The 262,253-nt window shown below is 33.4% G+C and overlaps 16 protein-coding genes and 1 long non-coding RNA gene across 17 annotated transcripts; 6 read left to right on the top strand and 11 right to left on the bottom strand.

Annotated features, from left to right (window-relative positions):
* Nucleotides 1-25,371: 25,371 nt before the first annotated feature.
* Nucleotides 25,372-33,632, bottom strand: LOC145322241 (uncharacterized). Its single transcript, XM_080164105.1, has 10 exons — nucleotides 33,522-33,632; nucleotides 33,014-33,090; nucleotides 30,623-30,694; nucleotides 30,007-30,148; nucleotides 29,453-29,551; nucleotides 28,883-28,941; nucleotides 27,532-27,595; nucleotides 26,981-27,072; nucleotides 26,264-26,408; nucleotides 25,372-25,742 (listed from the first exon to the last, which is right to left on the bottom strand). Exons 4-10 carry the CDS (start codon nucleotides 30,107-30,109, stop codon nucleotides 25,372-25,374), a joined length of 933 nt encoding a protein of 310 aa, XP_080020231.1. The 5' UTR covers nucleotides 30,110-30,148; nucleotides 30,623-30,694; nucleotides 33,014-33,090; nucleotides 33,522-33,632.
* An 8,235-nt stretch (nucleotides 33,633-41,867) lies between these two features.
* On the bottom strand, nucleotides 41,868-43,056 carry LOC145323262 (uncharacterized). The gene is made up of 2 exons (XR_013880901.1): nucleotides 42,326-43,056; nucleotides 41,868-41,993 (listed from the first exon to the last, which is right to left on the bottom strand). It is a non-coding gene; the product is annotated as an uncharacterized LOC145323262 (long non-coding RNA).
* Nucleotides 43,057-47,086: 4,030 nt separating this feature from the next.
* On the bottom strand, nucleotides 47,087-67,489 carry LOC145322223 (uncharacterized). Its single transcript, XM_080164079.1, has 13 exons — nucleotides 67,439-67,489; nucleotides 66,576-66,688; nucleotides 65,999-66,092; nucleotides 65,254-65,310; nucleotides 64,733-64,791; nucleotides 64,293-64,335; nucleotides 63,696-63,745; nucleotides 63,075-63,195; nucleotides 62,508-62,578; nucleotides 49,935-50,034; nucleotides 48,896-49,033; nucleotides 47,985-48,052; nucleotides 47,087-47,146 (listed from the first exon to the last, which is right to left on the bottom strand). The coding sequence occupies exons 5-13, from the start codon at nucleotides 64,733-64,735 to the stop codon at nucleotides 47,087-47,089; spliced, it is 654 nt and encodes a 217-aa protein (XP_080020205.1). The 5' UTR covers nucleotides 64,736-64,791; nucleotides 65,254-65,310; nucleotides 65,999-66,092; nucleotides 66,576-66,688; nucleotides 67,439-67,489.
* Nucleotides 67,490-69,394: 1,905 nt separating this feature from the next.
* Nucleotides 69,395-80,509, top strand: LOC145321825 (uncharacterized). The gene is made up of 7 exons (XM_080163455.1): nucleotides 69,395-69,594; nucleotides 70,378-70,437; nucleotides 70,890-70,971; nucleotides 71,722-71,805; nucleotides 74,693-74,726; nucleotides 75,071-75,140; nucleotides 80,331-80,509. The coding sequence occupies exons 1-7, from the start codon at nucleotides 69,493-69,495 to the stop codon at nucleotides 80,475-80,477; spliced, it is 579 nt and encodes a 192-aa protein (XP_080019581.1). The 5' UTR covers nucleotides 69,395-69,492; the 3' UTR covers nucleotides 80,478-80,509.
* Nucleotides 80,510-81,097: 588 nt separating this feature from the next.
* On the bottom strand, nucleotides 81,098-82,916 carry LOC145321824 (profilin-like). The gene is made up of 4 exons (XM_080163454.1): nucleotides 82,652-82,916; nucleotides 82,178-82,270; nucleotides 81,707-81,838; nucleotides 81,098-81,310 (listed from the first exon to the last, which is right to left on the bottom strand). Exons 2-4 carry the CDS (start codon nucleotides 82,268-82,270, stop codon nucleotides 81,158-81,160), a joined length of 378 nt encoding a protein of 125 aa, XP_080019580.1. The 5' UTR covers nucleotides 82,652-82,916; the 3' UTR covers nucleotides 81,098-81,157.
* A 42,166-nt stretch (nucleotides 82,917-125,082) lies between these two features.
* Nucleotides 125,083-127,714, bottom strand: mRpL30 (mitochondrial ribosomal protein L30). Its single transcript, XM_080163452.1, has 4 exons — nucleotides 127,599-127,714; nucleotides 127,064-127,142; nucleotides 126,028-126,187; nucleotides 125,083-125,222 (listed from the first exon to the last, which is right to left on the bottom strand). The coding sequence occupies exons 1-4, from the start codon at nucleotides 127,624-127,626 to the stop codon at nucleotides 125,145-125,147; spliced, it is 345 nt and encodes a 114-aa protein (XP_080019578.1). The 5' UTR covers nucleotides 127,627-127,714; the 3' UTR covers nucleotides 125,083-125,144.
* An 8,934-nt stretch (nucleotides 127,715-136,648) lies between these two features.
* Nucleotides 136,649-140,134, bottom strand: LOC145321821 (uncharacterized). The gene is made up of 6 exons (XM_080163450.1): nucleotides 140,001-140,134; nucleotides 139,500-139,576; nucleotides 137,937-138,015; nucleotides 137,635-137,675; nucleotides 137,176-137,254; nucleotides 136,649-136,829 (listed from the first exon to the last, which is right to left on the bottom strand). The coding sequence occupies exons 1-6, from the start codon at nucleotides 140,048-140,050 to the stop codon at nucleotides 136,667-136,669; spliced, it is 489 nt and encodes a 162-aa protein (XP_080019576.1). The 5' UTR covers nucleotides 140,051-140,134; the 3' UTR covers nucleotides 136,649-136,666.
* Nucleotides 140,058-149,078, bottom strand: LOC145321820 (tRNA pseudouridine(38/39) synthase). The gene is made up of 15 exons (XM_080163449.1): nucleotides 148,964-149,078; nucleotides 148,675-148,741; nucleotides 148,395-148,548; nucleotides 146,410-146,459; nucleotides 145,974-146,075; nucleotides 145,571-145,640; nucleotides 145,098-145,192; nucleotides 144,678-144,746; nucleotides 144,080-144,137; nucleotides 142,673-142,793; nucleotides 142,292-142,393; nucleotides 141,904-142,007; nucleotides 141,035-141,148; nucleotides 140,648-140,692; nucleotides 140,058-140,281 (listed from the first exon to the last, which is right to left on the bottom strand). Exons 1-15 carry the CDS (start codon nucleotides 149,043-149,045, stop codon nucleotides 140,186-140,188), a joined length of 1,329 nt encoding a protein of 442 aa, XP_080019575.1. The 5' UTR covers nucleotides 149,046-149,078; the 3' UTR covers nucleotides 140,058-140,185.
* Nucleotides 149,045-157,032, bottom strand: LOC145321817 (uncharacterized). Its single transcript, XM_080163446.1, has 14 exons — nucleotides 156,927-157,032; nucleotides 156,284-156,336; nucleotides 155,795-155,865; nucleotides 155,362-155,447; nucleotides 154,708-155,079; nucleotides 153,885-153,984; nucleotides 153,096-153,235; nucleotides 152,541-152,596; nucleotides 152,331-152,373; nucleotides 151,769-151,987; nucleotides 150,723-151,340; nucleotides 150,490-150,571; nucleotides 149,928-150,085; nucleotides 149,045-149,507 (listed from the first exon to the last, which is right to left on the bottom strand). Exons 1-14 carry the CDS (start codon nucleotides 156,987-156,989, stop codon nucleotides 149,445-149,447), a joined length of 2,124 nt encoding a protein of 707 aa, XP_080019572.1. The 5' UTR covers nucleotides 156,990-157,032; the 3' UTR covers nucleotides 149,045-149,444.
* LOC145321819 (protein RCC2 homolog) lies at nucleotides 157,025-169,415 on the bottom strand. Its single transcript, XM_080163448.1, has 13 exons — nucleotides 169,303-169,415; nucleotides 168,835-168,960; nucleotides 168,588-168,665; nucleotides 167,819-167,907; nucleotides 167,185-167,275; nucleotides 164,318-164,470; nucleotides 163,158-163,283; nucleotides 162,243-162,311; nucleotides 161,816-161,899; nucleotides 161,301-161,460; nucleotides 160,322-160,434; nucleotides 158,438-158,577; nucleotides 157,025-158,036 (listed from the first exon to the last, which is right to left on the bottom strand). The coding sequence occupies exons 1-13, from the start codon at nucleotides 169,339-169,341 to the stop codon at nucleotides 157,928-157,930; spliced, it is 1,377 nt and encodes a 458-aa protein (XP_080019574.1). The 5' UTR covers nucleotides 169,342-169,415; the 3' UTR covers nucleotides 157,025-157,927.
* Nucleotides 169,416-169,951: 536 nt separating this feature from the next.
* On the bottom strand, nucleotides 169,952-178,929 carry LOC145321818 (uncharacterized). Its single transcript, XM_080163447.1, has 12 exons — nucleotides 178,784-178,929; nucleotides 178,324-178,438; nucleotides 177,800-177,905; nucleotides 176,889-177,070; nucleotides 176,532-176,618; nucleotides 175,756-175,827; nucleotides 173,698-173,804; nucleotides 173,026-173,264; nucleotides 172,561-172,673; nucleotides 172,101-172,159; nucleotides 171,662-171,805; nucleotides 169,952-170,545 (listed from the first exon to the last, which is right to left on the bottom strand). Exons 1-12 carry the CDS (start codon nucleotides 178,861-178,863, stop codon nucleotides 170,446-170,448), a joined length of 1,404 nt encoding a protein of 467 aa, XP_080019573.1. The 5' UTR covers nucleotides 178,864-178,929; the 3' UTR covers nucleotides 169,952-170,445.
* On the bottom strand, nucleotides 178,889-185,651 carry LOC145321816 (uncharacterized). The gene is made up of 7 exons (XM_080163445.1): nucleotides 185,428-185,651; nucleotides 184,315-185,135; nucleotides 183,378-183,492; nucleotides 182,955-183,050; nucleotides 182,451-182,645; nucleotides 180,287-182,347; nucleotides 178,889-180,013 (listed from the first exon to the last, which is right to left on the bottom strand). Exons 1-7 carry the CDS (start codon nucleotides 185,565-185,567, stop codon nucleotides 179,827-179,829), a joined length of 3,615 nt encoding a protein of 1,204 aa, XP_080019571.1. The 5' UTR covers nucleotides 185,568-185,651; the 3' UTR covers nucleotides 178,889-179,826.
* Nucleotides 185,652-187,508: 1,857 nt separating this feature from the next.
* On the top strand, nucleotides 187,509-192,513 carry LOC145321813 (uncharacterized). The gene is made up of 4 exons (XM_080163441.1): nucleotides 187,509-187,635; nucleotides 188,665-188,927; nucleotides 189,476-190,709; nucleotides 191,008-192,513. The coding sequence occupies exons 1-4, from the start codon at nucleotides 187,618-187,620 to the stop codon at nucleotides 191,371-191,373; spliced, it is 1,881 nt and encodes a 626-aa protein (XP_080019567.1). The 5' UTR covers nucleotides 187,509-187,617; the 3' UTR covers nucleotides 191,374-192,513.
* Nucleotides 192,477-215,040, top strand: wech (tripartite motif containing 71 protein wech). The gene is made up of 23 exons (XM_080163440.1): nucleotides 192,477-192,614; nucleotides 195,026-195,078; nucleotides 196,112-196,219; nucleotides 196,557-196,631; nucleotides 198,533-198,638; nucleotides 199,214-199,444; nucleotides 199,785-199,947; nucleotides 200,479-200,676; nucleotides 207,362-207,473; nucleotides 207,747-207,797; nucleotides 208,306-208,380; nucleotides 208,659-208,813; nucleotides 209,196-209,328; nucleotides 209,750-209,871; nucleotides 210,275-210,376; nucleotides 210,999-211,164; nucleotides 211,860-212,002; nucleotides 212,325-212,383; nucleotides 212,741-212,858; nucleotides 213,262-213,373; nucleotides 213,918-214,007; nucleotides 214,320-214,484; nucleotides 214,909-215,040. The coding sequence occupies exons 1-23, from the start codon at nucleotides 192,569-192,571 to the stop codon at nucleotides 214,975-214,977; spliced, it is 2,652 nt and encodes an 883-aa protein (XP_080019566.1). The 5' UTR covers nucleotides 192,477-192,568; the 3' UTR covers nucleotides 214,978-215,040.
* A 1,723-nt stretch (nucleotides 215,041-216,763) lies between these two features.
* EMC3 (ER membrane protein complex subunit 3) lies at nucleotides 216,764-223,451 on the top strand. The gene is made up of 9 exons (XM_080163444.1): nucleotides 216,764-217,065; nucleotides 217,318-219,466; nucleotides 219,635-219,728; nucleotides 219,936-220,026; nucleotides 220,957-221,132; nucleotides 221,416-221,514; nucleotides 221,886-221,964; nucleotides 222,292-222,902; nucleotides 223,176-223,451. Exons 2-8 carry the CDS (start codon nucleotides 219,385-219,387, stop codon nucleotides 222,457-222,459), a joined length of 789 nt encoding a protein of 262 aa, XP_080019570.1. The 5' UTR covers nucleotides 216,764-217,065; nucleotides 217,318-219,384; the 3' UTR covers nucleotides 222,460-222,902; nucleotides 223,176-223,451.
* Nucleotides 223,425-229,039, top strand: LOC145321814 (alanyl-tRNA editing protein Aarsd1-B). The gene is made up of 11 exons (XM_080163442.1): nucleotides 223,425-223,521; nucleotides 223,899-224,028; nucleotides 224,501-224,627; nucleotides 225,244-225,329; nucleotides 225,753-225,896; nucleotides 226,272-226,413; nucleotides 227,001-227,103; nucleotides 227,695-227,830; nucleotides 228,158-228,220; nucleotides 228,378-228,478; nucleotides 228,900-229,039. Exons 1-11 carry the CDS (start codon nucleotides 223,451-223,453, stop codon nucleotides 229,024-229,026), a joined length of 1,230 nt encoding a protein of 409 aa, XP_080019568.1. The 5' UTR covers nucleotides 223,425-223,450; the 3' UTR covers nucleotides 229,027-229,039.
* A 210-nt stretch (nucleotides 229,040-229,249) lies between these two features.
* LOC145321811 (uncharacterized) lies at nucleotides 229,250-261,817 on the top strand. Its single transcript, XM_080163439.1, has 34 exons — nucleotides 229,250-229,384; nucleotides 229,863-230,811; nucleotides 232,555-232,638; nucleotides 234,234-234,340; nucleotides 234,747-234,844; nucleotides 235,179-235,297; nucleotides 235,804-235,941; nucleotides 236,176-236,237; nucleotides 236,597-236,780; nucleotides 238,013-238,080; nucleotides 238,442-238,606; nucleotides 239,060-239,135; nucleotides 239,554-239,607; nucleotides 240,512-240,591; nucleotides 241,445-241,593; nucleotides 242,024-242,160; nucleotides 242,513-242,599; nucleotides 243,413-243,497; nucleotides 244,086-244,470; nucleotides 244,866-245,348; nucleotides 245,953-246,046; nucleotides 246,677-246,763; nucleotides 247,224-247,319; nucleotides 247,710-247,812; nucleotides 248,110-248,169; nucleotides 248,488-248,680; nucleotides 248,990-249,107; nucleotides 249,289-250,699; nucleotides 251,038-251,173; nucleotides 251,734-251,868; nucleotides 252,209-252,361; nucleotides 252,930-253,152; nucleotides 253,577-253,668; nucleotides 260,899-261,817. The coding sequence occupies exons 1-34, from the start codon at nucleotides 229,328-229,330 to the stop codon at nucleotides 261,130-261,132; spliced, it is 6,702 nt and encodes a 2,233-aa protein (XP_080019565.1). The 5' UTR covers nucleotides 229,250-229,327; the 3' UTR covers nucleotides 261,133-261,817.
* Nucleotides 261,818-262,253: the final 436 nt, after the last annotated feature.

Raw genomic sequence — 262,253 nt, 5'->3', positions numbered from 1 at the left:
ATACGGGACAATTTCATATGTGTATAATAATTGGATGTTATATAAACGTTCAGCCGTTCGGTCATAATTTAAATTCGGGTAATAACAAAAACCTATGGCCATACCTGGCTTTTTCTCAACACATACAATTAAAGTGTATTAAAAACATTTGCAAAAATATTTCTGCATCATATTTTGCTTACACTGTTTAAAATACAGTTTTCGTCTGTACTTAAAAAATCTTTGGTCTGTGTGTTGTTTGAACTTTACGTCGTTTTTTAATTTGTATCCCAAAATTGTTAATCTATAAATAAAAATAGCAGGAATTGTGTGTCTGTCTGTCTGTACCGATGGATTTCGCTAACCGCTGAAAGGGTACCACGTACCCTACTAAGAGAAATCGCCGCTAGAAAAAATGCCCCCCCCTCAAAAAAAACCCAAAAAAACTTTCAAACATTTTCTTTTTAAACTACAATTGAAAGTGGAGGGGTCGATTTCCCCCCCCCCCCCCCATAACAAAGGCCCCAAGAGGCCTCTAGGGGCGTAGGCACTGGTAACGGATCAATTGTATAATCTTGTATCAACAGTTTAAAACGTTTTTTTTCACGCCATCAAAGCGTCAAGAGAAAGGGGAAAATTGGCTGTTTATTACACTAGTCCCAAAGTTTTATAATTTTCTTATTCTTATTGTTTTCTTATTCGTTGGCTTTACAACTTTGGGGACTTTAGTAAGTTTTGATTCATTCAGTGTCCCAACGTTCAAATCCCTAATTGTAATCTTAAGAAGGCGTAATTTTGTGTATCATCACTGGGGATGTACTTTATAGGCCATTGTAAATGTTTGAATTTGAGCTTCATCTTCCACATTTAAAAGTAGCAGGATTCGTGTATGTCTGTACCGAAGGATCCTGCTAAACGATATGGCTCCCCTTTAAAATGTAGTTTCTCATAGGTCCTGGGAAGGAACTTCTTCTATTTAAAACTAAGATACAAAATGGAGAGTGGGGGTCGATGTACCCCCCCCCTATTTCTCAAACTCAGGTGCTCCTAGAGGCCTCTAGGGGGCGTAGCTATAGTTATTAAAGTAATGTTTAAAAGGTACTCACGTTTTTTTGCTTCTTTTATAATTTTGTACAACTTATACTTAATGATATTATTAACATCAAGAACTTAGTTTCATAATAAGATTAAAATAAAAAAATCATGTTTTTGTCAACAACTTAATTACTTTTGCAGGTGGATAATAGTTATTTCTCGCATCGTATTATAAACGGCTTTCCGCGGATATAGAATGTACAATTATAAAATTTAAACTAGTTTTTTTAGCCCCGAAGTGCCGAAGGCACCGGCTAATAAAACTGATTTTAATCTTATGTTTGTACATTTTGATATTCGTAGAAAGCTGGATATAATACGATGCTAGACATAGTTTTTTCGTATGGATGAGAACCGGTTCCTATCCACCGGATTCGAATGAATACGAGAAAATCCGTTAAAAACCTAAAAAATATTGATGGACAGGCCCATAGAGAGAGAAGCTTCGCATATGGCAATCTTTTAAAATATAACCTTTTACAGCCATAAGCAAGAATAAAAATTTCTATGAGTAGCGTAGCAATAACCGACAAATTAAAATAATACTGACAGCAAGAAAAAAGTATTTGTCATATTTTTATTATGACATACAACTATACTAAATATAATAGAATTGTATAGACAGCATTTCTTGGCTTTCTTTTAAGTGACTTTAACGTACGGAGAGACGGACAGTAATTAGATATAAGGTAGTAGCGATATCAGATTTTCAATAATGATTTAGGGAAGAGGTAAGTTGTAGACATATAATACAAAGTAGATCAATGTCTGTCCATCAGTATTTTTGTCTGTCTAAAGCCTAAGATTTCGGTAACTGCTCAACCGATTGGGCTCTAGTCTTCAGGGAATATAGATACTAGTCCTGCAATGGTTTTAAGCTATTTTGTTGAGGGGTGGGATACGACCACACTCCCAAAAAATTCACGCTCTATATTTTTGTTAAAAAAACTATGGCATGATTGTGCAACTTACCTTTCTTCTCTCATGGTATGAGCCCCCTGAGACTGGGGGCGAAGCCAATTATAGTTTATAAATGTAGTTCTTTGACAAATATTTGTCACGTTGTCTCAATTCCTAAGAAATACAAATATTTTCACTACACTGCAAAGCTTCACCAAAATGTTTAAAATACAAAATGGTTTTACATCTGGTTTATTTACCCACAATGTCATATGTATTTGATCATTTGTTTTAGAAGATTTCTCTTGCTAAAAAAACCTATCAGTTTACTTTTAACATCCAGTTAAACTACAAGGTTGATCATATTATTTTCTTTATTTAGCAACATTTCTGCCGTTATAGTTCTATAAATTTCTTTTTACTTATCGTTTAATATGTAAATTTAATTAATATGATTTATGTCATTTAGACTGAAGAGGGTGCAATGTTCACCGAAATATATTTTAATAAATAACTAAGAAGTATCAAAGACTTTTTTACTCAGTGAATTTATCATTCAAAGTTTACATTAAAAATTGTAGTAATAGTTTTTTGATAATTATTTAGAGTGCATGGTCCCTTATAACAAGAATATTATATAATGAAATGATAACCCCAAACAATATAATTACGTTTATAGTACGCTTGTCAGTATCAAATTTCAAGCTCTTTACAGGTCTGATACTAAAAAAAGTATGAGGAAGGTTACAAGGGTCTTCACCCCCCTTTATATATTACCGCAGGGGGGGGGGGGGTGTCAAGGTAAAAAGTCACACCCCCTTAAAATCATTGATTCAGGGGACACTAATTTTTGAGTAAGTGGGTGGACCCCCTAATACTAAAAATACACCCCTCTTGTTGTGTAAAGCTCAACTCGATTTTGGTTTAAGGGGAGTGTCAAAAATTGTATTGGGAATGTCAAAAATTACCAAAAACCCTCTAAATAAAAAAGTCTTGCTTATAAACTTTTTATTTGTTAAACTTTAACCCCAAAGTTTGCATAAACTTTAAAAAGAGATAAAACTTGATTCGTTGAATTAAAAAGACAAGACGAAACTATACTGTCTCTGGAGCGTGTAGCAAGGGGAGGTTTGGTGGTGAGTTTTTAACTTCAGAAGTGCAGTTAATATTTATTATATATTATGTGTAGTTTAAACACTCATTCAAAGCACGTCAAGAATCTATTAAGACAATTTTAAAGTCTACAAAACTCTACATGTAGTTTTTCTCCTTACAAAAAATTCTTATTCAAAAGACTGCAGAACATTTTTCTTATTTTGTCTTACAATTGTAGTAATTTTAACCCACCTTCTAGATATCTTCAGTACGCCCTTGTCCCCACGGTATGCTATGTACTTATACTAAAAGATACAATATCGTATTATTCAAATATCCAATATCTTTTAAAGAGACAGTTAACCCCTAACTTTACCGGTACCCCCACCCCCCTAAACAATTTATTTTTATTATTGGTGTCCAAATGTTTCAACCATTAATTGAAATCTACAGAAGGGGTTATTTTGTGTATCATCATAAGGAATGAGCTGAACATCAATTAATTGGCTATTTTCTTATCCCTTTAAATCCCTGGGTTAGAACTCCACGCAAAAAATAATTTTCAAAATAATTGAGCGAAAGAGGTCCTTTTTTGGAGAACACTAATCGATGAGGAAATTATATATCTTCAAGTTAAAGTCACGGACGGTAGTACATTTACTTTTGAAGCCACGCGTTAATTGTAATAAATTGTTTTCAAGCAAATCTGTTCTAAATTTAGGTTATATCCGTCTATCCGTGCGTTGAAAGCTTGTCTTTCACCTATAACAGTTTGGAAGAATCTAGAAAGTGTATCAACTCTATAATCATTATATGTAAGTCATATGTCCATTTAAAACAAGGTAATTTTTTTATAAAATTTTCATGATATAATCATTCTATTCTTTTGATTTGTTGAACATGGATTACTCGAACTACTAGGTATAATGTTTACTTCTATTATCTTTATTAAGTATCCTATCCTGTAATTACGCAATTTTAATATATTTATACGGAATTTTCGTTTTAACTTGGTTGTATGTATGTCAGTCTAATTTGTGGAGCTTCGCTTCCAGGATGTTATAATACTTGTTTCTTAGTAAAAGTCAATAATTAAAGTTTTTTTGGACTAAAAGATACAATATCGTACTAAAAAAGTCATGTACCTTACCTAGTACATTTCAAATTACCATAATTTAAAGTCATTTTCCATTCATAGTTCATTTACATCCTTATAGTAAAGTAACAGGATGTCTGTTTAAATATTTGTTTGTTAGTAACAAAGGATCTCGCTAACCGCTGAACCGATATGGATCTCCTTTGCAGTGTCTGCTCATAGGTCCTGGGAAGGTTTATAACTATTTTTGGGGAGGATACCACCACCCGATCCCAGGAGAAATCAGAAAAAAATTACTTCCTCTCATATTTTTTGATAAAAACAGCTCTCAGTATTGAAAATATGTTAGAAAATATAACTTTGTATGCCTCTAGAGGCTTTGCCGCTATGGTTGAAAGGCATATATCAGCTGTAACCAACAACAGAATTATTTCAAGAAAATACTAGTAAAGGTTTCGTGATTTAGGGCAATTTTGGAGGGCAACGCTTATACCACCTTCCCCCCCCCCCCCTAATAATTATTTAAAATTTATTTCATTTGTTGGCTATAACTTGAACCTGGGTAAATACACTAAAAATCATTTCTTGGTATATAGCTAAAAATTGAATAGGACGTCCGTCCATGTGACATACGAATGAATAGACAAAGCGACATCCAATTACTCTATATTATGCTAATATCTAGAGACTCTATATTGGGAGTAACAGGCAGAAAATTATTTTTAACCCCTTAACACCCCTAAAATGGAAAACTAAATTGAATCAGTGGTAAGCGAGAAACAATAAAAAACTTACTACTTTTTATAACAGGATGTAAGAGGTATTCAGACGTCTGGCATTTTTTTCTCTTGCTTGATGAAAAATTGCTGGCTAAATCAAAGAGTGGCGTGACAAAATTGTTATTTTACAGTACTCTCAAAAATTACCTCTAGCCAAGTAGAAAGGGTACATTGGGCTGTTTAGTACACTTGTCCCCAAAGTCTTATAAAAACGTTCATTCGTTTGCTTAACAATTTTGGATTTAATGAATTTTGATTGGTAGGTTCATTTATTTGAGTGTCCAAACAGAAGGGCTCATTTTGTGCGGCATCAGTGGGAATGTAAATCAATTTATCGGGCATTTTCTTATCCTTTTAATTCCATGACCTCAAGTACTCTATACAACCTTAATTTTGTAACGCAAAACTTATCAGCATAAACCTTCATTTATGAATTTTTTTAGAAATGTTGCTCAATTCCACTAAAATCTGTATATTAGTCTGTACGTATGTCATATTAACAAATAAATATAAAACTGAATTCGCACATGCATTGCACAAGCTCCAACCCGTCTAGACTGGTACACACGCACACACATATAACTATACATTACGAAGCTTTTTATAGTTCCTATAAAAATGACGTCATACTGGCCTACCATTGATCAATTAAAATGTTTACTGGCCGGCCATTGGTAATTTAGTCTATGTATTGGCCTATAATTGGTCATTTGTATTGTATGACGTCATTTTTTATAGGTATTATAAAGGGTTTCATACTATATAGACCTGATATAGTTTAATTATTTGTCATACGAATTTTTGGGAAATATCTTCTCCTCTCCCTCCCCGAAAAAATAGCCTAAAACATGCGCTGGAATAATACCAAACCTTTTATAAACGATTTTGACGATATCTTACACACCAGGCCTCTCTATTTTAGAGTATATTATTTCTACTATTCTTTTTCTAACATATAGATAATTCAGCTGCGCTACAAACTGACATATTTGTCCTTGTTACCTGCTGCAACTTTAGCTTTGATGATATTTTACTTTATTTACTTAGTGGGAGCGAAACTTCTCTTCAATAATAGCAAAAAATAGGCAAAGATTTTACACGAATAGGTTTTAGTGATTATTTCCAAAAATTTTCCCTAATTATTAAAAAAAAATAATAATTCAACTTAAAAAAAACATTTAAATTCTCTATTTTATTGTATAATTGTTATCCTTGTTTCTACTGAATTGAACATTGATCATTATTATTTCTGTCAAAGCGATTTATAAGTCAATAAGTCCTTTTAAAAAAATAGAATAGAAATCATATCGAATGTAAAAAGGGATGCAAAATCTTTCAAAAAAGCCTTTCTAAGAATTTTAAGGTTTTACACAACTTTTTTAGATAGTCAACAATTTCAGCAATACAAATATCATTTATATAGGTATGGAAAATGTTAATAAATTAAAATTTTTCATTATGGATAAGTTTTCCAAATTGATGGTTGGCTGTTCCAAATGTATTATTGTTAAGTGATGAACGTACTGAAATATCTATTTTCCACGAATATTAACATATAAATCATAAAATTAAAATCAGTTTTGTCAGTCCGGCCTTTCGTCCACCAGGGCTTAATCTTATAATTTTTCATTTTAATATCCTGCAATAGCTGTATATTAGGATATACAGGGTGCGCCACATAAATCCGGACTTTTTTTAAACGACCATAGCGCCAAAACTACTTGACCAATCAGGACGTTTGACCCCACTATAAAAAGCTTAGGTAATGAACTTTTTGCCCATGAAAATCTTTGGACGATGGAGGACGTGTACGCCGAGCTGGCCGCGCATATGTTCAACAAGGCAGATTCGAATTGCGCAGATAAATTACCGTGGATTTATGACTTGGGCCTACTAAATCTGACCTCAGCCCATCTGTAGGTGAGATGGACTAATAAAACTTGCTGGAGATACAATCAGATACCTAGTGAAAACACTAGAAAAGACTAGAGCTCTCTATCCCAGCTGACTTGGCTGTAGTACTCCGACAAATCGGATCGTGGTAGATTTTAAGATGTCAAAAACGTCAAAAATCTTGAAAATTTCTCGGTTCTTGACTTCAGGGGCCCAAATGGAACCTTGAAACTCGTTTTAGACTATGTATTGCGCTGATAACCCTAACTTAATCTTCGTGCCATTTTTAAAAAGGTATAAAACGTTGTAATAGCTTAACTGTGGCCCAAATGAGAGCCGCCGTGTCAAAGGGTAGCTTTAAAGATGGGTTAATTTGGATCCTGCTGTTACTCACTATTTAAGGAGATGTGGCCTCCCAGCAGCCCCGATCTTAATCCAATGGACTTTTGGGCCTGGAGCGCCATTAAAGCATGAACCAATAGACGCGCCCATACCAAAAAGACTTCTCTCATTGCTCCTATCATGGAGAACTTCGCCTGCTTGAACAGGGACATGGTGACCAGGATCGGCGGGCGGTTCAGGGGGCGGGTAGAGGCGGTGATTGAAGCTGGCGGCGATTTTATTAAATAATCTAATAGTCATATACCTAGGTTGCTTCCCAGTTTTTAAAATTCAATAAAATCTTTAAAATTGACGATTTTATGTTTATTTGTTTAAAAATAAAAAAAAGTCCGGATTTATGTGGTGCACCCTGTATAAGTTGGAAGGAATTTTAATGTTAGAGGGAGATTTGAAATCTGCTTTAAATTTTTAGGATATTTTATAAAATTCGTTTTTTGTATAATTATTTATCTAAAAGCGGAAATACAATTTAAGTTCATAAATTTTGACTAATAGGATAGGTGGATTGGAAACTACCTGCGCTCTAATTGGTTGAATAATGTGCGACACTTAAGCTTATCCTATCAGAGCGAAGATAATTTTCAATCCACCAATCACAGATGTGAAAATTAATTAACTTAAATTGTATTTCCTGTTTTAGATAAAGAATTATACAAAAAACGAATTTGATAAAAAATCCTTAAAATTTGATGCAGATTTCAAATCTTCCTCTAACATTAAAATTCCGGAAAACTTATATATCTTAATAAATATACTAAGACTGCAAGTTAATATTATTGCACTTTTTGGTAAAACATTGCTAGGTAACTTGACATTTAAGATTTAAGGGAACATTTTATATCAGCAGTGCAGTTTCGGCTGTGGCTGAATGCAAGGTTGTAGCCGAGGATGGTTGTTGCTGAATGTGCCTTTGGATGGCTTCGGCTGTGGTTGACCATTGCTTGCTGCGGCTGAAGAAGCTAGTGGGGCCTAAATAACGGCTAAGAATGGCTGATTTCTCCGCCCAGCAGACGAGACTGCTACTTCTGTTTTTTTCTAAGCTGTTTTAATGTGTATACAGCTGCTAAAAGTCACTTGATAAAATGGCTGCGGTATATGCTTATAGGGTTGCTGAGTTATCTGATGATGGCTGAGGCTGTGATGCCGACCCTTATGAACAAGTAAGAATGAAATAGACAAAGGTTGTCCAATCAAAGGTTTAGTTGTCTGTGAACGTGATTGATTAAAAGTGCAAAAAATCTACCCGATCATGCTCATTCTAATACAGAGGATAAATTGCATCAACTATAAATATTTCCCTATATCAAGCAATTTCAATTATAACCTTAAGACAGTGTCTAAAATACAAAAGTCTTTTCTCTTTTAATTGTAATGGTATTCTTTACATTTTACTTAGTTTATTGTTTTTGATGGATTTTGTTATACTGATCTTTAAAAATATATAAAATTTTGGTGCACAAAATTTTTAACCATACTTAATTGTCAATATAATATAATATAAAAGTAATAATCCTTGGATAAGATTAGCACGAAAAAAATTTTATATTAGAAAATTTGAACCATTGTTAAATCGTAGAACTTGATTCAAAATGCAGTTGCAATTGTTTTTAGAAAATTTTTTTTTTCAAACTATATATCCTTCCCTTTCTCTCTCTTATAACACAGCCAGTTTGACCGCTTCTCCTTTATTTGTTGTTTCGTTGTGTTATAGTAAAGATCTAAACAGTAGCTGTGAATGTAAAATTTGTTTTTTATGCTATATTTTAACATTTTGACTATTTTTGTATAATTCTTAATGCTTTTTTTTATTTATTTATGTTGTTGTTTTCTATTACAGATGCGATTGATAATGAAGGTTTTTTTCTTTGAAATATATTTCGTTATGAAGCACCAGTAGTTACTAATTTATGAATGTTATGGTTGAGATAGATTTATAACTGTTAATTGTCAATATAATAAGGTTAGGTTATTTCTATGGACTTAATATTAACAGTTCATGGGCAACATAAAAAAGGATAGGAACAACGACGAACAACCAATTTAGGTTAGGTTTTAGGCTAGGTAGCCGAGCGCTGCGGCTAGGCAGGCAAGGGGGCCGATGCGGCTAGCAGGCAAGGGGGCCGAGCGCTGCGGCTAGGCAGGCTAGGGAGCCGAGCGCTGCGGCCAGAGTTCATAGTACGCTGTCAGGGGGGGGGGGGGGGGGCCGGGGGGGTACTCAAATTTTCAAAATTGAAAAAAAAATTTCTAAGAGGATAATACCAAACATTTCAATTCATTTACATTACTCCCAAAACTTTATTCATTGACATTAATTATAATACGATGAATTACTTTTTTTTCAAGGTATTATCATTGATCATGTATAGTTCATTTTCATATCCCTCTCTGGGGTTTTATATCAACCCAATGAATGGTTAAAATCATTAAAATATCTTATGATATAAAGTAGTATTTTTTATCTGTTGCGAAGGATTTCGCTAACGGGTGAACCGATATGGTACTCCTATACAACACTTCTTAGGGTTCAGAGAATGGTTTTATTATTTTGTGGGATGGTAAATCCACACATCCTATAAAAAGTTACCACCCCAAAAATTTACCTATTCTTTTGAAACTTAGAATGAAAAGAGCAGCGGGTCAACTCAACCCCCTCCTCAATATTATGTGCTACTAGAGGCTTCAGAGAAGCGTTATAAATTCCTTACTGTGGTTTTAAGCTACTTCCTGACTTCTCCCCCCCTTCCCTATTTATAAACTAAAATACAAATAAATATTGTTTTCTCCGCAGTAAGTTGACCAAAAAACTATATAAGTATATGGGAATGCATAGAAACTATATGATAATAGAAATATCCAATTCTTGGAAATTAATTTTCGTAAACAGATGCCTTCTCTTATCACAGCAGAGCATTTCTTAGAATTAAACAAGAACAGTGTAAATGTTAAGAAGTAGAAATTATATAATAAAATACTTTGATTATAATTGCTGTGGCTTTTTGGGTGACTTATGTTATGTTTAGAATACAATTTATTATGCCCATCTAATTCATACAGGCGTATTGGCTTAATGAAACATATTCTGTATAAAAAAAAACCTTTGGTTGCATTTCTTTTGTCTGGAAGTCTCAATTTGCATGGTAGTTATTGCAGAAGTTTAAATACCTAGGCATTCCCCTCTAAAGAAATCTCTATTTACCCCAGAAAAATTGCCTAAAATCTAAATTAAAACATGACTAAATATATAGAAGTTTTGCTTTACAATAAAAAATAAAGAGTATTTTGAACTAAGATTAACGTTTGCTTTTATAATTGTGTAAAATTTCATCATTTTAAGTTCCAATCTAAAAATTTTATTGAGCAATATCTCTGAAATCGCCAATGGACCATCATTAACCACCCCCCATCCCTCCCTCATATCTAATCTTTGCAAAAAATAAATAGGCAATACGTTTTGTTATGTTAAGTAAGGTTTAGGAGAGCCCTGCTGGGTTATGACCCCCTACAGTGGTTAAATAGAGGATTTTTGAAGTGACTTAAGAGAGGTGGGGGCTTTATGTGGCCCTTTTGTGTTTTAACGGGATTTATCTTTTGATAACTTTAATTTATTAATTGACCTTTGGTAGAAATAATTCCTAGAATTTGCTTTATCTCATGAAAGTAATATATTTCTGGTGTTTCTTTTTGGTTCAAGTCATAAATATGCCTTTTTTAAAATAACCTTAAAGGCTGCTAACGGCCTCACAGCTGGCTGCAATGTTTTCGTTTGGACGGCTTTAAAGACTTTGAAGCGACACTAAAAATAAATTGAAACAAACCATTAAATGCACAGGGTTTACTAAGACTAGCACTAACTGCTACATGCAAATTTTTAAGGAAGCTATTATAGATTTAGTTTAGAACAGTTCCTATGATATGCCAACATAGGTTGTGTAGTCTGCCGTTTGACCGTTAAAACTGTTTAAAATCGGCTGGATAAGTATCACCATAAGCTAAATTTTCGAACCTATGGAAATCAGGTTACAGTGGGATACTCAAAGTTTTAAAAACATGATTACTTATTAAGTTGCTTAAAAACTTTGGGTACAATTATCAAATATTGAATGGGTTTTACAAACCTTTAGTGGTAATAAATTGATATGATTGTTGATTATACAATTATGTAAAGAAGTAATGTTTTTTGTAAGTATTTTATCCATAAAGACTGAACCGAATAAGTTCTCTATTTTGGAGAAGATTTAAATGTAACAGTCCGTCCGCAATCCAATATAAAGGCCTTAGTAGATAGGGGCGCTGCCTCTGGTTTAAAAATAACCTATGCAAATTTTTTGTACTCATAATGTACAAATAGAAGTGAAAAAAGTGTATGTTATCTTATATTATAAAAGTAACAAGATGTTTATTTGTCTCTGTGTCTGTTTTGGTACTAAAGGACATCGTCAACTGCTGGACCAATTTGGTTCTTCTTTACAGTGATCCTTTCTACAGATCCAAAGATGGTTTATAACTTTTTAGGGAAGACTATCTGAACTCTCCCTATAGAAATTGCCTCTGGTAAATTAAGATAATTAGAGAATAAGTCAGGATGTTACTTTGTGTTTTCATTTTCTCTTTATACATTTTAGGGGAAAGAATCATTTACAGCCCAATGACTTCATCTCTTTTTTAATTGATTAAATAAAATAAAAAGGTCGAATTACATTTCCAGTAGGGCTTCGAAACCGATTAATATATGCTGGAGGAGAACCGGTTCTCAGCCTTACTAAAAAATCGTGTATAGCAACACATTACAGACAATTTTCCACGGATGAAAATAAAAACCATAATATTAATATCGTAATTATTATATTAGCTAATGATGTCTATGAAACGTTGAAAAACTGCTTGATACAGGATAATGATTATGGACATACTTACATTTTTAGAACTTGATTATAGAGTTGCTTCGCCTATAATATTGTACTTTGTTGTCCCAGGAATCAGTATACCAAAAATCAGACCAATCGGATAATTAGGTCACATACAAATTTGTTATAAAAATGTAAAAAATTCAACATGTTTAAAATGGACGTACGGACATTCTGGTAATGATTATAGAGTTGCTACGCTTTCTAAATCATACCTAACTATTACAGGAATCACCATTCAAAATTTGAAATCGATAGGACAATTCTAACATGCCTAAATTAACGAAAAAAGCTATTTAAAAATATATAAAAAATCAACATGTTTAGAATGGACGTACGGACATTTTGGTAATGATTATAGAGTTGCTACGCTTTCTAAATCGTACCTATCTACTAAAGGAATCACCATGCAAAATTTGAAATCGATTGGACAATTCTAAGATGTCTAAATTAATTGGAAAGGTATGGACAGACCGACCCTAATTATAGAAAAGCTTCGCTTTAAATAATATCTATAAAAGCGAAGCTCAACAGGTCAGACCGTCAGACAAACGAATAATATCAAATATAAAGTGTCACTTTTTATATTCGATATCATTTAGAAGTATGCACAAAAAAATTTTCATTAGGCCATTTTTTTCCAAGGGCGATCTTTCTTAGGAGGGTGAAGTTACCCACTCCCCAAATATAGTTAAAACCTACCCTGAAACTATAAGTAGCTTCATTATAAAGGAGAACCATATCTGTTCCCAGACAAACAGAGACAGACAGACATCCTATTACTTTTAGATAAGGATTAATGTGCTATGCAAAGTATTGGACTTTATTACATAAAGCACACTGTTTGTACTTGTAGCTTGAATCAGACCCGCAAAATAGTGCAGCTGTTCTTTAAATAGAAAAAGTCATTCTTCTATCATTACGTCGCTTGGGCAAAAAAGTGGGGGTCACTCACTAGATACCACCCCCTTCGCCTAATTGACAATGTCTTGATATAAACCCCTAAATTATCCAAAGGGGAGGTAAAGTTAAAAAAACTTCTCAAAGTTTAGGTGTTAAAAAAAATTGGTGCTTCGCACGTCAATTGGCGCTTGTTTTACTTCTTACTATGTTGATTCAAAGTTAAATACCATTCTTGTTGTATTTTTTAACCCCCAAGATTCTAGTTTAAAGGGGGGTGTCAACAATCGAATGGGGGTTGTCAAAGTTTTTGCTGGAAGAAAACAGAATTAAAAATTGATAACAATAGCAGCAATACGTCACTTTCAACACACCCTCAAATCTTTTTTCCTATTTTAATTTTTTTGGAGATAAAATATTTTGCAAATTTAAAAGGACTTTCTTTGGTAAATATGTTTAAAGCAATTTAAAAATCACTTGAATCATTTTTTAATCAAGAGTTGTGCATTGCATATGCTATCTTAGTTAAAAACTGCCTTTTATTTTCCATTTTATTGATTAATGTTAATGCGCTGCCCCTTTATGGATATAATTGTCCTTGTAAAATGAACATCTTATATAAGGTATATATTGTGTAAGCACATGTTATTAAGCATTTGCTTATAAAAATTATTCATTGACAATTATGTTTTCAGAGTGGACACATATAGTCTTTACTATTTTGAACTAAAAAGCAAGTTGAAAAGAAACCAAGCGTTAAAAATTTTACAAAAAAATTTAGCAATGATTGTGCTCAAAATATACGGCCAACCAAGGAAACTACTAAAAGAGATGGATATTAGACGTATTTTTATGACGTCACAACACATGACACTTTCCGCTGTCCCGTACAAAATTACTGTTAAAAGTCATAGAAAGTGATAAATAAAGATGAATGAAGGGGAATCCTGCGGGGCCTATACCTGAGGTCTCCTTGCCCTTCGTGTCTAGCACCTAGTTCCCAATATAACCTAACCGAACAAGAACTGAATTAAAAACAAACAAACCAAAGCCTACCAATACCTTATTTTCAACTTACCTTGAGCAAAAAGATGGGAGGAAAGGGTTCTGTGATGGACAAGGCACTTTAATGGAAACCGCCGCAGGTTTGCAACTTTAAGCTTTTACTTTAATTTTTACTTCCTTAGAGAACTATAGGGGTCCTTCAGGGTTTTATAGATTTAAAAAAAAAAATTGGAGGTGTATATTTTTTTCTAGGGGCGATTTCTTTTGGGGGTTGGGGGTACACATCCCCAAAATAGTTCTAAACCTTCTTTTGACCTCTGAATGGCTACTCTGTAAAAGAGAACCATATCGGTTCAGTGGTTAGCGAGATCCTTCGTTACAGACAAAGATCCTTTTACTTTATTATAAGGATTGCATTATAGATGTTGTACAATTTGATAGATTCTTGTTGTGTTGACTTTTTTATCTTTGATTGGTGTTTAGGTAAAATTGCTATAGAAAATATTGGAAATAGTTTAGGTTGTTGTAGGTTAACACACACAAAAAATCACTTTTTTTGCTTAATTGTTTCAATACGTCTTTTTCCGAGAAATTAGTAAAAGTTTCCTATAGTTGGGCAGATTATCGTAAGTTTATTTCCTTTATGGCTTCGAAACTGATTAATATATGTTGGATTACAACCAGTTCCCAGCCACACTGAACAATCATGTATTGCATCGTAGTTCAGACAATTCTCGACGAATAATAAAATAAAATCATAATATGAATACCAGTTTTGTTAGACTGGGACTTCAGATCCTTGGGGATAACAAAAATTGGGGCTAACTGTATTCTGTAATAATAGTTGTCTGATTTTAAAACCATACACGAACCTTAGAAAGTGAGAACAAATTTATTAATTATTTCAAATTAAAAATGCATAAAAGATACTGGTACATCCATAGTTAAGTCTTTTCAATGGAAGTGTTTTTAAGGCTATACTCATTACTCATCCAATGTTTGAGGGCAAATATAAGAAAAGAAACTTAAATGGTTTACCCAACTATGTAAGTATAGAAATAATGATCACTTATTTGTTTGCGGATTAGCTACGCTATAATGGTGTTCCATATTTATTTATTATTGGCCTTCATCTATAGGGACGTTGCCCTAAGAAACTAGAAAAAGAATTTAACTGTTTATGGAGTGATATTCTTGGGACCATTAGGGATGAACTTACCCAGCAAATAGCCTCAACCATGCCTTGAACCAATACTAAACTTCTCTAGAGATTGGTGGACAAACGGTCCCGCAGTTTACGAGGTAAATTAAATAACAGTCTAAGAGACATCCTGTTACTTTATAATATAGGATGTTCTGATAACAGATCTATAGTATAGATGTATATACAGACAACTACCTCCCTGCCTTTTTCAATGACCTTTTTTGTCTGCTAGCAAATTGTTTTCTGCTACTTGGCTGTGTTAATATCATCGACACTATTGGTTGATTTTCAATGACTCAATGAGAGTCGGACAAGGACATTGTGATAGGGAGATACAGTTATTTAACCTTTTCTCCCTCTAGTGTTTTACTCTAATGTTCTGATATACTTAATGAATAGGATCAGTAATATTTGACATAATATTATTTGACATAAATTCATTTCACATAAAACATTTGGCATAAAATCACTTCACATAAAGGTACATTTGACATAAAAACATTTGCCATAAAGGTACATTTGCCATAAAGGTACAATTCACATAAAAACGTTTCACATAAAGATACATTTGACATAAAGGTACATATGATATAAAGGTACATTTGACATAAAGGTACGTTTGACATAAAGGTACACTTGACATAAAGGTACATTTGACATAAAAGTACACTTGGCATAAAACGTTTCACATAAAGATACATTTCAAAGTCTACCCGAGGTTGTCATTTTTTTCCCCGAGCATGGCAACCGGTGAACAGAATCTCAGTTCTGCACCACAAGCCTCGCACGACTGAAGTTCCCATGTCTATACAGTCATATTTATATGAAAATATTTTTAGAAGATTTTTGAATTTTTTTTTGAAGATTTTCCATTTTTTTTAAAGATTTTAGAAATTTTTATTTATTATTAAAAGAAAATCTTCAAAAAAAATTCAAAAATCTTATAAAAATATTTTCATATAAATATGACTGTATAGACATGGGAACTTCAGTCGTGCGAGGCTTGTGGTGCAGAACTGAGATTCTGTTCACCGGTTGCCATGCTCGGGGTACCTTTATGTGAAATGTACCTTTATGTCAAGTGTACCTTTATGTGAAATGTACCTTTATGTGAAATGTACCTTTATGTCAAGTATACCTTTATATGAAATGTATCTTTATGCCAAATGTACCTTTATGTCAAATGAGTTTATGTGAAACGTTTTTATGTCAAATGTACCTTTATGTCAAATGAGTTTATGTCAAATGATACTTTATGTCAAATGTTTTATGTGAAATGAATTTATGTGAAGTGATTTTATGTCAAATATTACTGATCCTAATGAATATGTCAATAATAAATTGATAATTTTTTGATAATATTTTTAAAGAAGTTGTATCAACTTTTTTGCTTTTTATTTAAGATAGCTAGCCGGTCCTTTCAGTAAGTAGTAGATGTAAAATTTTTCATAGAATTCAGATATGCAATTGGTTTTTTTGTAGACCTCTTATTTTTTAAGTAATTTAAGTTTTTAAAAAAAATAATTAAGTCGGTTTTAAGGTACTAAAACGCAACAAAATAAAAGAAGAAAATAGCCAGTATAAACAAAAATAGTAAGATCTTTAATTTGACACCTTACTTTTAAAATTCTGTTTAGTAATTATTGAAAAAATCTATTTTTTTAACCTCGGTTTAATCAAAACATTAAACCTAAATATTTTCTCATACAGACATAAAAAATATGGGTTCATATATACCATTAGAATGAGAAAAATAATATGAATCCATTGTAAGCAAAATTGAAAAAGTTTAAAAAAATTGTAATAAAAAATAGAAAAAATAAAAAAGTTATTTTAAGAATTGTAACTACTAAACTAGCCAATCACAAATCGCAAAAATTGACGAATCGGGAAGCTTAATCTATAAAATTAACCTATAGAATTGCCAGAAAAAAAGGAGAACGTTCATACAATATATACAATAGATACTACAATAAATATAGTGATATTAAAGAACATGTAAAGAATGAAAAATTATGAACAAATATGCATCAGTCTGTTTATAAACTTCAAAACAATGCAGTTAAAAATACATTATTGTTTCTTGTGTTTAAAAAATATCTGCTACATTGCATTGTCTTTTGTTTAGGTTTTTTTCAGGTTTGGTTTAAGCTAACCCTTTAAAGCCGAAAATTATGATTCTTAAAATAAACTTATTTTTTTTATTATAGTTTTATAAAACTTTTTCAATTTTGCTTAGAATAGATTCGTAATATTTTTCTGATTCTAAAGGTATATATGAACCCATGTTTTTTATGTCTGTTTGAGAAAATATTTAGGTCTAAAGTTTTTATTAAACCGAGGTTAAAAAAATAGATTTTTTTCAATAATTACTCAACAGAATTTTAAAAGTAAGGTGTCAAATTAAAGATCTTACTATTTTTGTTCATACTGGCCATTTTCTTCTTTTATTTTGTTGCGTTTTAGTACCTTAAAACCGACTTAATTATTTTTTTTAAAAACTTAAATTACTTAAAAAATAAGAGGTCTACAAAAAAACCGATTGCATATCTGAATTCTATGAAAAATTTTACATCTACTACTTACTGAAAGGACCGGCTAGGTATCTTAAATAAAAAGCAAAAAAGTTGATACAACTTCTTTTATGGCTACACTACTTATGTGAATATAGTTGTCCTTGATTACTTATCACTAATGTTTATTTTTTTAAACAAATAAAAAGTAAAATTTGGTCCACAGTCCAAAAATGATTTATATGTACTGCAGAAGATAAAAATAGATACCACGTGTTTTTGATCTTGATTAATATAATTCTACCCAAGAACATGCCCATAACCCCTACATCCACTCGTTGACTGGTAGGTTTTGGGCTCGAATTTCTGCCTTGTCATAATTAAAGACGTAAAAACTAGTTTGTACTGCTGCTGTGTCAGATGTAAGCATAAAAGATTTAGGAAATGCCTTAGCTAAACAGGTGCAACTCATCATCATACATAGACAATTGTTGATTGTCTATTGGACGTTTGGCCATGTTATCATGAACTTCATAAGTGTAATTTGCTTAGCAGATATAAGATATAAATGTTCATCCCAAAAATCAAAATATAATAATTTTGTTAAATGTCTCATGTTTTTTAAAATTTTTATTTTTATTTTATATCAACAATATGGACTATATAGATGTATCATCCAAAAGACCTCTCAAACCGCACATTACACATCCTAACCTAAACATAAAAGAAGCACTACTCACACTTTTAAGTCTAGCATTTCTGTAACGCTGTAACTCTGTTCGGTTCTCTCTCTCTCTTTTTGGGAGAGGGGGGGGGGGTCAGGAGCGATTTCTCTTAAAATAGTTACCTTCCCTGGACCTTTAAGAAGCTTCACTGTATAGGAGAGCCAAACGGTCCAGCAATTAGCAAGATCTTAAGAAACAGACAGACACATGGACACAAAGACAACTTGTTACTTTTATATAAAGATTATTTATCTAAGTATTGAAAGTACTCTATGCCTCATGTTGTTATTTTGCTTATTCGACCTTTACCACTCTTTTATTTCCTTCTCCATTCTTGGAAGATATTTTCCTTGTTTAAATATAATCTCAAAGAAAGGGTTTTTGAGATTTACTAATGATTTAAAGAAGTTTTAAGTAACATTTTTTTCAAATTTTAATCAAAAAAAAATTTCTTTAATTTTTCCTGATTTAAAATGATTGACAATGAACAGTACAGATATACACAATGTTGGAAAATAATGGTAGCATCTATATAAGTTTTTAAATCCTTTATTCACGTTATTCCTCTTAAACTGTTTTTAACCTATTTTTGAATGGGGGGTCAAAAATATACTAGGACATCTATAGAATCAGACTGCAGAGCCCAAATTTGAATTAAGTCCCCAATAAACTTTTTTTGGGGGATTTAAAAATTGATTTTTAGTGTTGCTGTAATCATATTGACCGGAGCAAAAGCTCTTTTTTTACTTCGGGTAATATTGTGGCTTACAGAACATTTTTATATAATTCACTTTATATTGATACAATAAAAAAAACATTACTCAGTTCATTGGAAATATTTTTTTTTTCCAAAACAATTAATTTCATTGAAAAATCTAACATTTACAATAAAACAAATAATTCTGAAATCTAACCAATAAGAAGTCTTGTTTTATTTCAATTCCTAACAATTCAAAAAAAGAGTGTTTTCACAAAGTAACTTATTTCCAATGTAGTTAAATAATTTTTATTTAATTAAAATGATAAGAATGAAAACCATACACATAAAAGATACATACTTTTTAAAATTATTTTAAAAAATAAGTTTGAATAATCTTATTTTATAACGCATTTGTATATGTGACAAAAATAAAATTGTTGTATTGCATAAACATTTGTTGTCATTTAACCCTTTACAGCCATTTTTTATGTTTTTAAAATAAGTGAGAGAACACAAACATGTTAATGTTAATTCGTTGATATATTATAAAGAATTAACTTTTTAGTGAATTTTTATAGTAAATTCATAAGGCCTAATTTTACTCTATACCAGAATACAATATTTATGAAGCAAAACACTCTAAAAGCTACGAATTTTACCCAAATAAAAAAAAACCCCTTTGCTTCGGTCAAAATGATCACGGCAACAGTAAAAATTAATATTTAAAGGGCGAATATAGGTTGGATATGATATGAGCTTATATCAAAGGTGCAAGTATATACATTATGAATAACTCAAGCAAATAAAGATATTCCATTGGATAAGGCCATTATAGCTAAAAACCTAGCCAATTGGGCTAATTTGTGACGTCAGAGGAGTGGTTCCCTAACATATTCAAATACCCATATTCACAACAGGATGCGTGTAGAGTTTGCCTAAATACTGTTGTTATTTTGCAGTACAAATAAATGAGAAAAAGGTTTCGGGAATTAATCAGGGGTAAATATACCCTCCTTCTACCTTCATACAAAATATATAAAGTAAAATATTTAAAAGTTAAAAAAACATCAAATAATGTAAAAAGTAAAATAAAAAATAATCAATAAAATTTTCTTGGAGGAAGAATGATTTCAAATCCCTGTTTTTTGTGGCCGTGTGTGTGTGTGTGTTGAAAATGCGTAATCAGGGATGTTTATACCATCATGAATTAATCAAAGATCTCTGTACAGAAAATAAACTTTAAGACGTATTATTTACCCTAGTCAATAGTCCTGACGCCCTTCTACGCAAATTATTTTTATGCTTTTTAAAAATTAAATAAACTAGTATATAAACTAAAATAATAAACATTTAAATTATCTTTTAAGGTGCGTGCCAATGTAATAGTCAATCAAACTTAAGCAAAATAGTAAAAAAAAAGTCTTGTAAAGGGCTAAAATAAACGGTTTGTCGTCAATCTGATTTATCATATGTTCAATTGAAACAGAAAATTGCAAAATCTACTTAAGGATTTTTTTGAATTTTTAAATTTGGCATGGATATTCTAAAAGTATGAAATGGCACCTTTCATATAAGCTCATATCATATCGAACCTATATTCGCCCTTTAAATCCCCCCAAAAAAGTTTATTGGGGATTTTATTCAAATTTAGGCTCTGCAGTCTGATTCTACTGGTGTCATAGTATATTTTTTATATACGTTTTAAAAATAGGTTAAAAACAGTTTAAAATAACAACCTTTCATTCAATTATGTGAAATGATTATGTATCTTTACCCTGGGATCTTAAGGAACAAAAGAAGAGACAATAGATTAGTGTATCCCCAAATTATGATAAATAAACTTACCCTTTATGTAAATTAGAATCATTGGTGGAAAAGTTTATCAAAGACACTACAGTATCCAAGCAATTATTTCTAAATTATATCAAACACTTAAATATAAAATAGTATTATGCTTTAATTGCTAAGCTTTGAAGGAAAAAATGGCCTTGTTTTTTTGTTTGATTAAATCATTTTAATTTGCCTAGGTATATATCGATGGAAATTTGGAATCCTTGTAAAAAATTAAAATTTAAGTAAATCGTTCTGAATCTGATGAAGGGTAATAGAAATCTGAAAATAAAAATGACGCAAATGAGTACAAATGATACGCCAATTTTGATCACAATTCTCACGTTTATCTAAAAATGCAACATATAATAATAGCTATTAAAACAATTTTCAAGCATAACTTTTGTCTTATTAGGATAGCAATTAAATAAGAAAAATATTTTTACTATATGCAATTCGTGATCAAACACCTAATTGAAAAAAAATGCAAGACATAGCTTTTATTTTAAGAAAGACTAGGGGCAACGAACGCCCCCTAGAAGCCTAAGGTGGGAGGGGGATAAGTCAATCAGACAGATGTCATTTTTAAAAAAACTTTATAAAAAAAATTGGCGCATTTGTATAAACACCCATGTGTTGTCACGAATTACGCATTTTTAGGGAAAGAAAAAAGAGGGCGAGGGGAACAGGTTTGAAGACATCCGAGAATAGTTATGATCGAGATCTTTCTTCATCCTGAATCTACAATTATGATAGCCTGATATCTAGTTGCCGAAAGTGTACGCAGTTTCCTGGGTGTTTCCTCATCCTAGCTCAATATTTACTACTAGCTAAAAAAGCTTCAAACTTCAAAAAAAAAAAATCAAAATTTAAAAAATTCAAATTTATAATGTATATTGTATAAATCGTTTACACATTCAAATTTTGATTTTTTTAAGGGAAGTTTGAAGATTTGTAGCTAGTAGTAAATATTGAGCGAGGATGAGGAAACACCCAGGAAACTGCGTACACTTTCGGCAACTAGATATCAGGCTATCACAATTATGATTTCAAAAAGGTGACCAATGCTTGACACTAAATTTTGATGATAATAAAATGAATTTATTATACATAGAATATATAAATTATGAATTATATCTTTTTTTAAGGCTTAGCAGTTGTCAATTTTTAACAGACTGTAAGCGATTGTGGATGATTAACATAAATAAGTTCTTAAAGGACGCCTGCAAGAAATAACACGCTTTAACTGCTGAAAGACTGCCACAAGAAGACCCAATACCCCAAATTATAAGCCTTCAGCTTCAATAACAAAAAAGTTCTAGGCATTTCAAAATAGCATTTTATGTACAATGGAATTTTTGAAAGATTTCCAATGCTCATAAAAGAAAAAACAATATTAAATTACGTTGCCTAGACATAAAATTATAACCTTATCTTTGTCAGAAACTTAGATTGCCTGTAACTGATTACATTTTTACAATAAAAACACCACATTTCATAGTCCAAATCTATGAAAAAAATTCGATTTAAATTGCATTTTTAAACGAAAATCATAGCGGAAACAAAGGGGTAAACTAATACAAGCTTAGCTGTGATTGGTTGTTAAGCTGATTCAGCCTTCTGATTGGCTACAGTACATTCGGTACAACGCAAGTAAAACTTAATTTTTTTTAATGATTTTGACTATAAAAATGGGTATTTTTATTGTAAAAATATAATTAGTTACTGGAAACCTAAATTTATGACAAAAATAAGCTTATAATTTTGTTTCTAGGCCACGTAGTTTAATTTGAAAGTTTTCAACATGAGCATTGCAATTCTTTCAAAATTTCCATTGTCATAAAATGTCATTTTAAAATGCCTAGAACTTTTTTGTTATAGAAGCTGAAGGCTTCAAATTTGGGGTATTTGGTCTACTTGTGGCAGTCTTTCAGCAGTTAAAGCGTGGTATTTCTTGCATGCTTCCTTTAAAGGAGACTTCAAATAACGGTGGTTTATTCTTAGTATTTAGCCGTTATTTTCCATAAAAGTAAACTTACCTATTTTGGCAGGTGACTATGGTTGGAGGCTGCTAAATAATGTTGCCTGAATTTGTGGCATCCAAGACATTTTTTTGAAATTTGGCCACAGGAAATTGACACCTTGCACAAATTTGCCATGTTCTGTATTGGTCATAACACAAAACTGTACAACTATACAGTGTCAGGTTTGTTACGCTTCCTTCATTTTGATATGATCTTTAAAAAAAACTGTCAAAGAAAATATTTTTTTCCTTAACTCGTTAATAGATGTAGTAGAATATAAGTGGATAATAAGACAGGGGGAAAATTTTCCATGTAATTTATTGGTCAGTTCGTTTATTTAGTAGGAGGGGAGGGGAAGGGTTAAAAGGGGAGGATGGGGAAGATCGTTATTTTAGCCCGCTACAAGGTTCACTTTATTAGAGCACATGATAATCTGGTGTAAGATCCAAGTAATAATAAATCCATAACTCGTTGAAAATGGTGTTCCCCCAAATCTTGCACACTTCCATAATAGCAAATATATGCATCAACAAATTACATATTTATAACCGGTTCTTCAAAGTAGAACGATGTCTATTTGTTTGCTTGTCTGTCTGTTTGTAGCGAAGGATCTCGCTAACCGCTGAACCGATCGGGTTCTCCTTTTTAGGGTAGCTTCTCATGGGTCCCGGGAAGGTTTATAACTATTTTCTTGGGGGGTGGGACACCTCCAACCCCCCAAAAAAAATTAAAATTACTCCCCCCCCATTTTTTTTTAAAAATTTTTCTTTTAAACCTAAAATACGAAAAATTTATTTGATAAACCTCTTTGGGCTAAGCCCCTAGAGGCTAGGGGCGAAGCCGCTAGTTTTTCATTAAAATATCCGAGCAAAGCTGTCTATAATATGAAATCAAAAATAACCATTTAAATAATTTAATCCGTTTTTGTTGCTAAAAAAGTTCTTTAGTGATGAAAATGACTATCTTAAGAATTAATATGCGTTAAATTAAAATTGACAAATTACACAAACCCTAATTTGTTTTTTCAGAAAGAAAATTTTAAATGTTTAGAGTAATGTTTAAAATTCTTAGGGATCTTAATGAATAAGACAATAGACGATAGATTGATGTAAAATTGGTTGAAACGTTTGGATACTAAAAATTAATCAACCAACCAATCAAAATTTTAATAAAAAACCCAATGTTTTTGAGTCAATGAATAAGAAAACGTGCATTTTAAAAAATTTAATTGAATATATAACTAATTGTATTTTAATGGTTAAGAATGAATTTTAACAGGCTAATTGGGTGTTCGAACATTAAGTAAATTATAGAGTATTCACTCTCCACTTTTTAAAATCTTACCTTTATGTTTGAAGACTTCTTCGGCTTGGATTTGTTTTTTTTTCTCTGATTTCCATAATTTATACAGGGACAAATATTACAGATTCATATCGTTTACCCAAAAATTGTGCATATCAGACTCTTACAATTTTAGTATATACTGTCTCTTATCAAAGCTTTGCACGACCGCTGCGATTTAGCATCGCTGTTTTTAAATAAGAATAGTTTTAAAATATTTACTTACCACCTAAAAACTCTATTTGAAAGGATGTAGTTAATTAAAATTATGATGATACCCGATTTTTCTTATCAAAAAAAGAATGTTAGTTTGATAGATGACCTAAAACATGGATGACAACATGCAAAAAAGCAAAACAATTATATCATACCAAGGAAAATTATCAAATATATATTAATAGCGAGTTTATAATGTCACAAAAAGACGACTTAACAAAAATACAATGCGTAAAATTGATAAAAATTAATGGTGGACAATGACATACTTACATGTTGAGACGAAATTATAAAGATGCATCGCTTTACAAACACATCCTATGATACGGATGTTTTAACGGACTGGCCCTATAAGTAGAAAATTAAAAAAATCCAACCTTTTCTAGTAGTTCTTACAGTAGTCGAAGGATCTTTAGTAGGTTTGGATTGGGTTTCTGAAAAATAACATAATCTATCCTTTTCTTGTTTGTCTTTCCATCTGTCCGTATGTCTGTTCATCTGTATGAAACTTAAGATCTCACTAATCGCTGGACTGTAAATACTGGTTATATTAAGGTTTAGATTATTTGGTATGGGGTAGGGAGTATTCTTTCTTTATCCCCCCACCCCTGTAAAAAAAAAAACTAGAAGTAGTCCATTCCCCCTTATCTAAAATACGTATAATAACTAATAAAAGGGGGGGGGGGGGGTAACTCATTCATCTTACTAAATAGCTTAATTCAGGACAATGATTCTTTTTCTTAATTTGTTAAATGGTTTTTCTGGTTGTTCTAAAATTGTATTAATAATAGAATTATGCTATGTTTCCCTTTTTCTTGATTATTTGAATTATCGGAGTTATTTCCAATTGCTCTGCCAGTTGTTGCATTTGTATCAGTTGACTCAGTTGTGGCTGTTAAGTTAGTTGATACAGTAGTTGCAGTAGTAGTAGATGATGCATTAGATGATTTGGTGGTTGATTCAGTAGTTACATTTGAAGAATTCGTTGCAGTAGTTGCAGTTACAGAAGTTGGTTCAGATGTTGCAGATGATTCATTAGATGATATGGTAGTTACAGCAGGAGTAGTGACCAGAGTAGTTGCTTCAGTTGTTTCTGTTTCACAATTCTCTTTAAAATAATCAGATGACAATTCAACAGACCCTAAATAAAAGATTTCAAAGTAATTCATTCAAATTCGTAATCAGAAAGTTAAGCTTTTTAAAAAAACATAGTTTAAGAATTGATTTGAGCAAATTGGGTGAATGAATATAAATGCAAAAATAATAGTAATATACACAGAAAAGGAAATTTGGATGGGAATATTCATAAAGGCTAACAGGAAGAATATAATGACTATGCACAATTAAAAGTAGTAAGAGAAAAAGGGATGGTAGACCAGAGATGAGCCCTCCGTCCATCCTACTCCGTGCATGAATGATCCTAGGACATACACCAGCAGAGTTCTATTTAGCTGGAAAGGTTCAAGGGTAGATGCCTGACTGAGTCACTTCCCCCAGTTAAGAGGGTTTTGGGTGGTTCTAACAATCCTTTCCTTAGAAAAAAACGCTCTCGTTTAATCCGCACAATTTCATAGAAAAAGGGTGAATCCATTAATGGGTAATAAAACAACCTACGATATCAAAGTAAAGAGTAGCTATGCATTAAAGAAACAAAATATTTACGGCGGCAAAGTTGTGAGGTTTCATTGATGACAAATTTAAATTTTTCTGCAAAAAGAAAACATTGGACACCATCCAGGCTGATTCGGTACCCAAAGAATTTACATTTCTCATCACAATTACATTTTATACCACACCAAGATATTTCCTAAAACAAAGACGAATAATATCCAAAAGTAGCAAATTTATAGATATATAAAAGTGACACATGTTACTCCGAAAATGCCCGGTGACATATGTTTTAAATTTCCGCTGTCTATCATATTTAACCGTTCGTCGTCAGGAGGTGATAGGCTTGAATCTCGGTCCGACACCGCGTTACGACGTTAAAAATGGTTCCTACTGCTGCTGCAACATAAATTAGTTAGAGTAGGTGAAATGCCTTGGCCCAAAAACAGGCGCAACTCCTACCATGCACAGTTAGGACTTCTCAGACAAAGGTCGTGCAATCAAAGGATTGGTTGTCTGCTGAGATATGGACGCTTTGCACCGCAATCATAGGGCTCAGGGCTGACAACCCTATCCCTTATCCATAAGTAAGCTACATTGTTACAGAAACACTGACAAATTATCAGCGGCCTATGCTTTCCTGAGGAGTGAAAACGGCTTGATACTATCATATTTATAAATAGCAGCTGAAAAATTTACGTTTTCCCCAATTCCGTTTCTTACAGACATTTTGATTATAGATTAGCTTTGCTACTAAAAATGTTTACTTACATTATCAAAGCTTGTAAATGTGTATGTTTGAAAGGGCTCAGGTTCTGTCCGCATTTCATTTTTTATAACTTGACTAAAACTATTCGGACACTCTAAAAAATAAAACAAGAATGACAACATTATTAATTCAGGTAACTAAAGAGATAAGACAATGGCCGATAAATTGATGTACATCCCAAATGATGTTTCACAAAATAACCTCTTCTGTAGATTACATTTAGTGGTTGAAACGTTTAAACACTCAACTTAATAAACTAACCAATCAAAATTCATTAAAAGTTGTTAGGCAACAAATAAGAAAAAGTTATTATAAAACTTTGGAGACTAGTGTAATAAACAGCCCTATGTCCCATAACCTTTTTGATTAAATAAGGATATAAGAAAAAAATAGAAAATATATTATTTTTAAATTGGGAGGCAGGATTAATAATAGCTTAAAACCACCGCAAGACTAGTAGATATATTCTCTGAGAAGCACAACCTCCTGGGTTCAGATTTCAGACAGACGGACAGGCAGAGAAATATCCTACTACTTTGTATCATAGATTTACCTAATTGAGAACAGTTTTTTACTCCTGTCGTCACTTTTAAATCTCTAACAAGACCTCCAAACCCCTGACATAAAGAATATTTTGAGGGTGGTATTCAAACAACTCAATTAAAAATTGAACTTGGAAGTTGAATTCAGCAATGGGAAAGAGATAATTGGATAAATAATAATGATTCGTTACTTTGATAACTATGGGGAAGTGATGGCACACATTATAAAAATTTGGGAGTGAGAGGCAAAAGCAGATAAAGTATTTTTCTTTTGATATTCATTTTTAAAAACTAAGATTCAAAGCCAATTTTCATAACCAGTAGACTTGTTTAATAAAATGCGGCGTTAAAAATAATCCTCAAAAAATATCAGAAATGTCAATATTAAATGGACCAAACTTCACTATTATTACAATAATTTTTTAATATTTTTATTCTTTACTCAATGTTCATATGTAACGAAATTCTCCCTTTGGTAGGTTATAACAATCAGTAATAGAAAGAACGAAAATTGCACTATTACAAATTTTATTTATGAGCAAATAAGAAATAATTATATTTTGCAAAGGTTTTGAGAATTTTTAACAAATACTATTTTATGAAAAAAAAGTAAGGTTTTTACATCTGAAGCCGAAGAAATCTACTGAAATGATTTAGTTCTCCATTTTATGGAAGCTTCTTATAGGTCCCTGGATGGTTTTAGGCTATTTCTTTATTATATTAAAGTTTGGTTTTAGGCCATTTTCCTACTTTTTTACACCTTTAAATACAGAGTTCCTATATGCTAGGAGCGCAGCCGCTAGTAAAATTATAAATAGACAAGGATGACAACATCCATAAAAGCGAAGCATTGAAATGGTAGGACAATCGGACATTAACACTTGTATAGAGTCAGAACTGAATAATCAGAATATAAATGTAAAAGAGTCGAAGCAAAATTGTAAGTAAATTTGTTGAAGAACTGCTTGATACAGGATAATTTTTATGGACATACTTACATTTTTATGACTTGCTTCGCTTATAACATTGTACTTTGTTGTCCCAGGAATCAATATACCAAAAATCAGATCATTCGGATAATTAGATCACATAAAATTTTGTTGTTAAAAAAGTAGAAAAATCAACGTGTTTAAAATGATTATAGAGTTGCTACGCTTTCTAAATCGTACCTAACTACTACAGGAATCACCATGCAAAGTTTGAAATCGATATGACAATTCAAACATGCCTAAATCAACAAAAAAGCTATCTGTCTCAGACGTACGGACGCACGGACGGACCGATCCTAATTATAGAAAAGCTTCGCTTTTAATAACAAAATATACAAACTTACAAACATTCTGCTACTTACAATAAGTTCACCTGAACTAAAAGACAAGTTTGTTTATCCTTACTCCAAGACCAATAATGACAAGTAAACTCTAAAATAAAGAAAAGATATTTTATATAAACAAAATGTTCATTCACCAAAAAAAGAAATGATCGTAAGTAAATAACATAAGGCAAAAAAATTGAGTAATATTTTCTAAATGAACAAAAAAAGACCTAATCAACTAAAGGCATAAAAAAATACCAATGGACAAAATACCTCAGATTACAGGCCTTCCAGAAAGAGTTTTTTTTAGGGTAAGAAAGGCCTGAAGGTCTGAAACTTTGCAATTGGACAGTACTAACATACTTTGGAAAAGTTGTCGGAGGCCGGAGCCGATTTAAAAAGTTTGAAACTACACATTAACTATAAGGTTGACGACATTATATGTTCAAAGATTTTTAAAATAACGGTTGGAGGATTTTTTTCTGCCTAAAATGAAAAGAAATTCGATTTATTAATATTCATAAATCATAAAATTAGATAGAGGATTAAGACCCATTAGGATTTTTTGATTTTTAGGTGGATTTTTGTAGCAACGCCTTGGCCATAGATATTATTACCATATTGACAAAGAATAGAGCAAAGATCTGGGGAGGAGACATCATCCTTTTCTATCTTTCCAACAGGATTTAGGAAATTTAGGCTGTTGTAACATTTGTCTAAAAACACAATTAAAAAAGATATTATTATTTAGCCCTCACCCCTTCCCCTTTCCCCCCAAACCAATATTTCTCTGAAACCTACATGATACCTTTATAGTCCCCAAAGTTTTAAAATAACGTTTTCCTATTCATTCTTGTAACAACTTTGGGGAACTTTTTAAATTTCGATTGGTTGGTTTATTAAGTTGAGTTTCCAAACGTATCAACCACTAATTGTAATATACAGAAGGGGTAATTTTGTGTATGATATTAGGGATAAACATAAATTTATCAGCAATTGCCTTATCCCTTCAGAACCATGAAATGATACCAGCATATCAATTTTACCAAAAGGATATTTTTAAGATGGTACAACTTTTAGTGTCTCTAGTATGACGCAGTGTGGTCCAGATTCGAACTTCACACCTGCCCGACTCATTGCTCTTTACGCTATGGCTTTTTGACATTTATACCTTCATCCTTGAATGCTGGGAGGCTGACATTAAAAAATCTGAGTCCCCCTCCTTTGCCTTCATGAGACAGTACAGAAAACTTTATGTACTGCGGATAATCCATCTGAATTCGATGAATATGAAATTTTCCACGGTCACAGTCCTGTAAAACAATAATAATTTTTACAAGGAGAATTAGAAAGTTTATTGTTTTATCGTTTTCATTGGAGGATTTCTTTCTCGTTGTTTTTCAGTTCGAAGATTTTCTTTCTCAATATATTTGAAAAAATGGAGAAAAAATAGAAGAAAAAAACAAATAGAAAAAATTCTATTAATTATGATTATCCATGTTTTTGGTAGCGTAGCTAATGATCAAGTTTAATTTAGTCAGCTAATGTTTAAGATAGTCAGCTGAAAAAAAAGAAAAATAATTTAAAATTTTTATAACGGTTTCGTGATTTTTTTGTACATATATTCTCTTTATTTCCCTTTCTTATTGATGACAACTGAACATCTGATCTTTAACTTACTTTGTCCCCATATTCATTTGTGTTTTTTTTTCTTTACCACTCATTGATGATGTCATCTTGTAAGCAGCGAAGCTACTCTATAATTCACTTGATTTTAAGTGTCTAACCGTTGACTTTGGTGAGCAGAAGCTTCCGTTAATTGTCTCTTTTTCGTCTCCCTCGATAAATAACTGGTAGTCCTAAATAATAGGCGGTTTCCCCTTAAGTGCATAGTCGAGCACAGAAACACTAAATTTGAATTAAATGAAAAGGAAGGTGGGGTAGTTTTTTTTGTATTTTTTCCTTTAGGTCAGGTAAGATTAGGTTTTATTGGGTAGAGGCCTCCTAGTGTTAGGGCTTCCGTATACACATATCATTTTTGAAAAGTATATACTTTCCGGAAGCCAATCTTTATGAGGAAGGTATTTTTAGAAAGGGAAAAATGTGTAGAAAACACCCATGTAAGTTAGAAAACCCGCAGAAATCATTTTTAAAAGTTATTGGCAAACAGTTGCAATGTTAATTTGCAAAATTAATTTTATGCCCTAAATGACATATTCTGAAATAAATCTTTTATGAAAGTTTATTATCTTTGAGTTTAGGACATGCTTAAGACGTAAAAAATATTTTCAGTGTTAATTTTTTCGCCCTACATGTGAAAAAAGGCATTTCTCACATTTTATTATAGAAAATTGCATATAAACAAAATAATTATTTTTTTCTACAGTCAACACAAAAATTGGCATAAAATCTTTCATTTTAAATGTAAAAGTCAGATAAAGAATCCTTTTTAGAGCAAATATAGTGCAAAAAGTAACCAAGACGTTTTAGCAAAGTATGAATATCTAATGAAATAGATACTTTTAAATTTTGATATACATATCAGATAAAAATATATAAAAAAAGAGATCAAAAACTATAAAACAAGGTATATATTTTTTTCACTCTGTCACTGAATAAAGAGCACTTTTAAGTTTGATTTTAACCAATGCAGCACTTAAACACTCATTTTTCAAGGTAAATAAACAAAATAAATGCAATTATACAATTAAGTCAGTTTAATAATACAGTAAGCCTTTTTGTAGCAATTTTTTTTTGTTGAAATTATTCTTTATTTCTATAATAAATTGTATTAAAATCTAATGATTTGAAAATTCGTAATTAAGAACTTCATTTTTACACTGTTTTGACATATAAATTACAAAGAAAAAGATTAAATCCTTTAAGTTTGAATAATACTTTATATATTTACATAATAAAAACATTAAAATTGTTAAAGATTAAAAAAAAAGATAAAAATAAGTAATTTTTAAAATCATTTTGTGTCGTCTTCATAAACTATTTCCCCTTTTATATTTTAGTCTGGTAGAATTCATAATTATAAATAACCTTTCTTGAGCATATATATGTTTTATTGAAATTAATTATAAGAATGTAAAACATTTTTTGATTGATTTAAAATTAACAATTCATCTAACATTTTGTTATTTTACTTTTTTTTGAAACTCTTTTATTCTTATTAATAATTCTATTTAACACAAAAAGCTCATAGGGAGTTGATAACCTTTATTTCTTGCTTTGTATTCTAATCAGGTATTTTATTTGACTAAATTTTTTAAAACTATACAGCATGCATGTTTGTGTCAATAATGAAGACATTACGGGTTTTTATGTACAAAAAGTTGTTTTAAAGCAAGAAAAAAAATATAATCTTTCTAGTGACTAATATACAATTTCGTAGTTTTATATATGTCTGTATTTTGGTTTCTAAAAAAAGTACTATACCAACAAACATGCATGCCTGAAAATTAGTTTCAATATTCGTATTAAACAGGAAAAAGAAACTAAGTCGTCGTTATAATTATTGTTTGTTATTTTTGGTGTAAGGTTTTTTTTAATGAAACTTTTTTGGATCTCGTGAATTCGATTTCTGCGGATTTTCTGGTTGCCAGAAATGAAATCTACGCATCTTTTTTAGCTAGATGGCATTTGTCTGGTTAAGATTGGATAAAAAATTCTTTGGTTGGTTAAATTTAATAAGTGTGCGTAGGAGTCAGGTATAATTTAGAAATACTCCCATCCCAAATTTCAATTTGTTTCAAAAATAAGAGAGAGGTTTCTTTGCTCGCTAAGAACTTTGAGGGAAAATACCGTATAATTAATTTCTGAGATTAGATAAATAAATCCTTCCCCCAATTCAGTTAAACTAAATTTTCCCTCTCTGTATGAATGATGATCTTAGAAATACAGTAGAAGTAAAATAGGTTGTCAGTGACGTTAAACGGGGGGAGGGGTTAAAGTCCAAGAAATTAACATACATTAATGTATTTATTATAATTTGGATCTTACACCAGATTATCATGTACTTTGATAAAGTGAAACTTGTAGCTGGCTAAAATAACGATCCCCCATCCACTATAATAACAAACAGAGCTATCCGTTACGGACGGACGTTAGAAAATGGGTTAACTGGCCCCAATAGTAGAAAAGCTTCGTTTGCTTTTTAAAAATTGTTAAACCTTTGTAGCTCTATCTTTTTGATTTGTATTTTGTAAAATTATAGTCAACTCCCAACTTTTCCTTCGACACTTTAAATCTAGAATAAAAAAATCTATTCAATCTCGGTCAAACACCACATCATAACCAAAGACGTTAAAAATTGTACCTAATGCTGATATGTCAAATGCTCGACATAAATAGTAAGGGTTTAGAAAATGATTGGCTAAAAACAGCATAATTCATTACCATGTACAGTCAGGACAAAATCATGCAATCAATGGGTTGGTTTTCTGCAATAGTTTGGATGTTAGTGTTTTGGGGCCTTCTACCTTACAAGATGAAGGCAAATTATGTTTTTAATGTAAATGTTGCAAAAAAATGCGTCATTAAAAAAAAATTTAAATTGCGTGTGTAAACAGAAGAAAATATTATGCATATTGTTAAAATTGCCATAAGCTTTACTTTTAGGAATTATAAATACTATTATTTTGCTGCTTGTACTTTTTCTACTGTTTACCCTGGCCATACCTGTTAGAAAGTAGGAATCATCCCCTGTAGAATTTTCGGGTGGGATCCAAAATGTTTGGTCCAGTTCTTCCAGGTTGAAAACAGTAGCTCCATTATCAAAGATCTGTTGATAAAGATCTATTTTCGGCTAGGAAGTAATGAGAAAAGACAATTAATCAGTTAGGGAGTTGAATCCATTTTTATAGAAGCAGAAACATAATCTATGATTATGGTTTGGACCCTCTAAAACTATAATCTACCCTTCCACTTTCCCCTCTCTTGGTGAAGATATCTTCAACGCCGATACGATTTTTGAAATGTAAGATTCCACTTTTGCCTCTCTTGGTGAAGATATCTTCAACGCCGATACGATTTTTAAAATGTAAGATTCCACTTTCAATAGAGGCGAAACTGGAATCATGGTTTACATTTTTAATATCTATGTTTCTGTAATCTTCCATTACTTTTTTAACATCGACATAATAGAAATGTACCATACTAGTTTAAAATTATGTCAAATGTGAAAAAAAGCATAGATTTTATATATAATTTAAACATTGTTGTATATTCTTAATTAATTAAACAAAACATACAAAGAGCCTTTTATAAAAGATGTTTTGTTTATTTAAAAAATACTTTTAAAAGTGTATCAAATAAGTAATCAAAATTATTTTAAGAAAGTCGTTTATTAATTAATTCAATTGTATATATTTGTAATTTTTTTGTTCAATTAATTTCATCTTAATATTTCCCTAGTAATCTCTCACCGTGTAAATAAGCACTAAAAGGTTAATTACTTATCTAATTGTGCATTTTTGAGGTAAATTACTGATCAATTACTGAACAATTTGGTCTGATTTGTGAGTTAAAAGTGGATGGAGTAAATAAATGGACATTTATAGGAAAAGTTGCTTGTATCAGTTGAAGTGATGAAAAAGAAGGAGGAGTAATAAGGGGGGGGGGGGAAGTTCTGACACATTTGCGTAAACCTGGTGTATAGGCTTTATCTTTGGACTGAGAGGATAGGTTATAAGGAATAAAATCAATCTTATATGATGAATTTTCCCCAGATTTAAGATTTTTTGGATAGGCCTCCAGGTTCCGGAGCTTCAGGCCTCCAGGTGGTCTCTGTACAGATAAAAACTTAAAAATAAGATTTTTTTTTTGAAGAATTAAAGGTTAACTTATAAAACAAAATATGCTTCTTTTTGATTGTTATTCACATATTTGAAGAAAAAACATTCATATTTTGTCTCATAAGCTGACTTCTAACTCTTAAAATTTTTTTTTTTTTCATTTTTACCTGTAGAGAGACCACCTTGAGGCCTGGAGCTCCGGAACCTGGAGGCCTATCTAAAAATCTTAAATCTAGGGGAAATACATCATATAAGAATGATTTTATCCCTAATAACCTATCCTCTCAGTCCGAAGATAAAGCCTAGGTGCTAGGTTTACGCAAATGTGTCAGAACTTCCCCCCCCCCCCCCCCTTAATCCCTTCCTTCCTGTAAGCAGTTTATGACGAAAATTAAAGATTTGGCCTATATAATCCAAATAAGCAAAAATTTTCATCGATTGCTTAAAAGAAATTTAACATAAAAAGGCATGATTTGGTATATAAGCCAAATAAGCAATAATTCTCATTGATTGTTTATAAGTAATTTATCAAAAAATAGTATGATTTTGTATATATATAATTCAAATAATTTTCATGGATTACTTAGTAGGGGTGTCATGCTTAGTGGTAGCACACTGAGCTACAGTGGTGAGAGTTCAAGTTCAATTCTCTGTAGGTTGACTCTAATTTCTCATTCACAACATTAATCGTGCATCATCCCCTGGTTGTGTAAGAAGGGGATTATTGAGTAAGTTTGGATACCTAATAGTCACTTACTTACAGTACTACCCTTAACCCAAGCTCCTCTTTGGAGAGCGTCATTCATTACCGTGACTTATTTTGGGACATCTGCCATATTCTGCAAGGGTAAGGTAAGAGTAGATCTCATGAGATAGCAAGTCAAGTCAAAATGTGCTTGAACATGGAGCTTGATAGCCCTATTTCTATGAGAAAATTGTCTCAGCCTACTCCAGGTCAAAATCATACAAAACTATGGCTAATCAATCAATCAATCAAATTGATTACTTATAAGTATTTTATCATAAAACAGCATGATTTGGTATATGAGCCAAATAAGCAGTAATTTTTATTGATTGATTATAAGTATTTTTTCGTAAAATTACCATGATTTGGATAATAGCAAAAATTTTGATTGATTGCTTGAAAGTAATTTATCAAAAAAAGGCATGATTTGGTATATAAGCCTAATAAACAAAAACTTTCATTAATTTCTTATAAACAATTAATCAAAAATTTATAATTAATTATTTTTGTAAAAATGAAAGAGTTAAATTTTCTTGCATTAGGGTGAGGGCGGGCTAAACCGGTAATTTTTCAGTTTTTGAAGAAAGAAAATATTTTCTAATGAAACCAAGACCATTAGAAAGCTTATGGAAAAGACTATCAGGTTATCCTAGGACTTTTAGAAGTTTGATATAATTGGACTCAAAGTTGTTACCGATTAATACCCCACAGGGGGGCTAAACCAAAAACATTTTTTTCAACCTAAAAAAAATCAATGAAAAACAGCCAATCAGACATTATTAGGTTAGGTTAGAGGGATTATCCATAAAAAATTTCATACGGATTAAACTATTCCTTCTATGTCAAAAATCATTTTTTTTAAAGATGTGAAATTTTGATTTTTTTGCAAAAATTTTCTTGAAAAATAAAATATTTTCATACAAAAACACTGTCCTACCTACTTTTTGGCCTAATTCTTAAAAAGCCCATATTGAATTTTGGAAAACCTAAAAATTGACCTTAAAAATCAAATTTAAATTTTTTTTAAAAATTACCTGAAAATGCCCTGCCACCAACTCTGGTCAATTTGAAAAAAATATTAACTCTATTTTAAAGCTCTCAACCGATTTGAAAAATAGGGCACAATCCTAGTTAAAAAGGTTTTTACAGATTAGTTCTAGGTCTTACCAATTTTTGTGTAGGTCGTTCTTTAACACCTACTGAAAAATTTTCAAAAAAAATATTTTTTGTCCAACTTTGAAACCCTAAAAGTACCCTTAAAGGACGCCTGCAAGAAATACCACGCTTTAACTGCTAAAAGACTGCCACAAGTAGACCCAATACCCCAAATTTCAAGTCTTCAGCTTCAATAACAAAAAAGTTATAGGCATTTCAAAATAGCATGTTATGTACAATGAAAATTTTAAAAGATTTTCAATGCTCATAAAAGAAAAAACAATATTGAATTGCGTCACCTAGACACAAAATTATAACTTTATCTTTGTCAGAAACTTAGATTGCTGGTAACTGATTAGATTTTTAAAATAAAAACACCAACTTTCATAGTCAAAATCTATGAAAAAAATTCGATTTAAATTGCATTTGTAAACAAAAATCATAGAGGAAAGAAAGGGATAAACTAATACAAGCTTAGCTGTGTTTGGTTGCTTAGCTAATTCAGCCTTCTGATTGGGTACAGTACACTTGGTATAACATGAGTTAAACCTAATTTTTTTTAATGATTGTGACTATAAAAATGGGTATTTCTATTGTAAAAATATAATTAGGTACTGGCAACCTAAATTTATGACAAAAATAAGCCTATAATTTTTTATTTCTAGGCCACGTAGTTAAATTTCAAAATTTCTAACATTAGCATTGAGATTTTTTCAAAATTTTCATTGCACATAAATGTCATTTAAAACGCCTAAAACTTTTTTTGTTATAGAAGCTGAAGGCTTCAAATTTTGAGCATTGGGTCTACTTGTGGCAGTCTTTCAGCAGTTAAAGCGTGGTATTTCTTGCAGGCTTCCTTTAATGTGAAATCAATGCAGCAGTTGTGATTTGACTTGAATTTGGTTAACTTGTCTTAGTGTTTTATTTGTTTTCTTTTTGATCTTAAACATTAAGGTATTGAATTCTTTACTTATTAAGAATTGTGAAAATTTAGAGACACCATCTCTAAATCAGCCAATAGAATAACTGCAGAAGAACAATCTGGCTAAGTTATTGGAAGAAATGTGTAAAACTTTTGACAGGAAAGAGATAAAATTTGTATTTCTTAAGACAAAGATAGCTTTTTAAAAATCATATGGTTGAAAAATTCCTTTGCTGTATTACTGGAATGATTCATAAATAACAAAAAATAAACAAAGGTTACTTTAATTGTGCATTTATTTCAAACCAATGAAAATTCAAACTGAAGTACAAAATAGAATCCAGAAATTTTGCCTGTCTATTTTGGCTTTCATTGTAGGTTGATTCTCAGGATTCTTTAAAACTGTAAAAATAGATTTAAATATATTTCAAATAGCTTAATAAATTAGATTCAAAAGCCTTATAGATTTAATTAACTTTGGGATAATGGTAAAGGACAATAAAATATTAATTACCCTTGCAAAACTATTTCATTTTTATGTAAAAAGGTGTGATAACCAATCTGCCATTGTCCTATCACTCTCAGATAAAGTTTAACTTTGGTTTATGTTATATTTTATAACACATACTTAAGACTTAAAACTTAATGTAATGAAAAGCTTTCACTTAAAGGGAGTGTGAACGTAAAAATTTCTCATCTGATTATCAAATCGTAACATTTTCTAAGCACATTTCACTACATTGATCAACCAAAAACGTCCTATTAACAAAAATATCTAGAAATAATGCATTGATTTTATGGTATTTTGGGAGGGAAAAAGGAAAAAACAAGGTAAATCTGAACGTTTTTGTTCTATCTTAACCTATTAGTGCCGAGCGCCACTTTTATGAGCCGATCGAGCTGAAAATCTCAGGGAAGCTTTATAATGGTCAAAACAAAATTCCAATTATTTTGTTTTGCTCTAGTGGCGTGCACAGGAAAGTTGCAAACAAAATGGGTTTGGCATGGCCATAAATGCCTAACGGGCATTGAGACCCGTTTTGAGCGGTTTCTGCTGGCATTAAAACCCGTTTTTTTCTAAATACCCGGTTATTTTGACAAAAAAATGAATAATGTAACTTTTGAACGCCCAAAGTGAGATGAACACTTTTTAGAACTTTGATACCATTCGTAATTGAAAACTACATAACCTCATGTAATCTATAGAGCTACAAGTAATATACGAAGCAATTTATATCACATTTAGTGTTTTGGCTATAGGTACCACCCTTTTCGGTTAAAAAAGCCCGTTTGTTGAAGTTTTAATACACACACACTACAAAAAAAGAACATATAAAAATTGGGTGATAAATATCAGAAAAAGAGCATAAAAATATTGGAGGACACATATAGAGATTACTAGGGTATACTTATTAGGGTGGCTCAAGAATAATAAATCATAAACAAATATTTAATGGTTGAAAAGTTAAAACCGGGTAATAAACCAAAGCCGAGCCGGGTTTTAAAACTGCTGGGTATTTATGGCCATGCCGAACCGGGTCATAATAGGGCGTAAAAAAACAATAAAAAAATCATATAAAAAATAGTAATTTGAATAAAACGATTTCACAAATAGATGTACTTGTTAATAAACTTTAGATTTCACAAAAAAATCAGCAACTTTACTATAAAAACAAAAAAGTTAGAAGGGGTATTTTAAATTCACCAAAATTTTCGTGGTTTTCAAATTTTGTTGAGCTATACCGGCAAACGGAAGTAAGCAAAACTGCCTGCTCCAGGGGGAAATGAAAACCAGGGTAGTAGAGGGGGGATTCATATTGAGAATGATGCAATTTGTAGACTGGAAACCGGTTATTTTTGTGATTTTTTGGAACTGGATGGAACCGGGTTTTAAAACCCAGTTCGTCACTAATGGGTTAGATTTGTATTGACAAAAAAATACCTCAAAGTCTACAAAGGGTTGAATCTCATAGGTTATTTAAAATAATGATATTCTTTTTTATTGTGTTGGACAATAAATAACCCACTTTGAAGAATTAGTTTACACTTTTATCAGACTGTTTATAAAGAAATATTGCACCTTTATTATTTACAAAGAAGTTGTATCAACTTTTTTTTTTATAGCTAGTCGGTCCTTTTAGTAAGTAGTAGATGTAAAATTTTTCATAGAATTCAGATATGCAATCGGTTTTTTTGTAGACCTCTTATTTTTTAAGTAATTTAAGTTTAAAAAAAAAAATTAAGTCGATTTTAAGGTACTAAAATGCAACAAAAAAAAGAAAGAAAATGGCCATTATGAACAAAAATAGTAAGATCTTTAATTTGACACCTTACTTTTTCAATTCTGTCAGGTAATTATTGAAAAAATCGATTTTTTTAAACCCACAAGAATAAAAACTTTGAACTCAATTTTATCATTTCACAAGTAAAAGAATATGGGTTCATATATACCTTTAGAATCAGAAAAATATTACGAATTCATTGTAAGCAAAATTGAAAAAAAAAGTTTACAATATAGTATATAAACTACAATAAAAGGAATTATATGAAAATATCATATTATATTGTACAGGCAACGTCTTAACTTTTGAATTGTGTATAAAAATGGGAAGGGGGTATAGAGGGGGTAAAGTGGGGGTAAAAAAGGGAAGACAATAGTGTTGCCAGAACAAAAAATACAATTGGCCATTTTTATATTTTTTTATTTTTTTACTTTTTTTCAATTTTGCTTACAATGGATTCGTAATATTTTTCTGATTCTAAAGGTATATATGAACCCATGTTTTTTTATGTCTGTTTGAGAAAATATTTAGGCCTAAAGTTTTTATTAAACCGAGGTTAAAAAAATAGATTTTTTCAATAATTACTCAACAGAATTTTAAAAGTAAGGTGTCAAATTAAAGACCTTACTATTTTTGTTCTTATTGGCCATTTTCTTCCTTTATTTTGTTGCGTTTTAGTACCTTAAAACCGACTTAATTATTTTTTTAAAAAACTTAAATTACTTAAAAAATAAGAGGTCTACAAAAAAACCGATTGCATATCTGAATTCTATGAAAAATTTTACATCTACTACTTACTAAAAGAACCGGCTAGCCATAAAAAAAAAAGTTGATACACCTTCTTTGTAATTAAAGGTGGGCGAGAGATGGGCCATCTAAAGTTACTTGGATACTAATAAAATAACCTGTTTCTAGCTTTGTTATTGTATTTGGTTTTCAATAAAAAATATTACTTATTTTATCAATTTTTAAGTAACTATACATTGGTTTACTTTACATCAAGGATATTGTTAAAAGTCAGCTTAACCGTTAGGAAAAATAGAGAACTATGTCAAAAAGTTTAGTTTTAGCTATAGGAGGAAAAAAAGACAATTAACTGCACATTTATATAGTCCGGAAATTTTTCCCCCAAACTAGGACATAGTTAAAATTTTCGGGAAAAGCCGTTTTTTAAAGAACGAGAGACAATTTTGCCCTATATTTGAGATTATATTAAACTGTTTTTAACCTATTTTTAAAACGTATATAAAAAATATACTATGACACCAGTAGAATGAGACTGCAGAGCCTAAATTTGAATTAAGTCCCCAATAAACTTTTTTGGGGGGATTTAAATATTAATTTTTACTGTTGCCGTGATCATTTTGATCCGAGCAAAAGGTCTTTTTTTTATTTGGGTAAAATTCGTAGCTTTTAGAGTGTTTTGCTTCATAATTATTGTATTCTGGTATAGAGTAAAATTAGGCCGTATGATTTTACTATAAAAATTCACTAAAAAGTTAATTCTTTATAATATATCAACGAATTAACATTAACATGTTTGTGTTCTCTCACTTATTTTAAAAACATAAAAAATGGCTGTAAAGGGTTAAATGACAACAAATGTTTATGCAATACAACAAATTTATTTTTGTCACATATACAAATGTGTTATAAAATAAGATTATTCAAACTTATCTTTTAAAATAATTTTAAAAAGTATGTATCTTTTATATGTACGGTTTTCATTCTTTTCATTTTAATTAAATAAAAAATATTTAACTACATTTGAAATAAGTCACTTTGTGAAAACACTCTTTTTTTGAATTGTAAAGAATTATATAAAACAAGACTTCTTATTGGTTAGATTTCAGAATTATTTGTTTTATTGTAAATGTTAGATTTTTCAATGAAATTAATTGTTTTAGAAAAAAAAAATTATTTCCAATGAACAGAGTAATGTTTTTTTATTGTATCAATATAAAGTGAATTATATAAAAATGTTCTGTAAGCCACAATATTACCCGAAGTAAAAAAAAGCGTTTGCTTCAGTGTTTTGAGAGTTTTGCTTGGTTGTTCATTGATTTTTGTTACAATTTATTCATTTAAATTTCTATAATTTTCCCTTGCATTAAAGAACAATTGGGGTTACATTAAAGCTTGTATTTCAACAAGTGCATATTTACAAATATAAAAATAATCACACATTAACAAATATTTAAGAATAACCAGGATTTAGGAGCTCGAGTCTCATGTTGCATAACAGAAGTTTTACTGAAATATTAGAAAATTCAATAAAATGTTAAATAATAAGAAACTCAGATATTTGAATAAATAGGATAAAACTAACAAATTTACTAGTTTTTATTGTATTTATTTAAATCATTCTTTCAGCAAATAACTTTCAGTTTGATAAAATAAATAACAAATATTCTAGATTATTACATTTACCAGTCCAGACAAAGGGTCTTTCATGGAATAAAAGTAACAATTAAGAATTAAACTAGCAAATGGTAATTAATTTCCATTAGGATCAAATGATTTTAAATCTTTAAAGATTTGAATAAATCAAATAGTTAGGAAGAGATAAATATATAAATCATTACCGGACATTGAGTCTTCCAAGCTCAAGCAGGCAGGTTTTTCATTCCAGGTTAGGCTAGGCTATTATAATCAAATGTATCAGCTAAATGAACCTAAACAGCTAGAATTAATAGCATAGATTGAATATGTCAAAGAGTATTTGACATATCCAACCTAAAAAACATACAATAAATAATAAATTATATGTATAAAAGGCTATATGAATTATTCCAATTTGTAGCTAGGGAATTTAAGATTAGAATAATTAAATAAATCAATCAATCAATAAATTAGTAATTTGCTGGGGTTTACACCAATGTACAATCAATCAATTTGCTGGGGTTTACAGCAATGTACAATCAATCAATAAATCAAGTAATGAAGATTAGTGTTCTAAAAAATATACAAATTAATTTATTATAACTTCTATTGGGACAACTGATCCTACTACTTGAAGCTATGATAAATCAATACATTAAGAAACTTTTACACTTTCAATCTCTAGGAAAATCTTCTATCAATTAGTAATTCTGATAAAAATTAATGTAATATCCAATTACAAAAGCATAGGTCAATAAGTTTACTTTAGTTTAATCCAATCTAATTTTTCTATGGATTTGAGTAATAAAAATAATAAATCAATTTAGAATGGGACTTACCACTCTGGATAGGTTTGTTCTTGGTAGCTGGCCTTCTTGGTCTCGAAAGGACTTAATCTTTAGTAGCTCTCTCTTTGACTACTGGATCAGACTACGATTCTATTGTTGTATTCCTTGGCTTATATAGGTGTTGTACATACTCAAAACCAGTTCTTTGTTTGTAAACAATAGTGTACAGCAACGATTTTAATATATTTATTGCATTATTTTTCTATAATTTACCACGAATTTCCTTATGCTTTTCTTAGTATTTTAAACATAAAATATTGTTTTTAATAAAAATGTACAAAAATAGTTCTTTTTGCCATGGAATTATAAGTCAGAAAGAATGTACACAAGGTACTTTTGGACGTTAAATTTTTGCTCTTTGACTAGGATAAAATTGAGCTACGATTTTTTGCCATTATTAAACAAAATAAAATAAAAATATTTTCAATTTCAATTTTTTCTCATTGCCTTAAAATCTCTCAAAACATTCGGTCAAAATGATTACAGCAAAACTAAAAATTAATTTTTAAATCCCCCAAAAAAAGTTTGTTGGGGACTTAATTCAAATTTGGGCTCTGCAGTCTGATTCCATAGGTGTCCTAGTATATATTTGACCCCCCATTCAAAAATAGGTTAAAAACAGTTTAATGAGATGATGTTAAGGTTTGATAATCTGATGAGAAATTTTCTCGTTCACAGTCCCTTTAAGCAAAGCTAACAAATAAAATTATGAAATATATCAGGGCTATAAAGAGATAAGACAATGGCCGATAAATTAATGCACATCCATAATGATGACGCTCTAAATAATTCTTTCTGTAGATAAAAATTAGTGGTTCCAACATTTATAAACACAATTTAATCAACCAATCAAAATTCAGTAAAAATCCCCAAAGCCAATGAATAAGAAATTGTTGTTGTAAAACTTTGTGTACTATTGTAATAAGCAGTCAGTTGTCTCCTCCCTCTCTGGATACGAATACTAACTAAAAAAGAATAAAATGCGATGGTACTCTACAATTCACTTTTCTGCCTGTCCGTCATTCTGTCCATGATTTTTTATGATTTTCCAGTATGGCTACGAAACCAATTAATATCCGCTGGATCAGACCCGTCTAATCCAAACTTGAAACCATGTATTGTATTGTATTATAGACATTTTTCTACAAATAGTAAAGTTAGACTGGGCCTTCGCCCCTTCAGGACTAACAAAACTGGAAAAACAGATCTACTAATCTTGGCTGTATATTTTTGACATTGCCAGTTTTCATCAACCAATTAAGATTAAATAAAAGTAAACAAATTTATAAATCCAACAAATGTTTATAAAACTTTGGGTACTACTGAAATTTAAACCCTCCCTTATTATATGCATTATTATTAAGACATAGTTATAGAAACCTGCAAACCATAAGAGTGATTTCTTTTAGACATACATATAGACTTCTACCAACCCTTTTTGTAGAAAACGTCGCTTAGAAGCAATAACATTTTGTATGTATCTTATCAATTTATATTGTATATAAAAAGCTTCGTCAAATGTTTTAAATGGACATTCAGGACTTTCTGATATCGATTACAGGGTGCTACTGTCCTTCTCATTCTGTTTTCTCATGTTATTATAGACAGAATTTATTTAATTTTTCGTCCATTTTTCCCTCCCTGTATACAACTTTTATTGTACCCAGGGAGGTAGGGAACATAGGACTGAAATTACCTTCCTAGCTGGTCCAAAACCTCTAGGTACTTTAATTCAAGTTTATCGCCACCAGGGATCTGATGGGTTTAAGACAATAGCTGATAAATGGATGTACATTCCCAAAAATACCTCTACTGTAATTTGCCATCAGTGGTTGAAACGTTTCAACACTATACTAAATTAACTAACCAATTAAAATTCAGTAAAAGTCCCCAAAGATGTTAAGCAAACAAAAATGAAAACATTATTGTAAAACTTTGGGAACTAGCATAGAGAGAGGTGGACAATGGACTGTTTATTACACTAGTCCCCAAAGTTTTACAATAACGTTTTCTTATTGGCTGGCTTAACAACTTTGGGGACTTTTATTGGATTTTGAATGGTTAGGTTATTAAGTACTAGCAGCTTCGCCCCTAGCCTCTAGGAGCTTTGCCCCATGAGGTAATTTTTAAAAATACAAAATAAAAAAAAAAATTCTGGTGCTGCGCCCATAATTTATGAGCATCACCAGAATATTTTTTTTTTTTGGGGGGGGAATTTTCATTTTTTGGGGGGTTGGGGTTTCCCACCCCTCAAGAAAATAGCTGAAAACCACAACAGGACCAATAGGTATATACCCTGAAGAGTAGAATCTGATCGGTTCAGTTGTTACTGAGATCTTAAGGGACAGCTGGATGGACAGACAGATAGACAGAAAGACATCATTCTACTTTGTATTATAGATATATAGTAGATCAAAATTCAGTAAAAGTCTCCAAAGTTGTTAAGCAAACGAATAAGAAAATTTATGTTTTGAGATTTCTAATATAAAATTTTCTTTAAGATAAACATTTTCTGAAAAAATTGTTCTAGCTTCAAAAATAAGGAAATTACATCCATTTAACATTTTAATTAACCTTAAAAAGAAAGTTGTTAAATGAAAGGGTGAAGTGGGCGAAAAATGACTTTGTCTCACTTATAGTCAGAAATTTATTATTTAACAGGGAACATACACAATTTTTTTTGCCATCTAACTCTAATAGGAGCTGAGATGATATGTGGGGAGGGGGGGGGGGGGGTGTTGAACTATTAAGGTCCGGAAATGGGCCTGATTGTTAAGTGTTAGCAACCTTTAATTTTAGGTCCTTTTTTTTCTTAAAAACTTCAAACTAATAAAAATATAAAAAAAAACTAACTAATATGTACAATTTCTACTATGTCGATTTAAATATATGATATGTTATCTTGAATGTATCATTCCAGTTTTGTCTCTATTGAAAGTAGAATGATACATTACTATTATGTCGATATAAATAAGGAAATCAATGTTTATGAATACGCTGATATGTAAACATGAATGTATGATTCCAGTTTCGCCTCTATTGAAAGTGGAATCTTACATTTCAAAAATCGTATCGGTGTTGAAGATATCTTCACCAAGAGAGGGGAAAGTGGAAGGGTAGATTACAGTTTCAGAGGGTCCAAACCATAATCATAGATTATAGTTCTGCTTCTATAAAAATGGATTCAACTCCCTAACTGTTAATGATACACAAAATTACTTAATATTCAGATTAGTATATGAAACGTTTGGACATAAAACTTATAAATGAACCAATCAAAATTCAATAAAAAAAGTCTTCAAATTTATTGAGCCAAATCAAATTTAGTATAAAACGTTGGGGACTAGTGATTTTCGGCTACTGATTTTCAGTAATTTTTTTACAATTTAAAAATAATTTTCATGTAAAAAGGTATTTTCCCAAATTTTCTTTAGGAAATTAGTTTTGCCAACAAAAATAAAATCTAAAGTAATTTCTCTTGGCAATTCTTTCACCCATGGATTATTTATAAACAAGGATGACAACATCCATAAGTAGCTAAGCACAAAAATCAAGGTATGGAAAAACAAACAAATTCAGTTTAAGAGCAGATATTTAGTTGATATATCAAAAAATTAAAGAGAATCACGAAACCAATCATAACCCCCCCCCCCTCCCCTATCATAATTGTTGTTGTTTTTTTAAAAAGAAACTTCGGGTTGTATATGGGTGGTAAATGTGCCAAATATATTTGTATTCCTCTTTAGAGTACAGTATCTCTGAACCCTCCAATATTCTGAACTCAGGGGAAGCTGCTGTTGAACAGTCATGACAATCATCTGAAATTCAATACATAAAATAGAATAGAATTTAGTTAATCAATAAAATGGTTGTTACCAAATGTATTTTATTTACACGAACATACTCTTATAGCTTTGACTCTAATGGCCCTATAGCAACAGAAACTCTAATAGCGCTATACAATATTATTGTGTAAAGAAGTGAGTAAGTGTGTCAATGAGGGAAGCGTATACTTATTGAGATGCTAATCATCCAAAAATATGAGGGGAAAAAATTACAATTTATAGGTACAAAATTTTTTCGTATATGGGAAATTTTGTATTATTAGGTATTTTTTTAAAAATTTAAATTACCATGATAACAGTTCTTATGTCCAATCATTTTATTCTGTTGTTTCTGAAAGCATTCCATACATTTGATAAACCAAACAAAATTTTTTTTTTATAAAAAACAAGGATGACAACATCCATAAAAGCGAAGCACTGAAACGATAGGACAAACCGACATTAAAACTTGTATAGTGTCAGAACTTAATAATCAGAATATAAAAGTATAAGAGTCGAAGCAAAATTGTAAGTAAATTTATTGACCAAAAATCAGATCAAACAGATAATTAGATAACATAAAAATTAGTTGTTAAAAAAGTTGAAAAATCAACATGTTTAAAATGGACGTACGGACATTCTGGTAATGATATAGAGTTGCTACGCTTTCTAAATTGTACCACATTACTACAGGAATCACCATACAAAGTTTGAAATCGATAGGACAATTCTAACATGCCTAAATTAACGAAAAAAAGCTATCCGTTATACGGACGGACGGACCGACCTTAATTATAGAAAAGCCACGCTTTTAAAAACAATTGTCATTTAATTCGATTCATAAATATAGCTCCATTAGGAGAATATGTTTTTTTTAAAGCGAAGGTTTTCTATGATTAGAGACATTCCGTCTGTCTTGTCCTTAATTTGGGCATGTTAGAATTGCCCAATCGATTACAAACTTTGTAATGTGATTCCTGTAGTAGTTAGGCATGATTAAGAAAGTGTAGCAACTCTAGCGAGGAGGGGCATTTTTTGTCCTTTAGGGAGCAAGGGGTGCAGTTCCTAGGGAGGCAGTTTTAGGGGACACATGGGTGTTGACACCATCATACACCCATCTCCTGCACTACACGTCAATGGATAACCAAAATCACCATTGTATAATAACCTTGCATGGAAAAAAAACTTACCTCTGACGACAGTAAACTATATACAGGTATGTCCCTAGGGACACTGTAGAGATAACAGGTTTTGGTCACTGTATTTAAAAATGATCAATCTCATAAAAAAGGAAAATAATATCACAAGAAATATAACCATCTTTTTTTAAAAACTAAAGTAGGTATTTACTTTATAAATTGGAGTATTTAAAAAACTAATATTGTATACTTATTACTTAGTGATATTTTTGGATTAGAGGCTGCCTATAAGATGGTTATAGAATATGTGGATATTTCGATTTTTTTTCAATTTACATTGCTAATAAAGTCCTCAGATAATGGTCAATTCACTGTCAGAGGAGGGGATGGAGTATCGATATATTAGCCACCTGGGAATGCCTATAATAAATTACTAAAATATTTTATGTCTAGCAAATTATTAGAATTTATAATACTTTGAATTCCTCTTTATGCATGTAGTAAAAAACCTAAAATTATCAAATTAATTCTATGTCATTTTTAACTGCTGTTAATTTTTTTGAAGTTTTGCATTGTAATATTGAAGAAAAAAAATAAAATTTTGTGCTATTATTTTTTTAATAAAAAAATGTGGTCGAACTGTTACTACACTGTGTTTTTATTGGTCTAATTAAAGGATTGATTTTCCAGTATAGCTTCGAAACCAATTAATATCAAGTGGATTAGAACCAGTTATCAGCCATATTGAAAAATCAAGTAAAGCAACGTTTTACAGACAATATTCCACGAATATTTAAATAAAAATTGCAAAATCAATGCCAGTATTTTTAGCCGAGGCCTTCGGCCCCGGCCTAGGTGCTAACAAATTTAATTTTTCGTTTTAATATCCGCGGAAAGATGATTATAATACGATGCGATAAATAACTACTTCTAAAATATATTTTTGGTGATCATTTATAAACCTGAATCAGTCATCCAAAAGTCACATTTGCTCCAGTTTTCACATCTACTTAAACATTGTGATCTTTGATTGTAAGATTCTTTTTTCTCAAATGTAATAGTCTCAGTAAAACCTCTGTTGTATCTAGGACACAGGAAGTCTAAAATAGAAATGCAAGCCAGTAGTTTCATCCCCGAATTTTTTAATATGATAAACAAAATCAAACCTTATGTAGATCAATCTTTTGATGTAAAAGTATGAAAACTGCTAATTTGTACAACTAATTAAGATTCGGTAGAAGTCCCCAAAGTTAATTTAACGAATGAATGAGAGAACATGTATATAAAGCTTTGGATTCCAGTGCCTACTCCTTCCCTACTATATAGTATACAGTCAATGTATGTATAAAAATAATGGATATAGAATACGTGGATACATTGACAGGAAAAATTTAACGTCAATATAGGTTGCAAATAACATTTATTGGTCAGTTTGTTCATCCAGCAGGATGGGAGAGAATGGGGTAAAAGAAGTGGATTGTGGGAATTGTTATTTTATCCAGCTGAAAGTATTACTTTATTAGAGTACATGAAAAACTGATGCAACATCCACTCGTAATTGTAATCGTTTATAAAAATACTAGCGGCTTCGCCCCTAGCCTCTAGGGGCTCTGCCCCAAGAGGTTTGATCAAACCAATTTTTCGTAATTTAGATTTAAAAAATAAATCTAAAATAATTTTTTTTGGGGGGGGGAAATCTTTTTCATGGGGAGGGTAGTCGACCCCACTATTTTGATTTTAGTTTTAAAAAGAATTTTTTTTTTATGGGGGGGGGGGGATTATTTTTAATTTTTTTGGGGGGTTGGGGGTGTTCCACCCCCCAAGAAAATAGTTATAAACCTTCCCGGGACCTATGAGAAGCTACCCTATAAAGGAGAACCCGATCGGTTCAGCGGTTAGCGAGATCCTTCGCTACAAACAAACAGACAAACAGACACACAGACAAACAAACAGACAAACAGACAGACATCGTTCTACTTTGTATTATAGATAGATAACTACCTTGCATGCAAACTGTTTTTATTGGTTTATATCGAAATTGTCTTTCTGTACATTCATGAAGATAAAATCCTCCAAGGTATAGTAGCACACACATGTTTATCTAAACAAGAAAAAACATGTTAACCATAAACATTGAAATTCTTCATATTTAAAAAAAGTTGCATTGGCTATTTGCATAAAAAAAATATTTATATGAAAAGTACTACAAACTTTATGGAAACAAGGTTGATAACATCCATTAAAAATAATTTATGGTTATACGTTGCATATTACACATGTTTATTTAAACAAGGAAGAACATGTTACCCCAAAACATTAAAATTCTTCTTTTTTATAAAAGTTGCCATTGCTGTTTTACCAAAAAAAATGACAAAATATTTAGACATATAGCTGTACTACTAACTATATTTGAAAAAGGTTGATCATATTCATATTCATTACAAATATTTAAATGATATTAATTGCATATTACACATTTTCGTCTAAACAAGTAAAAAACATGTTACCCCAAAACATTAAAATTCTTCTAAATTAATAAAAGTTGCCATTGCTATTTCACCAAAAAACAATATGCAAAATATACAAAACCATTTTTATATGAAATAAGGATGATAATGTCCATACAAAAACATTAAAATTAGATTTTAATAATACATAAAAGTTGCGTTAATTGGACCCCACAAAAAATGTATTTCCATTTTTTTTTGTCTATGTCAAGTTATCCATTTTATGGAGGATTCATATAGATCCAAGGATGGTATTAGGATTTCTTTTCTTTCCCTACCTCTTTCATGAAGATATATATTATATAGCTAGGGGCGCAGCGGCTAGTTTACTTAAGAATATACAAATCAAGAGAAACATTGAGGTATCAATAATATTTAACACCAAAAAAATAACAAGTGACTGTAATAAAGCAATTCAGTTATTGATTTAAATTCTTTATTACATCGTTTAATAAAGACAGTTTTTCGTGGAAAGTGAAATAAAGAGTTAAAGGTTTCGTGTTTTGTTAGCCCCGTTGAAACTTGAAATTATTCTATAATTTTGATTTTTATTACTGTGATTCCTTGGGCATCTCCATAATAATGATTCAACATAAAAGTCTAATTAAGCATAACATATAACTTATTCTATTTCAGGTTGTGAAACAAAAATTTTATTTTATAAGCTTTAAATGCAGATCATTATTGAAATTATGAAACCAAATAATTTGTTTTTGCTTTGTTTATTTCCTCTCTGGATTTTCCAGATATTATTTATCAATACGCGGACACTACATATATTACAACCACCTACTAGGATGGCTTCTACAATTTCAATAATGTACACTTTAAAATTCATAATTTGTTTAGGTTTTCATAGTAACCAAAAAATAAGTTGAATTTAAAAAAAATAGGTATACCTATCTAATAGGATAGGTATACTAGTCTTGAGCATGTCAATTTAGAATATATTTTACATTGATTTTTTGTATGATTCTAATCATAAAAATTCGTATAAGGCTTTATAGGCGTTTTATTTTTTTCTTTTCATTTTGATATTCAATCATATTAATGCGACTGAAGAATGAATATGATTTAAATTTTGATGAAAAATAGACCATTCTAAACTAGCTGGTATTATAATGGTTGCACGCCTAGTACCAGCCTGACAGCGAGTATAACCTTGCCGGAATTAAACTACCACACCTCCCACGTAACTACGTGACTCTATACATATTTCATTCTAGGGTGTAATTTACTTCAAAACTTTATTGAAAGTTACCATTTAAGTCATTATAATAATTTTATTCTTTATTTTTGTTTGTTACATAAAAAATTTAAATGAAAAAAGTTGTCCAACCTAATCGAGATGGTAAGGCAATGATTGCAAGGCTAGCCTGTGTCAAGCCGGTTATTAACCTTGCCTTAATTTATTTACCATCCTTCCACTTCCCTATACCAGGTTTTCTTTGCCCCTCGCGTCTTCAAAACTCTCTCTTTTGATATTAGGGTGCAAGATTTATTAATCTTAACTAGCGGTTATGCCTCTAGAGCCCTCTAGAGAAACGTAAAAGTTATTTCTCGCATTGTATTATAAACAGCTTTCCGCGGATATAGAATGTACAAATATAAGATTAAAACCAGTTTTTTTTTCCCCGAAGAGAAAATGTTTTTTTTCATTCTATGTAAACTGTTTAGTTGGAGTTATTTATGTTTTGTTGGTGTTTTCTCTCGAGAGGTTGGTGGTACTATACCCTAAAATAGTTATAAACCTTCCCAAGACCTATAAGATCCAGTCTGTTTGTCTGTATCCTTCAGTACAGACAAAAAAATAGACAGACAGATACACATCCTGTTACTTTGTTAAAAGGATAATTGTGATATTGACTTCATCTGCTCTACCCAAAATGATTGAGCCATATTCAAAGGATTAGAATGGAACTCTTTCAAAATGGTATTGAAATTGGTTGTCTTTCATGAAGTTCCAAAGAGGTGATATTCTTGCAAAAATAATTTTTATATATAACTTAGATTTTCAACCGTGAAGAGTTGTAAAAGTTTCCTCCCAAACATGAACAACCCCTGTTGAGATTATGCACCCCCAATCAAAAAAAAGCTTGAACATCCTTGTCACACTCTATTACATTTTGTACACCTGTCTGAAAGTCCTAATTGTGCATGGTAGTGAGTTGCCCCTCTTTTTGGGCAAAAGCAATCCCCCTACTCTTACTATTTCTGTCAGACATCTAACACAGCAGCAGAATGAACCATTTTAAACATCTTTAGTTATCAATTCTTGACAACAAGTCTAACTTAGCTGATAAAAGTATCAAAATATAAGTTTCCAAGCCAACTTTAGCTTCCAGGTAGGATTCTCAAAAACTCAAGAAAACTGTGAAAGGCTCCTTATAACACATTTGTTTAACTACACGGTGTTTCAGAAAAAACTGCCTTTTCCGTTTTTCTGACACAACCAGAAGGAATACAGAAAAAAACGATTATATGTCCTTATTCTCTGTAAAAAAGTACATCAAATTTAAACAGGTGTTTTTCATTATCTCTAAAAATACGGCCTCTATGATAGGTACATAGTTTCCAAAAATGCTTTATGTGAAAAATGTTGTGCAAGAAAAATTAAAATAACTCTTCTATTATGTATAAAAAAATTGTAGAATTTCAATATTAATTTAGAAAAAGGTATAAGAAAAGTACCTTAATGAGTTTTAAAGGTGAAATGCTTTTTAGCTCCACACAAAAGCATTTTTAAGAAACTGCAATTTGTCATTTTTTCACATTTCTTGATTGTGATGCATTTGCAGTAAAAGAATCTTCTTTAATAACGTAGGTTATAGTAAAAAGATAAAAACTCCTTTTTATTTGACAAAAAAATCTCTAAAGACAAAAAAGTTGTTGAAGTTTGAATTTTTTTTATTAAAGCATTTAATTACAAATTATGGATAAATTGTAAATTGTAATGAGTTTATATCTTAACCTGTCAATCAATTAAAGGATTATAGAAATAAATTAGGGGTGGGGATTTACGTACATGAGCAATTTTTAAGGTCATGTTTCTTAAGTATACAAAAAGAAAAACTGAATATTTGTTTTCAGTGAGGGAATTTTAAATAAAATTTTTAGTGTAATTGGTAGAAAATTGTATTGGCCGTATTAAGATGTTGTTTTGAAGTGAATAAATTTTTGAAAACCAACCTTAAGGCACAAAATTCTACCAGAAAAAAGCATCATAGGCATCTTTTGAAATATTTATGCTTTAAAATGCGCCGTTATTTTCAGAGATATTAAAAAACACCTGTAACAATTTTGATGCATATTTTTATAGAGAATATTGACATATAATTATTTTTTTGTACTCCTAATGGTTGTTTCCCAAATTTGGAAAACGCAGTTTTTTTTTAAACGCCCTGTAGATACTTCAATTTTTATCCTGAAACTATTCTTATAAAGTTATGAATGTACATGAACATGACATATTCATTTTAGACTATATAAGTAAATCATAATGAATCAGGTATTTTTTAAATCAACATTAGATTTTAAGAATGTTTAAAGAAAATATTATGAAATCCTTTATTTAACAGCGCAAATGCAGTTTTAGGTAATTAACTCTGACATCTGTGATTGGAGAAGCTTTAAGTGTCATACATCATTCAACCAATCAGAGCGCAGGTAGTTTTCAATCCACCAATAACAGATGTTAAAATTAATTAACTTAAATTGTATTTGTGGTTTTAAATAAAGAATTATACAAAAAAAAAATTATATAGTCTAATATTTATGTTGAAATAAGTTCCTTGCCACTATTTTTTTCATTGCCTGCCACCCACTTTAAAATATGACTGATTACTGTTAAAAGGACTAGCGACTGCTGTAACAAGTGGATCTATTAAAAAATAGCATAAAACAAATCCAAGGCTTAAATATAAAAAAAACCTAGAACCACCCCAGGACCTATGTAAAGCTTTCCTATAAAGGAGAACACCATAAAATCAGTAGTTTTTTCTAAAGTTTTATTCATTAAAATTTCTTACACAACTTACAAATTTTGACATTGTGTCCTAAAAATTTAAAAATTCATTTATATGGATTTGTAATGTTATGACGCACCCTATATTTTGATGGTAAGGCAATGCTTGTGTGGTATCCGCCGAGGATAAATGGCAGACACCGGAGTTCAATTAGATTACGGCAGTGTGACAGACGTGGACACCTTACTATAGAGAAGCTACGCTTCTCTAGCTTTCACTAGATAATGATCAACATCTATTTTCAGTTGTCACTTTATTGAAGGGTTAAGAGATACTGCAGTTATATACAACAAACAATAATTACATGGATAGGAATAAATAATCATAACATGAAAGCATAAATAATACATATACAATGGTCAGTTTGGGCAATAATGATTCCCCCATCCCTGGAAAGGGTGGGGGAGAATTAAGAATACAGTTAACCATAATAAACATGACAGATTCAAATCATTAATTCTAAGCGTAGGGAGGGGGTCACTAGACCCCTTCCCCAGGACTCGGGGGAGGGCCATTGACCCTCCACCGAACCCCAGATCAGGGGTGCCATAGACATGGCTCACGGTTGCCGAATACCACAACTCTCCCCTCGGAAGGCTGGGAGGTGGTTTCCCTATCAGACTTCCGACAGTGGTTGAGGCCTTCGGCCCGCTCCTTAGGGCTAAAATATATATACAAACGATAATGATTCAATGGAATCCTAGTGGTGAGTATCTTCTTAGGGTTGATGGGCTCCCAATGTGGGATAGAAGGCGGAGGCTGACTTGGGTTGGATACGTTGGTCAGCGCCGGCAGGTATCAGGTTTGCTGGTGGCACAGTTGTTGCTGGAACGGTCAGCAGTGGGGCCTGCGGGTTGTTGTTGGCAGCGGCTGGGGCACTGGCTGCCAGGTTGATTGTCTGAGCAGCGGCCTGTCCTCCTGAGGGGCCGCGGGGTCTGCCAGAGGGCGGTCCTGGCCTACCTGGGCGGTCATGCCCGCTGTCAGTTGATTTCATAGACACCATTTCCTCGGCTGCTTCCCTGCCGATGGGAATGGCATCCCAGTCCACTGAAAAGTCCCGGGACTTGGCATGGTTGAGCCTGGCTCTAGCCAGCGCCTTCCTATACAAAGCTGGATGGTACAGGAACACTTGTGATATCGCATTCAGGGCTGCCCGGACTCCTCCTTGTGCTGCTGCCAGAGAAATGATGGTTAGGTCCCCCAGCAGTTTGAGGATCAGCAACAGCAAGCACAGGATGGCGGCGCCATCTCCCCACTCGTGGATGGCTTGTCTAAATCCTGCCCAGACATCCAGGGCTGCCTCTCCTTCCTCCGCCAGTCGGTCAATGTTGTAGGACACTATACCATGGTCTCCTGTGGCCGAACAGCTGCCTTGCTGAACGCAGGAGCCATAGGATAGGCCGGTCAGCATGGCACTCTTGTATGCTGGGAACGCCAGCAGTTGTTGCCAGTCATTCAACTCAGCCTGCGAATACAAACCACCTGAACTGAAGTCATCTAAGGGTTCTGTCAACAACTGCTTAGGCGTATCCAGCGGGGGTGGCCTCTTCTTGGGAGCAGGGGTTAACTCTATCCAGCCTTCCTCCGCGTGCACAGTCAGGGGGTAGGTGGAGGAACAGGGAATCTTGGTGGCGTGCTCACTGTATACCCGTGTCACAGCGTCTACAAAACCTGTGGGCTCCACTGGCACTTTGTCCCAACACTCCTTGTGTTCGCGGACAACATACTTGTGCCTTTGGCAGGTCAGCTGCAGCAGGATGTCTCCCCTCAGTACCGAGAACGTGCTCCCCTGGACACGCACCGGGTGGGCCGGATCTAGTTGCTGGAGCTTCCAGCAGTTGGCCGCTACTTCTTCTGCTGCAGTGCTTCTCATGCGCGTTTCCAGGGTAAATCCAATATAACCTGCATGGATCTGTGCTTGAAGGGGAACGTCAACATCCCTGGCCGACACTCTGGGCAGCGCAGCCGCGGCTGGGTCAGCTGCCACGAACAACGCTGGATGGTTGGTGGCATGGGCCTCGAAGTCGCAGTTCACAATTGAGGTGGGGTTGGTCATGTTGATGAAAAACTGGGCCTGATGGTCAACCAGATATGCATCCCTCACCAGGCTGGGCTGGAGGCTGCGGATCAGCCTCAAGGGGCAATCTCTTCCCAGGTGGTCCCACACGTAGGTTGCTTCCCCAGTGATACAGGACAGCTCAGAATGGGGACACTCGAGGGTCAGGTGGTCAGACTGGGACTCCACCCGTCCATCCTCCACCACATAGGTCTCCTCCTTGACCAGCAGCCGCCGCTCCTGGAGCACTAATTCATTGCGGTAGAGCTGGCCCTCAAAGTGGACGTCCTCCCCCTCGCAACCCACCCCCTCGGGGCTGTTGACGAGGGCGCCCACCATATCAATGGTGAAGAACAGGGGGTGGTTCAGCTGGAACGTCAGTGGCTGGGTCTTGCCTGGCAACGTGTATACTCGGTTCCTGGCCAGGTCTCGGCACGCTTCTGGGTCTATCTTGGTTGGCCTCATGAGGGTGGGGACCGAGGTCACCTTGAGGTGACCCCATACCCCACACCTGAATGTCCACTGGGACACGGTGAGCTGACAGCTGAACCCAGTGGTTTCCCTCACCTTGACTTGCTGCAGGACGTGGATGTCATGGCCCAGGGGCACCTCCTGGTGTAGGGGCTCCGTGTCACACATCTTTTCTTTATTGTAAGACGTGACATGGGTGGGGTTGGCACAGTCCCACCCCACCAGGACGTAGCTGGTTGTAGGCCACACGGCTGCCAGCAGGAGGCCCCACAGGACCATCCACCAATGGGAGAGGCTTCCAGGTAACCATCTTCCTCGTACACGCGGCTGGGGATCTCCGGCTCTGGTCACGGCTGCTTCTTGGGGCTGGACACGGCTGGGCTGCTCCTGGCTAGATACAAATTTCCATTGAGCGTTATCTGTATGCGGCCGAGGCACCCCCATACCCTCCCCAATGACAGACTGGCAAGCGACTGGCACTTGCCTGGGTGTCGGCTCCCCTAGCCCTAAGTGCTCCCTTCCCTGGTCCAAGGCATGCCCAGTGGCATGGGGCTGAAGTGCATGTGGCACAGGCTCGCCCTTACTCAATGCCCTCCCCTGCCCTAGGAACTCAGGTGCATGTGGCACAGGCAAGTCCTTATTTTCCCAAATTTCAATCTCCCCAGCCTCAGGTGCAGGGGGCACAGGCAAGGCTGGGTGTTTACAATGTTTTGGATACAACACATTTAACAAATTCAACTTATCCTGATGGTGAGCCGCTGGGTTCCCTTGGCTGGTAGAGGGCTCTGGATGGCATGTAGCTGGACTCTCCCTGCAGGCTGTTGGCGCTGGCTGGCATGTAGCTGGGCTCTCCCTGCAGACTGGTGGCGCTGGCTGGCTGGGGGTGACGGGTGTCACCCCTTCCTCTGGGACCGCTGGCTCGTTCCAGGACTCAGGTCTCTCGGTGGCGGCGACGGTTGTCGCCCCAGACATCAGGTTGGAGGCTGGCTCGTTCCAGGATCCAGGTATCTCGGTGGCGGCGACGGTTGTCGCCCCAGGCACAAGGTGGGAGGCGCTGGATAGCACCCCCCCATCATCCCAGGTGGCGACGCCGGGTAGCACCTCCTGCCTCTCTCGTTCAGCGGCTGCCAGGGCCTCCCCGTACACCGTCTCAGGGACGCTGGGCAGCGCCCCTCCACTCTTGCTGGGTAGGCTCAGTCGGGCAGGTTCCATCATGTTGAGGCTGAAAGGCTGGGGCCTCAGCACCTCTGGCTCGGCTATGTTGTTGGGCTGTACCAGCTCTGGCCCCAGATGGTTAAGACTGAAGCCTAGGCCAACCCGGTTGGGTTCAGCCGCGCCGCCCAGTACGTTGATCCTAGCTGGGACAGTCCCGAACTGCGGCATCTCATCGGCTCGGTCCGCAGCTCTGGGGGCGGCTGCTTGCGGTGGTGGTGCTGGGGGCGCGCTCCCTTCCATATGGGCCACTCTGCTGGGCTTCCCTGGAGGGGCACCCTTGTCGGCGGTGCGCCTGCGGCTGGCTACCTGGGCCCAGTCAGCTCTACAATCGGCCGCCGTGTGACCGTCATAGTGGCAACGCTCACACTTGGCAGAACGGTCACGGCGTGGCTGGGTGCGCCTCTCCTCTAGGCTAACTTCCACAGGCGTTGGACAGTCTCGAGCTCGGTGGCCTCTCCCCTGGCAGCGGTAGCAGCGGCCTGGAACCTTGTCATCTGGAGCGACCTTCCCCATCTGGTGGAGACCCGGAGCCAAGGAGCCAATCTCCATTGGCTCCGACTCGTCATATTGGGGCAACTGGATGCAGGCAGATCCAGTCAGCCCGTCGGTCGAGTCCACTAAGCACACACCTTCCTTCAGCTGCTTAGTAACCATGGTCACGGTGAACATGGCCTTGCGAGTGTACTCAGGTACACTCGCAATTTCATGGTTCATCATGAGGCGTTTTACATTGGCGTTACGAATTCCACGATTTAATTCGTCCACCAACAACTCAAGATCCTCATGGTTGTAGGCGTCCCTATACAAGGCGCACTTTGTTGATATGTACGCCTGTATAGGTTCTGTCGAGTGTTGCTTGTAATCCCTAAACGCTTGTTTAAGCGTTTGGGATTCAAAAGCAGGGCGAAATAGCAATTCACACTCGGTCTTGACCTGTTCGTAGGTCAAGGCTTGGCCTGCCTCGCCAAACAGATGGGACGCCATTTCCACCGCTTGCCCTACCAATGACAGTAGTAGGGCGTTGCGGCGGTTGAGGGAATCATGAGGTGGCACGCGGTAAGCCGCCCATGACATCTCAAGTCGGCGGATATGTGCCGACCAGGACTGCTTGGGCGGCCCTCTAAACTCCGGCAGATTGCTCAGCATCAGCTTGCGGTACTCGGCTGGGGCCGGCTGAGGGTCATCCTGGAGCCATCCTGGGGCTTGGTCACCTCCTGGGACTTGATGCTGGTCCATTGGGTCAACGGTGAAACGGCGGGCACAAAGTTATACAGTACTACAATGAATGGGTTGTCACTTGAGGCTTCCTAGCCTAACAGCCAACACTGTTTGTATCACTAGGTTGGGAGTTTTAGTTGCAAAGATATAACTTAGCTGTACTTATCAATAGTTAGGTGTTGAGGTAGATAGATGTTGAGGGTCTGAACTGCTGTCAGGAACTGATTGGGTTTTCCCTTATCACACTAGAGCTAGGAGGAAAGAAACTTGCAATTCTTTATTTGCTAAAAATACCCCTGTTAAATGCTATGGAGTAGCTCCGCTCTGGTGTGAGAGTGTGTGTGTGTGTGTGTGCGTGGAATCTTCTGTCCGTGTAACGCGCGTTCGCGCCGTCAAATCCGCGCACACGGGGAAAACGCGCTCTCACCCCTCAGCTCGCTCTCTCATTGGTCCGCTTCGTCCGTTGGATTTATGATATTTTCCGCACTCTGTTGCGCTACCCGTGAATGGCGCTCTGTGTATCCGATCGCTAGCTCCACACTACAGACGGACTTAGTCTAGTGTGGGTAGGAAGGGGGGGAGCGCGTGAGGGGACGGGGGTAACTCCGTCCGTTCCCCCTGTGAGGGAGGGGGGTAACTGTGTGCTGGTGTAATAGGGCCTTTGCTTCTTAATCTTAGGCTTATCTGTTATATCACCCTGATTGTATTTGCCTTCAATGGAGAGGGGCCCCTCCCCTTCCCTTGGAATAAGGGGTGTATTGTTTTTGTGCTGTGGGCTTGAGATTGTTTTGATTATATTACATCTAGCTTTTATTTTTGTCCTTATCACAATTGCATAACAGATTTGTTGACCAACTCTGTTCTATTTTTAGCTGTTATCACAATACACAGTAATCCAAGCCTGTTCTATTCTTAGATTTATCACAACACAACAATTTGTTTGCCAAGCTTTGCTCATAAATCTATTGTTTGGCCATCACACTAGGGTGGTAATCCCTGCAAATGTGATATAATATCTGTCTTCTAGATGGGTGGCTGCGTTGTAGCTTCTCAGGATACTCGGGGTTGACGTAGTTTTTCTCTGTTCTGGTGCACTACACCCGTATGTTAGCTCGCAGCTTGCAGCTATGTGGCATGTTTCAGCCTATCGGCGGCAGGGAATGTCCCGTCCTGCTAGCGCCACTGGTTCGGATCCTGCTATTTCTTGCAGTAAAGTTGGCCTATTTTCAGCCGTCTACACGTATTTGGCTTGTTTCAGCCGGTCCGCAGGCCTGTTTCAGCCCTTTTGGCGCTCAATTCTCCGTTAGATATCAGCGCTGCTCGCGGTTATTCGTCAGATTTCGCTGTTTCGCTTCCACAACTGCCGGATGCAGAGTTAAACTTTGCTGTCCAGGGTGGGTAATTCAGGTTGCTTGCGTCAGTTTTGCCAGATTCACTGCTGGGAGTACCTTAGCCTCAGATGCGCGTCTGCTCTACACTTGTGGTTCGCCGTAATCTCACACAGCTGTCACCAAAGTTGTGGTATCCGCCGAGGATAAATGGCAGACACCGGAGTTCAATTAGATTACGGCAGTGTGACAGACGTGGACACCTTACTATAGAGAAGCTACGCTTCTCTAGCTTTCACTAGATAATGATCAACATCTATTTTCAGTTGTCACTTTATTGAAGGGTTAAGAGATACTGCAGTTATATACAACAAACAATAATTACATGGATAGGAATAAATAATCATAACATGAAATCATAAATAGTACATATACAATGGTCAGTTTGGGCAATAATGATTCCCCCATCCCTGGAAAGGGTGGGGGAGAATTAAGAATACAGTTAACCATAATAAACATGACAGATTCAAATCATTAATTCTAAGCGTAGGGAGGGGGTCACTAGACCCCTTCCCCAGGACTCGGGGGAGGGCCATTGACCCTCCACCGAACCCCAGATCAGGGGTGCCATAGACATGGCTCACGGTTGCCGAATACCACACTTGCACTGCGCAGTTGATAAACTAGCCAACCTTGCATGCATTTTACTACCATGGTACCATATACTATACATATACATAAATAGACAACTGTAAATTATGTTTTATAATATAAACTTTGTACAGTAGAATAGTAGGTCAAATTTTTATTAGCATTAAACTGGATAGAAACTTTCTAAAAAAGACAATATCAAAGCATTATTTTTCAAAAAAAAATTGTCTTATTATAACAAGTTTGTATTTTTTTCTTAAATCATTAAAATTGTAATCATAAGTATGATTTCTAGATTTTTCATGCGGCTCGATTGGAATGAAAATTGCGGCCTAGCTGCTAGTTGTTTAAAAATAGCTCAGCGATAACGGATGGTAAAGAAATTGAAATTGCTATATTTTTTCATTTATAAATAACAAAAATATTGAAACAAAATATATTGGAAACTATTCATGACTTGAATAAAGTATCTCTAACTTTTATGGGACAAAAAAACTTATATAAATTTTTTCATAAATGGATTCATCTTCTTTTTTTTTAAATAGAACAGCCTTTTCATGATTAGGTTATACTTAAAGTTATGAAAAGATTTTAAAAATTTACAAAACATTTAAATTTTGGTTTTCATATGTCTTATTGAAGTCTACAAAATTCACCAAACCTATTAAATTTGCACTACCCCATGTCAGATTGAAAAAACACTTTAAAAAAAATATATCTTAAAATATGTAAAAAAATAAAAAAAAGATATGATAAAGAATGTCTTTTACCCATAAGCATTAAGCATTCCTATTACGTTTGTCTAAGGACTAGTTAACTAATACTTAAATAACATAATCCTTAAATAAGAGGTACATGGTGTGTATCCCTTTATTACCCTTTCTGTAGATTACAATTAGTGGTTGAAATGTTAGGACACCCAACTTTACGAACCAACCAATCAAAATTCAAAAAGTCCCCCAAGTTGTTACAACCAACGATAAAGAACTTTTAAACTTTGAGGACTAGTATAATAAACAACTCTGTGTCCCCTCCTTGAACAATCCCTAAAATAAATCTCTCATCCCCTCCCCCCCCCCCCCAAAAAAAAATAAGATACTTACAATACAATTCTCATTTTCTTCTTGGTTCCACAAATTGTCATCATTGAAGTCATCCCCATAAACATATCGACCTAAACACCAAGGAAATCAGTTCTTTCCCCAAATTTGCATATCGAGCACTGAAACACCCTCCCCCCTAAATTTGGATAAAAATTTTGGGATTATTATTTTCTATGCATAATCTATGGGAGGGGGGCTATACCTGCGGCGACCTATACCAAGTATAGTTCTATCAAGTACCTAATATCACAATATGCCCGATTATGTTGACGATGATTATTCAATTCAATAATATTTGACATGACATAACATACGCATACATTTGAACTTCAAATAAACTAACAACTTTGGCAGTTTTCTTTCGATGATATTGCATATTAAGACAAAAAACTTGAAAAAGTTAGGTTAGGTTAACTAAATGTTAAAAAAGTCCTGCAGGGGTGAGGGATTTGAATGGACGAGGTTAATTAAGATTAATTTTTTGGGGTGAGTTGGTTTCGATGGACAGGGTATTTTTCTTCCTCTCTTTAATCTAGCTTTAGAACTGGAAACCTATATCTACTATACCTGTGCTATTTGACACAAACTCGCCAACAGCATGTTCAGCTCTTATTCCCAGCCAGATTGGATTGTCTTTGCTCCACTTTTTGATTGTTTCGTACCCGCCCAATTTTCCAAACTCTACAACCTTAGACAAGAATGAAAATGGTCATAACATTCATAACTAAAGTCATGCAAAATTGCAAATTGGCAAATAAATAATGTTGACCATTAAACAAGCGTTACATATGTAAGTAATGCATTACAGACAGACAGAAGAATCTTAAGCTTTATGGAACACGTTTTGCATGTTAAAATTATGTGATGATATTCTTATATAAAAGAGGCAAAAGTTTGATCGCTCTTCTTTTCAGTGAAACTTGTTATAAGTCATTTTTACAATAGGTTTATTATCCAAGATGATCAATAAGACACAATTATCAGTAACTTATTTTCTTTAAATTTATATGATTAAATCAAATAATAGGAACGACGAGGTAATTTCATTTATCCTAAAAGATACAACTATTCACTAGACATGTGTACACTTTCTAACCAATAATGTGGTTGGATTGTTGCCACACTGTTATTCTATTGGCACAATTAAGGTATTGATCATCTACACTGTTTATATTTTTTTATTTTTACCTTTAGATCATTGTATTTGCAATACTGAAAGGCCTCATCAAACGAACAACCTAAAAAAGTTATTTCCCTCAAAGTGCCTAGCGAGCACTGAAACCTTCCACCCCTCCATTTTAAAATAGATTAAATAAGGGATCTGCGTCCCATATTTTTCCCCATGCAGGGGGCCCTTAAAATCTGTAGCCTAAACCTTCAGTGCTCTAATCCTACGGGACTACCGTATCAAATATATAGTCTAAAACATGACCACTCCCCTTTATTTCCAAATTTTTAAACAAGGAGGGATTGGGGTTTTGTTCTGGGCTATATACTAGGGAAAACATCTTGCTGATATCATTATTCAATTTTAAAACTTCTATAAAAAGGATGATAAACTTACTGTTTGATTTAAACTCAAAAATTTGTTAAATTTCTTTTCTGCTTATTTTTACACTGTTAGTGGAATGTGTATATATACAACTGAACGACAGTTGAACAAAATTGACCTGAGCTAGATCTTTAAATCATTTTAATGGTGATTTAGATCGGGGTGCGCCACTATAATGATTTAAAGATCCAGCTCTGTAGATAAGCTCTGCTACATAAAAAGTCATAATTTACCTTCCATACACCATTCTTCTATCTTCAATGGACAAATTCCATCCTAGTTTAGAAATAATTCTATTACAAGCGATGTAATTTTGAAATATTAGATGTACACTTTCATACCAATAGCGTGGTCAGATTGTTACTACACTGTGTTACTAATCGCCAACTGAAGGAATTGATCATCTAGATTCCCTACTTTTATTAGGGAGGGGACATTGGCTATTTATTACACTAGTCACCAAAGTCTTATAATTACATTTCTTATTCGTTGGCTTTGCAACCTTGAGGACATTTATTGAATTTTGATTGAATGGTCATTTAAATGAGTGACCAAACGTTTCAATCACTAATTGTAATCTGCAGAAGGTGTAATTTTGTGTATTATTCATCATTGGGGATGTACACCAATTTATCTGCGATTGTCTCATCCCTTTAGATCTCTGTATTCTCACCATGAAATGTTCACGAGTTGGGCAGATGTGAGTATCTATCTTCTCTTCTAGTGGCACACCTAAATCTTTAATTTGAAAAGTATTTTAAAAATAAAATTTCGTAAATTTATATCTGTTTGTATAAAAAGAGGGGTGGATTTGAATCTAAGCCCAAACTGGATATAATTGACTTTTCTAAAAGGTTCTATTGCTCTTTGAGGGAGGGTCATTGGACTGTAAATTATACTTGTACACAAAGCTTTTAAAACGTGTGTGTTTTCTCATTAGTTGGCTTAAAAACTTTAGTTGCAGTGTCCAAACTTTTTAACCAATGATTTTAATCCATATTAGATTTATTATGATTGAGAATATTTATATATTAGATTGTCTTATTGTTTAAGATCCTATTTATTTCTGATTATTGTTATAAAAGTATTAAGAATGTCTTGGTCTCTCTACAGGCACAAACTTACAGCAAATATTCCACACACCAAAATGTCACTCCTGAAGGGCTTGTCCAGTATCTTGACTATAAGATTTACCTGTTGGTAGGAGTGTTTGAATGTCTTTGTTATCAATGATACCAGCACAAAATTTCTCTTCCTGTTGAGGAAAAAATTATGATAGCAACATTTTATTTTTATCTCTCTGCTTTAATGTCTCTTTTATGTTTTACCCATAGCAATTATCTATGAAATTTTAAGGGGTAATGTAATTAAATAAATTAACCATAAGACATATGTAACCCTTCTTTTTAAAACTCGTTGGTAAGTTCTCTCCCCCCCTCTTATATACATTTTATGGTTGAAAAGAAAGGAATTTTTTTTGGGGGGTGAGGGAGGTAATTATGTATTGAATTGAAAGTGGACAAAGTAATGCCAAGTCTTGCGGTCGTAGAGGTCATGCGTCAAATTGGAAGGGTGACGCAAATTTCATTACTCAGTTTTCGCTATTTGATTTACTATTTTTCTCTATAAGTTAAAAGCGATGCTTGCAAGATTATTTGATTCGCTGTAATATAAAGATATTTTTTTCAAATCTTGAAATCTGGGATCTGAAATTTGCGTCCCCCTTCCAACATGACGCATGACGAAAAGTGGGGAAGAGAGTAAGGTATGGGGTAGGATCGGTTCCCATAATGCCATTGTTTCTAGACCTTGAGTTAAACAAAATCCTTGAATTCATATCTCTTAGGGAGATGCGACACATCTTCCTACCCCCACACCTCCCCCCTAAAACTCAATAATTTCATTTTCAAGTAATATAGTTTACATTGTTAATCATAACTTTCCTGATTTGACAAAGGTCTGATTCCCTTATGGCAGGTGGCCAATCTGCATTCCTGTTTGGAAAAATCATACTCCCATCCTTTGTAATTTGTCTAAAACAAGGATGACAACATCCTTAAAAGCTAAGCTCTGAAACGGTAGGACAAACGGACAGTAACACTTGTATAGTGTCAGAACTGAATAATCAGAATATAAATGTATAATAGTCGAAGCAATATTGTAAGTTAATTTGTTGAAGAACTTCTTGATACAGGATAATGTTTATGGACATACTTACATTTTTAGGACTTGATTATACAGTTGTTTCGCTTATAAAATTGTTCTGTGTTGTCCCATGAATTAGTATACCAAAATTCAGATAATTTGGATACTTGGATCATATACAAATTTGTTGTTAAAAAAGTTTTTAAAAAAACATGTTTAAAATGGACGTACGGGCATTCTGGTAATGATTATAGAGTTGCTACGCTTTCTAAATCGTACCTAACTACTACAGGAATCACCCCTCCCTCCTTAAGTGCCCCTAGAGGCCTCTAGGGGGAAGGGGGTGTAGCAGCTAATTTAGTATAAATTACCCCTTGTGCAAAAAGAATACAGTTCGTAAGTTCTTTTATTGCATAATCAACATCATCAAAATCCGGATCAATAAGTTTAGATCCAACACTCTTTTCACACTCTGCCACAGATTCTAAATCATTTATAGTTTGTGTTTAAATCATTTATTTATCGTACATAAAAAGATCATACATAACAAGGATGACAACATCCATAAAAGCGAAGCACTGAAACGGTAGGACAAACGGACATTAACACTTGTATAGTATCTGAACTGAAAAATCGGAACATAAATGTATAAATGTCGAATCAAAATTGTAGGTAAATTTGTTAAAAAACTGCTTAAAAACAGGATAATGTTTTATATGGACATACTTACATTTTTGGACTTGATTATAGAGTTGCTTCGCTTATAATATTGTTGTCCCAGGAATCAATATACCAAAAATCAGATCAAACGGATAATTAAAACACTTGAAAATTTGTTGTTAAAAAAGTAGAAAAATCAACATGTTTAAAATGGACGTACGGACATTCTGGTAATGATTATAGAGTTGCTACGCTTTCTGAATCGTACCCAACTACTACAGGAATCATCATGCAAAGTTTGAAATCGATAGGACAATTCTAACATGTCTAAATTAACGAATAAAAGCTATCTATCTCGGACGGACGGACGTACGGACCGACCCTAATTATAGAAAAGCTTCGCTTTTAAAAATCATAAAATGCATAAGAAACCTTACATAGAATAAGAAAATCAAATATAAATAGCATTTAATGATTACAGTTAGTTACATCGTGCAATTAGTAAGTCAAATCATATTTTAAGTGTTTACTAATTTAAGCAATCTATACCTAATCTTTTAAATTTAAAACTTACCTTCTGCAGATTGAAGAGCAGAACAGAGCGAGAGACAGAATACCAGAAAACTAAATAAAAAAATGGCATACACAATGGAAATAGTTTGAACATGTTAGGCATAGCGAGAGGTCCTAACCTTGCGGGACACACACCTGCTTGGCTCTCAGGCTGTGTGGCTACCCAGCACCCGGTATAAGCTAACCTAACCCAACCTGACCTAAAATAATAAAGAAACAAACAAAAAAAACTACTCCCCCTAATTTTCATTTTTAAAAAAAATATGGGGGAGTGGGTTACATTGATCAACAACAACAGTTGTTTCTTTTCCTAAGCTGCAAAAAAGAAAGTGGTTGTGGCTTATAGCTGCTACATCTTAGGTTTCAACACAGACACTGGGCTAAAGGATGAGTGCAGTAAGGCTGCTTAGTCCTTATTTCGTGTAGCTTCAGTTTAAATTATTATAGAAATATTTACTAAAAATGGTACGTCCATCTGTCTTTCAGGCAACTGAAAGTCTAATCTAAATTTTGTTTACAGTATCTTTTATTTTTTTTATTTTTGAAATATCATATTTAAAAAAAAATTTTACCTGGTTATAATGATTCTTTTTTCGTTCATTCTTAAATAGTTACTGAACCAAAAAGTCATTTATGTAATTGTCAACTATAATTTTTGGCAATAAAAATGGTCAGGACATTAGAATGGTATTTGAATAAAATTTTACATAGAAGCGTAATTATTCTTGACGGTGCAGTGGTTGAATCCCCCGCTCCCCCCCCCCCCCTCCCTCCTAAAAAAATGTTTCTATAATTTTTTAAAAGTTAGGTTGGGCTCAAAAACCGCCACTTGAGTTCTATCTTTAGGTTTTCATTTGTTTATATCTAATTTCAATCTAACATTTTGACATACTATGTTACATTACTAGGCCAAGAATCAAACTTTACCTATTTTACATTACAAGCCAAAGAATCAAACTTTACAACGCATAATCTGTCAGACAAACTGACATAATAATGTTAAAGAGAAGTTTTACTTGCAATTGCAAAGAACTTATACAAATGATTATTTGAAATAATTATTGCAAATGATTATTTGAAATAATTATTGCAAATGATTATTTGAAATAATTATTGCAAATGATTATTTGAAATAATTATTGCAAATGATTAATTTGAAATAATGATTATAATTATGTTGAAATAAAAATTATTCCATATAAAACTCATTCTTTTTTTTTGCATTAGTCAAAACTTTAAGTTATTTCTTTTAATTTCTTTTATTTCTTTGATAAAGCTATCTATACAACAAAAAGCAATTTTCAAATTTCAAGACAACTTTTTTTTTGTGCATCTGCATCTTGTTGAAAAATAAAAAAATCACATTAGAGGTAGGATTTTATAAATTAAGGTTTAATCAATTAAAGGGAAAGCATCCATAAATATTGAAGTAGATAAACATTTATGGATTGACAAATGGACAAAGTGAGTTATAAAGCAGATACTTGACTTATTCTTTTTAAAAAATCTGTTAAGAACCTTACATGTCATCCTTATCTAAAAGTAACAGGATAGCTATCTTTCTGTAGAGAAGGGTCTAGCTAATTGCTTCTTTTAATTTAAGAAAATTATATTCTCCTGAGAGAAATAGTCCCTAAAAAATAACCCACCCCCAAAAAATAGTGTAAAACCAGGACAAGTGTGTCCATAAGTAGCGCAGTTGTAGAAGTTAAAATTAGTATGGATAAAAGGAAAATAAACAGTGGAAAAAAATAGGAAGATTGTAAAACTAAGAAAATATAGTAGAATTGAATAAACTATAAAAAAAACCCAAAGTTACATATTTCACATTGTGACGTAGTGATGTATGGACAGATAGACGCACGGGCTTGTCAAGTTATATAGTATCTGCGCTACCAATAAAAGGAAAAAAATCGCTTGTAATGAAAGTAATAAAAGTCTATTCTAATGAAACTATAGTATGGTATATTTGAAAATTTGACTTTTAAACATAATAAATCAATCTTATTTTTAAATAATATTCAGAGATTTTCATTTAGTATTTAGTCGTTTAATATGTTTAACTTAATAAAGATATCAGTGAACAATGTTCAGTTATTTGTGTTGCTCCTTGGTTGCGTGGGCTATGCAATTACTCTTTCTTGTTTAGAATGCATGGTAAGCTATCAAAAAAGTATGAAGAGGGGAGGGGGGGGGGGGGGTAGTAGTCGACCCTCAGATGACGGGTAAATAAAATCTGAAATATAAATGACGCAAGTGAGTACAAAATATATACGCATATTTTGGTCAATTTTGGTGTTTTTTTTTTAAAATGCTAAATATAATGATAACTATTAAAACAATTTTTAAGTATAACTTTTATCTTATTAGGATAACAATTAAAAAAGAAAAATGTTTTTACTATATGCAATTCGTGTTCAAACACCTAATTGAAAAAAATAATGCAAGATATAGCTTTTATTTTAAGATAGACGAGGGGCAACGCCCCCTAGAAGCCTTTAGGTATTATTAAAGTGGGAGGGGGATAAGTCAACCGCCTTTCTACTTTTTAATTTGAGTTTTAATAAAAAATATTATAAAAAAATTTTAGGTAGGGGATTTAAAATTGGCGCATTTGTATAAACACCAGTTAATGCACAAAAATAAGGGGGGGGAACAAAACAAGTTTTAAAAAATCCGAGATTTCGAACTACTGTCATCGACCCTCAACTTTAGATTTTAGTTTTAGTTGTTAAAGATTTTAAATATTTGTATGAGGGTTGGGTATTTTTCTAGGGGCGATATCTTTTATGGGGGTTGAGTTACACTCCCCAAAAAGTTAGACCTTAAACCTTCCCTGGACGAACCTATAAGAAGTAGATGAGAGGGGAACCCTCTCGCTACACATACACACACACCCACAGATCATCCTGCTACTTTTATATAAGGATTTATATTTAGAATTGTTCAACAAAAGATGTTCTTACAAAGGGAACAACTGTGAAATGTCCAGAACCAGGGGTAAGCACCTAGAAAAGCGAAGCTACTCTACATTATATGCCATGTGTGCTAGAATGTTGGTCTGTCTGTCTAAATGATTCATTTTTTGGTCTTATTTTATTTTTATGTTTTAATTACTTCTTCATGTAATCATTGATATTAAATTATAGGTTGTCTGTTATATTACATGTCTAAGATACAGGTTTTCCTGTTCTATAAGATCTTCCTGTAAAGCATCGAAGATAGTTGTTATTATATATTTTTTATCAATTATTTTATTTGTTTCCAATATATATTTTTACCCACCCAAGATTGCAACTATAAACTGCACACAAGCCACTGTTCCCTGTATGGGGCCTAAACCTTTCTGGCACCCTGGAGGTTTTTTCTTACCTGGATTTGAACTAACCAAGTTTATCCTAACCTAACTTACTAGAATAGTACGTTTTTTTGTTCATCATTCTATTTTTTAGCCAAATGTAACAGAATATTGTTATAATATGTTTATGAGCACAAATGAAACATGGAATTCTGGTTGCACCGATACTACACAAGGTAGATAAAATTCCATTCAATTCTTGCTTAAGTGATGGCAAAACTTCTTCTATTATGGCTGTGGTCCAGTAATCACTGTATAATAAGATATATAAGTTTTCCGGAATTTTAAAGTTAGGGGGAGATTTGAAATCTGCATCAAATTTTGAGGATTTTTTATAAAATTCGTTTTTTTCTACAATTCTTTATTTAAAAGCGGAAATGCAATTAAAGTTAATTAATTTTGGCATCTGTGATTGGTGGATTTAAAAAATCTGCGCTCTGATTGGATTGCGTACATCATTCAACTAATTAGAGCGCAGGTAGTTTAAAATCCACCTATCCTATTGGTCAAATTAATTAACTTAAAATGCATTTCCGCTTTTCGATAAAGAATTATACAAAAAACGAATTTTATAAAAAAATCCTTAAAATTTGATGCAGATTTCAAATCTCCCCCTAACATTAAAATTCCGGAAAACTTATATATCTTACTGTATAATGTTTAATATTTTTTGCCATCACTAAAGCATAAACCGGATGTAATTATTTAATGTAGTGTGATTGTTTTCTTTTCAAGTACCTTTTAGATGTTTATACAAATGTACAGATTTATTGACAGATAAATATTAACAGATTTCTCTATTTTTCATATGGTTGTTAAAATTCATGATTAGGCGGTTAAAATCCATAAATAGGCAACTATCAAACAACATTTATTTTCCACAGTTCAACGATATGGTACAACTATATGATATATATTATTTAAAGTTGCTAAATGGAAACAGAATACTGAAGGAATGATTGTTAGCGTGGTCCAAAATAGTGCAAAACACGAGACTGATTGTAAAAAGGGTAAATTTATTAATAGAAAGTTACCCCTAGGTACCTTTTAAATCAAACGAAACTCGCTACTGTGTCTTATAGCGTAGCATTGGAGATATGTTTGAATCTCGGTCCAACATGTCATGACTAAAGACAATAGAAATAGTTGTCAGATACGATACATATATGTCAGAGTAGGCGGAAATAATACTTTTACAGGGGTAGTTGCACGAAATGGATTAAACTTGAATTTAATGAACTGTATATTTTTTTGCTTTTGGCCGGATTTCATTAGCAAGATTTGGTTTATAGATATACCAAAATAAGGCCCAATATTAAGAGATATAAGTTTTCCGGAATTGTAATGTAGGGAGTAGATTTGAAATCTGCATCAAATTTTAAGGATTTTTTATAAAATTCGTTTTTTGTGTAATTCTTTATCTAAAAGCGGAAATACAAATTAAGTTAATTAATTTTGGCATCTGTGATTGGTGGATTTAAAAAATCTGCGCTCTGATTGGATGTCGTACAGCATTCAACCAATTAGAGCGCAGGTAGTTTAAAATCCACCTATCCTATTGGTCAAAATTAATTAACTTAAAATGTATTTTCGCTTTTAGATAAAGAATTTTACAAAAAATGAATTTTATAAAAAATCCTTAAAACTTGATGCAGATTTCAAATATACTCCCTACATTAAAATTCCGGAAAACTTATATCTCTTACCCAATATTGGACTCCGCTTAATACAACCAACAAATTAAGGTCTAATCCAGGTATCCAACGTTTCTAAACCAACTAATGAAAGAACTTTTTTTTTTGAAAATTTGTTTACCATAATAATTTACAGTCCAATGTCTCCTTCCTCTCTGCATATATAAACAAGGATGATAAAATTAGGGTTGGGCTGGATATTTTTTTGGTCGGATACCGGATACCGGACATCCGGCTGATTTCAAATGCCGGATATCCGGTATCCGGCCGGATATCCGGCCAACGCCGGTATCCGGCAAATATCCGGTTATCCGGCCAAATTACCGGATATCCGGCCGGATAACCAGCCAAATTACTACATAATAAAGTATCAAAAAAAGATATAGTCCCTTTCATGGCAACGCACCTTAAGGGGCGATTCGTTGAATTTTTTAAATTGCTTTTAATAGGTTATTTTAGGTTAGGTTAGGTTATATTTGGTTAGGTGATTCCCCCACAGGGTTAGGCAATTGTCCCCGGAAGGTTAGAGTCCCCCGCGAGGGGCTAGAAATAGGAGGAAAGCTACTGTGAAAATACGAATAATCGCTCCTTAAGGGGCGTTGCCATGAAATGTACTATACCTGCAAAAAAAATTTCTTCATAAACTGGTGTTTTATATTATACTAGCGGCTGCGTCCCTAGTATCTAGGGATATTAAAAGTGACATGAAAGTGCAGAAAAATACCTTAAAACCTTACAACGACTTTTTTTTATAAAAATTAGACAGCCTAAAACCACCCTGGGACCTATTAGAAGCTTCACTCTAAAGGAGAACTATATCGGTTCAGCGGTTAGCGAGATTCTTTGCTACAGACAAAAAAAAGCTTACTACTTTATATTATAGGATTAAATAAAGGTTAAAACCTAAAAATTAAGTAACTATTAAATGATCTTTCTCTTAGCAAATAAATGTAATTAACTATTACTACCCTCAATCTGTAATATCAACCTCTAACAGTTGGAGGATGGGCGGGGAGGTGGCGTTGAATGCCCCACCCCCCCTTTTTTTATAAAAGGTAGAATGCTCTAACTGAGTGACTTTCAAAATATGGGTATGACACATAACTGAGAGTTGAAATTTTTTTAATACCTACTTACTGGCGGGCACAGGATGCCAGCAAATCTGGTAAGGTCATTCAGGTAAAAAGTAAAAATATTTTTTTACTTAAACAAAGCATTTCATGTTATCTAATACTAAAATATCCTATAGTCGTACATCCTCATATGTAATATAGGTGTTCAAGTCGATTTCAGGATTCAGGTATAATCCTGCAAGTCCTGAACCTCCAGGTCTCTAGAAATCTTTAAACAGTTCCTGTGACCGCAAATTTTTACTTGAAGATTTTAAATTTTAAACTTAGGCTTTTTTATATATCTTCATGACATTTTACAATTTCATAAAATCCGTTACCGTTTACTTGTCAATCATCGGTTTGCGACTGCTGCCACCGCCAAAATTTATGTTTTAAGATTTCTAATATAAAATTTACATAAAGATAAACATATTAAGAAAAAATTGTTCTTCTAGCTTCAATAATAAGAAAATTATATACAGCCATTTAAGATAAAAAAAAACAGAGATTTTTGTTGTAAAATATAAAAGATTATATTGCCGGATATCCGGCCCAACCCTAGATAAAATCCATAAAAGCGAAGCTCTGAAATGGAAGGACATTAACTAACATTAACACTTGTAGAGTGTCAGAAATGAATATTAATGGATAAGTTTATATGTACAAAATTGTAAGTAAATTTGTTGCAAAACTGATTAAATACATGATACTGTTTAAGGTCATACTGACGTTTTTAGGACTTGATTACAGAGATGCTTTGCTTATCACATTGTACCTTGTTGTAATAGAAATCAGTATTTAAAGAATCAGATGAATAGGATAATTTTAAAATACAAAAATTTGTTGTCAAAAAAGTAAAAAAAAAGCTTGTTTTAAATGGACTTACGGACTTTCTGGTAGCAATTATAGAGTTGCTGCGCTTTTTAAGTCGTACCTAACTGTTACAGGAATCAGCATACAAAGTTTGAAATCGATAGGACAATTCTAACCTGTTCAAATGAACGCGCTAACTGTAACGGAAGGACGGACCGACCCTAATTATAGAAAGCTTCACTTTTAAAAACTTAATTTGATTTCTATGTTTAATTTAGAAATATTTGAGAAATCTATGGACAAAATAATAGAGTAAGGATTATTTTATATTAAATCTTTAACACTTTAAATTATTACCAAGGATCTAAAGGAATAAGACAATGGCCTATAAATCAATGTACATCCCCAATGATGATAACAGTATTAACCCTTCTATAGATTACAATTTGTGGTTGAAACGTTTGAACAATCATCATAATGATACAAATAATCAAAATTCAATATAGTCCCCAAATTAAGTTGTTTAGCCAACGAATAGGAAAATGATACTATAAAACTTTTGGGACCAATGTCCCTTCCCTCCCTGATTAGCATAATCTTATATCTTATTGTATACGTATACATTACATAGCTATCTAAATATATATTTCTTCTAGTGGTATTGTACGACATGGAGCAAATTATACTGGTTCAGATTTAGAAAATAAATTCATCTGTATTTGTATGGTAATATACAATAGATCTTTTCATGAAAATACCCTTTTTCGAATTTCAATCTTCTGCTAACCTAAAAAGTTACTTTAGGGGCCTAGAAATATATGTACAAAATTTCAGCTCTCTATCTCTACTGGCGACCTAGCGCCAGGCATGTAAAATATCAACAGATAACGGTAGCACGGCGGTTTTAACAATATCTCAGTAATGTGCAGGTTTTCAGCTCTTCTGCATATTTCAATTTAAACACATAAGGCCAAAGATATTACATCCAAAAAATCTTTTGTCAAAGTCTACTCTAGACCTAGCGCCAGTCAGTTTTCTAAAATCATGCATTTTATACCTGTGAAAAATGAAATCGCCAGCGCTAGGTGTAGAGTAGACTTTGACAAAAGATTTTTGGGATATCATATCTTAGGCCTTATGTGTTTAAGATGAAATATGCAGAACACCTAAATTCACCTTCCAAGCCATTCTCTAAGCATTTTAATTTTTTTTTTGAAATAACGGGATTTCAAAACTGCCTTTTGAAAAGGCCTAAAAAAACTCTTTTTTTGTCCCTTTTTTCACTGTATATAGTTACAACTTATTAAGATATTATTCTCAGTTAAAAAAAAATTGGCGATTCCAGCACCAAAACCGGCAAAAACAGGCAGTTAAACTTCTGAACCCCTACTTAACCCCCTGACAGACCCCCCCTCTATCTCGGCTCCTGTTACAGATAGAGACGTAAAAATTTTTTCTGGTTGTTCATTTGTATTTTTAGAGAATTGCTTTTTCTAGTCATAGCGATCAGACCGCTCCTTATCCGCTTTTTAGCGGCCAGTCGCTAAATATTAAAACAGCTGTAGAGCAGCCAATTTTAAAGCTAAGAAAACCAAATTTTATGACAAACTATTATTTTTTATAATAAAAAAATACCTTTTCTGACCATCGCCGAAAAACGACAAATAACGGAAACCGCCAATTTTGGCGGTAAAACGGCAGTTGGCGGCGCTAAATAATATTTTTATCTGTTTATAGTTACAACTTATTAAGATATAATTCTCAGTTAAAAAAAAATTGGCGCTTCCAGCACCCAAACCGGCAAAAACAGGCAGTTAAACTTCTGTATCCCTACATAACCCCATAACAGACCCCCCTCTATGTCGGCTCCTGTTACAGATAGAGACGTAAAACATTTTTCTGTTGGTTCATGTGTATTTTTAGAGAAAATTACTTTTTCTAGTCATAGCGGTCACTGGTCAGACTGCTCCTAATCCGCTTTTTAGCAGCCAGCCGCTAAATATTAAAAAAGCTGTAGAGCGGCCAATTACTATTCACAGAAGTTTATTATTACTCAAGAATTAATATATATATTTATCAAAAAATTTAATTGATTTGAAGCTTACATGGACTGCCGCCACTGGCTGCGGTCAGCTGGAAACAACAGCTGATTTAAAAACAAAATTTAATATGTCATGTAGGCATGTAAGATAAGCTGAATTTTACAATTTTAAGTCTATGAGTAAAAAAATAAATACACTGGAGCCATTCAAAGTTATTTGAAGACTAGGAGGATTATATCCTGCTGGATCATACCTGAACACCTAATTTTCATCTTATTTTTTACTAAGGTTGATTAAATATTACAAAAGTAATTACAAGAGAGTTGACCTTACTTCTGATCTTAGAGCTTTGTCTTTATGGATGTTGTCATCCTATTTTTTGTCTGTATTTAATCACTTATTAATGTTGTCATCATTGTCATATTATTTGATAAAAATATCAATGCTTTACAAATAAAATTTATAGAGAAGATCATCTTGATGTTTTTAATAATTAGATTTGTATATTTTGATTTTGTTGTTAACCCTTTGTAGACAAATTGATAATATTTCTAAATGTTATTTTTTTTTAATTGTCTGCGACTGGCATCTGACTAAAATAAAAATCTATTACATTAGTTTAAACAATTATCTGTCTTGACCCTTTCCAGACCTTAATCAGCCAATTTTTGTATGTAGTCTTTTATTGGGATCATAAACAGATAAAAATATTAATTGGCGCTTCCAAACGCCATTTTACCGCCGAAATTGGCGGTTTCCGTAATTTGTTGTTTTTTGGCGATGGTCAGAAAAAGCAATTTTTTTGTTATGAAAAATAATTGCTCGTCATAAAATTTGGTTTTCCTAGCTTTAAAATTGGCCGCTCTACAGCTTTTTTAACCCTTTACAGTCGGGCCCCTTGCCGCACCTTAATCAGTTGGGGGGGGGGGCGTTCAACGCCCCCCCTTATTATCTCAGTTACTATTAGAGCTAGAGGGCTAATTTGATAATGAATTTCCGACCTTTTATAAGTCTAAGTCAATTTTTGCTTCCTTCACCCTTTTATTTAACAACCTTTGTTTTTAGGTCTTTTTTTACTTAAAAATTTCAAACGGCTGTAATTTTCTTATTTTTGAAGCTGGAAGAAAATTTTTTTCCCAGAAAATGTTTAACTTTATGTAAATTTTACTTTAGAAATATCAAAATATAAATTTCAGCGGCCGCAGCTGTACTTGGCAGCTGCCAGCCGCCGCATTTGGCGGTCGGCGGGAAAACGGCGGCGGATCTTCATGAAATTTTAATACGTTATATAGACATGTAAGAAAAGCTTAAGTTTAAAAATTGCGGCCACAGGAGCCTTTTAAAGATTTCTGGAGACCTGGAGGATCAGGACCTGGAGGATCATACCTGGAACCTGAAAGTGACTTGAACACCTGTAGTTTATATAAGGATGTACTACTAGAGGATTTTTTAGTATTTTGCTATGATAAAATGCTTTGGTTTAGTCAAAAAAATATTTTTGCTCTTTACCTGTATGACCCTGCCAGGTTTGCTGGCATCCTGTGCCCGCCAGGATGGAGATAATCAAAAAATTCCAACTCTCAGTTGTGTGTCATACCCATACTTAAAAAGTCAAGCAGTTTGGGCTCTTTATCTTTCACACACAGAAAATGAGATAGAAAAAACCGGATGGGGGGGCATTCAACGCCTCCCCCCCCCCTGACCGTTAAGGGTTAATATTTAGCGGCTGGCTGCTAAAAAGCGGATAAGGAGCAGTCTGACTGCTATGACTAGAAAAAGTAATTTTCTCTAAAAATACACATGAACCAACAGAAAAAAGTTTTACGTCTCTATCTGTAACAGGAGCCGAGATAGAGGGGGGTCTGTTATGGGGTTATGCTAATGTCGTATGGGTGAGTTGCACCTGGACTGAACAGTCAACTTGTCAACTCAAGGTCAGACTCTTGGTCCTTCACCTCATACCCGTGGTACAGTACATTACAAACAACCAACTCTCTGTGATGCACGACCTTTGTCTGAGAAGTCCTAACTGTGCATGGTAACGAGTTGCGCCTGTTTTGGGCCAAGGCATTCCCCCCACTCTAACTATTTACGTCGTGCATCTGAAATAGTAGCAGTGGGAACCATTTTTAACGTCTTTAGTTATGACGCGGTGTCGGACGGAGATTCGAACCTAACACCTTCCCGACGACGAGTGGATGCGCTAAAAAGCGGATAAGGAGCAGTCTGACCGCTATGACTAGAAAAAGCAATTCTCTAAAAATACACATGAACCAACAGAAAAAAGTTTTACGTCTCTATCTGTAACAGGAGCCAAGATAGAGGGGGGGTCTGTCAGGGGGTTAAGCACCAATTTTTTTAAACTGAGAATGATATCTTAATAAGTTGTAACTATAAACAGATAAAAATATTATTTAGCGCCGCCAACCGCCGTTTTACCGCCAAAATTGGCGGTTTCCGTTATTTGTCGTTTTTCGGTGATGGTGAAAAAAGGTATTTTTTTATTATAAAAAATAATAGTTTGTCATAAAATTTGGGTTTCTTAGCTTTAAAATTGGCCATTAAAAAATAATAGTTTGTCATAAAATTTGGTTTTCTTAGCTTTAAAATTGGCCATTTTACCACCAAAATTGGCGGTTTCCGTTATTTGTTCTTTTTTTGGCGATGGTCAAAAAAGGTATTTTTTATTATAAAAAATAATAGTTTGTCATAAAATTTGGTTTTCTTAGCTTTAAAATTGGCCGCTCTACAGCTGTTTTAATATTTAGCGACTGGCCGCTAAAAAGCGGATAAGGAGCAGTCTGACCGCTATGACTAGAAAAAGCAATTCTCTAAAAATACACATGAACAACCAGAAAAAAGTTTTACGTCTCTATCTGTAACAGGAGCCGAGATAGAGGGGGGGTCTGTCAGGGGGTTAAGTAGGGGTTCAGAAGTTTAACTGCCTGTTTTTGCCGGTTTTGGTGCTGGAATCGCCAATTTTTTTTTAACTGAGAATAATATCTTAATAAGTTGTAACTACATACAGTGAAAAAAGGGACAAGAAAAGATATTTTTTAGGCCTTTTCAAAAGGCAGTTTTGAAATCCCGTTATTTCAAAAAAAAATTAAAATGCTTAGAGAATGGCTTGGAAGGTGAATTTAGGTGTTCTGCATATTTCATCTTAAACACATAAGGCCTAAGATATGATATCCCAAAAATCTTTTGTCAAAGTCTACTCTACACCTAGCGCTGGCGATTTCATTTTTCACAGGTATAAAATGCATGATTTTAGAAAACTGACTGGCGCTAGGTCTAGAGTAGACTTTGACAAAAGATTTTTTGGATATAATATCTTTGGCCTTATGTGTTTAAATTGAAATATGCAGAAGAGCTGAAAACCTGCACATTACTGAGATATTGTTAAAACCGCCGTGCTACCGTTATCTGTTGATATTTTACATGCCTGGCGCTAGGTCGCCAGTAGAGATAGAGAGCTGAAATTTTGTACATATATTTCTAGGCCCCTAAAGTAACTTTTTAGGTTAGCAGAAGATTGAAATTCGAAAAAGGGTATTTTCATGAAAAGATCTAATATACAATCTTATCAAATATACATAATAAAAAACAAGCGATTTAAAAAATGGAAATAGACATAGCAGCAGTACAGGCAATATTTCTGGCGTCTCTAGCATGACGCGGATAGCTTCAACAAATAAGTTGACACGTGACCAATTTCCAACCAATGTTTTCTTATTGGCAGATTTTAAAAATATGTCTACCTAGATAATCTCTATTCTCTATCACATTATCTTAGATTTTATATTCTTAAAATTTATATTTCTAATAAGATGATCTTTGCTTCCTTGTACTTAATCATCCTTGTATTTTTTAGGGTAACTATAAATGCAATGGAGCATTAAACGATTTTCCATCTTTTATAGAAAGAAACGAAACAAGTTCTAACTCTACAGCTATGGGATATTATTCCAATTATTTTACAACTGTAGTACCCGTTGTATTTACATATTTTGTGCTTTAATATTAATAAATAAAATTTAGCAATGATAATTATCAATGCATAATAATTACTAGATTTTACTATCATATATTTTAGTTTAGCGAAACCGATAGTCGTTGGGGAAGTGATACGTTCAAATCTTCGTCGAAACCTCTACAAGTTGTACCTAATTCTGCTTTATCAGATCCGAGACATTGTTAGCAAGAGTAAGGGGAGGGAACTGCTTACTAGCCTAAACAAGCTCAATTTATTACCATGCATAGTTAGAATCAAGGGGTATTTTACTCCCAAATGTCATAGTCACACAAAATAAAAAGATTGGTAAAAAACTAACCAAATTCTGTTAGAATAAATGGATCATAGAAAGGAAGTAGCTTCTCTCCTATTTCTAACCCCTGCGGGGTCTAACCATGCTTGGCAATCATTAACATTTTCTTAACCTAACCTAACTTTTTAAATGAAACTGCAAACATACGACGCAACCCGCAAATTAGTTCCTTTATACGATCCGAATATTCTTTTTAGGCCAGATTTGAGAGGGTTCGTAAAATATATATCAGAAGCAAACTGTTAACGTCGTGAAACTTAAATTACTGACAAAGATGTTATAGAATAGCTTCGCAATTGAACAAATTAAACAATTTAAAATCTAAATTTTATTGATACATAAATGTTAAAGACTATAAAAATGATAAATAAAATTAGTATCCACAGGTGTTCAGGTACTCTCCAAGAGACTCTGTAATGTTGGCAGCTTCTGGAGCGGTCAGCGGCTCATCATAGATGCTGACCAACAAGGTTTGTTTAGTTTTCATTATGTGAACTCCACCCTTGCCTTGCTTGCCTCTCTTCACCTAAAATAGGATTAATACAATTCTATTAAAAATGTGATACTGAAGTAAAAAATTTCTAGATCAATAAATTAGTGAAAGAACAAATTGTTAGACTGTCAGAAATTTTAAACTAATTATTTAACAAACGATTTAGGGTGACCAAATCTAGTGCAAGAAAAACCTACAATAAATATCAATTAAAGAGAAGAACTTACAATGTTATCACCATTGAAGTAAAGATACTTCTGTCCCTCAAAGACTATGCCAGCACTGCTCAGCTTGCTAGAGTCAACATATCCAGAAAACAGATTCTTCCTGAACCCCTCCCCCCTTCTCACATACAATACAAACGTACCAACAAAGCAAAATATAGAGTAGCTTAGCTACTAAACAATATAATGCAAGAGAAGAACTTACGACGTCATCTCCACTCAGGTAGAGATACTTCTGTCCCTCCAGGACTAGGCCAGCGCTGTACAGCTTGCTGGAGTCATCATACCCAGACAACAGGTTCTTCACCTCGTCAGATGTCAGGTTGAAGTCAGCAGACTGAAAATACCAATTTGAAAAAGTTGTAAAAAATGTTAAAGGGAAAAGAAATTTCTAACTAAATGGGGAAATTAATACAAAAAAAACACTTACCAAAAATTGAAAGTTAATCAAATCTAAATGGATATTAGTAGATAGATTAAGAAGGTAGGCAAAGCCAAAAACCACGGAACCTTTATTAAATTTTAAAATCAATTTAGTTGCTACAGATTTTAAAGTAAAAAATGAAAAAACTTTTAGCAAAAGGGAAGCCTAATCTTTTAAATAAAAACTCTTATCAAAGGCAAGACTGAATAAAACGACATTTTGCTGCATAGAATAGATTTTTATAAATCTTACCTTAGCCCAAATGTTTCCATCCAAGCCAGCAATGGCGGCCTTCTTGAGGTTCTTGCTGATCAGCTGATCATCAACATATGCTTGCCAAGACATCTAAATTATAATCGAATAAATATAACTTTTTATCTAAAGCTAGAGATTTAGCTTTAACAGCTTGACCGAAAAGTTCGCTAATTTTGTAAATCTTAACTTGTGTCCCAGGGTTATTTCAAGCAATTTAATTAAAAACTTAAGACTTAGTTTTGAGCCAATCCCTACCAGTTAGAATAAAAGCGACTAGGTTCTAGGGACGCTAACAACAAAATTTAAAAGTTAAATTGAATACGCAGCCAACGGTTAAAACAAACAGAAATTAAACATCTTATTTTTTAAGAGGTTAAAGCAATTAATAAAAGAAAACAAATGCATAAACTATTTAAATAATCACTGAACCACTACATTGAAACTTTCACAAATAAAATATAACCAAAGTACCTTGATAAAATTGAAGTTAAAGAGTACAAATTAATTACACAAATACTTAATCTATACTGATAAATGTTTTTCTTGACCATAAGTAAACCTTATCATTGTTGTACGTAAACTGGATTTATATAATCTAAACAATTACATAAGATTTTGTTTTATAAATATTGAATTAGTATTTTATTAATTTACTTTTCAAGTATGTGATAATAAATATATACATATTCAAAAATGTACAAAATACAATAATGTTTAAAGAAAGTAAAAATATACATTTAATTGTTTTTATTTTAACCCTTTACACACGATTTGTCACAAAATCCACAAAAGCTTATTTAAAAAGCTTATTTAAAATAAATTAAACACCGTTAAAAACACTTTGATATTGAGGTTCATTAGCTGAAAATATAATTGTCCTTGTTTTGATATATTTGGTTAATCGTGCCATAAATGACGAATGATCTATCTATAATACAAAGTAGAATGTTGTCTGTCTGTCTGTCTGTCTGTCCGTCTGTCTGTCCCTTAAGATCTCGGTAAACACTGAACCGATCAGATTCTACTCTTCAGGGAATATACCTACTGGTCCTGTGGTGGTTTTAGGCTATTTTCTTGGGGGGTGGGACACCCCCAACCCCCCAAAAAATAAAAAATCCCCCCCCTCATTTTTTTTTCTTAAAGCTACTAGCGACAGCACCAGTAGTACTTAATGTTTAAAGTTCCTCTTGGGGCAAAGCCCCTAGAGGCTAGGGGCGAAACCGCTAGAATATATATAAATGTGTGAGGTTAAACAACAGGGAGGAAAGGGTTTGTTTATTACACTAGTCCCCAAAGTTTTATAATAAGGTTTTCTTATTTATTGGTTCAACAACTTTGAGGACTTTTATATAATATGATTGGTTGGTTCATTAACTTCAGTGTCCAAACGTTTCAACCACTAGTTGTAAACTACAGAAGGGGTAATTTTGTGTATCCAGTTTGGGCATGTACAACAATTTATCGGCCATTGTCTTTTCCCTATAGATCCCTGAGCTGGATCTTTAAATCATTTTAGTGGTGAGCCAGATCGGGGTGAGCCGAATTCAGCCAATCACAGTGCAGCATTTCATAAAATGCTGTGCTCTCATTGGTGGAAAGTTGGCTCACCCCGATCTGCCTCACCACTAAAATGATTTAAAGATCCAGCTCTGGTAAAAAAGGCGCGCAATTTCTCTAGAATTTTAGAGAGAGAGAGAGTTAGAAAAAATGTCCGGAAAAAGGGGTTTGGAATTTCCGGGGAGATTTATCTCACCTTTTGCTGTGTTTTACTTTAAACAAGTTCAATTTTATTCAGAGCTTTAATTTAACATCTTTCTAATTGAGAAAGGGTAATTATAAACATAAATTACAAAAAAACACTAACATAGTTTTCCTAATTATAACTTTTAATTAGATATAATTATTTCTTGTTTTAAAATTTGTTTTTGTTTTTGAGTAACAATATATATTAGGGTATGCTTGTTCGTCATTCTATATGACGGTCTAAGTATAAAATCTTTCTGACTGTACTTTACTGTACAAAATTGGACTATGAATTAGCCTGTAATCATTCCGTCTTATATGTTGTTAACTTGAACTTTTGTTTTTGTTTATTGTTAAATATTGATCTGATTTTTGGGTTATAGAGAAGCTATGCATCTTTAAAAATCAACAAAAAATAATTAAATTGTGGGCAAACTATGTCCGTTTGTGATTATCTTGTTTCTAGGCCCAATAAAATAATATACATTTACATAATATTAGTGGCAGCGTGTCTAGCATCTAGGAGATCCATATGCTAAGAATAGTGAAGTGCAGAAAAATAGCATAAAACTATAAAACCAAAGACTTAAAATCTAAAAAAATATAGACTAAAACTGGAGTGGTTTTAGTCTATATTTTTTTTTAGTTTTAGACAGGAATAAACCTATGTGAAGCTTCCTTGAAATGGAAAAATCATCAGTTCAGTAGTAATCGCAATCTTAATCTATAGTAACTTTACTACTTTATATAATAGGATATAAACACTGTTGGCTTTGTTCTTAACTTTAAGGGGGGGGGGAGGGGGGGATGTTGTACCACATTTAATTTTAGTTTAAATTAAAAAATCATGGAAATATTTTTTTTGTTGATGGGGTTGACCCTTCCCTAACCTCCTCACCAAATAGACTAAAAACAGCATATAACAAATAATAAGCTTCCTAATTTGCAGCTATGTGTCATGCCATTTACAAGATCTTGCTGGACATGCATAGACACACAACTTCCTACCCCCCTCCATTTTAGAGGTTAATACAACACAATTAGACATCACACTACTTTAGTATTTACGAAATGAATCGATGTGTTAGGTATATTTCTACAGGGATCTAAAGGGATAAGACAATGGCCGATAAATTGATGTATAAAAAAAACCTTCTGTGGATTACAATAAGTGGTTGAAACATCTGGACACTCATTTAAATGCACCAACAAATCAAAATTCAATAAAAGTCCCCAAGGTTGTTATTAAGCCAACGTAATTATAATACTTTGGGAACTAGTGCAATAAACAGGCCAATGTCCCCTCCCTTCCTGATGTTTATATATTATATAAATTTTGTGTGAATCATTTTAAGAAAATTATATGACTCACAATAATGTATGTATTTACGCTTTCCTATAACGACACAAAGACTTTTGTGACTCATTTTTTCCTCTTTATATTAAAACTAAATTATATTTACCAAAATTGTATCCGCTAGTGATTGGTGGGTAGGTATCATGCGCCATTTTTATCCTACATAACGTCTTACATAGGCGTTAACATAATGCCTACTGTTGTTATGTTAGAAGAATAGCACTAAAATATTTATCTATGACTAGCGGTTGCGCCCATAGCCTCTAGGAGCTCAACAATGAAAAAAAATAGCCTAGACCCATCGTTATGTATCAGTAAGGCTTCTCTGAAAAGTATAACAAGCATTTCCGAGATATTTTGCTTTAAACAAAAACTATATGACTAGTTGCTTCGCCCCTGGCCTCTAGAGGCGGGCGACGGACGTCATGAAAATAGACTTAAACCAACCATTTGTAAAGCTTCTTTGAAAAATACAATCAATGAGGAACAGCAGTTACCAAGGTATTTAGCATCAGACAACAAAAATTACTACTTTATGTTATATCCTAAAATAAAATAAGTCTTCATGTATGAATACCGTTTTTGGTTCATAGGGAAGCTTTGTAAATAAATACAAGAAATATGTGAAATTATTAGCTGAATCGTAATTCTATCATATAAAGTAGCAAGGTTTTTTTGTCTGAAGCTAATGATTTTTTTAGATTAAATCCTTTTGATAGTTTTAGGCTATTTCTCTGCTCCTTTCTTAACCCTTTGAATACTGAGCCCCTACACGATAGTGGTGCAGTCGCTAGTTATCAAATTAAAAGAATAAGGTCTATTGTTACTTTAAATTTATCATACATGATATGGTTAACTAATTAACATCAAAGACTATTGTACGAAAGTTTATTTTCTAAAAGTTAATATGATGGGTTGATGTACGTGTACTTTCCAGGGAAGGAGGGGACATTGGACTGTAAATTGTTGGTTTCCCAGGTTTTACAAACACATCTTCTCATTCTTTGGCGATTTAAAACTTTGGAAACTTCTTGCGAATCTTGTTTGGTTGGTACAAGTTAACAAATATATCAAATTTCCACCAATATTTTAATCTACAGAGAAGGGGGGATTTTATTCTTCCTTATAATTTAGGGTGTACATCTATCTATCGTTCATTGTCGTATCCCTTAAGATCCTATGATTCTATCACCAAACCTGATAATAATTTGAATAATAGGTACAACCCAATAAATTTATTTTAAAAATTTGGGAAATCCCAAATGCTAAAGATTTGGTAATTCACATCTATACTAAAAGAAAAAGTTTTAATTTATGACTTGAATAAAACGCCCATCTAAAAACAAGGATTGCAACATACAATGAAGCGAAGCTGATCAGTAAGTCTAACATACATGCAAAGTCTTTTCACTTGAGTAGTATGAACAAAGATTCGATAATTGATTTAGGATATACGTGGATATATTGAAAGGGGAAAATTTGACCTCATTTATTGGTCAGTCTGTTCATCTATTGGATGTAGTAAAGGGGATAAATGGGGGGTGGCGTTATTCTGGCCAACTGCGAGCATCACTTTATCAGAGTACATGAAAATCTTTTGCAATATCAAAGTAATAGAATCAATAGAATTTTAAGACTTGTTTATAGATATGATTTACTTGTTACATTATTACGTATCATCTTAGGAATTAATGTTCCAAAATTCACATAAATCCTGTAACTATAGACAATTATGGATCAAGTTAGGACGGGACAAAGTGTTCCAAAAATCAGCTATGTGCCGTCATAAAAATGGGGAATTATCAATCTCTTTTTTTGGGATTTTCTTTCCCACTTCTCCTCTCATCTCCCTCCTTTTTATGACGTCACATGGCTTATTTTTGAGACTCTTTGTCCCACTACATCAAGTTATGTTAATACAGCTATAAAACAAACAAGCGTAAACTAACATATTTAGCAACTCAAAGATAAATAAATTACCGATCCCTATATTTCATGAAATATTATTTGGTAGTACCACTTAAATATAGAGTGAGTACGTACTATGATACTTTCACTACCATAAAGAAAACCAGTGAAAAAGTAACATAAAAGTAATAGGATGTTTGTCTGTCTATTTATCTCAAAGGATCTAATATGGTTCTCCTTTACAGTAATCTTCCATAGCTCCAGAATTATATGAATATCATCTAAAATTGAGAAAGTCAAATGCCATGGATGTTCCAACCCTTGTTTGATACGCTTTTAAGTTTAAATTTTTGTTTGTCTATTTATTAAAAGCGAAGCTTTTCTATAATTAGGGTCGGTCCGTACGTCCATCCGTCCGTACGTCCGTCCGTCCGAGATAGATAGCTTTTATTCGTTAATTTAGACATGTTAGAATTGTCCTATCGATTTCAAACTTTGCTTGATGATTCCTGTAGTAGTTGGGTACGATTTAGAAAGCGTAGCAACTCTATAATCATTACCAGAATGTCCGTACGTCCATTTTAAACATGTTGATTTTTCTACTTTTTTAACAACAAATTTTCAAGTGTTTTAATTATCCGTTGACCTGATTTTTGGTATATTGATTCCTGGGACAACAAAGAACAATATTATAAGCGAAGCAACTCTATAATCAAGTCCAAAAATGTAAGTATGTCCATAAACATTATCCTGTTTTTAAGCAGTTTTTCAACAAATTTACCTACAATTTTGATTCGACATTTATACATTTATGTTCCGATTTTTCAGTTCAGATACTATACAAGTTTTAATGTCCGTTTGTCCTACCGTTTCAGTGCTTCGCTTTTATGGATGTTGTCATCCTTGTTACATTTATGATAGTAATTAAATTTATATGATATTCACATAATCAATAACATTATTTTCAGCAATAGCTAATTAATATACTGCGTTTTCTTATTTGGTCTTTTCCAGCGATAGTGCATCTACTCTTGAGTTACAACATTCGTCTGTTTGTGAGACATCTAATTATGCAATATGATTACTATTAGACTAGCGAATACACCCCTAGAGATCTTAATGGGCACTTTGGCGGTAACTCGACCCCTGCCCAGTTTCAATTTTGTTTTTAGAAAGAAAAGAAATTTTTTTTTTTGGGGGGGGGGGATGGAATTTTTTTCTTAGGGTAGATTTTTCCTTTGAAGGATGGTAGTTTCCTCACCCAAAATAGTTATAAAACTTCCCTGGACCTATGAGAAGCTACACTGTAAAGGAGAACCATATCAGTTCATACGTACACACACAAAGATATCCTGTTACTTTATATAAGGATAACAATCAAGTCCTAGAATTAAATCTAGTCTAAATGGCTAATATCTAGAGTTCCGAAGGGATAATACAATTAACGACAGATTGACGTATATTGCATCTCCTATGATGAACAATATGGCCTGTATCTATAGATTAAAATTAATGGTTAAAAAGTTTAGACACTGCTAGTTTAAACCAACCAATCAAGATTTAATAAAATGTAAGTTTCCCCGAAGTGCCATGATAACAGAGCCCCCCTCCCCAATATTTTAATATAAAATAAGGAGGGTAGTTTTTCTGTTCTTATTTCTTACCTTAGGCTAGGTAGGGTTAGGTTAGATTGGGCACAGTGTAGCCCCGCAACGTTGTGGTACCTGGTGTCTAGACCCTGCAGGGGTTTGGCATAAAGTACCTCCACCCAATTTATTTTCACTGTATTTCAAAAATAGGGGATGCATCTATTCTCGCTAGGCATTTTGAGGGAAAGCACCAAATTATAATTTTATTTGCTGCTTTACATGAATATAAATAAACATGGATGACAACATTCATAAAGGGAGGCTTTGAATTGGTAGGACAAACTAACACTATCACTTGTTGAGTGTCAAAACTGAATAAGCAGAATATAAATGTATAAAAGTTTAAACAAAATTGTGAGTAAATTTGTTTCAATACAAAGTAATGTTTAAGGACATTTTTAGAACTTGATTAAAGAGAAGCTTCGCTTATAACATTGTACTATGTTGCTCTAGGTATCATTATTCCACAAATTATCAGATGAATAGGATGATTATATCATATAAAAGTTGCCAAAAAAGTTAAAAAGCGGCAAGTTTTGAATGAACATACAGACTTCCTGGTACCGATTATAGAGTTGCTACGCTTCTTAAATCGTGCCTATTGTTATAGGAATCATCATAAAAAATTTGAAATCTATAGGAAAACTCTAACATGTCTAAATTAACAAAAAGAGCGAACCATTACAGACGGACAAACCGATCTTAATTATAGAGTAGCTTCGCTACTAATAATGTACATATTGATACATATAAAATTAAATGATTTGGGAATCCCTTCTTTTAAATTAAATATTGAGACGCAATATTTGATGTTTATACATTAACGTATCCTATACTATAAAGTAGTAAGATTTTTTTTGTCTGAAGTTAAATATCTCCAAAATTGTAGGTCAGAATGGTTTGTAATTTTTAGGGAATCTCCATAATGATTTTGGGGTGGTTTTAGGCTACTTTCCTGACATATCCCTTTTGCCCTAAAGGCTAGGGACGAAGCAACTAGTATAATTACATGGCAATTGAGATATGATTCCCTTCTAGCCCTTACTGCAACTCCTATGATCTATAGACACACAATCTATATATATTTATGGAAATTTTTTATAAATATAATTGATAATTTTTTTGTCACATTGTATAAATACCATTATACATTTTATTATTAATTTTGATTAGCTGACTTTAACAAAAATTATTATAAGTAAGCATATCATTTATAGTATATACTTGTAAAAAATGATAAGATAATTCGTGTATGTTTTTAAAAGTGAAGCTTTTCTATAGTTATGGTCTGTACGTTGCAGTTAGCTCTTTTCGTTAATTTAGGCTTGTTAGAATTGTCCTCTTGATTTAAACTTTTGATATTGATTTCTGTAACAATGAGGTATGAAAGGAACGAAAGCAACTGTATAACCGTTACGAATGATTCCTAGGACAACAATATTTTGAGCCAAGCATCGTTTTAATCAAGTCACAGAATCCTATTTTTTGTCTGAGGCTAAAATTCTTGGGGAATGCTGGTCCGAATAGTTTACAATTTACAGGAAAGCTTATTAAATATCTAGGTTTGGTTACAGGCTATTTTCCTTATGATACTTGGTTTCCCCAGAAGGCTAATATTTCTTCCTTATTATTAAGTAAGCCTGCCATGGCTGACTTTAACATTGATTGAGATTTTTCTCTACATATAATAAGTTTGCAAGATGTTTTTAACTATATCTTCAACCATGTAGAACAAAGATAAGTTCGAAATTTTTATTCATATTGTAGAATTATTTTGCTTGCTTTTAGTAATAATTAAAATATTAAAAACTAATTTTATTTATGAATTATTTATAAAACTTATTTAATTTCAGTGTTTTTATTTAAAAACATAATGAATTAGGGTTTCCTAAAATATACTAAAATTTAAAATTAAAACTAGACACCTAGCGACTCAAATAAAAACCAAAAATAGGTGTAATATTTTATCGCCTGTTTTGTTCTAAATATTTTATTCCTTTTCAATCTATAAAATTTAACATGCCGTTGTAAACGTAACAAAATATACATCAAAGTAGCAAGTTAAATAAAACCTTATTTTTTTTCAGTGTAGGGGAGCTGGAAATTTGAGAAGGGGATGTTTCATATTACATTTTAAGGAGCAAGGATGCAGGGATATAAAGGGATAAGACAATGGCTGACAAATTGTAAATGTACATCCCCAAATGTTGAAACACAAAATTACCCCTTCTGTAGATTATAATTACATGATTGAAACGTTGGAACGCTCAACTTTATGAATCACTAATCAAAATTCGATAAAGTCCCCAAAGTTGTTGCGCCAACAAATAACAATTTTGGGGACTAGTGTGTAACAAGTTTCATAAACATAAATTAGTACCTATATATTTATACTAGCGGCTTCGCCCCTAGCTTCAAGGGGCTTTGCCCCAAGAGGTGATAAAAAAAATGGGTGAAATACGTAAAAGGACCAAGAAAATCCCCTACAAAAAAAAAGGTGGGGGGATTTTTTGCGTTTGGGGGGGTTGGGGGTGTCCCACCCCCCAAGAAAATAGCCTAAAACCACCACAGGACCAGTAGGTATATTCCCTGAAGAGTAGAATCCGATCGATTCAGTGGTTACAGAGATCTTAAGGGACGGACGGACGGACAGACAGACAGACGGACGGACGGTCAGACAGACAGACGGACAGACAGACAGACATCGTTCTACTTTGTATTATAGATTGCGCTGCATAGTTTATTAAAGTTTGCAATACTCACTTATTTATAACAATCCAAAGGGAAGCTTTACATATGTCTCGGGATGGTCTTATGTTATCTTATTTTTAAATCTAAGTCTTAGGGTTGTTTTAGGTTAATTTTTGCCGCTGCTTACCCTTTTGAATACAGATCCCTTAGATTTAGGTTGTACTAAATTCCGTAAAGTGTGAGTTTTAAGGCTTAAAAACAGTTGTAGAACGATAAAATTGATGTTAACTTTAATAAAAAAATGTCTATAGGTTTTTTCAATAAGGAATACACATATTTTGTGAATATTATCGTTCTATTACTGTTTTTCAGCCTTAAAACTAACACTTTTATGGAATTTTAGCACAACCTACCTCCCCTTTTGTTGTCCAATAGTTATATAATAGCTTTACTCCGTGTTAACATATGTAGTATAATAAATAATACGTAATATAATTGTTCTTTAAAAACAATTATTACGCCTAATTTTCATTCATTATGCTTTCTTTTTAACTAGCGGCTGCGCCCCTAGCATCTATGGGCTCTTTATTAGAAGGAATATTGAAGGGCAGAAAAATAGCCTAAAACATACCCAGACTTATTTATAAAAAAAAATAAAAATAACCTAAAACTATCTAAGGACCTATAAGAATATTCACAGTAAAGGAGAACCATATCGGTTTAGTGGTAAGCGAGATTCTTCGCTACAGAAGAAAAAATCTTACTATTTTATATTTTAGGATTATGTCTTCGCACCTATCTTTATTGTTTTGTTTTTTTAAGAAAAAAGAAAGGATTAAAAAGACATTGCAAGATTTTTTTAGTGCGAAGGACATTAAACTCTCTAAATAAACGGCCTGACACCATATTAACATCCCCTTCAAAGCCCATAGTTTTTGTAAAGGTAATTTTTTTATATTAAGTACATATAATGTTAGCTTAGAGCTCCAAAGTGACCCTATAGGCCTTTAGGGGCGTAGCCGCTATTTCACATATATTTACTCATAATTATTTTTCAAGATAAAATCGTATAACACGTACTATACACGCTATGCTCATTATTTAGTACGTTATCATTTAGTTATAGTTATCATGTAATTGTTAAGGCATTTATAAGATTAAAATGCGGACTCCCCTTAAGTGCCTATAACCCCCCCCCCCCTCCCTGCCGATTATGAAATAAATTGAAATTAAGGGAAGAAGGAAGTTTTGCGATTGTGCATTTTTTACTTTAGATCAGCCTAAGTTAGGTTATGTCGGGTACAGAATAGCAACGCAGGATTTGGACAAAAAAATTTAAAATTTCAAATTAAATTTCAATTGTCTTTTTATGAATCCTTACTTTTTAAAATTGTTTCTAAAGTACAAAGTCAGCATTAATGATTTTTATAATCATTAAATTTTTTCGCGCGAATCAATTTTAAACGGGGGAAGATTAAATTAAAGTTTAAACAACGATTTAAATATTATACATTTGTTGGTTTTTGTGTGTCTATCTAATTTTGTGTTTTTGTCATACATCAATGTAGATTATACGTTGATATTATGACAGAGGAAAAATTTTTCTCTATTTATCTTGCTAAAATGGAACTCGTTTATTGGTCAGTTCATTCATCCATGTAGGAGGGAAGGGGCTAGGGTAAAATAGATCGTATAATCATGAAGCTATTAGTTTAGAGAATAGTTAATTCTCGCATCGTATTATAAACAGCTTTCCGCGGATATAGAATGTACAATTATAAGATTACAACCAGTTTTTTTAGCCCCGATGTGCCGAAGGCACGGGCTTAAAAACTGGTTTTAATCTTATGATTGTGCATTTTTATATTCGTAGAAAGCTGGATATAATACGATGCTAGACAGAGTTTTTTTTTGTATGGATGAGAACCGGTTCCTATCCACCGGATTCGAATGAATAGGAGAAAACATTTTTCAAAACTTGTAGCATTTGTGGTTGTATTTTACCGTGAAGATTCATATAGGTTTAAGAAAGGATTATTACTATTTTGGGGAAAATTACTTCCACCTTCCAAGAGAAAACGCCACTAAAAAATCAATCCCCCCTTCAAAAAAACTAAAATGGAAAGTCAACTTTCTAGTTTAGGAAATAGTAAAGTTTTTATTTGTCTGAAGTTTATGATTTTAGTAACTACATAAACCGATTGAGATCTCCTTTTATGGAATGCTTTACATATGTTTCATAGATTGTTTAAGGCTATTTTATTTTTGAGTTTTAGCAATAAGGTTCGTTTCATGCTATTTTACTGTCAACTTCTTACCCCCCTTGATTCACAGCCCCTGTATGCTAGAGTGCAGCCGCTAATACACTATTAGGGAATAAAAAAAAGAAGAATATGTGACAAAAAGTAGTCTTTTTTGACAGAAAAGTTTTAGCAAAAATATTCTTTTTAAGAGGTGCCATAGCACTGCATAAATTTGCAAGAAATTGCAATGAAAATATTTTTAGTCATCGCGATCATAGAACTAAAAATACAAAAATACTCAGATTATTGAGTAATTAAAAACAATGGTAATTTTGTCCATTAGTAGCGCAATAATAATAAGCTAACAAACTTGTAAAGTAAAAGGATGCCTGCCTTAATGTGTGTAATGAAGAATCACGCTAACCGCTGGATCGAATTGGTTCTCCTTTATAGTAAAGCTTCTTATAGTTTAAGGGAAGATTAATATTTATTTTTAGAATACCCTCACCTCTTAAATAAAGATACTTATTATTTTTTTCTAATTTTTTTTATTAAAATAGAAGTTTTAGTATCAACTTTTCACTTCCCCTTACCCCTCCTTCTTTCAAGTGCCTTTATCTGCCTCTAGGGGCGTAACCGCCAATTTTATTACAAAGCAAGATGAATAGGAAATTTATGGATCAGTAAAAACAGTAGAACGGACGGACCAAATACAAATATATAGAGTCTGTGCAAATAAAATTGCTAAAATAATTGAGTAATACAATAATACTGTGAATGGTAGTGTAATAGTGTTATGCAAAAATTATAAAAATGACGAAGTTTATTACACAAATACTTTCCAGTACATTGTACCCAAGCTCAATACTTAAAATGACAAAAAAAATAATTTTTTTTTCATTGGAGGATTTTTTTTCAATGTTTTTCAGTTCGAAGATTTTTTCTCAATGTTTTGTCAAGATCTGACAAACGAACATTAACACTTTAAGAGTTGTCATGGCTGAATAAGCAGAATATTGATGCCTAAGTCTAGACAAAGTTGTAATTAAATTTGTTGCAAAACTGAATAAATACAGGATAATGTTTAAGGACATACATACATTTTTAGTACTTTATTATAGAGATGTTTCACTTGTAACATTGTACCTTGTTTTAATAGGAATCAGTATTAAATGAAATAAAATATTTAATTTTTTGCAAACAAAACCAAAAATTATTTTAAGAATTGACCCATTCAAATTGCACTGTTTTTTTGCTAAGTATATCTGCAATGGTACTATCTGCCTACCACCAAAAGTTGCAAAAAAATTGCAAGAAAGAATTTGTTTTCCTGAATTATTGCAAGTTATTTTGCAATTTGTCTACATGTTCCAACATTCACCAACAGGAATCTAAAGGGATAAGACAACGGCCGATAAATTGATGTATATTCCCAATGATGATGCACAAAATTACCCCTTCTGTAGATAGCAATTAGTTGTTGAAACATTTGGACACTCAACTTATTGAAACAACCAATCACATTACAATTAAAATCCCTAAAGTTAATAAGAAAACGTTATTATTAAACTTTGGGGACTAGTGTAATAAACTATCCAATATCTCCTCTCTCCCTGATTTACAATACATCATAGGTATAGGTTTCTGGTAGTAGATATAATATTTTTCATTAGGAATATAAAATAACATGATGTCGATTACATTTCAGCTTCTACACTTGTAGTCATCATTTAAATTGATTGAACTATAACATTACGGTTTATGAGAACAATATTGAAACTTTGATCAATTGTATGATTTTCCGTCAAATGTCCTCTGGTTTCTGTCCTTACGTCTTTCTTTCCGTATGCAATGTAATTACAGTTTTGTATGTTGTATGTCTATCAATTTATGTAAAATGTAGAAAAAGGACATTTAATTTACAACCCTTTTATCCCCCTGATATGTAGTTAAAATCAAAGGCAGTATTCCACAAGTTATCTTTCATTGCATTGTCATATCCATGATATAGTATTGGTAATTTATCCTTGATTACAGAAAAGCTTTTCTAAAATATATCCTTCTGTCAATATGCCCGTAACGGAATGCTCATGGTGTTATTTAGGCATAATAAAAATATCCTATGGATTTAAAAATTGGCCTTAAACTTATATAGATATGATGATGTTTTAACTTTTTGACATCAATTTTAAATACAATTATCATATTCATATTAAATTTGGAATAGTGATACCTAGGATGATAAGGCCGGGAATTATGAGCAAAGCAAATGTCGATAAGCGTTTTCTTTAGAGTGGGAGGGAATATTGGTGTGTTTAATGCTCAAGTCCCCAAAGTTTTATATTAACGTTTTCTTTTTCGGTGGCTTTATAACTTTGGGGACTATAATTAAATTTTGATTGGTTGTTTCATTAAGTTGAGTCTCCTAACGTTTCAATAACTAATTACAATCTACAGAAGGATATTTTTTGTGTATCATCAGTGGGGATGTATGTACATCAATTTAACGTCCATTGTCCTACCTCTTTAGATCACTGGTTTTCTCTATCATCACATATGAGAAGTAAAGTTTCTGGTATTTTAAAGTACAAAATAAAAATCAAATTTGTATTGTATAACTTTTAATGATAAGTAAATACAAAATTAAGATTATATGAATAGAATAATAATTTCATGAATATGTATCGGCTGAATAAGGAGTTTAAAGATTAATTTGTGCCTTTTGTTGGAGTATATTTATATATTTTGACTTAAAGTGATAAAGTAAAGTAACTTTTCTGCTAGTCTAAATGACAGTTTCTCTCATTTTATAGGTTCATAACAAAGAAGTATTTAATTTTTAGAATTAAATATTTGATAAGATGCTTAATAAATCAATAAAAGCCAAGATATTAACGGATAAGACAATGGACGAAAAATTTTACCCCAATTATGATTTAACAATCACCCTTCTGCGTATAAATAAAATACATTTTTTAACAAAATAAGGATGACGAAGTCCGGTAGAGCGAAGCTCATCATATCAGACAATGGACAAACGAGCATTTAAAAATAAATCTTTTGCTCATAACATTGTACCTTGTTGTCCTATTGATCAAAGACTAATTGTATCATTCATAAAGTTGTTGTCAAAACATTTGGTACGATTTCTGTTACGAACACACGGACCGACCCTAATTATATAGAAGCTTTTGCTATAAAAATGAACCACGATAATATATATGACTAAGCTTTTATCATAAATCCGGCCCAAGAATCTAAAATAAAATTTGCAAAATAATTAAAACTGTAGAGTGTCCTTTCAATTTTTAAAAAGCTGAATTAACAATTCTAAAATTTAAATAATTGAGAGCAAAATTAAGAAATGATAAAAATGTTTTTCTTAGCACTTTATATTGACTATTGATTTCTGTCAGCAATTATAGAAAATCTCAGCAGTTTTTTGGTTCGGGGGAAATTTTTTAGCAAATTTCAATTATTAAGAAAGATATTTAATATTCAAATTATTTAGATTCTTAACACCTACATTGTATTTGCGGTAATTCGTAGGACGTTTGGACATATTGTAACTCTACGTTTGTTAATTTTTGGTTGTCCTATTGTCTCATTTATTGACAATTGAATTTATTGATTTTAGCCAAATTTCATTTCAATTAGGCAGTAAATCTAAAAAAAAGATATGTTAAACAAACGCTTTTTAGAAGCGAAGCTACTATATAATTTAATTATCTGTCCATCAATCAGTCCGTAAATGTGATTTTCACGGCTGATATTAAAGATAGACAGCTAAGATTTTCTTACATTCAAATTCAAATTAGTCTATACATTGTTTTGTCTTTCTGTACGTCATGCTATAAAAGACATAAACTTTTAAAAAAAGATTTTACGATTTTTGAGTGTTTTCATAATCTCTCTTCTCTTTTAATTTCGTTAATATGAAAACTGAGCATCTGCTCTACAACTTACTTTGTCCGTTTGTCCATTACTTAATTTTTTTAACTTCGCTACTAATGGATTTTATCATCTTAATTAAAATACATCTTGACCCACTGTGTATAAAACTCGGCGGAAATGCCATTGAAGAAATTTTTATTACCCAACAACAACAACAAAAACCCATTTGCCAATGGCGCAATAGTTAAATCTTTAAATTGTAAAAAAAACAGTTGACCTAAAATTATTTCACCATTCTTATATTTGTTGCTACCCGATATAGGGGGTATTTTTTCAAAATTGTCTATATTTTTGTCACGGCTTTAAGGATAGAGCAATGGAATACAAATAAGTTCTCACCTACATTTCCCGTATTCTGAAAATTCTGCTTTTGATTGCTTGATAAATATGAGGTAATGAAAATTTTATCTCCTATTATCCAAAACCTTCCCTGGATTTTGGCTTGGCTGTTGAAAACGATGAACCTTTAACTATTTCACCGTTGTAAAATAGTCACTACCAGATTTAGGGGATTTTTTATCATGAAAAAAATACGGGAAAACATAAGAAATTGAATAAATAAATATTTTCTCAATTTTAATCTTGTAAATGGTTTTATAATAATTTTATTATGGCTCTGCAAATGATGGAAAACATTTTTCTCGTATTCATCCGATCCGGTTCTCATCCATACAAAAAACTATGTCTAGCATCGAATTATATCCAGCTTTCTACGAATATAAAAATGTACAATCATAATATTAAAACCAGTTTTTTAGCCTTCGGCACCTCGGAGTTAAAACAACTGGCTTTAATCTCATAATTGTACATTCTATATCCGCGGAAAGCCGTTTATAATACGATGCGAGAAATAACTATTCCCTCCCTGAAATTAACTTGGAAAAACGACTTGAAACAATTTTTCAATTGAAAAAAACTGTAACTACCCGCTTTTGATGTATATTACAAAATCATATATACAGCATTTTATACAACATATAGACACGTCAATGAACTATGAATCAAACCTTTGAGGACGTAATTCACCCTTTGGTAGCTTGAAATATTATTGACAAGATAAGAAATAACTTATCTGTCAAACTTTTCCTTATTTGGTCTCTAATGAAAGAAAAACGATTTGCGCGCTAAATCTATTTCACCATTAAAAGTTACTAGGCTACGTAGATAAAGCATAGAAAAGCTTATATACAATTTCATCATAATTAAAAAGTTGATATTCGTTTTAGGGGATAATAATAGATTTATTGCCCTAGATGAGTTGTCAGATAAAATAATCCGTTCAAGTTAAATAGGAATTTCTAGTTTTCTAATTCGTTAGCTTAAATACTATGAAGACTTTTATTAAATTTTGATTGGTTGGTTTATTAAATGTGGTGTTCAAACGTTTCAACCACTAATTTTAATCTACAGAAGGGATAATTTTATTTGTAATCAATGGTTATTTACTTCAATTCATCAGCCAATGTCTTATCGCTTTAAATACCTGCGTTCTGACCAATCACTTATCCAGATTGTTTATACACTATGTTCTTATTGGTCTAATTTACTATATAGGGATCTAGATCTACTATATTTATTGCAATTTTGTATTTTAACAATAATTTTAATATTATTTAAGAACATTTCAAATGACTCATTTGGTCCAAAGATTATACTAGAAAAGAACATTTAGTAATAATAGCAAAACTACTCTATAATCAAATGTACATATATTTGTCCGTCTGTATTGAAGATACGTTTGAAAAAAATGGTATCTAAAATAGGTTGCTGAAAGTTTTGGTGAAGATTTACGTAATCGATAAGCCTAATAGTTCGCTTTGTAATATAAATGTAATATGTAAAATGTAATATATATGCTGCTATCAAAGACAAATAACTTGATTTTTCCTTTTTGAAAATTTCTTCGACAATCAGCATCTACACTTTCCTTACTTCTGTCTATCTTTTGCTAATGGGAATTATCAATCTCTTAGTTGATCTCTGAAATTTAATGTGAAGATTCCCCAGATACTTCCTACAAAAAAAGTGTCTAAATATATGTGCTTTCATTAGATCTCACAAAAGACGAGGACAGTTGCTCGTTTTCCAGGTAAATGTATGTCAGCGTGCTGCTTTAAATCTCTAAAATAGCTTGGCAAAAATTTTCACGAAAACTTGGCAATCATCTCATTTTCCTCTTATAAAATTTGTTGTCAGAAGCTTGAAATTTCAATTACTAGTGAACCGATTAAGTTCACATAAGTTTCACATAGGTCTTATTATAGTTCTTGGTTATTTTATTATTTAGATTTAAGTCTTGGGATGGTTTAATGCTTTTTTTATTTCCATCGCTTCCCCTTCAAATGCATAGCTCCTAGAATCTAGGAGCGCAGCCTCTAGTTAAGTTTATAATTTAAGATATTCTTCTATTAATATAAAAACTGCAGTAACTAAATATTCGCAATCATGAATTTAAATCCTGTTTATTTGTGTTTAATAAAATAAAGTAATACACCTCTAGGGGCTTTGCCCCAAGAGGTGATTTTGGGGGGTTGGGGGTGTCCACCCCCCCCCCCCCAAGAAAAAGCTTAAAACCACCACAGGACCAATATGTATATATCCTGAAGAGTAGAATCCGATCGGTCCAGTGGTTACCGAGATCTTGACAGACGGACAGACAGACAGACAGACAGACGGACAGACAGACAGACGGACGGACGGACAGACGGACGGACGGACAGACAGACGGACGGACGGACAGACAGACATCATTCTACTTTGTATTACAGATGAATTAAAACTTTATGATTATTTCATGTCTTTGTGTAATAAAATACATGCATTTTAATTATTAGATCATCGTATACGTGGCTTTGTCTTATATTATATTACGAAGTTGTATCTTTATTGAACAAGGATGACAACATCCATAAGAAGCAAAGCACAATCAAATCATAAATTAACTAACGCACAAAGTAAGTTATAGGGCAGATGTTCAGTAGTCGTAAAAAGGGATGAAAGAAAAGAGAAAATCCCGAAATCTTTATTTATCAATATCTAAATGACCTTTTTAGCATTACCGACAGACTGACGGATTAACTCTAGCGTTATAGACAAACGGACTGGCGGATGGACAGACAAAATTATTTAAAGAGTGGCTTCGCTATTAAAACTCGTTCTTTGTTCTCTGGAGAAATGGGTAACCTCTATAAAGAAGTAGGCTGTAAAAAAGTCGATGTCTTATGTGAAAAAGGATGACAAAATCCACAAGTGTTAAACAATCCAAATGAAATAAATTAACGTTAGCAACTATTTTTGAAGCAAATCTTCGTTAAAAGTTCATAAACAATGAATTATTTGAAATACAAAAAAAATACATACATATTGAAATGTTGATATAGGGTTATTATGCCCATGACATCTTTTTAGATCGCTCTAGGATTTGCCATGTTAGATACAAAGTCAATAGGATGATTCTTTCATATTAAATTGTTTTTTTAATAATTTTCTTGACCTTCTGATAATGGCTACAGATTTGCTTCGCTTCCAATAGTTAACCTTGTTGTTTGTTACTGAGGGATCTTTAGGTAGAATTTTAAACTGACAGAACGATTTTAACTGTATGATAATCAGACAGGGAGGCAATACCTAATTTAGAAAATATTCGCTTTCAAAAACAAATATACATTTTTTTTAAAGAAAAAAATGAAACTTTCTTAGAAAGTATTTCCGTTAACAAAGATTATACTAAACATATACATACAATATCATATTAGGGGTTAATGAACAGAGTTTTACAGGAATCTAAATGGATAAGACAATGGCCGATAAACTGATGTTCAAACATTTGAACACTTAACTTAATGAACCAAACAATTAAAATTTAAAAGTCTCTAAAGTTTTTAATTGCTGCGCCTGTAGCGTATAGATATATAACTAGGATAATAATTTACATAATTAGCGAAGCGCAAAAAAAGCATAGGCAAATGGCTTTTAATTTTAATGATATATTTTTCATTTTTTTTTTCATTTAACGCTTATATATGTGTAAACCTAAACTTACTTCTATGACTTTTAAATAAAATAAAAAATATGTTTTTAATCCATATCTGTTGGTTTGCAGGAAATTCCTTTGATACACAAAAACCATATACCATTTTTTAACAGGCATCTTTAGGATTTACTCAAAAATACAAACAAATATTAGCAAAGTTTTTTTTCGCAATTTTGATATTAGGCTTATGTCTACATTACATACATTAAGCTTACGTGAAAATAAGTCGCCATTCGCTGTTGTAAAAAATTGAATTTTCCGTCAATAAAAAAAGTTTTTTATACGAGTAAAAGAAAAAGAAGAGGGTTAGAATGGGCTGCATTAATAATTTGCAGAATAAATAGCTTTGATTTTATTCAGAAATGAGGGATTACCTACAAATTTATACACCTAAAATTTTTACAGGTTTGTGGCGACACCCTGAATGTACATGTCCATCCTATAGAGTCCGGATTATTCTTGAAAACATAGTCTTGATCCATTAGATGCATAACACGTGGATATTGGGACAAGGGAATTGGCATCGTTAATTTAGGTTGCTAATATAGTCCTCAGATATTGGGTAATACGTTCCTCCATGGTCAGGGGAAGGGGGATGGGTATAGTTAAATTAGTCAGCTGGGAGGAACATTTTATCAGGATATGCGAGAATCTCTGACAATATCCACGTATTCTATATCCATTGGTAATCCTAATCATACCAGTGCAATGGTCGGGTGTACTTTGGGAAAAAGGGGGTAAGGAGGGATTGTAGATTGCAGGGATATACAGGGATAAGACAGTGGAGTATAATTCATAAACAACCCTATAATTCTTATTAATAAAAAGTTAGCTCCTTAATTGTAGGTGTAAGATTGGGGTGTAAATTTGCCATTGTCCTCTCCCTTCTTCCCTGAAAATGTCAGAAATAGGTAGAAATAACAAGCAAATTATTTCAAGGAGAGGAAGGCTTCAAAAGGACACACTTAAATTTTTGTTTTGTTTAAAACAAGAGTTTCAAATTTTTTAAGGTTAAAATATTAATTAACATATTTCTTATCCCTTTTTAAGAGAATTTTAACACAAAATACTAAAATTAAGCTTCTTTAAAAATAGCTTTATGGTGATATAATAAAAAGACAAGGATGACAATATGCATAAGGCAAAGCTCGATAAATCAGGCGGATAGACATAAGAACATTAACAAATGTATGGTTACAACTCATAATATATCTAAATTATTTAAAAGTATAAACAAAAAAAATATATTTAACAAGGATGACAACATCCATAAAAGCGAAGCACTGAAACCATAGAAACTGAAACGGTAAGACAAACGGTCGAAACAAAATTGTAAGTGAATTTGTTAAAAACTGCTTAAGTACAGGATAATGTGTAAGGACATACTGACATTTATAGGATTTGACTTTGTTGTCCTAGGAATCAGTATTCCAAAAATCAGATCAATATCGGACAAACATATCAAATATGTTCTTCAACACACACATCCTTCTACTTGAGCGATATATGAGCAGGGATCCAAAGGGATAAGACAATGATCGATAAATTAATGTACTTTTTCAATGATCTATCATAAAACTTTGGGGATATCCGGCATTAGAAATTAGCCGGATATCCGGTATCCAACCAAAAAAGTATCCGGCCCAACCATAAATTTAACCAATATATATTAAAAGTATAAGAGTAGTAGCTAGAATATAAACCATTAGATAATGGAAAGAATCTTTATGTAAAGTAAAACTAATATGCCTCCATTTTATTTTGTACATAATTTATAAGAATAACAAAAACATAAACACAAAAAGTGTTGTCTAAATGCGATTATTTTTGACGCGTTGAATTGTTAGAGACAATTTATGTTGGTTGATATAAGCATTTTCATGATGATTTGTATCTGGTACAAACTAACACCAAGAAGAAAATATAAAAAAAGCCTTTACATCAGGGATACAGGGATATGTGAATGAACGATTAATAAATACTTCTATGTGTATAAATTCTGCCTTTACAAGCTTATGTATTTCTTTGTGGAAAGCGACATATTTTTTTCAGCAATTATCCTTTCCACCCCTGCTTTAAACCCTTAGGCCGTCACTACGTGCTTTTTGACGTCATTCATGTAAAACAGGTTTCATTCCAGGGAGGGAGGGGACAATTGGCTGTTTATTACACTAATCCCCAAAGCTTTATTATAACATCTTCTTATTCGTTGGATTATCAAATTTGGAGACTTTAGAGTGAATTTTGGTTGGTTAATTCATTAAGTTGAGTGTTTAAACATTTCAACAACTAATTATCATCTTCAGAAGGGGTAATTTTGTGTATCATCATTGGGGATGAATATCTAGTTATTGGCCATTGTCTTATCCCTTTAGATCCCTGTTTTCATTCCCGCTATAAAGTTTATTGTTTTACTCTAGAAGTGTCTTTTTCTCAAACAATATGAATCATCTTATCTTATGGGAAATGCCATTTAAAGATACTAAGTTGCCATAAATTTTTTAGTTAAAACAAGGATGACAACAACCATAAAAGCGAAGCTCTGAAACGGTAGGACAAACGGACATTAACACTTGTATATTGTCAGAACTGAATAATCAGAATGTAAATTTATAAGAGTCAAAGCAAAATTGTAAGTAAATTTGTTGAAAAACTGCTTGATACAGGATAATGTTTATGGACATACATACATTTTTATGACTTGATTATAGAGTTGCTTCGCTTATAATATTGTACTTTGTTGTTCCAGGAATCAGTATACCAAAAATCAGACCAATCGGATAATTAGGTCACATACAAATTTGTTGTTAAAAATGTAAAAAAATCGACATGTATGGACGTACGGAAATTCTGGTAATGATTATAGAGTTGCTACGCTTTCTAACTCGTACTTAACTTCTACAGGAATCACCATGCAAAGTTTGAAATCGATAGGACAATTCTAACATGCCTAAATTAACGAAAAAAGCTATCCGTGACGGACGGACGGACCGACCCTAATTATAGAAAAGCTTCGCTTTTAAAAATAAAGAGTGGAGGGGGGAACCAAAAACTCCCTCTTTGGTTTTCTATTGAAGTGTCTTTTCTCAAGCAATAGGAATCATCTAATCATATGGGAAATACAAGTTTACAACATGTGTATGATATCTGAAACTTAAGAACTCTTAAACGGCAAGCCGATGGACAGGCTTTAGATGATTTTTATGGGGCTTCCAACCCCTCCAAAGTATCTTTTTTTCTCGTAGAGTAATAAAAAATTATAATGGAGGATGAGGGCTTGTACTCGGAGGGGATTGAACACTTTGGGAAGCCTTGAGAGGGAGGGGCGCAGCCGCTGATTATTCAAACAAATTGCAGTTGGAAACAGCCATAAGTGAAAGTAGGCTTTTTTATATGGCTTGAATTAAACTTTTCGAAAGTACTAAACCATAAAATTGCCAAAAATCACGTAAAAAATGAAAGTTCAGGATCTGTATAGTACTTTTTTTGGATGCATAGTACAAAATAAGTTAACATTTATATTTCAACTTTTTGGAAATTTCCACTTATCTAAATAAAATAAACAAATAATCCAATTTAAATTTGTAGTATAGAAACTATAATACAAGCATTAAGTGTCGGTCTGTTTTGCTTTTGCATTAGCTTAGCGTATTTCCTTATCTATGATTCTACAACTAGTATTATTTCTTGTTTTTATATAACTTACTGATTTGTATTTGGAATTTGTTAGAATTCAAGATATTAATTAAGTTTTCATATGGAAAGCTTCGCTAATATTAATTAACCCTTAACGGTCGGGGGGGGGGGCGTTGAACGCCCCCCCATTCGGTTTTTTCTATCTCATTTTCTGTGTGTGAAAGATAAAGAGCCCAAACTGCTTGACTTTTTAAGTGTGGGTATGAGACATAACTGAGAGTTGAAATTTTTTGAATATCTCGTTCCTGGCGGGCACAGGATGCTAGCAAACCTGGCAGGGTCATCCAGGTAAAGAGAAAAAATATTTTTTACTTAAACAAAGCATTTTATCTTACCAAAATACTAAAATATCCTCTAGTAGTACATCCTCATATTAAATACAGGTGTTAAAGTCAATTTTAGGTTCCAGGTATGATCCTGCAGGTCCTGATCCTCCAGGTCTCCAGAAATCTTTTAAAGGCTCCTGTGGCCGCAATTTTTGACTTAGAGACTTCAAATTTCAAACTTAAGCTTATCTTACATGTCTACATAATGTATTAAAATTGCATAAAGATCCGCCGCCGTTTTCCCGCCGACCGCCGACTGCGGCGGCTGGCAGCTGCCAAGTACAGCTGCAGCCGCTGAAATTATATTTTGATATTTCAAATATAAAATTTACATAAAGATAAACATTTTCTGCTAAAAAATTTTTATTCTAGCTTCAAAAATAAAAAAAATTACAGCCGTTTGAAAATTATAAGTAAAAAAGGACCTAAAAACAAAGGTTGTTAAATAAAAGGGTGAAGGAAGCGAAAATTGACCTTGACTTACTTAAGGTCGAAAATTCATCATAACACAGGGGACGTGCACAAATTTTTAGCCCCCTAGCTCTAATAGGAACTGAGATAATAAGGGGGGGCGTTGAACGCCCCCCCCCCCCCCGACTGATTAAGGTGCGGCAAGGGGCCCGACTGTAAGGGGTTAAGGGATCTTAAGGGATAAGTCAATAAACGATAAAATGATGTTCACCCAAAATTACACCTTTTCTAGATTAAATTAATGGTGGAAAAATTCAGACACTGCTAGTTTGTGCAGCCCAGTCATTTGTCATATTTAAACTGTTTTTAACCTATTTTTTTATCATATATCAAAAATATACTATGACACTAGTAGAATTAAACTGCAGAGCCTAAATTTGAATTAAGTCCCCAATAAACTTTTTTTGGGGGATTTAAAAATAAATTTTATATGTTGCTGTGATCATTTTGATGGAAGCAAAAGCATTTTTTAGTTTGGGGTTAAATTGTTTCTTACAGAACAATTTGATGTGATTCAGATTATATCAATACAATAATAAAAACTCTACTCTGTTCGATGCAAATAATTTTTTTCTAAAACAATAATTTATATAGAAGAAATTTAACATTAAAATAAAACATATTATTCTGAAGTCTGAACCAATTAGAAGGCTTGTTTCATATCAGTTTTTTACAATTCAAAAAAGAGTGTTTTCACAAAGTGACTTATTTCCAATGTAGTTAAATAATTTTTATTTAATTAAAATGAAAAGAATGAAAACTATACACATAAAAGATACATGCTTTTTAAAAATATTTTAAAAAATAAGTTTGAATAATCTTATATTTTATCATATTTGTATATGTGACAAAAAAAATTTGTTGTATTGCGTAAACGTTTGTTGTCATCTTTCACTATTTAACCCTTTACAGCCAATTTTTTTGTGTTTTAAATAAGTGATGGAAAACAAGCACGATAAAGTTAATTCATTGATATATTGTAAAGAATTAAGTTTTTAATGAATTAATTTAGATGAAATCAAAAGGCCTAATTTTACTCTATACCAGAATACTATATATATGAAGCAAAACACTCTAAAAGCTAAGAATTTTACCCAAATAAAAAAAGACCTTTTGCTCTGATCAAAAAAGACCACAGCAACAGTAAAATTAATTTTTAAATCCCATCAAAAAAGTTTATTGGGGACTTAATTCAAATTTAGGCTCTGCAGTTTAATTCTACTAGTGTCATAGTATATTTTTGATATATGTTTTAAAAATAGGTTAAAAACAGTTTAAGTCCCAAAAGTATTGATTTATAAAACTTTGGGAACCAATATATAATTCAGTCTTTTATCCCCTCCTTACCTAATTTGATTTGGTTGATAAACTTTGTGAACAAGTATAATTTACAATCAAATGTCCCCTAGGGCCCTACATCGGGGACCAGTATAATCTACAGTCCAATATCCCCTCCCTCCCTGATTTGACGTAATAGTTCTTGTTTGATATTCAAATTTAAACTTTAACATTAGTGGGTTAATGTATTACGCATCTTTTTAACAAGTAAACACACACACACTTACTCACACACTCACTCACACAAACAGATACACACTCACACATTCACCACACAGAAACACATTTTAAAACACTTATAAGAATGACTGTATAGGTGTTAAATTAATAAGCTATTTCTTCTATTCAGCTTTGTAAAAGTAACAGGATGTCTTTCTGTCTGTACCGAAGGATCTCGGTAACCGCTGAAGCGGTATGGTTCTCCTTTAAATATTCCAGGTAAGGTTTTTTACTATTTTGGGGGAGGGTACTTCTATCCTCCCAAGAATTTTTTTTTTAAATTGAAATTGGGAGAAGGCCGACCCCTCCCCTTCTTTTGCCTCAATGACCACTAAAAACCTCTAGATTAGATTAGGTTAGATTTCTTGTAAAATAAGGCATAACCTTAAAGGCATTTAGTTGAATTATACGCACACCAGGATAAGTTATAACACATCATCATCTGTGCACAAGTATTTAGTTGTATTATACGCACACCAGGATGAGTTATAACACATCATCATATGTGCACAAGTATTTAGTTGTATTATACGCACACCAGGATGAGTTATAACACATCATCATATGTGCACAAGACTAAACTTTAGTTGTATTATACACACACCAGGATGAGTTATAACACATCATCATATGTGCACAAGACTAAACTTTAGTTGTATTATACGCACACCAGGATGAGTTATAACACATCATCATATGTGCACAAGACTAAACTTAAGTTGTATTATACGCACACCAGGATGAGTTATAACACATCATCATATGTGCACAAGACTAAACTTTAGTTGTATTATACGCACACCAGGATGAGTTATAACACATCTTCATATGTGCACGAGACTAAACTTTAGTTGTATTATACGCACACCAGGATGAGTTATAACACATCATCATATGTGCACAAGTATTTAGTTGTATTATACGCACACCAGGATGAGTTATAACACATCATCATATGTGCACAAGTATTTAGTTGTATTATACACACACCAGGATGAGTTATAACACATCATCATATGTGCACAAGACTAAACTTGCGCTAGTCATTTCATCATTCTTATTCATACCCTACCAATCATAAAACTAGAAAGCTCCTGTGAAAATTATTCAGTTTGTAACAAACCATCAAAGCATTCAAACCATTCTAGCCATGCTTTATCTTGTGATAAATTTATACAAAGAAGTATATATATACAAACATTATAATATTATAGCATTTGGTGATACTTATTTATCAAATGTGTTATTATCTACAAAGGAAATGGTCAAAAAATGTTTTACCTCCCAACTTTTCTGCCGGTTACTTTTAGGGCAGGTTACTTTTTTGCACTATAGGACTTTTATTCAGTTAAATAATAGTATAGTTTATTATCATTTTATGTTGTTTTTTTTCACTAAGTTTAATCAAACTTGGTTTTAAAATTTTTTCTAAGAAGTTTACCAAAATTTACATTCCTAATTTAATAAAGGGTAATTTACAAATAAAAAATAAAATGTGATTTACATGAAAAAGATTTAAGAGGCCCTTGAAGTACCTATATTACATAAGTAAAAAATATAAAATTTTTATATTTATATAATTTTTATAAATTATCAATTTTTATCAAAAAAAATAATTTTTACATAATGCTCTCTTTTTAACAAAGTTACATATTATGTAGACATTAGAGAGGCGTTTGGCTCGTAAATCTCGTAAACGGCTGTATCGCACGTTGAATTGTTTTAAGGCAAGTTTTAGGCTATAAAACGTAATGGTATCTTAAAGACCAATAAATTAATTATGACAGAAAATTCCACCCGTTTTAGAGAACTTAAATAACACACAGACACACAAACAACTATTGATAAATGAGTAATGATAAAAACATTTGAAGCATTTTATTCAGCTACAAATTTGTTTTACGTAATTAAACATTTTCTGTTAAATTTAAGATAAATAAACAAACAATGAGTAAGCTAATGACAAAAATCTAAATGAATTTTTGCCTTTATCAAAGTAGCTGGATGTATTTATCTATTAATATCTCGATAACGGCAAAGCTATTATTCAACAACCTTTAAGGCAGGTTAAGTTCAGGTTTTAGGCCATTTTCCTTTACGTATTTGTGTAGAATATGTAAATAGTTTCAAAGCTTGCTTCCAAGGACGTCCAAGCTTTTTTAGGGGGTTAAAATAAGGGGTTTCAAAGTTTGGGGCCAACCCCAATTTTAATTCAGCAAAATTTTATTTTTTCTTAATCTCATTTTTGCTGTTATATTAGGGCTCTAAGTGAAAAGGTTGTGTACATTAAGTATAAAAGTGTACACTGTACATATATATATATATATATATGTTATCTAAGATCATAACATTCATAAAAAACGAAGCTTACAAAACTTCATACAGTTAGGAAGTTGAATCCATTTTTATAGAAGCAGAAATATAATCTATGATTATGGTTTGGACCCTCTAAAACTGTAATCTACCCTTCCACTTTCCCCTCTCTTGGTGAAGATATCTTCAACGCCGATACGATTTTTGAAATATAAGATTCCACTTTTGTCTCTCTTGTTGAAGATATCTTCACCAAGAGAGGCAAAAGTGAAATCTTAAATTTCAAAAATCGTATCGGCATTGAAGATATCTTCACCAAGAGAGGGGAAAGTGGAATCTTATATTTCAAAAATCGTATCGGCGATGAAGATATCTTCACCAAGAGAAGGGAAAGTAGAATCTTACATTTCAAAAATCGTATCGGCGTTGAAGATATCTTCACCAAGAGAGGGGAAAGGGGAAAGGTAGATTACAGTTTTAGAGGGTCCAAACCATAATCATAGATTATATTTCTGCTTCTATAAAAATGGATTCAACTCCCTAACTGTCATAGGGTCATCATTTTTGTAGTCATTTGCGAAGGGAAAAGAAAAAGTTTTGAATTGATGGAACAATTTTTGGGTATAGTCCCTTTCGTGGCAACGCACCTTAAGGGTAGATTCTTCGTATTTTTCACAGTAGCTTTTCTCCTATTTCTAGCCCCTGCGGGGGGATCTAACCCTACGTGACTCCTAACCCTGTGGGGCAATCACCTAATCTAATATAACCTAACATAACCTATAAAAAGCCATTTTAAAAATACGACGAATCGCCCCTTAACGGGCGTTGCCACGAAAGGGACCATTCCCCAATTTTTTTAATGTATAGATTTAAGAAAATAGAGATTGACACATACACATATAGACAAACGGACAAAACCTTGATGAGCATTGAAAAGCTTCGCCTGTAAAATAGTGTACACACTTTCTAATGTTTATATTAATCTTTAGATAAAGCTTAATGTTTTTAGTAGCGAAGCTACTTCATAATTGTGATATAATTAAGTAATAAATCCTTTTATAGTGACGAATCATAAAAATCCTAAAAGAAATACAGTTTACATAGAAGTGGCACACTTTTCAAGAATGTTTAATTTATCGACAATACCTGCCAAGTCTTTCCTTAGCCGTTGTTTACATGTGGACAAAACTATTCTTGTTAGAGTTATTTACACTATTAACTATTTGCCATGTGTTCTAAATTTTGAGGCTGTCGGCGGTTTCCCTCCATATAGCATTTGGACCAAAAACAAACTTTTTAAAATAAAAGTTTTTTTTATGCTTATTAAAGGTTAGGTTAAGTAAAGGTTAGAACAACCCTTTAGAAACCTGCAGGGGCTAGAAGTATGTTTTACTTCAAAAATAAAATGGGGGTTTTATTTTATATTTTATCTTCTTAAGAAATCTTATAAATTGTTTTTTTAAGAAACAGTTTTAACAGACGTAAAAGCTTAAAAACGCATTCATTATGACTTTTTCTTAATTTTTTATTTAATTTGTTACTCGATTGGATTTTTATTTTATGTTTTTTTTATAGTTTTAGAAACTGTATAATGTAGGTATATGCGTAAGTAATTGAATTGATTGAATTTTCTGAAACATGATTCATCGTTTGAGAATTTAATTTTTTTATCATTTTATTCATTTGTAGGTAAATCCTAAAAGGAATATTTAATCTAAGAAACAACTGTTTTGCCTTAATTATTTCCAGTCGATGAAATCAGAAATTCCTTTAGAATGTTGCAATTTTCTCGTTTTAAAGATTACATCATAATATTGTGCAATTATACATATATGTGACGCATAATTGAAGATCATTGGCGGAAAAGTTAGAGACAACATAGTTTTTTATTCTGATGAAAAATCTTCTTTTGGAAAATGATTAAATGATTATGAAATTAAAATTTTTATGACACGTTTAATTATTAGTAATCATTTATTTATTTTGTTTATACATATTGTTTTATCAATGTTAGTAGCGTAGCTACTCTAATGTAAAATGAAAATTCAATTATTTTTTTTTCAGAATGGCTGCGAAACCGATTAATATCCGCTGGATTATAATCGGTTCTCAGCCATACTGAAAAATTATGTATGTATATAATCGTGTATTACAGACAATTTTCCATGAATATATTAAAGTCATAAAATCAATACCAGAGTTTGATAATTTTTATATTAATATCCGCGGAAAGCTATCTTTTTAACGATGCGATAAATAACAATTATATTTCTATTGATTATATTTCTATTTCTTAAATCCAAAACTTTATTTGAAAATTATTGTCATTTCTTTTTTCCAAAATATCTCACTGTATAACAACTTACTGTTCTTCTTATCTTATATAAAGTTTTGTCTTTTTTTATTGCTGCATCGTTTATGGATAAAATCATTCTTTTTATTATTATTCATTCCTCTATTAATAAGTTTATCTTTACCTATGACATACAAATTATTTCTTGCAAATTAGCAAAGAAATATTAAGAGCAAAAAGTATTTTAACATAACAACCAATTTTCCCCCAAAAAATTTACATTTTATAATGCAGAAAAAATTCTTGAAGGGAAACTGTAAATAAATCAGTGAATATGATATTTCTATTGGAAATCTTAGGCAAATTTTATTTTTTATTTAAGGCAGCTTTAGCTTTTCAGCCCCTTATGTACTTTCCTTAGTTACCTAAACTTCAACTAATTAAAATCCTCCTTTTATGTAAATCTTAAACTTTTATAATTTGCTGTTTTGGTAAAATACAAACAAAGAAACGTCATAGAAAAGCCTAGAATAATTATTCGGCATGGGCCAATTGGCCGAGGAAGGAAGGTAAAAAGAATTTTTAGTTTTGAACAAAGCTGTTTATTCCTATACTTTTTCATATATTAGGGCCAGTGGCGTGCGAACCGAAGGGGGCGTTTGGGGCAATCGCCCCCCCCTAGCGACCAAAACGCCCCCCCCTGCCCCCCCCTAGCCATCGCCCCCCCTGCCCCCCCCTAAATGTTGAAAAATGCCCCATTTTGCCCCCCCCTGGTCAACAAAAATGCCCCTTTTTGCCCCCTACCCTACAAAAAGCAAAACTATCCCAGTTTCCAAAAAAAAAGATCAAGAAATACCAAAAAAAAAAAATTTTGGCGCTTCGCGCCAATCAGACAGTTACTATTCATTTAACCTTACCAAATTTTCTAATTAGTGTAGAAATTAGGTTATAATCTTTTTTCACTGAACATAACAAACCAGGTAATAGGAAGTATTTTATTTTGTATAATAATACAATGTGATGATACACAAAATTACCCCTTATATAGATTACAATTAGTGGATGAAATGCATGGAAACTCGACTAAATTAACCAACCAATCAAAATTCCATAAAAAAAACATGTTTTTTTGTAAGGGTATGTACACAAGTCCCCAAAGTTGTTGAGCCAACGAATAAGAAAATTTTATATGAAATATTGGGGACTAGTGTAATAAATAGCCCAAAAACCCCTCCCTCCCTGCATATTTGAAGAAAAAAATTTGCGCTTCGCGCCCTTCCAAATGGTTTCTGCTTTTTATCATATTGTATATTTTGTTTTTATTTCTATAAACAAATATTTAATCAAAAAGTTATTTTATATAAAAAAGAAATAGCATTGATATTTATCTAAGCCTTTTTCTCAACACTGTATGTCTGTCTGTATAACTATATATATGATGTCATATTATTTTCAGGATAAGTTTATCTTTTTTTTTGTGTACATACCCTTACAAAAAACATGTTTTTTTTATGTAAATTTTGAATTTTCATTAAAAACCCTTAAAACTAACTACACTCTATATTCCTAACTTGATAAAATACGCCACTCTTGTTGTATTTAATTGATTTTACTTCAAAGGGGGAGTAAATATTTTTAGGTGCGCTTCACACACCGCCCTTATAAATCCTTGGAAACACCACTTAATAAAAAATTAACAGAGTTTTAAAGTGCCATTTAAAGAGGGTAGGATATGTTGATATAACTTTTTAGCTTCTCTATAATCCACTATGCTGTCAGTACGTAATGCTAAAGGGGAAATGTGATTTTTTTAACTGCAATTAAAGATAGAAGGCTAAAACTTAATGTTAACATTCTCATCATTATGGAGTATAATTAACTATTAAAAATTCATGGAGGTCGGATGTTTTTTTGTGCTTTGCTACTTAAAGATGTTGTCATCCTTGTTGTCATACAATAAAGAAATATTTAAAATCAGTTTTACATATTAGGTTAATTTTTGGTAAATTATTTCCAAAATGAGTGTTTTTATCTCCACCCCCCCAAAATTTTTTTTAATGGGGTTTTTCATTCTTCCTGCTGAGATTTTATAACATCGCCTTCCACCCATAAAAAATGTATTGTGGTGGGGGGGGGGGGGGGAAGGTTAAATTATCTTCTGTATTTTTTTTACGAAAATGCTTTCTAGCTCCCTTCCCTTCGGTCATTGCAGGGTGGGGAGAAGGGATAGGGGAGAAGAGATGGTGGGGGGAAGAGATGGGGGATATAAATGGGAAATAGGGATGGGGGAAGGGATGGGGAAGAAGGCATAAGGACTAGAAGGCCCATAACCAAATAATCCCACCCCTTAAAACGCCCTTATTTAAAATTAGTATATATAATCAAAATGCCCCCCCCTAAAGCAAAGTGCCCCCCCGGGGCACTTTGATTTAGGGGGGGGCAAAATTTTACAAAATCTTCAAAATGCCCCCCCCTAGACAAAGTGCTTCGCACGCCACTGATTAGGGCAGGGTTATACCTAGTGTTTATTTGCTACGTGTATTAGTGTATTCATGTATCAGAGCGACGACACTCACACACACACACAATCGCGCACACAAACACGGCTCTACCACGTCCCTTTTATGCAGAGCCGTCCCCTTTCCCTTTTCCGCTCTTGAGGCAAAAAAAGTTTTGTTGGGGTAACTGGAGAGAGAGTAGGAGGTAGAGGGGAAGGCGGATATTTCACCATTCTCTGACATCGAAGTTGTATTAATTCATTCACAAATGGTAAAACGTTCAGTTTAATGCGGAACTTTTAGCTTCAAACATTTCAACCTCCAAAACGTTTGTGTGATAAAAATTTATATTTATAACTCAAACAAAGAACTTTAAATAGTTTACATCATTAAATATTAATATCATAAAAATAGTTTTAAAACTTTATAATGTGTATTTTTAGTGAAAATATTAATGCAACGTGATATTATTAAACAAAGAAATCTGATGAAATTTCTGGGAAGAACCTACGACGTGGCCCACCTGTAGCGCGCAGCTACTCTACATATATCTATTCTCTAAGTGATGTGCAGCCTGAGGAGGGGTCTCAAATTGAGAAAAATTTAATTAGAGAACCCTACTGAGGTCTTCACAACGCTTACTATCTACACATCCTTGGAAGACAAACACCTGCGGGGCACACGCACGCACACAGCACAAAGTGGATCATGGACGTACTTTGCCGCGTCAGTGCACGCACCTATTATAATATCCTGCGAAAAGAAGCTTTATCTAGAAGATTCCAGATTTATAGTTATTTAGTTTACTTGCTTCATACACTTTACATTGTAATTTCTAACTTAAACAAAGCTATTTTTTGATAAACATTTGAACCCCTTCTTGAATGGTTTATTCTCATATAGAAAGTGTATTTAACAAGTAAACTCCAGTAAGAACTGGCATATAATATAGTACAATTTTTTATCAGGAAGGGGTGGGACAATGTCACAAATTGATCTACATCCTGTTCTTTCCCCCAATTTTTTTTTATATTTAAATATGATTTTATAGAACTTTGGGATGAAGATTAATTTATCCGTCATTGTCAAATCCTTTAGTCCCTGACAATCTACAACAGAACAAAGAGGAAAAAGAAGAAAATTTTGAGGTTTCTTTTTCTAGGTTTTTGCACTTTTAGTTCTAGCAAAACCTAAAAATAGCGGCTTCTTTTTATCATCATATCACAAGAAGATAGTTTTGTTTGTATCGTTGCTACTCTATGATAAGGTTATGTCCGTACGTCAATAACGCAAATGTCAGAAATAACTTCCACCAAATTTTTATTATTTATATTATTTCGACCATTTCTTCAAATTATGTTTTAAAATGTTATTAGTTTGTTATATTGTTGTATTTTCATATTGTCTCAAGTTTATGTATTTTTATAGTTAAAAAATAATGTAAAAGAAAAGAAATACCTTCAAAATAATTAATTAAGGCCGCTACATCTGTTTAAAGCAGTTATTTTCAGTTTTTTTTTATAACTAATAACTTTTTTTTCCAGTATGGCTTTGAAACCGATTAATGTCTTAAGAAAAAACATGTATAGCATCGTATTGCTAACAATTTTCCACGAATAATGAAATGAAAATCATTTACATTGGGGGCCATCAAAACTGTTCAAAATCTTTAATATCCGCGGAAAGCTGTCTATATACGATTCTTTGTCTTTCCTATACAAAAATCATGAATCATAATTATACAAAATATTTTTTGTCTGAGCATTTTTGCTTTTTTTTATTGCACAATGATAAAAGTTTTATACGAATTGCATAAAATGGTAAATTGCAATTTTTCCCCGTCATAGACTTTTATAATGGCAGTAGTACTTTGTATATATGATTCATACTTTCATATATTTTTAATATTTTTTTATTTAACAATAATCAAATATGTCTTAAGTAGCGTGGCGCAATTTTATATTAATCATTATTAAGACAAACTGTATTAAAGCAGAGAAAGAAAGGACAATGGGCTGCTTATTACACTAGTCCCCAAAGTTTTATTATGGCGCAACAACTTTGGGAACTTTAGTTAATTTTGATTAGTTTGTTCATTAAGTTGAGTGTTCAAACGATTCTAATAATCATTTTAATCTACAGAAGGGGTAATTTTGTGTATCACCATTGGTAAAGTAAATTTATCGGACATTGTCTTATCCTTCAAATCCCTGGTGTTTAAGTGTTCAAAACTATTATTTTGACTGAAAGATAAGTCAAAGGCAAAATGTTGAAAATGAATTTAAAGATTTGTATATTCAAAGGTTGTTTGTTTTTGATAAGCATGACGTTGACACTTTCTCATATGAGCATTCACAAGTCATTCTGTGACGTCATGTCTACAGGGAGGAGCAAACAAGAAAGGACTAGTGATTTAAAGGGATAAGACAATGGCCGATAAATTGATTCACATCCCCAATTATGATACATAAAATTACCCCTTCTTTAGATTACAATTATTGGTTGAATCGTTTGGACACCCAACTTATTAAACTACCCAATACATGGTTGAACAAAAGTCCTCAAAGTTTTTAAGTCAACGAATTAAGAAAACGTTATTATAAAACTTTGGAACAAGTTTGATAAAAATCTCATTATTCTCTTCCTCCCTGAGAAAGGACAAGGAAAAATAAATGTTTTTCTTTATTATAAATGTGTGTGTGTCTTTGTGTGTATGAGTGTGTGTGTGTGTGTGGGTGTGTGGGTGGATGAATGCTTTTGTGTGTACGTACTCTAAGTATCCCAAAATGAAATAATTTCATATTTCTGGAAAAAAAACAAATTAACATTTGATAAATTTTAAATGGGAATTTAATCATTTCAATACTAATAGTTTGATTCTGCTAAAATCACTATGTAAATAATTTAATGTTTGTTATTCATTTTATTTTGTGAAACTTGCATTTTTTTATATTTTGTTTTGTTATTTTTTGCGAATATTTTTAATTCTTATGATTGTTAACTAATATCTCTGAAAGGTTTTTTTCAATCGAAATTGGGTTAAGTGTACATAATTTTTTCTTTAAAGCGGATCTTTTAAATTCTTATTAACACTCTCTTAACAATTAATTGGAAAAATACAGGGAGAAAAGGACAATAACAATTAAAATGATATACTCCCCTTTCCCCCTCATATTACTTACACAGGCAAAATTTTACACATAGAAATGCTAGGAAAGAATAATTTGTCCTTGATTGTCCCATACCTGTATCAATAATACAATTCTTGTGAAAAGTGTGGAGTAACAAGTATGAGTCACAGGCCAAAGTTTAATTTCTCTGACTCATAAAACTTACACAGTATTTTATTTCAGGGAAAAAGGATATGTAGCGTAGCAATGACAACCTTTAATATAGTTAATTTTTTCTGACTCGTAAAACATTAACTTAGGATTTAAAAACTATGATAAAATTAATCTTTTTCTTATTCAGTTCTGTATTTATAAGTACAATTAATTTCTTTCATATATAAAGGAATACTTTTGATATGATAAAGTTTTGAGTTTTAGAAGACAATATTCCATGCCTTAATAAGGTGAATTTAAATAATTTCATTGTTCTATCTCTTTATACCTGGTTTAACTGCTAATCATAGATACAATTCTTAGTAATTTTAGTTTTGGTACCTCTCTCTGCACTTTTATCTCTCTCTCTCTACTCCCAAATCCTCTTTTTAAAAGCGAAGCTTTTCTATAATTAGGGTCGGTCCGTCCGTCCGTCCGTAACGGATAACTTTTTTCGCTAATTTAGGCATGTTAGAATTGTCCTATTGATTTCAAACTTTGCATGGTGATTCCTGTAGTAGTTAGGTACGATTTAGATAGCGTAGCAACTCTATAATCATTACCAGAATGTCCGTACGTCCATTTTAAACATGTTGATTTTTTACTTTTTTAACAACAAATTTTTATGTGATCTTATAATCCGATTGATCTGATTTTTGGTATACTGATTCCTGGGATAACAAAGTACGATATTATATGCGAAGCAACTCTATAATCAAGTCCTAAAAATGTAAGTATGTCCATAAACATTATTCTGTATCAAGCAGTTTTTCAACAATTTTACTTTCAATTTTGCTTCGACATTTATACATTTAAATTCTGATTATTCAGTTCTGACACTATACAAGTGTTAGTGTCCGTTTGTCCTACCGTTTCAGTGCTTCGCTTTTATGGATGTTGTAATCCTTGTTCTGTATCTTCTTATAGGTCTAGTAATAAAGTTATGTACATAAATAGCAAAAGATCTCTGTAACTGATTAGTCATTTAATTGTGATTTTAGAAAAGCTGTTTAAAAACTTTGTATCATGAAAAGAAAACAAGGTAGCAGGTTTCGTCGTATATTTCCAATAGCTGTTGATAGGTTATTTAATTGGTTAGATAAATGTTAATAATTGCCCCGTAGGGTTAGGAAATTGGCCTCGCAGGGTTAGAGCCCCCGGGGGAGCTAGAAATAGGAGAAAGGCTACTGTGAAAATACAACAAAACTCGCTGATTCGTTTTCTTTCCATGATCCATAATTTTTATTTTAGATTAAGATGAATAAATATTTTCTCAATATTTAGTTTCTATAAATTTTATATTGAGTTTGCTATATTTGTTTTTAGATATTTTGTATGAACACTGTGCCTCTGCCTTCCTAGAAATCTGGGATTCCCTAAACTTTAGCCTGAGTACATACACATTTATATATTTGTAGCGACATTTATTCAAACGCGCCAATCATAAATTAGCGTCGTACAATTTGTGAAAAAAAACATACTTTGATAAGTTAAGTTGGCTATAAAATTATCTATGATTTAAATATTTCATACTTATTCACTTTTTGCTGCTCAAACAGCTGCTTTTTATACCTGCTTCTTATTTGTTTTGTTTTTTGCTAACATGAAAAAAATAATTCTTTGTCGGATTTATTCGAACACCATCTAAAGGGTGTTAAAAAAATAACCGATCGCTCACAATTTGAACCACCATAAGTACTTCAAATCTTGGAGATAGACCCCATTAAGTTTAGAGTTTTTGATGGGGCATGTAAAGACCTTTCTTTAGACACCTTAAGAAGGTTTCTAACTCAATATATGCCGATTTGACATAAAAAAGACATTCCCATCCAACTTTGAGGCATGACGGCTCTGTCTATTCCTAGATCTTGATGATTGCCAGGTCTTTCTTTTTGATGCCAAATTGGCTAAGATTGTGTTAGAAACCTTGTTAATATGTCTAAAGAAAGGTCTTTACATGCCCTATCAAAAACTCCAAAAATTATAGGGTCTATCTACAAGATTTTAAGTACTTATGGTGGTTTAAATTGTGAGCGATTGGTTTTTAAAAAGACAAATTTGTAATAAAATATGCACTTTCGGCGTAGGACAAATTTCTCTGCAAGGGCTAGGTCTTACGCTCTAGGGCTCTGGAAGGGTGAGTAGATTCAAAATTTAATATTGTTTTCTCATTGTCATTGCTTGGGCATGAATTGTATTATTTTTTTATTAGTTTTGGAACTAAACTGTAAGGTTTATATTGAAAAAAGTGAAGCGATTGGTTTTTATTTTAACACCCTTTATTTGAAGCTACAATAAAAATTTTTTTTTAAAGTATTTGATAAATGTTATCACATTACAGCACCAGTCTAGATATGTCAAATATTATTCTGTCATATAAGCATTTTAATAGGAACCACCATGTATAGGTATATAGCCTTCTGCCTTAACGGTGAAATAAAACAGTGTAAATTGGAGTTCTTGGGAAATTGCTATCGGACGATAATGAAAGCAAATTTATGGCAGGTAGTGTCCTTAAATAACTTTATATGACATTCTATGAAGCTTTATATAGATAGCTTTTATCTCTATTTTGGGGAGGGTACTCTACCCTCATCAGAAAAATATCCCCTATCAAAAATAGTGATGTTATCATATCAACATAAGCTTGGAGTTAAAATTTGTCATTACACTGTAGCATATGTCATTATTATTATATCAGCTACGACCAGTTTTTTAAGCCATATAGTCGACAAATACCTTTTAAATTATATTGATAAAATTTCAATAGTTTTGACAGATCTACTAGACAAAATAACCCCACAAAAATAATTTTTGGGTGACCCCGGGCTTCTTTACCCTAAGGTACACCAATCTATTTATATTTAATATATAACCATAAATCATATAAAGATAAAAGCTTGTAATTAATTGTACGTGCATCATTATATTTACATTTTATTGAATTTGTTAAATAAATTTTGAAAATTAAAACATTTTTTTAGAAATTACCTATCATTTCTACTGTTTTGTACTTTTAGTATTTAGGATTCTAATGGTAGGGGTGTCAAAGAAGGGAGGTTTTAGATCATAAAAGTACGAAGCTTTTCTACAACTAAAAAAGTTCGTCATTTGTCCAATAACTTTAAAAAAAATCTTTAATGAACAATAATTATATATTTTATAATGGGACGTTGCCGTTTCTACAACTGGCAGAAATACAATGGATATATTTTTGACAAAATTGTTTGTATGTATGTAAATTCGACAGCAATTTGCTAAATATCGTAGGTATGCTGACAAATATACATCTAACACTGGCATTTATACATCCCAATTTGTTAAGCATACATCTATTTCTTGCCAAATTTACATCTAGACTTTTTAATATGTCATAAATACATCCTGTACATTTAAATTAAGTCAAATTTGGCTAGACTTATTAATTTTAATTCTGTACATTCGCTTCATTTTTATGGATGTTGTCATCCTTGTTTTACATGAAAACTGTACAAAATCTTGTAACATACCTTTAAAGTGTACACTTTCAAATTAGTGGAAATAGAGATAAGGGAGGCGATAACTGATTGTAAGGGATATGACATCTAAAGACAATTTATTTTCTCCCATTCTAAACTAAACCCCCCCCCCCCACCACCCTCTTGTCAAATAATGTTGTTGAAATTTTGACAGGGCCAAGCAATATAAAGACTCTGAAAAATACAACCATATTATACAAGCCATTTCTGAGATCTTATGGTATCGAAGGAAGCCTACATCAGATCTGATTGAGAGAAAACGAAGTTTAAAGTTTTCTAACAATATTATACTAAAAAAGCATGAAGACTTTTATTTGGGACTGATGTACCAATTGAATCGAACTTTTCAGAAAAGCTTTAAATCTATATCTAATGGTAGTTTTGTACAACCTAACACAAGCTATAAGCTTGGGGCGAAGCATCTAGTATTGGAAATAGGTCAACTAAATGCCGTAAAAATTGTCATTAAAAGGCAACTTTTTACTTAACAATTTTGCAGGATTTTTAAGGAATAAAACAATGGACGACAAATTATTTTACAATAATAATGATGATAAACAAAATACACCATTATGTAGATTAATACTTTTCGTTGGAAAGTCTAGACACTGCTATAGTTAGAGCCAACCAATCAAGATTTAGTAAGAGTATCCAAAGTTTTTAATCCAACGAATGCGATAACATTGATAAATCTTGGGTTTTGTCAGAAATGAAGGGGACAGTAAATTTCACTGATACCCAAAGTTTTATTATTTTAGCCACATTGTCTTATTCGTTGTCCTAAAAGGATGGTTACCTTAATTTAAGTTTGATTGGTTGGTTCCAAACTTTTTAATCTACACGAGGGGTAATTTTGTTTATCATTATTAGAATTGTAAATAAATCCAGCATCTAAATGTTCCTCTCCCTGATATTAGTTTTATTTCTAGTCCTATATCCCCCTCTTCCCTGATTTTTCTCGTTGTGTGTATATGCGCGCACGCTCGCGTGTGTATGGTTTAATTATGTGCATGGTTACGTACTATGACTTACATTCATACCTCCTCCTACTAAATATTATCATGTATATACTTTATACTTTGCAAAAACTACTGCGAGTTCAAATATTATACGATCGAGCAAGGAAAATAGATGGATTTACATCAAATACGAAGGTATGTCTATCTCCTAACAGATATCTCCAAATATAGATAGGTATAATACTTTTATTTCATGTGATTTGACACAAAGAAATTCTTAACAAGCAAAAATATCAAATGAGAAAGGGGGTGAAAAAACGGCCTAAAACCATAACGTAAAATCAAAGTTTTTTCCAAAAAAGGAGAAATTAATCAGTTCATCCAAGGCCCTACGTGATTCTTGTTAAAAATGTAGAACTCAATCGGTAGAAAAGTTATTGAATTATTAAACTTCAGACAAGAAAACATTACATCAGGGTACAACAACCCTCCTAAGAGAAGTCGCTCCTGAATAACCCCCCCCCCAAAAAAAAAAAATAAATAAAGAAAATACGTTCAAAGTATCTCCCTCCCTCCTTACGTCATGTGATCTGAAAGTTCTCTAGGGGCATAGGCTCTGGTCTAAATTAGGGTAGTTTCACAAAATGCATTTGAACTTAATTTAGTTAAATGGTTAAACTACATTTATATGGCATATATTTGAAAGAATTTCAATTTTCTACCACGTAGGTTTTAAAATATCAAGACTTGAAAATCGTCTTTTTAAATTGCATATATCACAAAAAGACAATTTTCAAGTCTTGATATTTTAAAAACTACGTGGTAGAAAATTGAATTTATTTCAAATATATGCTATATAAATGTAGTTTAACCCATTAACTAGGAAAAAATATGCGGGTCACTAAATTAAGTTCAAATGCATTTGGTGAAACTATCCATTTAATTATAAAGTTAATTCGCTACCAAAAAGCAACACTCATTCAGCTTTTAACTTACTTCTTATACTTTCGACATGATCCAAATATTATGTTTACATTATTGGGAAAACTAAACTATTAGTCCATTTACATAAACACAGTTAAAAATAAATTTGAATAGTCAGAAATAGAGTCGAGTATGTCCTGATAGACATAGAAATTTTGTACTGACTTAAATTTTAGTGGGTTCTATCGACAATTTATTTACTAATATTGAAGTATTAAAGAAATTCTGAATTAAGATCGAGCTTAATTGACTAATATTTATGTCGACAATGGATTTATTATTACTTGGATATTTCACCAGCTTTACCTGTTCTCTAGAAAAGTGAAACACACAGAGGGCTAAATTAACGATACCCAGCCTCCAACCTTTTTTTCCCATCCCCTTCTACTGGATGAACCAACTGAACAATAATTTACTTTCATGTTAGCAAGCTAAATTGACGACAATTTTTTCCCTGTCAAATAATATCCACGTATATTCTACAATCTACATCCATTATGTCGACATTTGCATTAAAAATAGAAATAAAAATATTATGCAGACTTATTAACCACCTTCAATCCTAGCTTAAATAGGAGCTCAGCTCACAAGGGGGGGGGGGGAGGCGGTGACAGGCACCTCAACATAAAATTTTTATCAACATATTTGTAGCGTCAAAGCTTAACAGGGAGTGTGTAAAGTATGTAAACGTCATAGCACTTTCTCATTCATACTCAAACAAGGTCAATTATATTTATAGTAGCGTAGTATTAAATATTCGGTACTATCTTCATATAAAAGTAACAGGATGTCTTATATACCTCATGAATGTCAAACTATGCTGCGAACCTAGCATCTAGGGGCTCTTTATACGAAGGGATATAAAACCGCAGAAAAAAATAACCTGAAACCATAACAAAACTTTTTCTTAAAAATAAAATAGCCTAAAACGATCTCAAGACCTTTAAAAAGCATCACTTTATGGTAGAACCATATCGGTTCAGCGGTTAGCGATATCCTTCACTACAGACAAATGGCTTATTACTTTATATAATAGGAGGAAGGATATTCAAAAATCTAATCAGTGATCATGTGAATTAGTGTCCAAATCAAACAAAATAACAGCAGCTTTAAATCAAACAGACTCATTTGAATAACGTAGACGCGCCTCAGACCATTATAATTTAAACTCATATAGGATTCTTTCATACCCGAATTTGCTATAATGGCTGTCTGTTACAAAGACAAGGTTTCGTGAATTTTCTAACTATTATTGTTTGTTTGCGCAACTTGAATGATTTCATACGCCCGGCGTTTAAAGTTAAACTTATTATGATTAAAGAATGAGCGAGCGTCACACGCTGACTAGGATGACTTGTAGAGTAGTTTCGCTACTCAAAAAAAATATTTCTATCTAATGTAATTTTTATTTTGACAGTAATTACTATTTAGGTAAACAGACTTTTTATTTATTTTTGTGACCATTTGGTCCGCTGGTTCTTAACGTATTGTGAATCTGCTTTAGAATTATCTCTCCATCTTGTATCCTAAAAATAAACAAAATTATTCAGTTGCGCATAACAACTATAAAATATTAGGGTTGGCAATCCGTCAATTTTTTTGACCGGATTCGGATTCTTAACAAGAATCAGTCCACAAAATGGCGGATTCCCGCGGGTTCCGGATTCTTATTTTTGGATGATTCCGGATTCGGATTCCGGATTCAAGCAATATTTCAATAGGCTTTTATTAAAAATTTAAAATTTAAGTGCTACATATGTCCTAAAAATTAATGTTCTTGGTGGTCTCTATAATTCACTTCCGATAATCGAACCAGATTTAAAAAGATAGTATTTATAATGATGATAATCTTTGCCTACAAAAAGGGGGAGTTGAAAAAAACAACTCAAGACGCTAATTTTAGCCTACCTATTAAGAATCCGAATCCGCTATTAAAAAACGGATTCCGGATTCGGATTGCCAACCCTAAAATATATACTCCTTCGCATTATTGATTTCTAAAAACCTTTATAATTTTAACCCATAGAATATAACTAGTTGATTTCTATAACCTTTGTCAGGATGTCCTACCAGACCACGGGTTAATGAGTTGTGCCTGTATATATGTCAAGACATTCCCTTGATTCTTACTTTTAATATCACGGGACTAACATAGTTCAAGTTGTGTTATTTTCCTCTTTAAAACAACCATCGGCCATGTTAGGGAAGGTTTCGTGATTATTGCGAAAGTATTTAATTTGTTAAATTCTATAGAGAGACTTGAAATCGGTTTCTTCCAACTAAACGCGCGTAGTGCACTAACCACAACACTAGAGGGAAACCCTTGCTTACCTTATGATAATGGTTATCCCCTAGGACACTGTTGTACGGAGCCTTCCAATGTCTCCGACCCTCCTCCGAGATCTCCTTCCGCGAAAGCTTCATCCAGTCCGCGTGTTTGGTCATCTCCTCCAGGTCAACCTTCAGCGAGGGGTGCACTATAAATTCCCCACTAAAATATGGAAAGGGGTGTATAATACAACCATTAGCGAGGGGTGTAATATGAATTCCCCACTAAAAATGGAGAGGGGTATATTATAGGCATAGGTTGCGTAATTTATTTTCGATTTAATTTCGTTGTTTGTAGTATAAGCTGGGAGGGTAATGCATTTGCTGTTCTAATTGTTTGTTACATCTAAAGTAGTGATTTGTAGCAGTGCAGTGGCGTGAACAGTGATTCATCAGTGAAAACTTGTTAAAGTGAATTAGGGGAAGACAGCTCTACCCAATTTGAAATGGACGTACGGACTTACTGGTAACGATTATAGAGTTACTTCGCTTTCTACATCGTACCTAACTGCTATAGGAATCACCATGCAAAGTTTGAAATCGAAAGGACAATTCTAACTTGTTTAAAATAACGAAAAGAGCTAACCGTTACGGACGGACCGACCCTAATTATAGAAAAGCTTCGCTTTTAAAAAGCAAGGGAGGAAGGAACATTGAGCTGTTTATTACAATAGTCCCCAAAGTCTAATTCTAACTTTTTCTTATTTGTTTGCTTAGCAACGTTGGGGATTTTAATTGATATTAGATTTAGTTCAGTGTCTACACGTTTCAACCACTAATTGTAATCTACAGAAGGGGTAATTATGTGAATCATCATTGGGGCTGTATATAAATTTATAGGCCATTGTCTTAACATTTTATTATCCCTGCAAAAAGCACTAAATACGATTATTAAAATAATTAATATTTATTAATATTAACTCATATTCTTGTTTGTTAAAATTAATCACGGACAAAAAAGTTAGCAAACACAAACAGTCTCATATGTAATGACATGACCTAGATTTATAGTAGCTGCGGCATTACCGAAAAAACTTACTTTGATTTGAGCTTGTAACCATGTTTGTCTGGATTAAAATCATCGGGAATACCATTAGGAAATGTTACTGGCGTTATCTAATTATTTACTTAAATAAATTTAAAGTGATTACAATTACAAAGAGCAAAAAATTTCTATAATTTAGGATTAGTCAATTTAATGAAATGGATGACATAATCGATAAACTAAATTTTAGCCTGATAATCTCATCCAATATATTAAAACTTTATATGAAGATTCCTGTGACAGCAAGGTAAAATCTTAGAAGCGTAGCTACTCAGTCATTGTCAGAGGATCTGTACGTCTGCATGAACAATATATTATCATTTTTTAACGAACTTAGACATTCACTTTGTTCATCAAAAACTAGAAAAGGGGATTCCTATGACGATGATTTCAGAATAGCAATTCAAAACTCGTACTAAACGGTAAGTACTCAAGAGTAATTGCATTTTGACAATTTTAAAATAAAACATTTATTTACTACTGTATGATTTGCTCAGCTGTTTTTAAAGTTATTTAAGTATTTATTCCTCAATGAGATGTTTAATCTTGAATAGCATACTGGATACTGATGGAATATTTGGTAGAAATACAAGTTTGGATTCCTTCTCCCATTTTCCTAGTCCTGTTTAGAATGAAGTTTTAGCTAGAAAAATATATTCTAATAGAAAAGAATTCACGAGGTCACTGAGCTATACCAACAACTGAAAAACTAGTCGTAATTTGAGCTGTTTAATGGGGGGCTATCCAGTATTTATTTACTTAAACTTTTCCATCCCCTGAAATTGCCAAACATTTTTTGTTCGAATTAATTCAGTTGTTGGTTAGAGTTGTCCCTTAGCAGATTTAGTGTATATACTCTTTAAGGGATCAAATACAGCCTACATACCAGATGAATTTGAGAAGGGGACATTTCAAGAACTTTTTTACCCAGGGAGGTGAGAAAGGTCTAAAAATAGGGAGTGTCAAAACTTTCCACTAATAATTTGTCTTTCCTTGCCACATACGTTGAAAAAGTTACCTAAGACAATAGCGCAGCTATGGAAGCACCCTTAACAGTACACATAATGACATTTCACACACTCTAAAAAATAAGAACAAATTAAGTAATATTTTTAACCCCAGACTATATTCATAATCTGCAAATAAAAAGACATTTCTTTAAACTCTTATTTACAAAAATAATAGATAGACAATAAATAAATATTTGGTATCGGTGCTTGGTATAGTTTCTTCACAGGGAAGGCTCCTACTGGTTATGGTGTAACTCTTCCTACGCACCTCACTTTGGAATGATTCTTCCTTGGTATCGTTAGTCCTATAAAAAGACATAACATAAAAAACTTAGCACTAATATAAAACATCTTTTTATTTTGTTTTTGTGAACGCTTTCATTTGCCCAACTGAGAGTTACAGTTTACGCTTGCTAGCTTTCATAAGCTTCTTTTCATCCTTGGATAGCTGATATTCACATGCTTTCAGTACAGTGTTGTACAGCTTATTCACCCTTTGTACTTCAGCTTTCTCTTTCTCGTACTTGTCCTTCTCTTTCTCGTACTTGTCTTGCACTTCCTGTAGCTTGTCCAACAATTGCTCACACTCCTCCTGTTTGTTGGTAGCTAGATCCTTCCAGTATCGGGTAGCTGCTTTTTCCTTGATAATGCTTTCATCTTTCTTGACCCTTTCTTTCTTCAGTGCTTTGATTTTCTCGTCAGCTACGGTTAACATCCTTTCACTCTCTTTTATCTTGTCTCTTGCCAGCTCTAACAATTTGGTGGTCTTGTCATCATCACTATTCTCACTCTCAATAGAATCTTTTCTTTCTTTTACCTTCTCCTCGGATTTCTCGTTCTCCTTTACAACAAATTTCATCCCTGTGATGGTTTCTTTTGCACTTGACTTTCTCCAGATTGGCACCGGTTTAGCCTCCTGCTTGAAAATAGGGTCATCATCGCTATCTTCCTCCATCTCTTCGGCATCCTCAAATACAGATTCATCATCACTGGCTTCAACAACTTCAATCTCTCTTATTCCTTCCTCCACTTGATCAATGAGATAATCTTCTCCATCGACATTTGCTTCATCATCCTTATTCCAGACTGGTTTCCTGTCAGATCTGTTCATCAAAAACTTCAGAGATTCAAGAATTCCTTCCCTACAGCCAATGTTCCAGAGATTTCCATGTTGTCTGAACACATGCCATCTTCTCCATCCTGGCATTCTCTGATTCGAATACTGCAGTCTTCTTGTTCTCCTTTCTCCTCCAGTTGATCTTGGTCTGCCCCTGCTTTCTTCAATGAGTTGATACATGTATTCATCATCATAGTATCCAACAGTTTGATCTAGCGGTGGTGGCACCACTTTCTTAGTGGTTCTCCCTCTTCCTTTGTAAGCATTTGAACCAAAAACCGTATCAAAAACTTTGTTTACTGTCCTCACCACGTGTTCTTGACCTTCGTAACTGAGATATTTTCCCAGCCCTATCCCCATCTGATGGTCTGCCCACATACCTGGCCTTGTCCTCAATGATGGATCAGTTTTTGACTTCTGGCTCATGACACTGCGATGTAGATTGACACGCGGAATATGCATGTCTTCATTGATTCTGTGCGCCTCTAAATTGAAAATACCAATTGCTCCCCATACTCTCTCTTCTGCTGGAGGAAACCAACAGGTTGAAAATGCTATCTTGTTGAGAGATTGCTTCGCAGCTACGTCCCTAATATCCCTCATGTGCTGGATCAAAATTTGAACATCAACATGCCCAATAAATTTCTGGAACACCTGCACAATTATGTGCTTTTCTACAGTCTGGTCAGTTACCGCGTCTTTGATCACCTGGACGGCGGTAGCCAGGTCATAATTGGCCAGACTAAGCCAACGCCTTCCCAGCCATTCTTCATCCCACAGTTCTTCAAGAACTTTGAAGCTCGAAATCATGAGATCTAGCACTTTGTGATTAAACTTGGAGTTCACAGGCGGCATGTTTTACTTTCGATTTTTATTCTGAAAATGAAATATTTCCATTTGGTATATGTGGTTTAAAAATTAAAAATACTTGTTATCTTTAGGCAATCAAAATAAATAACAGGAAACATTCTCCACCGGCCTACTTTTAAAAAAAATTTTTAGCGATGTTGTTTCTTATAAAAAAAACCAATTTTTGGTATGTTTAAAAATAACTTTATAAAATGCGTTTAAAGAATATTTCTTGGTATGTTTAAAGAAATGTAAAGACAATCTTAGTTTTTAAAAGAAAAACATGATATTTTTGGTATCCTTGTAAACAAATTGTTATAAAAAAAATTAGTTTTGGTATGTATTAAAGTAGATAAAACTTAAAAAAAAATATTTTTGGTATATATTGAAGTAGATAAAACTTTGATTATTACTGCAGGAATACTTTTTCGGACTATTGTGGCTAATAAAAGCTATATTTTTCACTTCGTTTATGCTTCATATTCATATTGACGAAAATATGTAAAAATCATGAATAAATTGTCTGCACATTGTACGAATACTTTTAAAACTATTATGACTAATGGAAACTATGTTTTTCACTTCGTTGAAAATTCATTTTCATAAAGAAAATGTGTAAAAATTATAAAGAAATTGTCTGCACATTGTACGCAATATGTCCTTTCTTGAATTCACCCGGCTATATGCGCCATCTTGGAATTTTCTAGAAACGATGTTGCCAAATCATCGGTGATCACCATGCCTTGCTAATTCACAGCGCGACTGTTTTTGATTTTGAACTAACTATTTATTCCCTTGTTCGTTTTTCAGCGTATTTTTTTTTTTTTTTTTTTTTGTTGTTTTGGATTTATTGATAGTTTTGTTTCTGTATTTTCTCAATTTTGTTGATTTTTTTCTTTTCTTTTATATTTTTGTGTTATTTTTGTGCTTTTTGGTGGATTTTTGTTTCTTATAGACTAAATATGTACAATTTTTGGTATTATTTGCAATTTTTCATTGCTCTTTTGGTATTTTTGCTATTTATTTGGCATTTATGATTGAATTCATCAATTCTCTTGGAATTCTTCCATTCTCTAGCACATCCATAATTGGTATCTTGTTGACTGATCGTTTTGTGAGTATGTCAGCGAGCATGCTCTTGCCAGCAACCCAAATGACCTGCGCTAGTCTGCCATCCTCTACCATATCTTTGATCATGGCTATGTCAGCCCTTAGCATCCTTTCTCCAACTTCTGACTCTGAGTAAACTGCTTTCCTGGCGGACTCATTATCTGTTATGGCCTTCACTGGCATGTCAGCTTCACCATTTGTCATTTCTTTGATCATAGTTTTTATTGCAAGAGCTGCATCTATACCTGAGTACAGACTCAATGTTTCTGCTCCTAAAGTGCTGTGCACTTTCCTTTTAATCTTCCCACTTCTCCATTCTATGGGAGCACATTTGCTGGTTCTCGTATTGACTATGAGCACAAAGTATCCTCCACAGCTATCGGTATTGTTGTTTAGGTTCCTAAATGCCGCATCAGTGAATACCCATACTTCACAATCCTTGTAATCTCCTATATCAGATGTCTTGACTTCAACATTCAACTTCTTGAGTCTTGCTGCTACATTTTTGGCTTGTATTAGATCTGCTACCAGCCCTCCTTTGAATTTAGTAGACAGTTCAATTGTTTCAAAGCTAAGATCTGGTCTTGTTGATCTCTGTGCCCAGTTGACTATTCCTGTCAGTTGACGTAATAACGTTAACTCTTGTTGATCCATCTCTCTCTTTCTGTCCTTAAGTTGTTTCAGATCAACGCTTGGTATTTGTACATTCTGAGTATATTTCTCCTGATCTACAACAATGCAGTCATTTTCTTGCCTTATCCTGAAACCTGTGTAAAGAAAGTTTCTGGACTCTGACTTTCCTACCTTGAATATTGATAGAATTTGTGGCATGATGGTGTTGTTAAAGAACTGATCTCCTGCATGCAAAAAATCATCAACATGCAAAGCTATAAATCCGATTAACTTGTTATCCTTTATGAAGAAGAATACTCCCTTGTCACAGAAAGACTTTTTGAATCCCATTGCTTTCAGTTTGTTCAGTACTTTGAAGTACCACTGTCTACTGGCATCCTTTAGCCCATATAGACACTTATTCAATTTCATAAGTTTTCCAGGCATATTTGCTTCTTTTGGCGGTTTTATGTAAACATCTCTATCAAGTTGATTACCTTGCAAGAAAGCCGATGTTATGTCTGTTGTTGATATATCCCAACCGTATTTACATGCTAAAGCAAGCAGTAATCTTACTGAGTGTTTTTGCACTGTGGGGCTATCTGTTGGGAAATCACCTTCTTCTTGGAATCCTCTTGCTGTCCACCTTGCTCTAACTTCATCTCCTTTTTCAGTGAGCACCCACGTAGTTGTAATTCTATCTTGTCCATTGTCTTCGACAATATCATATGTGTCAAAAGCTTTAAGCTTGTCCAGTTCTACTAGTTTTGCTGCTAAACATGCTGGGGAGTCTCTCAATTCTCTTGGTATCAGTACCGCAAGTACTTCTTCAGTGACTAGTAGTGCAATGCTCTCTTCTTCATCTTCATATCGTATCTTATTGTTGTCGGTTTTCTTGATAGATATTGTTTTGCCATAATCTAACTTGATTGTTAAGAGTATTTCATCTTCATCATTTCTGTCGTTATCATATTTCACTTCTCTTCTAGACATTTCATCATGGAATACTTGTCCATTGTCAAGTTGGATGTTATACCATCCTGCATGCTTACCTCCAACCTTGCCTCCATGACCCAGTACTATGCCCTTTTCCCATTTACCATTCTCTAGGATTTCTATTCGATCATTTTTCTTCAGGACCATGGCTGCATTTGCAATTGTTCCATCTTGATTGAACTCTGGTTCTGGTTTTTGATAAGCTTTCTTTCGTTTGATTCCACTCTGTCTTTGATTGTTTTCTATTGTGTTTGTGTTTTGTGTGTCTCCACTATTGTTCTGTTGATTTGTCTCTATATCATTTAACATTTCTTCCATGTTATCATCAACGTTGTTATTTTCTTCACCTTCTTGCGTATCCTCGTCCATCCTTAGAGAATCTATGTCTGGTTGTGGATCTCTTTCAGTATCTATCTCGATGGTTTCTTTTTCTGGTTGATTTCTTGTCTGCCTCCTGGTCTTGATATCTGATGTCTCACTTTTCTTGCTGTTGCCATCATGTTTTTCTTCCTCCTTTTCTCTCTCTCTGATGTCATTTGCTAAACCATCTCCAGCTTTTGTTATCCTGTTAGCACTCACTCTGTAATATGCTGAGCCCATTCTTATAAATATTACCTTGCTATCTTGGAATATGACCTTAGCTGGACCTCTCCATGTGTCTTCACCTTCTTTCTTAAAGTAGACTATGTCCCCTTTCTCGTATAACTGATCTGCTACTCTAATCTTTGCTCTAAGCGCTCTTCTCAATCTGTCACAGCGTTCATTTTTGGTATATGCTACCCTTGCTGCATGCATAGCTTCTAGTGTCTCCAACAATGATTTGCTTTTTGTTGGTTCTTCTAGAGCTGCTGGGGGATCCTCAAGTATGTTGGGAAGTCTAGATTGTCTCCCAAAGACCAGTTGATGCGGTGAGAATCCTCGTACATTTGACATTGCATTAACTGCTGTCACCGCCCATGCTAGTGCTACCTCTAGACTCATATTAGGGAAATCTCTTTTGACTATTACTACAACTGAGTCTGTGGTTCCATGGTTTTTCTCTATCGTCCCATTCTGATAGGGGGAGTTGGCCCCTGTAGTCAGATGGATGATATCAAAAGCTGCTAACATCTCTCTCATTTTGTCATTACAAAACTCTGTGCCATTGTCAGTGATAATCTTGTTTACTTTTCCAAATATTGGGAACCATTTGGTTGTTAGTGCTTTTACAATTGTCTCAGGTTCTTTGTTATTGATCACTGTGGCTACTTGGTATCTTGTGAAAGTGTCTATCATGTAAAGTATGTAAATACCTTTGTTTTTGTCCCATACTTTGAGATCTAGACCTAATACTTCTCCAAAATCACTTGATATAGGTGGAGCTACTGCTGGCCTGTCTGGTGTTCTTCGTCTCAATATACAGCCTTCACACTTGTCCATGATTTTATCAATTATTGGTGCAAAATCATCTTTCCACTTTCCAGCCTCTTTAAGAATTGTCATAAACTGTTTCTTGTTACGATGTGCAAACTGCAGATGCAATTTGTTCAATGCTTTATACAGCGCTTTATCATCATCACTTTCTAGTTCTGCAATGTGAATTTGATCATTTCCTTCAGCCTCACTTATCAAATCAATTGTGTAATGTCCTGCTGTAGTGGTGTTTAGTGGTAGAGGCTTTCCATTTATAGTTCCCTTATCGTTCTTCATGTCTAACGCTATGCCAAGCCGTTTCATTTCTCCTTTTGAAATCAGTAGAGGGATGTCTGAGCTGATTATGTCTACTTCTATTAGATTTTCTTCTCCTGCAATCCTTACTGGTAGTTTGTACTTTGTGGTTGCTTTCAATTTACCTTGGTTGCCAAAGATGAACTGTCTTTTGCTTTCCATTGGTCCAATCGTTTTGTCTTTCAGCTCTTTTGGTAATGTTTCTAGGTATATTTTTACCCATTTTTCACCTGCTACATTCGCTGTGCAACAGGTGTCTAAAGCACCCTTGTTCAATGTTTCAGCTGTAAATGCACTCAAATCATCTTGATTTTCAGCACAGTAAATTGAACAGAATACTCCTTCTCCCTCTCCATCTTGACTGGATTCGGTTTCTGTATCGGATACATCACTTGTCACTTCTAGTAAAACTTTCTCTTGTTGTTTTGTTTCATGATTCATAACATATACTGTTTGGTATTTTTTATTCTGTCTATTCTCCATAGCATCTGGACATTCTGCTAGAAAATGTGTAATCGCTTTACAGCCCTTGCATTTCAATGGTTTTCCATTCGGTCCCAATGGATTCTCCCTTTTCTTCATGAAAATTTGTTTACTCGTTTGATTTCCGGTTGTGCTGTGCGTATTCTGCGTATTTTGTGTATTCTTGTACTTTTTCTTATTTTGGTATCGGTTTTGACCTTTTTGGTATTGTTTGTTATGCTTTGGTGGCTTCCAGCCTTTCGCTATGTACGCTTCATCTAATTTCTGAATGTCGTCTTCGGTTTTGGAATTTGTTAATAATACATCTTTATTGGTATTATTATTCTCTAATTTTGAGAAAATTTCACGCATTTTCTGCTTTACGGTTTGATATCTTTTGTTATCGCCTTCTGTAACGTTCGCTACGGTTCGAATCATCATAAATTCTGTACTGGATAAATCCGCCGTAATCATTAAGTCCATTGCTAAAACCTTGTCATTTGGATTGTTTATGCCTAGTTGTTTGGCTTTTTGTAGCATTTTATCATATTCAATGACGTACTCATGAACTGTTTGCCCTGGTTTTCGGCGTATTGTTTTGATATCGCTATACGTTTGATATAGTTGTTCGTCCGTATCTATATAAATTCGCCCCTTTAGAAATTTGAGCACTTCTTCAACCCCTTTTTCATTGTTTGTTAAAGTGCTTAATTTTACTTCTTTATATAGATCTTCTCTTAATGACGCCCCGAAACGCTTCGAAGAGACAGGAATATCACACGCCAAGACATATCCCTGTTTAGATTTTGGTATATCTGTTATATCCGACCATGCGCGGACTGCGTCTAACCAACATTCGAAATCTTGAAAATCCTCTATATAAGGAAGTGGTATCGAATTACGCCCCACATTTTTCTCTCTTTCACCTCTTTCATCTGTCATTTTTATATCTGGGGTTTTATTTTTGATATCGTTAAGACCGCTATCTGTTTTGATATCGTTGTTAAGACCGCTATCTTCAATATTACTTTTACTTACAAGACCGCTATCTTTATTGTTTTTCTTATTATCGAGACCGCTATCTCTCTCTTCCTTATCCATATACTTTTCCTCACTCTAACCTTGGTATGTTTTAGCGTTTTTGGTATATTTAACGTTTTTAACTACCGTTATTGAGATCTTAACTGAGATCCAAACGTCGCTGGAAGTATAATGAGATGTGATTCTATGTCCTGCAATGTGTGCTTAAGGGAGGGTAGATCGTTACAGAAGATCTGCTGCCATTGAAAAAGTTACCTAAGACAATAGCGCAGCTATGGAAGCACCCTTAACAGTACACATAATGACATTTCACACACTCTAAAAAATAAGAACAAATTAAGTAATATTTTTAACCCCAGACTATATTCATAATCTGCAAATAAAAAGACATTTCTTTAAACTCTTATTTACAAAAATAATAGATAGACAATAAATAAATATTTGGTATCGGTGCTTGGTATAGTTTCTTCACAGGGAAGGCTCCTACTGGTTATGGTGTAACTCTTCCTACGCACCTCACTTTGGAATGATTCTTCCTTGGTATCGTTAGTCCTATAAAAAGACATAACATAAAAAACTTAGCATACGTTTTACAATTTTTCGGTTTATATTAATGACTACAACACAACCCTATAGGTACATAAAGAACACTACAGTCAACACAAAGAAACTTTTATTTATTTATCAATTCAGCTAAAAACTCATTCCTATTTGATCGCAGAAATCTTTGTTAAACCAGGGCTCTCCATTTAATGTTTTAACCCTCTTGACCATGAGGACAGGAGAGGGGTTAATGGTGGGTATTTGCTCCCCCGCGTGGGGGTAGTACTTCACGCCACCGTCACCATCATTTATACTGAAAATGTAATAAACAAAATTATAACTTTACAAAAGAAAAAGCTTTTAATGATATAAAGTCGGCTAAACGATTATTTCATGTTTACAAATAATGATTCTTAAATGATTAGATCATTTTTTTTGTACTATGATAGGTTACATTGGCTAAAGATACAAAAAATATTTTTTCTTCTTCTTAATTTCTAATGCGTACGATGACTTTTTTATGTCTATCATGTACTGTTGCCAAGATTCATTATTTGTCAAATATAAGATTTTGTACCAATGTTTTAATTCATAGTTTCATTTCATCATATGGGCATTAGACAAAAATAAAGATAAATATGTTTCTTGAAAAAACTTACTTTTCTCCCATATATTTGACAATGTATTGTGTGGCTCTTTTTCTCTCCGGCGTAGTTGGATCCATTACCAAGGGTTCCTACCCGCGCATATACAGGTTCATATTATGCATGCTCATTGCTCTGTCCAAATTAATAATAGATGAGAAACTAAAATTCTTTACATTAAAATTATGAAATCAAAAAGTAGCTTATGATATAGTTCATAAAATATTAAGACTTGAAAATCATACTCTTGTTATTTTGAAAAAAGTATTTTCACAAAATCAGTGATAGCATGATGAAGGAGCGTTTGTGATCTTACATTAAGTGCCTGTTGATAACCATTACTCCATCATTTTTGAGAAAATATTAGGGAGGGGTGGGGTAAGGGGGAGCAAAGTTTTTTGGTCCTATGCCTAACACATTTTGGGTTACCCTAGTAAATGGAACTATCCCGTTGCATAATATGAAATTATTCCTGAATTCCGTAGCCAAGTTTCCAACTTTTGTCTTCTGGGTTTCTAAACAAGAAATAAAATTACAGCAAAAATGTTGTTTATCTACCTACCTAACGTTATTTTTAAATGGTAAAATTATTAGGTATTTGATTTTACAATTAAATACAAAACAGATCCCAGAGGCGCGCTCCATCATAAAAATCTATTTGTCCGTCCGTTAATGCATAGAATCAAATCATATAAACATAAATTTGGATTTTGTGAATTGGTGCTAAGGGTGGGTAAGTTTCAAACAATTTCCAAGAAAACAATCAAAATGTATACCTGGCGTGTTTAAGTAAATCTTTTGTTTCGTCACTTATGTCTTGTTTGTTGCTCGCTCCCTTTAAGAAATAATTTCTACCTAAAATAAAACAAAATCATAAATATCATGAAGTATCTAAAAGTAGGGTAGCTACAATATTTCAATGGGAGATTTCTGTACGTTCTACGTACGACGATCTGTCACAAAGCGTTCATTACGAATTCAGTAATCTTCAAAATCTAACAAAAAGACAATTACCAAGACAACACGCTTATAACAATTGCTATCAATAGCAGAAAGACAAAAATAAAGAGGAGTATGCACGAACGAGAGCAAGTGATTCTAAATATTTTTTGGTGAATATATTAGGGTTATGTTTAATATGGTTCCATTGGAATTCAGCCCACATGGGATTCAACCCACGGAATTCAGCCCAGCGGGATTCAACCCAACGGTATTTAGCCCACACGGGATTCAACCCATGGTATTCAGCCCACACGGGATTCAACCCATGGTATTCAGTCCATACGGGACTCAACCCACGGAATTCAGTCCATACGGTACTCAACCCACGGAATTCAGTCCACACGGGATTCAACCCATTATATATGTAAAATTACCAGTTTGAAAAAAAATATTTTTTTTAAATTTGAGAACAAAATTCTCAAATTAAAAAAAAATATATTTTTGAAAACTGGCAATTTTATATATATAATGGGTTGAATCCCGTTTGGACTGAATTCCATGGGTTGAGTACCGTATGGAGTGAATTCCGTGGGTTAAGTCCCGTATGGACTGAATTCCGTGGGTTGAGTCCCGTATGGACTGAATTCAGTGGGTTGAGTCCCATATGGACTGAATTCCGTGGGTTGAGTCCCATGTGGGCTGAATTCCGTGTGGGCTGAATCCCATTGGTTGAATCCCGTGTGGGCTGAATACCGTTGGGTTGAATCCCGCTGGGCTGAATTCCGTGGGTTGAATCCCGTGTGGACTGAATTCCAATGGAACCGTTTAATATCGTTATATCAATTTAAAAAAATATGTATCACCATGGTTTTAAATGAAAAAAACTTTTTAGTCAATTTTTGGCTATATATAATCAAATGTTTTGTTGAGTTCAAACTGCTGTGACACAAAAGGTTTTTCAATGAAAAGGGTTAATTTAGAAAAAGGGATGGTAACTTGAAATATTGTAAACATTTTTATTAGTGTACTTTCATAATTTACAGCATTTAATAATTTTTTGGTGTGGTATTTTATTTAAACCTTTGAACTCAACAAAACATTTGATGATATTTCATCAAAAAACATTTCAAAGTTTCATTCATATAAAACAATGGCGGAACATAATTTTTTTAGTTGGTATAACTATATCAAACATAACCCTAGTGTATTCACAAAAAAGTATTTAGAATCACTGCTGGAAGGTGCTTGCTTTAGAATCACTTGCTCTCGTTAGTGCTTAGTCCCCTTTTATCATGAAAACTTGAGTCTTATGTATCTGTTAAGATTAAAATGTTATTCGTGTCAATCTATAGTGTAGGGAAATAATTTTGACTTTAGGGAATTAAATTAATTTTTACCTCTTGCCATGCCTCTGTTCTGTCGGTTTGCCTGCTGAATTACTGCCAGCAAACATGGATCAACCCAGGAAGATAGCCTGCAAATTAATATTTAAAGTTACTTTCTTTCTCCAATCGATGTTCGGCAACGTCTAATTCTTACACTTTAAAACGTTAAAATTGTTATATTGATTTGAAACTTAAAGAGGGGATTAAATCAGATTCCGTAGTTTGCGAGATCTTAACGGGCAAAACAAAAAATATTACCACTTTATACAATAAGATACGCCAAATGCTGTTACGGGGTTTCTATTTACCGTAAAAGAGCTCTTAAACACCTTTTTAGGGAAATTCAAGTTAGTTATTGTGGTAGCTAATGTTTCTTTAATAGGGGGGGATCAACAAACCACTTTCTGTAATAGCATTCACCTTATATTAAAGGACAGTTCCGATCTAAGATATACAGACATAAGACACTTGTAGTAGAGTAGCTGTGCTACTATAAATATAACTTTATTTCACCTGGCAGCTTCCAAGTAACATGCTGTTCGACTTCGCACAATATTAAACATTTTTAGGTCTGAAAAATAAAAAAAAATACTATGTAAAGTTATCACAGACAATATCGGAGATACTTGGATAGGACAATGGAGATGAATCTAACTTCCCTCTATTTTTCATCAATTTAGTACCCAAAGAAATATAACTTATGATTCTAAATCAATTTTTCTTCGTTTAGCCACAGTAAGAATTTTATCATCTAGGCTGGGACACTTCTGCATCTTCAGTAAGGGCGTGTACACCTAAAAAACAAGAATAGTTAATAATCGCATCGTATTATGAACAGCTTTCCGCGGATATAAAAATGTCCAATTTTAAGATGCCGAGAGCACTGGCTAACAAGACTGGTTTATATATTATGACCGTACATTTTTATATTCGTAGAAAACTGGATATAATACGATACAATATATGATTTTTCAGTATGACTTAGAACCGGTTCTAATACAGTGGATATTAAATGGTTTCGAAGTCATACTGGAAAATTGTTTACCATAGAGCAGCACAAGGTAAATACATTTTAAAATAGAAAACTTATATTTGTCTGTTGAAAAAAAGCAACAAAAATACAATGTTCTTTTCTTGTAATTAAAAATGAAAAAACATACCTTGTCCTTTCTTGCCTGAGAAATATGTTCGACCTGTGAACATATCTAAAAACGAATGATCTTATATACAAAGTAATTATGCTTTTGGATGTTTGTTATAGCATAATTCTCAATAACTGCTGGATAGACAAACTAAGTTCTAGAACCTAGGGGCAAAGCCACTAAATACCACAGCGAATTTATCTAATAAAAAGATTCAATGAGTTCTGCTAATCATGGAGCCTTTATATTGGTCGTTAGATGATTTACAGTATTGTAAAAAAATAAAATAATCAAAAACCTGTTCAAAATCATACCTATAGACTATTAGCCAGATTAAGGTATCTTATGAGAGAACTTGAATATAATTTCCAAGATTATTTTTAGTAAAATATGATTTATATTGACCTGTTCTTGGGAATGAGGTTCAAGATCTTCTAAACAGCTTCGAATCATCTGAGTTTTAACAGAATGTTCAGACCACAATTTCTGTAAAGTCTTTAAAACGTATGCCATGGAAACCTAAAAATAATGGGTATTAAAGTTAAAAATAAGAATTGACTTTGTCTCATAAAAGTAATCATTACTCATAGAAAAATAAACAAGGATGACAACATCCATAAAAGCGAAGCTCTGAAATGGTAGGACAAACGAACATTAAAACTTATAGTGTCAGAACTGAATGATTATAGTGTCAGAACTGAATGATCAGAATATAAATGTATAAAATCGAAACAAATTGTAAGTAAATTTGTTGAAAAACTGCTTGATACGGGATAATGTAAATGGACATATTTACATTTTTAGGACTTGATTATAGAGATGCTTCGCTTATAATATTGTACTTTGTTGTCCCAGGAATCAGTATGCCAAAAATCAGATCAATTGGATAATTAGATCACATAAAAATTTATTTATAAAAAGTGAAAAATCAACATGTTTAAAATGGACGTACGGACATTTTGGTAACGATTATAAAGTTGCTACGCTTTCTAATTTGTACCTAACTACTACATGGATCACCATGCAAAGTTTGAAATCGATGGGACAATTCTAACATGCCTAAATTACTGAAAAAGCTATCCGTCTCGGACGGACGGACCGACCCTAATTATAGAAAAAGCTTTGCTTTTAAAAATTTTATGAATTGCAAGGGTGGTATTTACATGTGAAATCAATTTTACAGAAATATTAAAAAAGACTTTTTAGAGTAATATATTTTCAATTGTAAATTTTCTCCTTTTTGTGTGCTTTTCATAGAAGCAATGTTTGTGTACCTGATCATATTCCCAATTAATGTCATCAAAATTACAATGAAATAAATTGAGAGGTAGATAATCCGCCATTGAATAAGCTGGCCGACACGGATTCGCATCCACATCTACAAAAGGTATAAAGTCAAACGATTTACTAAAGTCGTATTTCAGTAAAGAAAATAAAAATTAAAAATATTCAGAATGAATAGGTAATAGTATATGTAGGTATACTTAAAGATATTTCTAATAATAAATTATAAAATGATTATGTATTAGTTTAAAATTAACGTTTTATATTCGAAAACACGATTTAGAGTAGCTTCACAAATAAATGCGTGCGTGTGTGTTTTTCCATAATTTCTTAGCGTCTGACCTAACAAAATATGGATATAAACAAAAAAATAATTACCTAATAGTTGTGTAATTACTTCGGGTTCTTCTTTCCCCTCTCCAATAAGAAATAAAACCGCCATTATACATCTTATTTGGTGCCATAAATATGCTTTACCAACTAAAAAATAATTTTGTGGATTAATTTCAAGACGTACCTTTATTCGCTAACAGTTTACTTTCATTAACAGGAATTAAACAAATTATCCCCTCATTTAATGTATTTTACTCATTTCTGCTAGGAGGGGAGGGGGAAGAGCGATTAAAAATGTAGCCAAAAAAAGTTCAAAATCAGAATTAATTAAAAATGTAGCCAAATCAGTAATACAGTTTCGAGATCTTACTGGACTCAAATACAAGTATATTCTAAACAGGACTGTACAAATAAAAATAAATATACCTATATTAACCTGGCACATGTCATAAGGACTGTCCTCTCCCTGTTTATCCCTGTGGACACACTGGACTGTAAGGGAGTCTATTCGTCGCATATATTCTACTACTCCATTGCCTACATCCATCTACATTAAAAATTATAACTTTCGATTGCCCATTTAACAAGGGGGGGGAAGTTCTGACACATTTGCGTAAACGGTGATTATTGGCTTTATCTTTGGACTGAGAGGATAGGTTATTAGGGATAAAATCATTCTTATATGATGAATTTCCCCCAGATTTAAGATTTTTTGGATAGGCCTCCAGGTTCCGGAGCTCCAGGCCTCCAGGTGGTCTCTGTACAGGTAAAAATGGAGAAAATTTTTTTTTTTTAAGAGTTAGATGTCAGCTTATGAGACAAAATATGTACGTTTTTTCTTCAAATATGTGAATAACAATCAAAAAGAAGCATATTTTGTTTTATAAGTTAACCTCTAACTCTTTAAAAAAAAAAAATTATTTTTAATTTTACCTGTAAAGAGACCACCTGGAGGCCTGGAGCTCCGGAACCTGGAGGCCTATCCAAAAAATCTTAAATCTGGGGGAAATTCATCATATAAGAATGATTTTATCCCTAATAACCTATCCTCTCAGTCCAAAGATAAAGCCAATAATCACCGTTTACGCAAATGTGTCAGAACTTCCCCCCCCCCCTTAAAACAGTAGTTTGTGACATTAAAGTGGTAGTTTCACGAAATGCATTTGAACTTAATTTAGTGAACCGCATATTTTTTGCTAGTTAATGGGTTAAACAATATTTATATGGCATATATTTGAAAGAATTTCAATTTTCTACCACGTAATTTTTAAAATATCAAGACTTGAAAATCGTCTTTTTAAATTGCATTGCATATATCAATAAATGACGATTTTCAAGCTTTAATATTTTCAAAACTACGTGGTAGAAAATTGAAATTCTTTTTAATATATAAATGTAGTTTAACCAATTAACCAGGAAAAAATATGCGGTTCACTAAATTCAGTTCAAAAGCATTTCGTGAAACTACCCCTTTTGTTTTTTGTTTTCTTTAAATAAAAACACTATTTAAGCTGATCCGGTTAAATTGCCAAAGGTAACTGAAAAGCATTCTCTACAATAGTTAAAATGACTTTTAAACGGCAACTAACACTTGCAGGAAATTTGCCCTTCTCTTGTTAACGTCACGCATCTGCCATAGAAGCTTAATAGTAGGCAGACACTAACCAGACAACGCGCTACAGTTTGTGGAATAAGGGCAGTAAAATAGCCAAAAACCATCCAATTAAGTAGTATCTTAAAAAACAAACAAAAACATAAAATTTCATAACTTTTAAAAGTTGCTTATATAGCAACAGCAAGTGAATAAGAAAAAAATTAAACAACCAAACAAACCTTGCAAAAATTTCTAAAGTCATGAGGACCAATAAGAAGCTTTCCACCCTTTTCCATTCTAAATTAAGATTATATTAGTATAGAAAACCTTATGATATATGTACCAGTGTCAATAGTCTTAACCTACCTGACTACTTTTTAAAGTGACAGTGCTGTAAAAATTGATTGCATACAATTTAATCAAAGAGGACTATCACGAACAAGAGCAAATGATTCTAAGCACCTTCCAGCAGTGATTCTAAATGTTTTTTTGGTGAATATTCTAGGGTTATGTTTGATATCGTTATATCGATTCAAAAAATTTAGTTTCACCATGGTTTTATATAAATATAACTTTGAAATGTTAGACATTTTGTGACTGAAAAAGGGATGGTAACTTATATTACTGTAAATAGTTTTATTGTTGTACTTTCGTTATTTATAGCATTTGATTATCTTTTGGCGTATTATTGTATTTGAACTTTTGAACTCAACAAAACATTTGAAGGTATTTTGTCAAAAAATGCTTAACATTTTAAAGTTTTATTTAGAGAAAACCATAGTGAAACTTATTGTAACGATATTAAACATAACCGTAGTTATGCATAGTCTCATTTACCTTTTTAAATCAAGATTGCCACGGGGAAAGAAATATTTGTAGCTTCTTCCATTACAATCAAATCTTGCACTAAAAAAATTTTTTATGAATATTTCATATTTTTGGAAATATATTTGGCCTTCCGAAAGATCTTACTCAATAAAATTAAAAAAAGTATTTGACGGATTATGGGGAAAGAGAGGAAAAGTTTTTTTTAAAAAAATAGCAGTACATAGTCACGATGCATGATTTTTCAAACAGCTTTTTGTTGGCCCTTAGTAGGTTTTAGGCTTCTTTTGAGGAGCGTAGATTACACTATAAATATGGTGGTGTAGTAAAGTGTAAACACAAGATTTACATTCTTGCATTAAACCTTTCAAGAAAGAAATACAACTCACCACCCTTAAGACGTAGTTGAAAGTAATAAGAACCTATATTAACCTGAATTTTGTGTTGCTCAAGGGTGCCCAAGCCGTTACTTTGATATTATCTGGCAGGTTGCGGTTTAATATATTACAATAGTTCACTTCTTCTTCCTACACAAATAAGTATTAGTTGTTAACAAGTAGCTATTCATTGAAGTAAGTGAGAAGTCATCTAATGAAGATGCTACTCTTCGCTAATCATTAATAATGTCCATCTTTAGATAAACCTGAACTGAACATCATCAAAAATAAAGTAGCTATTCAACTACGAGATAAATTGTCTAGTCATATACAAAGTCAGGATACAAAGATAATCTAAATAATAATGGACGTTAATCTATTTATCTATTTCAAATGTTCATTGTGTTTATAACAAAGATGAAAGATCTTAATTCAAATAATGCTTTCAGAAATCAATATTTTTGTAATGAAAAGGTGAGTAAGTTTTGTCATAATTTAATGATTCTAAAAAGATTTATCAAACTCTACCTTAATATTTTTATTGGTCCCAGTATAACCTTCTGGCTCAAAAATACCTGGCCCTTCTGTTAAATTACTTCTAAAAAATAAACGATTATTATCCTATTATAAAATAGTAGTAAGGCGTGTGTGTGTGTGTAGCCACAGTTTCTTAGTGTTTGGACCTAAGTAAGTAGTAAGGTAATATGAAGCTTAAGATTTCAATAATAACTAATCAATTTTAGAGAGAAGCTTTACGTAGGTCCTGGAACGGTTTTAGTCTATTTTTTGCAATCTTTAAATACAGAATACCTACCTACCTAGTACATTTTTAATGCAATAACATGAAAGTTACAAATGGATAAAATGGTTGCTATCATAATATAAATGCTGCTTATTGTTGTATACAATGAAATTGCAAAAAATTTCTTGCCTGAGATCAATAGATATAACTTGTCCATAAGAACTGACCCCTCTGTCTGTCCGCCCGCATCTGTGATAGTTAGAGGTCTCTCTACTGTCTATCAGTTTGCTTCTAAAACAAGAATAGAATAGAATCTAAATACCGTAGCCAAAATAAGTTTTATGTACATTTTACAGGGATTTGACGCTAATTCGAAACTCTTTTTTCTCACACTTTCATCAGTGCCATTTTTCAAAGGATCTAAAGGGATAAGACAATGGTCGATAAACTGATGTACATCCACAATGTTGAAACACAAAATTACCCCTTCTGTAGATTAAAATTAGTGGTTGATACGTTTGTACATTAAACTCCCTGCATTTTTTAGTATAAGCAATATTATATCCCTTCCTAAAGAAGGGTGACCGTAGTTTAATAAAAAAGTTTATTATCTAATTAATCTTACTTCAATAAAGCAGCAAATAATTCAGATTCAATGGTTTTACCCGCATCCTCCTAAATAATATAAGGTACTATTAACCCAACCTTCAGTTACAATTATATGTATATATATTTTTTCTCTCAATAATATTAGTTTGTTACAATTTGCCGTTTTTTTTATTTCACTTAAATCTCTAAATTTCTCCTTATACAATGATCTTATGCTGCGCGGTTTAACATGAATATATTCAGCCGTTACGCCGCTGTTATGGAAACCTTAAAAGACAAAGACTATCAGGGGCGTCCAAGCTTTTTTTTTTGGGGGGGGTAACATTTTTTTAAGGGGGGGGGTAATTCGGTTTTGTGGGGCGAATTTTTTTTACCCCCCCCCCCAAAATTTTTACCCCAGGGGTAAAATTTGCTTAGGGGGGGGGGGGGGGTAATTACCTGAAATCTGTTGGCAGGGGTAAAATTTGATTACCCCCCCCAAAATTTACCCCCGGGGTAAAATTTTTGGGGGGGGTAATTTAAATTTTATTAAAAATTTAGTATTAAAAATGCGCGCGAAGCGCGCAAAAATTTTTTTTGTTAGAGATTTTTTATTTTGGGGGGGGTATTTATCCCCCCCAAAATTATTTTGGGGGGGTAAATACCCCCTCCTAAATGGTTGGGGGTGCCTACGGCACTCCCAGGGTAGGGGTAAATTTTAAATGGGGGGGGGGGGGGGTAAAATGCCTACGGCACCCCCAAATTCGTTTGGGGGGGGTAATCGCCCCATTACCCCCCCCCCTTGGACGTCTATGAAGACTATTATAGCCAAAAAAAATGATAAGGACTAAAAATGTAATGAAATTTGAGACGCGAAGTATATTGGCGAATGTGAATGTAAACAAGTATGTAAATGTGAATAAAACAAGTTTCTATAAACACAATGTTGTAGGTGTACAGCATGACCCTCGAAAAAGTATTTTTAAGCATCTGCAGCCCATATTTCTCAATGAATTATCAAAAAATGTATATGTCCTTGTTCCCTGTAGATTTCCACATAAGTAGATATAAAAATATTTTTTTTACGTCAATTAACAGCTGAGATTTTTAGAGCCAAAGTTTTGAAAAAGTGGCTGAGGAAAAAGTAACTTTTCAAGAAAAATGTTTTTTTAAAGTGAAATGACGTGTTTTCCTCATAATTTCAATACTTTTTATAAAACTTATATAAAGATGTTTCCAAGAAATTTATTTCATGCTGAAAGCACTTTTTTCACCTGCTCTAAAAGGCATTTTTAGATTAGTATAAATTGCAAAAACACCATTACAGAAAGAAATCCTATAAAAAATAGTAGCAAATTGAAAGTTTACATAAACGGAAATCAAACACTTTTTATTTTATCAAAATAAGTTAAAAAACAAAAAAGTTACAGCTACAAACTTTTATTAAACATTTAACAATTTAAATGATTTTTATGTGTCTTAGATTAATTTGATGAGTGGGCGTGAATTTATTGGTAAAGGTGGCGCTAATCCTTCCGGTAATGAGCATAAATTGGGGAGGGGTTTATTTAAGGTCATATTAATAAGTGGGAGATATTATAAGATTTGAGGGAAAATGGTTATAAGAAAAATGTATTCAGTAAAATTTGAAAAGTAGTTTTTTATATGTAAAAGTAACGTTTTTTAATGCAATAAAAAATGTATCAATTGTAAACTTGCTCTTCTTTCTTATTTGTTTTTTAACTGGTTGATAAAAAGTAATATACTAATAAAAAACTAAGAAATATTTAGCAATATCCAGTTTCTCAAGCACTTTTTCAAACTTTGGCTTTAAAAATCTCGGCTGTTAATTGATGTAAAAAAAATATTTTGATATCCTTTGATGTAGAAAATTATAGAGAACAAGTACATATGAATCTTTTAATATTTTATTGAGAAATATAGGCTGCAGATGCTTAAAAATACTTTTTCGAGGGTCATGCTGTAGAATTTTTAAGGACATCTTTATAGAGAAAAGCCTACCTGAACCGCAAATCCCATATAATCCCAGCCAAAGTAGCAAATTTTCAACAGAACATGTCTGCGTTTATATTTACTAAACTCAAACTTCTTGTCTTTCTTTCTGTTCTCAATCACAGTTGGCATCTGACTAGCTGAGTTTTTGGCTATCACATTTCTAGGGGTAAATTTTTATGAGTTATGCAGTCCAAAAAATACTGTAAATGTTATTAAGTTTACTTAGGAATAAAATACTTTAACTGACTTTGAAATGATGAAATACAATAAGTATAAAATAATTCACCTTAGCTGTTGTACATGCTTTTCTAAGGAGATCACTCGACTAATCAATTCTTCTTTACTTAAATTTTCTGAAATACCAAACATATATATTTGTCTTTTAGTTTTCCGCTAGTTAAAATCATATTTGTAAGAGTCACATTGTATAGGTTTATCATGGTACATCATTATGCTGTATGATTATAAACAATACGAAGTATAAAAGGAAGTTAAGTTTTTACTGATACCAAAACCAAAAAAAAAATCTCTTTTGGAAATGGCAAACATGTTACATATACAAACAAAAAACTCACCAAGATTTGTTTCTTTCTTTAATCTCAACAGGCTAGGATCATTTTTGACTAAATCAATGTTTGATATCGACTCCTCCCCCATTTTATCTGAAATAGTTTTATTTCAAGGAGTTTAGGGGAAACCCACATGTTTGAAACCCAACCAAAAAATGCTGAAACGAGTTAAAAATTCTTAACTATAACATCAACCACATCTTTTGCTTTTTATTAGGTTGGGTTAAATTGAATAAATTATATTTACATAAGAAATTTTAATTTATGACACAGCCATTTGTAAATTAATAAAAATTTTATCACAGAAAGTAAAAAAAATAAAGCTATACAACATCCACGCAAAGAGGTGAATAAATAAAATCACAGATTTTACAAAATTTTTAATGCCTATTTTCTAACATACAAACAAGAATGTTCTCAACCAAAGTTTAGTGGATATCAACAACTTCATTACAAATGTATTATCAACACATATTTCTTCCGTGATTTATTGTTGTGAGGATGTATTGGAGGGTTTTGGATAGATTATAAACTGCTGAGCTACAAGCATCTAAAAGTTAAATACAAATTCAAAACAAGAATGTATGTATCGTATATGTATTGTATAATGATTATTCGCCAGAGATCTACAAGGAAAAGACAATCCGAAAAATTGATGTATATTCCCAATGCTAATACACAAAATTACCACTAGAGAGATTACAAATAATGTTTAAAACGTTTGGACACTCAATCAAATGAACCCACCAATCAAAATACAATAAACGTCCCCAAGGTAGTTAAGCCAACAAATAAGAAAACGTTATTATAATTCTTTAGGGACTAAAATAATAACCAGCCCAATGTTCCCTTATACCCTGTTTATAGGCTGTCATTTTAAAAACTCTATAAATATGAGAAAATGAATCACATGTCCATGTTTCTTCTATAAAAACACTTAAATTTTCCCCCTAAATTAATGTTAAAATACCTGGTAGGATGGAACAATATTTGGACCGACATGTGGCTGTGTGGCAACAACATTTCCAACGCCGTTCGGCTGTGGCGCACCACCTGTAAGGGTTGCCATGTCTGCCAGGCCTGTTAGGACGTCATCAGCACTTATTTCTACCTGTCCATCGGCCACACCTGATTTAGAAAGATGATTATATTATTATTCATAAGTAGCGCAGCAATAACAAGCCATAATTCAATGTACATGACAGCGGTACAGATAACTATAATAAGTATACAGTAGACGTTGGATGGCATATTATTTAAGTATTACAATTAGATAGCTTTCAATCTGTATTTTCAATGTCCGTCCATGCAGAACGGATAGCTCTTATTGTTTATCTAGTCATGTTAGAATTGTCATATCGATTTCAAACTTAGCATGAGGCTTCCTATAACCGTTAGGTATAATTTAGAAAAGCCACTCTAAAATCATTACAAGAAATTCCGTATATATTTATTTTAAACATGCTGATTTGTTGAACAATATTTTATATGATAAAATCATCCTATTCACTTGATACTGAATTTATAGTTACCTGTTTGAGTATTAGTTTGTGCGACGACAGGTATGCAATCAGGATCTAAGTTCAGTACAGATACACTGTTCTCTATGGACACCTACAAAATTGGCAAATGAGTTCATCTATATTTGTGAAACTTAGGTATTATTTGTCTTATTGTAATATTAGGATAATTTTCACTCTAAAATTATTTTTTTTATCTTTTATAAGGAGTATAAAAATATGTAAAATAAATACAATTTTATTACCTGTCCATTACCAGCCTCCAATCCAGTACCTCCAGCTATGGTCAAAGGTTCCAACTCATGTAAGTTTTCATCTTCAGCACAAATATTCTCCTCTAAGTTATCATTTGTTGCAACACCATCAGTGCTTGTCATGCCAGCACATTTACCTGTCTTCAAATGTCTGTACAATGAATTCTTTCTCCCCATCAGCTGATTACAATATGGACAGCTATGCTTTAACTTTTCATGCACTGCTTGAATGTGTATTTGCAGCTGATGTTTGACAGGAAATCCTTTGTTGCACAGTTGACAGGTAAATGGTTGGATTCCACCTGCAGGATGTTTCCTTGATGTGTGTCTGAATAGATATAATGGAGATGTAAATTTAGCATCACATTGTGAACAGTTAAACTCCGCAGGGCCATGGCTAAACAGATGTTGATTTAGCCCTCCCTTGTCTTTGAATTTCTTCCCGCACTGTTCACAGATTATGGACAGCTCACTTTTTTCATGCAGTCGCTTGTGGCGTGTAAGGTTGGATTTTGTGTTAAAACTTGCATTGCATATATCACAGGAGAATGAATTTCCACCACCACTGCTGGAATGGCGAATCTCGTTGTGTTTTCTAAGATTGCTCCTATTTTAAAATTATTTCATTTATATTTCTACATTTATTTGGATAATACCAAAGGTACTAAATTATTATCTAACAATGTTTTATATTAAAGAACAGTAAATTTGTAATGCTTGCATAAGTATACGGTAAATATAAAAATAGTCAGCAATGGATATCAAATCCTATACGTGGAATGATGAGGGATATCGTTATTTTAGCCAGCTACGACTGAGTTTTACTTCATTAGAGTACAAGATTTTCTGGTGTAAGATCCAAGTAATAAAAAATCCATAAGTACAACTGTTAGGAGTATTTGACTATAATTTACACACAAATCAATTTTACAGCAGATCTGCTGAAATAGTTTATGGTATGCTAGCAGGTGTCAACGTCGTTCACACGAACATACTATAACTATAACATATTCTCGCAACTAATGAAATAATTTCCTTTGAGTGCAAGAATATGAACACAAATGACACTGGTAAGGTTTTTCTCCTGTATGGATTCTTTTGTGAATATTGAGTTGTGTCTGCTCGCTACATTTCTTCCCACATATTTCACATGAAAATCTTTTGTTATGCATCAGGTTTATGTGTTTATTTCTAAGTCTGTTTGAGGCAAACTTTTTTGTACAAACATCACAAGGATACAGTTTCTGTTTATCACTATTTTAAGAAAACCTCTTTTATTCTATTTATAAATATGATTGCTTAGGTAATTTTTTCAAATACAAATAGAAAATAAAGGGAATAGTAGCTTTTGCAATATTGCAAGCTTATAGTCAAATGCGCTTATTAAATCTAACTGTTCTTCGTGTTGACCAAACGCTTAGTATACTTAAATGCATATTTTGACCTAGATTGACCTAATAAGCGCATTTGACTGGAATTTTACTCACACTTTTACCTACTATTACCTTTATAAATCTCGAGTTAATAATACATCAATTTCTATTATGTTCATGAGAACTTTAAATATCTGTCAACAAGAATAAAAAAATATTCTTTCCTTGCATGTAGTAAAAGTTGGTGATTTTTACAGTTTTCTAAACTCCTAAAAAATATAGAGAATGAAACTAAATATTTAGTTCTTTAAATATGATTCTATATAGTTCTGTTTTAGTAACTGTATTAAGTACTATAAACGGTATGCAAACCTTTTAGTATACACTTAATTAACAATCATACTTAAGAAAAGCTATGTACGTACAATAAACTTACTTAAAACCAGATTTGTAAGTACAACCAGGAAACTTGCAAAAGTATTCATCATCTTTCTAAAATTAATACCGTAATGAGCAATTCTATTATATAAAGTAATAAGCTTATTTTGTCTGTAGCGAAGGATTTTGCTAACCACTGAACCAATATGATTCTCTTTTACAGTTGAAGCTTCTTATAGGTCCAGGGAAGGTTTTTAACTATTTTGGGGGAAGGTATCCTCACCATCCCAATAAAAATGATGCCTCCATAAAAAAAATGGGAGGAGGCGACTTTTCCCTCATCCACCTTAAGTCCCCCTAGAGGCTTCTAGGGGTTCGTAGCCGCTAGTTTATAATTAAACTAGTGGATACGCCCCTAGAGTCCTCTAGAGGCACTAAGGTATTGGGGGTATCATTCCCAAAAATAGTTATAAACCTTCCTGGGACCTATGAGAAGATACACTGTAGAGATGAATTAGTTCGGCGGTTAGCGAGATCCTACGGTACAGACAGATTCTTTTATTTTATTGTAAGGGAAAAAATATATGAAAGATAATGTTATTTGTCAATTTACCTCTTCATAATGTTGAAATTTAAAAACTACACCAGACTTGATATTTTTATTGAGTAAATTTTCATTTTCTTCGTCGGATAATATTTGTTCTTGTTTGCTGCGCTTAATCTTACACTTGCGGGGCTTCGGTCTTTTCATACCTAAACGATAACATACCTTTTTAGGATTGTTGATACATACAGGGATCTTAAGCCATAAGACAGTGGACGATAGTTTGATATACATCCCCAATAACGATGAACAAAATTACCTTTTCTACAGCCAAAATTTTTTGTTTAAAAGATTGGACACAATTAGTTTTTCACCGATCAACCAAAATTCAATAAAAGTACTCAAAGTTTAGGAGCTAACGAAAAAATAACGTGGTTATTAAACTGGCTACAGTGTAATTTACATTTAAATGTCCCCTCCCTCCTATCCCTTTGGATAAACCTGAATATGTAAATGTAAAAAGTAAAAACAAGGACTGAATTCAATAATGTCCATATGTAGCGTAGCAACTAAAATATTTGAATAGGTAATAGGGAATAGTTGACTTTAACAAAGTAATAATACAAAAAAACAGATCAGAGAATGTTGTGAGTAGACTGCCAAACTAAGTATCTACACTTTAGAGTATAAAATGTAGCCCTATGTCTAAATGTAGAAATTTTGATGCTAGAATTGTTCAAAAATCTACACGTAGACTTTGCTATCACATAACATTTAAAGACAAAGTAACGTATGGACAAACTTTAAATATAGAATAACTGCGCCACTTTTAGAAAGCCAAACAAAAACACAATTTACCTCCTTGGGCCAATCTAACTTGACAGACCTCTTGATGGCGCTCAAAAGATTTGGCAAAGATGAAAGTTTTGTTGCAACTCTCACATTGAAATGCTCCTTGCTAAAAAAAATTGTATCATATTTGATATAAATATTAAATATGGGATTCGATAATATGGGTCATGTGAAGGAAACGAAGTTGCGGTTTAAACGTTTTTCACAGTAGCTTTTGAAAGGTTATTTTGGGTTAGGTTAGGTGATTGCCCCGCAGGGTTAGGCAATGGGCTCTCAGGGTTAGTGCCCGGCCCCAAGCAGGGGCTAGAAATAGGAGAAAAGCCACTGTGAAAATATCAAAACCCGCAACTTCGTTTCCGTCACATGATCCAATAAGATTATTGTTTCAATAACTATAACAGTGGCTACTATAAAAAATATTCAGAAAAAACCTCCATTTTATTATTTATCACTAGCGGCTTCGCCCCTAGCCTCTAGGGGCTTTGCCCCAAGAGGTGACAAAAAAAAAATTAGGTGAAATTCGTAAAAGGACCAGGGAAATCTTCTGCAAAAAAAAGAAAAAAAAAGAAGGGGGGTGGGTGATTTTTTTGTTTTTTTTGCAGAAGATTTCCCTGGTCCTTTTACGAATTTCACCTAATTTTTTTTTTGCCACCCCCCAAGAAAATAGCCTAGAACCACCGCAGGACCAGTAGGTATATACCCTGAAGAGTAAAATCCAATCGGTTCAGTGGTTACCGAGATCTTAAGCTTCAGACGGACAGACAGACGGACGGACGGACAGACATCATTCTACTTTGTATTATAGATTACATAAAAATTCTTTGTTTACCTGATTTTTGCTTCTATTTTCAGAAAACTCTGGTGCAAATGAATTACTGGATTCTTCTTCAGCATTTATTCTAGTATCATCAACAACCACCGAGAAGTCATTGTCAACATTATCATCACTTTCACCATCAGAAAACACGTTCCGCGTCACAAGTTTTTTCATGGATTTTTGACGATGCTTTTTCGACGATTTTTTTATTCGATTTTGTTTAGCGGCTGTTGAAGATTTTGTAACTGCTTCTGTTTTGGCAGCTTCTTGTGGTGTTGTTGTACTTGATTCAGAGGCTTTGATGGATGCACTAGCAGTTTTATCCTCACTTCTGACAACAAAGTCACTTTGGGTAATGTCGAGAATTCTACAAACATCCCTCACCTAAGATTACAGAGATCTTAATGGATAAGACCATGGACGATATACTGATGTAAACCCCCCATGTAAATATACAAAATTACCCCTTCTGTGGTCGAAATGTTAATACACTTTCTCATTTAAACAACTCACTCTTATAAGATCTTAGAAGATATGGCCTTTGTGTGAAGTCTTGAAGTGTTAATTCCATATTTAAGAGAAAAAATTCTTATCTCTACTCTTACACTTTTGTATCACGCGTCCGACAAACCAATAGATCTACATAAGCTACTGAAAAAATATTACCTGGCTAATATTATTAAGAGCTAGACCCCCTACAGATCCAACATAAGCCAGCTCTAACATCAAATCAATCATTTCATATGGAACATCTACAAAAACAATTATCCTTATTCAAAAGTAACAGGATCTTTGTGTGTGCTAACCGCTGAACCGATTAAATTCTCCTTTACAGTATAGCTTTTAAGGCCTTTACTTACAGTGTAGCTTTTAAGGTCCTAGGAAGGTTAAAGTATGGGTTCCTCCACCCTTTTAAGAGATCGCCCCTAGAAAAAAGAACCCACAAAAATTAGGGGCGTAGTATAAGTAAAAAAAGCAGTTAGATATTACATAAACTTTAAATAAGAATTTAAATAAAATGCGTTGTCAAATAAAAGTAAAATGTATAAAATAAATCCTAATCTTTTAACAGGTAGTTTTCAAAATATGTTGAAATTACCTGGTAATATGATAGCAAGATCCTCCTCCTCTTGGTTGCATTTTAACACGGATTCTAATAAATGGGATAACCTTAACAAAAAGAGGATGAAAACATATGAGTCATTTAACCAGGAATCAAACAATTTTACAACACGTTAGGTTTTTTTTTCACTCGGAGGGATCTTAAGGAAAAGACAATACCGATATTTTAATTTACAACCCTAAAAAAGCAAAAAGCCTTTTCTAAAAATTAAGATTAATGGTTGAAAAGTTTGGGCACTAAATGTTTTGAGCCATACAATAATAATTCAAAATAAGTACCCAAAGTTTTAAAGCCGACATAGTTTAGTTATAAAACATCAGGTTTTATTTAGTGTAATTTTTTGTCCAAAATCCCCTAACTCCCTAATTTTATTAATACAAAAGCAACTGATCTGTTGTGTTATACAAACATGCGAAGCGGAACTCAAATATAAGCAAAAGCTGTAAAGAAATGAAACTTACTCACCTTGAAACAATAATTTTGTGAGCCATTCTAAATGTTCCATCCATACAATACACCTGAATTTTGTTTATGATTTATACTATTTTAGTAGGTACCTACCCAATAATGGATATTTCTATAGGAATTATTTTGTTCAACAGTGATATAAATATTTTTTCCTGTTATATGAAATGAACTAAATATTATTTGAAAATATTTAATTAGAACTTTAGATCAAATATATTAATATTATCTTTAACTTGATGAATATTCTATATTTTTATATCAAGTAGTCAAACTAGGTAAATCCGTATCTTGATGTATAACTTATTTTACAATCCTTTTTAGTAAAATATTAAGAATTTTTTATACTCTTTCAACACGGAATTGACAGAAAATGTTCTATTTTTTAAGAAGCTTTACATAGGTACCTAGATGGTTTCAGCATGTCATATTTTTTGAGTTCGGAGAAAGTTTTACGGACTTTCCTAGATACTGTAGCGAAACCACTAGTTTAATATAAATAGTGAAAATATTATCATAAAAGTTTGCTCAAAACAGCAAAAAATTCTTTCATTCGTTATTTGCAAGCAACAAATAGGAGGTAATCTGTATATTTCAAATATATTGTTCTTCCATTGACCTATGCTCATATCTCTGGTCCTACCTTAATATCAGGATAAAACTGAGCGTCCATCTGTATATTTTCTTTTCTGTGGATACACTCCATTTTTAGTAGCGTAGCTACTCTATATTATATATAACCTGAAAATAACAAGGGTTACAAAAAATGCCATTTTTACTTTTCACATATTTATATTGATATAAAACACAGGTGGAACTGACAATTATATATTCTAATTTGAAAATCAATATATTTAAAGAAATAAAATTAAACATGCCTTTCATAGATAACAAAGTTGCATTTTAATATTTTGGTTATTTTGCAGTTACAGATTTATAAAAAAAAGTTTACAACAATATTTTTAACGGTAACTTTAGTAAATACTATATTTCATTAATATTTTTGTGATATAAAAATAATGAAATAATAGATATTTTGTAATATCTATTAATATTCAATATGAATAAAATGGGTTTTAAAATGAAAATAAATTGCTGAATTTATAATGTTGAACATTACAATTTACCACACCTGGTTCAAAATATTTTATAAAAACCTTAGAAAAATATAATACGGAGCAAAATTACTTAATTTTTAAATACTGAGTTTTTTTTTATATAAATAAATGCACGAATTAGGTTCAAATAAACTGGTGGACTGCATCGTAAAATATCATAATTACATTTTTTTAATAGCTGTCTTTTTTTTTTTATAAACATACTTACAAAATAAAAAAGTAAATATATTGAGAGTATTTTTTTCAATGAAACAGCTGAAAACTACATAATTTAAGAAGAGACACGCTTTCAAATACTTATTCTTAATAGCTTCATGAAGGAAAAAACATGAAATCTAAATACAAAGCATTAAAATGCAATATATTAGCAATTTTTTTCAGATCCAAATGCCGTAACATGGAAAATGATATTTGGTAAACCGGTTCAGAGTATCAAATAATACCATTGGTTAAAAATACATAAAAAAGATTTGCTTAAGTATCTTGGGAGAATTTTGGTGTTTTTTTTTTGGAGGACCGCCAGTGCTTAATCCCTGCTGGACTGATCCAGGACAGGCATGGCGTTGATGGCAGCCTTGTCCCCATCTGATTTCTTCCTCACGATGAAACAGGAATGAGCTAATCCACATCCAACCCTGAAAATTTAAAAAATTCAGTAAGGGTCAATTTCAAAATCATCTCAATAAATCTTATGTGCGCGGATATCAACACCCCCTTTAATATTAAAATTTAGTAGGTCTACCTTCCCTTTGATTTAGCCCCATCAAAGATCATCCACCCCCCTCCTCGTAAACTTTTTAGATTAATGAGAGCAAATTAAACTGTAATTAAGTAGTAAAGCAACTTTCCTTTGTAGAAGTTCAAGTGCATTACTAAAATTAATATACATTAAGTGTACACACGTTTCAAGTCAACCACTAATTGTACTTTTTATGTACGTAAAGGGTAATTTTGCATATCATCACTGGGTATGACTATGTACATCATTTTATCGGCCATTGTCTAATCCTTTAATATCCCTGAAAAAAACTCCTACCTGAGAACATAAAACTTTGACATAGTTTCAATGATGCATGGTTGAGCAGAACTTTTCTTCTTGGGACCTGTGCCCAGTTCCCCAGTGCAGGGGGAGCCCATGCAACCAATTACAGCATCATCTGCAGCCGCAAGCCAGCCCTAACAACATTTCATTTATAGATTTTATCGTGTCGTATTATAAGCTTTCCACGGATACTTAAATGAAAAATTATAGGATTAAAACCAGTTTTGTAAGCACCAGGGTTGTCGAATTGGGCACTTTTTTTTATATTGGGCGGCCCAATTGCCCAAAAGGGTTTTGGGCGCCCAAAAGTGGTTTTGGGCACCCTTTTTGGGCAAATGTTGTATAAAGCATATAAAAAGGATATAAAATAGCCTAAAACCATACCTAAACTTATTATTAGAAATAAAATATCCTAAAACCATCTCAGGACCTATAAAAGCTCCACTGGAAAGGAGAACCATATCGGTTCAGCAGTTAGCGAAATCCTTCTCAGGTTTCGGATCCGCATTGATTTTTTGCGGATCCGGATCCGGATCCTCCAAATTGGGTCATTGCGGATGCGGATGCGAATCCGGATCCGGATCCTACCGGATCCGGTTCCGGATCCTTGACAATAAAAATAAAATCACCAAATTTTTCAAAAATATTTATTCTTTAATTCGAAGTCAAAATTACTTTTAATTTTTAAGTCTGACCCTAAACCTTAAAGATTGGCTCTCATCAAGAGAATGTCTGAGATTGTATATAAATTTAGGTAGATTTTTCCATTTTTTCCGCATTTTTTTTGAGTCCAAGGATCCGGATCCTTGGACCCAAAAATATGTGGATCCTTGCGGATCCGGATCCGAAACCCTGCCTTCTCTAGATACAAAAAAGCTTACTAATTTATATAGTTAACTAGCAGCTACGGCCCTAGAGGCCTCTAGGGGCACTTGAGGAGGGAAAGTCAAATTGGATAATACAATTATTATACCTATTAGATTTGAAAAGAAAAAGTAAAAAAATTTGGGTGGGGGGGGGGTAATTTTTTTTTTTTTTTTTTTTTGGGGGGGGGGGTTTCCTCCCCCCATTTTTATTTTTAGTTTAAAAATTTTAAAAAAAGTTTTTGGGGGAGTGTAATTTTTTTCTAGGGGCGATTTCTCTTAGGAGGGTGGTGGTACCCTCCACCAAAATAGTTATAAACCTTTCCAGAACCTATGAGAAGCTACCCTGTTAAGGAGAACCCGATCGGGTTAGTGGTTAGCGAGATCCTTCGGTACAAACACACAGACACACATCCTGTTACTTTAGTATAAGTATATCACCCAAAAAATAGGCCCGCCCCCCCCCCCTCTTTTTTAACCCCCTCCCCTTTTTCTCTCCCCCTAAAAGGGGGGTGCCCAAAACTGCATAAAAGGACCTTATATTGGGCGGCCCAAAACCAACCGCCCAAAACTGCCCGCCCAAAATGACAACCCTGGTAAGCACCCACAAGGGCAGTAGGACTGGTCTAACAAAACTGGTATTAATTTCATGAGTTTTTCAATATTCGTGGAAAATTGTCTATAATACGATGATAAACAAGAGTTTTCAGTATGGCTTAGGACCGGTTCTAGTCCTACTGATACAAATCGGTTTCGAAACCATACTTGACTTTACTTTACAAAATTTCAAATTTAAGTAAAGTAGAATAATCTAAGCTTTATCTTAAAAATTAAAGCATAAGCCTATACAGTTTAATAATGTAGCCCCCCATTCCTTCTCTAAAAAAAAGTTATTTTTTTCTGCGTTATTTATGGACGGACATTGAACTCAAAATAAGATTTGTCATGATTGCACTTTACTTAACACCTACTTATGCAGACAATAATATCCCTTCCAAATAATAGATTTGTATACCTTAGAATTGCAGGAAATGGACCTGACATCCCATCCGGAGAGATCCTGCACAGGTTTAGGATACATGTTGGCCTCCTTGTTGGGCTGGTAGATACCCCACATCTGTACCATACCTAGAACAATTTAATGTTAGAAAATAGCTTTAAACCACCAGGTTTGGGATACATGTTGGCCTCCTTGTTGGGCTGGTAGATACCCCACATCTGTACCATACCTAGAACAATTTAATGTTAGAAAATAGCTTTAAACCACCAGGTTTGGGATACATGTTGGCCTCCTTGTTGGGCTGGTAGATACCCCACATCTGTACCATACCTAGAACAATTTAATGTTAGAAAATAGCTTAAAACCACCAGGTTTAGGATACATGTTGGTTGGCCTCCTTGTTGGGCTGGTAAATACCCCACATCTGTACCATACCTAGAACAATTTAAGGATAGGAAGGTTGATTTTTCAGGGATCTAAAGGGATAAGAAAATGGTTGATAAATTGATGTACATTTCCAATGAATGATGTAACACAAAATTATTCCGTCTCATGTAGATTAAAATTAGTGGTTGAAACGTTTAATTAACCAATCAATCAAAGCCAATGTTAAGCCAACGAATAATAAAAAGTTAATATAAAACTTTGGTGACTAGTGTAATAAACAACCCATTTCTTTAAAATGGTTTTAAGAACATAAAAAGCTACTCTGGAAATTTTTCATATTCCATGGCTTATTTTCTATTTTAGGGGGGTGGTAGTGTCCCACATTAAAGAAAATAGCTTAAAACCTTAGGTTCAGTAGATATATTAACAAACTATATAGCAAATTCGATTTAGCGGTTACCGAGAACTTAAGAATCAGATGGAAAGACAGACATTCTACTTAGAATTAATAGATTAAATAGAAAAAAGGAAAAAGCTTACCTAAATCAAACAAATATGCGGTACGTGAAATGAACATTAAAGTGTTAAAAAGAAATAAGGTACAAACCTTTGATCTCGGACATAGCAAGGTTGAACGCGTTGCCACACGCCACGTCCCTGATACCACGGTTCTTCTGGTCCAGATAGTTGATACGGCGGGGCACCAGCTCGTCCCCAGTTTCGGCGTGGCCAAGACGACCGTATCCACCAAATCCCCAGGAGTAGGCCTAAATCAGGATTTTGTCAGAACATTTATTTATGGTCATTATCTAAATAGTTTATAATTTAAAAAGGATGTTTTGTGCTTTCACAGAAAGTAGTTTCTGTTAACCACTGAAAACTCCTATGTTTCCTATGCCCAACCCTAACCCTGCGGTGTTTCTTAGTACCTCCTATAACCTAACCTCACCTAAATTAACACATTAACAAGCGAACCTCCCCCCCCCTCATCTAAACAGTTTTTGATACATGCAGCTTATCTCAACACACCATATAATTCACTTGGTCGCTATTGTATACCAGTTCATTGAACTAACAGAAAGCAGTCCAGCTGTTCGGGAGAGCCGTAGCCAGAAAACTTACCTTGCAGTTTTCGTCAATGGCAATGGTGTGCTGAGATCCACAGGCAATCTTGACGATCTTTGGCAGCGGAAGGGGAGTCACCTCCTAAAATATTTTGCAACAATTACGGAATAGTTAAGGTATTTAGTAAGGTTTTATTTTCTGTCTGATAATACCTCATTGAAAAAGAAAAGGCTTTACTTGACTAAAGTTATAGTTTAAGGCTATTTTCAGCTCTCTCCTTTCTCCTGCGAATACAGAGCCAATAGAATGTTTATTAAATACTGATACCCTAGAGTTAAGTCATAAAGCTAACCAAAGCAATAAATAAAATGCACATATTTTCACCATCATGATCAAGTAGTTACCGTACCCAATGGTTAAAATTATGCATTAAAAGGTTGCATGTATCCATTTTTATGATTAAAAATAGTAAATTGTGACTAACCTTTGTTTTGGAATCTTTATCAACCCACAGAGGAATTTTCTCTGGCAGGTACTCGAATCTAAACTCAACCTAAAACAAAACAACAATTTTGTTATTTTGCTACTTTAGATCTCTATAACAGCTACTGATTTTATTTCTAGACACACCTCTTTTTGTTAAAAAAGGTTTAGTTTGATAATATTGTAAAGCAAAAGAAGGGAATTAAAATGGCAAGGTAAAGTGAGTGAAGGAAGAAAATAAGTCGAATTGTGTAACAGCAAACTGAGGTTCCACGCCAAACGTAGGAGTCCCAAATGTAGGAGCAGAAAAACATCGGAGTGGACAAACGCAGGAGTCCCAAACGTCGGAGTGGGACAAACGTCGGAATGGACAAACGCAGGATTTTTGGACAAACGTCGGAGTGGACAAACACAGGAGTCCAAATTTTTATTTTTTCAATTTTGAATTTTTTTTATACAACCCCCCCCCCTCTTTGTCCCGTTTTTTTCTTAGTTAGGTTAGGTTGTGTTATGTTGTAGACCAGGGGGCTGAGCGCTACGGCTAATCAGGCTAAGGGGCCGAGCGCTGCGGCCATAGTCATTATTTTGTAGATAGGGGTATAAAAAAATTTCAAAATTTTCATACTATTAAAATAGCGGACACTCCTAGGTTTTACTTAAGCAATGTCCACTCCGACGTTTGGGGTAGGACCCAAACTGACAGTACATTAAAATTAGTGGTTGAAACGTTTGTACTCTCAACTTGATAAAACAACCAATCAAAATCCATTAAGTCACCAAAGTTGATGAGTTAACGAATACAAAAACGTTATTATAAAACTTTGGGGACTAGTGTTATAAGCAGTCCATTTCTCTGCAATCAAATACAAGTAGCTTATAGAGTAGCATTGCTATATAAATATTATTTGAAAATAACCTTGTTTGATTTAGTCATAAACTTTCCATCGTCATTGAGTCCCAGATATCCATTTTCTGGATGTCCGAACGCCCAAACACCTCCTTCGCAGTCCAAAATGATGGAAAACTCACTTCCACAAGCAACCTATATAAAATTTCCAGTTAAAAAGAATGATAGAGCGTCATCGACACAAAATCTTTAAAATCTTCTGGTTATTTAATTCTTAAATGCGCAAATTGCAAGACAAGTGTTTTAAAACAAGGGGGGGGGGGGGAAGTTCTGACACATTTGCGTAAACGGTGAGTATAGGCTTTATCTTTGGACTGAGAGGATAGGTTATTAGGGATAAAATCATTCTTATATGATGAATTTCCCCCGGATTTAAGATTTTTTGGATAGGCCTCCAGGTTCCGGAGCTCCAGGCCTCCAGGTGGTCTCTGTACAGGTAAAAATGAAAAAAAAAATTTTTTTTTAAAGTTAAAAATCAACTTATAAAACAAAATATGCATATTTTTTCTTCAAATATGTGAATAATATTAAAAAAGATGCATATTTTGTTTTATAAGTTGACCTGTAACTAAAAAAAAAAATTTTTTTTTTTCAATTTTACCTGTACAGAGACCACCAGGAGGCCTGGAGCTCCGGAACCTGGAGGCCTATCCAAAAAATCTTAAATCTGGGGGAAATTCATCATATAAGAATGATTTTATCCCTAATAACCTATCCTCTCAGTCCAAAGATAAAGCCTATACTCACCGTTTACGCAAAAGTGTCAGAACTTCCCCCCCCCCCCCATGATCGTGCCTCATCTGTTATTTAGATAAACAGGAAGAACCATCAACTATCAAATGCCTTATGAAAGTCAAAGTAACAATATATGAATAATATAAACTCTTATTTTATACATCTTAATTGGAACTGATGATCTATTTTTATAGAGAAACATATGTATTCCACCAATAAATAGTTAAAAAATTAAATGTGTTTATACATATAATAATATATGAATAATATATTCACAATCAGTCAAGAACCCTTTACAAAGACCGTTGTTATATATTATGGAGATCTCAAATATGTTGATGCTTGCAATACAAGCATTTATTTTGACCGGGTAAGTAAAGTTTTTGTCTTGTAAAATATATAAATGTTACTGTATTGCTTTTCAAAATACTTACATCAACAATATCAGGGCCAGTGTATGAGATCTGTTTTGGCTTCTTGGCGTCCTGGCCCTTACCAATACCACACTGACCGGAACTGTTGAGGCCAGAGGCCAACACACGACCATCGTCCGTCAGGAACAGGGCATGACCCTTGCCAGTGGCAATCTAGATTATTGACAAAATTAATATAGTATATCTAGACAGGGATCCAAAGGGATAAGACCATGCACTGTGTGCCCAGAATTCCAATATAAAACAAAAACTCATAATTCTGTTAATTTTGCTTCAAATTAAGATTTTTTTTTAAATGAAGGATAATTTATGTAAGTTTTATTTTGGATACCTTAAAATGCTTACAAAATAAAAAAAAAACATTAATATCGATGAAAGACACTTATTTACTTATTTTGGCAGTAAAGGTTTCGTGATTTGTAAAAAAAAATATATATAAAAAATCTTAATTAATATTCTTAACTAATAATATCATATTTATTGTGGTATTTTGTTTTTTTGTGGGGGGGTTGGTTGGGGTGTTAGCCTGAGGGAAGGGGGGAGGGTCTCATGGCCAGGAACCACCATGGCTGCGAGAAAGAGTTAAGCAAACTATTAAAATATTTTACACATTAACTTGATACAGAGATTTTAAAACTTGTAAGGCCAGTTCATAATTTTTTTAGGGTGGGTGGGTAATTTTTTCTAAGAGCGATTTTTCTTGGAAGGGTGGTAGTACCCACCCTCAAAATACCTCCTCTGGACCTATTAGAAGCTACCCTGTAAAGGAAAACCATATCGGTTCAGTGGTTAGCGAGATCCTTCGGTAAACACAGACAGACAAACAAAGATCCTTTAACTTTTTTTTACAATTTTATTCTATGCATTATGATAAGTTTTGTTAAAGGATTTATAAACTTTTTAAAATTCTAAATTATTATGTACCCTCTTACATTAGTAAGTTTGTGTATAATTATTGGTAATGTACATCAATTTATTGGCCATTGTATATACATTTATTAACAAATTTGCTTAAATCTTTTAGTTATTTTACAAGTTTGCTTAACTCTTTTATTTCTTTAGGGCGTGCATATGGGGTGGAATAGGTTTTAGTTTTATCAAATTGAAACATTTAAGATAATATTCATTTTATTTAAAAAGAATGATAATTGATTAGAAGCAACAGGTTCGATAACATAGCTTTAATAAATATTCCTAGGTGGTGCATGGGGAGATACAGAGATTTTAAAACTTGTAAGGCCAGTTCATAATTTTTTTAGGGTGGGTGGGTAATTTTTTCTAAGAGCGATTTTTCTTGGAAGGGTGGTAGTACCCACTCTCAAAATACCTCCTCTGGACCTATTAGAAGCTACCCTGTAAAGGAAAACCATATCGGTTCAGTGGTTAGCGAGATCCTTCGGTAAACACAGACAGACAAACAAAGATCCTTTAACTTTTTTTTACAATTTTATTCTATGCATTATGATAAGTTTTGTTAAAGGATTTATAAACTTTTTAAAATTCTAAATTATTATGTACCCTCTTACATTAGTAAGTTTGTGTATAATTATTGGTAATGTACATCAATTTATTGGCCATTGTATATACATTTATTAACAAATTTGCTTAAATCTTTTAGTTATTTTACAAGTTTGCTTAACTCTTTTATTTCTTTAGGGCGTGCATATGGGGTGGAATAGGTTTTAGTTTTATCAAATTGAAACATTTAAGATAATATTCATTTTATTTAAAAAGAATGATAATTGATTAGAAGCAACAGGTTCGATAACATAGCTTTAATAAATATTCCTAGGTGGTGCATGGGGGGAATCCCCCCCCCTCCAGCAGTGAGGGGGGGGGGCGTGCATAACCTTTAAAGACTTTAAGCAATAAGAATAAAGGATTGTATAACAAAATTACATTGAGAACTATAAATATCACGATAAAATAATTTGTAAAAAATAGTGATTTTAATTCATCTTTTTTTGTGTAAAAATTGCTATAAAATGGGTCTGACCGCTCCTACAAAATTGTGAATAAAAAATTTCAGCTAACGAGGCCGCCATTGAAACCAACGAGATTTATTCAAGGAGTGCCTTGGTTAAACATGTGTAAAGGTCTGATATGCGGCCTCGTTAGCTGAAAAAAGATCAAACTATTTGAAGTTGAGAGTATCATGACAAAATATTATAATTCCTGCTTCTTTAAGGGGGAATGCTTTGACATAAATTTTTTCATAAGTTTTATAAGTATATGTTTAAAAATTATTTTAAAATCGTATAGTATAGGTATTCAATAAGCTTTCAAAAAAGGTATAACATATTACTGTAGCTTAATTTTTGGTAGTTTGACGATAATTTAAAGTTTGCATATAAAATGTAATTTCAATAGTCAGGCTTTATTGCAAAATCCTAAATATCTAGGTAGGCTACTTCTCGAAGCTGTAACATTTTAAGAAATTGATATTTTCACCTCTAGCTTTGGGAATCCTTCTCAAATATGACAAAGATTAACCTAAAACTTTCAAATTGGTCAATATCCAAAAATGCATTTTTTGGAATCTTGGAGTTTTTGCATTGGCTCGGCACATAGTGCCATGGTCGATAAATTGATGTACATCCCCAATGCTTAATTGATACACAAAATTAACAATTCTCAAGATTAAAAAAAAGTTGTTGAAACGTTTAAACACTCAAATATATTAACCAACCAATCCAATTCAATAAATGTCCCCAAAGTTGTTAGGCCAACCTTAGTACCTTGAAGCCAAGTATTTTGTACCTTTACAAACATTCTTGAAAGTAAACAATTCATATATAGCTTCTAATACACATGTATAAAGAAAGCCGGTTAAAAAACCCGTTATTTATCGTTATTTGTTAACTCACCTTAACAACATGATGTCCAGTGATTTCCTCAATAAGAGTTGGACAAAATCTGTCTTTGGTATCTCCCAAACCCAGCTGACCACTTTCATTCCTAAACAAGGATAGTTCATGTTCTAAAGTAACACAGTTATCAGAAAACAAATATATTAAAGAACAACAAAATGTTGTTATACAGTAAAAGGGGTAGTTTCACGAAATGTATCAAGACTTGAAAATCGTATTTTTAAATTGCATATATCACAAAAAGACAATTTTCAAGTCTTGATATTTTAAAAACTACGTGGTAGAAAATTGAATTTATTTCAAATATATGCTATATAAATGTAGTTTAACCCAATAACTAGGAAAAAAAATGCGGTTCACTCAATTAAGTTCAAATGCATTTCGTGAAACTACCCCTTTAGAACTACCAAATCAAGCATGAACAATAACATGTATGTACACTGAAATCAAAAAAACAAGTTATCAACATTATATCGATAAAATGACAAATTGTGAACGATAAAGAGTAGTTGTTAAGTGCTTCAAAGCATTTATATAATACTAGTGAAGTGCTGAATATATGTCCATAAACTTTGATACTATTTGAAATTCATAGAATAAAAATTTAAAAAAAATCTAAGTTGCTGCTTACCTTCCCCAGCCGTAAACTTTTCCATCCTCTGTGATAGCCATAACAAAAGCAGAGCTGTTACCAACGTTGACTGCCACAATTGGAATGTCCTGAAAATTTAAAATAATCGAATCGCGGCAGAAGCTCAAAGTGTTATGACGTCGGATAGTTGTCTGGGAGAGGAATTTCAACACATGTAAAAATATTTCTTACTGCTGCTATGTCAGATGATAGATAAATTTAGTCTTTCTTAAAAGCAAAGCTTTTCTATAATAAGGGTCGGTTCGTCCGAAACGGATAGCTTTTTTCGTTAATTTAGGCATGTTAGAATTGTCCTAACGATTTCAAACTTTGCATGGTGAATCCTGTAGTAATAAGGTACGATCTAGAAAGCGTAGCAATTCCAAAAATTATTACCAGAAAGTCCGTACGTCCTTTCTAAACATGTTGATTTTTTTTTACTTTTTTAACAATAAATTTTTATGTGATTTAATTATCCGATTGATCTGATTTTTGGTATAATGATTTCTGGGACAACAAAGTACAATTTTATAAGCGAAGCAACTCTATAATAAAGTCCTAAAAATGTAAGTATGTCCATAAACATTATTCTGTATCAAGCAGTTTTTCAACAAATTTAATTACAATTTTGCTTCAACTCTTAAACATTTGTATTCTGATTATTCAGTTCTGAAACTATACTAGTATTAATGTCCGTTTGTCAGTGCTTTGCTTTTATGGAAGTTGTCATCCTTGTTGAATTATGATCTCAGATCTCATAATACTATACCTTGAGCGCCTCCAGCCTCACTGGTCCCCACTGGGTTGTGTCTGATTTTGACAGATCATTAGCTTTCCTTCCAACATCCTACCAAAAAAAAAGTCAAATCTGTTTTCCAGATAACCTTTTATTTTATGGTAGTAGAAAATACCCAACCCCCCAAAAAATTCTTTTTGAAGGCTAGGGTCGAGCCCACAAATCTTTTTTAAATTGACCATTGTATGATAATTGTTCAACATTTACTTAAAAACAATACCTTCCAATCAGTGGCTCCAGTGAAGAATAATTCTCCTGCCTCCAACTTCTCCCTTTTCTTTGGCTCCGGGGCTCCGTTGTCTCCATTCTCAGTCTCCGACAGCTTACGCTTCTCGGCTCCATTCTGGATATGAGAATTTCAAATATTTTTTCAGAACAAGAATATCAACATTCATAAAAACAAAACTCAACAAATTAAATGAACAACCCAACATATTGACATATTAGAATGTTTAAGAAATAAATTTATACTTCGATAATCCTTCAAAATTAAAAAAAATTGTGTGGTTAATTTGATATTGTAGAATTAGGTCAATGATACAAACCGTAAACATAATACAGTTAATTGTTATTCAGTAAAATAATATGACGAAATCTTATTCAATTGAAAGTTTACTGCAAAAAAAGAAGCGTCATTCAGTAAAAAACATTTAGTTACATAACAAAATATTTAAAAATCTCATTCCTGTGCGGCCTGATCGGCTGTGGTTCCGTTCTCACCAGACATGTTTATTTAGATCTCTGAAACCAAAAATTTAGTCTTTACAGTTCAACAATTAATAGGGTGACCTTTTCTATTACATCTGAGCTCGATCTTTAAATCATTTTAGTGGTGAGCCAGATCGGGGTGAGCCAACTTTCCACCAATGAGAGCACAGCATTTTATGAAATGCCGCGCTGTGATTGGCTGAAATTCGGCGCACCCCGATCTGGCTCACCACTAAAATGATTTAAAGATCCAGCTCTGGTTGTTTAGAAAGTAATTTTAGGCTAAACAAAAGTAAATCAAAGAAAAAAAATTACAAAAATATAATACAAAATGAAAAGAATACTCTACACCCCAAAAATATCTTTCAGGAAATATCTCTGTGTTAAAAAGTATCAACTCGTTTCATAGTGATTTGGAAGCATACAAGCCATATCAGAATCTGTCTCAGTGATATTCAAATTCAATATTTTATTCCAAATAAATATCAAACGAGTGAATAACTATGTTACTCCTACGGACAAAAACTGTTTCTATTTATTATTTAACGATTTTACTGACCGCAAGATAAAAAATAAAATGCACAGTTGAAGTCCCTTACTCTTCCAAACAAGTTTTGTTTTACTTTTAGTTTTAACAGATTTTAATAAATTACAATTTTTAAAACAAAGTTTACTTATTTTCATAATATACAATTTACAACAATTTCTAGTTCGGGCAGGGATATTTTACCATAAGAAAATTAAATTTTCCTCCGGTTAAATATAATCAGTATGGACATTATTAGTTTTTTCACTGCTTAGCAATTTTTTATCAGACAATGGAAAAGTTTAGACAAAATATGAAATTTTCTGATTAAATAAAATAACCTTCTTTACCGAGATAAAAAATAATAAGTATATGAAAAAGATATTTCAGTACTTTTCTGTGATTTATTTTTCTTTTTATTAAGTAACATAAACTTAAATAAACTTAATTAAGTAAACAAAACCAACCATAACCTTTTAAACTATGTTCCCCTTTCTATAAGATTGGGTAATTCAAAATTATGCAAATGAAAACGTACAGAAAAAAAAACGTGCGAAAAATATAATATATAATGAAACGCGGCAACGAACGCAAGACCTAATCAAAATAATCTGGTTCGTCTTTGCCTTTCTTGGGCATTGTGATGGTGAATGATTGTTTTCTTCCTGTAGCCTGCTTCTTGTTCATAAATAAAGCCCTAAAAGGGAAAAATGTTTAAAAATAAGCTCGGTCTATAAAAAATATTTAATCATAATCATTCTAGACTGAATGTGAATCCCTTTTTTTCAGCTTTTATTTTTTAGTAGCGAAGCTACTCTATAATTTGAAATGTCCGTATGTCCGTCTTAGTTTGGGGGAAACGTGATTTTCTCGGCTCCTATAAAAGATAAAAGGCTGAAATGTTTTGACAACATTCCCATTATCAAGGAGCACAATTAACTATAAAACATCAATGGCGATAGGACCGCTTTTTAGAAGGTTTTATGCTATTTTTGTATTTTTCACATTTTTCTCCATATCTTTGGTGTTTATGGTCCAATTTCCAAAATTTTTTCAGTTATAGAATCAAAATTAAATTTCCTGTCGTTTCAAGAAACCAACTAAGACGGTCAGACTGCCTTTAAGCAGGTTTTAGGCTATTTTTGTATTTTTCACATTTTTCTCCATACCTTTGGTGTTTATGGCCCAATTTCCAAAGTTTTTCAGTTAAAGATATCAAAATTAAATTTCCTTTCGTTTCAAGAACACATCAATGGCGGTCAGACTGCCTTTTTGCAGGTTTTTTGGCTATTTTTATATTTTTCACATGTTTCTTTATATCTTTGGTGTTTATGGTCCGTTTTTAAAAAAATTTTTGTAGTTAAAAATATCAAAATTAAATTTCCCGTTGTTCTGAGCATCCAGTATGTAATTTACTTTGACCGTCAGTCTGTTAGTCATAGTACCGAAATAAAAATAAATATTAAGAAATTAAAAACAAATGTTGAAAAGGTTTCGTGATTTTTTCCTAATATACATGCTTTTGTCAACTAATATCTAAATTCTTATTTAATTGTTTATGCTTCGCTACTTATAAATGTTGTCATCCTTGTTTATAATAGAGCCGAGAAAATCACATTTACCCATAGCAGTAAAGTCATACGGACGGTTTAAGTGAATAGCTTGGAAAATATCAACACCCGATTGATTTTCTCAACACATTTATAAATAAAAAACTGCTTAGAAAATGTGCTTCAGAGTGTAAAAATGTTTTCATAAAGACGGACATACCCTAAATAACGAACAACTGCGCCACTAATAAAGCAAATCTTACTTGTGTATAAGGTTGAGATCAGGGGCGGGTGTATTTCCAGACTTGTTGTTGATGAGGGAGGCAGGTAGCTTGTTTGTATGCTTCATACCAGCACTGCTGGTCGTTGTCAGGGTACATTTCATTGGCTTGCCGTCCAGTTGTCTGCCGGGTGGGTTCACGCATTACATTGTTGTGACAAAAATAAAGAAGGTTTGGCTATGAGCATAGAAAGAAGGTAAATTATCCGAAAAAAACTATTGTAGCACCTTTAAGACCCAAACTTTGGGTGGACCTTACCAGGCAGAGGACATATGGCTGTTTATTACAACAGTCCCCAAAGTTACTTGGACCTTACCTTTCTATTTTAAAATCCCGAGGACTGAGACCCAAAAAAAACTTCCTAATTCTTCAAGATATAGAAACAAATGTAAGTCTAACTAAAAGTAATGCTAGTTTCCTGTTATGATAAATCTCCACAGCTTTTTCGGCATCTTCGTGATTTACAAATGTAACCTCAGCCTAGTAAAATCAATTTCATAAAACTTAATCATTTATTTACATCAAAGAGTAGGAATTTTTTGATACTGCAAAGATTTCAAGAGAAACTATGACATTAAAATGGTTTTAAATGTTATTTTGTTTAACCTCTTTTAATTTTAGTAGGCTGAATTATTTAGGAAATAAAATATGTCAACTATCTAACAGTCGATCATTACATCTAGTAGTAATCTTCTTTAACAGGTTATCGCTATAATATAAACTCTTAAAAATATCAATTGCATAGTAAACCCTCCATTTTGATGTAGATTATCGTACTGTACGAAACAGATATCGGTATATAAAGAGAATGAGTTATAAATGAAATACGCTGTAAGGCTTTAAATCAAATGTTTTCTCTGTTGTTCAATTCAATAAGATACCTGTCCAGGAGTGCTCATGCGTACACGACGCAGTGCGCCAACATCTCCAAATAGTTCAACTATGTCCTCATAGGTGACGCTAGTCTGCAAGTTTGATAACACGATTTTGGACCCTTAATTAAATGGCATGAACAAAATGGGTTTATATGGAAATGATATATCTATTGATGCTTTTTTAAAATTTCTTAAACTACTAGAAATATTAGAGTAAAACAATAGAGGGGGAAATGGTTAAATAACTGTATGTGCCCACCCCGACGTTGACAATGTGCCGACTTCCAATTACGTCTTTGAAAATCAACCCATAGCGTCGGTAATATTAACACAGCCGAGTCGCTAAAAAAGGACTAAGAAATTTGCTAACAAACTAAAAAGGCCCCAAACACTGGGATTCAGGTAGTTATCATGTCAAACATCAATACATATAGATTTATTCATTATATAAATAAATACAAGTGAATGTACCTTGCAAGGGTGAAACAGTGTTTACTTGATCTCTACGCGAGGCCATGGTATAATTATCATCATATTCCGTTGTTTTACTCGCCACCCTCCGTCGGAGCAGATCCTCTTCCAGGGTCTCGTCTCTCGGCGTGTCATAGTCTATTCGTCCGCCGCCCCGTCGATCTTGGACAGGACTGGCACCGCGCCGCCAATCATCCCGTTGGTGTCCGTTAGACCTGGACCTAGCACCTTGTGGCGACCTAAAAATATGTATTCATGTAAAAAGTTTTAGTGATACTGATAAGGGGGGGAAGGGGTGAAGAACTTGCCTAAATATGTAGTGACACCAACCTAAACTGAAACCAAAACTAAAAGTCAAAGGAACTCAAACTAAATAAAGAGACATAGCTTTGAGATTCGGCATGACAGTTGCTTTAAAGAGGTACAATATAGAACTCTGTGAAGAAACGGCGGCGGAACCTCCGCACCCGCGATTTTCCCGACTGTGATGTTTAAATAAACGAAATTTGATCAAGTAATCGCTATTACAGAACATGTCTACAGCAAGCGTCTTTAGCATGTAAGTAACTGAATAACTATCGAGTCGAATGCATCTAAGCTAAATAGACATACTAATAACTGCAGCCTGCACAACCAAAAAGGATTTGTTTCATAATCTTTCTTAAAATATACCTTGATCTTCTATCAACAGGAGAGCGTGACCTTCTCATAATCGGAGATCTTGACCTCCTTCTTGAGATTGGTGACCTGGATCTGACCGCCAAAGGTGACCTTCCCCTGTTACCACATAAATTTAATTATATTATTCACTTTTAACTTACAATAAATTGCCTTTTTAAACGATCTTTGTGTTTCTTTGCATTTTAAATGACCAATATAATATAAATGTATCTATTAAATGTTTAATTAAAATATTCTTTTATAGTACGATCTTTATTGGAAAGTCCCATATGTAATAAAATGTATTTAATCATGGGCAAATTGTAATTAAGACTCAATTAGTTATTTATCGCATCGTATTATAGACAGTTTTGCGCAGATACAAAATGAAATATTATAATATTTAAACCAGTTTTGTTAGCCCCGGTAAGCCGAAATCCGGCTCTAAGCAGAGTGGGGAAAAACCCAGGGTTTTTTAAAAAAGCCCAACCCAACCCGTAAAAACCCTTAAAACCCTGGGTTTTATTGGGTTTTTTCATTTAGGAGTAAAATACATTTGATATATTGATGAAATATTAATGTTTATGTTGTTGTAGGTAAAAGGTAAGCAAGATTTCACAATAAACAAGATAGATAATGAAAAAAACTGGCATTTCGATCAATTATAAACCCTTATTAGCAACGGTGCACAAAATATTCTATTAAGGGGGAGGGGAGGTTAAAAGCTTCAAAACATGGAACCTCCTCCTCTATTCCTAAGCTGTTAACACCCCCCCCCCCTCCCAGAAATTATTAAGGTATTCCCCTTTTTACATCTCCTTAATAAAACCCTCTGCACGCCACTGTAACTATTTCCTTTCATAAATTGTTATGTTTTAGTTTAAAAATCAATTATGATTATGTAATTTACACAATTTATATATCATCAATTTAGTAGCAAAGCGTTTTCTGAAATTAAGTTTTGAGAGAAAGTAATTTCATAAACATTTGAACAATAAGTAGAACATCATTTTTATAAGGGGGGGGGGGGTTAATGCAACCATCTCGTAATCAATGATTAAATAGCACTTAGAATTCGAATTTCGATCTGAAATTTTTCATGAGTAATCCTTGGTAGGTCTATTTTCCCTAAATCGAACAAAAATTTGGAAAAAGTAACGGCTGGCGGCTCAGCCGTTTTTTGCCTATTTTGAGGGCAAATTCATCATTAATTACGTAGGAATCTACTTTTTAAAACAATTTTTGGTTTAATTCATGTTAAATGATAGCAATAACCATTTTTAAAATTTCTAGTACCTACAGCAACCGGCTAGAACCGTTTGATAAGGTTTTTGAGCGACAAAAAGTATTATGTGGAGATAGGTTTTGTGACTAATTTGCTCTTAAGATAGCCGAAAAATGGCAAAACATCAGAGCTGCCAGCCGTTAGCCATTACTTTTCCAATTTTTTGTTCGATTTAGGGAAAATAGACTTACCAAGGATTATTCATGCAAAATTTCAGATCAAAATTCGAATTTTAAGCGCCATTGAATCATTGATTACGAGATGGTTGCATTAAACCCCCCCCCCCCCTTACTTTATATTTTTTTACGTTTTTTAGGTAAAATTTGCTTTAAAATGTTATTAGATACTAGTCTTTGAGTAAATAGAGATTTAATTTGTAAATTTTAACGTGAAATTTCAATGTTTTTTCAAAAACCCAAAAAACCTAGGGTTTTTTTTCAATGGGTTTTTTAAAAAACCCTGGGTGGTTTTTTTGGGTGGGTTTTTTGTATGCCCACCCTGGCTCTAAGTCATACTGAAAAATCATGTATCGTATTATATCCAGTTTTGTCAATATGATTGTACATTTTTATATTCGTAAAACTGGATAAAAAACGATACTAGTTATTTCTTTCATTATAATACGTTGCTAGACATAGTTTTTTCGTATGGATGAGAACCGGTTTTTATCCACCGGATTTGAATGAATACGAGAAAAGATTTTACAGTGTGAGTAAGAACCGGTTTTCGAATATTAATCGGGTTTGAAGCCATGCTGAAATATATTTTATTTAAATTAATTTCCTAGCAGTTGGTACAGCTGTTCTTGTAATTGTAGCAGAGGTGGACGATTTCCGACGAATACGATCATACTCAGCCTAAACAAAATATCATTAGAATAGAAAACAAGGTTAACAACATCCATTAGTATAACCAAAACACAAAAATCATGTAATGACAAACAGGCGAAGTGAGTTGTAGAGGCCATGTTATGTTTAGTGGCCATAAATTAAAATCTATAATCTTGAAAGTTTAAGTTTTAGTAGCATGACTGACTTAGTAAATGAGAGAATAAAAACCTCAAAAATCAGCTGTGAAAACCCCATTATCCAATAAGCATTACGGTCGGACAACGTTAATTATAGAGTTGATTCAATACTAATAAATTTTAAAATTATGCTATTGATGCCGATGGGTGTTTATATCTTCTACACAGGGTTTCGGATCCGCATTGATTTTTTGCGGATCCGGATCCTTGACAATAAAAACAAAATCACCAAACTTTTCAAAATATTTTTTCTTTAATTCGAAGTCAAAAATACTTTTAATTTTCAAGTCTAACCCTAAACCTTAAAGATTGGCTCTCATCAAGAGAATGTCTGAGATTTTATATAAATTTAGGTAGATTTTTCCATTTTTTCCCGCATTTTTTTGAGTCCAAGGATCCGGATCCGCATTTTTTTGCGGATCCGGATCCGGATCCTTGGACTCGAAAATATGCGGATCCTTGCGGATCCGGATCCGAAACCCTGCTTCTACATATGTAAACCTATCTGAATTGATTAGAGTAATAGGCATTTACCTTATCTACTGAAGATCTCATCAACTCTTCATCCATTCTCTCATATTCTGTTAATCCAATTCTACCCCTTTCTGGTCTAATACCAACCTAAATAATGTGGAATGTAGGCGCTGCTGTTCAATGTTATCTTACGATAATCAACGATTGTTAATAAGATCAATCAATTGATAAACGACAAGGACATCAATATATAGAATTTTTAACATAAACCCCATTGAATTCGAAGTAAACTGAGTAATTTAACTTCGCTATTTTGACTAAAAATTAATTTGTTGACAGTTACGTAAAAGCAGAAACCGGGGAGATGTGCTTGCTAACTTGAGAATTGATTAAAGAGAAGCTGCGCTTCTAGTTTACCTGTGGCGAGTCTCTCCCGCCACCGCCCCTATCTCCACTGGCGGGAACGGAGGGTCTTGATCTCAGCCCACCAGCGGCGGCGGTTTCTTTCTTTGTCGAAAGACTAACTTTGCCAGAGCTTAGGACTGTTTTGGTAAAATTTCCGATTTGATACTTCTTAGCCTCTACTTCTTTTTTCATATCTAGAACACAACATAAGTACAAAATAAGATGTGCTAGTAGATCTTTTAGGTACCTAGGCTTCCCTATAACAGGGCTTTGTCCGAACGTCAAATAAGATAGCTAGAATAAATAAATTACTGAATATTATATATGTTGAATAAGCTATAAAAATTGGAAAGAATTTTAATGAATATAATAGATTTGAAATCTGCATAAAATTTTAAGGAATTTTATAAAATTCGTTTTTTGTATAATTCTTTATCTATAAGCGCAAATACAAATTAAGTTAAATAATTTTGACATCTGTGATTGGTGGATTGAAAACTATCTGCGCCCTGATTGGAGAAGCTTAAGTGACGTACATCATTCAACCAATTAGAGCGCAGGTAGTTTCTAATCCACCTATCCTATTGGTCAAAATTTATTAACTTAAATTGGATTTGCGCTTTTAAATAATGAATTATATAAAAAACGAATTTTATAAAAAATCCTTAAAATTTTATGCAGATTTCAAATCTATTATATTCATTAAAATTCTTTACAATTTTTATAGCTTAATGTTGAATTTTAAAATTTTTTATTCTTAAAAATCGGGATTTATTTAACAGTTTTCTCTATTTCGAATATAAAATGAAAGCTACCATACAAGAAAAGAGAGATAAAATGCAAGAAAAGTTCTGTGTTAAATAAGGCGAGACATTATCAGAAAAACTATATATCTCCCTACATATATTTAGCTTTGCCAATACCTGTGTTGCTAACTTGTTTGTTCTTTTTGGTTGTTAATTCAATCTTTCCATTTAGCTTCTTGGTGATAGTTACTCCTCCAACTTGTTTCACATCCAGTTTTCCCTCCTGATGCAAACAATATGTAATAGTAGCCTAGCATATTCACCCAAAAAAAGCGTGACTTAACAACTGGGAGGTGCCTAACATAACTTGCCCTCTTTCATGCATAGTCCGCCTTGACTTTGTTTAAAAACAAGGATGAAACATCCATAAATAAATAAGAAATCATGAATTGACACAGTGAATTATACAGGAAATGTTCAGTGGTCATTGGAAAAAGAGGATATAGAAGATAAAAGTAGTAAAAATCACTGTGTCTTTTATGATATGACCAACAGACAAAGTAATTTGTATCACAAAAAAAGCAGCAATCCTTTTTTGAAATCACATTTTCCTATAGTGTTACAAACCGAGTGACGAACGGACAGGCAAAGTAATCATGGAGTAGCTTCGTTACTAAAATGGTATCCAGTATAGTGCTTACTTTTAGATTTTTAATTTTCTGTAGCTGCTGCCTGGCATCCAGGATCCTGTTTTTGTTTGCCAGCATGTCTCTGGCGTCCATATTTTTACCTTGCTTGGCCTTCATAATCTTTAGCCTTAAATAATAATATTTATCAATTTTTTTCTTCTAAAGTCTCTAAATATTAAATATAAAAAAAATAATAAATTGGAACCACTTTATTTACCGAAACAGTCAATTACACATAAGATTGTTTTTCCATATACATAAGTATTTAATTAGCTTCACCCATCCCCTCAACACACATTTTTGATTAATAACAGTATATTTTTAGGAAGAAGCTAACATATAAGCTTTCCTGAACTAATGTCAAACTTCCTTAAAATCGGTCCAGCCATTTAGAGATCTAAGCGAACATATAAACAAACATCTTGTAATTTATATTTATAGGATGGTGAAACAAAAGCTAAATTTTGCTAACCTGGCATCTCCTTTGATTCCTCCCCCAACGGGTACTCCGCCCCCATTGCCTAACCTGCGCGCGAGGCTCGCCTTCACCATTGTGTACACTTCCTGTTTAAGAAACTCTGAAACACAGCAATGACAATTATATGATCTTTACATAGACGCAATGTGCAGAGGCATATATTCAGATAACAAATAAAAACGGAAACCATAAAGTAAAGATTTGAAAAGTAAAAATTCAATAATTTTGCAATTTTTCCCCTTCTCATCATATTTCATTTTCCCCCTTATGTATAAAATAAAGCCACAAATATTATAAATATTATCAAGTTAGAAAATGCAGGGGGGGGGGATAAATATATATATTTTGCAGTTGGGAAAAAAAGCTGTGCAGAATATACATTTATTTTGAATATTTGCCTTTACCTTGCATAGGTATTTTATATATAGATTATAATTAAATATGTTTACAATAATAGCATAAGTAAGTATATATAGTATAATAACGATTATAATAGCGTAGTAAGGTACTTTTATGGTAGCACGATAACAAAAAAAATGCCAAATGACAATTTTGAAGTAAAACATTCCATCATACAATGACTTTTTCTTCAGAAAGTGAATAAATGCAAAAATTAAGTTAAAAATCTCATTTAATACCTATGATTATACCGATGAACTTATTTTGTATGAAATAAAAACATCTGTTTTACAAAACTTAATATTTTGGCAATTTATACCTACCTATACAGTAGCAAGATTTAAAAAAAACACCAAAAAACAATTTATCAGAAAGTTTTCTTAAAATATATCTTTCAATAGAAAGAAACTTTTATGTGTAAACATGAGAATATGAGAAAACTAGCATTACCTATCATACATAACTGTAAGGTTTAATTCGGATGTTGTGTACTTATGTATCATTTTTCATACTAATTTTAAAGACCATGCTTCAAACAATTCATTTTGAAAATTTGCAATTAAAAATCTCAAATGTATAAAAAGTATTAGCTCCCTATATGAGAAAGTAACTAAGTAAAAAGTTAGATTAAAATTCTATCATTGACCAACAGGCAAATGTTTTTTACCCTTCAACTTATCAATAATGTTACAAATCTTGAGGGCAGGACCGAGTTTGAGTCCCAAATATTTCATCATCATAGCAGAGGTGAGAAGAAGCAAAGCTTTTCCATCAATTTCGTGTGTTCTAAATGCTTCCACGTGTATAGATAGAGATGGATCCATTCTAAAATAAAAAAAGTTTTAGTTTTAGATTATACCTACATAATTAAAAGGGATAATAGATGAGTAATGCAACAATAACAACTTACTTTGATTGTGATTAATAAAGAAAAATAATCTGTTAAAGTTAAACATTAACAAATGTTGACACAAGTCAAACATTGACACCAACAAATTTACAGACCCCTGTTTAGAAGGTCCCTTAAGAGAATGAAATTATTTTATATTCATTTAGTGGAAGTAAAAAGGCATTAAGAACTTAAAATAAAATAAGTACCTTGAAATATTTGTAATAGTTTCTTCAATATCCCATTCAGATGCATCTATAGGCGAATCTTTTGCAACCATTAACCCCGCCTTTGGACTCGAGTCATTTTGTCCAGATTTCTGAACTTCCGGCTCTATCACCGGCGGTCGTGAAGGAGGCGGCGGTGTGTTTAAGACAGGTGGCGATGAAACAGCCGCCGCCAAAACAGGCGGTTGTTGCATTTGCGCAATTTGTTGTTGCTGTTGACTGCTGGGAAAAACTTGATATGAAGATTGTTGTTGCGGCACTGGGAACTGCTGTTGCAATATTTGTGGTGGCATTTGTTGTTGATAAATATTTTGAGTATGCATAATTGGTTGTTGTTGCTGCATCGGCTGTGTCTGGTAATGTTGTTGTTGAAGAGGTTGGGATATTTGTTGTTGTAGTGACATTGTTGGGCGGGGAGGATATGGTTGTTGTATTTGGGGAAGCAAAGTAGGTGGCTGAACATTATTTGGAATAATGTACTGCGGTGGACGTAGTATTGTGGACTGTTGGATTATTGGGGTAGGCTGTGGAGGACCTGTTGTGTACTGCGGTTGGGGTTGCTTTTGTTGCAACGGAGAGGAAGCAAAACTTTGCTGCGCTATTGTTGAGGTCACAATATTGGATATGGACACTAAATTCTGCTGGGAAATAGGGGTTGTTCGCAGTAAGGTTTGTGAAAGGTAGCTGCTTACGGGAGTAGGCGGATTTATCGCTTGGCTGATTTGACTTGGGGTAAGCACAGGCGGCTGTGAATTATAGGCTGATGAAGGCGGTGGCTTTGGAGCATTTGCTGCCGCCGTTAAAACTGGCGGCGTGCTGGGATAAGAGGTGGTGATACAGCTGCTTAACGTAGGCGGCTGAGAAAAGTTGCTGTTTTTCATGGTAACCGTTGACGGTAAACTTGATGGAGGAAGGCTTGATGGTGGTAATGGATGTTTTGGGAAAGGCATAGCTGCAGATAATATTGGCATGGTAGGTGACGAGGGGTTCGGTTGTACTGTGGAATATACTGGCGTCAATATTGGTGGGGTTAAGTTGCTAGTAGCTTTCTCATTTACTGCTGTATTAATATTTGTAGTAACATCTGCAATTGCAGTTGTATTAATGTTCGAGCTAACATTTGAATTGACAGAAGTTTTTATACTAGCAGTTTCAGAAGTATTTACATTAGCGGCAACATTTGAACTAAAAGTAGCATTCGCATTAGTATTATGAGAAATATTAGCATTTGAGTTTGCAACATTTGCATTAATAGTAGAATTTATAGCATTACTACTATTATTTGGATTAACACTGGTATTAGAATTAGCGTTAGGTTGTTTTTCACCATTTGTCAAACAAGGTGTTTGTGGTTTGCTGGCAGGATCCAGTTGTGGCTTGCTGGCAGGATCAAGTTGTGGCTTGCTGGCAGGATCAAGTTGTGGCTTGCTGGCAGGATCCAGCTGTGGCTTGCTGCCAGGATCCAGTTGTGGCTTACTAGCAGGATCCAATGGTGGCTTGCTGCCAGGGTCACCCTGTTTGTTGGTCTCCTTGATACCAAGTTGTCTGGCGGCTACTTGGGCCTGATGCAGCTTGTGGGCGTTGTGGTAAATTGGAACTCGCTTGCTGTTGCTGCCGCCATTTGAGGATGAGGGTGGTGTACAGCCACCGCTTGGACTCACAGACTGTCGACTACTTTCACTAGACGATGACGAAGGCTGTAGAGGACTTTGTTTGTCTTCTTTCTTGATGTTAGTCTTTTTATTTAGTTTTAGTTTGTTGATGTTAACCTGGACTTTCTTCTTCTTATCAGGCAAAGCATGCTCGTTATCACTGGAGTGTTCTCGCTTCCGAGATTCAACCTTGGTTTTAGAATAAAACATTTCACAACGAAGTTCCTCAAATAGAATCTCCATGAAGTCCCACAGGGAGGTTTCATTGTCGACAACTGGAAGCCGAACTGTCTGCATTTTATCCTCAAAGCTAGCGGTTATGATAACCTTGCCCTCGCCCTGTCGCAATAATCCAAATATTTCTTTCTGATCCAAGGCAGAGTCAACAAGTCTAAAAAGAAATATTTTCTGAAAGCACATAAAATAAAATGTTTTAACTAATTTTTTCTGTTCCATATTATCAAAAAAAATCAAAATAACATTTACAGATTTACCTTTGAACAGACTCTCTAAAAACTCTATGTATAGGTCCTGGTCCAAAACTGACAGGTAGCTGAGTAATTTTCTTATGGTCCAAAAATGGACCACAGGCATTGCTTGCAGGGTGTTTCACAAATATTTGAACCTCAACAGGTGGATTTGTGTTTACAGAGGGGGATGAGTGACTGTTTATGTTGCTGTTTGTTACCCTAAAATAAATACATAGTTTGATTATGTTAATGTGTTCTATTCTCTTGAATTGTCATTATTTGTTTTAAGACAATAGAGATAAATTATTGTACAATTACATCAACAATGATAAATAAAATAAGTCATTATGTAGAATAAAATTATTGGTTGAAAGATTTGAACACTACTAGTATTGAACTAACTATTCAAAATTCAGTTAAAGTAACCAAAGTTTCTGAGAAAACGAAAAAGAAAAAGGGGCTATAAAACTTTGGGTACCATAATAATTATCAGCCTAATGTTCCTCCCTGATCAAAATAGTTCTTTACCTGTTTGTGTCTTCATCTTTGTTGGAGAGTTTTTTCTCTGGGGACGAAGCAGGCTGTTTTGGTGAACTGGTTGCTCTTGGAGACATAGATGCCGACCTTTGGGAGCAGTTATAAAAAATAATCGTTTACATTAGTACAAAGTAGTTGTCTTTCAAATGTAAAATTTTTAAAATACATACATGTTCACCATTAAATCTAATAACCCTCTAACGTCAATAATAAAAAGATAAACATCAAATAAACACTAAAGTTTAAACATTACCTACTTTGATTAAAATGCAATATTAGAACTTTTAAAACTTTTTTCAGATAAATTCCTAACAAGATCCATAACCTCAACCTTCAATTTTTTAAAGCATCTATAAGGCTCGCTTATGTAAAAAATTAACTCAGCAATTTTAGATATTATCATTAAAACTCTGCCTGGATTGAGCTGTAACCCTGGCGGCTGTTGGACTTGATGACGAGGACATCGGACTGTTGTCGGACGTTGAGAGGTTGTGGTTTATCTTGGCCTTTCCTGCTAAAGCTTTCAGACCTAAGGGATATGATTATATTATTAAAATAATTAAAAACTTCACTACGGAAAATTAATCTAGTAGCGGAGCTACATAATAGTATGGTTCTAGATAAAATCTTTAAGTATGTCCAATTAAGTCCATGTATTGTATCAAAGATAACTATAAATTTCTGTTCAATGTGAATTAGGCACCTAAAGTGAAAATAAGGCTGATTCTTAAAAGACATTAGGGCCAAAATATATATAAGGGGGGGGGTTTTTAATGCAACCATCTCGTAATCAGTGAGCAAATGGCACTTAGAATTCGAATTTCCATCTATAATTTTGCATGAGTAATCCTTGGTAGGTCTATTTTCCCTAAATCGAACAAAAAGTTGGAAAAGTAATGGCTAACGGCTGGCGGCTCAGCTATTTTGCCATTTTTTTTATATTTATACTGCAAATTAGTCACGAAACCTCTCTCAACATAATACTCTTTTCTACTCCAAAACGCTATCAAACGGTTCTAGACGGTATCTGTTGGTACTAGAAGTTTTAAAATTGGTTATTGCTATCATTTAACATGAATTAAACAAAAAATATGTTTTAAAAAGTCGATTCCTACGTAATTGATGATGGATTTACCCTGAAAATTGGAAAAAAACGGCTTAACGGCTGAGCCGCTAGCCGTTACTTTTCCAACTTTTTGTTCGATTTAGGGAAAATAGACCTACCAAGGATTACTCATGCAAAAGTTCAGATCGAAATTCGAATTCTAAGTGTCATTTGCTCACTGATTACGAGATGGTTGCATTAAAAACCCCCCCTTATACAAGTTACAAAATAGTATAAAAAGAATACCTGGTGGCTGCAAAGGATGATTAGCTGCGGAACACCATCCGCAAGGAAATATATCTCTACTATCGTATCTTGTCCAGTAATCAAAAGCCCCTTTCCATCCGTCAAAAGTTATGTGAATATTATCTCCGTCTATGGCGCCTACAGTGGCAGCACAAATTAAATGCGGATTCTTCTTATCAACTGCCTCTAGTTTCATGCCAATTTGGAATTTGTTAATTTTTGGGGCTGGGGGATCTTTTTTGAAACATCTCGAGGGACAGTAAACAGCATCTTTTAAGGTCTTAGCAAGAAATTTAGGCCAGGAGGTTGCGTTCAACGTAAACCCCATTGGAGGCTGCAACATGCCACCCATCTTTTCGCAGTGTCCAATTTCATGCAACTCTGAATCATCCACCATTTTCCAAAAGTCATTTTTGGTATCTGATCCGTCCAGCCGCAGCCGCAACCTGGGGCCCTGAACGCTGATAACTGTTGCAATACACGCCATTTGGGAGCGCGGGTCCTGCGCCTCAAGCTTGGAGCCGATTGTAAATTCATTCTTGAGGGGCTGTGGACTTTGTTTGAAACAATAATTTGGAGCCGCTATGGATTTAGTCTCCCTCAAATATGCTGTCCAGCTAAACTCTGAATCATCTTCAGTCGAGGACAAGACACTGTAACCAACACTACTGGATTGCGCATTTTTAAAGGATTTTTCGTTATTTTCGTTTGAATCTACTTGAGAAGTGCTAGATAAAGAGCTTTCAAGTTCTTGTTTTGTAGGCTTGGTTTCATCAATAGGTTGACTTATTTCTTCAGCTTTCCTGTTTTTGGATTCTTTCCTGAAATATTTCATCACTTGGTTAAAACACTTAAAAGAGAAGCTTTTCTAAAATTATGGTCGGTCCATACGTCAGTAACGGTTAGATAGTTATGTTTCGTTAATTTAAAGATGTTAGAATTGTCCTATCGATTTCAAACTTTGCATGATGATTCCTATATCAGTTAAGTACAATTAAAAAACAAATTCAAGGACTTCAAATTAATATTTACTTGTTCAACTTTGCATGATGATTCCTATTTCAATTAAGTACAATTTAGAAAAGGAATCCAGGACTTCAAATTAACATTTACCTGTACAGAGTAAGACAAGGCTCGCTGCAGAATTCCTTCTTTCCTGAAGACAAAGGCAGCACATATTTTAATACTTGTTTAGCCTGTTGACATTGGGTACACGTAGGAGTTATACTTGAGCTTGGCTGGTTCGAATCCATTGTCCATTTATAGCAAACTATTATCAGCTCATTCTTTACAGTCTTGTTTAGGCAATCTGAAAATGCAAATAAATTGTAATTTTTTGTTCATCTATCTTGTACGGAATTTGTTATTTGGTCCCTTAGATAATATCTCCTAAATTTCTATCTTACACAAAGAAAAAAAAACTACACTTAAATGCCCAAAATATAAAACCCGGTGTTTAGTTAATTCAGCTAGAATCATCTTAGCTAAAAATCAAAATTATTTCATTAATAGATAACTAACAATGCCTTTAAGAAATATCTATTTATTCAATATTAGTTCGATAGAATGTTTGTTAATACACAAAGGAAAAAGAAACTACACATAAATGCCCAAAATTACCCGGTGTTCAGTTCGTTAAGGATTTTAGAATTAAAAATCAATTCACAAATTAATAGCTAGCTAGATAGTAGTTCAATTCAACGAAATCCCTATTATATGTTCACAGGAAGCTATGTATTCATTAAAGCTAGCTCAGGTATTACTAAATATATTAAATATCGAGTTTTGGGTTCAGATATCCTTTATTCCAAGTAATATTTATGATAGATTTTTTTTTAAAGTTTAAGCTATTCGGTCTTATTTTAACACGCGACAAACTGGAGTCAAAATGATTTTATTGAGCTAAAACATTCCTCCCTAAGATTAGTCTAAACATTTTAAAACACATTAAAAACGCTAAAAACCATAAAAACTAATATTTGAATAAAATTAATTTTCAATTTTACATGACGCGGTTCTATTGGTAGAGCGCTACAAAATTATCCGCGGCAAGTGGCGCTCACTGGTTAAATCATAGACTAAAAATAGTTAGATTATAAAACTTTTATTTTTGTGAATGGATATAGAATATACGTGGATATATATGACAGGAGAAAAATCTACAATAAATTAGGTCGGTGTCATGGAACTCATTTATTGGTCAGTTCGTTCATTCAGTAGGCGGGGATGGGAGAATTGTTATATTTTAGCCCGCTCCAAGTTTAACTTTTTTAGAGACTAACATTGTCTTATTTGCTGTTAAATGTATGTAGGAAGGCATTTTCAGAGAACATACACTCGAAATAAATTTAGATTTTACTTTTCGTGACGACTAATATAAATCCAATGCAATAAAAACATAAATTTTGGCCCCAAATCTTAAATTTTATCAAACTTGTTAGTTAAACCAACTAATCCAGAAATAAATAAGTTTTTGAGTGAACAAGTGAATAAAATCAGAATATCTTACAGTTCAATATCCCTTCAATCCATAACAAGAACGGCAATTTGGCTTCTTTTATTTCCTATCTAAGTAATACTTTGTTTATTATTTGGTTGAAGGCTAAATATTCTCTAACAAATTATTGTTGATTATTGTATTTTTTCATGTATAATTTGTCATTTTTCGCTATTTTAAAGAAGACGTCTTTAAAAATTTTATAAAATAGAGTTCTTTTTAGTTTGTTTTATATCCTAAACAGTTATCTTTTGTAAAAACCATCAATTAAATATATATTTAGACCTTAAAAATTGTAAGCGGCATTATACAAAGTATCTGCGCATCAACACAGGGCAAACTATTTTCTACATAATAATAAACAATAATTTTTATCAAAATTAACAAGCCAATTTCCTATTAAAAATCATAATTATTTTTATAATTTAGAATTTATATGAAGTATATATAAAATTTTATATAATGAACATTCTCTATTTACTTAGCAAACTTTACAAAAATTGCAATAATTACATTTTATGATGATTTGTTATTTTTTTATACTTAATTCAATTTTGTTAATAAAGAAAAATGTGATTTTAGCTATAATTATTTGAAATCTATATTTTTACCTTCTATGAATATCTCATATAATTATTTTATACCTTTTTTATCTGATAAAGATCGAACCAGAAAACCCAAATGATTTCATAATGTTAAATTCTTGTTTTTTTGTGAAGTACGCTCCACTCCTTAATTTTTTTTCAACTTTTTTATTACGTAATTAGTCCTTTTTTTAGTTTAGTGGTCTACAAAGTTGCTTTTTGATGATATTGATTAAACGAGTAAGCCCTTTTTGTTAAAAGAAAATTATGTAAACTATGACTTGATAATATCATTTTAAATACCGTATCAAATGATAGTAAGATACACTTTGTTCTTTTTTAGTTAGAATATTAATTGTATTTCTATAATAAGATGTAAATAGTTGATTTATCTTCCTAAGAAAATGTATATTTTTGTCTTGTTTACATAATTAATGGTTACATAATATTTCAAACATTTTCCTATTGGTATTTTCATGAGCAAATGTTCTCTACATCTCATGTCCATTTTAAAAGCGAAGCTCTTCTATAATTAGGGTCGGTCCGTCCGTACGTCCGTAACGGATAGCTTTTTTCGTTAATTTAGGCATGTTAGAATTGTCCCTATCGATTTCAAATTTTTCATGGTGATTCCTTTAATAGTTAGGTACGATTTAGAAAGCGTAGCAACTCTATAATCATCACCAAAATGTCCGTACGTCCATTTTAAACATGTTGATTTTTTTGACTTTTTTAACAACAAATATTTATGTGATCTAATCATCCGATTGATCTGATTTTGGTATATTGATTCCTGGGACAACAAAGTATAATGTAATCAGCGAAGCATCTATAATCAAGTCCTAAGTATGTCCATAAACAATATCCTGAATCAAGCAGTTTTTCAACAAATTTACTTACAATTTTGCTTTGACTCTTATACATTTATATTATGATTATTCAGTTCTGACACTGTACAAGTGTTAATGTCCGTTTGTCCTACTGTTTCAGTGCTTCGCTTTTATGGATGTTGTAATCCATGTTATTGATATAATAAAAGTTATGTTAGAATTGTCACTTTAATTTTAAATATTGCATGAGAATTTCTGTAATGATAATGTTAATCTTTCAATAACAATAGTTAAAGTATTAGTTTCAATTTTGAGTTGAGGTAGTCTGGCAAAAATTTTTATTTTATATTTTCGTTTACCCTTTTGCATTGCTTAGGTACTAACTTTTCTTAAGTTACTTAACAAAAGATTTTTTATATCTTTTTTTTTGTTATTTCAGATAAACATGGCGGACCCAGAGGATACGCCTCTCACAAATGATTCATCGACCCCTTCTGCACACACATTCAACATTAAAACTGGAGTTGCTATCACCGTTGGCAAGGCCGTTATAGGCTTGTCATTTGTTATCCTTTCAGCTGCTTTCTCAGACTTTAATCGTGGTGGATTTCTGATCATGGGTTTCCTTGGAGCGTATCTTCTCGTTGATTCTGCTCTGAGTTGTATTCCAGATAGTGATGTTGTTATCTTGATTAATAACAGGTTTGGGTCTATTAAAAACAATTACATTATATTTTTTTTACATTATTATCCTCGTGTATATTAAGTGCTCACAAATAAGCTATTAATTAATAGCAAAGCTGTACTATAGTTAGGGTAGGTCCGTAGCTCTTGTAATTTATTCATGCACATGTAAAAATTGTCATATCCATTATTTCAAACATTAGCATGATGATTCCTGTAACAGTTAGGTATGATCTTGGAAGTAACTTTATGATCATTACCCAAAAGTAACATATAGTTTGAATATCCATTTTAGAGTAGCATTAAGCATAAAATTATAAGCAAAGCATCTCTATAGTAAAGTCTAAAATTATAAGTATGTTCTTATTAAGACATCTCTTCTCAGATTTATAGATAATGCTGAATAAAATGCGTTGACCTCCTGATATTTTTTAAGCAGCTTCCCTTTTATAGACATTGTCATCCTTGTTTGTAAGTAATTTAACAAATTTTTTTATCACACGCCTAGTCCTTAGTTATTTTCATACTGTTTTTAGGAATCATTGCCTAATAGACCCATAAATAAGGACTCTGTGTCTGAAGAAACCAAACAAGAAAATTATAAGGTTGACTTCCATGGTTTTGCTCAGTTTAACGATGTTTATATTAGAGCTGACCGTTGGCGTTAATGGGTGGCCAGCTGGAAAAGTTGTTGGAGCTATTATCTCACTACTTTGCTTAATTATTTCCGCATTTGCTTTATGTTTGACCTACTCTGGAAGAAATTTCAATTTGAGGACAATCTCTGTGAACAATGTCCCTGTCAACATTGGAGACTTTACACTGGACTTGGATCTATACAATTATCTGAAAAATGGTTGGATTGGATTCAACTCGGATGAAGCTTGCAGGAAACAAATTTTGCAAAGCAGATTTCTCTACTTCCCATTGATAGCTGTGCTTGGCTTGCTAAGTCTTACTGTTGTCATTGAAGAATTTGTTATAATTGGAGACTGGAGTTGCAAAAACTATTCGGAAAATTGGGTCGATGGAGTATTTTGGGGTGTGCTCTGCGATTGCCAATACTGGGCTGGAATTTCTGCTGCTTGTACAATTATTTTCATCAGTCTTTTCTTTGGTGGTGCTTATAAACCGTCCTGGCCGGTAGCTATGATAGCTGGAACCCTAACTTTTGGATATGGAATATTTATGGCTATGATAACAATATCCTCTGTACAATCCTTAATGATAGTTGGTAATTTTACAGACAATGACAATCCTGAAAGCAATGATCTTATTTTGGAACCAGTCACCAACAGATTCCTGCACTTGCTACCAATCCAGTACTTGGCTGTTCTCATGATCACACTTGGTGTCTCATTCATTGGGCATTGCTTTTTCAAAGCTCAAGAGCCGACAGATATCTGCAGAAAAATAATAAAAACAGCATCTCTTATTGGAGTGGTGATTCTAACTGTTGTTAACATGACTGTCACTCAAATAGATGTTACTGAACAGCTGTGGAAGTATTGGGAAAGAAGAGAATGCGATGAATATTCTTACTGCCACCCAGCTCTTCCATGGGGCATCAAGAATATATATCTCCTATATCTCTCATCAACCCTGAGCCTATCTTTAGTTTTGCTTGGCTGCGCCTGTTTTAAAATATTACACGCAAACAGGACAATACCCGGGACCATCAACTGGATTCTTAGCCTTTGTATGCTTGGTCTCACCATATTTTGTATTGTCGTCCTGTTCCACGATCCTTACTACGTCCATTTTCATGATAAAAAGATTGTAGAAAGAATGATATTGAAGGTAAAAATATTTATTTATGTTTTAGTTTTATTTGTGACTTTCTTAATAACTTTGGTTTGTCTGGCTGTAAGTCTGTACTAAAATTTATATATGTATGAAGACTACTTGCTCACTCAAACATGCTTTTAAAAGAAACATTCTTAGTCTTCAATTAACTTTTAACATTATTATAAGATATGTTTTAAGATACTCTACATTAGATACTTAAAAACAGTTTACTGTTCTTTTTAAATATCTGTAAAGTTTTTAGGCTTGTTGTTGCTATGCTACTTAAAAATAAATGATTTATTTATTTTAGGAAACACCTTTGTGGAACTTGATTCTGAACTTCATTACAATTTGGATTGGTGGAATTGCCGGTGTATTTGGACTAATCTACTACAGCATTGACACTCTCCAGGCCTTGGCTTGGATTTCTGCTGCAGTCGTCTATCCGTTCGTTTGTTTGGCCTCTTTGTGCCATTTTGCTATGCAGTATAAGATTGCGGCAACACAAAAAGGGCCCACGGAAGAAACGGAACCGCAAACAGCAGCTGCTGACAATGAAGAACCAACTGCAACTAGTACAACAGGGTTAGGATCTCGGCAGCTAATTCCTAACACCAGAAATCCACCAGCAATCTCAGAACGTCAACTCCTCACCCTGCTGAATGAAACTGAATGATCCGGTTTAAAGTTGATTAAAAGGGCATCATTTATAGTCTTTGAATCTTTCATGTTGCAGCATTTACAAATATTTCATAAGCAATTTTTAAGTAAAGCAAAAAAACTCAAATTGAAAAGTAATATACATTCTTAATTAAACCTTCAAGATAATGTTTTTTAAGCGTATCACAAAGTATTTTAAAAATGCTTGTGTTTGTATGTACTGTTATTTGCGGCAAATAACATTCTCAATATATTCAACTTAATCTTAGTTATATATTCAAAAATTAAAAATATGTATTTTATTATGTATGATTTTTCAAATGTATTAAAAATTTACAACAAAAAAAAGCAAAATTCAAAATGGGATAAACTAACTACCTGGTAATGTGATCTAAATTTTATTATATGTATTTGAAGTGGCATCGCTACCCTATAACTAGGGTATATCCCAAATTGGTGACGTTAGAAAAGTATACACAATGTATTATATCAAAATTCTTCGCTTGATTAAAATGAATTATGTTGTGTAGCGTTTTATGAAACTTAATATTACTGTTGCTTTTTATTTTCAGTAATTTTACACGTGACATTACATTATTTTTTAAGCTGGTTCAAGTGGGGATCCTTTATCTGTAAAGAAAAGTATTCTGCCTTTATTTTATCCATCCAATTTGAAATTTCGAGAACAAAGCAACATTTCTTATTTGACCAGAATTCTTTAAGATGAAATATATCTGCTAATTTTTATGATTAAATGTATATTTTGTGCATGCACTTAAAAAGTAATCTCATTTATTTACACTTATGTTATTTTCAGTATAATTTTGTTCGTAAAAAAATATATTTTTATTTCATTTAATTTCATAGTAATTTGGTTGAAGGCAAGATTATTCAAAATATGTCACCTAAATAAGAGTTACAGCAGTGAAATTTGGCACGGCTTTTAAGAGAATGTATGCGGAACTGTGAAGAAACGGCGGCGGATCCGACAATCTCGCGCCGGAGAACTTTCCAGTGCTGTAACACTTTTTTTTTAGTTGAGTTCCTTTGACTTCTAGTTTTGGTTTTATTAGCTGCGATACTTTTGAACAAAAATATGAATATTTAATCGCCTATATATAAAAATCTAATATCTTCCATGTCTTTATATTTTCAGTGAACAATACACAATGTCAGTTTAACTGACTTATAAACTTTAAAATTATATTAAAATGTCGTTGAGATTCCCCGACGAGGGGAACATAAAATCTGATGGAGGTAAGTTTTATTTTTTTTTAACATAAAAAATCATATGTCATAAGGTATAAGACAATTGACGACAAATAATATAATCTCAAGAAAAAAATTACCTTTTCTGTAGATTAAAATTGTAGGTTGGACACTATCAGTTTTGAAAAAAACCTATCAAAATTAATCAAGTGGGGGGGAATTTTGACACATTTGCGTAAACCTGGCACCCAGGCTTTATCTTTGGACTGAGAGGATAGGTTATTAGAGATAAAATCATTCTTATATGATGAATTTCACGAAGTTTTAATATTTTTTGGATAGACCTCCAGGTTCCGGAGCTGCAGGCCTCCAGGTGGTCTCTGTACAGGTAAAAATAAAAATAAAATTTTTTTTTTAAAAGTCACAAATCAACTTATAAAACAAAATATGCATCTTTTTTCTTCAAATATGTAAATAACATAAAAAAAGATGCATATTTTGTTTTATAAGTTGACGTGTAACTTTAAAAAAAAAAAAAAAAATTTATTTTTACCTGTAAGAGACCACCTGGAGGCCTGCAACTCCGGAACCTGGAGGTCTATCCAAAAAATCTTAAATCTTCGTGAAATTCATCATATAAGAATGATTTTATCTCTAATAACTTATCCTATCAGCCCAAAGATAAAGCCTAGGTGCCAGGTTTACGCAAATGTGTCAAAATTCCCCCCCCCCCCCCTTATTAAGTACCCAAAGTTTTTAAGCCTACGAACGAATAGATTACGTGGTTATAAAACTTTGGATACAAGTTTGGGTCCTCTAGTTTCAAATAAATAATGATTTTCTTCATGCACTGCTTAAATTAAAGTTTATGTTGTTTTAGAATTAAACAATTACAAACTTTATTATTTGTTAATTATGGCGGGTTTATAAAATTCAAAACCCAGACAAAAATCCATTAATGTCTAGTAAAACTTTGCATAAATATACAGGGAAGAAAGGACTTGAATTATTCAGAAATAAAGTTTTAAGAACTCACTATATTTTTTGTTGGCCTAAAAACTTAATTTTAATTCTATATTAAATGGATGGTTCATTTATCGAGTGTCCAAACTTTGCCATCAACAATTTTACTCTATAGAAAGGAAAATTTTGTTCATTATATTTGGATTTGTGCATCAATTTAACGTTCATTGTCTTATTCATTAAGATCCCTGATAAATATATTTTGCTTAATTATTAAACTTTTCCTTAACTGAAATTAATTCAATTAGTAAACAATTCTGTTAATCAAAAATAAACAAGGATGAAAACATACATAAAATCAAAGCTCTAAAAAAGACGAAGGAGAAATATAAATATACAGGGAAGGACTTAATAAGCCTTTATTTTTGATTTAAGGGGGGGGGGGGGGGGTTTAATGCAACCATCTCGTAATCAATGTATAAATGGCACTTAGAATTCGAATTTTGATCTAAAATTTTGCATGAGTAATCCTTGGTAGGTCTATTTTCCCTAAATCGAACAAAAAGTTGGAAAAGTAGCGGCTAACGGCTAGCGGCTCATCCGTTTAGACATTTGTTGGGTATTTTCAAGCAAAATCCATCACGAAACCTCTCTCCACATAATGCTCTTTTCCGATCCAAACAGTTTTCAAACGGTTCTAGCCGGAAGTTGCTGGTACTAGAAATATAAAAATTGTTTTTTTGTATCATTTCACATGATTTAAAGCAAAAATATGTTTTAAAAGTTGATTTCTACGTAATTTATGACAGATTTGCCCTAAAAATAGCCAAAAAAACGGCTAAACGGCTGAGCCGTTAGCCGTTACTTTTTCAACTTTTTTTTTCGATTTAGGGAAAATAGACCTAACAAGGATTCCTCATGCAAAATTTCAGATCAAAATTCGAATTTTAAGTGCCATTTATACATTGATTACGAGATGGTTGCATTAAACCCCCCCCCCCCCTTATATCATACAAAAATATATTATCATTTATCAAAGAAATATTTATAAATCAGCATGTTTAGAATTGACGTACAGACTTTCTGATAACGTTTATATAGTTATTACGGCTTTTAAATCGTGGCTAAATATTACAGAAATCATCATGCTAAGTTTGAAATTGATAGCATATTTCTATTATGTCTTATTTAACGATAAGAGCTATCGGTTAAGAACGGATCTACCCTAATTTTGAAAAAGCTACTCTAGTGTTTTAGAGAAAAGAAATTAGAGTCATTATCTTTGTTGATTATTATTAATAATAAAATGATTATACCTATTGCTGGATAACTTTACAGTTTTCAACTTGGTTTTGATTGTTTTAATTGGAAAAAAATTCAAAAGATCCTAAATCTTCTTCATATTATATAGGCCCACTTGCTCTGTGTTTGAGGAAGAGGAAATGATAGAAAAGCAGCCTAAAACCATGCCAGTAGCTAATACATTTTTTGTCTAGGTAAAACCCCGGATACAACTTTGTCCTGTATGATGTGCAAAGCACAAATGCAGGTAACTTACCTAAACAATTTAATCATGAATTTATTTATGTCTGTCTGTCTGTTTGTTTGTTTGTAGCGAAGGATCTTTTTAACCGCTGAACCGATCGGGTTCTCCTTTACAGGGTAGCTTCTCATAGGTCCCGGGAAGGTTTATGACTATTTTCTTGGGGAGTGGGACACCCCTAACCCCCCCCCCCCCCAAAAAAAAAAAAAAAAAAAAATACCCCCCCCCCTCAAAAAAAAAAAAAATAGTGGGGTCGACTAACCCCCCGGGCCCTCCCCCCCCCCCCAGAAAAAAAATCCCCCACCCCAAATTTTTTTTTTAATTTTCTTTAAAATCTAAAACACGAAAAATTATTTTGATCAAACCTCTTGGGGAAAAGCCCATAAAGGCTAGGGGCGAAGCTGCGAATAAAGAATAAAGTAATCTGGACAACTTTGATTAATCTATCAAATGCAGTACAATAAAATCATCTTTCATTCAATCAAATTTGAAAAAGTCACCATATAAGAAAAAGGACTGTTAGCATAAATAAAAGAGTAGGTAGTGTGGTTCTTAAGTATTTTATATGTAAACTAGCGGCTACACCCCTAGAAGCCTCTAGGGGCACTGGTAGGAGGGGGAAAAGTCGACCTTATCCCATTTTAAATTTGCGTTTAAAAAGAGTTAAAAAATATTTTTGGGGGGAGGGGGGTAAAGAAACCCTCTCCAAAAATAGTTCAAAACCTTCCCAGGACCTATAAGAAGCTTCACAGTAAAGGAGAACAATATCGGTTTAGCAGTTAGCGAGATCCTTCAGGACAGACAAAAAACGCTTACTACTTTATATAATAGGATAAACAACACACTTTAAGGCACAACTAGAATCGTTGCAAATAATGCAAAAATAAGGCACATATTAAAGTAATTAAATAACATTAGTATGCTTATGTGTTTCTAAACGCTTAATCTAGTTTTTTTAAATTCGAGGAACTATCCCTTTTTTCTGGTTAGGTATTATTGTATGTTTTTATTGTTATTTTGACTTAATTTACCTGTTTAGGACGCACGAATAGTTCCTGGTTGTTTACACACCTTTTGTAAATGTTGTATTGAACGTCATTCAGGTGGCCAACCTACATTCTCTTGTCCCCAACCAACTTGTAGTCAGGTATGTACAGTACAACATCAATGCATTTAGCCAACTTTCAGTCTAAAATCCAAAAAAAAATTTATCCGATTGTAAATAACTAGGTAGCAGGGATTAGGAACCTAAATTCTGACAAAAAAAGAAAAGTTTTTTCTACACTTTACTTTTATTTCTCCCCTTAATACCCAAATCTTTCAAATATCAAGATTTTAGTTGCTGTATCTAGGCATACCCCTTACCCTGCACACGTATACATTTATAAGTTAAGCTTTTAAGAGGGGGTGGAAATATTAGGTGCTACATAAAGATTATTCCTTTAGTATGTAGGTTTGTTATTGATCATATTTTATTGACTTAGGTTATAAACCAACCAGTTGAAAGTCTTCCAGCCAATTCCTATTTCACCAGCCTGGCTGCTCTAGAAACTGACGAGGTAAATTTAGAAATAAAGATTCAATATTCCAAGTGCTTATTCGAATACAGAACCTCCTTCCCCCCTCCCCCCCCCCCATATTATGAAATCAGTTTTAAAAAGAGGAGGTTGTAGTGGTAATTTTTTGTATGTTTATTTCTTTATGAAAGGCTAGGCGAGGTTATATTAGGATATATTAGGTATATTGCTCCCCTGAGGGGTTAGACATAGGAATCCTTTACGCTTCTCGATAGGCACAATGAGGGAAAGCACCAAAAACACCCCTAACCCAACTTTAAAATTAGATATATTTTTCAACTATCTACATTGAAAACAATCTTCTCAAATAATATAATTTAGAATTAATTTAGCGTGAAAAAAAAACAAAATAATAGTAAACATCGGCAAAAAAAACTTTTTCAGTTATTTATCGATCTCTCTTGCAAAACACTTCAGTCAAAAAAATAGACAGTTTAGTGATTTCCCTCAAACTGCTTATCGAGTACTAACTCGCCCCCCCCCCCTCATTTATTTTCAAAATGAATTTAAAATAAGTGTTGTGTGGGTCTTGGTAATTTTTTCCCCTTTGCCTAACCCTTGCAATGTCCAAACGCTGCGGGACTACCCAGTACCCAATACAACCTAACTCTACCTGACCTAAAACAACAAACGTAAAACTAACCCTCCCTGGCCTCCTCCCTTATTTTTAATTTACTTCAAAAATAGCGTTTGATGCTGGACATTGCATTTTGGGAAAATTGTCGACACTTTATTACTAGCGTACAAAGCGAATGTATATTGTTTGCATATCTTAGATAGAATGCTTTAGAATTTGGTGTAATCAACCCGTAAATGACAAACTAGAAATGTTGTTAAAACGGCAGTTGTTGGCAATTAAAACACTACTGACGAATATACAAACATACATCGCACTATTTTATAATAAATAGATTGTTCTTAGGGATCTGAGGGATAAGACAATGGCCGATAAATCAATATACATCCCCAATAATGAATTACAAAATTACCCGTTCTGTAGATTACAATTAGTGGTTTAAACGTTTTGGACACTCAACGTAATGAACCTACCAATAAAAATACCTAAAGTTGTTTAGACAACGAATAAGAAAACGTTAGGTATTATAAAACTTTGGGGACTAATGTATTTAATAGCCCAATGTCCACTCCTTCCTTAGATTGTTCAACAAAAAATAATTTTAAATTCCCCCCTTAAAATTATTTGCATGCTACGCCCTTATAGACTAGACAAGCTTTATTAATTCATAAATTGAAAGGGGAGAACTCAACTTGGGGAGAAAGAAAATGTGCTTTTCATTATATTATTTCATAATAAAAAGCTAATTGAATTTTCTCAGTAATAAATATTTAGTGTTACAGACAACTTAATATTTGTTATGACATTTAATAGTTTTGAGTGTAATATTTTTTTTTTTACTTTTTAGTTATTTAAATATTTTATAAATACCTATAAATATACATAGGTTATCGGCTAATTCAAAAATAAAATAGCCTAAAACCAACCATCTCATAATAGGATATGCTAGTCCATCTAAGATCGATAAAACGGGTTATGTATATATTGTTATAAACTTTGTCTTATAAATGGGCCGTGACAATTTTTTTTTGAGGGGGGGGGGTTGGTTGAGTCATTTATGTAAAGCAAGGTTTTGGTTGATATTAATAACAAAATCTAAATTATGATAATTTAAATAAGGACAATTGTGATAATAAGTTGCGAGTACTGTACGGCATTGATATGTAAAGAACAGATAATTGCAACCCCAGAAATATTAAATTTTCAAATACCTTCATATATTCTCACTAATTATCTTAATCTTGTGGACGCGCGATTAAACTCTATTTTTATGATAGCTGCGCTTCTATAAATGTTTAATTTTTAGGCGGAAAAATTGTTTATGTTAAATAGTGCAAAGACAAACTCATCAAGTTCTCAGTCCAGTGGTACACCAAGCTTAAAGAATGGTCCTTGCAATATAGTACCAGCAGGTTAGAATTTATATTTCATATGGTTAATAACAACTTAAGAGTGCTTAATAACCTAATCAGAAGACGGCTTTTCTATTTAACAAATGGGTTTAAAATGGGGTTTGCAGTATGTGTTCGAAACCGATAAATATCCGCTGGATTAAACCTGGTTCTGAGCTATACTTAACATACATGTATTGTATAAATTCAGCCCCTCGGGAACAACATAACTGAAACGAATCTTATTTTTAATTTTACTGTCCGCGGAAAGCAGTCATAACACGATGTGATAAATAGCAATTACATTTTAAAATCCGTAAAAAAACTTGTAGTTCTTGGCAATACATTTCAGAAACCAAAAAAAAATATTAAGTGTTGTAGACTTTTATTACTAGGTAATAAAAATGGACTCGGCAGTTTTTAAGCCTTAGAATAGAATAATGAATTGATCACTACATTTTCCTTTATGCATTTTTAATGATTTCATCAAGAATTTTGTTTATGTTTAACTGTTAATGCTTATATTTTTTTTTACAACGTTAAAATTTATCTTCATTTTGTTATGACATTTCATATTTAAACGGATCTGATATTAGGATTGGGTCCTTTCCCAACATCATCATCAGCCGCCGCTGCTATGTCACCAGCAGCCGTTGGATACTTTGTTGGCCGTGGCGGTGATGGGCAGCCGCCAAGATTCAACTCACAACAGCTAGTGGCCGCGAGACAGGACATGGTCTGGAAGTCCATGGACTCCTGGGCCAAGCCCAACACAGTCCTTGGCAACTTTGAATCTCTCAACATGGCGGATAACTGGAAATCACCAGGTACAAACTAGTCTTTTCCAGTATGGCTTTGAAACCGATTTATATCCGCTGGATTATAACGGTTCAAAGCCATACTGAAAAGTCATGTATCGTATTTTATCCAGTTTTTTATACTACGAATATAGAAATGTACAATAATAATATTAGAACCAGTTTACCATGCACAGTTAGGACTTACAGGTCGTGCAATTAAAGTGTTGGTTGTCTGAAGGGCCTTTGACCAAATGATCATGCAAATCATTAAGCAAGATTTGGTTTAAAGAAACACCAAAGGGAGATCTTGTGTAGTATATCCCGTCCTCTATATGTTATTCGAGTCTACAAAATTTGCTTATTTTAGAAGGCTGGGGTGGTGATAACTGTCTTGTTCCCTCCCTGTTGGACAACCCGGTGAATAATGGAGGTGTGGCACTTCTGGCAGGACCTAGTCCTGGCCTTGGAGGCGGGCAGGCAGCTAAATGCGGGGCTTGTGATGAGAATCACGCGGTTACGGCTCATTGCAGGTTGGTTTAAATTAAAAATTAGTTTAGGTATAGGTTACGGTATAACCTTCCTTGTATTATTTATAAAATAGTAAGATTTTTTGGATCATGGAAAGAAAACGAAGTTTCGGATTTTGTCGCATTTTCACAGTAGCTTTACTGCTATTTATAACCCATGCGGGGGGCTCTAACCCTGCGGGGCCTATTTTCTAATTCTTTGGGGCAATCATTAACACTCTAACCTAAAATAACCTTTCAAAAGTTACTGTGAAATGCGACGAAACCCGCAACTTCGTTTTCTTTCCATGATCCGATTTTTTTGTATGAATTTAAAGATCTCAGAAAATACTGGCCCGAATTGGTAACTTTTCATGGAATCTTTTTTAATGGTACTCCATGACTACTTAGATCCAAACACTAAGAAATTATAGCTAAACACACACAATGCTATTTTCCTGGTATCTCCCGCCCCTACCTAGAGGCTAGATACGATGCAACTAGTTTTATGACTTAACTATGCATGATCTTGTAAATATTCTGTATTTTTTGTAGGGATTGCAACGAAGATATGTGTGAATCCTGCGTAATTGCACATCAACGTGTCAAGCTAACCAGAGAACACGCCATACTGTTCTATCCAGCCGGGCCTGAACCTGTGGCCACCAGGGCAGCTGTTAGCTCGGCCCAGCAGGTGTCTAGCTCAAGACCAACCACACAGCCACATAATCCGAATGATTCAGATGTAATGAGGTTAGTATTAGGATTGCAAAATTCACTAAAGCTTTAACATAAAATGAAATGGCAGGAAAGAATTTCTTACGTACAGTTTGCAATATTCTTTATTCATTTGGGGGCATTAAAAAAAACCACTTGGTTTAAACCAAAAAAAACAAGCTTAAAAAACCAAAAATACCAAGGTGGAGATGTTTTTTTAAAAATATTTATTAAGGCGGGTTGATTTCCCCCTTTTTTTTGATTTTCACATTTTTTCAAGTTGGCCAAGCTGTAAATATGTATTTCAAAGGCCCTGAAACTTAAAAAATCATTTTAAGTCAAATAACAATTTTCGCGCAGCTACTCCAAAATTCGCTGTTTTGGTGTAGAAGCTCAAAATCCTAACTTTCTTATTTTTTAAGCCACAATAATGGTAAACCTATCAAAATGCACGTAAATTTAACCACAAAAACGATAACCTGAAAATAAACAAGCCGGAAAGCATATCTAAAAAGATACAACACATTTTTTTTTATCAAATATCATAATATTTTCATTTTTTTAAAGATGGCTGTATTTTATTTAGTTATAATAATAAAGTCATGTTTTTTCCTTTTATTTTTGTCTTGCATCAAGTTTTAACACCCCTCCATCCCCCCTTACTATGATTTTTAGAGAAGTGGGAACTGCTAAATATTCTATTCCACTTATTTTCATGGATGCAATTGTGTATCATGATAGATTTAGCTTAAGAATAATTTTAAGTATTTTTATTAAGTTTTGATTCATTGTTTCCAGAATAGTAGTGTTCAAACTTTTTAGCCAATAATTTCATTTATCATCATTGGGAATGTATAACATAATCAATTTATCATCCATAGTCTTAATCCCCTTTTATCCCTGAGAGACATAGGTTATTAAAATAATTAGTTTACCAAGAGTTTAACATAAGGGATGTTAAGGGATAAGACAATGGATGATTAATTAATTTAAATCGCCCAATGTAAGTTCAAATCATTAGTGGAAAAGTTAAACATTGTAGATTGATTTTAAAGCCAACAAATGATATTATTTTATGAAATATTGGGGACCAGCATAAATTATATTCCAATGTAAATACCTGTCATAATTATTAAAGAGAAAAATGTTTAAAGCTACAATAAAAAGGGGTCTTAAGGGAAATGACAATGGACAATAAAATGTTATACATTCCAATGATTATAAACAAAATTACCCCTAATGTAGATATAAATTATTTGTTAACTAGTTTCAAATTTCAGAGCCAACGTGGTTATAAAACTAGGGTACCTGTAATGAACCAAAAATAATAAAAACCATTAAAAACTGCAACAAAATGAACAAGCTCTCATGTATGAGAGATAAGACAATGTACGATAAAATTATATATATTCCATAATTTTAAAATAAAATAAAATGATTATAAAACTTTGGATACATAAAGAACCAAAAATCATGAAACCATTAACATAAGGAACAAGTTTCAACAAACCAGCTCTCTTAAGAGATAAGACAATGAATGATAATTTGAAAAACAAATTACCTTTTCTATTGATAAATATTATTTGTTAACTAAATACAATAAAAGCACTTGAAGTTTTGTCAGACTGACTGACGGACATACAAAGTGAATTATAGAGTAGCTTCGCTAAAAACAATTAATAGATATAGAATAGATAGATAGAATATATTTTATCAGAGTGGAAAGTTGTTCGTCAATTTAGGTTGCTAATATCAATATAATTTATTGGCCAGGTTGTTCCTACAGTAGGAGGGGATGGTATGGGGTAAAGGGGCTGTATGGGGGAATTATAGAGTAGCTTCGCTGAAAACAATCAATAGATATAGAATAGATAGATAAGATTTTATCAGAGTGGAAAGATGTTTGTCAATTTAGGCTGCTAATATCAATATAATTTATTGGTCATGTTGTTCCTACAGTAGGAGAGGAGGGAATGGGGTAAAGGGGATGGATGGGGGTTTATTGTTATATTAACCAGCTTGAAGACACATTTTATTAGTGCATGCTCGAATCCATCATGTTTTATATATCAATTGCCCTTTCTCAACTTAATATCTTAATAGTCCCTGTATAGGTAAATTTCTAATATTTCCGTTAATTTATGTGTTAAAGGAAAGTATTATATACGACATTGGGGGTTTTTAGGGTCGACTAATTCAAAAATGGGTTCATTTTTTATGTAGATTCAACCATTTAGTAGCTAAGAAGAAAAAAATCACGAAACCTTACAAACAAAATGGCGTCAGTTTTATCAAAAATTACATTTATATTTTTTTTATCTGCGATTCTTATAAAGACATATTTTCAATTGAAAATGCAATTTTCTAGGTTATTTTGGGCCATATTATTCTCGCCATTGTTATAAAATCACCAATTCCAATATCAACCCACCTTGATATTTATACAAAGGTCTATCTTTCCAGTTATATCTTTTTATAATGTAAATAATACAGTAAATAAGTGTCAAAAACCTAAATACCTGATATAAAATTCTTTTAATAGTTTAAATCTTGTACTTTGGTGATTATATCTAATAGCATACAACAGTAGACACAGTGAAATAGAGACATACAGATAATTAACTTAATACTAAATTAGAATATTATAATTTGGATATTGTTAAAAAAAACCAAAAAACCTGGTTGTTTTTTTTTAAAAAGCCGGTTTGAACCCAAAAAAAAAAAACTGGTTTGTTCTTTTTAAAAAAACAACTTTTTTTTACCAACCCTGTTTGGGAGGGGGGGGGGGTGATAAGTTCGAATCTTGGCCCGACACCTTGTCATAAATAAAGACGTTAAAAATGGTTCCTACTGCTGCCATAACATGTGCGTGACATAAATAGTTATAGGAGGGGGGGAATGCCTTAGCCCAAAACAGGCGCAATTCATTACATTGCACAGTAAGGACTTTTTAGACAAAGTTCGTGCAATCAAAGAGATGGTTGTCTAATTGGTGTTACTTAACCTAATACCCTAAAAGGATTTGGCTATCCTGGTTTATTAGACCTGACGTTAGAGTGTCATGGACAGCAGCCTCGCCCGTACGAGGTCATTGTAATTTCATGTTGCGTATAAAATAGTAATTTACTATTATATGAAAATACTTTTTATCTTGTTACACAAGGACTCTGGTAGGAAATTGACAACTTATTCATACGTACTGTACTAAATCAATCATTACTTGGACTAATTTAACCAAATTAGGTTTTTTTTAGGTTTTTGATATTTCATACAACCCCCTTAAGTTATTCATTACAGTAAAATACAATTTTAAAATTTATTTACTGTGTAAATATGCATAAATATGACGTTTTTACTGACAATTATGTTGATTTTTACTCAAAGCATATATCTTGTAGACAATAAAATGATTATAACTTTCGTTCTATTTAAGATAAATTGATGAAATAAAAAGTACATTCAATTTTATTAAGCTGAAAAGTCACTTATTGATATTAAGAAATAATAAACCCCTTTGAGTGGGGGAGGGGGGGGGGGCGTTGAGTATCGAAATAAGAAACTAATGTAAATTTCTTTTCTACGGTGGGTTTTAATGATTCATATAGCAGCCAAACTGTTTTAGGCAATACCCATTTGTCTGTCTGTCCCTCTGTCTGTCTGTCCCACCACTTGTCTGTCTATCTGTCTAACTGCCTCTCTTTTGGATTTCAATGAATCATCTAGCATAGCCTAATTGTAATTTGTTAATGCCTCAAAGACTCTCTGTTACTATTTACCTGTCCCTCTGTCTGTCTGTCTGTCCCTCTGTTTGTCTGATCATTCACAGGTTCTCTATTGGATTTTATCTAATTAATTGTCTATTTTAGTAAAACTTTGATAATTCTTCTTGCCCGTCTGTCTGTCTATCTACTTAGTTTCTAACCTTGGTCTAACAGACTTATTCACTTAATTTATAAAAAATTAGATTTAACTAATAATATGGTGGTATCTTGTACCAAGAGATACACAAATAACCTTGTGTTGAAAAAAACAAATAAAAAATGATTCAATTTCTTCTATGAAGAAAAGTGTAATACATGTTCCTTTATTCTCTTTGTACATCAAAAATATGTTTCAAATTTATAATATCAGGTTATATTCCATTAATTTATTAACAACTAAATTTTTTGACACCCCACTTATGACTTTTAACAGCCCCCTTTAACTAAAATCAAGGGTGATTTTATTAGTATTTTACCAAACCTACTTTACATAAGAAATTTATTACATTTTAAAAATTTTTTTATAAAAAGAGGATTGGGATATATCTCCCTCCCAACATTAACTCTAAAAACTATTGTAAAATATATTAAAAGTTATAAACATATATCTATCAAGATCATTAAAGGAATTAACTCAAGTTTGAGGGGGGGGGGGGGCTTAATGCAACCATCTCGTAATCAATGCACAAATTGCACTTAGAATTCGAATTTTGTTACAAAACTTGGCATGAGTAATCCTTGGTACATCTATTTTCCCAAAATGGAACAAAAAGTTGCAAAAGTGACGGCTAACAGCTGGCAGCTCAGTCAATTAGCTGTTTTTGGGCTATATTCAGGGCGAAACTATCATTAATTGCATAGGAATCAACTTTTTGAAACATATTTTTGCTTTAAATATCCATTTTTAAAATTTCTTGTACCAGCTGCTAGAACTGGCTGAAAATGGCTGGGAGCGGCTAAGAGTATGAAGAGTATATAGGGCTTGTAACATGTCTAGGGGTAGGTTTTTATTGGTACTGAGCTCAAAAATACTACTATAAATAGTGGGGGTCCATCCTTTTGGCAGCTGGGGCTGTTACACAGACTGTTAAAAACCTACCTAGAGACACGTCACAAGCCCTATCTACTCATTCTACTCTTGGCCGCTCCCAGCTGAGCTGCGGCCATTAGCAAGCTGCCAAATGAATTTTTTTGTGGTATTTTAAAAATTAATAAAATAAAATTAATGGTCTTCTTATCAATAAAGGGAGGTTTGGTGCTGGAAGGTGGGCAAAATTGATATATATTGAGCTAAAATTTTTAAACTACCTGGTCCAGTAGTTACTGCATCTAAAAGAAAAACAAAATTAAATTGCTCCATTTTTTTGGTAAATTTCAGGTTTATATTTACATACTAGAATAGAAATTTTGTAAAAATCTTTAAAATTGAGATCACACAAAAGAACCAAAAAAACATTCTTTTTGCAGATTTCAAAAACTTTGAAGTGCTCGTAAGGTCACAATTATTGCATCACAGAAAAAAATATTTAGCATGGGTCATTATTTTGCTTAAATCAACCACATTTTTACTGGGGGCAAAAATTTTTTCAAAATTTTTTCATGGTGGGATGATTTAATCTACAATATATACTTTTGGCTGTTGACAGCTGTCACTATTTTTGGTAGTATTTTTCAGCTCAACACCCCTTAAAACCTATCCCTTATGGATGATTCCTACGTAATTATTGCTGGATTTGCCCTGAAAATAGCCCAAAAATGGCTAAACAGCTGAGCAAACAGCCCTTAGCCATTACTTTTCCAATTTTTTGTTCCATTTTGGGAAAAAAGATCTACCAAGGATTACTCATGCCAAGTTTTTTAATGAAATTCTAATTCTAGGTGCCATTTGTGCATTGATTACATGATGGTTGCCTTAACCCCCCCCCCCTTAAGCTTAACTTATTGTTAAATTTTGAAAAACAGACCTACTAAGGACTACACATGCCAATTTTCATAACAAAATTTGGATTAATTGATTATGGGATGGTTGCATTAACTCCCCCCCCCCTACATATGTATGAGAGTTTCCTCATGTCTCAATTTACTAATTAAAAGTTGTACAGTAAAGTTGTACAGAATATTGCAAGATTTTTTTAGTAAAGTCTGGTAATTAATTTACCTAAAAATAGATAGCATAGAATTATCTGAATCAGTGTCTTGCTTAAATACACCCTCCTTAAACACCCCCAACCCCACTTTATTTTATGGGGTGTAAATTTATTTCCTTTATACCCCCTTGGAATTTATAGAGGGGTGTATCTGAGGGTGTAGGCTCTTGTCAAGAGGGTGGACATGATTGGACACCTAGGGAGGTGTATCCATCCCCCTTTATTTTACAAGGGTGGTGTAAACAACCCCTATACCAACCTTTTGCACGCCTTTGATCTTAACTATACTTTTAGAGAACATAAAGTTGTAAATTCAGTAACTATTCTACAAAAATTATCTTCCTAAATTGATATATGATTTTCAGGGTAATCTCCGGTGGACTAAACATTAAAATTTTATGGAAAAAAAGATATCTTTGGAACATGCATGTCTTGAAATTATCCCCCCTTTGTACTCAATACGCATTTTTAATTCTAAGTGCGTCAATTTTGCGTTTAAAGATACCCTTAGTTTAAGCATTAATTTCTCCAAAAAATGATAAAAAAAGATAAATTTTTTTTTGATAAAATGATAAAAGTATATGTAAAATGAAATAACCAGCAAAAAAAATTACAAAATTACGTTAAATAGAACGAAAATTAGAGCGTTTTGTATGCCTTATAAAATGCGTATTTCTCATGAAAATTGTAACGATTTAGTGTCTTGAGTAAAATATTTACAAACTTCCCGCTGTTATAAGTAGCTAGAGCCTTTGTGGTTATAACTGGGCGTTTAATTGAAAATTAAATAAAACTATTATCAAATATTTTAAGGGTGTACCAGGAGACAGTAGAGAAATCCCGGCAAGATAACCAGCGTCTCTGTTCAGAGGCCAAAGATGATTTAATTCTGTGTGACAACGCTCTCATTCGCATTGCAACTAGGAATGTGTTTTTTTTAACAACTAGATTTTTTATAGTGAATCCTGCTTAAGTATTAAACTTGTTAGGTAACTATTAATAATAACCAAAGTATAAAAATAAACAACGATTTATTGATTATTAAAATAAAAATGACAAAACAAATACCTTACATATAACAAAATGATTTTTAAAACTTCGAACAATGCGCCAATTTAGCTGTCTTAAAAATCTTAATATTCCAATGGATAGAGAAATCTAACTTCTTTAGTTTAAAGAAAACATGTTTTGATACAGGGAGCGTGAAATCCATGCTAAGCGTGACTTGGTCTCACTCAGTGTTCGAAAGGTCATTATCTAATTTAGTTTTTTGCTTTTAGCAGGGAGGATGGGACTATAAACAATACCACTCTCTAAAGTTTTATGAACACGTTCTTTCATTCGTAGGATTTAAATTTACTAAATCTTTATTACTTAGGTAATAGTGTCGAAACTTTTCCACTATATTTTAATCTTAAAAAAAAGTAATATTGTTACGATAATTAAGAGTTTACATTCATTGATCGTCCGTTTTCTTATCCATTAAGATACCTGACTTTCAGTAAAGGGTTTTTAAAAATACACTACAATCCACATGCGTTGCTATGAAATTGTAGTCCCGCCCGTTTTTTCTAAAGTTCCATATTGTTAAACAATAAACATATCTACATAAAAGCAACTTGCAAGGAAAATTTCAGTGCTGTACAACTTTCAATGGCTAAGTTTCTTTTAGTTAGTTTCAAAAAGTGGCTTATCCGCCTCCCCCCTTCAAAGCTGTAATATTACAACTGAAACTAATTGGGTAATGTTTGTGTTAGATAATGGAGAGGGTAATTATTGACATACAAGAACGAGAAAATTATCTTCTAGACAGAATTAATAAAATTGCCCAGGTATTCCATTTAATTCTTATTAGTAGCGGAGCTACTTTATAATTAAATTTGCCTGTCCGCCCGTAGTGCAATGGGAATATGTTTTTCTCTCAAAGGCTAAGGCTTGGAGCTATTAGTACTAAAATCGAAAAACATTTATATCGCACATAAAACTTAGAGTACGAATTATAACAGTAAATTTAGAGGCATAATATATCCATAATTACGATTTAAAACTTAATTAAAAAGGTGCTTAGCTTTTACCTTTAAGTATTATACTAAACACTTTAAACTCTTAGGTAAAGTTCCAAAGCTTGGAAGATCAGAATCAGAAAATCCGGCAGCTGAACCTGATCCTTGGAGAGATCTACAAAGGCCTGGAGGACAACAACATGACCGACAGACAGGCCATTGAGAACAACAAGAAATTTACACAGATCATGGATGGCATTAGGTAATTATAGTTAAAATACATTTATATCCTATTAATGTATTCATTAGAGTAAAACACTAGAGGAGGAAGGGGTTAAATAACTGTATGTCTCCATCCTAAAGACCTTGTACCGACTCTCCATGGATCTTTGAAAAACAACCAATAGTGTCGGGAATATTAACATAGCCAAAAAGCAGAAAACAGTTTGCTGCTGACGATAAAGGTCCTTGGAACAGGGGGTGTGGCAGGTAGTTATTCATCTATACTATACTATAGATCTGATATTAAAAATATGTAACCTAAGAAGACTTCTTAACCCCCCCACCCCATAGGGGCTAGAAATATTTTTTGTACAATTGAAAAAAAAAATTTCTTTAAATTAAATCTCAATTTTTTTTCCTAGACGTGAATTGACAAGTAGCCTGGAACCGTACGAGGATGACGTAATTAATTTTATTGGGCCGGACGAAACTTTCCGTAACACTGTAACCAGGGTCGGCTACGTGTCCAGTTCAGGATTCTACAAGAATTGCAAGGCAGGCAGCAACATTTTGCACTTCATTTTTTACTAACGGCTGGTTACGCCCTTTGCATCTAGGGGCTAGAAAAATGGACTAAAGAAATACAAAATTTAATCTTAAAATAACAAAACTATAAAAGGACCTTATTTTTTTTGTTTCCATAGTTTCGAAATCTTCCTAACTTATATGCAAAATTTACGAAACTTAGATAGGTAGGTAAAACAAAAAAATCAATCGTAAAGCGTAGTTACATATTATATTAGGTACATTTTATTTTCATATCATTTACTCTGTTTTTTACTGTCAAATTACTGGGCCAAAACAATATGGCAATTGGCAACTTTGAAATTTAGTAAAACGGGATGAAATTCACTAGGTAGGTACTATTTTTACTATTTGAATAATTTGCAAAATGTAACACACTGAATGATACCAGGCTGAGGGAGATGGTTTGGTAAAGGGGGTGCTTGGCCGTCACTGTCGGTTCATAGTAGCTTTCCGTGATCATCTCGGTGATCCTCCATGTACCCTGCGGACCACTGATATACCAAACATAAGGAAAAGATACTTTCATAGTTGAAGTTTATGTTTGCTATAGCTGTACTATTTTAAGACAAATTTTGTAGGTAGATATCAATAAACCAAAACAAAGAATTTGTATAAAACCGCCTAAGACCAATAATTAGCTTAACTTCGATTAAGAGATCATCAGGGAGCGAGGGGACATTAGACTTTTAATAAATGTAGTACTCCATGGCTAGTTAACTTTGGGTAGGTACTTTTGTTAAATTTTGATTGAATGGTTCATTGATTAGCAGTGTCAAATAATCTGAATCTACAGAAAGGACAGCTTTTTTTGCCGTCATTTGGTATGGACTTCAAAGTAATAGTCCTTTGTCTTATCCCTTAAGATCCCCGAAGATCACCTGGATTCAATGTTGATGAATGTATCTGTTAACAGCATCCAGTCCCCGGATAATCACAAGGTGTGGATGCAGATGGGGGAGGGCAAGAATGGACAGTATCCTGTACAATGGAGGCCCCATGTGGAGGGAAAGCACATGTAAGATTTTATTTGTAGTTGTAGAGTAGTTTTTCTGTAAGTAATTTCTGTCTGTCACGTGATCTATTTGATTCATTTTGACTGGTTGTCACTGAAAGGAGGGAAAAAAGAAGGCACAACTTAAATGGGGAAAAAAATCAAAAGTTTTAACTTTTAGGTAAAGTAGCCACTCTATGAGTCACCATGTTTATCTGTCAGTAGGTCTATTTATCTGTAAGTTTGTCGGTAGTACTAGTACCTACTTAATACAGAGTTGTATATTCTGCATGAGATTTCCTGCTCAAGGGGGGGGGGGGGGTATTAAAAACATTTTTTTCTACAAGAAGGGTTTAAAAATATGTCGGAAGTTGGAAAAATGAGTAAAATAAAGAGATCTTAAAATATTTTTCCATATTGGTGAAAAAAACTAGAGGGGGATGAAATATTTTTGTTGTTGGGGAAAAATGAATCTTGTGCAGAATATAATAAACTCCTGAATTTATGTTCATATATATAATATATATATATATATATGATTTATAATGTATGCAATAATAAACCCCTACACAGTCTATATCATTCTACTTAATTGATATTTAAGGAACTAATATTACTATTCTTTTCTAGAGCTTAACTTTTTTAGAATTGACATAAAGTTGAACACAGTGCCCATCCCCGGCTCTCCCTTTATGTGCATGATCCGTGCCGGCCGCAACTACCACATAATTGGCGAGCCGTTGACTGTCTTTGGCAGAGAAGGGTCGGCGGATGGTGAATTTTGTAGACCTTGGGGCGTTTGCTGTACTAAGGTTGGTTGTTATTTTTTGCAGCTCAACATAAGGAAAAAGGATAAGAGGATGAATACTCACCCCCTTTTCATGGTAAAATACTACTTCCCCATCCCTAAATTTTTAAAGAAAATCTAGCAGACGAAAATCAAAAACCGCCCAGGGCTTTTTGTATGTCAATCATAAATAATAATGTGAATAAAAAGAAAAGCCATATTTAGCAAACAGCCGTGGGTGGTCAGAATCAGCTGAATGTTCATTATGAAAAAAATTTCCCCCTTTTTAGAAATGCACAAATTTTTTTAAATAAAAATAAATTCTTTGTAATTTATAATTAAAACATCAAAACGACAATATCTAAAAGTAAAAAAAAAAATATTTTTTTAGATATTGTTATTTTAGTATTTCTTATATTTAATAACAAAATTTTATTTTTAATTTAAATATTATATTCTAATTATTAAAACTTTACATATTAATTTTGTAATCCTCCCATTTGAAAAGTGGTGGAATAGCAATAAAATTTAGCGCGGCAACAGCGCTAATTAGGCCCCTGGGCCCACTGCCTATTTTCGTCTTCTAGTTGCTTTGATTCCTCTCTTTTATTTTTTTCTCTATGCAGCTCAAATTATTAGGTAATTTAATTGAATTTTTTGAGAGAAAAAATATGTATTTTGGCGGATTTTTATTGCAAATCTGAATAATTTTAATTGAAGGATGGACGAATTGTCATAGCGGACAGATCCAACAATCGTGTCCAGGTTTTCTTGGCCAACGGACAATTTCAGTTCAAGTTTGGAGTTGAGGGGCGGGGCAACGGGCAGTTCAACAAGCCAGCCAGTGTGGCATGCGATTCCAGGTAGGACTGTCTTAATTTGAATAATTTAAAACAAACTTATTATTTTCTACTTGAGTTGACCTTTTATATAAATCAAAATTGTCTAATTTGGCTAGAAAAAGTAAAGACAATTTCGGCTTTTCGGCCGCCATTTTTTCACAAATCCACTTTATAGTTATACCCCATTAAAGCAACTGCTAAGACAAATTTTCGAGTTCTACTCGTGTTTTATAGTCTTAAAACACACACATTTACGGAAAACACGCATAAAAAGTCTCCCTCTCTCTTTAGAATAACCCACTGCTACAAAGTCATGCGCATGAACTAAACTTCATTTTTTCAGGAATCGGTTGATTGTCACAGACAAAGATAACCACAGAATTCAGATATTTAATATTGATGGTAAGTTTTAAGTTTGACATTTAAAAATAAACTTTAACACTTATGTCACTTATAGAACTCAGACAAAGCAATCCAAATACCCTTAATAAAGATTGATTAAGGGGGGGGGGGGGGGGGGTTCTGACTCTTCCGTTTTTTCTTGAAATATGTAAATAACATTAAAAAGAAGCATATTTTGTTTGAAAAGTTGACCTCTAACTCTACAAATATTTTTTTTATATTTTCACCCTGATACCACCTGGAGGCCTGCAGCACCTGAGCCTGGAGGCCAAATCCCAATTTTTTTTTAAATATAAGGAAACTACATCCCAAAAGAAAACTTTATATTTTGGGATTAAGAATTTTCAATTAATATAGGAACGTTTATCCACAAGTTTGGTGAGAAGGGGAGCGATCATGGCCAGTTTAACTATCCATGGGACGTAGCCTGTAACTCCAGGGACGAGATTCTGGTCTCGGATACACGTAACCACAGGTACGCCAGGAATCTAAAGGGATAAGACATTGGTCGATAAATTGATATAAATCCCCAATTATGATACACAAAATTACCTCTTCTGAAGGTAAAAATTAGTGGTGGAAACGTTTTATCACTCAACTAATGACTTTGAGGATTAGTGTAATAAACAGACCAATGTCTCCTCCCTACCTGCTATTACACAACCCTGTCCTAATGAATCAACCAATCAAAATCTACTAAAGTTCCCAAAGTTCTTAAGAAAACGTTTTTATAAAACTTTGGGACCTAAAATAACAAACAGCCCATTGTCTCCTCTTATCTCTGCGTTTAATATACGCGTAAACACATGAAATTTTCCAACCCTGTTGAATTTATTGGAATTTCTTTAGTACATATACCTAATAATATATGTATTTAGGTTACAACTATTTACTCCTACCGGTGAATTTATAACATATTACGGGTTTGACAGCGGAAACTGGAAGAATTTTGACTCACCACGTGGAGTCTGCTTCTCCGCTGATGATCAGGTTACATTTCATTGATTGTCACAATAATGTTCTCATCAATAGGATGGCTATAAATGTTATCAGACGGATTAACAATTACTATAACCCAAGAATCTTAAGGAATAAGACAATGGCCGATAAATTTATGTACATCCCCAATTATGACACACATAAATATCCCTTCTGTAAAATTCAATTAGTTGTTGATACGTTTAGACACTCAACTAAATGAACCAACCAATCAAAATTCAATAAAAGTCCCAAGGTTGTTAAGCCAACGAATAAGAAAACTTTATTATAAGACTTTGACTAGTGTAATGAAAAGGCTAATGTCTCCTCCATCCCTGCTATTACCCCTAACCCTTATGCTTTGCTTAAATGGAACCATTCACACTTGAAAACAATAACTATAATCACTATTAACCAAAGAAAACTTACTTTCTTATAGATTTCTTTCTCTTTCTTTATCGTATTATTTTCTTTGTTAATGAAAATATCGCTTGTACATTGACATGCAATGTCGCAACAATTGATAAAGTCTAATGATCGTTTTTAATATCTCTAGGTGCTTGTAACAGATTTCAATTTGCACCGTCTACTAGTTATAAGAGCAAACTTTGAAAATGCACAATTTCTGGGCAAACAAGGAGCTGAGGTAGGTCAATTTTAATTTGCAACAGTTTTTAGCAATAAAGCCTAAAAACCAAGCGGAACCGGTCTTAATTGTTGATTTTTATCAAAAGACTGATGCCATTTGGTAGCACGGCAAGCAATAAATCTGACTTAATATTTGTTCCTTCTCTTCACTTGAAAAAATACTAACATTTTTAGATTATGGCACAAAATAAATCAGCAACTTTAGCACAAAAAACCTAAATTAGTGCAAAAAAAGGCAGCGATGCCGTGAGAACCTACATACAAAAAAGTTTCTGACCGAATTTATGTAATGAACGTTAAAAATCTTTAGAACGGCGAGTTTGTCCGTCCAAACGGTGTGACAGTTGACGACGAGGGTAACATCATTGTCGCGGACTCCAGGAACCACAGGATCCAGATCTTTTCCAGCTCTGGAACTTTTGTCAAGAAGTTTGGTGAGAAAGGAACTAGGCCTGGAGAGATAGATACACCTCAGGTATGCGGAGATAGATTGCCAGGGATAATAAGGGATAAGACAATGAACCATAAATTGATATACATTATACATACCCAATGGGAAAAAAGGTTATCCCTACTGTAGATTAAAATTATTGGTTGAACCGCCTGGACAATACTAGTTTGAACTATCCTACTAAGATTCACATTCTTAAGTTAACAGAAATCATATGAAAAGTTTAAAGAGTTTAGATTACTGGACAACATAATTAGATAGTTCAGCACATAAATAGCCAACAAGCAAAATAATTCTAAAATTATATTAGGGGGCAGATAAAAGGTAAACTTTCTACGATTTGTTGCCCCCTAAAATCAAGAAACAAATATTTTTTGAAAGTTAATTGTTGGTTACAGCCGAATTCAGCCCATTGCCAATATTTTAAATGGAATGCTAATACTTTCAGGGTATCTGTATGACTCCAGATGGGAAAATCGTGGTTGTGGACAGTCTTAATAGAATACAAATTTTCTAAACAAAACAAAAAAAGAAAACATCAAAGATATATTTTTAACTGAATAATTCAAATATTTATTAGGTTAGCATCTTAATTATAAGATAAAAGCCTTCATTTAGCAAAGAATTGTCAGAAATTTCCCGCATATTCTTTTCATAACATAATGTAAATAAAAAGACAAATTAAAAGTCCTTTTTTGCTTGGTCGATAAAGTTCTTTATATTAGTTATTTCTCGCATCGTATTATAAACGGCTTTCCGCGGATATAGAATGTTCAATTATAAGATTAAAACTAGTTTTTTTTTAGCCCCGAGGTGCCGAAGGCACCGGCTAAAAAACTGGTTATAATCTTATGATTGTACATTTTTATATTCGTAGAAAGCTGGATATAATACGATGCTAGACATAGTTTTTTTCGTATGGATGAGAACCGGTTCATATCCACCGGTTTCGAATGAATACGAGAAATATAGATAAAAAGTCTTTTTGATTTGTTAAAGTTATGTTTTGAAAAGTGAATGCCCGTACCGCAACCTATAAGACTGAATCTTACATTTTACCTCATGAAAACCATTCATACCTCAAACAGAAATATTAATATTTACCTTTTTTTTATAATCATTTTTTCATAAATGGATATTTTTTGGAAAAAAAAGTCTGCTTGAAATGCAATATATATAAACCATATAGTTCCTATTTATATAGTCACTTTATTATACAGGGTAAAAAAAGACTAAAACTTAAAAGGCATTTGTTGCTTTATTTTTGATTTACTTCTACAGGGTGCTCAAAAATATGATTTGATATAATTGTAAATAGATATTATATCTTTTGCACTTTTGGATCAACTGCAGTTCACGGCAAAATATTCCTGCTAACAAATATTTCCAAAAATCTATGAATTTTAAAGGCTGCTAGCTGCCAAACGGCTGAACTTACACATCATGCCTGCACACTGTTTTAAGCGGCATAAGAAGGCCTACATATAATCTGGAATAGCCATAAATCAATAATGCATAATTATCTCGCAGTGCAGAGAAATGCGCGAAAAAGACCTATTTTATGCGTTTTTTTCTTCAGTGAAGCTTTCCCTGTGCATAATTGGATCTTGGCTATTCCAGATTGATTGTAGGCCTTCTTATGCCGCTTAAAATGGTGTGCGTGTATGATCTGTACGTTCAGCCGTTTGGCAGCTAGCAGCCTTTAAAATTCATAGATTTTTGGAAATATTCGTTACCAGAAATATTTTACCGTCAACTGCAGTTGATCCCTTTTGCCCTGTAGTTTCACTAAAATTAAACTTAAAAAACATACCTAATCAAACTGATGAATGAATGTGTTTTTATTTTAAAGAAATTTCTTATTTATAATTATTTTTTCTCTCTTATAGATAAAAATATTTATAAATCCATAAAAAAAAAGATTATATATAATTATCTGTCGCACTGATTGAATGCTGAGTCAGTTAAGTTGTGCATATTCAAAGTTTCTTCCTAAACTGTGCTGCTGCTTTGCTTTATATGTGTTAAAAACATTGTAATTCTTATTTTATTATTTGTTATCATGTTTGCATTATTGACCCATAGTATAAAGTTTTCAGAGAGGTTTAATTCAACTAAGGAAAAATTATTTTGTCGACAAATTTTCTTTATTTCTTCGTTGGTTTTCTGCTTCTCAACATACATTCATACTGCAATGTTACCATTAAGAGAAATAACTGATTTTAAAAAAAAGCAAATGTTTGTCTGATGGAAGATTTTGAAGCAAAATACTTTTTTTTAATTGAAAATTTCCTCTCTTGATATTAAAGATAGTTTTAATATTTTATCTGAATCATGCTGTCGCATACTATTTTTATGAGGTTGTTTTTTATCTTATTTTACAACCAAAAAAATGCATAATTTTATGTTGAACATCGAAATGTGTTTTATTATATCGATTTTAAAAATAAGATGCTCTAAAAAGAATTTCTTTGGTTACTTCCTAAAGGATTTTAAAAGCCCAGTTTTACTTCTAAAAAACACAAAATATTTTGTTTGTTAGTGTATCTTTTGCTTAATGTTATAAAAAAAATTCTTTAAGAATTAGAAAATTACTGAACCCAGTGTTAGCAAAGGAGTTTCCAAACGTTTGTTAATTCAAATATTAAAAAGAATAAGTATTAAAGATATAATTTTGTTTAATTTTTACGAGAGAAGGAATTAAAAATCACAAGAGTAATTCATATGCTATACAATTTTATAGTTTTCATTGTACATGTAACTTTAATCATAGGTATTATTAAGTTTGATTTCTTTAAATCATTTTTAAAATCTTTAATTATGGATTAACAAACTTTTGAAAATGCCTTTGCCAAAGTGATTACAAACCCTTGCAAAGAATTCGTAGAATTCAGTCAATTTTAACCCCTATTCTGTTTATTTAATGAACTTATAAAATTGCTAAGTAATAATTTTCATTTATTTGGTCTGTGCAATTTTTTTGTGTATTGTCTTGTTAAAAAAATGAGTACCTAAAGGGGACTTTCCATTGACAAGTTCCCTACAGAATAAGTGATTTTTTTTAACAAGACTTCACACTAACTTTAAGTTTGATAAGATCATATATTATTATTACTATAATTGTATTTGTTTTCAAAAACTGGTAAAGGTACTGGAAAAAAAAAGAAAAAAAATCCATAAAAAGTTTTTCTTTTGCCAGTTTTTTTTAAACTAACATCTGGTGTATAGCTGGAATATGTACAGTTTTAAAACTTCCCAAGAAACAAAATAAAAGTCCTCAATCCTTTGTAATCTTAAACAATTGTTGAAAAAAAACTTGATTACAGTTCAATTCCTCATAAAATTGTTAATTGCTGTACATCATCCAGCTATTTAAGTTCTGTACTCAGTACAGGTTTAAAACATTTATCTGTGTCTCTATTAAAGCTCTGGGCTTAGCCTAGAGTATAATGTAAGGCCATTTGGAGCATATAAAAAAACCTTCCAAAATGTGCATGAAAAATCTTCGAATTGAAAATCCTTAATCAAGATTTTAAAATATATTTTTGGAATGTTAAAATGTATCCAAATGTCTTAATAAAATACCACAGTTTGGTTTTATTATATCCAACACAAGACTTAGTCTACTTATTATTACTATTATTATCTTGCCCCTTCTTGTAAAAATTATTTATGGCAATCTCTATATTGCCATGAGGCTTTTAAGCCACTTTTGATCACTTTCAATTAAAAATATGTCTGCTTGGTAAAATCCCATATTTTGTAACTGGAACATCTATAACTCCCTAACTTCCTTAACCCTAAAGTTTGAATATTTTAAGTATACAAACTTACATAGGTATTATGAAGTTTTATCAAAAGGGAAATTGAGGCGATGGAGTTATTGTTGTCCCACTTTAAAATTGATTGATTTTGCCTTTTGCCTCTCTAGTATGAATGCTTTGAGTCTGATTTGATTTTGATGCAAGATTTTTAAATTACATTTTTATTTAGCCTAACCTACTTCACCACTTGAGAATAACTTGTTTTAAGATATATAGCACAGTTATAAGTATCATAACTTTTAGAATTTAAGAACTATGGTTTTTCATTAACTTTTTTCACTAATATGCAGCATGGCCCTAAAAAAGTTTTTAGCTTAAGCTCTTTCATTACAAAAAGTATAGACTTCAATACTTACACTTTGTTAGCTGAAATTGGATTGATAATGGCTGCAAAACCTCATTTTTTTCTTTTTTGGCCACACTGTACTTTTGAGATATTTGAAGCATATGTAGATTAGATAAGTGTATACTATACAAGACTGATTTTGTACTGCCCTATAATTTACCTCTACCTACCATAACTAAGTATACCTCAAATCAGAGCAACATTCGTTTTAAATAAATATACTTGTTACCATTTAAGTACTTTAAGTAATAAAATTCAGGAAGATGAAAAAGATTATTAATTTTAAAACTTCCTATTACTATTATATCTTGAAAATTATTTCTATTATTCTATATTTGTGTTTTATTATTTCCAATTTAATTGGATTAAACGGAAAATTGACTTATGTATGTTTTCCCTATGTGTTTTTAGACACCCTAAGAATGTAAATTTTTATATAATATTCCATGAAACTTCTTCAAATCTTCAAATTTTAACAATTTTAATCCGTTAAATATCCTACAATTTTTAATTCTTGGAATGTTATGTATTGAAATTAATATTTTATCAGCTATTAGTTTTATTATTCTACTCTTCTTTCTCTGTGCTTGCAGAGTATTAAAGTCACAAGAATTTTATTTTGAATTTAAAAATTCAATTTTAAAATACCTACATGAAGTTCTAGTGATTTTAATCTGCAAAGTTTTAAATCTCACAGTTGTTCTATTTTAACTTTTCAGAGCTAGAAGTGAAAGAGTAGCGAATCTACTCTAAAATGGGAGAACCGGAGCTACAGTTGGATCCTGCTATCAGGACCTGGGTCTTCCTACCAATTTTTCTTATCAATTTCTTAATAGGTACCTAAGTTTTAATATTCTTATTTTCATAAAAACGAAGAGTAATGGTTTCTTCATATTTGATACTATCAGACTACTTAATAATTTTATCCGATTTACTTAAGCAAATGTTAAAGCTGTCTTAAATAATTTTCATGTATGATTAAATGTTCTCTAAAATTTTTCTAGGTATACTTCGTCATTATGTGTCAGTATTATTGTCCTCCCAGAAGAAGGTTGACTTGGAGGCCATCAAAGATAGCCAGGCTTTAATTAGGGCCAGGTAAGAATTTTTAAACACTAACTATGTTTGTACTTCAGTACTTAAGTCAAATTGGTAGAATACATTAAAGCCTCTTTGTCGAAAATTTTAGATATATCAAATAAAAGATCAAATGCCTTTTCGTCGTCGATTTTTTTCATATGCATAGTTTTTAGACAAATATTTATAACCTTTTTTAGATTCTTCAACTTAAAATATTTAATTTAGGGTTTTACGAGAAAATGGAAAATATCTTTCAAAGCAAGCTTTCTTTATGAGAAAGAATTACTTCAACGACGAAGAAACTGGAGTTCTTAAGGTAAACTGTAGTTTTAAACTTCAATTACCATAAAAGGAAAATTATGTCAATAGAATCATAAAATTATGTTTAATAATATTAAGACATTTAAAGACAATAATTTAAAGCTAGTGTTCACTGTTGGGATTGTTAAGTAAATGTGTGTTTGTGTTTACTTTAGACTGTTTATGAGTAGCCATTCTATTAATAATTTTTGATACCTATTCTGATTTTATAGTGTTAGTTTTGAGCATGTCTCATAATATTAAATTTAAAAGATATTAGGTAACTTTATTATGACAGGTTTAACTTTTTAACAAGTTGTATACTTTTTTGAAAACTGTGATGTGATAAGTGATTTTATGACAAAAGAGGACTATCCACGAACGAGAGCACATGATTCTAAGTACCTTCCAGCATTGATCCTTAGTATTTTCTTTCAGAATATAATAGGACACCATATATTATTAATATATTGACGAGAAAATTTATGTTTCACCATGTTTTTTTAGGTATCTTAATTGATTTTGAAAACTTTTATGAAGCTAATTCTTTTAATAAAATGGATATTTGATGATATATATGCGAATACTCGTGTTATATAGATTGTAAATTAATTCATATTAGCATTAATTTAAACATACATATGAGATATAGTAAATGTGCTTTTGACTTTTTTTTTAATTTTTATCATTTGACAACATGGACAATTAAAGACACCCAAAACTCAACAAAACGTTTGATAGAATTTTAACAAAAAATGGTGGATATTTTTTTACTTTTCTTCAACTTGAAGTGGTGAAACATAAATTTTCTCGTCAATATATTATTTATTGATAGTGACCTATTATATTCTGAAAGAAAATACTCAGGATCAATGCTGGAAGGTACTTAGAATCACGTGCTCTTGTTCATGGATAGTCCTCTTTTTGAGCCGTTTTCAAATGATAGGTTGGATCTAGAAAGACAGTGGCTCCCCCCAACCCAATGACTGACCCTAGCATGATGACGGAGATGGTGAAGGGTAACATGACCAGTATGGTCCCCATGATGGTGGTGGGCGGATGGATCAATTGGCACTTCTCTGGATTTGTCACCACAAAGGTTCCCTTTCCTCTCACACTTAGGTAAGAATCTAGCATTTTAAGGACTGTCAGCGACCAAATGGCTGAACGTACAGGTTAACGGGTTGGAAATGAACATTATACAGTTTTTTCAGATTTTTAAGCTTCTTTGTTTACCTATAAAGCTTTCATTTTCCAGTCCATTCCTGTATTAATTTTCAAAAAGTACTATTTCATATTCATTATTTATTTTTAAACAAATGTTTTTTTCTACTGAAGTCAAAGTTGGAAAAAATTGTTTTTCTTCAGATGTCAATCACCTGTCTAATAAACGAATTACATTCAGGTTTAAGCCAATGTTGCAACGCGGCATTGAGCTACAGAGTCTAGATGCTTCCTGGGTTTCCTCGGTCTCCTGGTACTTCCTCAATGTTTTTGGTCTCAGGTATGTACACTGACACACCAACAACTTTTAATTATCCTAAATGATACTCTGTAAAAAGACATAGTAGTAAATATTATTAGCAAATCATTGAATCATGGGGATAGAGTTAGGTTTCGGACAATTTCACTTTTAATTTTGCAAGTTTGATCGGTTGTTAACATCCTGTATTTCCTACACTTATCAGAGAATTTATAGTATTCTGATTATAGGTTTTGTCAGTGATGGATTTTGAATTCATTTTCAAATAAAAAAATTCAGTCTACTGTTACTTTTTTCCATTTAGATAACATTTTTTTTGTTTTCATGTTACTTTCTGTTGCTTGTATTGTTTAAAAAACGAAAAAGTTATTGAAAGGGGATATTTGTTATAGGTCAATTTACAGCCTTGTACTGGGCGAAAACAATGCCGCTGATCAGTCCAGAGTTATGCAAGAACAAATGTCCATGCAGGTAACAATCAATCATTAGTTATTGGATTCATTGCTCTAGACGATTAACTTCACAGTGTAGTGGATCAATGGGTAAAGAATACGTGGATATTGTGTCAGGAGAATTTTTGTCGCCAATTTGGGTTGCTAATATGATCCTCAGATATTGATCAATACGTTTCTCCATGTTCAGGGGAGGGAATGGGATAAAGTCATGATAATATCCTGCTGGGAGAAATATTTTATAGGGTATGGGAGAATCTTGCACAAAATTCACATATATTCCATATCCATTTGTGGAACTTGATTCAATATAAGTTACAAAAATGAAACTAAACTTTTTCTTTAGGCTGGAGGAATGCCGCCCGACAGCAAGCAGGCCTTCAAGGCCGAATGGGAGGCCCTGGAGTGTACAGAATACAATTGGGCTCTGGCCAATGCTGATAATGAAATGATAAACTTGGTCGGCCATACGCCTGACAGTCTTATCTACCACCAGAGCAAACCTTTAGAGTAGCCAAAGCCATGCTACAGTTACCATGAGTCAGAAATTTATTTTGAAAGAGTAATAAAAAAGTAGAATATGCAAAACAAATGAAAAAAAGATCTAAATAATACTTAATAAGATAAGCAATTTTATTAGGTTTATCAACATTTTTCATCCTTCATTGTAATAATTTTGAAACAATTCTATGATTAAGATATTGGTTTGTTCTACTTTTTTTATTATTTTCTCTCTTTTCTCAGGTACTCTTTAAACTTTCTAGCTTATTTTAACCGTTTTTTTAATAATTAGCTTATTTTATTTTATTGTTTTATTATTAGTTGAGAAGATTAAATTCTTTTGAATCAAAATTAAAATTCTATTAAAATGAATTACCTAGGTAATCAAATTCCAATATTATGATTTTTTATATTTAATGAATTGTAAATTAGTTCAGTCTTTTGTTACTGTGATGTGTTAGAAATATTGTCATTAAGGGGGGATGGTTATGATTTTTTTTTTTTTTTGGGGGGGGGGGGGGATTGTAGAAGTTACTTAGGAACAATAATAACTAGGTTTGGGTTTTGTGGTGGTTTTAAGTTTCAGATTAAAATTAAGACCTATACAAGTTTAAGCCCGTAGTATTTATTTTTCCGGAGTATCTTCAACTATACTCCCCTGCCGAAACTATTCAAAAATGCCCTTCTCCCCCCCCCCCCCTTTCTATGATTTTTTTGTTGTAGTTAAAGTGTATGTAAAATTGTAGATGTGATCTCAAATACTGAACGAATTAATTGCCATGAAAAACAAATATTTCCTTCAAACTTTTCCGCAAGTCAAAAAGGATTTCTGTTCTTTTCCTTTTGGCTTATTATTGACTGGTTGAAATATTGGAGGCAAAATATTTTTTCTTTAAGTGGAATATCAATCCCCCTATATAAAAACTAGAAATAATTTCATTACACTCATTTTAGGGTTATTAATTTCATATTGTTATTGTTTGATAAATTTCAGATAAACAAAAATGTTTTACTGCCAAAGATCTAGTTATGAAACAGAGTACGAGTCAACTGTGGTCTCTTGTACACCTGCCAGGTAAATTTATTAGAAGCTATGGTACTCTAATTTTAAAATTTTTATCTTTACGTCTGTTGTAGGTAAACATTTTGCGGTCTGCGTGATACGTCAAAGTAAAAAATGAACCTTGATTGTTGTACAATCAACAGAGTAACTTAATCATAAAGTAACTCAGCTCTAACCAACAATTAATTTAATTCGAAAAAATATTTGGTTATATCAGCTGATTTTTCCGTGATTTTTGGGGGTAACGCTACATAGTAAAAACGACATTTTTCTCTTGCCGCAGAAATATTATTTTTGATTTATTTCGCTTGTTGGCTATACCTTAATCCTTATAGTAACTGCTTGCAAAAGATAATTCTAAATTAATACAATTGTGTGTCATTTTTTAGTCGTAAGAAGGAGCAGAGTGGAAAGAAAGTAGAATTAAAGGGATATGAGGTGGTCTTTGAGGACACTGTTTTCTTTCCAGAAGGTGGCGGACAGAACACTGATCTCGGTCTTGTTGGAGATAATAATCAGGTCAGAATCTATCATTTACAAATATTTATGGGCTACCAAGGGCATGATCTTTAACATTCGAATCTATTGAAGGAAGAAAAAGGGGGTATTTTTTTTTCATTAAGTCATACTGTTCTTAATTATGACCAAATGTATATATATATGAAAAGATCATAATTTAAGAACAATTTGACTTAATAAGAGGATTTGACTAAAAGGTTACACCCAGTTTTCCTCAGATGTCAATTGTCCCTTTCCTTTTAAATATTGATATTCTAAATAGCGAAGCCAATAAACTATTTTAAAGTCAATATAATCTGATAAAAAGTCTGTCTAAAAGGATTGTGTTATCAAAATATACATATCATTTTCGGATCATGGAAAGAAAACGAAGCACCTAGCAGGTTTCGTCGTATTTTTACAGTAGCTATTGATTTTGGTTATTTTGTTTTCAACCTTTTGTTACAATTGACCGTAACTAGTCTATATGTAGGTTTTGGAAGTAACCCGGCGGGGAGACTTAGCTGTACACTTCCTAACTGAACAAGTTCAGCCTGGAGATAAACTTGTTCAGAAAATTGACTGGGACAGGAGATTTGATAATATGCAACAACATTCAGGCAAGAATATTTTAAAATATTTTCTCGTATTCATTCGAATCCAGTGGATAGGAACCGGTTCTCATCCATACGAAAAAACTATGTCTAGCATCGTATTATATCCAGCTTTCTACGAATATAAAAATGTACTATCATAAGATTAAAACCAGTTTTTTTAGCCCGTGCCTACGGCACCTAGGGGCTAAAAACTGGTTTTAATCTTATAATTGTACATTCTATATCCGCGGAAAGCCGTTTTAATACGATGCGAGAAATAACTATTCCAGTATGGCTTCCAAACCGATTCATAGCTCCTGGATAATAACCGGTTCTGAGCCATACTGAAAACTCATGTATCGTGTCGTATCGTGGACAATTTATCACGAAAACTAAAATAAAAATTATAAAACTAAGATGAATCTTGTAATTTTTCATTTTACTATCCGCGGAAAGTTGACTTTAATACAAAGCTAGAAAAAAATATTATATTTTCCTGTGTTTACGAAATGCATGGATGAAAAATATTAAAACTATGACAAATCTGTAATGCAACTCTTTATTTTGCCAAATGTTTCAAAAACTGTAAAATCAATCACTAAATTGTAAAATCATAAGATAGAAATTGATTCATTTTAAGGTCAACATTTGGTGTCGGCCATTTTGGAGAAGGATTATAATATAAATACATTGTCTTGGTGGATGGCAGAATCTACTCCAAGTAAGGTATAATTTATCATGTTTTACATTGACCTGTTACACTGCTAAACTGCTAAAAACGAGTTAATAACCACATTTTTCAACTAGTTATTATTTGGAGGGGAAGGACATTTTTTTTGAGATACTTCACTGTTAGGATATCTTTTTAGCGGTTACCGAGACATACAGACATCCTGTTCTATTAAATGTATTAAAAAGACTTGTCAGTCACTATAGAATCGCCGGTTCTTCTAATATATTATACTTCTTACTTTCGGTATTAGAAATGAATAAAAAAAATAGTTTGATTGACTTTATTCCTTAGGACAATCCTTAAAAATAGCTTAGAACTAGCATAGGACCAATAGGATAATCTGTCAAAAATCAGAACCATATTATGCTATAGTTTATTCACTGTTGGTAGTTAGGCATATAACTAATAATTTTTAGGTTGGTGTATCTTATATTGAAGTGGACAAGCCAATATCAGTTGATGTAATGACATCTGTTGAGGATAAATGCAACTTGAATATTAGAAAATCAGTTCCAGTGTCTGTCACCTTGTTTCAAAGAGGAGATCCTCAGTTGGAAGAGGTATGAATTGACCTGAGTTTTACGATTTTTGGTTCATTCTCATTTTTTTTTTAAATACAAGTGAATGCGCCCCCTGATATCTATAGGTATTAGGGGTGTGAGGGTGAGAAAATAGCCCTAAACCATCTCAATCCTTAAGAACTAAATTGAAAGATTTTAAAATCATCTTCCCTATGTAAAGCTTCTCTTAAATGGAGAATTCAAACGGGTCTGTGATTAACGAGATGTTACCTAACGGCCAAACAAACAAAAATCTTTATATAATAAGTTGCTTTGTTTTTTTTTTTAAAATAGATGTGTGTGTGGGGGGGGGGGGGCAAAGACACATCACAGAAAATCATATTTTTTGTCTTTTACTTACTAAACTTTATTTAGGCCCATACAAGAGGACTTCCTGACGACTTTACAGGTCCAATTAGACTGGTCAAGATTGGGGATTTAGACAATAATCTTTGCTGTGGCACACATGTTTCAAATCTGGCTCACCTGCAGGCTATCAAGCTCCTGTACACTGAAAGTAAGTTCTTGCATTTTACAACATATCTGTATTAAAAGAATAAAATTTAACATTTTAAATACTAACCTGCGAGGCTCTTGCTTTACTTAATGTTGTAAGATATAACTACCTAACCAAAATCGAGTGATTTTAAATAGAAACGACGATTTCGTCCAATTTTAACAAAGTTTTGTGAAATGACAAAGTAAATATAGAGACAGCTTTTTTAGCAAGCTGATAATATGCAAAGTTTCATGTTTTACCAGATATAAGAACTAAACAAACATTTTATAAGAAGGAGGGACCAGGGAGGAAGGGGACATTGGGCTGTTAATTACACTAGTCCCCGAAGTTTTATTATCATGTTATCTTGTTCGTTAAGTTAACAACATTGGGGACTTTTATTGAATTTTGATTGGTTGGTTAAGTAAGTTGAGTGTTCAAACTTTGCAACCACTAATTGTAATCTACAGAAGGGGTAATTTTGTGTTTTATTATTTGGGATGTACATCACTTTATCGGCCATCGTCTTATCCCTTTAGATCCATGAGGAGGGACAGACAATTTACTTGTAACAAATATTTTTATATTTTTCGTTATAATTTCAGATAAGAAAGGGAAAACCTTATTATATTTCCTGGTGGGTTCAAGAGTGCTCAAATATTTAGCAAATACTCTACAAAGAGAAAGATCACTTACAGAAACGTTAAGGTACAACAATTTTTAAAAAATAATATGATAAAAGTAATTCAACATTTCTTGCATATATAGACATATATTGTTAAAGCGAACCTTTTCTACTCTAGAGTTCATTGTTACGATCATCCGTTCGTAACGGATAGCTCTTATCGTTAATTTTAATGTCTTAGCATTGTCAAATCGATTTCATCGTTGGCATGATGGTTCCTGTAACAGTTAGGTATAATTTAAACAGCGTAGCAAATCTACTAAATCATTACTAAAAAGTTCGTTATGAACAATAACATGATGATATTTATCTTTTTTGGAATATGGATTCCTATGACATTTAGGCATATTGTAATAAGCGAAGCATATATAATCAAGTGAGTCTTTAACTGTAAGTTTTGCCTTATAAAGCATCTAGTATTAAAGTATTTTTGGGATCGATTTATGTGAATTTTTAGTTTGATTTCTTACAAATGAAATTCTTAATTTTAAAAGCTATGATGATGGTACTCTATATTTGTTAATGTTAGTCTGTCTGACTTTCTGTTTTGTAAAGCTTCTCCTTCATGGATGTTGTCATCCTTGTTCCATTGGCACTAATGTTAATTTTTCTAGAAATGGACCAGACTCTCACATTGATTTGGTGGAAAAAATGCAGAAGACATTAAAAATATCAACAAAAACAAATTCTAATTTGCTCAAAGAAATTGCGCTTAGTGAAGCTAAAGAGAAGAAAAATTTAGAAACTAAGGTTGGTCAATTAATATTAATTTTGTATACCCATTTATTACTCAACAAGTATACCATTACCTACCTAAATAAAGTAAATTGCAATTTGTGTGTGAGTAAAGGAGAAAAACTTACTTTTATGGTAGTTTCACTTATCATTTACCAACAACGAAATTAATTCAAAATAATCACAAAACCTATACCTAATTGATTTTTAGCTGTCGTTTGGAGGCAATACTTGACGACCTTTTTACCTTCTCCCCTAATATTATTTTAGATTTTTTTCGCTTGTTGGCTATACCTTATTCCTGAGTTTCACTTCTAAAAAAATATTTTGTTTTTATTTCAGCCTTCCTATATCTATTTTTATCGAAGAGAAGGAGACAATGACTATATTTCTACATTAACTAAGGTAAAACCTTATTTTTAAAAATCTTGATTTTTAATGTTTTTTTGCATTCATAAATTTCCAGATTTCTCAGGGAGGAAGGTATCATTGGGCTGTTTATTTTTGTGTTTATTGTCTTAACCCTGAAGATCCCCGGATTACAACTGTACTTGTATTTAAGGAATTAAGTGATTATCTGTTGATTGTGATTGTTGGGGAAGGAAATTCTGGCCAACTTGTGGTTACTGGACAAGGAGAGGTCGTCGTTGATATTGGCAAAAAGTAAGTTTTTATTATTATACCTAATAAGAATTTCTTCTGACATCATTTGCGCTGTTTTTAAAGATTTATTTTTCGATGATAACAATAATTATGAACACTACCACATACATCAATAATAGAAATAGATTTTTTATTACTTGGATCTTGCACGAGATTTTCATGTTCTATGATAAAGTAAACTCTATATCGGGCTAAAATAACGATCTTTCCCATCCCCTCTCCTCCTTCTGGATAAACCAATGCAAGAAGATTTTGCAACCTAAATTGACGACTGTTATAATATCCACGAATTTTCTACATCCATTACACTAGCATAATGGCTTTCATACTTATATTTTATCTAATTATAATATTTTGAATTATAGAATAATAGATTGACAAATATTTGAAGAAACTTTAAAATCATTTGATTTTGCTTTAGGTTGGCGGAGCTTTTGGATGGAAAGGGGGGAGGCAAAGGATCAAGATTCAATGCCAAAATTAATTCATTCAAAAACATCAGTCAAGTTGAAAAAGTTATTCAATCTTGTATTGCACCAAGTAGCTAAATATAAAGTGTTTCATGCTTCATGACTTTTTCAAAAAGTTATTTGTTTTTACTTTTTTATTTCATTTAAGAATTTTTTCTATCTTATACTCCTTTAAGTTTTTAATTTAGAATTTATCTAAACAAGAACTTTTTTTACAATCCCTGTGAAAGCTTAGGTTATAAATAATGCTAGTCCAACTTCTTTATATTGATTTTTTTTTACAAAATGTTAAAAACCATTGACTGTTAAAAAATGATTTTTTTTTACCTTAATACGTTTTAATTGTTACATTTCTTGTTTTTTTTTTGCAGATGTAAAAATGGGGGTGGGGGATAAAGTGGAAGGAGGAGAGGGTACACCATCCACACAGAACCAGGTAATCTACAACTCCATTTTCCTCCTAATATTTATCAGCTACCAAATTTCAGGAACCTTAATTCATTATAATTGCCATACTCCTTTATAGTTTGGAGATTCTGTGCATAAGCTAAATTGGGTTACAAATAATTTGGTATGGGTTTCCCCATAGGATCTAAAGGGATAGGACAATGATCAATAAATTGATGTACATTGTACATCCCCAATGATCATTAATGATACACAAATTTACCCCTTATTTCTGTAGATTACAATTAGGGGTTGAAACGTTTTGATATTCAATTTAATGAACCAACCAATTCAGTAAAAAAAGTCCACAAAGCTTTAAAGCCAATGAACAAGAAAACATCATAATACAATTTTGGGACTATTGTAATAAACAGCCCTATGTCCCCTTCTTCCCTAATTTCAATAAAATTAGTAAAAACTTTATTATTGTTGACATTCATCTTTTCAACAATTATTTATTTTGTCAGGTAATCCTACGCGATGAAGATACAAGAGACTCTGACTCCATCAGTTTACATGATGAGGGACACCACACTTTTAACAATTTTATAAAGCAGACATCAACCGACATCATTGAGGAGGAGACGACGGCTGAACCAAACCATACCAACCATGGGGCTGTGAATTTACATGACAATAACAAACTTCAAGATTCAGAATCTTTAAATCCTATTGATGATAATGATGATATGGCTGATATAGTTGATGATGCTGGTGATCAATGTTTAGATGATGATACCAAAGTTGATGAATATAATTCTAACCCAAACAATCCTGCCAATAATCCTACCACAGATACTGATGATGATTTTAGTAATGATTTTTCTCCAATTAAAACTGTTGATCCCAAAAAGACAAACACTGCGTTTTTGAATAATTATGATTCTGAATCTGATCAGAATACATGTTCACATGATGAGCACATACCACAACAAAATAAAAGTGAAGATGATAATGAAAATATTTACCTGGAACTTGCTGGTGGCACACAGCTGGCCTTACCTGAGGTGCCAGAATTATCTTTTCCAGACCTGCCTCCAGAAAACCTAAACTTAAAACCTGCTGCCTCAAAAAATAAAGAAGCCATGACCCATGATACTCATGAACTTGATAATGAACCAGATCAGTGCAACACATTTGTTACCAACCATGCTGCTCAACAAGATATTGTACAAGAATCATTTTTTAGTTCAACCAAGGACGACTGCAATGTTGGCAACAGAGATATGCAACAACAGGTTGCAGCAACAACTGTTTATTCTCCACAGCAGCTGATAACAACAACATCTGCTGAAGAACAACTACAGAGCTTTCATAGTAATATTTGCACACTGGCCGCACAAGTGGACGACATAAATAATGGATTGTCAGGAATGGGAAGATCATCCAACCAAACTATTACTACAATGTCTTCAGGTATGATTAATTTTTAACATTTTTCTTTATTTGGCAGTACTTGAAATTAAGTCAATTACCTTGACATTTTTGTGTACTACTTTTTTTGCTTATCAACGAGATACTTTTCAAATTGAGCATTTCATTATATCATACTAGCAGCTATTCTCCCATGCATGGGCTCTGTATTCGAAGGGCAGAGAGGGTTTAATTAGCTTAAAAACCGTACCACTAATTAAATCTGAAACTGAATAGGTAGTCTAAAACCATCACAGGGGTAAAAGTTACCTTGAAAAGGGAACTCAATAGGTTCAATAGCTTCAGACAAAGAAAACCTTACTACTTAACTTTATGTAATAAAATATTCTTTGATTTTATTTTTATTAATGAAATGTATCAGGAATAATAAAACAAATATGGTATGGATTCATCTAACTATATTAGAATAGTTATAATTTAGGCCTTACTGTTAGATTTTAATAAGAACGGTGTATAAAAGTAGGACATTTTTACCTATAAGGTAGAATCCTATTGCTATATGCGACATCAACTTAACAATATTCGGGTCAAGTGCAGTTCATTGTAAAATATTGCTGGTGATGAATGATTTCTGGGATTATTACAAGGTTCCTGGATCCAGCAGCACAAATATTCCCCCAAATCCGAAAATTAATTAAAACGGGAAATATTGCTTAGTATTAGGTTCCTTTCATGGCTGGCATTGGCCAGGGTTTTTCAGAAGTTGCTGGTAACCAGGAAAATCAAACATTGGTGGCTCTAGTGTTATTTTTTGTAATGCTAGATCCCAGGATTCAGGAAGCATTCGTTTCCAGCAATATTTTACCATGAAGTGCACTTGACCCCAATATTCAATTACTTAGGAGGATCTGCCATGACAAGTTCTAGTTGTGTGGTCTCACTTCAGTGAATCAATGTGCCACTGCAGCTACTATTATTATTATTATTAAGGAGGATCTGCCATGACAAGTTCTAGTTGTGTGGTCTCACTTCAGTTAATCAATGTGCCACTGCAGCTACTATTATTATTATTATTATTAAGGAGGATCTGCCATGACAAGTTCCAGTTGTGTGGTCTCACTTCAGTCCATCAATGTGCCACTGCAGCCACTATTATTATTATTATTAAGGAGGATCTGCCATGACCAGTTCCAGAAGTGTGGTCTCACTTCAGTCCATCAATGTGCCACTGCAGCCACTATTATTATTATTATTAAGGAGGATCTGCCATGACCAGTTCCAGTTGTGTGGTCTCACTCCAGTCCATCAATGTGCCACTGCAGCCACTATTATTTTTATCATTAAGGAGGATCTGCCATGACAAGTTCTAGTTGTGTTGTCTCACTTCAATCCATCAATGTGCCACTGCAGCCACTATTATTATTATTATTAAGAAGGATCTGCCATGACCAGTTCCAGGTTGTGTGGTCTCACTTCAGTCCATCAATGTGCCACTGCAGCCACTATTAATATTATTATTAAGGAGGATCTGCCATGACAAGTTCCAGTTGTGTGGTCTCACTTCAGTCCATAAATGTGCCACTGCAGCCACCATTATTATTATTATTAAGGAGGATCTGCCATGACAAGTTCCAGTAGTGTGGTCTCACTTCAGTCCATAAATGTGCCACTGCAGCACTATTATTATTATTATTAAGGAGGATCTGCCATGACAAGTTCCAGTAGTGTGGTCTCACTTCAGTCCATAAATGTGCCACTGCAGCCACTATTATTATTATTATTAAGGAGGATCTGCCATGACAAGTTCCAGTTGTGTGGTCTCACTTCAGTCCATCAATGTGCCACTGCAGCCGCTCTACAACAGTTCAAGTAAGTTTACACAATAGAGTAAAGCAATAGAGGGTAAAGGGGTGAAATATGTCCCCCTTGGCCTTAGGACCCTGTGCCGCTTTTCAATTGTGTCTTTAAAATTCAACCCATAGCTTCGGAAATATTAACACAGCCAAGTCGCTACAAAAGAGCATAAAGGATTCAGGGAGTTGTCTGGTTTTACATCTATATTGATATATTTATTGTTTCCACCTTGCCAGCTTAATTATAAACTTTTTGTTTATTGGTTCTTTATTCATCCTTTAAGCTTTTAAATAGACTTATATGCAAATATTTCATTATGTTCGTTGGACTTAAACAGCAAATTACAAAATGGTTTACGTTTATCATTTTAGTAAAATGCTTGTTTCTATTTCTTAACTGTTTGTATCAATAATTAACCCTAAATCTAATAATTTTTTCGCGTATTTTCCATAAAGTTACTATTTAGTCAAATGCGCTTATAAAGTCGAACTGTTCTTATTTACTAAGTATATTTGCGATTACTTTTATTTAATGAAATCTTCCAATTTTTAACATTTACAAAACAGCCTGCTTTATTGCATCAAGATCCATGACAGATCTATATAGGAAATAAACGTCTCTAAATGAGCTCGAGTCTTCCAATGGTAAAGTGTTTAAAACTCATGGTGCTCCAATAATCCTCATTAAACTCTCATTGACCAAAGCGATAAGACCTTTATCCTATTTGTTTATGGAATGAATTAAGTTTTTCACTTCATGTAGATATTTGAATTACATTGAAGTATTTAATCCTTATTTCATAAATAAAGAATATACGTTCATAATAGAGTAAATCTAAGAAAACTGTATTTTAAAAGAATTCGATTGTGGCGACACTTCCTTTGTGTTAAAATATTAAAACTAAAATTTTAATCATATTAACCCTTTGGTGATGGTAATGTGAAAAAAATATAATTGAATAAATATTTTCAAAATCATTTAAATGAATAAATATTTACTTCTTTCTTTTAGATAGTAATGGCGGGGGAGGAAAATTGATTTATTGAGAAATAGATAAATAGATATGTACTTATAGAAAACTAGCCAATAGCGATATAGTTATATTGAGCCAACTCTAGTTTATTAATATTTTATATATATACAGTTGGTCAAAATTAAGTAAAGTTTGATTTAAAAGGCGCATTTGACTAAATTTTTTTCTTCAAAATCTCGAATAAACACATATCTTGTTTTACAATAGATAAAAAACAATTAGACATCGCTAAATTAGTCGTCATGTTGTTTCTTTTATTTAATAGTCAGCTATATAAATTGCATTATCACAAAAATACGATTTTCAAGTCCTGATATTTTTGTAACTTCATAGTAGAAAAATTTAATTAATTCATTATATGCCCTATAAATGTAGTTTAAACCATTGAACAGGAAAAATTATGTATTTCACTAAATTCAAGTTTAAATGCATTTCGTGCAACTACCCCTTTGAAATATTTTTGTGTCTAAAAAAGCTGCGTTTACAGTTTGTAATAGGTCTATACATTTATTTTTTGGACTTAACTTGGGGCGTCTAAGCTTTCTATCCTTCTTTATTAAAAACATAATCTATATAGACACCCAACCTCTATGCAAGTCAACTTCTCAACTCGAGAAAGAAGACCAGTTTGAAAATATTATGAGATGCCTTCAGTTTCCAGATTCCGCCCTTCAAAACCAACAGGTAACATCATTTTTTATCAGTGTTGCAGTTTTTTGTGGTTTAGTAAAATTTGAAAATATTCTTTGTTAAGATATTGAATTATTATTCTTTTAAGAAGTATTTCGTTTAAAAAAAATCACGTATGAAGGAAACAAAACGAAGTATTTTCACATGAGCTTTTGTCCCTTTTAGGGCCCACCACTAGTAAACATTTTTCCAGTTTGGCTTCGAAACTGATTAATGTCCGGTGGATTAGAACCGGTTCTTAGATTAAATACAATTTTCCACGAATATTAAAATAAATCATAAAATTAATGCCAGTTTTGTTAGCCAGGTTTAATCTTTTTTTATATTTTAATAGCTGCGTGAAGCTGTATATAATACGATGCGATAAATAACTATTCATACAAGAAAACTTTTATTTCAGTCCAGTACAAATATGAGTACACTTGACACAATTGTGAGTTCTCTCAACAGTCCAAGCACAACTACGGTTTTCATTGATACTACGGCAGTAGCTCAGAGGAAAGATACTTAAATATTTGGCGAATACTTTGCAATAAAGAAGAAAATCATATTTGTGTGTATTTTCACTAAGATCTCTAAAATGGCTAGACTAATCCTACCACTTTTTTTATTGATGTTTTTGAATAAAAAAGATTTGTAAATTGTACCTGGTAGGAACTAGTATAAACAAATGATAATGTTTTAAGCACAAGTACCTTAGCAAATATCCTGTTGTGACGGATGAACGGAATTACATTTCTTACATGAAAGGTAGCTTCGCTACTTAAAAGATAAACAGGTCTAATTTTGATATTTTTTGGGTAAGCATGATTTTAAGTATCTCTCTTAACAGTAGCCTGCCAAGTTTCAATAATATACACAGCAATAATCCCCACAGCATGCAGACTCAAGATCATCTTAATAACCAACAACAAGATGATGATGTTGATAGTTCACTTTACAACTTTCAAGGTTGGTTCTTATTTATTTATTCACTACATACCACATGATAAACTTTAGTGCAACTTATAAAGATCCATTTTCTTTTTGTATATTTGTGTTAAAATGTACTGTACAAAGAATCATGACCCACCTACACATTTTATCCTAATTAAAAGTATTAGGATGTTTGTGTGTGTCTGTCAGTCTGTATCGAAGGATCTCACTAATCCCTGAACTGATATAGTTCTCCTTTACAATGTTAGTTCTGGGTCCAGGGAACTATTTGGGGGGAAGGTGCCACCACCCTCAAAGGAGAAATTGCCCTTTAATAAAGACCCACACACAAATTAAAGTTAAAACTTAAGTGCCCCTAGAGGCGTAGCCGCTGATCATTAAATAAAGTTATAAAGGAAGAAAAAGCAAGGATTTATGGGTAAAATATAAAGATAAAAGTAAAAAAAGTTTAGGAAAGGACAACATGATTTAGATAGTTACATTGATACAATGGAAACAGAAACTAATTTTACCTATTACAGGAGCTCTGTCTTCAAATCTTGATGTTATGCTGAGCCAATCTCTAGAGGGATCTAGCTCTAGTTCCCTGCTACATCAGGGGCCACCACATACACAGTCTTTGCTCCATCAGGGACCACCAAATACTTCCTCTATGTTAGGTAATATATGACAGCAAAAATTTAATTATTGTATTGTGTTCTTCGATAATTTTATCATAATACGAAATCCTATACCTACTTTATTTTAAATCTATTGAATTTTAGCTATTTTGACAAATTGGGAGCATCATGCCATTGAGATTATTTTTTTACTTTTATCACCCAGGCTATGAATCCTGTTAAAACTTCATTATCATTAACATACTTTTTTAAAGCCTAATCCTTAAATTTTAGGTGGAATATATTGTTCCTCTGGTGGTATTATGAGCAGCACACCCTCATCTACAACCAACCAGGGACGGATACTTCAAAATTTTGCAATTTTTCTTTAAGTAAATCTAATTAGCTCCAAAGATTCCTGTTTTTTGTTCACATTGGTACAATGGCGGATTATGATTATGCATGTATGCAGCTATATTTCTATGAAATCATAATATAACAAAGGGGGTCATTTTTGCGTATTTTCCGTAAAGTTTTGTTACCATTTAGTCAAACTGTATTAACTATTCTCATTTATTATAATTTCATATATATACGTTTGGTCATAGTTAAGAACAGTTTTACTTAATAAGAGTATTTGACTGAACGGAAACACACGCAACTTTAGAAAAAATTACCCCACTTTAATTCAGATTTTGAAGTATTTTCACTTAAGATCGCTTCAACGTCCATGAATGGCACATCAAGTATTTCTCCGTATGCTGCTACTTTGTCCATTCCCTCTGTGAGCAATTTGGCGGGAATAAGCAGCAGCAATATGGCGGGTATTAGCAGCAATAACGGCCTACAAGAACAGCAGCTGCTTATTCAAAACAACAGCACTCCAATAAATAAACGAAGTATGTTTTTAGTTTATTTGAATTGAAAGGCAGAAATAACTATTATAGGGTAGATATACAGTGTGTTTTTTTTATGAGAACTTTTTTGAAAGCAATTTTACCCCACTTATAGTTATCAGAATTTAATGATTAATGGCTTATTTTCTTCGTTTTTTAAGGGAAATTATGAAACAACCAAAAAATTACAGTTTTTGTTGAAAAAGTACAGTAAATTAAAAACTTAGGTGTCAACATATAAAAATGGTTTTAGCGCATTTTTCTTAAAAAAATGGATTTTCTGTAGTCGACTTTGGGGGGCCAGTACTCCCTCCCTGGTTGAGATATGACCTTCAAACTTTGATATGTTCTAGTACATGTCCCTAATAGTATCTGTAAACATTTTTAGCTCTATATCTCAACTTTGAAGTGTTTAGCAGCCATTCTTGCAAAAGGTTGATTATTTGAGCATAAGAAAAATGCGCTAAAACCATTTTTAGATGTTGATACCTAAGTTTTTAATTTTCAACTTTACTGTACTTTTTCAACAAAAACTGTAATTTTTTTTGTTGTTTCATAATTTCCCTTAAAAAACGAAGAAAATAAGCCATTAATCATTAAATTCTGATAACTATAAGTGGGGTAAAATTGCTTTCAAACAAGTTCTCATAAAAAAAACACACTGTATATGTATAGTAGTAAGTTATTCGAGTAAGGTAGGTAGTTAGAAACCTTTAAATTAATGGATATATCATTACTTGGATCTTACACCAGATTTTCATGTTTTCTAATAAAGGGAAACACGCAGCGGGCTAAAATAACGATTCCCCCTTTACCCATCCCTACCCTCCTACTGAATGAACAAACTTACCAATAATGACAGGGAAATTAGCGACCGAAATTTAGGATAACTTTTCTCCACGTATATTTTACATCCATTTTCATGTCTTAACTATTGATTTTCAATGATTTATGGACAATAACTGTTAAAATCTAGGGAAAATGAAGGGATAGAACAATTATACATTATGTACATCCCTAATGATGATACACAAAACTACCCCTTCTGTAGATTACAATTAATTATTTAAACTTCTTGATACCCAACCTAAACATCCAACCATTAAAAATTCATTCAGGTCCCAAAAGTTGTTAAGCCAACGAATATGAAAACGTTTTTATAAAACTTTGGGGACTAATAGAAAAAACAGCCCCATTGTCCCCTCCCTCCCTGACTTAATATGTATTTGCTTTAGTGAGACAGAAGTTGTTGGAGTTTCCAGATGGAACAACCCACCTTATTCAATATGAATCCCCTTTACAGGTCATAAGATAACGTTTTTGTGTAGCACAGCTACTCTATAACTATGGTATTATAATTCTTTTCCGTCCAATATAGTTATCAAAGGATCGTTTTGATTAAGTTAATACTTTTCATGGCTTCACTTAAAAAATGAGTTTCAACTTGTTGTTTCCTAATGAAACAATATTTAATGACTCTTCAAAATTCTTTTATTTATATTTGGTTTACTTAGTATATGAATCCATGATTTCTTAATGAAATTATTTCTAACTGCTTGTAGATTGTAATATACATGGTCCCTTAATAGGTTAAAGAAAAGTCACTTTACTACTTTTTATTTGAAGTTCCTTTTTGCTCCTATTTTATAATTATTTGTGTGTAGGGCATCATCCAAAGCATAAATACCCAAGGGCGTATTGGCCAATCTCCACACCAGTACCTTGTAGCCGCCCCTCCTACATCTACAACTGGCCTCTCTCCTCAACCATACCTGGAGGGAGGGGGAGGGACAACAACCACCAACCAGTATGTACCCAAGACCTTCCAGGCAGGCGTTATGATGATAACTTATTATTGAAAATAATTATGATTTTTTTGAGGAAAATAACAGTAATACTGAAGTAGGTATTATTAAGTTAATCTTAAAATGGAGGGTGGATCTTTGCAGGGTTCTAAAGTGATAAGACAATAGACAATTCATAGATATACAATATACATTACATTATACATCCTCCCAAAGACGACAAACAAATTTACCTCCTCTTTAGATTTTAAGTATAGTTTGAAAAGTTTGGTCACCACTTGTTTGAAACCAGCCAATCAATAGTGAAAAAGCCAACCAATAAAATAACGTGGTTATAAATTCCTGGGTCCCCTCCCTCCTCACATTTTTTTGAAAACTTAATTAAAAGATTAACTGCATTTTTCAAACAACTAGGTTAGGTATTTAAATGTTTATTGGACAGGAAATTTACTTATCCTCATAACTTTGCGGATGCAGGTTGCGGCTTCCCCAGGAATAGTTGGACAAATTGTAAATAATCAGCTGATACAAAACCAAATTATTCAACAGTCAGGTAACTGCTTATACAGACTATTTAGAAGAGAAGGTGGAGTCATAATATTGAGCGGACAATTTTTGCGTATTTTTCGTAAAGTTGTGTGTTACCGTTACCGTTGACACAAAAGCGCTTATTAAGACCAGTTTGACTTAATAAGAGCATTTAACTAAAAGGTTAAATCCAAATTTACGAAAAATTCTAAAAATGACCCCCTTTGCGGATAATTTTACTGTTGGACTTGAACCTAAAACCTTTGGCTATAGTAATTTTAAGTAGAAAAATACATAGGGGAGGGATTTTCATTGCTATGAAAAATTACTTTACCTAATAATGTTTCCTTTATTCAAAAGTGATAGTTACATAGATCATTTTTTGACATTTTTAATAAAAAACTAACATTAATGAGAAATGTAACCATAAATATTTTATTTAGATTTTTATCAAGACCACTCTCAATATTTGAATGTTGACGGTAGAATAATCAAGGAAAGTCATACTCACATTGTTTGTAGAGTAGCTACTCTGTAATTTAAATATGTGCGTCTTGAGTGACTGATTTTGATAATAAAAGGCTAAACTATAAAAAGTCTAAGGAATTATCTTGCAAAAACTATAAATTCATAAAATCTGCAAAAATTGAGAAAATTAGCAGGAATGATTGTTCAATTGTCATTTGCTCCAGTATTTGCAGGGTTTTTAAGGGATAGGACGATGGACAAAAAAATAATTTTCAATCCCAATTAGGATAATCAAAATTACCCATTTTGTATATAATAGATATTGTTTTTAAAAAAATTGGACACTTACTAGGTAGTTTATAACAATCCAATCAAGAAAAAAAATTCAAGTTTTTGAGACACCAAATAAGATAACCTAGTTATAAAACTTTTGGATAACAGTAGTGATGGCAATCCGTCGAATTTTTGGGCCGGATTCGGATTCCGGATTCTTAAAGAATCCGCCAAAAAAGTGGCGGATTCCTTGCGGATATCGGATTCTTATTTTTGGCGGATTCGGATTCCGGATTCTAGCAATATTTTAAAAGAATTTTAAATTTTATTTTTAAATTAAGTGCTACATATGTCTAAAAAATTAATGTTCTTGGTGTTCTCTATAATTCACTTCCGAGAATCGAACCAGATTTTAAAAGATATTATATATAATGATGAAAATCTTTGCCTTCAAAGAGGAGGAGTTAAAAGAAAAAACTCAAGACGCTAATTTTAGCCTACCAATTAAGAATCCGGAATCCGCTATTAAAAACGGATTCCGGATTCGGATTCCAAAATTGGCCAAAAATTGGGCGGATTCCGGATCCGGATTGCCAACCCTAGATAACAGTGTTATATAAATAGAAATAATAAGACCTGAGTATGATTGTACCCCGCAGGGTATCCTGGCCTATGGAGATGATGGAAATCAATATGTCATCCCGGACAAAAATGCTGGTGGTGACCTGCAACCTTTTCAGGTAAATATAGGACCTGTTAGTTTCAGGGAAAGATGATATATCATGTTATGCATCAATTCATTATAAAAGCCAAAAAAGGTCATAACGTAAAAATTACAATAAAAATTAAAGAATGTAGAGGTGCAAAAATTTTGTGTTAAATGAATTTAAAGATGACTTTTTTATTTAGTTTTACCTATAATAATTTGAAACTTACTATTTCACGTACACAATTAAAAACACCTGAAAAATTAAAAAATAATTTACATACGGACAGGGTAAGGGATCCTAAGCTTTATAAAACAAAATATGCTATATGTATTGTGTATGTATGTATATGAGACCGACTCAAAATGCTAATTTTTTTGGCGCACAATTCTAACCCATTTCTTTTATGATATAATAACTACCTATTGATACCAAAAAAAGTGTTCTGGAGCTTTTTTTCAGCATTATGTCAATTTCGATTTTCATGAAAAAGGGGAAGGGTCCCTTTGGGGGAGAATTTTTTTTTTTTCAAACCCTTTTTTTTGAAAATCGAAATTGACATATTGCTGAAAAAAGCTACCAGAACACTTTTTTAGGTATCAATGATCATTACATCATAAAAGGAATGGCTTGGAATAGCGCGCCCATTGAATTTAAAAAAAAAAAAGTGATAATTCGGAGTCGGTGTAATGTATATTTAAATTTTAATTAGTATGACAACTTCTTTATAGATTAGATATATGTGTTTTAAAAAGAAAATATTCCTTTACAACAGCAATAAAAAGCAGACTACAATTCGAATAACTTATTATAATACTAAAAAATATTATATTCAATGGATTTAAATTAACTGTGCAAAGAATAACAATCACGAATATTAATTCAGGTTGTGCAAGGAGGCGAAAAGCGCGCGAAAGCTTTGACAGTTGTGAAGCGGGTGAGAAAATCTCGCCAACCATCTTTACCACAACAAATTCAACAACATTCACAGCAGCAGCAACAACAACAGCAGTTGGTCATCAAGAATACTATCAGGGATAATGGGATACTTATGTTGGTTTTATTGACTATTCTGTCTATGAAAAGTAGCTCGGCAATGACACGAGCATAATGTGAATAATTGTCAATACTTCATTTAAATATTTAAATCATTTGTTATTTAGCTCCTTTCGTAAGCCCTTTGTGTCAGGATTTCTAAATACTTACATTAACATGATGTTCTCGTCAATTTTCAAGATTTTATTTGATTATTTTCCTGGTTTATAACATTTAAGTTGTATTATTAGCAGGGACAACCCAACTAAATTGGTGGAAGGATTAAAAAGTGTACTCCCACTTTACTAAATTATCCAAGTTTTGCGCAATTTAAATGAGTTAATTTTATAAACAGTAATGAAGAAAGAATGACTAAACCAAAATTCAAAATAAAATATTTACAAATACTTATTCCTGAATCCTTAACCAGTGGTAAATCAAGACAACAACAACAACGTCATATAACTACCACCAGCCCCATGGGCGGCGGCGGACAGATAGTTCAAATAACATTTGCCGATCTGTCCGGCAAAGAAGCTCGAACAACTAACTCGCAGAACCATACAGGAATAAATACTTGATTTTTCTTCAAGATATAGGACTTCGCGAGCAAGAATTTAAATTGACCTAAACACATATGTTTTCAAGCTAACTAAGGCAGAAGAGTAAAGAAAGGTCTAGAGAAAAATTTTATTTTCTTTGTCTTATCCTTGATTGACTGTTATCCTGGTAAAATATAAAAACTTGCTACTTTCTCTAGGTTTACAAGTTAGGTTATTTGTAATTTCTTATTTTATTTCTAAGAAGCAAAAGATTTCTTAAAAACTATTGAGATATAGTTTTGATTACCAAATCTTAATGTTAATATGTAATATATTATTGTAAGAGAATATTAAAAATTACGTATTTTGTGGTGCAGATTTGCTGCAGTCTGTAGTTGATCTGAGCGGATTGGGAGACACAATTCTAGACCAATCTCCCAAAGTTCCTACGCCAACCAGCGCAGGTAAGGATAGGAAGGAAGATCTTTAGAATTTTAGGTAGTTTGGAGGAATTAATCCTTATACTAAAGTAACAGGATGTTTGTGTGTCTGTACCGAAGGATCTCGCTAACCGCTGAACCGATCGGGTTCTTCTTAACAGGGTAGATTCTCATGGGTTCTGGGAAGGTTTATAACTATTTTGGGGGAGGGTACAACCACCCTCCCAAGAGAAATGACAAAAAAATCGAAAATTTTAAAAATATATGGGCGATTTCAACGTAACATAAAGAGGTATCGTAACATAAAGAAGTAACGTAGAGACTTTAACAAACAAAAACATCTAAAGTGCCACTAGAGGCCTCTAGGGGCGTAGCCGCTAGTCAAGGATATAATAACATCTATTAATGTCATTCATTACGGTGACTTTATCTGGGGAAAGTGCCATACTCTTTTTTGAGAAGGTAAGATAATAACGAGGAGCATAACATAACATTTAATAGGCCAAAGATAAAGTGAAGCTTCAGCTATTCCTAATACTTAAGTGTCTAATTTTACTATATGAGTCATTAGATTAAAACTATGGCTAATCAAACCAAAAATAAATCATGCATTATTTTTGTACAGATGTAGTACGGGGGTGGAATGATGTGAGTTTGAAATTATATTAAAAAAAACAAAGAGATTAACAGCACTTAATTATTTTTCTGAGAAAAAGGACACTGTTTTACTTGCAAACATTTGTAAAGCATTACTTCTATAAACCCTTTCTAGTGATTTATAATTATAAATACATCGAACTAGTTAGTGCTTTAAATACCTATTTTTTTATTTCTCAGGAATACATAAAAATGATGAAATAAATGAGCTGCGAGCCAGAAGTAGTAGTCCAATCATCATCAATGATTCACAAGGATTTAAAGGAACACTTCAAATTTTGATTATTTGTATTTAAACAATTTTTGTAGCAAAGATACTCTATAATGACTTTTTTTGTTGGTCCTTCAATCATTCTGTAACGCTATAATATCGGGGAAATGTGATTTTCTCTAATACTATTTAAGATAGACTGCTGATTTTTGTGTGAAGATACCCTAAACCAATGAGTATACTACTATACACTATACAGTATTGTAATTTACTTCGTTGGCCTATCAGTCTTTCTACAAAATACTTAATTTCTTAAAATATACTAAAACTTATACAAGACATTGTAAATTGTTTCGTGATTTTTATGTAAATAATAAATATATGCTTAAATTAATAAAAAAAAATTTATGCTTCGCTACGCTTGGAATATTTTTTGTCATCTATGAGATAGGCGTTTTTTGAGATGACCCTTAATTATTAGGGCCCTTGCGTCTGCTATATGATGAACATTGTTTTGACAAAACTTTTGTCACAATAAGTAAAATCTTTGTTTACCTTCTTCTGCACTGCACAATCACATATCCTAAAATATATTTAAGATTATGTATCAATAAGAAATTTGAAGTGTTCTTAATAACCAGGTCGTGCTGTATCCCTCCCCTCGTCTCCAGCCCCCTCTACCAGAGCACAACTCATCACCACTGAAACTGTTCGTAAACGCCAATACTCCAACCCACAGAATTCAGCTTCTTCAAGCAGCTGCAGCGCTGGGTCAAATATAACAGCTGCCAGCAGCCCACAGCAGCCAGATTCTGCAACTAAATCCGCCGGAAAATTTACAATCCTACAGCCAAAGGATCAGCCGTTAAACCCGCTGAGGGTTAAACAAGATAGATTAGATACAGCTGGTTTGCCAACTGTTAATGAAAACGACGATGATATTGAAATACTGGAGAAGGCCAGGTCTGATGATCATGAAAAGGATATGTTTCCTGACACAACAACAAATGATTCTTGTCTTATACAGGTAAATAATTTTCTTTAAAAATTGGGCTCGGGGATACATTTCATAGTAGTAGCGCTGCTTCTCTATATGTCCTTTACATGATCTGTTGGTCAAAATTGGCTATAACAAATTAAAATGTCTCCATGCTTTTAACTTTAATCTTTTGCTTTCGTCCATTTATAGAACAATTTTAATCCTATCATACAAAGCAGTAAGGTTTATTTGCTGTAGCTTAAGATTTTGATAAATACTTAACCGATTAGGTTATCTATTCTAGTGAAGCTTAAATGATGGTTTTATTCTATGTTTTTGCTCTTTCCTAATCCTATAAATACTGTGTCCTCAGATGTTAGTTGCGGACCCGCTAGTATCTTATATTTTGTTAGCTATGTTTAAATTTTCCTTCATTATTTTAGACAGAAAACTGTACCGTCAACATATCTGATGACAAGAAAGAAATCTTAGAATTAAACATTGAAGCATCCCAAATTGTTGCCACACAATCTGAAGATGAGTACACTGAGTATGTGTACAAAAAGAAGAAATATGCTTCATACACTAATAAAAGTGATGTTCAAGATAATCCAACTGTTAAAGGCCACGAACATGTATCAACAGAAGATCAAAACACAAGCGGACCAAGCACCTCCAAAAGTCATAATGACCCAACTGAAGGTCATAATTACGGTCAACTGGAAGGTCAAGGGCGCCAAGGTCAGCGGACAGTTGCTCGGGTTGCTCCATTTTCAGTGGCGGCTGAAGGTGGCGGTGGCCAGGAGGAAAGTATTGTCCACGTGGTTGAGGATGAAATAGATACATTACCAACTGCTGTTGCTGCTACAGCTGTTGATCCTTATGAACAGATTGAGTGTGACCTTCAAGTGGTTACCTATATTCAGGTAATTCAATGTTTAAAATTCGAAATCACCTTAAATATTCTATCCAGTTCAGGGTTTAGCTACCTAAAGTTGACTATGCACGAACGAGAGCAAATGATTTTAATCACCTTCCAGCAGTGAACCTGAGTATTTTTTTGGTGGTATATAATAGTTTTATGTTTAATATAGTTATTAGTTATATTGGCTAAAATAATTAAGTTTCATCATCGTTTATATGAAAAAAACTGAAATATTAAGTCCTTTGACAAAATATCATCAAATGTTTTGTTGCGTTCAAACTGTTGTCAAATGCTTTGACACAAGAGTATTTTTTCGATAAAAAATTATAATTATAAAAAGGATTTACTACTGGAAGGTGCCTAAAATCACTTCTCTCGTTCGTGGATAGTCTTCTGTGAAGAAATCTTCAATATTTTACATTAACCAATTCGGGTTAGGATACCTTAATTATATCATAAGTATATTTCTTCACGTTTCACAACCTTTCATTTTGATGATATAGTAAACAAGAAAAAGGTAGGTATATTTAGTTTTATCAAGTTGGCTTTGGGTGTTTTACTCGGATTAATTTTTTATCAATTATAAACATTTAAATGTATTTTAGGTTCACTCTAAGCTGGCGGCGGAATGCAGACATTCGTCAGAGCCAAGGAGGGTTTCATCCGTCAAGTGTCATAACGTCAACCACGCCATATTAGGTATGTATAAATATCCTGTCATATAATAAGGAGTATTAAGGTTTTTTGTCTTAAGCTGGCGATCTCACAAAATAATGGATTGAGTTGGCTTTACGCTAAAAGGAAGCTCCATAAATGTCTTGGGGTGGTTTTTGGTTTCTTTTTACCACTTCACCCTTCCCCCCCCCCCCTCCTCCCTATGTGATATGGGAGAAGCAACTAGTTGAATAGTAGAAATAGAAATAGATTATGACTTAATGTTGAATGGAACACTCAATATTTTTTCGGTATGTGTGTGCATACATACATATTTAATAATTTACTCTAATTTACTGTTATTATTTAGGGTTCTAAAGGGATAAGACAAAAGACGATAAATTGATGTAAATCCTCAACACTGAATGATGATACACAAAATTACCTCTTCTGTAGATTAAAATCAGTTGTTGAAACGTTTGAACACCCAACTTAATGAATCAAAATTCAGTAAAGTCCCCAAAGTTGTTCAGCCAGCGCGCGAATAAGAAAACGATATTATAAAACTTTGGGGACTAGTGTAGAAAACAGCCCATTGTCCCCTCTTTCTCTGGTTATTATTTTTAATAAAATTTCTTGCTGCGTTAATAATAGACATAATTGTCCTGGATTTAGGACGAGCCGGTTGTCTGATGTATTGGTGGGAGGTCAAGGTCTCCAGAGGAGAAAGACGACATCTACATCTTACTTTCGATAATCCAGGTAGGACATAATTGACCAAATAGATGTAAAATATGTTTTTGTAGTTCTTCTAAACGGTATAAAGTTATTTCATCTTATAAAGAAAACTGTACAATGTACATTTAACTTTTCTGCTAGTTAAATAAGATTTTTTCTTGTTTGCCTCCTTTCTATCATTAACAAGACCCCCCCCCCCCCCTAGTTTTAAAATAAATTCAGGGGTGTATATTCTGCAAATTTGACCCTGCTGAGGGGGGAGAAAAAACCGCGGATATGGAATGTACAATTATAAGATTAAATCCAGTTTTTTTAGCCCCGAGGTGCCGAAGGCACGGGCTTAATATAACCTAACCTGACCTAAAGTAAACAACAAAGACATTAAAAACTCATATTTTTAATTTATTTTCCTTTAATTGCGAAGGTTTAATGATTGACTATGTAATTTGAGGGAAACCGCCCATTGATATCCCTATAAATTTAGGAGTGAAGCTATTCTTTGAGGAGAGTGCAATAACAACTATGAACTCAGCTCTCCAATATTTTGATAAAGATTCTCAGAAAATGAATGATTCTCTAGGTAAGATAATAAATAACACTAGAACTTAGACGGTAATTGTTTCTAGTAAAAGATCTCGTTAATGACTGGACTGAATTAGTTCTACTTTGCTTTAGCCAATTTTTTTTTTTTTATTAGACTAAAAGAACGTGTTTGACGAATATTTATAGAAAATAGAAGTGCATAAACTCTTAAAAGTTAAAATATATTATTGCAGGTATAAGGTATAACCAACAAGTGAAATAAATCTTAAATAATATTTGCGCGGCAAATGGAGAGGTTGTCCATTCGCAGCATTCGGGACCATATTAACGTCTTTGTTTATCAGGCGGTGCTGATTTAACAATGAATTAATGCGCTGCTTGTTACGTCCCAATAACGGCTTAAATGTACATACTTGTTCTTGTTTAGATATATCTCTGTGCAGTGCTTGTGTTGGCTGGGCTGAAAAGAAAGCCATGAAGTCCAAGCAGAGTATTGCAGAGGATACTATAACTATCATCAAAGATGTCAGGTACGTAACAGGAATACATTTTTTCACCAAATAAATCATATTTGACCTGTACCCCGTTTATCTGACCTTATTTTTACCAATGACAAGTGACCAAAATTCTGCCAAACAATTCTAAGTGAAAATTACGCTAATACACGCCACAAACTAACCAAATTTTTAGCAATTTCAAATTGAATCACCGTATTTGATTTTTACAAACTTACTAGGTCCAGTAAACAATATTTTAACCTGGCTTAAATTTTGTGCGTCAATAAAGTAGGTGTATACTGTATAGTACAGCGTGTGCAATTATTTTAGGGAGATTAAAGCTGGAGCCTCAATAAACTATGCCAGTCTGGAGACTGCAAATATTATCAGGAAAGTCAAAATTTATTTCGTATCAAAGTTTATTCCTAAATTTCCTAAATGACCCTTTTCAGCAATTGTGTTGGCATGTAGTCAAATGCACTTATTAAGTCAAAGTGTTCTTAATTATAGAACATTTTAATGAAGAACATTTTAACTTTAAAAGAGCAACACCTAACTTTAAAGAATTACGCAAAAAATGACCCTCTTTGTTTACAAAAAAAACGTTGGATTTTCCGCTGATTTTTCTGATTAATCTATTTGTTTTTTTCTCCAACACAATCTCAGTTTATAATATGAATATTGGAAATAATTTTGAAATATAAATAGTGCTGCAACCAATGTATCCAATTATTCCCCGACCAAATGTGGCGCTGCTACTGCTGGTGCACCTATGAACAGTGCTAATGCTAGTGCGTCTCTGGAGGGCGGGGATGAATTATTGCAAGGAGAGGTTATTCACAAGAAGCGCGGCAGAAAAAGGAAACGGGCTAATAGCGGCGAAGAAAATATTTACAAAAAGGTTAGTTGTCTTCCCTATTTTTGTCCTGTCATAATATATTTGCTGTCAATTAAGTTTACAATTAATTTGAAGTATTAAACACGCCGTACAGATTATTGAACGAATATTAAACGCGCATACACTTACAAACACAGATTTACACTTGCTGTATAGTTACTCTAAAACTTAAATTTTGGTCTATTATTGTTTTAAGGTCTTTACTTTGTTTTAAAAACTTATAACTTGCTCTTTATTGAATATTTTTAAAGTTAAAAATATTGCTTTCTTGTTTCTTGGATACTTATTTACGTCATTGTCCTTGTTATTTAGGTATACTGGCACAGCAGGAAGAGTGATCAACACGAAGAACAAGAACAACTGCAGATCAAACAAAGAAAGCCAAGAAAACCTAGAAAGCAGTTCTTTGAACTTTTCTGCGAATTTCCAGGTTAGTTTTTTAGGGAATTGTTAGTAAAAAAATTAGTTAGATATTTTTCAAACTCATTTTATGAAAGTGAATAACGAAATCATAATCTTTTTTGTTCTAACCAAGTAACTTTTATTAAAATGATCTTAATTTGGGTTTATTATTATTTTTTAAATTCATGACTAATAAAATTATATTTTAGGATGTAACAAGGTATATAAAAGCTATGTGGTTCTCAACTCTCACATACAGAAGCGCCACTCCGGGGCCTACATCGCAACGCCAAACTCCTCATATGCAGCTCTTGACACTTCCGCCACTCCTGGTTCCCCGTCTTCGATCTCCCCGTCTAAATCTTTCCTCTCAAACGTTGAGGCTGAGGAATTGTTTGACCAGGATGAGATTGACGAAAAAGATTTGCCCTGGTCCCACTACAGGTTTAAAGAAACTTCTGGAGCATATTCACCAAGAAAATATGCCAAACAAAAGGAGACTAACACGAACCAGGGATTTAAAAAGAAAAAGCGTGGAAGACCAAGGAAATATCCTTTACATTCTGGACATATACAGGAAAATTTAGAGACTGTACCTGCGGACAATACAGAAGGCAATATTATCAATGAAGATAACATTAAAATGGACGTTGAAGTTGGTTATGAACACACGCAAGATGATAATGAAACTCCTGTTAAAAGAAAACGAGGCAGACCAAGAAAGTATCCCAAACAAGCTGATCAAATTGTGGCAGATTTATCTGATCAAACATTAGATCCGACTGCTGTTAATGAAAATGATACTGAATCTTTTATTGATGATAACAGTAGCATAATGGACACAGATAAACAGAAAACTATAATTGACAATGACAGTATTAAAATCAATGAATTTAAAAAGTTGAACAGGAATATCAATGCCAATGATACAATTGAAAATTATAAAACAAGTAATAAACCATTTGTTTACCTAACTGGAGATAATATAACAGTGCCAGGCATTAAAAGACTTCCACCACAAGACAACTCAATTGTCAAAGTTTCTAGTCAAGAAAATAAATCTGAGGATATCGCCAATAGTGCTAATCTAGAAAACGATGATGCTGCTAGCAATAATGAATCTCATAATAATTCTATAAAATCTGTAACAAACAAAGTTATTAATGAATCTAAAAGCACAAATACACCTGCCAAGAAATTTATATTAGCAAAATTACAATCCCAAGATAATGAACCAACCAAAAACAAGAATAAAGATAGTCATAAAGACAAAGGAAAATCAGAAAGAAATGAATCTGTATTAGATATTCTTGCTAAATGGGAACAATCCAACAAAATGGAGGATTTATCTGAAATAAATAAGAATCATGATAATCACGACAAGAACATAAAGACAATTACCCACCAAGTTGATATTAAAGATGAACCCTCTGATACTCCTGAAATTGATGAACTCGCACAAATAAAACAGTTTATTGAAAATGATACATTTGCAAAGACTAAAGTTGATGCTGCAAAAGATAATGATATTAATGATGTTACTGATGATAAAGAGATGGAAGAAAAGGTTGATACAGAGTGTATACATCATGATGACCAAATGGAAGTAGAAATTACAAGGTAATTACAAATATTTTATTTCTTCAAATTAGAACAATTTTTAGAAGTGTAGCAAAACAGAGCTAACCAACAATATTTTAAAGGAAAAATATACCCTTTCTATAAAAAAGAGGGTTATTTTTTTCGCGTAAAGTTGGGTGATGGGTTGTCAAATGCTCTAATTATGCTTAAGTGTTCATTATAACCAAATGTAAATATATGAAATGGTCCATAAACAAGAAAAGTTTGACTTTAAAGAGCATAGATTACAACCCAACACAATTAAGCGAAAAAATGACCATCTTAGGTACGAAAAAATTCCAACGTTACACTTGTTTTATTACAAATCATATTTATAGGAATGAAGGTTCAAATGACTGTGACAACATGAAGAAGGACCAAGCTAATCTAAAAGTAGTGGATAAAGCTGAAAAATCTTCCAAAAAATCTAGCCGTAGCTCTTCCATTGATGAAATATTCAATGAAGAGATTAAGGTAAGAAATATTTAGTTGCTTTCTTGTATCTTATATAAGTTTTTTTACAATCATAAAATCTCTTTAATGGAAACTGTTATCCTTCTATTATGGCTAGAAAATGGATATAGAAAATACGTGAATATAATGTCAATGGAAAAATTATCGCCAATTTAGGTTGCTAACATGGAACTCCTTTATGGGTCAGTTCGTTCATCCAGTAGGAGGGGAAGGGATGGGAGTATACCTAGTTATTTTAGCCCGCTACAAGTTTCGCTTCATTAGAGAACATAAAAATCTGATGTAACATCCAAGTAATAATGTATTCATTGGATGGGATTAGTTGAGATTTTTTTTTAAACCAAGTTGATCTTTCCTACAGACTTTGCAGCCTAAAATATTCAGTTCTATACAGGTTAGGTTAGGTTAAGATATGAAAGTACGAATGAGCCCCGCAGGTGTTATGCATTAAAAAAAAATGTTTTGAAATAGTTTAGGTTAAGTGTCCCCTCCTACGTTTGTCACTCCTGCATTTGACCTAGGATCACTAGTACCTAATAATATATGTACCTAAAATTTAGGAGCGTGTAACTGAAAGTGATGGTTATATAATGAATGATCTTCCAACCGACATTGTCGACGAATTCGATGAAACTGATGGACACGGAGTTCGACAATCTGATGAACATGATCTGCAAGAGTCAGATAAACATCAGGCATAAATATTTTAATGTTTATTTTAATATTAGCAAATGATTTATGTGGACCAACTTAATTTTATCTTTCATGTATTTCTCTTCATTTCTAACAATGACAATATTGTGAATAAGTGTCAAAAAAACAAGCTGGCTGCATTTTTGATTTAAAATTGATGGTTATTAATCCATGATATATTTTGTAAATCTTCCTTCAGGCATATTTAGTAAATGTATTATCTAGTACTTTCTTGGATGCGTAGACATTTCCTATTTTTAGAATAGCTACTGTCCCTGTAATTAAAACTTTAAAACAAATAGTCAAGTTTTTACTTTAACAAATATTTTTTTTTCATCAAAGGTTGAAACTGCCACAGCAGTTGTTGCAGGATGTTCAACAGAACACGCCACAGTTTCGTTGTCTCAAACGCCATTAAAGAAAAGACTGATAACTAATCTGGATAATGTTTGTAAAACTTTCAAGCCTCTTGGTGCGAAGCGCAAGAAAATGAAGGTAATACCAAGCCCATACTTTAGAGTAACCACTCTAGAGAACGGATAAGGAAAAAAATTGCAGTATAGGCTAAAGTGTGTGGAATTTTTTGAGCAAGTATTATCATCAGAATATATAAAGTAGTGGAGTTTTTTTGTCTGAATTTGAAGATTTTAACAATTACTGAACCGGGATGGTTTTAGGATATTTTATTTGAAAATTTAAGTCTTCTAATGGGTTAAGGCTGTAGTTATGCCTCCTTCCTAATACTACAGAGTCCAGTCCGTAAACGCTAAGGGGAGCAACCACTAGTGTTATAATAGTTATTTCTTTCATCGTATTATAAACCGCTTTCCGCGGATATAGAATGTACAATTATAAGATTAAAACCAGTTTTTTAGTCCCGAGGTGCCGAAGACACGGGCTTAAAAAAACTGGTTTTAATCTTATGATTGTACATTTTTATATTCGTAGAAAGCTGGATATAATACGATGCTAGACATAGCTTTTTCGTATGGATGAGAACCGGTTCCTATCCACCGGATTCGAATGAATACGAGAAAAAGTAATAATATCTACATTTTTGTAGGTGCCAGGTATGAAAAAACAACAAGCTGCTGCAGTTGAGGATCAAATAAGCAACAATGACAAAATTTTGGTCTTATCACCAAAACTAAAACGCGGGAGACCACGCAAGACAAATATGCCGCGTAAAATACGCAAGATGGCGGCTGAAAAGTTGTTCCCCCTGGTTCAAACCGGACAAATGTCGGCTAATGACGCCTTCTCAAAGCTGTTGAAGAAGATTAAAGGTGAAGTGATAATAGAATCAATAAAAAAGCAGAAAAAACTCTCGTAAATCTTAACTTAATTATTATAAAAAAAAATTTTAAAGCGAAGCTTTTCTATAATTGATCTGATTTTTGGTATAGTGATTCCTGGGACAACAAAGTATAATGTTATACGCGAAGCAACTCTATAATTAAGTCCTAAAAATGTAAGTATTTCGATAAACATGATCCTGTATAAAGCAGTTTTTCAACAAATTTTCTTACAACTTTGCTTCGACTCTTATACATTTATATTCTGATTATTCAGTTCTGACACTACTGTTGTCCTACTGTTTCAGTGCTTCGCTTTTATGGATGTTGTCATCCTTGTTAATTTGATGAGGCATAATAATTTGATTTAAAGCTTGTTTATTTAAATTTACTAATTAAAAAATCTTTTTTTTAGATTTGTCCTTCCTTGATTTTGAGATCGAATACAGAAAATATTTCATCAAGAAGGAAAAGTTGCAAAAGAAGGGAAAACGGTCAAAACTTAAGGTATGTCATCCTAATCTTTATTTAAGTAGATCAGCTACTCTTTAATTATGGTATGTTTGTCCATCCATCTGTGGTATGCGGCACCTCTGGACCATGCAGAAACCAAGACATTATAGTGATGCTACGCACCCAGCTAAATCCTGTTATTATACAATTGTAAAGCCACCTGAAAATATGTCAGATAACGGTATTGGTTTTCATCTCTCAGTTGTCCTGCAAATGGAGGGAGGGGTGTTACCCCTCCCTCTCCCATCTTAAGCACCGGAACCTTCCCCTTCAACCATCAAGTTATCAGCACCACCTCAACCCTGAGGATAAAGGATCTAAGCCTTCCCTCACCTGATAGAATCACCCCCACACAGACTGTTGTTGTCACAAGTAATCATCAAACCTTCCCTCTTTAGTACCCAGACCTACTACTCAACCCCTCTATGCTTATCTACCTATTGTGCTGTTCCATGGGCTATCCTGCCTGCCCCAGACAGGGATAGCCATCTACCTAACCATTGCAATTGTCTATGTTTTACTGTATGATTTATCTTTAACTATCTTTATTCCTAATCCATATGTATTTATATTATGTTGTACAAGTTTAGTTATCCTTAGACCAGCAATAAAGAAACAACTGAATAGACTATGTTTATTATTTAGTGATTGCTAGAGAAGCGTAGCTTCTCTATAGTATAGGTGTCCACGTCTGTTCACACTGCCGTAGTCTTTATTCGAACTCTGGTGTCTGCCATTTACCCTAGGCGGATACCACAACTTTTGGTGACAGCTGTGTGAGATTACGGCGAACCACAAGTGTAGAGCAGACGCGCAGCTGAGGCTAAGGTACTCCCAGCAGTGAAACTGGCAAAACTGACACAAGCAACCTGAATTACCCACCCTGGATAGCGAGGTCTAACTCTGTATCCGGCAGTTGTGGAAGCGAAACTGGCAAAACTGACACAAGCAACCTGAATTACCCACCCTGGATAGCAAGGTCTAACTCTGCATCCGGCAGTTGTGGAAGTGAAACAGCGAAACTTGACGGAGAACCGCGAGAAGCGCCGACGTCTAACGGAGAATTGAGCGCTCAAAGGGCTGAAACAGGCCTGCGGACTGGCTGAAACAAGCCAAATAAGTGCAAACGGCTGAAAATAGGCCAACATTTACTGCAAGAGATAGCAGGATCCGAACCAGCGGCGCTAGCAGGACGGGACATTCCCTGCCGCCATCAGCCGGATTTGGATAAGCGGCGCTAGCAGGACGGGACATTCCCTGCCGCCGATAGGCTGAAACACGCCACATAGCTGCAAGCGGCGCTAGCAGGACGGGACATTCCCTGCCGCCGATAGGCTGAAACACGCCACATAGCTGCGAGCTGCGAGCCAACATACGAGTGTAGTGCACCAAAGCAGAGAAAACTACGTCAACTCCAAGTATCCTGAGAGGCTACAACGCAGCCACCCATCTAGAAAAACAGATATTATATCACATTGCAGGGATTACCACCCTGGTGTGATGGTTAAACAATAGATTTATGAGCAAAGATTGGCAAACAATTTGTTGTGTTGTGATAAAACTAAAAATAGAACAGGCTTGGATTTACTGTGTATTGTGATAACAACTAAAAATAGAACAGGGTTGGTAAACAAATCTGTTATGTAATTGTGATAAGGACAAAAATAGAAGCTAGATGTAATATAACAAATGCCCTGATACACAATCTAATTACCTCAAGCCTACAGCACAACAACAATACACCCCTTATTTCAGAGGAAAGGGAGGGGCTCACTCTCCATTGAAGAGAATACAATCAAGGTGATATAAAAATAAACCTAGGATTAAGGAGAGAGGGCAACATTACCTCATTACACAGTTACCTCAACCCACGGCATTCCCCCCCCCTTCCTCACAGGGGGAACGGACGGATTTACCCCGTCCCCTCACGCGCTTCCCCCCTCCTACCCACACTTGACTAAGTCCGCCCATGGTGTGGAGCTAGTGACCGGGATCACAGAGCGCCATTTACGGGTAGCGCAACGGAGTGCGGAATATCATAAAATTCAACGGACAAAGCGGACCAACGAGAGAGCGAGTTGAGGGATAAGTGCGCGTTTTACCTGTGTGCGCGGATTGACGGTGCGTAAGCGCGCTGCACGGAAAGGAGATTTCACGCACACACACACACACACACAGGAGAGGGGCCACTCTATAGCATACAACAGAGATATTTTTTTAGGAGAAAAACTTGCAAGCTCCTCCCTCCCTATCTACAGTGTGATAAGGAAAATTAAACCAGTTCCTTAAACCCGCTCAGACCCTCAACATCTTCCTAGCCCTGCCAACCCTACTTCAAAGCTGAGTGGTTAGTGAAACAAATATATGTATATATAAACACCCAAGTGATAAATAGTGTTGTTTTTTTGTATCATGGGTGCAAGTAAGTGAATACTAACCTCACCAAACAACACTGGAAACTGATATGGTAACTGAACGAAAGTACGCCCACCCTGTGGACATAGCCTGACTTGATGCCCCACACTGGGCAGTGGTGGTGTGTACCTGGACCATCGACCCTCATAGTTGTGAACTATATACAGAGGAAGCGTGATTTTTTTGGAGCAAGGAGGAAAGCTAGCTAGCTCTGGGGATATTCCTATACACGTATATATATATATATGGGCGTGTAGCCATATATATATATAGATAGCCTACCTATCCATATATCTACTAGCGGATACGCTCCTAGAGACATCTGTGGATACCTACCATATTCCCTTTACCTTTAAGCTAAGATCCGCTGGTTATCACAGAAATCAAGAGCTATACTGGAAAGGAGAACAACTCAGGCTCAACAGTTAAACAAGACGCTGGCCCCAACAGACCAACCCCCTGCTACTTATCATGGGGACGCGCCAGCCACAGAAACTCTTGAGCCAGGAGGACCGAGCCTACGGCTACGTGGACTACCACCCTAATTACACAGCTATAGTATTTATACTAGGGGTGAGCCGGCTCGAACCTCCTTGCGGCGCGGCTACTCTACTCTGCTCCTATATCTACAAGATAAGAACTTGTCAGCCCCTGGCCCGACGTGCGGCAATAGAAGACATTCCTGATTGGGCATTAACTGTGTGCCTAGGCCTGCTGCTGGCACTGTGGTGGACAGAAGTCTTCATTTGGACCAGAACCACCAACATCTGTACCCCACCACTCTCTGCTTCTTCATACAAGATACTGCTTCTGTTATTACTTTGGCCTACTGTGTTGAGTACAGTGAACATCAAACACATGCCAGGTCACAGACCCCTGGTCCCTGAGATGCCCTTGTCTGGAAGGGTGACTGAATGTCCGCTGCACAGCTCCTGTTCAGTTGGTGCTCAACGCACGAGAAATAGCAATACTGGACTGGGGATTGCTGAACCTGTAGGTGTCCTCCTGGGGGTGTTGAACGATGCAACTGAGCCTAATGAGAAGGTGACAAGCTTCAGAGACTTAGTGGCCAGCCCCAAGATGGACACTACCACCAGAACTGAGACTCCAAAGGGGCCCAGCCCTAGGGCCAGTACCACCTGTTTCTGGGGTGGAAAGGTCCTACCTGGCGCTGGCCTCACCAAGCTGGAGGATGGGGAGCTGTCCCAGGGGAATAGGCTCTTCACCCAGATGCCCGACGCGTACCTGGGGGTGGGGGAGCCGCCACCCAAGCCTCCCTGGGAGCCCCCAGGCATGGAACGACTGGGGACCGGCCTAAGGATGGGAACTGGTGACCTGCTGCAGTGGAAGGCTTTACCCAGCACGGAGGGAGCAGGGTTGACCAGCAGCAGTGAGGCTGTTCCCCCACACTCCAAGACCAGATGCCTCTACTCTGTTGAACCACTGCACATGTCCCAGCCAAGTTCCCCCATGCTGCTGAAGATGGAGGCCCACCAGGATGCAGAGCTCCAACTAGGGAAGTCAACAAGAAGGCCACCCCCTGCCAAAACCAGAACCACCGCAGGGGCTCCCCACCAGCAGCTGACGGAGCCTGGCCGGGACGCAATACCAGCTGGCAACTCTGGCCCAACTCAGGTGGCTACCAACAGCCTGCTGGCAGTCCAGAATACAGTTCAGGCTACCATCAGTATGGCATCTTCTGGGCCTTGCTGGTTCAACTGTGGGTACCTGCCCACACACTGGCCACAGGTACCCCCCAGAGATCATAGCCCCCTTTCCGACTGGCACCATCAACGGCCTTTGCTACCAACTATCTGGCGTACCAAGAGGCAGGATCCCTCATGTGGAGAAGCACCTGCAGAAGCTAAGGCCGCGGCTGGCCTCGCCACCCAGGAGAGGAGAGCCGCTGTTGGATGGAAGGGACCTGTGTGTATGGGGAGGAGGCTAAATGTAACCAAGGAGCCACCACAAGCAGCCCAGCACCGCCTGACCCCTAGTAGGGGAGACCCTGTTTGTCAGCTGGTGCCCCAACTGGAGGAGGAGAGACCTGGCAGGTTGATACACCCTGGGGAAGCCGGCCTGATGGGACCCAGCTGGACGAAGGGGCGCTGCCGCTTCAACGGCCACACAGCCGCCAAGTGTAGAACCGGTTGGGACCAGGCAATGAAGAAACACCAGGCCGCCCAACAACCTGCATGCAACCAGTCTGACACCCAGGTCCACCTGGAGGGAGATGCCCAGCCGTCACCCCAACCAGCTGCCGCCGCTGGGGCCGCGGCTACCCAGGAGTCTGTGTCTCAGATTGGGACCATAGTGGCCAGGATCAACGTGCTGGGAGAAGCGGCTGAACCCAACCGGGTTGGCCTGGACCTCAGCCTCAACCACAGGGGACCGGTGTCCGTAACCCCTGTCACCCCCAGCAAGAGCCGAGGGGCGCTACCCAGCGCCACCGGGACGGTGTACGGGGAGGCCCTGGCGGCCGCCGAGTGGGAGAGGCCAGAGGCGCTAGCCAGCGAGTCTGAGTCGATGTACGGGACGCCAACCGGCGTCGCCACCTGGAAGGAACGAGAGGTGCTTCCCTGCACCACCAAGCTGATGTCTGGGGCGACAACCGTCGCCGCCACCGAGATACCTGGACCCCGGAATGAGCCCGCAGCCCCAGAGGAAGGGGTGACACCCGTCACCCCCAGCCAGCCAGAGCCCCCAGCCAGCAGGGAGAGTCCAGCTGTCCCTCACCCCCAACTGCATCCAGCTGTCTACCTCCCTCAACCAAGCCAGGGTCATTGTATTGCACTGGTGTACCAGGAAGTTTGGGCTGGGCCAAACTTGCCTGCGCCCCCTGCATCTGCCCCAGGAACCAGGATATCAGCCATTACCAGCCAAACTGAAGAAGCTTTGACCGCTGCCTGGGGAGTAACTCAACTGGACGCGCCAAGTGCCGAGCCTAACCATAGAAGTAGAGGATCCCCAACAATTATGTCTACCCAAGATGGAGACGATGTGCCTGGACCCCTTCAGGCTAGGGGAGGAAATCCGGAGCCTTGTGCCTCCAGTCCACCAGCAGCAGTGGCCGTGGATGGGCCTGTCTCCCAGCCAACTAGAGCGGAGCCACCCTTGCAGATCCAAGACAGCCTCCGGCATAAGGGATGGACTGTTACCTTCCCCTACCCCGCAGGTCTGACTGCCAGGCACCACCCTGCCAATGTCCAGGATGAGCCTGAGGGAGGCAACGCTCCTACAGTATGGCAACCACCACCTGCCCACGTTGACAGAGACCCTGGAAGCCGAATGAACCTGACCAGCCCCGAGGGCGAAGAAGCTGCGCCTGCATCCAGTAGCCAGCCTGCCAGCAGCAAGGTGACCAACACGATGGAGACCACCAGCCCAGTGGAGAAACCTGAAGAGGTGTATACCAGGCGGCTGTTGGTCCAAGCCCCCTCATGTGCTGTGCCACCCCTGGAGGTTGCCAGGGTGGCCTCAGAGGTACACATCCAACGGCCAGAACATCCAACAGGACCAGCTACTCCAGCAGATATAGCAGATTCTGTCCGACCTGGGGAGGGCTGGAGTCCACCACCGTTCAGCAACTGGTATCCTGGCGGACCCATTCCACAAGGACAACAAACTGAAGGCCGCAACCACTGTCGGAAGTCTGGCGGTGCAGACAACCCCTCCCAGCCTTCCGAGGGGAGAGTTGTGGTATGCGGCACCTCTGGACCATGCAGAAACCAAGACATTATAGTGATGCTACGCACCCAGCTAAATCCTGTTATTATACAATTGTAAAGCCACCTGAAAATATGTCAGATAACGGTATTGGTTTTCATCTCTCAGTTGTCCTGCAAATGGAGGGAGGGGTGTTACCCCTCCCTCTCCCATCTTAAGCACCGGAACCTTCCCCTTCAACCACCAAGTTATCAGCACCACCTCAACCCTGAGGATAAAGGATCTAAGCCTTCCCTCACCTGATAGAATCACCCCCACACAGACTGTTGTTGTCACAAGTAATCATCAAACCTTCCCTCTTTAGTACCCAGACCTACCACTCAACCCCTCTATGCTTATCTACCTATTGTGCTGTTCCATGGGCTATCCTGCCTGCCCCAGACAGGGATAGCCATCTACCTAACCATTGCAATTGTCTATGTTTTACTGTATGATTTATCTTTAACTATCTTTATTCCTAATCCATATGTATTTATATTATGTTGTACAAGTTTAGTTATCCTTAGACCAGCAATAAAGAAACAACTGAATAGACTATGTTTATTATTTAGTGATTGCTAGAGAAGCGTAGCTTCTCTATAGTATAGGTGTCCACGTCTGTTCACACTGCCGTAGTCTTTATTCGAACTCTGGTGTCTGCCATTTACCCTAGGCGGATACCACACATCCATCTTCCCGGATTTGGCAATTAAAATCAAATAACTGATTTAAATTATATGGAGTAAGGGGGGAGTGGGTTGTGCTAAAAATCCGTAAAGGTTGTGAGTTTTAAGTTAAGAACAGTAGTAGAAAGGTTAAAATTTATGTTAACATTAAAAAAATTTTGTCTATAGTTCATTTCAATAAGAAATACACATATCTAGTGAATATTATCGTTCTACTACTGTTTTGAAGCCTTAAACTCACAACCTTTACGGATTTTTAGCACAACCTACCTCTCCCTTTATTGATAATTCCTGCGAAAATTTCCTTTTCTAAATTTTCTATTGGGACTAATTCTAGCCATAACTTTTCTCTATTTTTGGTATAAAACAACTTTGAATACATTGTGCTTGTTTTTCTATAATACAAATATTTTTTAAGGCTGGAGGCGAAATGAAATCAAAGAGAACTGACCAAATCCAAGATGAAAGTACCGTAGAAGCAGCCAAAGAACCTGCACACGAGGATACTAACAATGATAACAATGACTTATTGTCAAATCTCTCTGCTATTGAATCTCAACTCAAATCGTTGCTGGAGAAAAATCCTCCAACTGACGAAAGAGAAAGAAACGTATTAAAGAATATTAAATCTCTTGTTACAGGATTTATTTAAATGTTTTTTTTGTTTTGTTTTATGTTTTTTTTAATATTTATGTAATGTATAATTTATGTTTACAATACTTATTTGGTAAATCTAAATCTCACCTCATGTGAACGTTAAACGTTGGTAGGGATATTTTATCTAATTGAAAGCTAATTTGTCCATTTTTGTAGAATTTAAATAACATACCTATACCTATTAGGTATTCACTTTTAAATCACATGAAGTAAAACAATTTAATTTGTTTTATTGGCGGCAAATATTCGGGCAAAATATTTTTTTTTTACATTGTATTCTTCATTATATTTTAATCATTTTTGTTTATAAAGTGTTTAGTTCCATTCATCTCATTAATTTATTTTACATTATTTTTAATTGTACATAAACATAAAAAGATATTATATTATAATTAATCAAAAAAATATTATTGGTTGCATTTTTAAAAGAAAAGGCTTTCAAAATTAATTCCAGCATAAAAAAAACAAGTGCCGTACCATAGATATAAGTTAGTTTTATTTTTAAATGTATAAAGATTAGATTTTTGATATAAATTTTGCCCTTAAAGTTCTATTATTTAAGTATGTTACATGAGTATTAATCCATTAGAATAAACAAAATTTGTTAGTGGACCAATCCTACTACGCCCCCCGTTTTTTCCCTCAATGTTTTAGACCCTAACGGGATTTTGAACCTCTTTTAGTTGAAAGATAAAAGGGGGGGGGGGGAGGTTGTGGGTGGTCCTAACAATTAAGAGCTAATTAAGCTATTCAATGTTTATAGCATCCAGTTCTTGGAATTCAAGTTATTTTAAATCAATATAATCTTATACCTATTCTTCTACAGATCTGATTGTCTTTAACTAATTAGATAGTATTTATCAACCATATAGAGTAGCAATGGATATTCAAAATATTTAAAATTCTATTTATTATATCATATTCATAAGATAATCAATTATTTTCAAGCATATCCTATTTTGGGAATAGTCCTTTTCGTGACATCGAACCTTAAGGGGCGATTTATCGTATTTTTAAAATGGCTTTTTATAGGTTATTTTAGGTTAGGTTAGGTTAGGTGGTTGCCCCACAGGGTTAGAGCCCCCAGCAGGGGCTATAAATAGGAGAAAACCTACT

This window comes from Acartia tonsa, chromosome 6 (genome assembly GCF_053477335.1).
Source record: "Acartia tonsa isolate MP-2025a chromosome 6, ASM5347733v1, whole genome shotgun sequence".
Classification (NCBI taxonomy): domain Eukaryota; kingdom Metazoa; phylum Arthropoda; class Copepoda; order Calanoida; family Acartiidae; genus Acartia; species Acartia tonsa.
This window is presented reverse-complemented; position numbering and strand designations above follow the sequence as displayed.

Coding starts and splice junctions, on each gene's coding strand:
- LOC145321817 (XM_080163446.1), bottom strand. CDS start 156,989: ATGGAGTGTATCCACAGAAAAGAAAATATACAGATGGACGCTCAGTTT. Junction 155,448..155,794: donor TCTTGCTATCATATTACCAG/GTAATTTCAACA, acceptor TTGTTTTTGTAG/ATGTTCCATATGAAATGATT. Junction 153,985..154,707: donor AAAATAGAAGCAAAAATCAG/GTAAACAAAGAA, acceptor AATTTTTTTTAG/CAAGGAGCATTTCAATGTGA.
- EMC3 (XM_080163444.1), top strand. CDS start 219,385: ATGGGAGAACCGGAGCTACAGTTGGATCCTGCTATCAGGACCTGGGTC. Junction 219,729..219,935: donor CAGGCTTTAATTAGGGCCAG/GTAAGAATTTTT, acceptor TATTTAATTTAG/GGTTTTACGAGAAAATGGAA. Junction 221,965..222,291: donor AAGAACAAATGTCCATGCAG/GTAACAATCAAT, acceptor CTTTTTCTTTAG/GCTGGAGGAATGCCGCCCGA.
- LOC145321818 (XM_080163447.1), bottom strand. CDS start 178,863: ATGGTGAAGGCGAGCCTCGCGCGCAGGTTAGGCAATGGGGGCGGAGTA. Junction 177,071..177,799: donor CAAACAAGTTAGCAACACAG/GTATTGGCAAAG, acceptor GTTGTGTTCTAG/ATATGAAAAAAGAAGTAGAG. Junction 172,674..173,025: donor CACTGTTTCACCCTTGCAAG/GTACATTCACTT, acceptor CATTTAATTAAG/GGTCCAAAATCGTGTTATCA.
- wech (XM_080163440.1), top strand. CDS start 192,569: ATGTCGTTGAGATTCCCCGACGAGGGGAACATAAAATCTGATGGAG. Junction 199,948..200,478: donor GCGGTTACGGCTCATTGCAG/GTTGGTTTAAAT, acceptor TATTTTTTGTAG/GGATTGCAACGAAGATATGT. Junction 211,165..211,859: donor GGGGCGTTTGCTGTACTAAG/GTTGGTTGTTAT, acceptor TTTTAATTGAAG/GATGGACGAATTGTCATAGC.
- LOC145321819 (XM_080163448.1), bottom strand. CDS start 169,341: ATGTCTGGTGAGAACGGAACCACAGCCGATCAGGCCGCA. Junction 160,435..161,300: donor TGCTATGTCCGAGATCAAAG/GTTTGTACCTTA, acceptor AAATTGTTCTAG/GTATGGTACAGATGTGGGGT. Junction 158,037..158,437: donor TCAAAGTTTTATGTTCTCAG/GTAGGAGTTTTT, acceptor TTAAATTTTCAG/GGTTGGATGTGGATTAGCTC.
- LOC145322223 (XM_080164079.1), bottom strand. Junction 63,746..64,292: donor AGAAGAATGGTGTATGGAAG/GTAAATTATGAC, acceptor TAACTTTTTTAG/GTTGTTCGTTTGATGAGGCC. Junction 48,053..48,895: donor CTTTTGGATGACTGATTCAG/GTTTATAAATGA, acceptor TTTTAAATACAG/TGACCAAAACCTGTTATCTC.
- LOC145322241 (XM_080164105.1), bottom strand. CDS start 30,109: ATGGATTATCCGCAGTACATAAAGTTTTCTGTACTGTCTCATGAAGGC. Junction 29,552..30,006: donor CCCAGCATTCAAGGATGAAG/GTATAAATGTCA, acceptor TTGTGTTTTTAG/ACAAATGTTACAACAGCCTA. Junction 27,596..28,882: donor AAACTTGTCTTTTAGTTCAG/GTGAACTTATTG, acceptor TCTTTATGTCAG/GGGTTTGGAGGTCTTGTTAG.
- LOC145321825 (XM_080163455.1), top strand. CDS start 69,493: ATGTTTAACTTAATAAAGATATCAGTGAACAATGTTCAGTTATTTGTG. Junction 74,727..75,070: donor TCTATGGACAAAATAATAGA/GTAAGGATTATT, acceptor TATTTCTTCTAG/TGGTATTGTACGACATGGAG. Junction 75,141..80,330: donor AATTCATCTGTATTTGTATG/GTAATATACAAT, acceptor TGTATTTTTTAG/GGTAACTATAAATGCAATGG.
- LOC145321813 (XM_080163441.1), top strand. Junction 188,928..189,475: donor GTTATCTTGATTAATAACAG/GTTTGGGTCTAT, acceptor CCCATAAATAAG/GACTCTGTGTCTGAAGAAAC. Junction 190,710..191,007: donor TAGAAAGAATGATATTGAAG/GTAAAAATATTT, acceptor TATTTATTTTAG/GAAACACCTTTGTGGAACTT.
- LOC145321821 (XM_080163450.1), bottom strand. CDS start 140,050: ATGTTTAATATTGTGCGAAGTCGAACAGCATGTTACTTGGAAGCTGCC. Junction 138,016..139,499: donor GAACAGAGGCATGGCAAGAG/GTAAAAATTAAT, acceptor GTTTTATTTTAG/GTAGAAATTATTTCTTAAAG. Junction 137,676..137,936: donor GATTTACTTAAACACGCCAG/GTATACATTTTG, acceptor TTTCTTGTTTAG/AAACCCAGAAGACAAAAGTT.
- LOC145321811 (XM_080163439.1), top strand. CDS start 229,328: ATGGGGGTGGGGGATAAAGTGGAAGGAGGAGAGGGTACACCATCCACA. Junction 248,170..248,487: donor GAGACTGCAAATATTATCAG/GAAAGTCAAAAT, acceptor AAATATAAATAG/TGCTGCAACCAATGTATCCA. Junction 253,153..253,576: donor GCTGTTGAAGAAGATTAAAG/GTGAAGTGATAA, acceptor TCTTTTTTTTAG/ATTTGTCCTTCCTTGATTTT.
- LOC145321820 (XM_080163449.1), bottom strand. CDS start 149,045: ATGGGGGAGGAGTCGATATCAAACATTGATTTAGTCAAAAATGATCCT. Junction 144,138..144,677: donor GGCAATCTTGATTTAAAAAG/GTAAATGAGACT, acceptor ATCTTAATTTAG/AATGGAAAAGGGTGGAAAGC. Junction 140,693..141,034: donor AACCTCATTCCCAAGAACAG/GTCAATATAAAT, acceptor ATTCGTTTTTAG/ATATGTTCACAGGTCGAACA.
- LOC145321816 (XM_080163445.1), bottom strand. CDS start 185,567: ATGGATTCGAACCAGCCAAGCTCAAGTATAACTCCTACGTGTACCCAA. Junction 185,136..185,427: donor CCTTGTCTTACTCTGTACAG/GTAAATGTTAAT, acceptor GAAATATTTCAG/GAAAGAATCCAAAAACAGGA. Junction 183,051..183,377: donor AGGGTTACAGCTCAATCCAG/GCAGAGTTTTAA, acceptor CTGCTCCCAAAG/GTCGGCATCTATGTCTCCAA.
- LOC145321824 (XM_080163454.1), bottom strand. CDS start 82,270: ATGTCTTGGCAAGCATATGTTGATGATCAGCTGATCAGCAAGAACCTC. Junction 81,839..82,177: donor ATGGAAACATTTGGGCTAAG/GTAAGATTTATA, acceptor TGGTATTTTCAG/TCTGCTGACTTCAACCTGAC. Junction 81,311..81,706: donor ACCTGAGTGGAGATGACGTC/GTAAGTTCTTCT, acceptor ATCCTATTTTAG/GTGAAGAGAGGCAAGCAAGG.
- LOC145321814 (XM_080163442.1), top strand. CDS start 223,451: ATGTTTTACTGCCAAAGATCTAGTTATGAAACAGAGTACGAGTCAACT. Junction 225,897..226,271: donor GAGATCCTCAGTTGGAAGAG/GTATGAATTGAC, acceptor AACTTTATTTAG/GCCCATACAAGAGGACTTCC. Junction 227,831..228,157: donor AGAAAAATTTAGAAACTAAG/GTTGGTCAATTA, acceptor TTTTTATTTCAG/CCTTCCTATATCTATTTTTA.
- mRpL30 (XM_080163452.1), bottom strand. CDS start 127,626: ATGCTATTCAAGATTAAACATCTCATTG. Junction 126,188..127,063: donor GGTTACAAGCTCAAATCAAA/GTAAGTTTTTTC, acceptor TCCATATTTTAG/TGGGGAATTTATAGTGCACC. Junction 125,223..126,027: donor GGGATAACCATTATCATAAG/GTAAGCAAGGGT, acceptor GTTTATTTTTAG/GATACAAGATGGAGAGATAA.